Source organism: Amphiprion ocellaris, chromosome 6 (genome assembly GCF_022539595.1).
Source record: "Amphiprion ocellaris isolate individual 3 ecotype Okinawa chromosome 6, ASM2253959v1, whole genome shotgun sequence".
NCBI classification, from domain to species: Eukaryota; Metazoa; Chordata; class Actinopteri; family Pomacentridae; genus Amphiprion; species Amphiprion ocellaris.
In genome coordinates this window covers 4,578,358-4,866,715 of record NC_072771.1, presented here as the reverse complement: position 1 = coordinate 4,866,715, position 288,358 = coordinate 4,578,358, and the positions used below count along the sequence as shown (strand labels likewise).

General features: G+C 37.2%; 4 protein-coding genes and 1 long non-coding RNA gene across 8 annotated transcripts in view; 3 read left to right on the top strand and 2 right to left on the bottom strand.

Annotated features, from left to right (window-relative positions):
• Positions 1 to 11,246, top strand: part of cds1 (CDP-diacylglycerol synthase (phosphatidate cytidylyltransferase) 1) — a 46,870-nt gene extending 35,624 nt beyond the window's left edge. The window contains exons 11-13 of the mRNA XM_055011184.1: positions 2,084 to 2,203; positions 3,606 to 3,709; positions 5,786 to 11,246. Coding sequence (XP_054867159.1) covers positions 2,084 to 2,203; positions 3,606 to 3,709; positions 5,786 to 5,921 — 360 coding nt within the window. The 3' untranslated portion in view covers positions 5,922 to 11,246. The remainder of the gene's footprint in view (positions 1 to 2,083; positions 2,204 to 3,605; positions 3,710 to 5,785) is intronic.
• Positions 11,247 to 11,307: 61 nt separating this feature from the next.
• Positions 11,308 to 20,313, bottom strand: tmem175 (transmembrane protein 175). Its single transcript, XM_055011183.1, has 10 exons — positions 20,011 to 20,313; positions 19,159 to 19,197; positions 18,937 to 19,034; positions 18,801 to 18,852; positions 17,406 to 17,441; positions 17,230 to 17,313; positions 16,730 to 16,894; positions 16,568 to 16,646; positions 16,319 to 16,454; positions 11,308 to 14,541 (listed from the first exon to the last, which is right to left on the bottom strand). The coding sequence occupies exons 1-10, from the start codon at positions 20,209 to 20,211 to the stop codon at positions 13,869 to 13,871; spliced, it is 1,563 nt and encodes a 520-aa protein (XP_054867158.1). The 5' UTR covers positions 20,212 to 20,313; the 3' UTR covers positions 11,308 to 13,868.
• Positions 20,314 to 40,676: 20,363 nt separating this feature from the next.
• LOC118469736 (uncharacterized) lies at positions 40,677 to 61,679 on the top strand. Its single transcript, XR_008601924.1, has 3 exons — positions 40,677 to 43,944; positions 50,784 to 51,013; positions 52,413 to 61,679. It is a non-coding gene; the product is annotated as an uncharacterized LOC118469736 (long non-coding RNA).
• A 20,473-nt stretch (positions 61,680 to 82,152) lies between these two features.
• Positions 82,153 to 84,451, bottom strand: LOC111563198 (interaptin-like). Its single transcript, XM_055011343.1, has 2 exons — positions 83,331 to 84,451; positions 82,153 to 83,147 (listed from the first exon to the last, which is right to left on the bottom strand). Exons 1-2 carry the CDS (start codon positions 84,327 to 84,329, stop codon positions 82,692 to 82,694), a joined length of 1,455 nt encoding a protein of 484 aa, XP_054867318.1. The 5' UTR covers positions 84,330 to 84,451; the 3' UTR covers positions 82,153 to 82,691.
• A 2,867-nt stretch (positions 84,452 to 87,318) lies between these two features.
• rasgef1ba (RasGEF domain family, member 1Ba) lies at positions 87,319 to 282,920 on the top strand. Of its 4 annotated transcripts, XM_055011242.1 has the most exons (16): positions 87,319 to 87,580; positions 118,739 to 118,786; positions 138,007 to 138,060; positions 248,646 to 248,828; positions 249,176 to 249,298; positions 250,393 to 250,530; positions 259,320 to 259,535; positions 260,702 to 260,776; positions 261,560 to 261,655; positions 262,591 to 262,693; positions 267,364 to 267,443; positions 268,675 to 268,770; positions 273,974 to 274,069; positions 274,496 to 274,619; positions 277,343 to 277,415; positions 281,578 to 282,920. In XM_055011242.1, exons 1-16 carry the CDS (start codon positions 87,512 to 87,514, stop codon positions 281,600 to 281,602), a joined length of 1,599 nt encoding a protein of 532 aa, XP_054867217.1. In that variant the 5' UTR covers positions 87,319 to 87,511; the 3' UTR covers positions 281,603 to 282,920. The 4 variants fall into 4 exon arrangements, with proteins under 4 accessions (XP_054867217.1, XP_054867219.1, XP_054867218.1 ...); XM_055011244.1 differs by lacking the exons at positions 87,319 to 87,580; positions 118,739 to 118,786; positions 138,007 to 138,060 and adding an exon at positions 221,422 to 221,545; XM_055011243.1 differs by lacking the exons at positions 87,319 to 87,580; positions 118,739 to 118,786; positions 138,007 to 138,060 and adding an exon at positions 225,045 to 225,185.
• The last annotated feature ends 5,438 nt before the right edge of the window (positions 282,921 to 288,358 follow it).

The following is a 288,358-nucleotide window of genomic DNA, read 5'->3' as shown; positions in this document are numbered from 1 at the left end:
TTTGGATCTTAATGAGGTTTTAAGTAGAGCTACAACATGCAAAAGCAAGAAGAGGGAGTGAGACAAAAAGCACTTTGAAAAAGTAATTTATTGAAAACAACAAGTAAACTTAAATAGGCTGTTTATCAGCTGATCAAAAGTTTAAGACCACAGGCTATAAAAGCCCAAATCTGCTCAAAATTCTCATCTTCTGTCAGGCATTCACACGATCATGTCCTCCTGATGGCTAAAGCTAAGAAGCTTTCTCTTCTTGAACGTGGTCGGATCGTCGAGCTGCATAAACAAGGCCTCTCGCAGTGTATCATTGCTGCTGAGGTTGGATGCAGTAAGACAGTCATTCTAAATTTTTTGAAAGATCCTGAGCATTATGGAACAAAAAAGTCAAGTGGTAGGCCCAAAAAAATGACACCTGCGCTGAGCCGGAGGATCCGATTGGCTGTCCGTCAAGACACAGGGCGGTCCTCGACTCAAATTAAGGCCCTTACTGGTGCCGACTGCAGCGCAATAACCATCAGACGGCATCTGCGGGAAAAGGGTTTCAAAAACAAAAAATGAATTCAGAGACCTCGTCTCCTACAACGCCACAAAACTGCCCGTTTAGACTTTGCCAGGGAGAATCAAACATGGGACATTGAAAGGTGGAAAAAAGTTTTATTCTCTGATGAGAAAAAATTTAACCTTGACGGTCCAGATGGCTTCCAGCGTTACTGGCATGACAAGGAGATCCCACCTGAGATGTTTTCTACCCGGCACAGTGGAGGGGGGTCCATCATGATCTGGGGTGCTTTTTCATTCAGTGGAACACTGGAGCTTCAGGTGGTGCAGGTCGTCAAACGGCGGCTGGTTACGTGCAGATGTTGCAGCAGGCATCCCTCATGACTGAGGGCCCTCGTCTGTGTGTAACAGCTGGGTTTTTCAACAGGACAACGCTGCAGTTCACAATGCTCGCTTGACCAAGGACTTCTTCAGGGAGAATATCATCACTCTTTTGGACCATCCCGCATGTTCCCCTGATTTAAATCCCATAGAGAACATTTGGGGATGGATGGCAATGGAAGTTTATAAAAATGGCCATCAGTTCCAGACAGTTGATGCCCTTCATGAAGCCATCTTCACCACTTGGAGCAATGTTCCCACCAGCCTCCTGGAAACACTTGCATCAAGCATGCCCAAACCAATTTTTGAAGTGATTAACAAGAACGGTGGAGCTACTCATTACTGAGTCCTACTGAGAAAAGTTTTTGTTCTGGTTTGGAGAGTTTTTTGTAATTTTTTGAGCGATGGTCTTAAACTTTTGATCAGCTGATAAACAGCCTATTTCAGTTTGTTGTTTTCAATAAATTACTTTTTCAAAGTGCTGTTTCTCGCACTCCTCCTTCTTGCTTTTGCATATTGTAGCTCTACTTAAAACCTCATTAAGATCCAAATGTGCAAAAGGTCAACTTAAGATTTTGATCAGGTCTGTATCTCCCAACTGTATGCAACTGTATAGATAGCACTTTGTACTGGGGCAGCTGTAGAACATATGAAGAGGAAAAAAGAATAAATGTGCAAGAGTTAGTTTCACAGGACTGTGCTGGGTCCAGAAACAGAAAGCATGACAATCCTAAAAACAAACAGAGTTGTATTTTGCCTGTAACTCACAAAACTGCATAAATGTGCTGCAGGTGTAGCCAGTCAAATAAAATTTAAAAATGCAGAGTGAAAAATTTGCGTACATGTTCGACATTAGCAAGCAGTAAACCACCAATCTACTGGCCAGAAAGACAAACAAAATGAGGCTTTTTGCTGTTAGTTAATCAAATCACATTTCAATATTTCACTGAACACCTTTGCACTTGACAAACTGCAAAAAAATTAAATAAAAATCCTACATGTGCACTGCCTGTAGACACCACGGTCTTATTATCACACCTGAACTTGTTTTCTGGCTCCAATCCAGGTTGTTTTCTCCTGACTAGATCCTTGCTTGTGTTGAATCTACTCTCAGATGTACGTCGCTTTGGATAAAAGCTTCTGCTAAATGAAACTGTAGCATTGTAGAATATTCGTATGATTTCTTCTTGTCTGTTTCTTGTTTCAGAAAACGGTGAACCTGTACCCGTTCCAGATCCACAGCATCTTCCTCTCGTCCTTCGCGTCTCTCATCGGGCCGTTTGGAGGCTTCTTCGCCAGCGGCTTCAAGCGAGCTTTTAAAATCAAAGTAAGGAGCATCTCAATTTTATTCTTTAGTTGATCTCCTTCTTGTCCAGCAGGATTAATCCATTACTTTCCTTCACTTGGATATGATTTCAGTCTTGTTTCCCTTCTTTTTAGCATCTTCTGCTAGGTACAGTAGTTAGTTTTAAATAGGTGAGATTTAATCAAGTTTAGTTCCTTTTTTTCCCATTGCAGTGCCACGAGTTAGTAATTAGAACCTCTGCAATGGCTATTGTTTTACAATATTTAACCCACTGAACCACCAAGGTAGTTTCTGGGAGATCTTTTGCTCCTGTCACAGTTTTACTCCACTGTGGGTTCATTTTTCAAAAGTCCTGCAAACATGACTAGAAGTAGAGAAAGCTCAGACAAGTTTTCTATGCAGTATGACACAGTTATAATGTCATAAATCCTAAAAAAAGAAGATACAAAATTGTACAAAACCTTGAATCGACATGTGCAACATTTTTCACCAATAATTTTTACTAATACTCGAAAAATAGCGGCTCAATTAGCATTTAAATTGGTTTTAAACTTCTTTTTTTTCCATTTCCATACTGAGCACTTCCTGCACCGCCTGCAGTTCATCCTAGTTCTGCTGGATATTCACAGAATTTTTTTCAGTTGTGCAGAAGTTTTTTTATTTTCACAGAATCTGGGGCAAATTTTTACAAAAGACGTGTCAAAAAAGGCAATTTTGATGAAATTATGCAATTGTAAATTTAGTTTTGGTTAAGTTTCCCATCAGTCGCTGATTTTTATGGTTTCTGCCTCCTAAAAATGGTCCAACCTTGGTGATTTTTAAACTTTAACATGCCTTTTGGTTTTTAGAGGTTTAACACCGAGCTTCACCTACAAGCTCTCCGTCAGATTAGTTCAGGAGAGATTATTGCAGAAACCAGTTTGTCCACTTCATCTGCAGCGAGGAGCTGAGATGTTATTTAAGGTGACGGAAAGCTCTGCAGTGTTTTGTTTAGTTCTTCACACGACGGCACATTTTTATCAGTGCAGGCTGTCGAGGTTAAAAAAGAAATACCGGCGGCCACCGAGCGGCACCGCTACTGTCAGCCGGGCTTCATCATCGTGTTCTCTCTGCTGGGAAAAGCAATTTCTCAAACAGCTCAGCCACTTAATGTTTGTGAAGTCTGAGTTTTGCTGACTTGCCTTTGTAGCATGTCTCCACCTAGTGACGTTTGACAGCATTATCTTTGGAAAATGCAGCACTGAAACACCAAAAATAAACCCAAAAAATGCACTTCAGTACATTTTAGTGAAAATATCATGAATGGCAGTCTGTACTTTTTAAAGAGGGACAACATCACATCATAATTCTACAATAAAACACTTATTAATTTTAGGTATTTGAGCTCAGGTGTCATTAAATCCTGGTTTCTTCTCTCCTTCAGGACTTTGCCAGCACCATCCCGGGTCACGGCGGCATCATGGACCGATTCGACTGTCAGTACCTGATGGCCACGTTCACACACGTCTACATAGCCAGCTTCATCAGGTAAGAAAAATAAAGATGAAAAGCTCAGATAGACATGATGAATAGTGAAATCACAAATTCTGTTTGTGCATCAGCTCCTCTAAAGCTTTGAATGAACTTAGAAACACAACAATTTTAGAAAAGAGTGGACTATCATGGTATTTTTGCAGTATAATGATGACAGCAACACATTTTTAGGTACAGTACTTATGTGCACTACCGTTCAAAAGTTTGGGGTCACTCAGACAATTTCATGTTTTTCATGAAAACTCACACTTTTATCCATGTGCTAACATAACTGCTACAAGGGTTTTCTAATCATCAATGAGCCTTTCAACACCATTAGCTAACACAATGTAGCATTAGAACACAGGAGTGATGGTTGCTGGAAATGTTCCTCTGTACCCCTATGGAGATATTCCATTAAAAATCAGCTGTTTCCAGCTAGAATAGTCATTTACCACATTAACTATGCCTACACTGGATTTATCATTCAGGTTGGCAGATTCAAGTGGACAAACAGAGAGCATTGTGGGGGTTTAGCTAGCAGCAGGCACCATGACATAGACTTATGTGACAGTTTATGACTACCTGCGGGAGCTTACATATTGAAAATGTGCCATTCTCTACTAAGATAGTACTATCTGCTAAGACGGCCTAGAGATACATGCCATTGTACACTAATAACAAACACTGTTCCTGTTGTCAGTGACAGCTCTATCAGCATATGGGATCAATCAATTAATCTGTTATTGATTGATTACACTGCCCACTAAGGGAGTTGTTCATAGTTTGCATTCCTCGTTGGAGATGATGGAGGTAATGCTGCATGTTGCTGCTGATGCAACGAAATGAGAAAGTTGTCCCTTGTCTAGATGGATTTTTTTCTTTTCCTTTTTTGAATCTTTCCTTCTCCTTTTAAATAATCTTTTTAAAGTTAACTTAGTAGCATTTTTTTCTTGTGTACATTTATGTACCTAACCGATTTCACTTTACTGTTTACATTTGATTAGGTTTGCATACATAGTTGTTGTACGTTTCTCAATGACAAATAAAGATTTGTTCATCCCCTTGGAGAAGTTCAATTTATCCAGTAGCTCATACATGTTAGATTTAAGAAAAGTAAGGAAACTAATGTATGTCACGTAACTCAACTTTCATGGCTTCTTTTGTGTCATGGTTCCTGGATTCTCTTGGTCCGTAAGAGCTTCTCAATATTTTTCAATATATATACTGCTACTCAAAAGTTTGAGGTCACGTAGAAATGTCCTTATTTTTGAAAGAGAAGCATTTTTTTTCAATGAAGATAACATTAAATAAATTATAAATCCAGTGTAGACATTGTTAATGTGGTAAATGACTATTCTAGCAGGAAACAGCTGATTTTTAATGGAATATCTCCATAGAGGTACAGAGGAACATTTCCAGCAACCATCACTCATGTGTTCTAATGCTACATTGTGTTAGCTAATGGTGTTGAAAGGCTCATTGATGATTAGAAAACCCTTGTGCAGTTATGTTAGCACATGGATAAAAGTGTGAGTTTTCATGGAAAACATGGAATTGTCTGGGTGAGCCCAAACTTTTGAACAGTAGTGTGCGTCTTTTATTTTTGCTTTCACTCCCTGTGTTTACTTGGATTTTCAGTCAGTGTTTGGTTAAGTTTAAGCACCAAAACTGGTTGGATAGGTAGACAAAAGGGTCTCGGTTTGAGTTTAAATTCACCTTGTTGCTATGTTGCAAAACTGAATTTTTGTAGGTTTCTAGGATGATAAGATTTTATGTGCACTTTTTCACCCAACACCTAGACAACACCTACATTATTGATGTTATATTCTGTCTATCAGTGATTTTAAAAAGTGAAAATGGATGATAAAGCCCCATTCTAAATTGGAAGCAGTTCCAAATTTTTAATAACTGGATAATCAAAAACTTATTTTGCTTATCAATTCCTAAAGGCAAACTCTCAACCTGAAAAAAACACTATTTTCCACCTGTTGTGCGGTTTTTAAATGCTAATTTGTATTTTTAGAGTTGAAAAATGGAAGTTACATCTCACTTTAACATTTTTAACCGTTCTGAACGTTTTTCTTGCAGAGGACCAAACCCCAGCAAAGTTCTGCAGCAGCTTCTGATGCTTCAGCCTGAACAGCAGCTCAGCATCTTCCACACTCTGCACTCCCACCTGAGAGACCGAGGGATGCTGCCTCCCGCCGACACCCAGGCCAAGTGAGGCGCCGCCGGCTTCACGGGATGACGGCGGCGACGACCGGAGAGTGTCGGAGGTGGTTTTGAAAGTTTGTGTAAGCATGTACACACACACATAGACACACACTGACGCACACACGCAGCTTGGCTGTACGCTGCGCGATCCCAGGCCTCCGTCGGAGCATCCATCCTCATCCTGTTGGCGCTTTATTCAACTTCCAACCAGCTTCAAAATCACCACTTTGGACCTGAGGGGGAAAAAAAAGAAGAAAAAAAAAAACCACAAAATGAAAACGTGAAGCTGCTATAATCCCCATCCTAAAAAACTGAAGATCAGTGAACAGAAGTGACTCTAAAGCACACGGTTTCCTCAGCAGGCGGATGGTGGATGTGCAGCTTCACTGTGGACGGCAAATATTGCACTGATTTTAGCTGAAAAGAGAAAAAAAAACAACATTTAAGAAGCTTCTACCAGCATAAACTGGGCCCAGAGTGTTTGGGCACATGGACCTGAGCTACAGCAAACAGACTGTGGAGAGTCGTCTCCCAGGTTTGGTGACGTAATGATGCAGCGGGTTTGTTCCACTCTGTTTTCTAGACTTAACCTGACAGCATGTAGCATGAGCGTGAGTCCTGTGTACAGCTAACCGAAGCCATGTTTATCCACCACGTCAACTTTTAGCTTCTAGGGGTTCAAAATCAAAGTAACTCGCACAATATTTAGTCGAAGTCGACTGACTGCAGGCATGTTAACGCAGAGAGTAGAGCGTCGTCTGCGCACTCGACACTTGAATTAATGTATTGTACATAAATATATATTGAGAGTATTTAGCTGAACAAATAACTAATATATAACTACTTACGTGACCTGCTGCGGAAAACAAAACAAACAAAAAAAACCACTTTTAAGCTATGAGAAATGATATGCAAAAAAAACTAAAAGATCATTTGTAGCCTTTAGCATGAGCAGATTAGATTTTTAACGGGTAGCGATGTACATTTGATCTGAGGTTGCTGCTTATTTTAGAGGGTGTTCTGGGTGAGGTTTTATTAGAGATTGTAAAAAAAAAAGGAGAGAACTTAAAGGAACAAGTGTTGGAAATGTGCTCGTTGGTTTTCTTTCTGGGAGGTAGATGAGATAAATACCACTCTCATGTTTGTATGTGAAGCACAGAGATGAAGTTAGCTTAGCATAAAGACAAAAAGCAGAGGAAAGTAGCTGGAATAAGTCCTAGAAAAGTTTTAAAATCTACCTGTAAAGCTCATATAGGGACATGGATGCTGCACTGGAATGTAAATAACCGCAATTTACATTTTCTAACTTGGTGTCTTCCATCTTCTCTGATCTTTATGTGCTTGAGATCAAAGTTCCACCGTGATATCTCTGGAAAATCAGAATCAGAATTCCTTCATTTTTATTTAAAGTAAAACTCTGAGGAGTCTAAGTTGGAGATTATATTGTAAACTTTTATTAAATTGGTGGAAAATCAGTGGAGTCAACTTCTGTGGTTTGAAAAAGATGCAGAATTTGAAGTATTACATTAAGAAAAGTTAATAGAAACACTTAAAAATTGAAAACAATGCCCTCAATTTAGCAAAAATGTTTTCACAAATGCTTACGGTAGTTTGTGACTTTTTCAAATAAAGAGTTAATGAGCTTCATGGGAGATGGAAATAGCTTTTTATAAATAAGATCTGATGTAGCCAACATTTGCCTCAACTCTTTGCCCTTTTTTTCGTTCTGTACATCTCTAGGAGACATGGAAACACTTGAGAAGCTGAAATCACTAAATAATTTGAGTTACCAAAATTTATCCCTCTTAATTGGGAAATTTCCTATCTTTCTGTGTAAATGTAACCACCTAAATGCATCAATTAGTCAATTATCGTAACTAAAACACAAAACTGCTTCAAATTCACTTGATGATTATATGGAAAGGTGGCTTGTGTGGATAATTGGTACATAAACGCACTAAAGTCTGTTATCAAACTGTTTTGCTGAGGAAAATGTTTAGACGAGCTGCTAGCTAACAAAAACTTTCTCCTTAAACTTCTGAAAGCAAAAGTCTATCCATGATAAAATAACATGATCACACCCAAAGTCAGTGTTTCAGAGTATTTAAGGGTTGATTCAGGTGACATGAATTAAATTATGTCTGCAAATCTTTGAGAGTCCATGTAATTTTTTTCCTCAAATTTGCAGCAATTCAAAATTCACTTGGCAAACATCTGTAAACACGGTTTGTGAGAGCACAGATGGTCTTTTGGAAATAATTATCTTTCTGTGCACATAAATAGTTGGTTAAACCACGTCTTAAACTGCAAACTATACGTCTCTGTTTTCGTTTACAGATTAAACAAACTTTATACATGTTAATCTATGAGCTTTACAGGTAGAACTTCAGGCTAAATGTGCTTAAATGAGAGTGGTTTTTATTTTACTCTTGTGAGAAAGAAGGAAAAAATTTAACTTAAATTTTACTCGATTTAACTGATGATTTTAGTTGCACTGTTATCGGCTTCTTCCTGAGGACTCTTTAAATGTTCTTACACATTAAATCACTGTTAAATGATTAAGTTCTGAATGTAGTTTGTTATCGGTGATAACGGCAGATTAGAATACAGTCTTTTACTGTATTTACACAAGTTTAAGGGGAGAAAAACTCTTCTAACGGGAGGTTTTATGAGCAACATCGCATCTTACAGCGGAGAATTTTAAATCTGCCGGCATTTCTGACGAATCGGACGATTGTTACGAGGCTGCGACGAAATTCTCCGATCTGTTCAGCGAGGAATGTTTACCAAAGCTCTGTCTGATCAACACTGATTTCCTGCTGAGAAACTTCCACACTTCCTCTGTTTGTTTGAAAAAGAAAAAAAACAGAACAGAGTGAAAGTTTGGACCCAGGCTGCAGACTGAACATCTGCAGGTCCGTTTCACATCATCCAGCTGTTGGTGGGAGGATAATTTAATTTATTTTTGTCCAGTTTCTTCTATTTAAACGTATATTTTAGCTTGTTTTTGCTGGGGGGGGATTTTCGGGACCAGCTGTGTTGTACTGTAAGAATCCAACTAAACCCCGATCACTAATAAAAACACACTTTAATGCTTTACAGGCGTCTCTGTAGGCAGCTGTCCAGCATTAATACTGAAGAATAGGAATCAAAACGAGTTGATATTAAAGCAATCTGACCAAAAACACGAATCAAAAATCAAAACCAAATTATTTAAACTGGTTAAAACGGTTTTATCTGGAGTTTGGAGTGTACCAGGAATAATTAAACACACACAAAAAAAAACAGTTTATACTCTAAAGATGTAGTTTCAAACATGGAGAAAAGGATTATTTACTTTTTTGTGTGTGTTAAATCAATACTAGAGGTCTATAGTGTCTAAAAAAGACTTAAATTAGACTTTTAGTGCTCAGTTTCCATTTTAAAATCCTTTAAATTATTTTATTATTGTTTGCTGTAAAATGTCAAAGTGTGAATCCAGGCAATTCAAATCCAGTTTTTGATGATATAAAGCAAAGAAAAACAGCAAATCTTCACACTTGAGAAGCTGAAATCAGCGAATAATTTGGTTTATTAATGAGTTTTAACTCTTAATTAGCAGCTTTCATACGATTTTATGTAAATTTAATCACTTAAATGCATCAATTAATCAATTAGCAGAATTAAAACACGGATTATTCCTTGGGTACTAGATGTTTAAAGTGTAGTTATGAAAATAAATTGAATTTTATTCTTGATTTTTACCTTAAATTTTAATTATTTTTGATTTGTCTGTTTATTTTTGGCTGTAAAATGTCAGAAAGTGTGAATTCAAGCAATTCAAATTCAGTTCATATTGATATAAAGCAAAGAAAAACAGCAAATCCTCACACTTGAGAAGCTAAAATCACTAAATAATTCGAGTTACCACTATTTAACACTCTTAATTGGAAACTTTCACATCTATTTAAAATGAATCACTTAAATGCTCCAATTAATCAATTATCATAATTAAGACACATTTTTAAGACACATTTTTCCATTGGTACTAGATGTCTAAAGTGTCTATTTTTTTTTTTTAAAAGACTTTTATTCTGGCTTTTCTAATTTAAAAATCCCTTAAATTTTTAGTATTTTTGATTTGTCTGTTTATTTTTGGCTATAAAATGTCAGAAAATGTGAGTCCAAGCAATTAAAATCCAGTTTATGTCAATATAAAGCAGAGAAAAACAGCAAATCTTCACACTTCTGAAGCTGGAGTCAGTAAATCATTATTGTTTTTAGCAAAGTTTAATTCTTCTTTCTCAGCTTTCAAGTATTTCTGGGTAAATTTAATCACTTAAATGCATCAAATAATCAGTTATTATAATTAAGACACATTATTCCATGGGTTCTCGATTTCAAAAGTGTCTTCTGGGGTATTTTTTTGTTTTAATTTCAGAAAATTCTGAGTCCAAACCTAAAATAATTCAGTTTATATTGATAGAAAGCAAGAAAAACAGCAAATCTTCACACTTGAGAAGCTAAAATCAGTAAATAATTGGAGTTATCTCTATTTAACACTCTTAATTAGCAACTTTCACACCTTTCTGGGTAAATCTAATCACTTAAATGCACCAATTAGTCAATTATTATGATTAAAACACATTATTATATTGGTACTAGATGTCTAAAGTGTCTTTATTTTTTTTTTTTTTTAAAGTATTCCTGATTTTCCCTTAAACTGAAATTATTTTTTACTTCTCTGTTTATTTTTGGCTGTTAAATGTCAGAAAATGTCAGTCCAAGCAATTAAAATCCAGTTTATATCGATATAAAGAAAAACAGCAAATCTTCACACGAGAATCTGAAATCACTAAATAATTCGAGTTATCACTATTTAACACTCTTAATTGGGAACTTTCACATCTTTCTATTTAAACTGAATCATTTAAATGCACCAATTAGTCAATTATCATGATTAAAACACACATTATTCTATCGGTACACTCAAGATTCCAGTTGTAGTTCAAATGAGATCTAAGTTATTACGTGTGCAATCTTATATTTTTACCCAAGTTCTAAAGATGAGACAGAAATGTGAATATAACAAAGAGAACAGGTAGTTTTTAGCAGCCCAGGTGTCTTTTTAATTTATCATCTTGTGTATATTTAGTTTGATTTGCTTTGAGCAGAACTGTTTTCTAATGAGAACCTTTTAGCTTTTCTTGGAGTGGGTAAGATTCAAGATTCTCCTGAAGCTGTTAATATTAGGGGCAAAAACCAAGTCATGTATAAAACATACAGATATGTGGGTGGGGATATGGTGGAGATGTTTATTCTACAGAGGTGAATAAAGTTTGTTTTTTTCTTTAAATTGTCTCCTGTGTGTTTGTGTTTTCTTGTGTTTTTGGAAAATAACCAAGCAGGAGATTGAGTTTGACATTAAAGGACCAACTGCAGATTTATTCACATAACAAAGCTTGACAATTTTTGACATTTTAAAAATAGGTTTTGCAGAGCGTGAAAGAGGAAATGCAGCATTTTCACCGATGTTTTCAGACATTTAAGCATTAAGAGCGCCTCAGATATTCACCACCGACTCCTCTTTCCTCGATAAACATGTTGAAGGAATGAAGACGACACACGAAGGAATATTTGCTCACAAAGAAACCGTAAAAATGGTGTTTTCTGATGTGTAATATATAAATATAGTTGCTCATTTTGGGTCATAATGTCTAAGAACATTTGGTGAGTAAACAAATTCATGGCATTCATTCTTCTGATTCTTTCCTCATCTATTAAACATGAGAACAGATCACAACAGATTATAAAATACACAAAATAAACCAGATTTTATGCAGTTTAAAAGTAAAATGACAAAACAAAGAGTCAAAATGCCCACATTCAGCGCCAGCTGAGTATTTTTTTTGCTCCTAATCTTAAAAAATATAACAATTAATTCATCCTTGTCAGTATAATCCTCGGGCAGGTTTTCAATAAAGTGCATGTCATATTTATGTCAGTATTTAAATGCAAATATGTTTACATCATGATTAAAGTAAGGCTGCACGATTATACTGGCTTTAAAATGTAATATTGGCATAAGTAGATAAAAATTTGCACGTTACATAAATTAAATATGAATCATTTTGCAGGTAAGTTGCACTGTTTATACTGTTTTTTGCACATTTTGAAGTTTGAAAAGTATCTGCTAGTGGGTCCACACTGTAGGAATAAAGGTCATTCCAGAATTAGAGGACATTTTACATCAAATTTCAAATAATCCATGTACAAAATACTAAAACATGCAGTTGTTGTGGAAATGTACTTGCCCTGAGACCAAATCTACCAAATAAGTCTGGAGTTCCTCCTAAAATGCCATTTTTCTCTTGTCCCCCCGATGACCAAACTGAATCTCAAATGGAACAGTTAAAATGAAATTTAAATCTCATTTCTTTGGTATTATGTTTTTCATTGATGTCTCTTGTAATTGTGGGAACTTTTTTTTAATCAGCATAACACTTTATATAATAATTATCATGCATGTGTCCCACAACATGTTAGGATAACCTTGTTAGCTGGTAGAAGAAGAAAACATTGTCAGCCTTGACTGAACGTCTCACTCCAGCTCATATTATCAGGATCAGACTAATTCTTTTGACTGTTTTCCATCAGTCAGTTTGTCCTCTTGGTCAGCAGTAACAGCAGCTAAATATCTAGCTTCTACTGCTGAGAAAAAGATCACATTAGCATGGATTAGCATCCCTGTTACTGTGATTAGAGTAGGGTTAGCAAACAACACAGAAAACATGGAATAAAAATGGTACCACTGATATGGAAGCTGAGCCAATCAAGCCTTTGATAGGTTATTACTTACTATTGATGAATATGGAGCAGAAAACTGTAAAAGAGAAGGTTTATTTTTCAAACAAATGTCCTCCAATCCTGGATTGACTCACAAGCATAATATTTAGTTAAATCCACTACAGGAGAGACCTGATGTTATCTATAAATATTTATTAGTATATCAAATATAGGCAAAAATCCAATGTCGTGCATCCCTACATTAAAAAGATGCATGTGCCTCAAGATTATTTAACAGAAACAACAGCGACCCCTTCTGGAGAAACATACTACAACATGTTTTTCTTTCCACAAACTTCTCCACTTAATCAGGACTTCTTCTTGTGTTTTATAACTGCAGATCCTGAATTTTCAAGAAAGCCTGACGTCAGTATTTTGGAAACAAAATGTGAAACAGCCTCTCACAATCCTTTACTAAGTTAGCATGTACAGTTTCAGGAGGGATTGACAGTCTTCCTTTAGTATTTAAATATGATGCGACACTGAGATGAGTACATTCCTGTAGCTATCACACACACATATCTAACTCAAAACACTTTCAAATAGTGCAGTTTCAAAGTTTATGGCCCTTTCTTACCAGTACAAAGTTTAAAGTGCCCAGACTTAAACCCTTGCCTGTTTGTGCTTGAGGGTTAGGGTTATCCCATCGTCGGCAATTATGCAGAACTTTCTGCAGCTAAATGTGTCCGAATGTAATTAGAAGGTTTAAAAAAAAAATTTAAAGAATAAAGGCTGGATTAAACCCACGGCAGCTGGATGGACTGTACTTTGCACAAAAAGAGTGTTGAGAGGCTGATCTCAGTGAAAGCCGGCAAAAAGTGATCAAACTAGTATTAGCTTGGTCTTCATGTTACTGTTTAGAAAACAGAATGAATCAGTAGACTTTAGCTTTCAGTATCACTACAGCTTTCTTCACTTTTACAGGATCTAGACTTCTCCTTCGACATGGACGGTCACATCTAATCCCGTTTGCACCAGTTCCCACTCGAGACGTTGAACTAAACAACAAACCGCCTCCGATTTTGTTCCCGATTTCAACCCCAACGTTCTCCTGATGAGAGGTAAAACCTAAGCAGTAACTCTTATCTGTCACTTCATCTTCATTTTCTGTGGCGACTTCCCATTAAGCTAGCTAAGTAACTAGAGCATTAAATGGCACTCTTGTTTCGTCACCTTCCTCCTCTACGACCGTCCTCGGATCGGGCCTGTCAGGGCAGAAAATCAGCCTCAGCAACGCGAGTCCGATGCGCACTAAGATCCTCAACACCAGAAAAGCAAAAGGCACCGTGATTTCCATCAGGTGGAAAATTGGAGCGCTAAATTTACTCAAAATGCACGTGAGGAAGAACGTCCCCAAAGCTACGCACGGGTACAGGGCTAGCTTAGCCAGCATGAACTCGTGCTCGCGTCCGCCATACCGTACGTAAGGATGCAGCGTCTCCTGCTGGTTGTAAAGCGCCACCACCCAGATGGCCAGTTGAAATATTCCCGCGAAGAAAACGATCACGCAGCTGATCTGGATGGCCTCCAGCTCGTTGCGGGAGTTGCGCGGGAACTCGTGCGTTAGCTGGTAGGCTAGCGGCAAGCCTCCGACGAACGCCAGCGAGAAGGTGTTGAGGAGGCCCATGAAGCGCGTCGTCTTGGTGACGTGGAGGAAGAGCGAGTGATGGACGAACCAGAGGAGGCCGACGGTGGCGAACGAGCCGAAGTAGGCGAGATACTCCGGGCCGTAGACCTGCAGGGCCGCGATCAGGCTGCCGCCGAACTGCTTCTGGACGACTGTCGGGTCGGGAACGTTGTCCTCGCTGCAAGAAAGGAACCAGAAAAGTACTTCTTAACTTATTAACCACATTTAATCTGCGTAATAGTTTGTGTTAAAGAACAGCGTTACTTTTTAACTGACAACTGAATAAGGAAAGTATGGTTTTACCTTGTAGATATGTTTGGACTGCAGCAAGGTAAAACCATACTTTCCTTATTCAGTTGTTGGTTAAAAAGTAATGCTATTCTATAATAAGAAACGACAAAATGAGCATAATCCAACGGTTTGTGTTAAAGACGACTGAGCTTTTACAACATGTTGCTAAAAAAGCTGTCCTGAACCAAAGTATACATAAACTTGTCCTGACTTAAACCCCATCAAGAACCTGTAGAATGTGATGAGGAAACTAATTTCGTTTAACTGTACAAATTCTGTCAAGCATAGTGGTCAAAGACAGGACCAAAAGCTTGTGGACAGCTACCAAAAGTGCCTAGTTGAGGTGAAAATGGCCAAAGGACGTTTAACCAAATATTAGCATATTTTTGTAAAATTTCCCGAAGACTACTATGATACATATGGTCTAAACCAGTGTATGTAAATGTTGTTCACACAGAAAATCATGGCAGATTTGAGTTTCCAATGATTCCAAAAACCTTGGAAATGTTGAAACGCATGCGTCTTTGTTTTTGGTTCTTTTAAAGATTTATTATAGGTCTTCTCTAAGTACAACAAAATCTTCTGGGCCAAAAATATACATATAGCAATGCTAACATCTGTCGATGTCGATTGTGATTTCTGAGTCTAATGAGTTTATCAAATGAGCTCCATTGAAATCGTCTCAGAGGAGTCAGCAGCTGTAGTCAATCATAATCACTCACAAGAAGTTAAGAGGTCATGCCACAAAGAAAATTTGGTGAACACAGCTTTCTACATCCCCAAAACTAAGAATTTAAGTTGTATATTTTTGACTCAGCGGATTTTGTCAAAAAATGTCATTCCCAAAGATCTATAATAAATCTATGAAATAATCAAAATTCATGGTCTTTTTTTAGTCCCCAAGACATGTTTCAGTGATTCCATCACAGAAAATTAAGAGTGATGGTAAAAATACATGGTCTTTACAAATGTATCATGGCAGTCTTGAGATTGCTATAATTCCAACATTTTTTAATAATGGATTTGTTAAAACACATGGATCTTAGTCACCAAAAAACTATTTTGGTTCTTTTGTAGATTTATTATAGGTCTTCTGGAAATCTAACAAAATCTGACGGGTCAAAAATATACGTACAGCAATGCTAATATTTGTTTAAATATAGCTGTAACCAGTCGTGATTTAATACGTTTATCAGCAGCTGTAGTCAAATGTAATCACTCACAAGAGGTTAAGAGGCCCTGCCACAAAGAACATTTGTTTAATACGACTTTCTACATCACCGAAACTGATCATTTGAGTTGACGTATGCCTATTTTTGACCCAGCAAATTTTGTTTTATATAGTTATATATATTTTATTATTATATTTTGTTTAATAAACCTATAAAAGAACCAACATTCGAGATTTTTTTGGGGCACAGACTTTCAATCATTCCATCCCAGAAAATGTAGAGTTACAAGAGTCATTGGAAACCCAAGACTGTCCAGATATACATGGTCTTTACAAATGTATGTTAACTTTTGTTCACGACTGTCTGTTGCTAAAACAGGCATCTTCATCACAATTAGTAATCGTGCATTTTTGGTCCTTTTATAGATTCAGACCTGCTGGAAATCCAACAAAATCTACTGGGTCAAAAACAGGTAAACGAAGTGGAACAAACCATATGTCCAGGATGAGGAGCGTCGCTACGATGGCGTAAACTCCATCACTGAAAGCCTCCACCCGGTCTTTGCTGAGGGGTTCGTTGGGCAGGTACGTGTAAAACAACATGGAGTCTGGAGTATCCTCCACTTGACCTGATGCAGAGGATTTGATTCATGTTTAAATAAGACAAGGCACAGATAAATTAAATACATGCGGCCACAGCTGAGCAAATATTTGCCAAGTTCCTGTAAAATCCGGTGCTTACCGATGGCTTTGCTGCGACACCACTTCAAACACTGCGAGATGTAGGGCAGGAAGATGATGATGGCCAAGAGAACATAGGACTGGAGAGGAAAGTGAGAATGTTAGCAGGCAGAAGAGATTCAGAGATCAGAATATTTAAATACAGGACAGAAACCAAACCAACCAGCTGGAAGAAGATGAAGGAGAAGATGCTGGCGAAGAAGCACATGATGGGAACCCTCATGATGACTTGGAGGATGTGGTGTTTGTAGTAGTTCTGATTCTCTGAGATCTGGATCTGTTCGTTGAGCAGGAAGGGCCGACTGAAGGCGTACAACACGATCAGCGACTAAAGGTACAAAAAAACACATGATTAGAATGTTAAAAAGGAACAGAAGGACATGAAATGTAACCAAACTACAGGCATACACCGATCAGACGTAACATTATGACCAGCTGTCTAATACTGTGTTGGTCCCATTTTTCCTGGTCCAGTTCTGATGCTCATTGTTGAATTTTAGCGGTGCACAGGTGTCAGCAACTTTGAGGATAAAGTGTTTATTTGCTGCATAACATATATCCAACCCACTACCAAATAATCGGTGTTATTCACTTCACCTGTTAGTGGTCAGAATGTTATGCCTGATCAGTGAATGTAGGAATAAAACCTTGGAACCGTCTCACCTGAATGACGCCGATCACCATCACACAACCACAAAACAGTAAAATCCCGAGGACGTTCTCAGTGAAGGTCGCCATTAAAGAAAACTGCAAAGAAAAGCACGTTTTACAGTTTAAATGATGTCAGTAAACTAAAGCTTTATCAGGGTGGATTAGCAGCTGCAGTGCGTCATACTCACCGTGTACGGCAGGAAGGTTATCAGCATCATGCAGGCCTGAAATAGAACCGAAAGCAGAACTTCACGTTAGAGAGAAGGAAATGTTCATTCAAGAGTGAAATATACAAACAGAAGCAGTCCTGAAGTACACTTTTCTCTGGTTACCATCATACATAGACTGGTTTATATGATGTATATTCACATGCAGGTCTCATACATCCAGCTTTAAGTCTTTCTTCGGCTTTTGTCATGCGAGCTGAGAAGTTTAACAGCTGATCACAGACGATACAAATAAAAAAACATTCATTTTGGACCATTCTTACCACTAAAATTTGACAAAAAAATAGTAGAGTTTGGTGCAACCCTGTTTTTTGAGTCATTGAAGACAATTTGTGAGTCATTCAGAGCAATTTATGAGTCAGTTTTACCATTCTTACCCTTTTAGACAGTGTTTTAGTCATTTTGGACAACTCTGGAGTCAGTTTTTTAAAAGGTTTTAGTCATTTTGGACGACTCGAGTCAGTTTTTTAAAAGGTTTTAGTCATTTTGGACGAGTCAAGAGTCATTTTTTAAAAGCTTTAAGTTATTTTGGACAAGTCTGGAGTAATTTTTTAGAAGGTTTTAGACATTTTGGACAAGCCTGGAGTCATTTTTTTAGAAGGTTTTTGTCATTTTGGATGACTCTGGAGTTACTTTTAGTAGGTTTTAGTTATTTTGGATGAATCTGGAGTCAGTTTTGAGAAAGATTTAGTAATTTTGGATGACTCTATTTAACCAAATCAGATAAATAAGCATTTAATAAATAAGCATTTAAATGTGTATTTTGGATGTTGTCTTCCATTAAAAATATACATATATTTATACAGACACAAGGTACAAGCATGTTTATTAAAAGCAATTCAAGAAAAGACTAATATCTTTGTATGAAAAAAAAGGTAAAATCAAAAATAACATTTCAAATCATCAAATTAGAGAAATTTCTGCTTGACCCTAATGTTTTTATATATATATATATATATATATATATATATATATATATATATATATATATATATATATATATATATATATATATATATAAAAAATAAATATAAGAAAAAATATATATAAGAAATGTTAGCTTGAATTTGAGCAAAAATTTTAGTGTGCAAAAAAGCAATGGACAATTTGCTGTTATTTTTTAATATCTCAAAGAATACTTGATATACGAATCTAAACTTTTAAAGATATAATTTTAAACATCAATAGTTTATGTTTTTAAAGTTTCAAGCAAATCAGAGATGGTCGAGCAGAAGAATGTAGCATCTCAGAATATCCTGACACAGAAACCCACTTTATGGGTTAATATTAAATACTAAAAGTTACCTTGGAAACAGACTTTAATCAACACAATATCAAAACTGATTCTGTACTTACGAGGTTCAGCAGAGCGAGACAGTCATCGATACGCACAATCACCTGAAATAATCTGAAAATTAAACAAGAATGAGAATCTGCAGTAAAAGCAACACAGATCATATACTACTATAATAATAATGATGATGATAATCACCTGATATGAGCGGCCCAAGCAACACTCACAATGAGGAATGTCATCAAGTAAACAGCGATCTTTGTAGTGAGCAGAAGCTGAACGCTTTGCCTCAACTCCTGCAGAGAAACAACGTTTTAGAGCGACAGTAAAGCAAACATTAACAGCATCACAAAGACACGTTAGTTAATATTCATGTAGTTTTACTGACGTTTGTTAAGGTTTTTAGATGGCAAACTGTACCTCGTTATCCTCCACTTTGGTGTGAGCGACGGGTAAAATCTGTAAACAAAAGGAGAAATATCGAGTCAAACATCGTTATTTGATGATCTGATACAGTTTCATTAAAAAACTACATGATTTCTAGAATAATCATCATCAGAATTATTAAATAAAAGTCATGTATGATGCTGCCTCCACCATGCTCTACATCATGATGCTGCCACCACTGTGCTTCACATCATGATGCTGCCACCACCGTGCTTCACATCATGATGCTGCCACCACCGTGCTTCACATCATGATGCTGCCACCACCATGCTCTACATCATGATGCTGCCACCACCGTGCTTCACACCATGATGCTGCCTCCACCGTGCTTCACACCATGATGCTGCCACCACCGTGCTTCACATCATGATGCTGCCACCACCGTGCTTCACATCATGATGCTGCCACCACCGTGCTTCAATGTAGGAATGATGTGTTTGTAACATTGTAACATTAGATAATAATAAAATAACATAAATAAATTGTAAATTCTTGTAAAATAAAGAAACAAATCTTTAAAAAGCCTAATACAATGCTGAAAAGCAAAAAAAAAAAAAAAAAAAAAAAACTTTCAAGAACGGTACAGTTTATTTACATATTCTACCAGTTAATGTCTTGGTGTCCCGCTGGCTTTATTCTCATTTTATCTGTGTAGTCTGGTTATAATTTAGATTTTTGATAAGAAAACTGCCCTATAAATAAGGTTTATTATAATGTTATGACACTACTGGTGGCTCTACGCTGATAATTTCTCACCACTCCTGCAGTCTGACTCGTGCTGGTCCTCACTGACGCTATAATTGAGATTTCTTGCTGAATTCTCACCATGACGGTGGCGATGATGGAGATGAGGGCGTCGCTGTAGGCCAGCAGTCTGTGGGAGGACTGGGTGCCGCTATGGGCCTCCCGGTCGGACGGACCGACGGACTCCAGCAGGAAGGAGGAGGACGCTGCGTGGCTGCGGCCGCTTTTCTTCTCCATCTCCTCCTCGACGTGGTGCTCGATGATGTCGTCGTTGTCCCCCATGTCGGAGGAAGCTACAGGACCGCGGAGGGAACCATGGAGGCGGCGGGGCGAAGTGTCTGCAGGCGGCCGACTGACAGCTGACGGAGGGCGGGGACAGAGAGAGCAGAGGCCCGCTGCTTCCTGCTTCCACCAGAGATCGTTTATTAAACAGGAGGAGCCGCTCGGTGGGTAAAAAAAACTGATCCCGATTTATGGGTCGATTATTTAACAGGCAAATTTATTTTAATTATTTTTTAAAAAATCCTTTGTTTTTTATTCTGTAGAAATATTTATTTTTTGTTATTTTGACTGACGTAATTTCATTAGGTCAATTTATGACACTTTCTTTTTTTTTTTTTTTTAATTTTGACTGGTGTAATTTTGATTATTGCCTATGATTTACTCCTTTAACCTCACCCGGACTGGTTGAGGGAGACAGCCGACCTCCCTGTGCCCTAAATAAAAATAGTATAGTAGTGATACTATATTAGATATTATATTAACAATTCTTCCTTTTTTATTCTGTGTAATTTTTTTTGACTAGTGTAATTGATTATTGCCTTTATTTTTCTCCTTTAACCTCACCTCGACTGGTTGAGGAAGACAGCTGACCTTCCTGTGCCTCAAATAAAAATAAAATCACATTTTTGATAACACTAGGGGGTTTTAATCAACTTGTTTCAATTTGTTAGGTTCATTTTTACCAATATTTTTTTTTTTGACTGTTGTAACTGATTATCACCTTTGTTTTATTCCTTCAGCCTCACCCCAACTGGTCAAGGCAGACAGCCGACTTCCCTGTGCCTTAAATAAAATTGGCAGTATAGCATGTTTGTACATTAGATATTAATCTGACTTATAAGTTAATCTTTATCAGTAACTTATTTAAAATATATTATTTATGTAATCCTCATGTTTCAAGTGCAGAATACCAAAACAAGCAAGTCATTCTTGAGGGGAGAGCTTCCTGTTTCTGGAAAATCCTGCATAGTGAGACCTCTGAATAATCTATTTTGCTCTCTGTCTAATATCTTTGCTGACAAAAAAAGCAAAACAGATTTAACAGTTTACTCTGAATTTACTACAAAGAATACCAGAATCAGAAATCTGAAGCAGGAATTTTGATGAATGTGGTGCAACATTTAATTTAACATCTCCCTGAACTGCAGGAAAGATGTGGAGCTTTAAAGACAAACTTGAAATGTTGTAAACTGTGTTGTTGCCACTAGGGGGAAGTAGGGCTATTTGTTTTTTGAACTAGTGTCATTCAAAGGGTAAGTAAACATGAATCACATGAGACATTCTATTTACATTAAGGCAGACAAATACAGGATGTAGATACTTCATATTTCTACACCTGATATGAAGTCATTTACATGATTTTTTTTGCAGATTGATCATGATTTTATTGAACTTTCTTTTAATAGAAATCGTGCAGTTAGGGGAACAAATGAGGGGAAGGTGAACTGAAACCGTGAGGATCTACTTTCACCTACATTCGTGCTTCAAATAGTGAAGTTTCTGCCACTTCTATTCTTGTAAAGCACTTTGTGTTGCATTGCATTTGTATGAAAAGCACCACATAAATAAAGTCTGATCTGTTGATTGATATTCTACTGAGTCAGTAGGCCTGAGTGTGCACGTTAAAGCGCACAAGTTTGCTCCATAGGCCAAAGAATGCTGAGAAAGAAAAACTGCAGAATGAAAGTCTAATAACACACAAAGAGTGATTTTCTGCTGTTATTAGGATCAAAAATGAGTTTTCATTAGAGAATCTTTACTGCCTCTAGAGGGAGACATCAGACTATAAACCAGTAAACAAGTGGAACTGTTTTCTCAACCTGTTGTCTTATAAACACACCCAGATTAGAATTTCATTCCTCCACATTCAACACATTTAAATCTACACTCATGACACTTTAATCTGATATATTTACTCTTTTTTTCAGCTCTTCCTTTGCAGGAGTTTGCAAAACCTGTATAACCGCACAAACTACTGGATTAAGGAGTGAAGTTAGTAAATTCTTTACATAAATTTTCTAATTCTATGTACCACTCTCTGTTACTATGCACTAATGTTTGGCATCTTATAAATATTTCAGTACTTTTGAAACATTTCCCTATAAATTCTGTACATGGTGCACATTCCCGTGCAATGTCTATTTTTCTACATATACTTGAACATATGCTCCATGGCTATTTTTCTACTTATCTGTGCAATATAGATAATAATCTGTGCAATGTTAATACTCATCTCAGTGTTTCTGTTCATGAAAGATTCTGTGCAATACCACTGTTATTTTTAGAACTAGTACTTATGCATATTTTGGTATGTTTTTGTGCTACATTTCATAAATGTTTGTACAAATATATATATATATATATATATATATATATATATATATATATATATATATATATATATATATATTGGAGGTTCAGAGCCTGCGGCGACTCTGGAGTCTAGAATGTGGCTTCAGTCCCACCTTTTCTTTTCCAAGCAGAGGCTCGGTGGCTGCAGCCAGAGCCTGAGGCGGCTCCTTGGGCTGTCTCTGCTAATGACGTCCAAACACCCACAGGTCCAACTCTGCTCGGGCTCATTTGTAGCAGAACTCTGGATCAGCTGGTTAATCAGGTAGACATTTTAAAGGCTAACAAGTGAGATTTTAGCAGCGGGAAGTGACCACATTTCAGCTGCAGGGGGTTGATCACAGCTAATACTTCAGTTTAACAGTGATTAAAACTCACCGTCTGACCTGTAAGCTGCTGTTGAAACAGATTCAAACAGGGAAACCACTGCAGAATTTAATGGCAAGATGTTTTAACCTTTAATAGCTCAGTTTGACTTAATGGATTTAAGATTATGGACATCAACAATGTCAGTATTTATTCTAGATGTCTATAATGTCATTCTGGTCAAAAAGACTCTGCAATTCAGTTTAACTGGTCAAAATATTAGTTGCAGATCTCAAATGTCATTTTGGCTTGTCCAAATTGTTGTGTATGATGCTGTAATGCAAGGCTCACTGTTAAAAATTGTCCTAGCAAAGCATTTAACTGAAGTAATAGTGGCTACTGTGGTGGAGAAATCACTTAAAAAAAAACAAAAAAAAACAAAACAAAAAAAAACCCGCATGAAATAGAATGACATCATCAGCAACGAGTTTGAGGAGAAGAAGAGCTTTGTTTAATAGAGACTTGTGGTTGAAATTGAGCAGAATTTTTGCCTCAAGTTGCGCTGATGTGGCGGTAAAACTGCTTACCATAGCTTCTGACAATCTGCGACATCATTTTAGTTAATAGTAGCTGTTTGCTCTGATAACATTTCTGCTGGAAACTAGTTTGTTGAAGCTGAAACAATGATCTGACAGTTAAAAGAAGAGGCAGAAAAGCTGCAATTTGTCACTACAGTGGAGCTTTTATTCCTTTGATCAAGTGTTAATGTGAAAATATTGATTAGTGCTGAAGGAAACTGGAGAAAATGAACTCCTACCTGTTGCTCAAACTTTGAATTTGAGCTCAGAAACACAACTGTGATTCAGTTTTAACTGGTTAAAATATTAGTTGTAGATCTCAAATGTCACTGTGACTCATCCTAATTGTTGTGTATGATGCTGTAATGAATGGCTCGCTGTTAAAAACTGGTCTTGCAAAGCATTTAACAAAAGTAATAGTGGCTGCTGTGGTGGATAAATCTCTAGAAAACAGCATCAAATAGAACGACATCATCAGCAAAGATTTTGAAGAGAAGAACTTTTTTTATTGGATACTTGTAGTTGAAAATTTGCAGAATTAAAATGTTACAGAAGTCATTTTTAGTGCTCAAATAACAAATCTTAGAGAATATAGCAACATATTTCCTGATTTCTATCTGAATGGACAGGGACTAAACCTGTTGTTTTATGTTGGAATACAAAAATTTTGCCTTTTCTTTGTGACACTCTAATGATAACAGGCTACATCAATGGGAAGGATATAGATGCAAGAAGATCCAAGGTGTTTTTTTTACAAAACAATGAGGGTTTAATATAATACCATTGTATACAGAATGTTAATGTTAAAACAAGAAGGGGAATCAATGGACGTTTGACCGCAAAAATCTAAGAAATACGTGACTTTAGCCAACATTTTCTGAGTGTTCAGTGGATTTATTACAGCTTTCTGCTCTAACATCCCTGAAAGCCTGTTGAAGGTGAAACAAAGATCTGAGAGATAAAAGAAGCTGCATTTTTCACAACAGTGGAGCTTTTAGTTATTTGATCCAACATTAATGTGAAAATATTGATTGATGCTGGCTTGTGTGAAGGAAATGAGACAAAATAAAGTCTTTTATAGGCCTACCTGTTGCTCAAATTTTAAAACTCGAGCTCAGAAACTCAATTTCTCACAGCATTCAGTCTGTAACCCTCCTGTTCTGTCATGTAAAGCTCCTTTTGTACAGTCTCAAACCAAGGAGAATGTTTGTCCTTGCTCGCTCTTTTATCTCGTCCCTCGTTAGTCGTGTTACAATCAAGACGGCACAAAGGAAGTGATAGTCAAAGTGAGCGGCTGACATAAAAGCCGCTTTTTACTGTTTCCAAAAGCCATATTTGATGAAAGAGAGGGTCGCTGCATGCAAATGTAGCCTAGCAACTAAGAGCTGCCAGCGGTGATGTTTGTGAGCAAATCACGCGACCGGCGAGTCGAATCAGCCACCCCACGCAGGAAACCTTCAATTAATGAGGCATTTTCAGCATCCTTACAGTAACTGAGTGAAACTTGGAGGCTTTAGAAATGTCTGATTCAAAAATATCTGCTATTTACCTGCAATTTTCACAACTAAATAGTGCAAAAAGTGGCTTGACAACATCCTTGATATGTTAGAAATCTAAAAGTGCAATTCTGTAGTTGGTTTTGATTAATTCACTTTCAGAGAAAACTATTTAAGTGTCCATTTTTTAAACTGGCATTATTATTTGAAGACTTTGTACATCTGTCTGTGAATTAACTACACTTGTGGCTCCAAACATTACAAATTCATCTGAAGAGGCCTGAAAAGTTAAAAGAATACAGTGCCTCATAATTCCAAACAGTAATTTGGTACCAATTATAAGAAATAAACAACAACCATTAGATAACAGTAAAATGCCTTTATCTTAGTTAGGAATGTGTATGTTATTCATTTATTTTTGGAAATTTAATGTACATTTACTTACACTACCCTTCAAAAGTTTGGGGTCACTGAGAAATGTCCTTATTTTTGAAAGAAAAGCAGTGTTTTTTCAATGAAGACAACATTAAATGAATGATAAATCCAGTCTAGACATTGTTAATGTGGTAAATGACTATTCTAGCTGGAAACAGCTGATTTTTAATGGAATATCTCCATAGAGGTACAGAGGAACATTTCCAGCAACCATCACTCCTGTGTTCTAATGCTACATTGTGTTAGCTAATGGTGTTGAAAGGCTCATTGATGATTAGAAAACTCTTGTGCAGTTATGTTAGCACATGGATAAAAGTGGGAGTTTTCATGGAAACCATAATCATAAAATTGTCTGGGTGACCACAAACTTTTGAACGGTAGTGTAGATATGTTGAAAATTATTCTTACACTCACCAACTGGAACCAAAAATGAACCATTTTTGGCTTCACAACCAGCTTTTTAGCAAGAGGTTATTTAAAGAACCTTTTCTGCTAACAGCTTAAACTTAAAGGTGCTCCAAAGAATCATCAAAAAATGGTTCCTTTTGGCATCATAAATGGCGCTCTGTACAGAACTTTAGTGAAAAGAGGTTCTTTAGGGAACAATTAAGAATAGTTCAGTACAGAACTCATTTCAAATCGGTTTCAGTTCAAATTTTTCTAAATAAATGAGTCTTTGAGCATTTTTAATAAAATGATTCTGTGTAGATTGCAATATGATTTGCTGTTTATTATTGTTCCTTTTTACCCCATTCAATTACAGATGAATCAGGTCTTAAAAATATGAGATCCGCCGAGTAACAAAAATACATCTGTCACTGTGAAGGGGAACATAGAGCCCTAAAACCTCAAATTAATTTGTAGATCCCAACTACTAAAAGCTTCCAACAGCTTTAGATTGATTTTAGGAACTTTTATACTGTATATGAGCTGCAGATGTTAGATTTTGCAGCATTTCGGTGTCGTCCACTTTAAAAACTTTAATATTTTGGATTTCTGGTCAGACAGAGCAACATGTGACAAGATACCAACTTTGGATTGGGGAACTCTGATGGGAATTTGTGACTGTTTTCTGATAATTAATAGATTAATTGGGCAAACACCGAGGGTTGAGAAACAGCTACAGTTAAAAATGTATTCATTTTATCAAGAACTGATGGGGAAAAAAGATACCAATAACAACAAAACCGCTGCGTATTGGATCCAATAACAGGCCAACCTTTAGTGTAAAGATTTGATTGTATTTTTTTGCATTATGAACCATCATTAGCCTTGAATTAAATGGTTATTTCCAAGAAACTACCAAGAAATTACAAAGTATGAGAAGACGTAGCCCGTAATTTTATTCCTCTGATGCCTTCACAGTGCAGTTTATTGTGTGTTTTTTAGTCTGCCAGCAAACTGAACTAAAGGTGGAACATTTGGAAAGAAAGAATGCATTGACTTTTTGTGCAGATCCAGATCAATTTCTTTAAAAGTGCGAGATGAAGCATTGGTGGAGGAATGCAATGTCTAGCTTAACGTGTAATTTGCTTTCTTGAAGGTACATTTTTGGGTTCTTTTTGGCTCTACAGCACAGTTGAAACATACAGGAAATGTGGGGAGAGTTTCCGTACCACTGAGATTTATTTTTTGATCTCGTTGGAGCTTCTGAGCTGAAATCTCTGCCTTACAAAGCCTGTATGTTGACATTTACAATAGATTAATCTGTACATGATAGAGTAATGTATTAAAAGCAGCATAAAAGCTGACCTCCATCCGTGTGCAGACAGTTACGTAACATGATGCAGATTGTGGATTTTAAGGCTTAACTCCAGACTGCGGATTAGTCCGAGCTTATTTTGACAACATTTAGTGGAACATTTGTGTTGAAACTGAAAAGCACGTGATAAATGTGTAGTTTCTCAGGTTTTTTCGTATTATTCAAAACAATAGTGTCAGTTTAACTTCCCTGCTGAGCACTAGACCAACGCTACAGTTGTTTTTTTTTTTTCTGGAGGTAAACCTGCTGCACATCCTCTCTGCACTGCTAAGCTCCTTTGGCCATCGGGGAGTATTTTCAGGACGCGAGTGTTTTTGTGAAATCATGGAATCGCTGATGAGGGCCAGTGGACAGAGAGAATCAATTCATCTTCTATTCCGATTGATGAAATATTACTGATGCCGTCAGCAGTTTTGCCTTTAATCTTCCTACGGTATTGACTTGTGGGATGTTTTGCTCATTGATCATCGTACTAACAACCTGCAGTACGTGATGAAAGGGTCGGCACACAATCGCTGTACGACTGTTTTAGGCAAAAAACATTCAGTGCTGTTGTTGACAAACTCTTCTGCAAGTGGCAACAGTATTAAAGTGTTAGTTTGAAGGTTTTGCTCAAGGGCAACTTGACTGAAATTTGCTGACAAATGGTTCTTAAATTTTTTACGTCTAGGCAGAATTAAGGAGAATACAAAACCAAACCATGACTTCAATTAAACAGCAGGAGCCAAAACATCCATAGCACAAACCGCCAGATGTTTTTTCAGTATAATTATTAATAATCACAAAGACCAGCACTAATATTTCAAAGATCTTCTAATCATTTTTTTTTTTGCCTCTGGTCTGATCCAAGTCTTATAATATTTAGTATTTGCTGATGCTGAGTCCCAATCTGCTACCATTTTCTAAATAATACACACTACAGGTGCATTAAAGATATTAAAATCAATCTGATATACTGTATATGCTTGCTAATTGAATAACTCTAAGAAAAAATGGTGGTCATGAACCTTGTTGTGAAGCTGTATTAGGTCTGAAATATAGTGTAGACTTCTGTGATGCTTAATGACCTCCGACCAGAGCTAGGGATCAACTACCATGGTGTTACTTATCCCAGTGGTTACTTGGTGGCCTGTTTCATGTGTCTGTTGACTAAAACAGTGATATCAACCCTTGACTTCTGCCACAAATGTTACTAATGTAGTGAGGATTAGACATATGATAACAATCACCTAAAAAATGCAAAGATCCCAATCTTTAGGATTTTTTTCTGTCTCTTATCCAGGTTGTTTTCTCCTGACTAGATCATTTTTTGTGTTGTGTCTACTCTCAGATGTACGTGGCTTTGGATAAATGAAGTTGTAGAAGATCGAAATTTGACATCTCCATTAAAAAACAATATATATATTTGCATTAAAAGTAAAAATATTGGAGTCAAACTTCAGAATAACACAAAGTCCAACACAAAATTGGATGATAATGAAGTGCAGTCAGACCATTCTACACAGCGCTGTGGAGATACACTACCAGTCAAAAGTTTGGACACATCCTCATTCAATGCTTTTTATTATATTTGTATTATTTTCCACATGGTAGATTAGTACTGAAGATTAACACTTTTTTGTTGACAACATAATTCCATATGTATTCTTTTATAGTTTTGATGTCTTCAGTATTAATCTACAGTGTATAAAATAATCAAATAAAAGTCATTGAAGGAGAAGATGTGTCCAGACTTTTGACTGGTTGTCTACGTCTGGCTATGTGAGACTACACAACCACAAATTTGCCAAAATGCCACATTTATTTTTGTTTGACGTGTTTATTTAAAAGATAACAGTTAACATTCGTCCTTCGGTGTTGATTGGCTGTTAGTCATGATGCGTAACCAATTAGATAGAGCTGTGGGTGGGACGCCATTTTAATAACAAGAAAAGCACTCAGAGAGCGCAGTACTCCGCCAAGGCTGCTCAGTCGTTGTATCATTTCCGACAGATTAGTCCACAGCGGTCGATGTTTAGTAGGATCACAATGTTGTGATCGTCAGTAGGCAGCTGATGTGGCGTTAACTTGTTGTCATAGTTACAGTGATGCCATGCCGCTGTCTCACAATGATACAGAATCTGTAACAAATCTATGGATCCAGACTATAAGCTGCATCACTGGCAAAATCTACTTACTTGGTCCTTGTGTCATTTCTGACCTTCCCTGAAAATTTCATTCAAATCTGTTGGTCCGTTTTTGAATAATGTTGCTAACAGACAGACAGACGGACAAACATGCGCCGATCGTCACATAACTCCACTGCGTTCTTTGGTGGAGTAATAAAAACATTGACAATTGGAAAAATGCTGAATATCAGATTGAATTATTGGTCATCTCCTGCAAAATTATCACAGACAACCAAACCGCATCACTAAAACAATACAAACTACCATAAACCTCAGAGCTTCAATTCACATCATTAAAAGTTTAAAGAAACTGCCGTCGAAAGTCCCAACAAATCCCAAACGTCTAACTCCACAAAATAATAAACCATCAATTCACAGCACACACAGTGACACCTGTCACATAAATATCACAAAACTACATCACACAGGCCTCCGATGACAACACAACCCCCAGAAAACAGGAATCTCTACTCTGCTGCCCTTTTCCTGAGTGTTTGACTTCACATCCGGAGCTATTTCCCCAGAGAGACGCCCAGGTGGAGGCCCATCTGTCGACGAGTCATCTCTGTGATAGCCTATCACTCTTTCCCTCTCATTTCCCATCCGTTTGACCCTTTTCCCCTCCTTTTTTTCCCTCCTCACGCCGTCCCCATCTGAGCATTCACATCCCATTATTGAGACATTACTGAGTGTTGGATATTGCTGTCCTCAGACTCCCCTCCTACATCCCAATCCTCCCTTCCTTTCCCTTCCCTTGCCCAGACATGACACCTGATAGCTTAATCAGTTTTGACAGGAGCAGTGGCTGCCATCACAACCCATGCTGTCTGGATTTGCAGCTCATCACCTCGACTTAATAAACCCTGTCAGATGTAACAGGCCCGCTGATGTGGTGGCACCTTCCCTCGAAAGACCCCGTCATGACCACAGTTCATTACGTCCTCCGCAAAAACACAACTCAGGCCACATCGGTTCCCACGGGGATGAATCTGAAAATGAAAGTTGAGCCACAATTGTTTTCTGAGAGATTACGGTCGATAAAAATACAGGGCAACACACAGGAAACACCCCGAGAAGAGGCTGAAACATCTATTTACCTGCCAAAATCAGACTGTCTGACCTCAGGCGCCTTTTATTGGCTGAGTGTAGTGAGCTGGAGGGAGTGTAGACCTGAATGAGAGAGTTCAGGTCGGAGGGAGCTGTTTTCATTGTAGTTTTGAATGCAAGTGTCAAAGTTTTGATGTTGTACAGGGCAAATCGACAAGACTGAGCAAAAGAGGACACATGAGCCTTGAGGGTTAGTTGGCAGTCGATCATGTCACCCAAGTTTCTGGCAGACTTTGTGGGTTTGAGTTGGGTTGATTCAAGCTGGATGTTAATTTCTTGTTGTATAGAGGGACTGGCTGGGATGACAAGGAGCACAGTTTGGAGAGGTTGAGGTGAAGGTGGCGTTTTTTTCATCCATGTCGAGATATCTGCAAGACATGATGAGATCCGGGCAGAGATGGTGTGGTTGTCTAGGGGGAATGATGGGAAGAGCAGGATATCATCAGCATAGTGATGGTATGAGAAACCATGGGAGTGGATTATTGCACCGAGTGGTTGAGAAGAGAAGGGGACCGAGTATTGACCCATGAGGAACCCCTGTGGATACTTTAAAGGAGGAGTGTCAAACTCATTTTAGTTCAGGGGCCACATTCAACTCAATTTGATCTCAAGTGACCAGTAAAATCACAACATGATAACCGATAAATGACAACTCCAAATTTTTCCCTTTGTTTTAGTGCAAAAAAGTACATTCTGAAAATGTTCACATTTCATGAACTATCTTTTTGCAATACATTATGAACAACCTGAAATTTCTAAAGAAAAATAAGTGAAATTTTAACATTATTATGCCTCAGTTTATCATTTACACATTACAACTTACATGTCACAGTGTGTCTACAAAGGTACAAAACATTTAGTTGCAGGTATCTGGAACTGAACGATACAGTATTTTACAAATTGTCAAGGTTTAGAATTTTTTTTCACTTTACATTCATTTCCACATCTGTGTAGTAATCCTGACCACCTGAACTGACACACTATTAAGGAAGACGGTTAAGTTGTCCCCTTGCCATAGAAATGTATAAAATTTATACATAGTTGTCAAGGCATCAACAATAGGGTTCCACCAAACCAAACTCTGTCATACTGAAGCTGCAGACTGACATTATATTGTACAATGTTCAATGTCTTTAAATATTTTGACAGTAAGGATTCATTTTGACCTCTGTAATTTTGACGTCTTGCAAAGTCGTCCCGCAGGCCTGATCGGGCCCTCTGGCGGGCCGGTTTTGGCCCACAGGCCATATGTTTGACACCTCTGCTCTAAAGTATCTCCCTGAGGTTTGGCTCCATGGGAATCTTCCTCTTTCCCAAAATTAAATTTGAGTTGAATAATTAGAGCATTACTGACTGTACTTGACAAACTTACAGTATGGGACCTCTAGAGAGGATTTTGAATGTTGCAGGAGCTCTGGGAGCAGTGTATCGCTGCACCAAAAGACAACTTTGAAGATATTGCAGCGGAACTTTTGGGGTTTTTTAGTCGGATCTCTAAACTAACTAAAAGACAGGTTGAAAGTGATTCCGTCCAAACTGTGTGACACATCTTCTTGGGTGATAGAGAGACTATGAATTTAGACGTAGTTTGGTGTCTGTTTTATGGATGGCAAAGAAGTGGATTACATTTCACAGGAGATTTAGGAAGTTTATCTGCGGAATACGTTGTCCGTTATTGACTCTACAAGCATTAAACGCTCAAAATGATAAGATCAGACAAATATCTGGTTTGGAACCTCTCTTCAAGAACTGTTAAATCACACAAGAAAGTAAACTCCATCCCAACATCTCAGCAAAGCAAAGGTCACTTCAGGAGTAGAGAGCTCCAGGTGACGAGATGAGAGGCGACACTTCCTAATACTGATGTATTACTCTGGCTTCTGTCATCATTAGAGCCATTAGACGGCGGAGTGATGATGAACTGAGGCGTTACTTCGGAGATTAAGGCAACATTTCACCTCTTTACTTTCTAACAAACACTTTCACAGCAGTTGGGAGGATGTTGGCCTCAAGGCGTTTCCCTCTCCTCACCAGTGTCAGTGATTACAAGGCAGGAATATTAACCCTCTACAGCAGGGGAGTCAAACATGCGGTCCACGTACCAAAACCGGCCCTCCAGAGGTTCCAATCCGGCCCACAGGACAACTTTGTAAAGTGTAAAAATTACAGAGAAGACATTAACTGCAGATTGTAAATTTGTACAACTAGAAATTTAAAATACTTTCTAGACCATGACAAGTTGTTTTGATCATGAAGTAAAATACTAGATTGTTCATTGTTCTTTTATAATTTTCTGTCTCGTTTTTGTAATATTTTATCTTGTTTTTGTTGTTTTTTGTCTTTTTTTGTTTGACTTTTGTCGTTTGTCTCATGTTTTTGGCGTTTTGTTTCTCATTTTTGTCGTTTTGTGTTTCCTTTTTGTCTTGCTTTTGTTTTTTGTCTTATTTTTACCATTTTGTGTTTTGTTTTATTCGTTGTTTTGTGTATCGTTTTTGTTGTTTTGTGAAGGGTTTTGTCTCGCTTTTGCCACTTTTTGTCCCGTTTGTGTCATTTTTGTAATATTTTGTCTTGTTTTTGTTTTTTGTCTTTTTCTGTCATTTTGTTTCACACTTTTGTAATTTTTTGTCTCGTTTTTGACGTTTGTCCATTTTTTTTGTCGCTTTGTAACTTTTTTGTCTAATTTTTTCTCTTTTTTCTTTTGTGTCGTTTGTATAATTTTTGTCATTTTGTTTCTGGCTTTTGTCATTTTGTGCCTCGTTTTTGTCATTTTGTGTGTCATTTTTGTCATATTTTGTCTTGTTTTTTAGTCTGACTTTCGCCATTTGTCTCATGTTTTTGACGCTTTATTTCTCATTTTTGTCGTTTTGTGTTTCCTTTTTGTCTCAGTTGGGGGTTTTTTGTCTATTTTTTGGCCTTTTGTTTCTTGCTTTTGTCATTTTTTTGTCTCGTTTGTGTCATTTTTGTAATTTTTGTCTCGTTTTTGTTGTTTGTCCATTTTTTGTCGCTTTGTAACTTTTTTGTCAAATTTTTTCTCTTTTTTGTTTTTTCATGTTGTCTCATATTTTGTCATTTTCTTTCCCGCTTCTGTCATTTTGTGTCTATTTCTTGTCATTTTGTGTGACATTATTGTAATATTTTGTCTTGCTTTTGTTGTTTTTTGTGTTTTTTGTCTGACTTTTGCCATTTTGATCATAAAGTAAAATACTGTCATTCAGATCAAATGTGAACATTTTCAGAATGTACTTTTTTGCACTAAAACACAAGAAAAATTTGGAGTTGTGGTTATTTATAGTTTATAGTGCTGTGATTTTACTGGTCCGACCCACTGGAGCTCAAACTGGGCTGAATGTTGCCCCTGAACTAAGACATGTTTGACACCCCTGATTTAATTCATCCCACAGAACCAATGGGATTAATTGCACTTTTACCTCGTGATGTTTTTTTGTCTGTTGTGTTAAATAACTTGAATGAAATGAAGCTGAGATTACGAGTCCTCTCAGAATTTGAATGTGGTGGCAGGTTTAATTTGCTGGAAAAGCTTCAGGATATGTAATAAATGTTCACTGTATAATATTAGATCCAGATCATTCAGGAGAAGCTTAGAGGAAGTAAATAAAGGAAGATCGTGATTTCAGGGAAATAAATAAAGCTAATTTGGAAAGTCAGTTTGGAAAACTGAACAAAAAAGATCTTCTTAAGCTCAGCTATTGGTTTAAATAAATGGAACTTCATGTAGGAACGTACAGCGTTAGGCAAACTGCTTATAAAGTGAAGCAAACAGTCCAGTAGTTAAATGAAATGGAGCTTCATGACCCCCAGAGAAATGAAACAAGCTCATATAATTGGGCTACTTTCAATTAATTGACGGTGAATGAACAATTTCATCCACTGAATTCTAGTTTCATTGCTGCAGTTGTATTTAAATCAGAAAAGAAAGTGTACATTTTAGACCAGGTGTTTGGAATCAGGTGGTTAAACATTTAATTTAGAACCAAGATACTAGTTTTTCTTTAGTAGCAGCCAATGCATTTATTCACAAATTACTCCAAAACAAGCACAGGGGTTTGATGAAAGAAGTTTAACCTGAAGCAAGCAGCATTCTAGATTGTTGTTTTATTAATTGTTTGAGGAAAAACACAAGACATAATGATTTAAATGTGATTTTTCTGTCCTTTATGCACCTCAAATGAATGTTATTTTAGCATAAATCACAAAGAGAGACCCCTAAACTAAACTATCTGCATGTTCTCAGCCTCCAGAAACTCAGATGAACGTGTTGTGTTTTGTAAAAAAGACCGGAGCTGAAAATGAAAGCGTTGCAGCTGTGTGACTGTAAAACAGGACGGTGATGACAGAGAATCTGCTCGGGTGTCACCAGAGTCCAACCTAATATCGGAGCCGTGTTCGTTCTCCCGTGAAGCCGGATTCAGGTCGAAGTGATGAGCTGCAATCTGCCATGAAAAGAGCAAACCTCTCCGGTCTGGACTCCAACCAATCTCTCTGAACGTCTCAAGCATGTTGACACGACACCAGCCAGGTGGAATGGAGTTGACCTCCATCGCTGAATACACACATCAATAATATCCGCTGCTGTAGCGACTGTAAACTCAGCAGATTGTAAATAACGGCTGGAAGGCAGCAGCAAAGACTCCTCTTTCTTTTAAAATGGCTTCTTATCTGAGCAGAATCTGTAGTTTTTGTATCAAAGTGTTACTGTTGGCGATTTAAACTGAGTTTTAAGGGAAGTTTTTCAGGTTTATTTCATTTAATTGATCTAAAAGTTGTAGAACTTCTACATTTGAAGGTTCAAACAGCAAATTCTGTGTATGAAGGAATTTCTATTCATACCAGAAGACTGGATCTGTAACTAGACAGGCTTTAAAATACCAAAAAAAAGAGACTAATTTTTGAAGGAGAACAGATATAACATTTTTTAAATTTCCAATTCTGATATAACAGCTTTAAGTGATTATGTTTTTTTTGTTTGTTTGTTTTTTTCTTTTGGGGTTCTTCATGTTTGTTTCATTATTTAATTAATTTTAATGTTGTATTTCTTCTTCATTTGAAGCTATACACAGTAAATTCCCTACTTCTTTTATTTATTATTCAAATAACATGATCGGATCTATAGCCATAAAATCCCCCCAAATTTACCTTTAATAAATCAGCTAAAAATATATAAAAAATAAAAAAGTTAAAATTATGGATTTATGAAGCAAAAATACATATATGACTGTCCAGATACATATTTTTAAAATCCAAGTCAGCTAATATATTTTTATTATATCATATATATTATTTTAGGTTTATTTAATCAGTTATTTCATTTAAATGTTGTATTTTTTTCTTAATTGAAGTATTTGCAGTATATTCCCTACTGCTTTATTTGTTATGTAAGAATTTAGATTTGTATATTAAGATTGGACCTGTCATACAATTAAATAGGGGTCCTAAAATAATTCAGCTAAACAAAACTAAATATTAAAAACCTAAATTTATGAAAGAAAAAATATAGAACCATCCTGATAAACATATTTAAATAAAAAATCAGCTAATTAAAAACATAATGAAAATAACTATTATTATTATTATTATTATTAGGGTCCGAGCACCACGAAGTGGTGCGAGGAACCTATTGAAACCCTAGGAATTATTATTAGGGTCCGAGCACCACGAAGTGGTGCGAGGAACCTATGGAAACCCTAGGAATTATTATTAGGGTCCGAGCACCACGAAGTGGTGCGAGGAACCTATGGAAACCCTAGGAATTATTATTAGGGTCCGAGCACCACGAAGTGGTGCGAGGAACCTATTGAAACCCTAGGAATTATTATTATTATTATTTTTCTTCGTCCGCCGGGAAATCGGCCTTTTTGACGCCCTAAACATACACGAAAACGCATGAAAATCGCCACACACATCAGAACCGGCGAAAAATTTGATATTTTAGGGAAATGGCACGCGTGCGTGCCAAAATGGCTCAATACCGCCCCCTAGAAAATTAAGAAAATTCAGCCCCCGGACAGTGTTTGACCTAGACTTCTGAAATTCGGTACACATATGTAACTCATCAAGACGCACAAAAAATCTTCTTGCATCATTACCCATAATGCAACAGGAAGTCGGCCATTTTTAATTATGAGTCATTTTTGGACATTTTTTGATATCTATAAACTCAAACAGCGTAATCCTGAGAGAGCTGAAATTTGGCCAGGATGTACTCCAGTCATGGGTGATCAAAAGTTATCAAAACGCTCCGCAAAAGTCTGAGGACGCGGAAATGGCGAGCCACGGAATGCGGCCATTTTGAAATATGATTCATATTTTGGACAATTTTGTCATTTTTGGACATTTCCAAAAGCTATAAACTCAAACAGCTTAACCCCGACAGAGCTCAAACTTGGCCAGGATGTACTCCCGTCATGGTTGATCAAAAGTTATCAAAACGCTCTGCAAAAGTTTGAGGGCGTGGAAATGGCGAGCCACGGAATGCGGCCATTTTGAAATATGATTCATATTTTGGACAATTTTGTCATTTTTGGACATTTTCAAAAGCTATAACCTCAAACAGCGTAACCACGAGAGAGCTCAAATTTGGTCAGGATGGACACCAGTCATGGTTGATCAAAAGTTATCAAAACGCTCCGCAAAAGTCTGAGGGCGTGGCCATAGTTACCAGCGGAATGCGGCCATTTTGAATGTCTCGCCATGAAACAGGAAGTGCTGTGTAACCAGCCTGTACATGCTCCAATCTGCCTGAAATTTTACATGCATGATCAGAGTCCGGCCCTAATCACATCTTTGTGCCACTTGGCGGCCATTTTGGATTTCTCGCCATGAAACAGGAAGTGCTGTGTAACCAGCCTGTACATGCCCCAATCTGCCTGAAATTTTACATGCATGATCAGAGTCCGGCCCTAATCACATCTTTGTGCCACTTGGCGACCATTTTGGATTTCTCGCCATGAAACAGGAAGTGCTGTGTAACCAGCCTGTACATGCTCCAATCTGCCTGAAATTTTACATGTATGATCAGAGTCCGGCCCTAATCACATCTTTGCACCACTTGGCGGCCATTTTGGATTTCTCGCCATGAAACAGGAAGTGCTGTGTAAGTAGCCTGTACATGCTCCAATCTGCCTGAAACTTTACTCTCTCAGTTGCAGCGCCTCCTGGTGGATATGCGTGGGCCAGTCGGGCCGCTCGGATGCGAGGACTCGTCCAACGCTGCTTGCAGTTTTTATTGGTTTAGTGGTTGGAAGTCAATAAAACATTAGCGTCAGTCAAATTGAATGCGTCAGTGGATGGAAGTGGTGGTTGCCTTGTGCTGCTCTTCACTTCACTGCAGCTCCATGGCTCCATCTGCTGGATGGACAGAAGTGCAGCAGCTGATGGCAGCTTCTTTGACCTCACGCTGCTGTCAGACCCCAGATTAGGGTTTATTTCAGATATATATAAAATAGAAAATAGTAATTAAAAAATAAGCTGATGTTGTATTTTTGCAGCAGTGAGTTTTACAGGGTTAAGAGCAACCAGTCAAAGGTTATTACTGAGGATTTTAAACAAAAACATTCAGGCAAACAGTTAACATCATAGGGTGCCTGACATGTTTGTTTTTTTTCCGGGTCGATACAGATTTTTTTTGTAATCAAGGAGATCAATAACCAAGATTTGGAATCGCTACACATTTGCAGAAAAAATAAAGTTTTTGAACAGCACATAAAGTTAAGTTAAAATTAAAATAATCACGAGTTGCAGCCTTTGCTTATTTATGTTTTACATGCTGAAGTTGTCCTTCAGTGTTTCACTGATCAGATTGTGCTGTGGGCAGGAACAAGATCAGAGGGAGGCAGCTGCAGCAGACCCAAAGTAGTTTCACATTCATTTATCTGATCAGATTTCAGGGGGCTTTTTTTTTTTTTTTTTTTTTTTTTTTTTCTTTAAGAAATGGGACCAATAATTGAAAACATGCTAAATATCAGATGGGATCATTGGTGTCACAGGACATCTGCAGACACAGGTCAAAGATTACAAGGAGTTTATTTAACGAATGAAACTAAAACCAACACAGAAAGGATAACTAAACCAAGGTGAAAACAAAAAGGGGAAACCAGACTAATTGTAGGAGAAAGGTTCTGGTTTCAAAGTCTCTGGTCTGGCAGAGAGCGGAAGAATGAAGAACCGGGCCTTCGTGGATTAAGGTGATTGAGAACAGGTGAATCAACCCCCACATCTGTGAGAGAGATGGATGGATGGATGGATGGATGGATAGATAGGTAGGGAGGTAGATGGACCATAGATAGATGGATGGATAGGTAGATTCTGCAGTGGGGAAATTTTCAGTGTGGCAGTAGCAGATAGGAAAAAAAGTAAAAAGAAAAGCAGCACTCAGTGCACAGATATAAATAGATGCTTTCTCCTTAGAGAAGAAATAGAAATGCTTGTAAAAAAAAAAAAAACCTTGTGAAATTGCACATATTGACTTATTTACATTTTATTGCAGTTACTTCATGGGTGATCTGAACTACTGGGAGCAGGTTTGATTGAACACAGTCTGACTGCTGCAGGAAGGAAGGACCTCCTTCAAACATTGTGGGTGAAGCAGTCTGTCCCTGAAGGAGCTGCCGGTGATGGTCCTGTTTCCTGCAGGGGGTGGGAGATGTCCTCCATGATAGACAACAGCTTTGTCATCATCCTCCTGTCTAACACCAGCCCAGGACAGAGCTTGCTTTCTTAACCAGTTTCTTTAGTCTCTTCCTGTCTGCAGCCGTGATGCTGCTGCTCCAGCAGACCACTCCATACAGGATGGCTGATACCACCACACAACCATAAAAGGTCCTCAGAATTGCTCCCTGCACCCCGAAGGACCTCAGTTTCCTGAGCAGGTGAAGTCTGTTCTGACCTTTCTTACACCGTGCGTTGGTGTTCTATCTCTAGACATGTTTGAATGTCTTTATCAATAAATGGTCAAACATATGTTGAGTGTCAGCTCAGCTCTTTGTTCCATACATGTAAATGTTCCTATGTGATTGGTGTCTTGCAGTCAGAGTGTAAAGAATTGAAGCTGTCAGAGGCTTTCTGTGGTGAAGAGGCTGCAGGACATCAGCTGCTCCAACAGGTGACGCCTTTGTTCTTTGGCTCCAACCAGAACCAGCAATAAATCAGCATGAGCTGCAGCTTATCCACCTCATAGAGTGTATAATAAAGAAACCAAGAGGTTTTAGTTGATAGCTGTCTCTAGTGAATGACCAGCAGTGTCTTGTTCAGGTTGTGAGGAGAAGTAAAAAGCTTACAGCAGCTGGTATTCCCAGGTAGTCTCCCATCCAAATACTAACCAGGCCCAACCCTGCTTAGCTTTGCAGATCAGATGAGATTGGGTGTATTCAGTCTCAGAAACAAACCTACAATGTAAGTTCTGTACCTCACATGATTCAAATCTCCACTCACACCTTTTATTTGTCCTTTGATTGCTCCAGTACTGATTGATGCCATCATTTAAGCCAATTTACAACAACACCTTGTAGGAAATGTGGTGCAGAGGTAAGTTCTGTGCCTCACATGTTGAAGGTCCATGGTTCAAATCCCCACTCACACTTTTTATGTGTCCTTTGGATGCTCCAGTACTAATTGCTAGCATCATTTAAGCAAAGTTAGAGCAGCATCTTGTAGGACAGGTGGTGTAGAGGTAAGTTTTTTGCCTGGCATGTTGAAGGTCCCCGGTTGAAATCCACCTTAGTACCTTTATTATCTTCACCTCCTTAATAGTTTTGTGTACCATCATTTACGAAAACTAACAGTTACACCCAGTAGGAAGGATAGTGCAGTGGTAAGTTATCTGCCTCTCATCCAGGAGGTTTTTGGTTCGAATCCAGCCCAGGGCTCTTTTGACACTTTTTAAGATAAGATAAAGATAAGATGAAGTTCTTTATTTCTCCCCACTCCAGGGGAAATTTACATTGTTACAGCAGCTTTATTTACAATATATACATACTTTGGCTGTATGACAACCTCTTTCAACCATCATTACAACAAAGTCCACGAAGGACTTTGTGTGAAAGATAGCTCACACATAGGTTGTGTGTCTGTCATGTGGAGGGTCACGGTTCGAATCCCCACTGGGAACCTTGTGGAGGATGATAGCGGAGTGGAAAGGTTGTGGTGTGGAGTGTCAGTGGATTGGAGTTGAAGGGTGGTTCCTGCAAACCCAAGAAGTTGCTGGAAAAGGCAAAGAGCGCAAAGTTATTTTTCTTTGTCCGCCGGGAAATCGGCCTTTTTGACGCCCTAAACATACACGAAAACGCATGAAAATCGCCACACACATCAGAACCGGCGAAAAATTTGATATTTTAGGGAAATGGCACGCGTGCGTGCCAAAATGGCTCAATACCGCCCCCTAGAAAATTAAGAAAATTCAGTCCCCGGACAGTGTTTGACCTAGACTTCTGAAATTCGGTACACATATGTAACTCATCAAGACGCACAAAAAATCTTCTTGCATCATTACCCATAATGCAACAGGAAGTCGGCCATTTTGAATTATGAGTCATTTTTGGACATTTTTGGATATATATAAACTCAAACAGCGTAATCCTGAGAGAGCTGAAATTTGGCCAGGATGTACTCCAGTCATGGGTGATCAAAAGTTATCAAAACGCTCCGCAAAAGTCTGAGGACGCGGAAATGGCGAGCCACGGAATGCGGCCATTTTGAAATATGATTCATATTTTGGACAATTTTGTCATTTTTGGACATTTCCAAAAGCTATAAACTCAAACAGCTTAACCCCGACAGAGCTCAAACTTGGCCAGGATGTACTCCCGTCATGGTTGATCAAAAGTTATCAAAACGCTCTGCAAAAGTTTGAGGGCGTGGAAATGGCGAGCCACGGAATGCGGCCATTTTGAAATATGATTCATATTTTGGACAATTTTGTCATTTTTGGACATTTTCAAAAGCTATAACCTCAAACAGCGTAACCACGAGAGAGCTCAAATTTGGTCAGGATGGACACCAGTCATGGTTGATCAAAAGTTATCAAAACGCTCCGCAAAAGTCTGAGGGCGTGGCCATAGTTACCAGCGGAATGCGGCCATTTTGAATGTCTTGCCATGAAACAGGAAGTGCTGTCTAACTAGCCTGTACATGCTCCAGTCTGCTTCAAATTATACATGCGTGATCAGAGTCCAGCCCTAATCACGTCCATAGGTTGATATACACTCACAGTCATAGCGCCACATGGCGGCCATTTTGAATTTCTCGCCATTAAACAGGAAGTGCTGTGTAACCAGACTGTACATGCTCCAATCTGCCTGAAATTTTACATGCATGATCAGAGTCCGGCCCTAATCACACCTTTGTGCCACTTGGCGGCCATTTTGGATTTCTCGCCATGAAACAGGAAGTGCTGTGTAACCAGCCTGTACATGCTCCAATCTGCCTGAAATTTTACATGCATGATCAGAGTCCGGCCCTAATCACATCTTTGTGCCACTTGGCGGCCATTTTGGATTTCTCGCCATGAAACAGGAAGTGCTGTGTAAGTAGCCTGTACATGCTCCAATCTGCCTGAAACTTTACTCTCTCAGTTGCAGCGCCTCCTGGTGGATATGCGTGGGCCAGTCGGGCCGCTCGGATGCAAGGACCCGTCCAACGCTGCTTGCAGCTTTTATTGGTTTAGTGGTTGGAAGTCAATAAAACATTAGCGTCAGTCAAATTGAATGCGTCAGTGGATGGAAGTGGTGGTTGCCTTGTGCTGCTCTTCACTTCACTGCAGCTCCATGGCTCCATCTGCTGGACGGACAGAAGTGCAGCAGCTGATGGCAGCTTCTTTGAACTCACGCTGCTGTCAGACCCCAGATTAGGGTTTATTTCAGATATATATAATAGAAAATAGTAATTAAAAAATAAGCTGATGTTGTATTTTTGCAGCAGTGAGTTTTACAGGGTTAAAAGCAACCAGTCAAAGGTTATTACTGAGGATTTTAAACAAAAACATTCAGGCAAACAGTTAACATCATAGGGTGCCTGACATGTTTGTTTTTTTTCCGGGTCGATACAGATTTTTTTTGTAATCAAGGAGATCAATAACCAAGATTTGGAATCGCTACACATTTGCAGAAAAAATAAAGTTTTTGAACAGCACATAAAGTTAAGTTAAAATTAAAATAATCACGAGTTGCAGCCTTTGCTTATTTATGTTTTACATGCTGAAGTTGTCCTTCAGTGTTTCACTGATCAGATTGTGCTGTGGGCAGGAACAAGATCAGAGGGAGGCAGCTGCAGCAGACCCAAAGTAGTTTCACATTCATTTATCTGATCAGATTTCAGGGGGCTTTTTTTTTTTTTTTAAGAAATGGGACCAATAATTGAAAACATGCTAAATATCAGATGGGATCATTGGTGTCACAGGACATCTGCAGACACAGGTCAAAGATTACAAGGAGTTTATTTAACGAATGAAACTAAAACCAACACAGAAAGGATAACTAAACCAAGGTGAAAACAAAAAGGGGAAACCAGACTAATTGTAGGAGAAAGGTTCTGGTTTCAAAGTCTCTGGTCTGGCAGAGAGCGGAAGAATGAAGAACCGGGCCTTCGTGGATTAAGGTGATTGAGAACAGGTGAATCAACCCCCACACCCGTGAGAGAGATGGATGGATGGATGGATGGATGGATGGATGGATAGATAGGTAGGGAGGTAGATGGACCATAGATAGATGGATGGATAGGTAGATTCTGCAGTGGGGAAATTTTCAGTGTGGCAGTAGCAGATAGGAAAAAAAGTAAAAAGAAAAGCAGCACTCAGTGCACAGATATAAATAGATGCTTTCTCCTTAGAGAAGAAATAGAAATGCTTGTAAAAAAAAAAAAAAACCTTGTGAAATTGCACATATTGACTTATTTACATTTTATTGCAGTTACGTCATGGGTGATCTGAACTACTGGGAGCAGGCTTGATTGAACACAGTCTGACTGCTGCAGGAAGGAAGGACCTCCTTCAAACATCGTGGGTGAAGCAGTCTGTCCCTGAAGGAGCTGCCGGTGATGGTCCTGTTTCCTGCAGGGGGTGGGAGATGTCCTCCATGATAGACAACAGCTTTGTCATCATCCTCCTGTCTACCACCAGCCCAGGACAGAGCTTGCTTTCTTAACCAGTTTCTTTAGTCTCTTCCTGTCTGCAGCCGTGATGCTGCTGCTCCAGCAGACCACTCCATACAGGATGGCTGATACCACCACACAACCATAAAAGGTCCTCAGAATTGCTCCCTGCACCCCGAAGGACCTCAGTTTCCTGAGCAGGTGAAGTCTGTTCTGACCTTTCTTACACCGTGCGTTGGTGTTCTATCTCTAGACATGTTTGAATGTCTTTATCAATAAATGGTCAAACACATGTTGAGTGTCAGTTCAGCTCTTTGTTCCACACATGTATATGTTCCTATGTGATTGGTGTCTTGCAGTCAGAGTGTAAAGAATTGAAGCTGTCAGAGGCTTTCTGTGGTGAAGAGGCTGCAGGACATCAGCTGCTCCAACAGGTGACGCCTTTGTTCTTTGGCTCCAACCAGAACCAGCAATAAATCAGCATGAGCTGCAGCTTATCCACCTCATAGAGTGTATAATAAAGAAACCAAGAGGTTTTAGTTGATAGCTGTCTCTAGTGAATGACCAGCAGTGTCTTGTTCAGGTTGTGAGGAGAAGTAAAAAGTTTACAGCAGCTGGTATTCCCAGGTAGTCTCCCATCCAAATACTAACCAGGCCCGACCCTGCTTAGCTTTGTAGATCAGATGAGATTGGGTGTATTCAGTCTCAGAAACAAACCTACAATGTAAGTTCTGTACCTCACATGATTCAAATCTCCACTCACACCTTTTATTTGTCCTTTGATTGCTCCAGTACTGATTGATGCCATCATTTAAGCCAATTTACAACAACACCTTGTAGGAAATGTGGTGCAGAGGTAAGTTCTGTGCCTCACATGTTGAAGGTCCATGGTTCAAATCCCCACTCACACTTTTTATGTGTCCTTTGGATGCTCCAGTACTAATTGCTAGCATCATTTAAGCAAAGTTAGAGCAGCATCTTGTAGGACAGGTGGTGTAGAGGTAAGTTTTTTGCCTGGCATGTTGAAGGTCCCCGGTTGAAATCCACCTTAGTACCTTTATTATCTTCACCTCCTTAATAGTTTTGTGTACCATCATTTACGAAAACTAACAATTACACCCAGTAGGAAGGATAGCGCAGTGGTAAGTTATCTGCCTCTCATCCAGGAGGTTTTTGGTTCGAATCCAGCCCAGGGCTCTTTTGACACTTTTTAAGATAAGATAAAGATAAGATAAAGTTCTTTATTTCTCCCCACTCCAGGGGAAATTTACATTGTTACAGCAGCTTTATTTACAATATATACATACTTTGGCTGTATGACAACCTCTTTCAACCATCATTACAACAAAGTCCACGAAGGACCTTGTGTGAAAGATAGCTCACACATAGGTTGTGTGTCTGTCATGTGGAGGGTCACGGTTCGAATCCCCACTGGGAACCTTGTGGAGGATGATAGTGGAGTGGAAAGGTTGTGGTCTGTGGTGTGGAGTGTCAGTGGATTGGAGTTGAAGGGTGTTCCTACAAAACCAAGAAGTTGCCCGAAAGCAGCGTAAAGAGCGTAAAGAGCGTAAGAGGCCGTAAAGAGCGTAAATTCAAGAAGATTTTTGGCGAATTTTGCCCAAATGTGAAAAAAAAGCTTGAGCAGAGTGGGGGATTGAACCTGCACTCTCCAAGTTCCAAACCACCATCACTACCTCTGGACTACCGGTCCTACATACCCAAATACAGGCTTTTCTTCTATTCGTCAAGGCGGTGACATCAACACTGAAAGAAAAAAAAAACAATCCACAAAATCAAAAAAAGAACATAATCTACCTACAACTTTTAAAGAACACGCTAAAAAACACAATACTAAAAAGTCACACTTCTCCTCATCACTCATTTTTACATTTTAACACAATTTCAAAGCCACACAAATCACATTCTTCATGTCAAATCACTTCTCTTCACTACAAATGGGAGAGAACAGCAAACAAATAAAATACAACTTATGGCTTAAATATCTTCAAAATCTCTTTGCTATTCCTCTACATTCAAATTCCTCAACACCACTCAACAATCACCTGCAGGATCTCTTACTTCTTTCTTAGCTCTGACAAAACATCTTCAAGACTCTGAGAAGACAACTCATTTTCAACACATTTGCTGCTTCGTCTAAGTGTCCACACACATCTCCAGTCATCCACAGGCCTCACCACTGATCAGCTGCACAAACTTACATGTTAAACTTCTCCAAAGATAAAATACAGGCCCTTCTGTCTGATCACAACTTTTACTGGTGGCTCATATTTCAAGTTCATTTCCTTGCAAAGTCTTTATTTTGGATTAAAGTGGGATCTGTGACCAGGCAGATCACTTGTTTATTCTTAGCATTTGGATTTCACTGACATTCCTGTCATGTAGAAAAATAGAAATATCTTTGCATTGATTCAGCTAAACTAACTGCAGACACTGAGAGGCATAAAGTTCAACAAATGCTGTTTTTATTTACTTCACTGGTGACATCAGTAGATGCTTGCAGTGAAACCACCACTGCAAATATTTATGCATTAAAGTATCGCAACTGAAAACTCCCTACAAACGTCCACTTCTAACACCACAAACATTGTCCAGAGGAAATGATATTAGCTGAACATAAAAACATACACATATGTAACTCATCAAGACACACAAAAATGTAATTGACACCCATGACCAAAATCCAACAGGAAGTCAGCCATTTTGAATTATATGTCATATGTTTTGACGATTTTGGGTCATTTTTAGACATTTTCAAAAGCTATAAACTCAAACAGGGTAACACCGAGAGAGATGAAATTCGGCCAGGATGTACTACACACATGGGTGATCAAAAGTTATCAAAATGCTCTGCAAAAGTCTGAGGGCGTGGCCATGGCAGCCTCCTGAACTTTGATGCTTCGCCATGAAACATCAACTGCTGTGTAACCGCCCTAAACATGCTCCAATCTGCCTCAAACTTTACATGTATGATCAGAGTCCCGCCCTGATGACATTCACATGCTGAAATACAGCCACAGTCATAGCGCCACCTGGTGGATAGAAGGAAAAGCTCTATAACTAGCCTGTACATGGTCCGATCTGCCTGAAATTTTATATGTGGAATCACAGTCTGACCCTGATCACATCCATTGGCCAATATACACTCTCGGTCGCAGCGCCACCTGATGGATGGACAGGAAGAGCTCTGTAAGTAGCCTGAACATGCTCCAGTCTGCCTGAAATTTTACGGCTGTGATCAGAGTCCAGCCCTCATCGCATCCATAGGCCGACATGCACTTTTGGTCGCAGCGCCACCTGGTGGACATGCGTGGATTCGCCGACCAGCAAGGATGCGAGGACCCGTCCAACGCTGCTTGCAGCTTTAATTATTATTATTCTTTGGCGAACTTTTGAATTGCACTTTTGGCGGCCTTATCATACCCCAAAATGCATGAGACGCGGCACACACATCAGGACCGGCGAAAAATTTGATATTTTATGGGAGTTGAGCATGTGTGTGGCAAAATGGCTCCATAGCGCCCCCTAGAAAGTTGCAAAAAGTGGTCATTAGGCCAACTGGCAGAGTATTTCATCTAAAGCTACAAAACTTTGGGGGCATATTCAGGCCATCAGGACACACGAAAAAGTCAATCACGGCCACACCCTAAACCCAACAGGAAGTCGGCCATCTTCAATTAGCTGTAAATTTTTTGAGATTAATAACTCAGCGGGGGTAAGTCCGAGAGACGTCAAATTTGGCCAGTACATGCAACTCTGCCTCATGATGAAAAGTTATCAAAATGCTCCGCAAAAGTCAAAGGGCGTGGCCATAGCAACCCCCCAAAATATTGATCCTTCGCCATGAAACAGGAAGTGGTGTCTAACTCTCTTGTACATGCTCCAATCCACCTGAAATTTTACATGTATGATCAGAGACCTGCCCTGACAATATCCATGTGGTTATATACATTGACAGTCATAGCGCCACCTTGTGGTAGCAGGAAATATACATTTTTTTACACTTTGATGTACTATTCTTAGCAGGTTGATCATATTCACTTCAAATTTGGTGACATAAGCCTGAACACGTCTATGATGACTCACAGAGAAAATGGTGACTCGTCATCAAAGGGCGTGTCTGTGGCGGCGCGGCGAATTTCAATTTCTCGCCATAAAAATTGAATTATTTATATCTCAGCTGCACGTGGTCCAATCTGGACCAAACTTGATATGATGGACACCAGTCCGGGTCTGAACATATCCACACTCATAAATTTAGAAATACTCATAGCGCCACCTATTGGCAACAGGAAGAAATTGTCATTACATTTGCACGTGGCATTGCCTGAAACTTTGTCATATCATTCTGAAAATTGGTCAGGTGAGTGGTCACACCTTGACGATGGCACAGTGTGAAGATTTTGACGATTCATAAAACACTGTTGCCGTGGCAACGCATCGTTGCCGTAATAAACAAAGTACTTTTTGACAGGTTAAAAATGCTCAAATGCTCACCAAAATTACCACACATATCTGTACCGGCAACCCATTTAATATTTTAGGGAAACTGCACATGTGTGTGGCAAAATGGCTCCATAGCGCCACCTGGAAAAATTCAAACAGTTACTACGGCCAGTACGTGTCACCTAGAATTATGAAACTTGGTAGGTGTATGTAACTCATCAACACGCACAAAAATCTAATTGACACCCATGGCAAAACCCAACAGGAAGTCGGCCATTTTGAATTATATGTCATATGTTTTGACGATTTTGGGTCATTTTTAGACATTTTCAAAAGCAATAAACTCAAACAGGCTAACCCCGAGAAAGCTGAAATTCGGCCAGGATGTACAGCAGGCATGGGTGATCAAAAGTTATCAAAATGCTCCGCAAAAGTCTGAGGGCGTGGCCATGGCGGCCTCCTGAACTTTGATGCTTCGCCATGAAACATCAACTGCTGTGTAACTGCCCTAAACATGCTCCAATCTGCCTCAAACTTTACATGTATGATCAGAGTCCTGCCCTGATGACATTCACATGCTGAAATACAGCCACAGTCATAGCGCCACCTGTTGGATGGAAGGAAATGCTCTATAACTAGCCTGTACATGGTCCGATCTGCCTGAAATTTTACGTGTGTGATCAGAGTCCGGCCCTCATCGCATCCGTAGGCCGACATGCACTCTCAGTCGCAGCGCCGCCTGGTGGACGTGCGTGGATTCGCCGACTGGCACGGATGCGAGGACCCGTCCAACGCTGCTTGCAGCTTTAATTATTATTATTATTATTATTATTATTATTATTATTATTATTATTATTATTGTTTATTTTTAAAAGAGATTTTCAGGTTTATTTAATCAATTATTTCATTTAAATGTTGTACTTTGTTCTTATTTATAGATCTATAATAAATCAGTTAAAAATATATGTATATATTTCAAAAAATATTAAAATTATAAATTTATAAAGATATATATATATATATATATATATTTTTTTTTAAATTTTATTTATTTATTTTTTTTTCAGTTGACTTTTTCAGGTTTCTTTCATTGTTTCATTCATTAAAATGTCATTTTAAGGTTTATACAGTATATTTTCTAATGCTTTGTTAAATATGTAGAAATTTAGATTTATCCGAGAGGATTAATTCCACTCTCATGTCCATCCGTTAAATTTTCTTTGTAGGAAAACTAATTTAATAACAGATTAAGCCTTCCACTGTGACATCCAGAGCCTCTGATTGATGGCAGGGATTTATAATCACACCTCCATGGCTCCGACGTTTCACATTAGAGAGTGATGTGAGGAGGAATGAAGTCATGACCAGAACATAAAAGAGGAGACTATTGACTGGACAGAAATCCAGAGCTGCAATTTGGACACAAGTGAGTCAAAGATGTCATTAAAGAGGAAACAATGCATTAATTTCAATCACATCAGTGGACTTTTAGACTTTCTTCACCTGGCTACTGAGCGTAAAAAGGTCTTTTGTGCTTTCTTTCACACTTACTGCAGTTTTCTTAAAGTAAATGAGGGTAAAATTACCTTCTTAAAGGCATCTCAGCTGCAGTTAAGGTGAAAATGTTCTCTCAGTTGGTACAAATTGTACCTAAATGATCTGAGTTTCACCCAGAGATGTCAGTTACAGCTGCATATATCAGAGGAAAGACTCTTAACAGAGAGGTTTTAATAAGGAGAACAAAGAAGGCTGAATGTTACTGTGCCTTGCAAAAGTATTCACCCCCTTGGCTTTTTACTGATTTTGTTACATTACAACCTCTAATTTAAATGTTCGTTTTTTTTAATCTGATTTTTATTTGATGGATCTGCACAAAGTAGTCTAAGTTTTGAAGTGAAATGGTATATGTGTATATAAAGAAAAATGAAAATTGGCATGTGCACGTGTTCACCTGCTTTGTTATGAAGCCTCTAAAAAGCTGTAGTGCAACCAATTACCTTCAGAAGCCAAATAATTAGTGAAATGAAGTCCACCTGTGTGCAGTCTAAGTGTCACATGATCTGTCAGTATATACACACCTTTTCTGAAATTCCCCAGAGGCTGCAACACCTAAGCAAGAGGCACCGCTAACCAAACACCGCTGTGAAGAAAATCCCAGTGGCAAGATGTGGCAAACTCACACTTATCAAAAATGACTTGCAGCTGTGATTGCTGCAAAAGGTGGCTCTGCAAAGTACTGACTTTAGGAGGGTGAAGAGTTTTGCACATTGACATTTTCTGGGGTTTTTTGTCCTATTTTTTTGTTTGCTTCACAACAATAATAATTAAAAAACATCACATCTTCAAAGTTGTAGGCATGTTCTGCAAATTACATGATGCAAACCCTCAAACAATCCCTTTTAATTCCAGGTTCTGAGGCAACAAAACAGGAAAAATGCCAACGGGGGTGAATACTTTTGCAGGTCCCTGTATGTGGATAATCAATAAAATGGTCCCACTGAACACTTTTCTCTATTTATTCCTGGGTTTATTTTATGTGCACAATCATGAGTTTCCATAAGAAGCAGGTCTTGAGATTAATTTAGAGGCTCTAATGGACCAAGAATGGGAAGATTCTCAGCCATGGTTGATGAAGGACTTTTAAAATGAACCCACAGTGAATAAAAACGTGATAGAAGCAAAAAAAAACTATTTTATGACTGTATGAAAGTCATTATTCATGCTATAGCTGACCTCAGTTAGATGCTTTTGTGTAAAATTATACTTTATTACTGTCAGTTACACTCATTTCTATCTCTTTCCTACTCAGCTCTGGTCCTGGTCACTGTTGGAGAATCACCCTGCAGTGTTTTTGAACCGGTCGTCAGGAAACAGAGAAGCTAATGAGGCTTCACTTCAGACCTCATTACCCAGAGGTCTTTGCTGCACCGCCACCCGGTCCGGTCACACGGAGAACCAGAGTCTCTCCTTCCTGCTTTTCAGCTGCTTCCAACGGCTCCTGTGAGACTCGGAGGGAATTAATTTGGCAGGAAAATGAAGGTAATGAGATCAAACTCTCAGAATCCTGGAGAGACCGTTTTATGATCTGCACAGTTAATGGTTTCTGGTCTGTGAAAGGAGAATAAAATACCAAGAAATAGTAGTATGTCTGACCATATGAGCTTCTTGTTGCATTTAGAGGAATATTTCTGGAGTCACATGTTTTGTTTAACAGCTTCACCATTTCACATATTGCTATTTTCTTATAATCTACTCAAAAATGTTTCCATCAGAGCAAAGTTAATGAATTTAAATGTTCTTCAAACCGTTTAGGACGTTTCAACCTCTGCTAAAAAGCTTTACATACATATGAACTATAAATATGAATCAACATTAAAAAGAAAAATCTGCAAAACCTCATTAAAACAATAGCAACTCTCTCAACAACTAAAATTACATAGCTTTTACTGTATTGAATTCATTAAAAAAAAACATTATTTTATAGATATTTCCCATTATTTGAAGGAAAAAATATTGTATATTAGGGACTGAAAAATACTAAAAAAATAAATTAAATAAATTAAAAATTGTTATGTTACAGATTTCCTATTTTGTTAAATTACAAATAGTAACTAGAAAAATAATTACAATAGAAAAATATATAAATACTAGAAAAAAATTAACTGTAAAAAAATATTGCTAAGAAAAATAAAACAAGGCAAAACTAAATACATGTGTTTACAAATTTGTTCTTTTACATTTGACAATAAAACTACACTTTTTTTACTGTATTGAAATCAGCAAAAATAACATTTTTTAAAGATATTTCCTACTATTAAAAATAAAAAATATTGTGCATTTGTAATAATAAAATATTATTCTTATTATTATTATTATTATTATTATTATTATTATTGTTATTATTATTATTATTATTATTATTATTAATAATAATAATAATAATAATAATAATAATAATAATAATAATAATAATAATAATAATAATAATAATAATTTTAATTGTTATTTTACTGATTTCCTGTTTTTTTAAATTACAAATAATTATTAAAATAGTTATCATCAAAAAATATAAATATATAGAATCATTTTTTAAAAAAGGTATTCATTTACATGTTAATTGTTTAAAAAACAAACAAACAAAAACAGGCCGTATGTATTTATACAAATGGTAAAAATAAATTTACATCATAAAAAAAATTATTTTACAGATATTTGCTGTTAATTTAAAGAAAAAAAATGAAAAATAAAGACTGAAAAATTATACTGTAACTTGTTTTCTCTAACTGCAGATAACATCTAGTAACATGACAGAAAAACACTGGCCAAAAAAAACATTCACATCAAAAATATATATTCTTACAAATAATAATCAGTTTGTTCTTTTACAATGTCTGACTGTCAAAATTCACCATTTTACTTTTCTTCTTACATTTTATAGACCAAGCAATGAATTGAATAACCAAGAAAGTACCTGACAGACCGATCACCAGCTAAACCTCAGCATCGCTTCCATCACTGAACTGTAGCTGTAATTGAATTTCACCCAAAAGTGATGAGAAGTCTGACAATCAGCACAACAGGAGGCAAAAGCAGGACACAGGTCACATGTAGAGGCTCCCTGATGGAACATTTATCTCATCGAAGCTGGACTGACCTGTATAATCCACACACAAGGTCACACCACCTCTAGTTATTAACACAGTCGTCTATAGAAGCTGTAAAGCTTATTGAAATAGTGCATGGTGTGTTTGCATGTGTTTGTGCTTCTACTGTGATCATCTCACCTCCATTCATGATTTATAGACCGAATGCTGCAGGGATGTAGAGGGGTTTAGCTGGAATTGTGACACAGTAAAGTGTTAAAAAACATGGAAGTTATCAATGCATATTTACGCTGTTGATCTAAAGTTGTACGCTCAGAACTGCAAGTATAAAAAATACAATCAGGTGGGATTATACTAGAGTTAACTTCGAAAGTTTAGTTCAGACTTTCAGCTTTCAAAGCAGAATTAACCTTGTATGGAAACTTGTACACTAAATAACTGACCAACAATGAGAGTATTTAGGTAGGTTTTAAGTAGCTTTTCAGCACATTCCACAATATAAGACAGAAAATAGGCAAAAACAAGAAGGCAGGAGCTTTTTAACTGTATGTTTGTCTCATTTTTAAGCTCTGTCTATGAGTAAGCATATGAATATTTTTTAAAAACCCAGAAAATGATTATTTAAGCTAAGCTGGACCCAGATACGATAAGTAAAGATAAGTTAAGCTAAATTGAGCTAAGCTAAGCCAAGCTAAGATGAGCTAAGCTAAGATGATCTAAGCTAAAATGAGCTAAGCTAAGCCAAGATAAACTAAGCTAACCTAAAATTTTATGAATTCTTAGGGAAGTTCCTGTGCCAGATATTGCTCAGAAAAACAAAAAAAACATAAGAAATACCATGTAGAAAAGCAATACGATATAAATACAATATAATGCAGAAATAAAATATGGAAGCTAAAATAAGATTTAAATAAAGTGAAAAGTAAAAAGTGGTGAACCTTTTCTAGTGGTCTTTATTAAAATAGATCAATAAAAGTTATTGAAAATTGTCAATAATGACAAAAATGGACCATTTTATTATAACTGTTCAGCGCTAATGAAATACATTGGTCTATTCTCTGAATATCGTTTTTGACTGCAATAATAGAAATGAACATATTCATATCATACCTTGTCTTGATTATACCTTTATTATATCCACATTTTAAGCCTTATTGGACACATTTTTACAATTCTTGTCCTGTTACTTCCATGTCTCGTCTGTATCTACCTGCTGTAACAGGTAAATTTCCTGCTCAGCGATCAATAAAGTTTGTTTTTTTAATCTTATACAGAGACAAATGTGAAAAAAGGAGGACTTCTAACTTATTTAAACAATTATCATCATTCCATCAAATATTATTTCACATAACAAGGTTATTTATGGTACCAAGAACCAGAAAAAAGCAAATTTACTGTATATCTCAACAACTTCTTCTACTTATCTCTTTATTTTTTACAAAAAAATGAAGTTTTTCTGATTCTGATATCCTCTCGTCTAACTGAAGTGGGTCACCATCGCATTGACTCCACTTCCCATCTATCATTTTATAGAGCAGCTTGTAATTGCTCTTTAATCTTGACACCGCTGGAGTAGCTGGTGGAGTATTAGCTCTGGATGTGTGTGAAGGCCGAGCTATCTGAGAGCAGGAACCATTAATGGAGGCTAAATCCCTCCAATATCCTGACCTCGCACTCTCCTCTGACAGATAAGACGCGATCATCGGGATGGCGGGGACCAGCCGGTGAACAGGCTGCAGAAAGGCCAGCGACAGTAGGGTAAGACAGGATCAGCACAGTGGATGTTATCAGGAAAGAGCATCGGGGAAGGGTTTTAACGTCGCGCACAGTGACCAACTGTAGAGTTGGAGTGCAAAAGGCGACACACTGAAGCTAAGAGGATAGTTCCACGTCTGATGTCGCGGTTTAGATATGGTTACAGCTGTGAATAGGTCAGGATTTATGTGTGAATTTTTCTAAAAATATCATGTCTGAGCTATAATCTTTTATTAACATGCAGATGAACTTACAAAAAATCTAAAGGCAAGTCTTGTTTACTTGATTTTCTTGTTCAAGAAGAATTACCCAACAAGCAAGAAATGGTTCCTCAACGTTAGCAAACATTACCTACATATTCTAACAATTTATGTAAAGTAGACACTTAATATAATACTCAAATGTTTTAAGCACAATTCTCATTTCAAATAATGTTCCTGTTAGGTGACATATTATCTAATATAGAACATTTTGCCTGCAGTATTTTGAGGATATTTTGGGGATGTTGAGGGAACACATTACAGAATGTTCTTCCATAAAACACTCCCAAAATGCTAAATGATAACAAATGAAGGATGTCGTCAATGCAACGTTCAGCAAATGTTTTATGGGATTTATCGGGACTTTTTCATCCACAAAGCATTTTTAGAATGTCCATAGAGAACCTTTGCAGCTGGAAACGTTACTAGAACTTTCTCAGAACATTTGTAGAACAAAAAATTCCAGCTGTGTCTTTGTTAATGTCAAAAGAACATTCAAATAACGTGCAAATCGTGCTGGTTAAAGAAATAAGGTGCAAAATTGCTGGTGTTTGCAATAGAGTATAAAGAAGTTTAATGAATATCCTTGGTGCTGTCTTGGTGGCGTCCTCTGCTACCAAGACTCCAAGAGTGTTGGTGGCCTCCTTTGAAGCTTGCAACTCCTTCAGAGTAGTCATGGGTATCATGGTGGCCTCCTCTGATGCTTTTAACTCCTTTCGAGAAGTCATAGGTGTCTAGGTGACCTCCTCTGAAGCTCCTAACTCTTTTAGAGGACTCAGTGTCTAGGTGGCCTCCTCTGATGCATTTAACTTCTTTAGGGGAGTCATAGATCTCTTGGTGGCATCATCTGATGCATTTAACTCCTTTAGAGGAGTCTTGGGTGTCTTGGTGGCCTCCTCTGATGCAATTAACTCCTTCAGAGGAGTCATGTGTGTCTTGGTGCCCTCCTCTGAAGCTTCTAAATCCTTTAGAGAAGTCATTGGTGTCTTGGTGGCCTCCTCTGATGCTTTTAACTCCTTCAGAGGAGTCATAGGTGTCTTGGTGGTCCCTTCTGAAGCTTACAACTCCTTCAGAGGAATCTTGGGTGTCTTGGTGGCCGCTTCTGATGCATTTAACTCCTTTTGAGAAGTCAAATGTGTCTTGGTGGCCTCATCTGAAGCCTCTAACTCCTTCAGAGGATTCTTGGGTGTCTTGGTGGCCTCCTCTCAGTTTTCTTGCAACCATCCACTGACTTGTGCTTTTCATTAATGAGTTTATAGAAGCACAGTGACACGTCACTCTGAACATTTGATAATGTCAACATAAAGAGGTGACTGCATCCTGAAAACTCCCACAGTGTCCCACTTGTGTCTATATCAAAACAATATTGATTAAACATCTCAATCTGAAACATATATTTGGTTGTCACAAATGATTAGTTCAAGGATGGTTACATGTTCTGGCTCTGATAAATGGTGGAATTACGATGACATGCCTTTGACACCCACTGGCAGCTATTGGGGTTCAGAGGGTTAAAAAAAACTGATTAAAGAAGTAATTTTTTCTTGCACTAGCTAGAATCTCTTCCTCTGCAGGAATAAACCTCCAATAGTGAGATTGTACGTGGACAGAATTTGAAATATGCAACATTTTGCTTTAAAAATTACCTCCAGGGAGTTTTCAGATGTTTGATACAGAAGATATAACCAGATAATAAACCGCAAATCAAAGTCAGGGCTTGAGTTTTGGCCAATTACATCACCAAAAACAAACATGGAAGAGTGGCTGACTGCTACTGTGATGTTTTCCAGCTGCAAATATCTGAATGTGTGACAGGAATTTATGGAGAAGAAGTCAGAGAGAGTCTTTTAAATTAGATGGTCTGAAGATGTTCCTGTAGATTCAGCAGGTTCTTCGAATAAATTTGAAGTGACAGGTGTGAATACAGAGCAGCTAAAAATCAAGACCTTATCGTGAAACAAAGGCTTTTACAGTTTTATAGACGGACTGACTCATTCGCCTTAATTTTGTCACTGTTTCTTTGAGGTCTTCTTCTGTACAACAGTCACCTCTTCCACTGGGACGTATAAAAGTGTCCATGAAGCTTTCAGGTAGATTGTAAGCAGCTCTGAATAAACGACTCCCGGGTCTTAAACTCATCTGATTCTGACATTGACGAGAAGCCGCTTTCAAAGACCCCCACAGGACGTAAACTTCCACCGAGCGAAGCTGCTGCTGCCTGATTTATTATCAACAGGAATACTGTGATAACAGTGAGAGCGAGGTGGAGGATTTAATAAGAGCGCCAGAGTTAATTGGCTTCCTGTTTTCAAAGTGGAACTGACAGAACGAACAGCGGAGAGATAAAAGTGGCGGGAGAACGGACGGATAGCGGCGAATACCAACACTCTGAAATGAGTAAACGTGAAGATGTGTGGAGAAGATTTGTTCAGAAAATACAGCTTTTGGAGAACATCAATAGATTAGTCCAAATATTCAATCTAGAAACAAATTAGATCTCATAGAGACAACTGGAATCATGATCACTGGGTGAAATTTCACAAGTCTGACCTGCAGTTTGATTTATAGGAGTTTTTCTTTAAATCATATCAGCATGCAGCAGCTGCTTGCATTTCATCTAACATTATACACCTCATTGTTGGTTTACTTAATCAAATACACTTGTTTTGTTGTTATTGTATCAATACTAAAATGAAAGAAGCTTCAGCACATATTTCAGACGTAAAGTTTCCCATAAAACTTAGCAAAATCATTTGAGAATACGATCGGAAAGGTGAAAGACAATCATAAAAATTATAAAATTATTCTGTCTTCACATAATGTGGATGGATGGAACTGAAAATGCAGAAAACAAGACAGAAGGAGAAGCAAAAAAAGGATGTTTTCTAAAATATTGAAAAGGTAAATCAAAAGTTCACATCATGATGTTGCCACCACCGTTCTATACATCATGATGCTGCCACCACCGTGCTTCACATCATGATGCTGCCACCACCGTGCTTCACATCATGATGCTGCCACCACCATGCTTCACATCATGATGCTGTCACCACCGTGCTTCACATCATAATGCTGCCACCACCATGCTTCACATCATGATGCTGCCACCACCGTGCTTCACATCATGATGCTGCCACCACCATGCTTCACATCATGATGCTGCCACCACCATGCTTCACATCATGATGCTGCCACCACCATGCTTCACATCATGATGCTGCCACCGCCGTGCTTCCCATCATGATGCTGCCACCACCGTGCTTCAGATCATGATGCTGCCACCGCCGTGCTTCACATCATGATGCTGCCACCACCATGCTACACATCATGATGCTGCCACCACCATACTTCATTTTATGATGCTGCCACCACATTTCACATCATGATGCTGCCACCACCATGCTTCACATCATGATGCTGCCACCGCCATGCTTCACATCATGATGCTGCCACCGCCGTGCTTCAGATCATGATGCTGCCACCGCCGTGCTTCACATCATGATGCTGCCACCACCATGCTTCACATCATGATGCTGCCACCACCATACTTCATTTTATGATGCTGCCACCACATTTCACATCATGATGCTGCCACCACCATGCTTCACATCATGATGCTGCCACCACCGTGCTTCACATTATGATGCTGCCACCACCATGCTTCACATCATGATGCTGCCACCACCGTGCTTCACATTATGATGCTGCCACCACCGTGCTTCACATCATGATGCTGCCACCACCGTGCTTCACATCATGATGCTGCCACCACCGTGCTTTACATCATGATGCTGCCACCACATTTCACATCATGATGCTGCCACCACCATGCTTCACATCATGATGCTGCCACCACCATTCTATACATCATGATGCTGCCACCACCATGCTTCACATCATGATGCTGCCACCACCGTGCTTCACATCATGATGCTGCCACCACCATGCTTCACATCATGATGCTGCCACCACCATGCTTCACATCATGATGCTGCCACCACCATGCTTCACATCATGATGCTGCCACCACCATTCTATACATCATGATGCTGCCACCACCATTCTATATATCATGATGCTGCCACCACCGTGCTTCACATCATGATGCTGCCGCCATCAGGAGCCCTGCCTGACTCTACCTCCCCAATCTGTCTGATTCTATCTCTTCTGTCTATCTTTCCTCACAAAAAACAAGTGATGCTGAAACCATACCTACCGAAAAACACATCTTGAAAAAGAAAAAAAAGGAAAAAAACGGAGTATAAAACTTACCTGTGGGAACAACACACATACAGAAATACCTGAAAGAAAGAATAAAATCAGAACAATTAGACCAGGGGGATACTAACAAACAAATTACTTATTAATTAGTAACACTCACCTTTGGAAAAAAAAAAACACACACAAAAACGACAACATAAAAAAAGAAAAAAAAATCAAACACAATACTATCCTAATAGAACAATACCTACCTTGAAGGTATCTGAAAGATGAAGAGATAAAAGATAAAATAAAATAAGAGAAACAGTAAACCAGAAATACACTGACAAGTAGAGTGTATTATCATTCTGACAATAACTATAATGCAAACATTCATAGATCGGCCTGAAGAAAATGTAAGACACACAGAAAAAAAACACAAAAAACAAATCAAACAAAAAAAAGGGGGATTGTAATAATTACCTATTATAAACGATACACGACAAAGAAACACCTGGAGGGAGAAAGTAGAACACAGAACTATCAGACCTCGATAATTAGATAAAGCTTTTGACTGGTGAAGAATAAGCAGGAGTTGTTGCAGGTACAGTCTCAGCCACTGAAGCTTGTAACTCCTTCAGAGGAGTCATGGGGTCTTGGTGGCCTCCTCTGAAGCTTGTAACCTCTTTAAAGAAATCATAGTTGTCTTGGTGGCCTCCTCTGAAGCTTGTAACTCCTTCAGAGGAATCATGGGTGTCTAGGTGGCCTGCTCAGAAACTTGAAACTCCTACAGAGAAGTCATAGTTGACTTGATGGCCTCCTCTGAACGTTGTAACTTCTTTAGAGAAGTCATAGATGTCTTAATGGCCTCCTCTAAAGCTTGTAACTTCATTAGAGCAGTCATGGGTGTCTCGGTTTCCTCCTCTGATGCATTTAACCCCTTTAGAGGAGTCATCTATGTCTTGGTGGCCTCCTCTGAGGCATTTAACTCCTTTAGAGGAGTCGTAGGTGTCTTGCTGGTCTACTTCTTGCTCAGTGACTCCCTTTCTCAGTACAGCTTGTTGTAGGCAGGTTTACATGTGCCATATTCCTTCCATTACATAATGTTAGATTTAACTGTACTTTAAGGGACATTCATTGACTTGTAAATTTTCTTGCATCCATCCACTGACTTATTTTTAATAACCTGTTCATGGTCTTGCTTGGAGTGTCTTTTGTCTTGTGGTGTAGTTATATCCAGCAGTACTGATTCACCGTTGACTGGACCTTCCAGATACAGGCGTTTTTATACTACAGTCATTGAGACACATTTCCTGTCATTTGTGCATGTAGCCTATTACAGTAAATATCCATTTTTACATCAGAAATAACTGCTCTCATCAGTCCCAGATGTCCATCAGTAGACAGGACCAGACTCCAATAAGCAGTGTTTTATCCATTGTGAGAAAAATCAGATGTGTCACGCCTCATTTCACTGGATAGTCAAACCCGATTGACCCCTCCGTCGTTAAAAAGAAAAAGAAAAAACAAACGCCCCGGGAGAACAGCGAGAAAGGAACAAGATAAAGCCATGATGGGAAGCAATTATGCAGAAGACGGCTCACTACATCACTGTTTACCCCTTTCAATTAGATTACGTCTTTCTGCGGCTTCGTTCCCCTCTGTGTGGAACTGATTGATCGGAGGTGGGAGATGAAGGTAATGAGGTTTGGAGAGAGATGAAGTGTAAAAACACTGGTATGGATGGAAAAGAAAAAGAAAGATTAAAGGACTTGTGGTTCTTTTCTACTTATGAATAACATTACTGGATATTCCCCTATGAACTACTGATAGCAAAAATACAGTAATATTAGCTACTGTATGTCTTTGTATTGATTCTCTGCATTTTCTTATTTCTAAACTTATAAAGAATTCAGTCAAGACATTAAATTAAGATGAGATTTTCTACAGCATATTAGAACATCACATTAATAATCATGCCTATTTATGAAATTACTGTTTATATAAAATAAACACCATATTGATACTAAGAAAGTTGGTAAAGATGTAAACCAACAGCAATAAAGTAATTAAAACGAGATAGTGATATATGAAAACAGGCTGACGCTAGTTGACGTTCAGTATGCACAATAACTACTTTACTCTGCAACAACACAATAATAGCTGTACACTGTATACTTATATTTTTGTTGTTCTAGTACAATGTACACTTTTATATTTTATGTTATTTTTAGGATGTATTTTACTCCTTATGTTGATTTTATATTTTCTTCTACTGCTTAAACTTGAATGAGAGCAAGTGTAACTTAAGCAATTTCCTCTCAATAAAGTGATTAATGAAGTAGATCTCATTCTGGTAATGCTGGTTGAAGTAACAGCTGTTTTTAACATTCTTTTTTTCTTTGCAGATGCGATCCTTTTTAAAATCACTTCAATCACTGTATAATGATTCTTTTACTAAATCAAGTTAATCAAGCCCTCTAGTGAATTATCCTGTGTTTTCCAGCTAAGCTAAAATAAGCTAAGATGACTTTTATTTTATGATGTTGTTAAATTATGTTTTTTTTTTTTACTGTTGTGTTCACATTATTACCTGTGTGCACCAATGAAAGATACGAGGACAAGAAAAGATAAACTAAGATAAGCTAACATCACCTGAGCTAAGGTAAGATAAGCTAAGTAAAACTAAGATAAGCCAAGATAAACCAAGCTCAGCTAAGATAAGATAAACTATGATAAGTAAGATAAGGCAAACTATGATAGGATAATATCAGCTTAGCTAAGATAGAGTGAGATAAGCTAAGCTAACATAAGGTAAGCCAAGCTAAGATAAGCTAAGATAAGCTAAGCTAAGCTAAACTACAATAGGATAAGTTAAGATAGGATAAGATAAGTTGAGGGATAAGCCAAGATAAGCTAGGATAAGATAAGATAAACTACCATATGATAAGAGCTAAGCTAAGATATAGTAAGAGAAGCAAAGCTAAGCCAAGTTAAAGTAAGATAAAACAAGTCAAGATGAGCTAAGCTAAGCAAAGATAAACTATGATAGGATAAAATAAGCTAAGCTAAGCAAGGCTAAAATAAGCTATGCTAAGTTATAGTAAGATAAGATAAGCCAAGATAAGCTAAACCAAGTTAAGATAAACTATGGCAGGATCAGATAAGATAAGACAAAATGTTGTTAATTTCAAAGAAAATGTTTGTGGAAAAGTGGAAAACCAATATGATATAAGCATGATACTGAAATAAAATAAGTGAGATAAAATAAGGCGAGAATAGAACAGTAAAAAGTAATGCTGCCATATTATATAGAGATAATATAGTGTGGAGCACCAGTGTCTCAGTTTTGTACTGTACTAATATACTCACAGTAATAAATCATGTTTTAATTAACTGTTTTCTTTATTTCTTCATTTATCCACTTCTTTAATTCTTTAGCATATTGTGATTAAGACTGATGAAGTATTAGCTGAAGGACGCTTGACGTTTGTGTTACGCTTCAACACTGTCGGGTGTGAAAACCGGAGAGAAAACGCACAAAAAAAAACCCCCTAAACAATACAGAGACTTGAGTGCTTCCCTCGTCTGTATCTGACATTTTCATTTCCCTTGAGATTTCCGTTCTGACATGAGATAGCTGAGAGCGTAAATCTCACATCAGATGTGTGTGTCGCCTGTACATATATGTGTGTGTAAATGTGTGTATGTAAGCTCCAATCACAGGGGTCTCACATGCAGCTGGTTTTGGTAACATTTGTTTTGATGTGTTCTGCAGAGAGTGTGTGTTTGTGTGTGTTAGCCGTCACTCAGCGGGCCAGCGGGGAACAGGACGGAGCTCAGGGATCCATCTGGCTTCAGTCGATGCATGGAATGAATCAAAATTCACACCATTACCCCAAAAATTGCCCGCATCTCACTTGCACTGTCCCAGGATCGGAATTTTTAATCAAGGCTCGAGCTCCCCTTGATGCAGATTTCACGGAGAGGGAAAACTGTCGGTGCTGCGGTGTTTGTGGGGCTCAGCTGTGTTTGATGCTGGGAATCGTTTCACCTCCAGAAATAACAACATCTGAGGTCTCGATCAGCCTCGCTCTGTTGTCACAAACACGACGGAAAACAAAGAACAAGAAGTGTCAAATTGTACACGATGAATAGTGGAAATCAACAAAAGAAAACAGCACCAGGCTTCCTTCAAGCACTCTCGAATTGAACAAGACAATTTTATTCATTTCTGAGCACATTTTTCTGCCTGTTTGCTTTTGGTTGAGGCTTGTTTTCACTTGTCAATTCAAACTACTGGCATTTATGATTTCTGTCCTCTGAATAAATCAGAATCTTTTAGGGTGTTTGGTGGGTTTTAAGAGGTGCAAAGCTGATGGCTTGACTGAATCACGAAGGAGAGTTTAATGTGTTGAGGGTTTCTAGTGGATACTGTAACTGGTAGTGTAGCTTTTTTTAAAATAACATCCATAGATATGTCATCTTTCTTTTAAAAGCTTTGGTTTAAAAAAAAAAAAGGCATCAAAGTTCTGGGAGACTTGCAAAATAAACATTAGCATCGCTCAAGGCACTCCGACAAGAATTCAACTAAAGCACCCACTGCTGACACTCTAGAGAGGGCGATAAACACTTTACATGGTCACAACCTTCTGCATACTACTTTATAACCCTTATGACCTCTGATTACAGCATATTGTCTGAAATTGCAGTGGGAAACTGACTTAAAGGTGTCATCTGTTGACTCTGAATGAAGAAAAAAGTGGGATCTTTAAGCAGTTATTAAATAACTTGGGATACTGAACAGCTGTTCATTCATCTGACCGACCAAATGTAGATTTCAGGATTAAGTCTGGCATTTTATAACCTAAGATAGGGTAAGATAAGACAAGCTAAGATAAACTATGCTAGGATAAGATAAGCTTAGCTAAGATAGGGTAAGATAAGCTAAGCTACGTTATAGTAAGATAAGATAACAAAGCAAAGCTAAGATAAACTACCATAAGATAAGAGCTAAGCTAGGATAGGGTAAGATAAGCTAAGATAAGTCAAAGTACAACAGGCTAAGATAAGCTAAGCTATGATAGGATAAGATAAGATAGGGTAAGATAAGATAAGCTGAGTTAAAATAAGATAAGAAAACAAAGCTAAGATAAGATGAACTACAATAGCATAAGATAACATAAGCTAAGACAGGGTAAGAAACACTAAGCTAAGTATGAGAAGATAACAAACCGAAGCTAAGATAGGATAAACTATGATAAGATAAGCTACTGTAGAGAGGTGATAATAATTGACTTCAGAAATAAAGTAGGAAGTAAAATGAAGTGTTCAAACTGATGAAGTGAAAACAGGCACCTCTATTGTTATTTTTTGTGTGTTTGCATTGTTTCTATTGATTTGATCACTCCTGTGGTTTCATTACAGTTTCACTTACTAGAGCGCTATTCCACATCCAGCCGATAGAGGGCGCTTATCGCGCTGGTAAAGAGTAGTGTTTTGGCACGCAGAGGAAGAACAAACCTTCCTGTTGTGAAGCTAACGTCAGCCCAACGTGTGCCTCCTCTATTCTTTATCACAGGTCAGTAAACATGCTTAAAATGAGTATACATTGCAGACTTTAAGAGTAGAAAATGTAGCTTATTAAAGAGTTTGCACATGGCGGTAAAGGAAACGGTTTGTTAAGAGAATTGTGTGTAAGAAGGGTTTTATTGGTCGTTCGCTAATCGCGCTAATGCTAACGGACTTGACTAGTGTGGAAGCGCGTGTGGGAAAAGCTAATCCAGTACAGTAAATTGTGTAGCTAAATGCACATTTATGAGGTTTAATAGCAACACCAGAAGTGATACGTTGTAAAGTTACATGCTGAATCATTGTCAGTTGTTTATGTGCTTAGTGTCATTGCAAATGTCATTAAAGGAGCATTGCACGCTTTATTTAATTGTTATGAGATAAATATGTTGTTTTTTTAAGAAAAGATGCAATTGTTTTGTAAGGAATGAAACTAGTAACGGGGGTATATTGCTGGTATGTTAAAAATACATTTAATATGGTTAGAATAACACTGTAAAAACTGTTATGTTAAAAAGTGGTTAAAACTAATTCATTTACATTTCTTTTTCATTTCATGGACAATGTTAAAAATCAATGGATTTAAGAACAAGAGAGCACATAGTTGTTTCATATTTCAAGAAAATTAGTTGAATTAAGCTACTGTCATTGTATTATTGGTTATTCAAAGAAGAATCAACCTTTCTGTTGTGAAGCTAACGTCAGCTCAACGTGTGTGCCTCCTCTATTCTTTATCACAGCATCACGCATCAAGAGGACAGAAAACCAGCTGCCCCCTGTCTGCGAAGTCAGGGAGGCAACACTACGATAGGGTAAGATAACAAAGCAAAGCTAAGAAACTACCATAAGACAAGAGCTAAGCTAAGATAATTTAAATTACGACGGGCTAAGATCAGCTAAGCTAAGATAGGATAAGATAAGATAGGGTAAGATAAGCTAAGTAAGATAAGATAAACTATGATAGCATAAGGAGATAAGCTAAGATAGGGTAAGATAAACTAAGCTAAGTTAGATAAGATAACAATACTAAGTTAAAATGAACTACGATAGGATAAGAGCTAAGCTAAGATAGGCTAAGGTCAGTTAAAGTAAGATTCTAACATATTGTCTCTGAAATTGCAGTCCTTATTTTTGAAAGAAAAGCTATTTTTTTCAATGAAGATAACATTAAGTGAATCAGAAATCCAGTCTAGACATTGTTACTGTGGTAAATGACTATTCTAGCTGGAAACAGCTGATTTTTAATGGAATATTTCCATAGAGGTACAGAGGAACATTTCCAGCAACCATCACTCCTCTGTTCTAATGCTACATTGTATTAGCTGATGGTGTTGAAAAGCTCACGGATGATTAGAAAACCCTTGTGCAGTTATGTTAGCAAATGAATATAAGTGTGAATTTTCATGGAAAACATGAAATTGTCTGGGTGACCCCAAATGGTAGTGTACTGAGTATTTAAAGGAGATTGAAGCTTATAAAAAGAGCAGTAAACTACCTCTTAAAATATGAATTTAAGGGTTCTTCATCATAGTTTTATTCTAGATTTGTAGATATTTTGGTTTATTTTTCATGTCTATGGTCATGGATGCATTTGTTATCATTTCCACTTTATGATATTTATATTATATATAAAGCTCCATATAACCCAGATATTTGCAACTATTATTCCTAAAAACGTCTGTGCTTTTACATGTTGCAGTTTGTCAAATGTGACTGTTTCAAGGTTGTCTGCTAGAAACTTCACGCACTTCTTTGTTTTTAAGCATAAGTGGACTTGTTGATACACTTCAAAATATTTTATTTAACCATTTCACGCTTTGAAACTTGTATTTGATCCTGTCCTTGCTGTATATTAAGTAACTGTAAGGCTGAGAAGCTGCAAGCTAAGCTGCTATAGGAAACACCCTCTGCTTTACTTTTCGTCATTTTGGCTTTAAGACACCATAAGTTGGATTAAAAACCATAATCTTTCCTTTAAAAAACTGGCTTACATTAGGTTTTAAATGTAAAGCAGGTCAGGATAAATGAAGATTTCAAGCTCTTTATTCTTAAGTCGTGCGCAGGCTGAGCTGAGGCATCGAGTAAAGATGTTTTGAGGGAAATCTGTAACTAAAAAGTACACAAGCATCTAAGAATATTAATGATTTCCCTCCTAACACAGTTTAAGATATGAATCCACCTTGTAAAACTTCAACAACATCTGTTTGAAAAAATCTGACGCATGTCTCAGAAGAGAGATTTGAGGGAAACTCCACATTTCTCACACCTGCCTTCTGTCCTGAGTACTTTATTAGTAGAGAGGAGCTTCCAGCCACAAATCCATCCTCATAAATAAGTGAACAAACACATCGGTGCAGTTTGCAGGGAAAAAAACTAACAGCAGTTTTGTGGTTGTGCTTTTCTTGCTATTTTTGATGACTATGTTGTCAACTCTGGGTTTGTGAACCCTAATTTAAATGTTTTGATTTGAATAAAGCGTTCACTGTTGCATGTGGATGAATATTGATGCTGTTTTCCTGCTCTGTCCCTGAATGCCACATGAGCCACATCGATCAGGTTAGCTGCAAAATATGAAGGGTTTTTTAGTGTTTTTCTGGGATTCAGAAATAATTGGAAAGTAACTTTATAATCACAGATCTGCACATTGTGGTTCCTTGATTGCTTCTGTCTTACAACCAAAAAAACCCCAGAATTTTTATCATGTGATTGTTATTCACAGTTCAATCTTTCAAGGATGGCAGAATTTTTAGTTTTTTACAGAAGCTGGTTCAGGCAAATGGTAATTTCTTGGCAAATTTTGAAAAATGAGACATAAAATATTGTGATTTTGTTGAATTTTAAGCTTATGTACTTACATGTGTGGGAGTGAACTGTCACAAGTCAGATGATGTCTTTTACATGATTTGACTGGTGTTTATTTTAAAACATTCTAAATATAAAATGGCAGTGGAAAGATGGCATAGTAGTTTTGTTTTTCTGTTTAATACAGTACAAAACATGGTGAAAATGTCTAGAAAGATCAAGATTTTGTCTTTATTACTCCACCAAGGAATGCAACGGAGTTATATGATGATCGGCGTTGGTTTGTCCTTCTGTCTGTCTGTCTGTCTGTTCGCAACATTACTCAAAAATGGACTAACGGATTTGGATGAAATTTTCAGAGATGAGGCTTATAGTCTGGATCCACAGATTTGTTAAAGATTTCTGGATCAATGCGAGATAGCGGCACAGCATCACTGTAAAACAAGTGAACACTACATCAGCTGCCTGCTGACGATCACATGATTGCGATCCGACTACAAATCCACCACTGAGGACTTATCAGGACTTATCTGTCACAAATGATACAAGAAAAAATTGGTTAAATTGTGGGGTTGTTTCTGACTCCCATCAATTCCCGACGCCCACTACATATTTAGGTCACGTGATTCGGTGTCCATACATAACGTACACATGCATAACACACGCCTGTGCTCAGCACAAGGTCATTGTGTTTGTGGGTACATCTATATTAAATGGACACATTCTATGATGCCATGATTCCTGATCATCAATAACTAATAAACAAATGCTGCATTTCTAAAAACAATGTTGCATTTCTGACAATGCCATACGGGGGAATGGACAGCCTTGGAGAATTACTGCGCTCTCTGAGTGCTTTTCTTGTATTTTAACTGCTTTTAGTGAAGAGTTCCAAATTTATAATAATCACAGTATGCAGTAAATATGGATTTTCACCATATAGGACCTTTTAAAAGCTTTGTATGTCCACTTTAGAGTGACATTTTCTGATGCCTCCTTTGGGATGTTAGTTTGTTTGTCCTTGATTTCCAAAACTGTTACAACTCGTGGTAAAAAGTGAATCTGCTTTAGGATGCGACCATTATTAACCCTTTAGGCGCCACAGTTTTTTCAATAAAATATTTAGTTTTGATATAACTTTTTCAAAAGGTTGTAACTTGAAAATGATTAGAGATAAAGGCAAACTGTAAATGAGTAAAATCATCAGTACGATCCAAAGTTTGTGATGGGAGTAAATTCACTCATCTAATTTGCATATTATGACGTCACCAGGCGGTGGACATATGGATTACATAACTTTTACAGATGTTTATCGATCAAGATGGCATTGCTTGGCTCAGAATTTGTAAGATTGCTGTCTCCACGATACCCAACAGGCTCATCAAAATGTCTGATCCACTTTTGATACTGTTCCTCATCTCTCAAGCAAACCCAGCCATCATCATCGTCATTTACGGCGGGGCCTTGAACGCCACTGCGGCCTCCGCCGCAATTATCAGTGCATTTTCTCCCACGTCTGCCGCTATTTCCGCGGTTTTTTGCATCCCCGCTACTCACCTCACTATTAGCTGTGTTTTGACCACCCCTGCTACACCCACCACGTCCCCTCCTGCCACCCCGGACACGGTGAAGCAAAGCATCGGCTCCAGTATGTGCTGCTTGTGGACTGTCATGGCGCACGGACTCGCTGCCGTTACGCACAGACGCAGAGTCACTTTCTGTCTCACTGGACGACTGAACATCTTCATCAGAGGGTGAATATCCCTCTTCAGAATCTGAGTCAGCCATTACTTGATGAAGTACTTTGTCAACGGTGGACAGACCTCTCAGCATGGTGAGTTTTCTCTTGCTGTCTTGCGCTCTGCTGCACTCCGACTGCGACCCTCATCTCCTCGACCGGGAGGCGGTTTTCAAACTCTATAAACTCCAAAACTTTGAATGAAAACACGCCCACAAATGATGCTCAGATTGAAGTCCCAGATGTCCGCCATCTCCTGGCGTAAAGTAGTAACTATATGAGGCACCATATTTGCAGCTATACCTTGTTATGTTCAGCAATGTTGCTTGTCGCACTATTGCGACTTTGGCGCTTAAAGGGTTAAAAGAAGAGCTGAGAAGAAAACAATCATCTTCCATGCTGAAAATTGTTTTGACCCATCAATCCACCCCAATCTCCTCCCTGTACAAACTTTGCTTCCATATAAAACTTTAACCCGACTTTTTTCTTTGCTCTCGACACTCTATGCGCCACTGGAGGAGTCTGTCACTTAAACACACATGCATTGTGTCTCTGTTCGTCTGATTCTGCTGCTTTTCGTGGGAGGAAATTCTTCGGGGATCCAAACCCCTGCAGTGAACTCGGCTTCAGAGAGAGCAGCTCCGGCGCTCGGCTTTGAGTCAAGAACTACGAGATGAGCGCTGGAGCGTTCTCTGCTGTCTGGGTGAATTAGGGCTCATTTGCTAATGGTGAAACTCTGCTCCCCCTCGGCCAGCTGACGGATAAATCACCGCCATGCTGCAGTGCAGAGAGTGCAGCCGGTCACGGTGGCCGGGTCTCCTCTTTATTCCCTCTCTTTTATTCTCGGCCTCTTTCTCTCTCGTACGATCGGGAAGGGAAGCCGTGGAGCAGTTTATGGGGTTGTTGATGGACCAGCAGACTTGGCATGTTGCGTTAACGCCGTGGAGATCCATCAGAGGCTCGGAGTGCAATAAAAAGAGAAAACTCTCCATCAGAGGCTTCGCTGTGAACGGCTGGGCCTTTGATGCAACATTAGGCAGCTGCTGCAGAGAACGGAGGGGGGCTAAGAGAGCAAAGACAGCGTCAGGATGTGTGGATGTGTGTTCTGGTGTGTGATAGTGAAGCCGAAATTGGATTTTTATTCTTTAAAAATTGTTTTACAACCTGCCCCGCTTCTATTTTCAGAGCTGCAGCCATAACTTCTGTAAGTTTGTTAATATTCTCCACATCAGCTGCTTCCGACAAACAGGGAGACGAGGAAATCATTGAATGCAGGCTTGAATGATCACAAAACAGAATCAGAAATACAGCAGGTCCTCGGTTTATGACGTCTTCGACCTACGGCGCTTCATGATTCTGTCAGTATCTCACATAAATTTATCAAGAAAGTCTTGTTCCATCACTCTGATATACGACGTTTGCGACATTAAAATAAATTTTGCGCAGGACCTAGTTGGTGAGTGGAGTGAACAAATACAGCGTCATGCGGCGCTATACGAGGGAGACGACTTTGTTTATATTCACCAGTTCATATCGGATTGTGCCAAATACGGTATGTGAGTTCTGACTTAAGGCAAAAATGGCATTACGTCTCGCCGTAGGAATGGAATTCCAATGTCAGTCAAGAACCCCCAATACTTTATTGATCCCGAGGGGAAATTGCTTATGTTCCAGTTGCTCCCATTCAAGTCAGAAATACAAACAGTCTAAAATACATACACTAACATTCAAAAGTTTGGGGTCACTTTGAAATGTCTTTATTTGTTGAAGGAAAAGCTGTTTTTTGTCAATGAAGATAACATTAATTGAATGATAAATCCAGTCTAGACATTGTTAATGTGGTAAATGACTATTCTAGCTGGAAACGGCTGATTTCATGACTACTATTTGGAAACATAACAGACACAGATTGGTCAAAGTTACAAAGTTTTAGAGATTGGATATCAAAGTTTTTTTTTTTTTTTTAATCTGTAAAGTCTCAGTAAAGTCTGTTTTGCTTTACACTTTAAAGACAGAATATGCAATGAATATCAAGGGTTATATTTGTTGAAAAGGCCTTTACATCTCATCAATAAATCAAAAGATCTCGTAATAAAAAGAGGAAAAACTATTATCTGTGGCAGCTACAGGGCTGTAAAAACACTCCAGTGATTGCTTTCAGTCTGCAGAGAGGATTGGATGTCCTATTCGCCTGCAAAGTGTCAGACAGAAGATAATATAAGAACAGTCGACAAAGAGCCGCCACAAGTTTAAGTTCGATTTAGCCCTGGTGTCGTCCTGTGGGTCAAAATTGACCTGTTTTAAAGTCTGAAAATGTGGGGAAAAAATATTTTCACAGTGAAACTTCTGATGTCCACATTTTCAACATTTTTGGGAAATCTTTGAACATTTTTTGGTGGAAAAAAAATGTTAAAAATGTTTCTTAAGAATATTCACCAAAAAAATCTACCAAAATCCAGTGAAATTCGCTGGATTTTGGTTGATTTTTTTTGTGAATGTTCTTAAAGAAAATATTAGAAGTTTTACTGATATATATGGAATCACTTTGGATATTTTTAGGATTTTTTGGAAGACTTTTACTCATTTTTTGAAAATATTTACAAGCATTTTCTTGCTAAATTTGGGGGATTTTTTAAAAATCAAACTTTTAAGGGAAACTTTTAAGGAATTATTGGAATTTTCTTCCTGAAGGTTTTGCAAATTTTCAGAAATTTGGGAAATTTTTTTGCTGAATTTTTGGATTTTTTCAGACAAGGAAACAGGGAGGGTTAAACCTGCAACACATCAAAGAATCCATTTCAGGTTTTCTGTGTAATCCAACAAAAAAAAAAAGTCAAAACAAGGAAGTATCACACATGTTCACTCGCCTCAAAATGAAAAGAACACCGATGGAAGATGTTGTTTGCTTTCCTGGTAAGATCCAGTTAATCTCAGATAGACGTTTTGTCAGTGTTGAACGGGACGTTTTGCAGATTTGATTCAGATCATTTGTTTTTAGACAGGAGGTTGTTTTAATGTGCAGTTATTCTTTCTCTCATGGATTCTTCTTTTACAGCTGTCAGAACACATTCATGAGTTTTGCTGCCTTTTTTGTTTTCAAAAAAGAAACATTACTTTTACTGTTTCTACAAACTTGCATACTCTAGCTCTCATGTCACCTTAACCCTCATGTTGTCCTGCAGGTCAAATTGACCCGTTTTAAAGTTTGAAAATGTGGGGAAAAAACTAGATTTCCCAGTGAAACTTCTGATGTCCACATTTTCAACACTTTTGGGAAATTTTTGAAAATTTTTGGGTGGAAAAAAGAAATGTTAAAAATGTTTCTTAAGAACATTTAAGGAATTTTTTGAATTTTCCTCCTGAAGGTTTTGCAAATTTTCAGAAATTTGGGGAATTTTTTTTTCTGAATTTTTGGATTTCTTTCAGACAAGGAAACAATATGTTTTGGTGGCCGTAAATGAAGACAACAGGAGGGTTAAAACAACCGTATAAACACTGATTTTACACACTTTGACATGTGCATAAAATAAATTGGGCCCAAATTTAATCTCATTGTCTGCAGCCTTTGAAAATGAACATTGCAAATTAAATCACATTAAAGTAAATTTGTTTTGGAGTAATGTGTCAAAGCAGCAATATGCGGCGATACTAATACACAGCAGCATACATTAACATGAATAATGGACGGAGCTGATAGCTATATAAAAAGAAAATTGGTTTGGGGGTTTGGGAGGGAGGCTGAATGTACATCCAGCGTAGGTTATAGTGTTTATCTGTGCACTCAGCCTGTGCCTTTGTTGCTATTTGCTCTGCATGGCTGTAAAACCACAGGAGCTGCAGTATCAACACATTTCAGGGTATAATTAACACGGTTTAAAAAGTGCCGTCGTCAGGCTCAGTGGGAGGAAAATGCAGCTCCTCAGTGTGACATTAAGGAGACCTCTTGTAAGGATGTTATCTCATCATTGGTGCTAACAGAACAAACAGAAATAGCTTCAGTTAAAAGGAAACACATAGCGTCAAATCTGTTTTATTGGATTTATGCTCAGATTTTAATCTCTAGTGGGGAAATAATCAAATTTCCAGTTTAGTCAAGTGTTTCCATTGTACAATGTCCATTTAAGGACATTTTAGACTGAGCTGGTAGTTTTTTGCAATACAATTTCTACCAACAGTGGATTCACCTGTTGAGGGAGAAGGACATTTCTAAATCTTTGGTGAACTTTGACAGACAAGTTTATGATGCTGACTGTCATATTAGCTGTCAGACTATTAAACTGGAAAAGCACTCAGAGAGTCCAGTACTCCTCCAAGGCAGTCCATTCCCCACATTGCATTGTTAGAAATGCAGCATTTGTTTATTAGTCATTGATGATCAGAAATCATGACAACATAGAGCGTATCCATTTAATATAGCTGTACCCACAAACAAAATGACCTTGCGCTGAGCACAGATGTGTGTTCTGTATGTGTATGTTATGTACAGATACCGAATCACGTGACCTAAATATGCAGCAGGCGGTGGGAATTGATGGGACTCAGAAACACCCCCACATTTTAATCAGTTGTTCCTTGTATGCTGTTTTGCATACAGCAAAGCAATGCAATGAGCCTGTGGAACCTTATCTGACAGAAATTTATGTATTTCATGTTATTTCTGATCATTTCATAACCAAAAATGTCTATTGCAGTTAAGCAAATGGACCCTCAATCAAAAAAAAAAAGGTTAAAAATATGTATTTATGTTGAATTTTTAGTTCTTATCATTTGGTGCTGGTGAATTTTCTGACCAATATTGGAATTTGATTTGCGATACCTACAAGTTCTGTTGTGGTTCAAAGTTCACTGTGAAATACATTTTAAAATGTAGCATTAACACATTGGATGCCATCACCAGTGTGACGGTCACACAAGGAGGACAGCATAAATTGTAAAACTGTTTAAATATTGAGTCAGATGCACCAGAAAAATGCATAAATTGTATCTTGATAATTGCATTTTATTGGAATTTAAATGAAAAGGGGAAATATTTCATCAATTTCTTGCTTAGAACTACATTTTTTTTTTGCATTAAATTGAAACTTAAAAGTTGCCGTCATTTGACTGTGTGGATGCTTTAAATCAAGGTTCAGGGTTTAAGGTTACTTTATTTATAGCCATGAATAGATTTGTTTTGCAGAAAAATTATTGCATTATGCATTCTGTTACAAAACAGACACTGAATTTGACAGGCATTTACTTACTCGAGTGCCAAACAAACAAGACAAAAGACAAAAAGTGCTTAGTGTTGCACCATTCACCATCATAGCGACATAAATAAAATTAAACGCAATAAAACACAGTCAAAAAAAAACAATAAATGGCAAATTTCCCAGTTTAAATCCAGATTTTTATTACTCTAACCATAAAGTGAAATCACCAGTTTGGTTTCTGCATCTGAATATAACCATGAAAGCACCAAAAATGGATGAAACAAGCAAAAAAGATGCGTCACTATTTTAAATTTTCATGCAGTAGAGAAACACTCGACATATCCAAGGTGCATTTGTTTGATTTTTCTGCACCTCATAAGCGTGTAAAAGAAAAAAACAGTGAAATCCAGCCCTCTGGAGGCTGAAGTCACATGTATTTCCAGCCAAACATGTAAAGCTTTTTCTCCCGGCAGGAGGTCGAGCTCTGAAGTCGTGTAGATCATGTAAACTCCCCACAGCTGCAACAACATATGGAGCTATGTTCGCCAGCCAACGTGCAGAATATCATTAAAGAGCATTATTAAAACGGCGGACGGCAGCGGGGCGTCGATGAGAAGCTGCGTCTCGCTGCTACATTCATTACGTTGATTTGTTTGCTCTTCACGCTGTCGCTTTGGCATCTCTGCGTTGGAGGCTAGATGATGAATTTGGGTTTATTCAACTGAAAAGTGACTGATGAGGTTTCAGGAAGTGGGAGGTTTTGTGTTTACATGTTGGAATACAGTTCGATCAGTGCAAACATGACAAAACCTCTAATTTATAATCACCGGTTAACCTAAACTGCACATCCTTTGAGGAAAAACTGGAATATGAGCAGATTCTGCATCATATTACAGTGTTTTCATGATAATCCTGAAAAGAGAAGCTCTACAGCAGCTCAAGTGTCCAGTCGGGACCATTTTGTCGTGTCCTTCAGCAACACAACGCGCTTCAGGCTTTGTATTCGCCTGCAACATTCAATAGAAAACACTTAACCTAAACCATCCAGCAACCACAAATAAGTCTACAGTCCTTCATGGTAAATGACAAAATCTGTTGATTGCATTGCTGGAGAAATACCAAATATATTCACTCAAGTACTGTATTTAACAACAGTTTTGAGGTATTTTCCTTGAGTATTTTCATTTTCTGCTACTTCCGTCTTCCACTTTACAAGTTCAGGCAACTAAAAACTAACTAATGGTTCAGTTTAAGGACTGTGTTCAGTACACAGGTAAAGTAAATCGAAGGTGGTATTGTGGCCCTTGAAAGTTCCTGTAAGTATACGTGTGTGAATGCCTCCATTTTCCTACTAAAAATACAGACTTTGGTCAACATTTCACCAACTTTTGAGGCTCTGACATCATTAGAATTTAATATGTGGCAAATATGGCAGGAGAAGGTTCAAGATTTTTTGCTGTTTTGGCATGAAATTTGTCCAAGATGATTTAAAACTGTCCAAAGTTACAACAAGTTTGTCCAAAATGACTTGAGACCTGTGGAGAAAAATAAAAAATTTGTCCAAAACTGGTTCAAATCTGTCGAAAATGATGAAAAGGAATATTCATTGGCCCTTAAAAAGGAAGATTGCAACATTTTTTTATGAGGATTGTGTGGCCCCAGAAAATTCCTATATATATATATATATATATATATATATATATATATATATATATATATATATATATATATATATATATATATATATATGGATCCAATATTTCTACTAAAAATACAGACCTTAGTCAACATTTCACCAACTTTTGAGGCTCTAGCATCAGTAGAATTTAATGTGTGGCAAATATGGCAACACAAAGTTCAAGATTTTTGCAATTTTGTCAAGAAATCTGTACAAGAGAATTAAAAATGATCCAAAATGACCAAGTTTGTCCAAAATTGCTTGAAAGCTGTCCAGAAAGATTCAAAATTTGTCCATAATGACTTGAAACTTGATCAAAATTGCTCAAAAGGGTCAAAAATTACAATAATGATTATTCACTGGCCATTAAAATCTAAAGAAATGCAACCCAAAGTTGTATAAATCAATCCAACTGGACTGATTTAAACAACTTTGGATAACCATGAGAGAAACTACACAGACATAAAGAAATGCAACATTTTCAAACAAGGGTGGAATGGTGGCCCCAGAAAGTTCCTCGTATATATATATCTATGGATATGAACATATTTCCAACTAAAAATACATACGTTGGTCAACATTTGACCAACTTTTGAGGCTCTAGCATCAGTAGAATTTAAAGTGTGGCAAATATGGCAACACAAAGTTCAAGATCTTTGCAATTTTGTCAAGAAATCTGTACAAGAGAATTAAAAATGATCCAAAATGACCAAGTTTGTCCAAAATTGCTTGAAAGCTGTCCAGAAAGATTCAAAATTTGTCCATAATGACTTGAAACTTGATCAAAATTGCTCAAAAGGGTCAAAAATTACAATAATGATTATTCACTGGCCATTAAAATCTAAAGAAATGCAACCCAAAGTTGTATAAATCAATCCAACTGGACTGATTTAAACAACTTTGGATAACCATGAGAGAAACTACACAGACATAAAGAAATGCAACATTTTCAAACAAGGGTGGAATGGTGGCCCCAGAAAGTTCCTCGTATATATATATATTTATGGATATGAACATATTTCCAACTAAAAATACATACGTTGGTCAACATTTGACCAACTTTTGAGGCTTTAGCATCAGTAGAATTTAAAGTGTGGCAAATATGGCAAGACAGGGTCCAAGATGTTTCCTATTTTGGCATGAAATCTGAACAATGCATCTGAAATTGTTCGTCTTTTTCCTTTCATGTACCACAAAAAACATAAATACAAATTGTGAGCTCAAACAACCCCCGGCTATATCATGGGAAATGTAATTATGTCCATATAGATTCCATTATATGTTGAGTTGTCACCTGCTTTCCTTGACATAAATAAAAACATTTCCACCGTCAAGCAACGCAGAAAAGGAACAAATTGATGCATAAAAATTCACCAGAATGCAGCAAATGAGGCGTTTGACGCTCGAAGACCCCGACTTTAATGAGTCCCCCTCCCCCCAGCATTCTGATAAAACGCTCCCTGCACAGTTTGCATGCGTGGAGTGGATAATAATCTACGTAGAAATGTCTGCTGGAGTCATTTAGCTCAACGCTCGCCGTCCTTTAATGAGTGGAAGAGATTCCCTTCAGATAGACGTGATAGATGGAGGCCATTACAGGTCCACCAATTACTGCCGGGCTTATGGAGACGCAAACACAAAACACAAAGCACAGGCAGCGAGCAGGACAACAATCTTAATTACAGTCAATTTAATTGGAAAAATGGTTGCACTAATTGTATTGTGATTTGTATTACTGACGCTGGTATAAATAAGAATGTGATGGTGCCACATAAAGAGAACTTTGTTACACCTATAAAAGGTCATGAGGGTAAGAAATAAACAGTAGGAAACAGGGCAGTTGTAGCAGTATCAACTAAGGTGGGACTGATGAGCTGGAAAGTTCTTGTAAGTGTATATATATATATATATATATATATATATATATATATATATATATATATATATATATATATATATATATATATGTATATAAACACATTTCCTACTAAAATGTTGACTTTGGGTGACATTTCATCAACTTTTGAAGCTCTGACATCAGTAGAATTTGATGTTGTAGCAAGTATAGCAAGACAAAGTTCCAAAGTTTTTGATATTTTGGCATGAATTCTGTCCAAGACGATTTAAAATTGTCCAAAATTACCACAAGATTGTCCAGAATAATTTAAGAACTATCCAGAAAGATTCAAAATTTGTCCATAATGACTTTAAACTTGGCCAAAATGACTCAAAATGATCAAAAATGTCAAAAAGGAATATTAATTGACCCTTAAAAATCAAATGAATGCAACATTTTCAAACTAAGTTGGTAACATGACTCCAGAAAGTCTGTGTAAGCGAATATATATATATGGATGGATCCATGTTTTCTACTAAGAATGCAGACTTTGTTCAACGTTTCACCAACTTTTGAGGCTCTAACATCAGTAGAATTTGATGTGGGACAAGCATGGCAAGATTTTCTGCATTTTTCTGCTATTTTGACGTGTCAAAATGGTGTCGTGGTGTGCTGTTTACTTCCTGTTTTATTTTGACAGTCCCTGCCCTGGTGTTTCAACTGTTGTCTTCACTTCCTGCCTCCATGTGTTTCCATCCTGGTTCACTTCTGTCTTCTGGTTAGATCCATGTGGATATATAGTTTGTATTTGTCTTTGTTTAACGCCAGTTTGTCCTGTTTTCTCACCTGTTAAGTCTTCGGTTCTCCTTCCTGGTTTCCATCCAGACTTCCCTTATTTGCCCCAAGTGCTCCTCATGTTTACCAGGTTTGTGTTTCAACCTTTAAAATGTTTGGTTCTAACACCAGTCATGTGTTTTTGCATTGTTTTTGCATTGGATTAGTTGCTTTTTTGAGGCTTTTTTGGACTTTTTAGCTCTCTTTTTGCTTTTTTTGCCCTTGTAACCCTCCCAAGTGTGGTTTGATTAAAGTTAATTTGTACTTTATGAACTTTGCTAATTTCACTTTGACACTCTTGTCAGTCGTTCCTGAGAAACTTGGAGTTTCAACCACAGTATTCTAGTTTTGGTGTGTAGTTGTTTCTTTTTGCGCTTTACTCAGCTTCCTCGACCATTTTTAGCCTTCTTTTAATGATGTTTCATTGATTTAGTAACGACCAGACCCTGATTTTTCTTCACTGAGCCTAAACATACATCTTTTTTAATGTGTGCAGTCAAGGCGATAAGGTGGAGGTGCTTGACTGTAAAATTGCACTTTATTTATTTTACTGTATTTAAATCAAGGGCTGCACAGTGGTGTAGTGGTTAGCACTTTCACCTTGCAGCTAGAAGATCCCTGGTTCACGTCCCGGCTTTCCCAGGATCTTTCTGCATGGAGTTTGCATGTTCTCCCTGTGCATGCGTGGGTTTTCTCCGGGTACTCCGGCTTCCTCCCACAGTCCAAAAATATGCTGAGGTTAATTGATCATTCTAAATTGCCCGTAGGTGTGAATGTGTGAGTGATTGTTTGTCTTTGTATGTAGCCCTGTGACAGACTGGTGACCTGTCTAGGGTGTCCCCTGCCTTCACCTGAGTCAGCTGGGATAGACTCCAGCCCCCCCATGACCCTAGTGAGGATTAAGTGGTGTATAGATAATGGATGGATGGATGGATGGATGTATTTAAATTAGAGTTAAGGATTCAAAGTTCTTTATTGTCATACAAACACATGTATTCACATGAGGTCGCACAGAATTACAACTCTAGTCCCAGTTGTAAGCAACAGAAATAAATACATAAGTAAGACAAATGGAAAAATAAAGGAATTTACAAAGCTGCTGTCAGATAATGTAAGAAAAGATACTTAGCATAGATCATTTGGCACAGTGCATCTACTTTTTGCATTTGTTAAACTCAATAAAATAAAAAATGGTTGTTTTTAAATAATGTATACTGTGAGTAAGATGTGTTGTTGTTGGTAATAACCCCAGGTTTAATTTCAAGTTTGGTCTACACACATTTCCCATCCATTTAAAGTGAAAACAGGCCAATAATTAGGTAAAATATAATAAAAAAATGTATTTAAAGAGAGATTATATGAGCTAGACTCAAAAGAGACCAGTTCTTGCTCATTTATTTGACTAAATTACATAAAAAAACACTTAATTTTCTTGTTCCATCGCTGTCAGAATCTAATATTTTTGTATAATGTGATAGATTTATTGGAATTTTGACACCTAAACTGTGCTATGCACACAGTGATAAAATTTAAGACTCAACCTTGAAACCAAAGTGATTTACAGGCTTTCAGGTTAATTCTTGTCAGAATCATGGAGGCTGTAACTATTAATTCCAAAAAAGAATGTTTTTATTTGCATGTAGTGAGCCCAAAGCTTAAACCAGCTCATCTCCAGAGGCGTTTTGGCCCCAAACAACTGAAGCTCTGAATGAATCATGAGATCCTGATGAATCATACAGAACTAATATGCATGACTGTCTCGCATAATAATATTCATTATGAGAAATAATTAAACGGGCTGTGAAGGGAATCCTAAAAAAACCTCCCTGTTGTCTTCAGGATGCGTCCAGGTGTCCGGTGAGCTCATGAATATTCAATAAAGAGAAAATAAAACCATTTAAATTGCTCATTATGCAGCTGGATGTCCTGCTAGCTTTACAAACGATGGATCCTCTATTAATCCCAGAGCACATTTCTAGTTAAAATAAGATTGTGATGTTGTTTAACTAAGCTTTGAAAGTCAGAAGATGAAGAAAAAAACATCCAAAATCAACATCAGATTGTTTGAAATCTGCTGCTTTGGGTGGATTTCTGTCTGATTTTAATGCAAGTCTTCAAAAACTGTAACAAATTATGAAAGAAACAGAAGATATCTGCAAAATAATAATCTTTTTATCTGATTTAAATACAGTCAAAATGTGGAATTTCAGCCACAAATTGAAAAAGAAGAAATTAGTATTTGTAAAGTAGAGATTTTTGTCTTGGATTTTATTTATAGTTTTTCAGTCAGAATGCAAATTCATGCATTTTTTCTGTAATTTTCCGAGACTTTATCTGTAATTTAGCAGGAAGTTAAAATTTTTTTTAAAAAGTTCTGAAAATAAGAAAATACAGTTAGTTTTTAAAAAATAAAAAATAAATAAATAAATAAAAATAAATACACTTACAATAATAGAAATACTCTTTTTGTGTGATTTTGCTTTATTATCTGTAGATTAGCAAAATGAGGAAAATTTGTAAAATATCAAGTTAAAGAATGATTTATCATTTTTCAGAGCTTAATACAGTTTTTTCAAATAATCAGTAAAATAATATTTATTTGCTTTTTGCAGATAAATACAGTAAAGCAAAAATGTATATATTTTTGCATTCAGACATAAGAATTAATAACCATTTATTAAAATACAAATGTTTGATGTGGACATCATGTACGGGTTTGCCTTGTTTTTACAGTTAACATGTAAATTATTATATTCACTGGATATTATTTGTAGTTTAACAGTTAAAATAGCAGTTTAAGGAATTATTCACTATTTTTCTATCCTTAATACAGATTTTTTCTTTAAAATAACAGAAAACACCTGTAAAATATATGATTCTATACCAAACGATGCAGAAATATATATATTTTGAGTGTATTTATTTATTTGAATTGTATTAAATCATAGAAATACTCTATTCATATATTCTAAAAACACTGTAAAAGAATATTGTTCAAATACAAATTTTGATGTTTTGTCAGGAAATTATTCACTATTTTTGTAAGTTTAATATACTTAATTTTTCTTTTCACAAAAAATCTGGAAGTAAAAAAAAAATCCTGAAATATATAAAGTGAAAATAATGTCAATGTAATTTTTATTGACACTAAAAAATAATGCCTGTTAATAGTGCAGATATGCTATTAAATATTATGAATATTTCATTCATATATTATAAACACTGTAAAAAGAATCAATTACCTTATTTTAAATACAGATTTTGTTGTTGACATTATGTACAGTTTTGTTAGGAAACTATTCATTATTTTTCAAACCTTAATATACAGAATTTTTCTTTAAAATGACAGTAAAAATCTGTAAAATAACATTTTCTTCCTGAAATATATAAAATGAAAATAGCATCATTTTATGGTCAACACTTGTAAAGGAATAAACCATTTTACCATCTATGAAAACACAGATTTTGGATATATATATTATTTACCATTTTGAACTGTTAGTTATTGTTGTAAATGTAAATGGATATTTACAGAGATTCTACTAGTTATTATGTCTGATTTAAGCAGATCTACAAAATAACAGTAAGTTGTTTTTAAAAAATAGAGTGAAAACCAGTTTTTAACAGTTTAACATCTTCAACACTTCATTAGAAGAACACAACATGGATTTGAGTCACATCATATACACAACATAAACAATTAAAACTGAAACTTTCAGTCCTGTTTGATTCAGAACCTCCGGTTTGTACAACAGCAACATGGTTCTATTTAACCATAGAGGCAGACACATGCAGAAATATATATTTTAGTTTAGTTTATTTGATCAATTTGGATGTATTTTGTATCTTTTAAATTTGGTCGTCCTCTCCTTTTTTTTTTTTTTTTTTTTTTTTGGAATTAGAGGACAATTTAGAGAATCCAATTAGCCTAATTTGTGTTTTTTTGTGTTGTGGGAGGAAACCGGAGCGTCCCGGGGAAAACCCACGCAAGCACGGGGAGAAAACACACAACTCCCCACAGAAACATGAAGAAGTGTTTCTGTGAGGCTGCAGCGCTGAACGCTGAGCCACTGTGCTGCCCTTAGGATAGAGGGAGGACAGAGGGAGGAAAGAAGGAGGATAGAGGGAGGTCAGAGGGAGGAAAGAAGGAGGATAGAGGGAGGACAGAGGGGTGAGAAAGGGGTGAGAAAGGGGGAAAATGGGAGAAAGATGGTAGGAAGTTGGTAGGAAGTTGGAGAAAGGAAGTTTAGAACATCCAGCTCCAGCAACCCGACTTCTTCCTCTTCTCTTTCTTTTCTTTTTTGACCATTTTCTCCTCCTCTCTCTGCTCTGCGCTCTTGAAGCAGCAGAAGAATCTCTTCTTCTGCTGCTTCTTAGCGAGGCGCTCCTGCAGCTCTTCATTGTTTTTCTGCAGGGTTTTGTTTTCTTCTTCAAATTTTTTGCTCTGTTCTGTCAGGACTTTTACTACCTCCTGGATTGACGACTTGTCCTGCTCCAGAGCTTTGTTTACCAACTGGAGATCATCATTTTTAGCTTCCAGATCCAGTTTTTCTGTCTGGAGATTTTCATTTTTACTCTCCAGATCCAGTTTTTCTGTCTGGAGATTTTCATTTTTAATCTCCAGATCCAGTTTTTCTTTCTGGAGATTTTCATTTTTAATCTCCAGATCCAGTTTTTCTGTCTGGAGATTTTCATTTTTACTCTCCAGATCCAGTTTTTCTTTCTGGAGATTTTCATTTTTACTCTCCAGATCCAGTTTTTCTTTCTGTAGATTTTCATTTTTAATCTCCAGATCCAGTTTTTCTGTCTGGAGATTTTCATTTTTAATCTCCAGATCTAGTTTTTCTGTCTGGAGATTTTCATTTTTAATCTCCAGATCCAGTTTTTCTTTCTGGAGATTTTCATTTTTAATCTCCAGATCCAGTTTTTCTGTCTGGAGATTTTCATTTTTAATCTCCAGATCCAGTTTTTCTCTCTGGAGAGTTTCACTTTTTCTGTCCAGGTTGTTGATCTCATCTCTGAGGGTTTTGGTGGTTCCCTCAAATTCCTGATTTTTTTCGTGGAGGTCTTTGTTTTCTCTTTCCAGCTGTAGATTTTGATCTTGGAAGTCTTTACTTTTGACCTCCAACTCTTCTTTCTCAGCTTTATATTTATCCTTCAGTTTCATTAAGGTCTCTTTAGCCTTGGTTTTTATCTCCTTGTTTTTCTCCTGAAGGACCTTTATCTCCTCGGCCATCCTCTCTGTTTGCTTGGTCAGGTCCTTGTTGTGCTTTTCAAGGGCTTTGTTGGAGGCCTTGAGCTCCTTTTTTTCGCTGGTCAGAGTTACTATCTCGGCCTGCATGTCGAACCTTCCAGACCTATTGTTGTCAGATTTGTCTGGCTTTCTCGACACTTCCTCCAGCTGTTTTTCCAGCATTTTATTTTGCTCCTGGAGCGTCTTTTTAGCTTCCTGCAGCTCCTTTATCATTTTCTGTGTCTCTTTCGTCTCGTCCTTGCGAGTTCTTTCTTGGTCCTGCAGAGCCAAAAATTCCTCTTCAACCAATTCCTTTTTCATCTCCAGCTCTTGATTTTCAAGCTGGAGATCTCTGACTTTCTCCTGCAGTTGTTTCTTGTCCTTTGTCAGAAGGACTTTCTCTGCCTGGAGGTTTTTGCACTTCTGCTCCAGTTCATGTAGCTTTTTCACTTCCCCCATCTTGGGAGTGTTTTGGTTTGCTGGTTCTGGGGCCTCGTCCAACGGCTGGTCGGGCTGTTCATTGGCCTCCAGCAAATCTTCTATTGGGTTCTCCAGAAGATCTTCCAGCTTGCTACTTTTGTCCTGGTCAGAGGCGCAACTTTTGTCGTTTTGTCCACGACGAGAGGTGTTTTTCTTCTTCTTTCCTGGCATTTTACCGTCAAAGCAAAGGTGATGCCAATAAAATAAATTCCACAAAAATATTACTCAGCAGGTTGAGTTTCTGTCTCAAACAAGGTTCTTTGTCTACAGTTGGTCGTTCGGTCTCGTGAATTCTGTTGAATGCTCAGTAAATCATAAGTACATCGCTGGATGGGAATCCGAGAATGACTGACCTCTGATTTGTTCAACCTTTTTATACTTTTGGAAAGGGTTGGACATCACTGTGATGTCATCATACGTATATGATGTTATAACACATGTAATGGCATCAAATTATGACATCACACACCAACGGAATTTTCATGTTGCCTAGCAACAAATTTGAATAATGCACCACCTACTGGCAACCAAAGGCAATGCTATGGGCCCCAAAATGAGCCCAGAAACATTCCATTGACCTCAAACTCGACGCTGCACTTCCTCTGGTGCTCAGCGACAAACCTGTTGAGTTTGAAGTGGATCGGAGACAAAGTTGTCAAGATACATGAAGACAACACACATATAGAGACTAGATTTCTCAGAGAGATCAACAGCAGAGACTTCTAGAATCTTCCGTGTTGCAGTACAGTGGATGGGGCCTCTGTTGCTAGGCAACAACAACACGTGAATTTGGAAAGTCGGACTGAAGATAAACTTTTAAAATGATTCATTCTTCATTAATTTTTGACTTGGATTGTATTTATAGTTCTTCAGTCAGAATGCAAATTCATGCATTTTTTTCTGTAATTTTCCGAGACTTTATCTGTAATTTAGCAGTTAAAAAAATGATCTTTTTACAGAACGTTTTACAATACTTAATACACATCATTTTACTTATTTTTTACAGTAAAAAAAACTTAAAAATGACCATTTCTAAAAATAAGAAAATACAGTTTTTAAAATGATTCATGTATGAATCAGAGTTTTTGTAAAGCTTCACTGTTTTCATGAAAATACTTTGTTAGAATTTCTCTGAATCTCTACATCTGATTCTGAGATTACAAAGTTAGCAAAACCCCAAAACAATAAATTGTATCCATGTTATGTTAGTTTTATTGTATATACTATATACTATAAATTCAGTTGTCTTTAAAAAGTAAAAAACCCATTGATTTAAAAAAAAGTCATTTCTCTATCTGTACACTGAGGTTTATCAACTTTAAAGACATGAAATATTAAAGCTATTTCATGTATTTAATATTAAAGAGTAATTTTTCTTTAAAAAAATATCCTTTAGTGATTTGAATACAAAAAGGCGATAAATCGTATAGCTATATTATGTATTGTATATTATGTATTTAATCATCTGTATTTATCAAAAAAGGGAAATCTGTAAATTGAAATGATACCTGTTTAATTTAAATCCATGTGATTTTTTAAAATTGTAATTTTACAGATTTAATTATCTGCATTAAACAAAATAGATTAAATCTGTAATTTTTAAAAAATAATTTTAATGTATTTTTAAAATAATTACACTTAAAAAATTGATTTAAAAGGTTATTTATTTATTTCACAGCATTCTGAGTTTTGTCAACCATAAACTGATTAAATCACATCGCTTGATGAAGTTGTTTATTTATCTTTTAGCAACTGAAATACAATAACACAATAAACTTTTTAGATATTATATATTGTAGATATTCTATATTATAAATTAAATTATCTATATTTACCAGCTTTATTTATTACATTTAAAAACAGTCAAGAAAGGTTTTTTTTTTCAATTTCTTACACAGTATGCTGAGTGTTGTCAGCCTTAAGACATGAAATATTAAAGGTGAGTAATTTTTTCTTTTTAAATGTTTTTTTTTTAGGGATTTAAATACAACAAAAACAATAAATTGTATAGATATCATTTTTTATATATATTACATATTAAAATCGACATTTTACAAATGTAATGAAAAAATACTTCTAAAATTACTTTGAAATAATTAATTATTGATAATTTTATCAATAGAGAAAAAAAATATTTTTATTATTATTTATTTTATTTTTTTTAATTTTATTTTTATTAAAATTTATTTTAATGTAATGTAATGTTTTCAAAAAGTTGATTGAAAAACTTATTTATTTAGTATGCTAAAATACAATAAATTGTGCAGATATATATGATAAATTATCTATCTTTAACAATTTTATTCATTAAATTTAAAAACTGTCAAAAACATTTATTTATTTATTTATTCATTTATTCCACAGTATGTTAAGTGTTATGGAGTCACAAGAGTGCCACAATAAAATATAAATCTGTTAAAAAAAAAAAAAAAGGTAATAAATGTCTAAATATGGAGAGGAATAAATAAATAAATCTGTTGAAAAAATAAGGAAATAAATGTAAAAATAAAGACGAAGAAATAAAAGAATAAATAAATAAAGGCCAAAAGCCTTTGCTTTTACTTGATGGACTGAGGAAAAGGCAATGACAAAATGGGAAAAAAAGGACAAAACAAAGGGTAAACCAAAGACAAAATTTACCTTTGTATTTCCACATTGATTTATTTATTCTTTTATTTTTTTCTCTTTGTATTTACACATATATTTCCTGATTTTTTTTTAAACAGATTTATCTTTATAGTTACACATTTATTTTCAGATTTTTTGTAAACTGATTTATGTTTTATTGTGGCACTCCTGTGACTCCATAGTTGTCGTCAACCATGAATTGATTACTTATTAAAATTAATATTATCAACCTTGAACGTTCCATGCGGAAAAATGATATTAAAAAAAAATAAAAATAAAAATAATAATAATAATAATAATCAAAACGTGTCACGTGTTTTGCTCTCGTCCAATCCGGCTCCGGTGAGTCCAGGTGTGTTTCCTCTGTGGATTGTGGGAAAACTCCGGTCGATGAAAACCACCTGACGGCTCGTCGTCCCTCCCTCTCCCCCCTCGGCGGGGCCCCACCTGCTGCTGCTGCTCATCCACTCTGGGTTTGATTCTTTGGAAGGAGACAAACAGCTAAAAGCCTGCGAAGCTCCGGCATCATCCAGCGGCTGGTCTGCTCTCCGCACGCCGGCTTCAGCACCTCTCCTCCGGCCACACGCCCCCGCCTTCCCCCGGTCTCTCTCTGGAGGTGGAAGGAATCAAGGATATGAGCTCAGGATCCTTGAACGCCACAAAGAAGTTGAGGACAGAAGACTCTCCTGTTGATTCTGCATTTTGGGGATATTTCCCTCATCTCTATGGCAAAGTTCCTGGCAGAATTACTGGGATGCACACTTCCAGACAAGGGCAACGCTCCTTTGTTCGAGGTGAGGAGGCTCTAAAATGTGTTTTATGTGGAGCTGCATGGATGAAAAAGGTGCGGTGCGTCTCCATGGTTGTCTATGGCAACAGGAGGCTGAGGCTTTGTTCATCAGTGTGATTGACAGGAAACACTTCATTAACCCTCGTGTTGTCCTACGGGTCAAAATTGACCTGTTGCAAAGTTTGAAAATGTGGGGGGAAAAAAAATAGATTTTCACAGTGAAACTTCTGATGTCCACATTTCCAACATTTTTGGGAATTTTTTGAACATTTTTGGTGGGAAAAAAGAAATGTTTCTTAAGAACATTCACAAAAAAATCAACCAAAATCCAGCGAATTTCGCTGGATTTTGGTTGATTTTTTTGTGAATGTTCTTAAAGAAAATATTAGAAATTTTGCTGGTATATTTGTAATCTCTTTACATATTTTTAGGATTTTTTGGGGAAGATTTTTACTCATTTTTTGAAAATATTTACAAGAATTCTCTTTCCAAATTTGGGGGATTTTTAAAAATAAAACTTTTAAGGGAAACTTTTAAGGAATTATTGGAATTTTCTTCCTGAAGATTTTGCAAATTTTCAGAAATTTGGGGAATTTTTTTGCTGAATTTGGATTTTTTTCAGACAATGAAACAATATTTTTTGGTGCCCGTAAATAAAGACAACAGGAGGGTTAACTCTTTCATGCAATATGTCCATCCAGCTGCGGATTAATGTGTCTTTACGTGCACTTTAGTGCCAGATTACGGCTCCTGATGACTTTGTGTCGCTTTTCTGCGTCGTTTTCATAGCAGGGATGTTTTTTTGCGTGTGTGCCAGAGGTAATTTGTGTGATTACAGGCACCGTGGTGGGTTTTTCTGCAGTAAGTAGCGCTGCATGTGGTGCCAGCACGCTGCGTCTGGCAACCAGGAGCTGAGACTGTGCTGTATTTGGGTCAGCGTGCCACAAACTGAGCTCCACTCACACAGGAGCTGCACCTGTCCTGCACTTTTCACTCATTTCTAGCTCCGCATGGGTTGAAAAACCTGCTGAGAAGCAGCTGAAGGTTTGAGATGTTTGGCAGAGGAGTTTGTGTCTCCTTTCTGGTGTTTTCCTTCTCCTTGTAGGGCTGTAGTTGTGTCAGAGTAGAGCTGGTTTTTAATCAAATTATTAAATATTATTGTGTTGGACACTTGCTGCCATTTTGCAGATTTAATGTTTGACCTTCAGTTGTTACCCTGCGAAAGAAAAATAGTGATAAAATGGTGAAAATCTGGCAGAAATATGCTGCAAAAATGATATTTTTAGCTGATTTCACTGCAATAAATGAGTGTATTTTCATAGCCACACATCATAAAAGACTGAATCATTATTTGTAAACTTACAGCTTTTTGATGGGGTTATTTTTTTTATAAATTAATACCTTTTTTATGTAATTTCTGCTAGATATTATCTACCAAAGCAGGGGAGATCTGTTAAATAACAATTAGGAGTTTTTCTTTTTTCTTCTTTCATCAAAAATGGTGAAAACTGTAACATTCATATGCTGTAAAAATGTCATTATCTGCAAAAGTTTTTTTATATATATATATATATATATATATAGAGAGAGAGAGAGAGAGAGAGAGAGAGAGAGAGAGAGAGAGAGAGAGAGAGAGAGAGAGAGAGAGAGAGAGAGAGAGAGAGAGAGAGAGAGAGAGAGAGAGAGAGAGAGAGAGAGAGAGAGAGAGAGATCTGTAGATATAAGATATCATTTTTCGGTCGTTAATATAACCTAACTAAAAAAAGTAAAGAAATAGAGAGAAAAGAAATGGAAAAAATATTAATAATACAGAAATATAATAATAAAAATAGTAGTAATTCTATAACATTCATATGTGAAAATTGTGTCAATATCTGCAAAAATTATCTCTATCTATCTATCTATCTATCTATCTATCTATCTATCTATCTATCTATCTATCTATCTATCTATCTATCTATCTATCTATCTATCTATCTATCTATATAAATATGATATTATCTTTAAATTAACTAAACGGGAAATCTGAAAAATTACTTTTTTTTTTTTTAAAGCGTTTTTTGGTCGTTAATGTAACCTACATAAAAAAGTAAAGAAATAGAAACAAAAAGAAATAGAAATAGTATAATACTATTAATAATCAAATAAAATAATAGTAATTAAAAAACTGTGAAATTTGTGTGAATATCTGCAACAATTATATATTTTGGAATATTATTTGTATTTTAATTTAACAGTGGATTTTTTTTTGTGACAAATGGTGAAAATCTGGCAACAAGTGAGCCAGAAAAATAATAATAATATTAATAATGGAATAAAATATAATTTTTAAAAAAACTGTGGAATACAGTAACATTCATAATGTGTAAAAAATTGTGTGAATATCTGCAAAAATGTATTTTTAATATTATCTGCAATTTAACAAAACGGGGGCAAAAATGACAGTTGTCTGCATTAATCTGGAAAATGTGACGCAAAAAAATACCCGGATTAGATGGCTTCAATGTGGCATTTACGTCGGCTTTTTGTCCTCAAAAGGAAATACAGCAACGTATGTCCATTTGTTCTTTATCTAAACATGGATCTGGTAGTTGTTGTGTAACATCAGTTTCAGGTTTTATTCTGGTCCCACAAACACACAGCAGCTGTAATCCTCAACCACCCATAATCCACCAGCATCATCTCAATCTGTGTCAGCCAAATATTAAAATCGTCTCAGAAATGTGTCGGAGACAAAATGAGAGAACGACCTCCTCTCAAAGATTAGATCCACAGACCGTTATGTAAAGCTGTATTTCTGATTTCACTAGAATCTGCTGAATGGATGAACTGCTGGTAGAACAAGGGTCATTCCAGAACTAGAGGACATTTGGGCTTTTTGAAAAATAAACCTTCTCTTTTACAGTTTTCTGCTCCACATTCATCAATAATAGGTAATAACCTATCAAAGGCTTGATTGGCTCAGCTTCCACATCAATGGTAGCATTTTTATTCCATGTTTTCTGTGTTGTTTGCTAACCCTACTCTAATCACAGTAACAGGGTTGCTAATCCATGCTAATGTGATCTTTTTCTCAGCAGTAGAAGCTAGATATTTAGCTGCTGTTACTGCTGACCAAGAGGACAAACTGACTGATGGAAAACAGTCCAAAGAATTAGTCTGATCCTGATAATATGAGGTAGAGTGAGACATTCAATCAAGGCTGACAATGGGATGAAAATATGAAAAACAGAAGAGAGGACATAGCTTTGCTCTACACATTCTGTAGGAAAACTGTTTAATGATATTAATTCCAGCGTTTCATGTGATTCACTCTTTTCTTCTTCTTCTACCAGTTAAAAGGTTCTGCTAACAGGGTTGTTGTGGAACACATGCATTATAATTATTATTTAACCCTCCTGTCCTCCTGTGGGTCAAAACTGACCCGTTTTAAAGTTTGAAAATGTGGAAAAAGTATATATTTTCACAGTGAAACTTCTGATGTCCACATTTTCAACATTTTTGGGAAATCTTTGAACATTTTTTTGGTGGAAAAAAGAAATGATAAAAATGTTTCTTAAGAACATTCACAAGAGCAGAAAATGTTAGAAGTTTTACTGATACATATGTAATCACTTTGGATATTTTTAGGATTTTTTTGGAAGATAATTATTGGAATTTTCTTCCTGAAGGTTTTGCAAATTTTCAGAAATTTGGGGAATTTTTTTTTGCTGATTTTTTTGGATTTTTTTCACACAAGGAAACAATATTTTTTGGTGCCCATAAATGAAGACAGCAGGAGGGTTAAAATATTATGTTGATTAAAAAGATGATCTCACAATTACAAGAGACATCAATGAAAAACTAATACCAAAAATATGGGATTTAAACTTAATTTTAACAGTTTTATTTGAGATTCAATTTGGTCATCAAGGGGGTGGGACAAGAGAATAATGACATTGTAGGGAAAACTCCAGACCTATTTGGTATTTTAAAAAATATTTTCAAGCATTATTTTCATCTATTTTTTTCTAAATTTGGTCTCAGGACAAGAACATTTACACAACAGCTGTATGTTTTAGTATTTTATGCATGGATTATTTGAAATTTGATGAGTGGGACATAAAATGTCCTCCAGTTCTGGAATGACCCACGTGTTTTTATTCTCGTAAAGAGAATTATTAGAAGTCCTATAACTAGACGAGGATGTGCAATTCTTTGGTAAATTGCAGGTGTGATTGCTGAAAGTAGCTGCAGCTCGATTTAAGTAGCTGGAGCTTGATTGCAGCCGCTAAAACATGTACAGGAGGATCATTTAGGGGAAAAAAAACGACTAAACTAGAATGTGTAAATCTTGGCTAAATTGCAGGTTTGATTTCTGAAATGAGCTGCAGCTTGATGGCAGTTGCTAAAGCATGTATAGGAGGAAATCTATTATATCAGCTGAGCCACCGCTGCCTCAAAATACTCATCATATTTTATAGTTTTTTAGATTTTTCCACATAATCTAAGCCACTCTAAAATAGAAATACTAATAGAAAGCAAGTAAAGACCACAAAATTACTTAGTTTTCTGCAATTTCTTTCAGCAATCACATGTTTTCTTTTTGGTTTTCAGTTGCTTATCTGCCTTTAATGCAACTAAAAACTTAATATTTTTAGGTTTCTTAATCAGTATCAGTAGGAGCAAGATAAGATAGTCCTTTATTTCTCCCCACGCCAGGGGAAATTCACATTGTTACAGCAGCTTGTGTAGCGTTACAGCAGCTTATGACTCACTTATGTTTAGGGTTTACCAATGTCAGTTCTGCATAATTCTCAGAGCAGACGCCACAAATCCAGCTGATAATTCCAGAAAAATGTCACGTTTAATGTGCATCTTACAGTACAACACTCACTTGTCAACATTTTATGTCCTCAATTGGCCGTTTAGGAGTGAATCCCGGTGAAATCATGTTTATTTATCCACAAATTGGGGTTGAGTCGTGCAGCAGCTGTTCCAAGTTGAACATATGTTGTTTAATATCCTGTGTTAGAATGAAATCAGCAAGTGTGTCCCCTGGGAGGCTTTTATTTTTATCATCTCCGAAAAGGGAAATCCAAGGATTTACAAACGTATCCGTTACACACTTAATATGTATTTTCTTTTCAATTTGTCATTTCCAAATGATGCTTGTTCTTAGGACCTTTAAAAACTTGCTCTAAATGACATGAAATTCATCCTAAATCACATAAAAACGTGCAAAATTACTCAGTATTGTTCAAAATAACATGTACATCATCTCAAATTACTTAAAAATGGTTAAAAATAACTGAAAAAAACATCCAAAAGTCCTTAATAACTTCAAAAATTATCCAAAATTACCCAAATGTGTACAAAAGTAGTCAAACTTTGTCCAAGTGGACTCAACATTTGTTCAGAATAATAGGAAAATCCATCCAAAATAAAGGCAAATTTGTCTAAAATTAGTTTTTATTTTGCTATAACTTGTTCTGACCAACCACCTATCACATATGATGATATGAGCCTTGAAAGTTTACCCAGAATGCACTTTTGTTTTACAGTTTTCTCCATCTTTAGATAGAATTTTTCAATAATTGTTGACAGCTACTTAAAAACTTGTTCCAAATGACATGAAAGTCATCCAAAATCACATTAAAACATGCAAAATTGCTCAATATTGTTCAAAATAACGTGTAAATCATCTGAGATTACTTAAAAAAACATCCAAAAGTCCTGAAAAACTTCATCTAATGATAGAAAATAATCCAAAATACACAGATGTTTACAAAAGTAGTCAAAGTTTGTCCAAATGGGCTCAACATTTGTTCAAAATCATTGGAAAATCTGCCCAAAATGAAGGAACATTTGTCTAAAATTAGTTTTTGTTTTGCTATAACTTGTTCTGTTCTGACCAACCTCCTATCACTCATGATGATATAAGCCTTGAAAGTTTACCCAAAAATAAAAATCTGCACATGAAATAATGATCTGCTTCTATTAAAATTCCTAAAAAGATCTTGCATCACACAGCAGAATGAAACCACTAACCAGACTTCTCATAAAAACATGTTTTTTTTGTGTCCAATTGATATTCCGTCACCCGTTTTCTACCCGGTAACACATGATTCATATTCACCGACATGCCTCGACTTGACACAAAAATTGCAAAAGCATATTTACTGGCATAAACATTACAGACAAATCCACACAAATTAATTCCAGCAGATGAAGCATTAGGATTTAATTAGAGGAACATGACGCCCTGCTGCACCCGGCGTCCTTGTTTTCTGAATACATTAAAACACGCAGAGAAAATCCTCCTTGGGCGATTTAATGATGGCAGATGACAGGAATCTATTACAGGTGTGGATTTTTAACGTGCTTTATATTGTTAGTACAGTTTTTTGTGTTTAAAGTGCACACCGAGGCCGAATAATTTGGGAAAAATATCTAATTGCAACGTTTTGTGACGGATATTGTTGTTAAATCTGTGCTGAAGTCAAATTTCATTTCAATATTTACAGTTTAATGGATTTTAAAGATTAAAAATGTGACTGCTGCACAAGGAGGACGCCACTGTTGTGCAAAATGACAGTTTAATTTTTGGGTCAGACATGTTTGTAACTGTTGGAAATTTCAATCTGAAAGCAACTATTATTCAACCTTAATGCATGAGAAACCAGTCAGTGCCTCCATGACCTCCACAGAATCAAATGAAGTTTTACTTACAATAACTTCAGTATATTTAATGAAGCCATGCAAGATTTTACCTTTATACTATGAATATTTTCAGTTACAGGCCTTTAAAACTCAAGAACCACCTTTTTTAAAAACTTTTTTCATTTTTCTTATTTTTAATTCTGTTTTTGTCATTTTTGACCTTTATTTCTATCTATATTTTGATAATAAATATTTAATATTTATGATAGATTTTATTTATACATGACTCCTAGAATTCATTTGATTTATTTACTTCTGTATATTTTCACTTATTTACATATTTTGCTCTATCTAATGTACACTTCATTGCTTATTTTTATCATTTCATATTCTGTTTATATAATTTTTTACTCTATGTTTTGATTATAATAAATAGAAATGTTTTATTTTATTCATAGATTTTATTCATACATGACTTAGAATTAATTTTATTTGCTTCTGTATATTTTCACTTATTTACATATTTAAATCTATTTAGTGCAGTTTATTGCTTAATTTTTTAAATAATTTCTGACTTCTATTTCTTTATATTTTGATAATAAATAGTTAATTTTATTGTTAGATTTTATTGATTCATTACTCTTAGAATTAATTTTATTTATTTTCCTCTGTATATTTTCATTTATTTACATATTTTAGTTTATTTATTACTTTTCTGCAAAAACACTTTTTTAAACCATTATTTAAAACCATTTGATCAGACACTGCATTAGTGGCATTAATTTTAATCCTCACCAATTAAATTCCGTTCAGACCTTCACTATATACATTATTATATATTATATGGGTCTACAAAGACAGTATACTGGATGTAACTTCACTGGTGTGCAGAGAAACACAGCTACAAAGCAGTAATTCTAGTTTTTCAGCTCCTAAACTTCCCTCTTCTTAAAACAGACCTCTCCTTTGGATTTCTTCTGAATTTACTCATCTTGACGTCTTTTCAAGCCCACAGAAGGAGCCCTCAGAGTACAGCGATGTTAATCTCTTTCTGTGTCCTTTGAAAAAGCGAATGCTGCTTGAAAGACAAGCTCCCTACCCTGAATAAAGCCTCACGCTCAGAGGCTGCACAGAGTAAAGACCGAGAGAGGAGGCTGGCAGCAGGAACTAACGGTATGAGAGCGAACTGTAGAAAAAAAGCCTTAAAAGAAGAAATGCATGTAAGGAAGTAAGTAAGAGATGCAGCAGAGGAGCTAAAGTTTTAGAAAGAATCTCAGAAAAATGACTTTGATGAAGCAAAAGCTGCACTTTAAGACAACAAAAGCAAAACATAAGTAACTATCAACAATTTCTGAAAAATTCAATCTAAACACGGAGAAAACTACAAAAAAGTGCATTCTGGGTAAACTTTCAAGGCTCATATCATGTGTGATCGGTGGTTGGTCACAACAGGTTATAGCAAAATAAAAACTCATTTTTGACAAATTTTCCTTCATTTTGGAGGGATTTTCCTGTAATTCTGAACAAATGCTGAGTCCACTTGGACAAAGTTTGACTATTTTTGTATGTATTTGGGTAATTTGGGATAATTTTATTATCATTTGAAAAAATTTTTAAGGACTTTTGGACATTTTTTTTAAGTTATTTTTAACCATTTTTAAGTAATTTCAGATGATTTGCATGTTATTTTGAACAATAAAGAATAATTGTGCACAAGTTTTTATGTGATTTTGGAGGACTTTTGTGTCATTTGGAAGACGATTTCAGGTCACAGTCAACAATTTTTGAATAATTCAGTCTAAAGACGGAGAAAACTACAAAAGAAAGTGTATTCTGGGTAAATTTTCAAGGCTCATAATATCATGATGTGTAATAGGTTGTTGGTCAGAACAACTTATAGCAAAATAAAAGCAAATTTTTGACAAATTCTTTTTAATTTTGGACAGATTTCCCTATAATTTTAGAAATTTTAATAGAAACAGAGCATTATTTAATGTGCAAGTTTTTATTTTTAATGTAAGAATCAGATAATTAACAGTTATTTTGCCCTTTTTGGAATGAGTTTTCCTTTATTCTTGTCCTTTACTCTCAACTTTCACCAATAACATGATGCATATGTGAAAGTTTTTACTGTAAAGTGCAATTAATGTTGTTTTTGCTGCAGAAAACACAAGTTTAAAGGTATGTCTTAATGAAAACGAGCTAAAACGACCCCTAAAAAGCCTCATATCCACAACTACAAGCTGATAAAAACCCACTAATCCAAAGTATGTTTCTGCAAACTAATAAACTGTAGGATCTCGGTAAGTGAAAGGTTGTGTTTTATGTGTATTAGATGCTATAAATATCTCACTGCAGCTCCAGTTTTTGTACCTGAAGGTTCGCTGTGACGCATGTCGGGCTAAAAAGGCGAGTTTTTTTCCTGCATCATGTTGGCAGCTCGCTGATTTATAAAACACATTTTAATCCTGGATGAAGGCAGCGATGGAAAACAGTTGGTGCTGTTTGGATATTTTATCCACCAATCCTGTTTAAAGTTTAAAAATAGACTCTTCTACTGTGGTTAGTGGGTAAGATATATGTGTGTGTGTCTTGTATGCACTGCCTGTTAACACAAGTCTGTAAGAATATATATATGTATATATATATATATATATATATATATATATATATATATATATATATATATATATACATATATATATATATATATACATATATATATATATATATACATATATATATGCAAAGGATAATGTTTTAGTGGAGTAATCTATTGATTGTTGAAGCAGACACTTAGGGTTGGGAGATATGGACAAAAAGATTATGTTGAAAGGTACAGTGTGAAAATAAAATGTTTTTAAATTGTATTTTAGAAACAATTCACTGGTATTTTACAGATGTTTTGTTGCTTTACAAGTAATACTTAGTAAAATTACAAAAGAAAACGATTTATTTGTGTTATTCCTAAAAAAACAAACAAAAAAAACCCAGACGTTAAGTGTGTATAACGCCTACATGGTAAATTTAACAACGTTTAACCATACAATTATATTGTTTTATGGTATTTAAATCAGCAATATTTTACAGATATTCTCTGTTTTGCTGCACTACAGATAATATCTCGTAAATATTTTTTTAAAAAAAGCTATAAATGCTTAGCTTTCAGATTAATAATCTGGAGCTATTAGATAATCAATTAATTAAGTTCTGCTCATTCCAGCTTTTTAAATTTTAAAATTTCTTCATGAGAGCAAACAGAATATCTTTGGGTTGTGAACAAAAGACCAAACAATAAATCGATTACTTCAGAAAATAATTGATAAATTAACCAGCAATTAAAATAATCACAAGTTGCAGCAGTTTTAGCAAAGAGTTGAGTTTCTGTTTTGTCATTTGAAGTCCTTTTTTTGTGTTGAGTTGATGTTTTCCACTTTTTCCTTGAACCTTTCAGCTAAAATGTTTCTCTTCTCAGTGGATTTACCTTCAAACCTTAACTAAAACCTTCGCTTGCCTTTCATTTCGGCTGTTAATCGCTCTGCTGTCAGCTTGTCTTTAACCCTTGTGTCGTCCTGCAGGTCAAAATTAACCCGTTTTAAAGTTTGAAAATGTGGAAAAAAAATACTTTCACAGTGAAACTTCTGATGTCCACATTTTCAACGTTTTTGGGAAATCTTTGAACATTTTTTGGTGGAAAAAAAGAAATGTTAAAAATGTTTCTGAAGAACATTCACATAAAAATCAACCAAAATCCAGCGAAATTCGCTGGATTTTGGTTGATTTTTGGTTGATTGAAAATATTAGAAGTTTTACTGATATGTATGTAATCAGATATTTTTAGGATTTTTTTTGGAAGATTTTTTACTAATTTTTAAAAAAATATTTACAAGAATTTTCTTGCCAAATTTGGGGGATTTTTTTTAAATAAAACTTTTGAGGGAAACTTTTAAGGAATTATTGGAATTTTCTTCCTGAAGGTTTTGCAAATTTTCAGAAATTTGAGGAATTTTTTTGCTGAATTTTTGGATTTTTTTCAGACAAGGAAACAATATTTTTTGGTGCCTGTAAATGAGGACAACAGGAGGGTTAAAGAACCTCTGACTGGGTCTTGATATCACGTTCGTAGAAATGGTTCAGGTTGAACTTCTGCCTCCTCCTGAATGTCGCTGGGAAAGTGAACATGGCTGCAAATCCAGAGGAACTTGTGGAGGTTTTATAGCCGGGATCAGATCAGGTTTCATCAGTTGGTTCCTCAGAAATCCTCAAGACTTTCATGGACATGCCAACTTGGCGACATTTGGAAGGAAATCTACTGTCAGTCTGGAGACGTTTCAGACACGTGATGGTCTTCTTACAGAAAAAAACAAAAACAAATGAAGATGTGGAGAAGTTTATCATTCTGGGTCGAACTTGTTGAACTTCCAGGTGTCATGTTGAGCTTCTCTGCTATAAATCATAGGCCCAGACAGAGATCATGTTTTACTGTCGAGCAGCGTTACAGAGACGATCCAGGAAGTCAGTTTATCACCGCTGGCAGCTCCGTATGGCATCATGTGGCAGGAATAGATCCGTTTTTTAAGGCGGTTGATGCTAGTTTTTGTAAATGGTTGCCATCAGGACGTGTTGTTGTGTTGTAAACAAAGAATCGACACAAACGTAAATCACAGAATGTCGAATTTATGGCATCAAGTGAGGCGTCTTGTGAAGCCTTTTTTATTGGATTTTCTTTCTGGAGGACTGGTCACATCCTTCAGAAGCGGTTTCTTGGTCTTCCGATGAGTTCAGGCGGATCTTTTAGCATGAAAGAACCTGATTTGAGCTCAAGTAGGCAAGAAAAAAATGCAGATTTGACACTTAATTGTAGTCAGTTCCTCAGGTTTTCTAAGGGAGCAGCTTCTGCATCCAGACCTTTACAGCGTTTGTTGCTGTAGTTTCCATGTTGATTCATTGGTGGATCTGCTCTCATCCCACTGAGTTCTTATTATTTGGTGAAGCACTGTTGTTATTTTCAGAAGCAGAAAAGCATATTCCATGTTTAAATCCATTATATCTGATGGCAGGAGGAACAATCTACTCCTAACTTTGAGCTTTTTCAACCAAATGGAGACATCTTAGTCCAATTTATTTAACATTTACGAAATGTTTACTCTCCAAACTAGCTGAAGAAATGTCCAAAAAGTTGTGGGTCTGGCTGAATTTTGTTCAAGCTGATGGACAAAAAGTAGACTGTAAATTTTACAAACAGCTTTTTATGTGTTACACCTCAACAACCAACGTGCAGATCATCTAAAAACTAGTCGTGGGACAAAGATTAAAATACGATTTTGTGTTATTCTGGCCAAATTTTACTTGTTTTAGGAAGATTTTCAATCATTTTGGACAGGTTTTTGTGTCATTTTGGCCACGTTTTAAGTTGCTTTGGATGATTAAGTAATTTTGGACAGGTTTTGTCATTTCAGGTTGTTTTGTACACATTTTATGTTATTCTGGCTGTAATTTATTTTGTTTTTAATGGATTTAAAGTAATTTTGATCAAGTTTTGAGTCATTTTAAATCGTTTTGACAGATGTTAAGTCATTTTGAAACAGTTTTAAGCTGTGTTAGATAGATTTGAAATCATTTTTGGAAGAATTCTCAGTAATTTTGGACAAGTTTAGTCATTTTTAGCCACATTTTAGATTGTTTTAGAGAGACTTTGTGTTATTCTGGCCACAATTCAAGTTGTTTTGGGCAGATTTTCAAGTTGAAACTGAGACTTCTAACTAGGACCACTATTAAGCTGTGCTTGAAGATGTTGACTCTCAGAAACTGGTCTTCTGATTCTGTTGTGGCTTTGGGTCTTCCAGACCTCTTCCTGTCAGAGTTTCTTCCAGTTTCTGAGCCTTTTGATGGTGAAGAAAACTGGACTCACTGACACCTTGACTTTCTTCACAGTTTCTCTGTAGGAAAGACCTACATTTTTAAGTGTTATGATGGTCTGTCTCTCTTCTATTGTTAGTTGCCTTTTCCTCTCCATTTTTATAGCAGCACACTAGTTTCTGCAGTACAATACTGTTCTAATAATGCTCTGGAGGGTTCCATGGTGTGTTCCACCACTACTTTTATCCAGACAGAGGGAGTTGGAAGTAATCTAGAAAGTCGGGACACCTGTAGGATTTGGTAGCACCAACTTTCAAGGTTTGATCAACCTCCATTGGTGCAGAACAGCTTTAAGTTCTTTTCTTGTTCCCTGAAAAAGGCCTTTTTGTATAATTCTGAAATGTACATTATTTTTCAGTTTTGGGTAATCTGACCTTTTTTTTTTTTTTTTTGCCTCTGGCAGTTCACCACTTACCTTTGTACCATTTCAATCTATTCATTGGACTTGAATTTCTTAAATTTAAATAAAAAACTGGAAAAACTGGTACATTCTAAAACTTTTGACTGGTAGTGTAAATATACTTAAGTCATATTTCATCCTTCATACAGTTGAGGAGGAGCTTCAACCCTTTGCTCTTTAATGGTAACTTAAGCAAAAGCATGAAAACGGTGTCTGTCTCTCAGCTGTCTCTGGTGTATTTTATAGCCTCAGCTGTCTCACCTGTCGAGAAATATATGAAGGATAAAGGAGAAGTGAACTTCTGACCCCTCTAGTCTCTGGTTAGATGTAAATTCTGTCACCTAAAGCTGCGTTTCATGTTGGAACTGGTTGATTGAGGTAAGAAAGCTGAATAAATAACTCGTGGCTTCAGAAAGACTGAAAACAGTTGTGTGTCGTGAGCTTGTGACCAGTTTAAAGTGTTTTTTCGTGAAATATCTGAGCTGGAAAATCATTAAGAAACTGTCCATCCAGTTCAACCTTGTTTTTTTTCTTGAAAACAGGAGCAGATCGCTGTAATTTCAGCGTTTTTCTGCCTGTGTGCAGCCGGTTAATTAGGCCGAAGCTTCTCTCTGGTTGCAGCAGAGTATTTCAGCAGAAGGTCCCTTCAGAGCCAGGTGTCAGTCAAACCAGACTGCTAATCAAGGAGGTTTTTTGTTTTTTTAATTCCTGGCAGCGGACTGTGTTTGATGAAGACTGTTATCAGAGCCTCCGTTCATTTCACGGCAAAGAGCTGCGCTTCCTCTGAACGTGCCAAACACAAGAGCGACCAGCTTTTCCTATTATCCACCGACCGCCGCCATGGAAACCCATCTGGAGGATACAGTCGCTCTAATAGCTGCTGGTTACTGTACAGAAACCTCACAGAAAAAAACCCTTTACACGAGTGAATCCTCTCCAGAAACTTTCAAAGGCTAATTTGACTTCTTTTACTGCGAGACTTAGAGGCAGTTTAGAAAATTACTGCCCCATTAAGGGGATATTAAAGGCTTAAAGAGGGGTATATTTGGGGATATAATTACTCTGATTGATATGAAGGCTGCACTCATCCTCCTCGGCTTTAACTTGGCTTTACTGTCTTCACTTCGTTTCCCTTGAGACAGTTACAGAAGCAAACAAAAACAAGGTAGTTTGCAGTTTTTTACAGCCACTTGATGGCAGCAGTTAGTGTACTTTAAAGCTGCTTTTTACATAAATCTAATTGTATATATCATGGGGTAAAGTAGTGTGTTATACAAAATGAGTCTGTGTCTATAAAAATAAAAAACGTATTCAGATTTGGCCACGACTGAAGTGATCTTCTTGTGCAGCGTTGCTCTGCTCCAAGTGCTCCTGCAACGCTCCATGGAAACCCTGCTCGGTAAACATCGTCTAATCCGTGTCTAAATGTTAAAACGTCAACTTGAATTTAGTCTTTTAGGAAGAGGAAGACTCCACAGAGAGCAAAATGTTAGTGAAGAGTGATGATTGTGTTGCTGTGGTCAAAAAACCTTTGCAAAATGGCATCATGCCACAGTTCAGGTAGTTTCAGGGTGGGGGCCTCAGGGTGATTCAACCGAACTCTGCTTGGACAGACCGACCGTAGGTGACTAATTCCTGGAGCACAACCGCCAGAATTTGTGATTTTGGTTCTATCTTGTGAGATCATACACTAACGTTCAAAAGTCTGGGGTCCTTATTTTTGAAATAAAAGCGTTTTTTTCAATGAAAATACCATTAAATGAATGATAAATCCAGTCTAGACATTGTTAATGTGGTAAATGACTATTCTAGCTGGAAACGGCTGATTTTTTATGGAATATCTCCATAGGGGTACAGAGGAACATTTCCAGCAACCATCACTCCTGTGTTCTAATGCTACATTGTGTTAGCTAATGGTGTTGAAAGGCTAACTGATGATTAGAAAACCCTTGTGCAGTTATGTTAGCGCATGAATAAAAGTGAGTTTTCATGGAAAACTGAGTGACCCAAACTTTTCAACCGTAGTGTACATATTTTCTAAAGAAATGTATTTTCTTCCTAAAAGTTAAGACTGTGATGTTGTAGGAAGGGCTTTTAATTTGAAGGAGCCACAAATCCAAGCGAGGAGGTTGGAGAACTTTCAACACATCCCTTATTATTAGACTTGAATTTAATTTTCATTAGTTTAAATTTGGTTTTCACTCACTGTTTGGTCAGATTTAGGAAAATGTCACAGTTTAGTTGACACTTTAACAACAATAACGACTTGTTAGAAACTTACACACCAAAATTACTTGGCTTGGTTCAAAAAAATATCATGATTTTTCATTTCCAACAACCGTCACTTCTGTGTTCTAATGCTCCTTTTGTTAGCTAATGGTGTTGAAAGGCTCATTGATGATTAGAAAACCCTTGTGCAGTTATGTTAGCACATGGATAAAAGTGTGAGTTTTCATGGAAAACATGAAATTGTCTGGGTGACCCCAAACTTTTGAAGAGTTGTGTCTTATTTATATGCTACTTTATATGCAGTAAAACAGCATAATTTTACAGTCAAATGTTGTAAAATTACATTACCATTTGTAAAAAATACAGATTTTTGACATTTGTTGACCTTTTAGGGCTAACATGTAAATGAAATCTTTAAAATATATATATATTTTTTTTTTGCAAGATTGTATCAAACCGGAGAATATCTGTGAAATAACAGGTATAAATATTAGTATTAAATATAAAGTATTTTTTTAAAATCCTAAATATACAAATATTGGCTTTCAAATAATGGCAAATATTAATAATAATATAGGTAATAATGAATATTATCTGTAATTTAACAAAGCAGGAGATATTTGTAAAATGATGCTGATTTAAATACAGTAAAATAATAAAATTTTATGGTTATGTAGATAGTATACACAGTTAAGGTCTGTTTATTTAGTAATAACATGCAAATTAGTTGTTTTCTTTCATGATTTTACTAATTATTATTTGAAAATTAACAAAACATCAGTAAAATACCAGTAAATTGTTTTAAAAAATGACAATTAAAAGCATTTTTTTTACATTCAACCTTTCAACATAATGAAAAATGTCAACATTTTGATCTTTTGAATTTTGAATTCACTCTGTGCACATGAACCACAAACAGTCCCAGAACTTTTTGATCACCGATAGCTTCAGACTGCACCCAAAATGATCAAATATGGAACCTTTTTTGAGTCTATGTGAGCTAAAAATTCACATGGTCACATTGGTGCAAGTTGATAATGATCATTAGTCTGTATATAAGGTCGATCTGTCTCAATAAAATGCTTTATTTCAATCGATATTATCAAAAACTATTGGAAATTTCTAAATAAAAACAAGGATAGACATGATTAATTTTGAATTTAGCCATGTTAGACTATTAACAAAGGCACACAGCTAATAATTGTAATGCGAACGCAACAAAAAAAGCACACGTTTCCCCACATAAATGAAAATAAATAAAAATAAAGTAATAATTTTACCTTGATACACATTTATCAAAGTGCTTTTTTAATCAGCCTTCCATTTTTCCTGGTTAAAAAGTGAGTAAACCGCCCTAAACATCCTTCATAGAACAAAATAATCGCGTTACTGTACTGCTGTTTTATTACTGCTTTATCAGAATAGGACTTTTTTTTGTTGAAATGGACAAAAATATGAGATAAAACATCTGAACAAGATAGTCAAAACCAACCAATTATGATACACTTTCTAAAATAAATAGCTAATTCTCCACACAATAAGTCAAATAATCCATAATTTTGAGAAAAATTGACACATCTGGCCATTTTTGTTTGCCAGAAACAGACTTTCATAGACATAGAAATGTGTTTAACCTGCAGAAAAGTAGATTGCCTGCATGTTTTCTACTTTACCTTCTACCAGTGTGTAATGTCCATCCATCACAGTGTGGCCACCACCAGGGGGCGCTGTGCAACATGAAACTGACGAGCAGTTGAGGGTTAACTGATATCAGCTGATGGTCCAGAGAGGAGATAAAGGAGGTGAAGGACTGAGATTCCTGCACGGATAGAAGAGCTAGACCTGGGTTACCTCATTACTGACCATGTGGAAGAAATAGGAGCAGAGTCGCCTTTAATAAGAGGACAGGCGCTGAATTATTCTGCTTTTAGATATAATCAGGGTTAAAGGTGCAGCATCAGCAGCAGGGAAGTGATTAGTGGAGACACGGTCTGACTGCTGCTGTTTATCTTTGTATCTAGGAGGCATTAAGGCTGAGTTTTAACTGTTTTAGCCTTTTGATTTGGTGGAAAAATGTTGAGATTTTTCATTGCACTCATCCAGACATGACTTAATTTCACATCTTGTGGGATTTCCAGGTGATTACAACTTATTTGGAACATTTTTAGATAATATATTTGTTGTAAAATATCTTTTAAATTATAAAATTATGTATTGTGGGCAGTATGTTGTTTAGAAATTGGGATATTAATGACAGGAAATAACTGGATTGACAAGGTTTACATCATGGAAAAGTTGTTATTTTCTCTAAAAGTGCAAAAAGTTTTATCAGATCTGAACTAAATGGACCAATAAACCCACAAAATCCGATAAAAATCTCACAATTCTAATCTCAAAATGATACACTTTGTAATAACCTGCTTTTACAATTTAAATACAAGAAAAATAAAGAAAAATAGAAATAAAACTAGAAATTGCACAAAAAATAATATCCTTATCTTCAGTCTATAAAATTTTATAAAATTGTGAAAGATATTGACAAAATGTTCACTTAAATACAACAAAATAGTGTTTAAAAATGAAAATATTGGAAAAGCAATAATGACTTTTAATGTTCAAAATGACACACTTTTTAATAACCTGCTTTTACAATTTAAATAACAAGAAAATAATTAGAAAAAAAGACAAAACTAGAAATTGCGCAAAAAATAACATCTTTTGTGCAATCAGTCTATAATAGTTGATAAAATTGTGAAAAATGTTGACAAAATATAAAATATTCGCTTAAATTCAACAAATGAATCATTAAAAAATGTAAATATTTTGTAAAAGCAAAGGAGATTTTTAATGTTTATAAAAAGATACACTTTGGAAATAGTAATAACTTGCTTTTACAATTTAAATAAAAAGAAAGATAATTTTAAAAAAGAATAAAACTAGAAATTGCACAAAAAACATATATTTTGTGAAATCAGTCTATAAAATTGTACAAAAGAGTGGAAAATGTTGACAAAACAGAAAATATTCACTTAAATTCACAAGAGAATGATTTAAAAAATGAAAATATTGAAAAAGCAATGGAGATGTTTAATATTGTTTTAAAAAGATGCACTTTAGAAATTGTAATGACTTGCTTTTACAATTTAAACACAAAGAAAATAATTTGAAAAACATAGAATTAAAACTATAAATTGCACAAAAAATAACAGAACTTTTGTGCAGTCTGTTCTTCAGACTATAAAATGTTATTGTGAAATTGTGAAAAATGTTGACAAAACAGAAAATATTCACTTAAATTCCACGAATGATTAAAAGATGAAAAAATACATTTTTAACCCTCCTGTTGTCCTAATTTACGGGCACCAAAAAATATTGTTTCCTTCCAAAAATTCAGCAAAAAAATACCCCAAATTTCTGAAAATTTGCAAAACCTTCATTAAGAAAATTCCAATAATTCCTTAAAAGTTTCCCTTAAAAGTTTTATTTAAAAAAAAAAAAAAAAATCCCCCAAATTTGGCAAGAAAATTCTTGTAAATATTTTTTTAAAAAATGAGTACAAATCTTCCAAAAAAATCCGAAAAATATCTAAAGTGATTCCATATATATCAGTAAAACTTCTAATATTTTCTTTATGAACATTCACATAAAAATCACCCAAAATCAGTGAAATTCGCTGGATTTTGGTTGATTTTTTTGTGAATGTTCTTAAGAAACATTTTTAACATTTCTTTTTTTCCACGAAAAAATGTTCAAAGATTTCCCAAAAATGCTAAAAATGTGGACAACAGAAGTTTCACTGTCAAAATATTTTTTCTTCCACATTTTCAAACTTTAAAACGGGTCAATTTGACCCACAGGACGACACGAGGGTTAATGTTATTGATAAATATTTGCATTGGAAGTGGTACAAAGGAAAATTTCCCCCAAAAATATGAAACAAAGCTATAAACTACACTAAATCAAACATATAACCTCATTTCAGGGGGATGTTTATGTGGATTTTGTTCTTAATATCATGTCAGCAGCCATTAACGCTATAATATCTCTGGTTCGGATCATATTTTCTGCTTCAGGATTGTTGATTTTACTAAAAACGGGCCACTTTCTGATCTATCTTCTGCTGTTAAATATCCTTACTGTGTTTTGATGGATAAAACCAGTGTTTCTATCGGTGTGAGGAGGAAGGGCAGGACAGCAGGGAGGAAACGCTGCATCAGGGAACGCCGTCATGACTGCGTTCACACGGCAGTGGAGGGCGTCGCCAGCTGCCAGTCTTTTGTATTAGCAGTCTGCTGCTGGTTTCTGGGTAAAAAGTGTCTTTGCTCCGTGGATTCTGCTCTGAAGCTCCCAGGAGAACACACGGCTTCTTTCAGCGTGACCTCTGAGCAGCAGATCTGATCCCGAGATGCTCCCGTCTCTGAGTTTGAGAGATGTTCTGCTGCCGGCTTTTTAAGTTCATGTTCAAAGTGAGGACATTTTGCTTGGTGAAGATTCAAAGAGGGACTTTTAGTTGCACGTGGTCACGCATGTGCATCCCAAGTCGCATGTTTGCATCCTCACTGTGATCTACTAATGACAAAATTATGATCAGAAAAAAGCAGAAGAATTAGATTAAAGCATGAAAACATTTCCAAACCTCCCACTTTTCCGAATGCTAATTATTATTTTCCATTCTGAAGACTCTGGTGAAAGTTTTCGTCATTTTTTGTTGTTTTTAACCTCATTGCTATGTTTGTATGGTGTTTTTAAAATGATAAAAGATGTTTCATGAGCAAAATAATCAGTCGACGCTGCCAAAACTGACAATCTCAAAAACACTAATTCGGATTTTAAAAGTTTCGTACATAACAAACCTAAAAGAATCAGTTTTGTCAGTTTGCAGGCTTGGAGCTTTCCGTTTCATTATTCTTTTCCCAGTATTGGTTGCCGGTTTCTAACATGTACAGCTGATTTACTCGAATATTATGGCTTGTTTTTGTGCAGCGTATTCTAGTTTTACAGCATCTGAGCAGAGCTGCAGGTGAGCTGGTGTGCTCAAGCTGCAAGATAGAAAGAAATTCAACATGGTACAGTTAGTCTAAGCCATTTTAAGGCTGTTTCAAGGCTATTTTTATGAAAAAAATTCTAAATATGTAATTTTAATACAGAGATGTGGGATTTTAAGGATTTAATTAATGACTTTAAGAGACTTAAGCTCCTAACAGGAACAAAACCTCGAATTTTCCGAATGCTAATTATCATTTTCCATTTTAAAGACCCTCTGGTGACAATCAAGTTTGTTTTTTACCTTTTTAGTTTGTTCATATGGTGTTTTTTATATGCTAGAAGACATAGAATGAGTAAAATAAGCAGTCGACACCATGTCTGAGCATTTCCACCTTAAATAACATGCAGTGTGACAGGATCAAAAATGCAAATATTCAGTTTTCTATCAAAGAAGAGGAAAGAAACTAGATAATATCCACATTAAGGAAGCTGGAAACAGAAAATGTAGATGTTTTTCTTGAAAAAATTACTCAAATTAATCACTTGATCAAAATAGCTGCCGATTAATGTATTAGTTGGCAAAAAAAATCAATGAATCCAATCAAAATCGAAGAAAATTCTCAAAAATCTGAGAAAAACTTGAGCCCACATGTGATGCTGTCATTTAATAAATACCAATAAATCAACGTATAGTCATTAGTCATAATCCTGAAATTGTAGATGATGATTGTTACTCCGCCAAGTAACGCGGTGGAGTTATGTGACGATCGGCGTTGGTTTGTCTGTCTGTCCATCTGTCTGTTACCAACATTACTGAAAAACAGAATAACGGATTTGGATGAAATTTTCAGTGAAGGTCAGAAATGACACAAGGACCAAGTGATTACATTTACACATTATATATTATACAGTGATGCGGCTTATAGTCTGGATCCACGGATTTGTTAAAGATTTCTGTATCATTGTGAAGCAAGCAGCATGGTGTCACTGTAACTATGACAACAAGTGAACACTACATCAGCTGCCTGCTGATGATCACATGATTGTGATCCTACTACAAATCCACCACTGTGGACTTATCAGGACTTATCAATCAGAAATGATACAAAGAACAATTGATTAAATTGTGGGGGTGTTTCTGAGTCCCATCAATTCCCGCCGCCCGCTATATATTTAGGTCACGTGATCCATACATATCTGTGCACATGCATAACACACGCCTGTGCTCAGCCGTAGGTCATTTTGTTTGTGTGTACATCTATATTAAATGGACACATTCTATGTTGCTGTGATTTCTCATCATCAGTAACTAATAAATAAATGCTGCATTTCCTTCAAGGCCATATGGGGGAATGGGCAGCCTTGGAGGAGTACTGTCTACTTTCTTAGTGCTTTTCTAGTTAGTTCTAGAAATAATTGCGATATCGTTTTTCTGTTCATTAGATGGTATTTTCGTTTTTGAACGCCACTTTTTTTTGCAACAAATCCAACAAATTGGCTCTTCCAAGCTCCTGCTTCTCATTTTTTTTAAACCTTCAAACCAAAACGTGCCCATAGTGAAGTCAAATCCATGATAGAAATGCAGTCAGTCGAACGTTTCAGAAACTTGTGCTTTGATGTTCTTCATCAGTTCTCAACTTGAAAAGAGAAAAATTTGCCAAGACGAAGTGTTACACTCTAAAATTACTGCGTAAAGATGCCGACAAGCTCCCGCTGCACGTTCCTCAGCTCCACTGTAAACATCAGGCGGGTTTCATTTCGAAGGTGGTAGATTCTCCTCCTGTGCAAATATGCTTTTGGCTGCCGTTTGATTCCAGGAGCCTCATTCACATGAATAGCAATGAGAAGCTCTGGATGCGTCGTGCATTTGGGAAGAGGACCCCCCCCCCCCCCCCCCCCCCTCAATTCATATGCAGACAAACACCGCATACATATGTACAGAGGGGTCTGCTGCCAGGGTGTGCATGTTAATAGCAGATTCTGAGGAAAGATCTCAAATCGAACACAAGAGTTCAGGCTGCAGTGGGTTTTTCTGATGCTCATTTGGCCTAACGAGCTCCAGACAACCTTCTCCAAACATGTCTGACTTGTTAGCACTGGAGGGTTTCAGTTAGTTGGAGGTGAGAACTTTCTTGCCTGGAGAAAATGCAAAGCAGCAAGAAAAGTGCTTTGGAAATCAAGCAGTGAGACTGATTTAAGTCCAAAGCCAGGTTTTAGTAGAAAGAAAGAAATCGATGCCTCATCTGCGATTGTGGAAAGTGGACAATGCCTTTTTGTGTCTTTATTTTTAGGCTTATTGCACTAAATTTGACGGTAAGGGGTCGAGAAATATAAGAAAATGCATAAAAATGAGACATACACCACAGAAAATGGAAGTTTAAATCAAAGATACTGAAGCAAATTTCACAGGATTTCCAGCAAGAGCAAGTTTCATACTAGTGTTTATGGTCCCTAGTGGATAAACCATGTTAGCTTTAATAATTCACAGACTTTATCCAATAGTTTGGACTTTTTTTTTAGTCTTGGTTTAGATATGAGAAATACATTAAAATCAGAACTACACCACAAACAACTGCAGTTTAAGTCAAAGACACTGAAGGGTTTCGTATTAATGTTCATGATCGCCAGCAGATATACCAGATTAGCTTTGATAATCCCCTGATTCTTCCAGTAGTACCACTAACAGCTGACATTTTTGAATTTGGTGAAATACGTTGACAGCTATTAGAGAGATTATCTAGAAGTTTGTTGCGGACATTCGTAGTACCCAGAAGATGAATACTGCAGACTTTGTTGACTTATCTTACCTTAAATATGAGAAATACATCACAGAAAACAGCAGTTTTAATGAAAGATACCGAAGCAAATTTCCCAACAGTTCCAACAATCACAGGTTTCATACCAGTGGTCACGGTCCCCAGTGGATATACCAATTTTGTAGTTCTTTGATTTTTCCATTAGTGCTAGTATGAGGCTGACATTTTTTTATTTTTTTTTTTAATGAGATATCTTGACAACTATTGGAGGGACTTTCTTGACGTTTGTGGCAGCTATTCCTTGTACCCAGAGGAAAATCGTATCGTAAATGTGAGAAATACATAAAAATTTGAAATACATCAAAGAAAACTGCAGTTTCAATGAAAGATACCAAAGCAAATTTCCCAACAATTCCAACAACCACAAATTTCACACTAGCGGTCATGGTCCTCAGTGGATATACCAGTTTTGTCATCCTTTATTTTTCTATTAGTGCTACTGTGAGGCTGATTTTTTTTATGAGATATTTTGACAGCTATTGAAGGGATTTTCTTGAAGTTTGTGGCAGCTATTCATTGTACCCAGACGATAAATCTTATCTTAAATATGAGAAATATACAAAAATCAGAACTACATCACAGAAAACTGCAGTTTAAATGAAAGACACTTAAGCAAACTTCATAGCAACTCCAACAAACACAGGTTTCATACTAGCGGTCATGATCTCCAGTGGATATACCATATTATCTTTGACAATCCCATGATCCTTCCAATAGTACCACTGACGGATGAAACTTTTTTTAGGTTTTACTGAAATATCTTGGCAGCTATTGGAGGGATTTTCTTGAAGTTTGTGGCAGACAGTCATAGTACCCAGAGGATAAATCATGCAGAATTTGATGCCTCAATCAAGTAATATATTACAGCATCTCCTTCAGTGATTTCCACAATTAAGCACTAGTTGAATTAAGCTAGTGTCGTCTTATTTTACTATTCTGAATTTGTGTTTTTTCCTGACTGTTGTTTCCCCATTGCTTTTATTTGTGACAGTGTTTCTTCAAATCTTTTTTTTATTGGATTTTCATTTATATTATGATTGTTTATGGGGGAGTTGTGGTGTTTTTATAGGTTTTTGTTATGTTTTGTCCTGTTAAGCGCTTTGTATTCCATTCTATTTATGTGAAAAGTTCTTAAAAAGTAAAATCTGATTGATTGTTTGGTAAATTTCTAACATTAATCTTATTTCTCCATTCAGAAGCACTTTGGCTCAGTGCTTATTGTCTTCAATGTTCTATAGAAACAACACCAACATATTAGCATCGTCACTGTGAGCATTAGGTTTAAATCACATCTAGCAGCAGCTTCCTGTTCAGCGGTAAACAAGCTCAGAAACACTCTTCTTTGTCCAATGGTGCGATTGAACCCATGTGAGTGATCAGTTTTGACACTAATGCTGTACGTCAACACAGTTAAAAGGTCGCCGAGTCGACCTTGACCTCTTGGGAGGTCGTCCACCCCCACCAGGCCGCCGCGACCCTCCGATGCCTCCGTCCTCGTTACTGCCGAGGCCCCCAACTCCCATGTGACCTCAAACACACTGTTTCTGAACACACACTTCTGCATCTGACCTCCACAGCAGCCCAACACATTACCTGATGGGTTTGAAGTGGTTCATCTGCAGGGGTGAGGAGGTTCAGCAGCTCAGGAGGTCAAAGTTTAGCAGATTGAATTGGTTCACTAAAGGTGACGGACATTAACATTGTCCTGTACTGCAGGTTTTTAACCCTCCTGTTGTCTTCATTTAGGGGCACCAAAAAATATTGTTTCCTTGTCTGAGAAAAATTCAAAAATTCAGTGAGTGATTCCATATATATATGTAAAACTTCTAATATTTTCTTTAAGAACATTCACATACATTTTGTTGATACTGTGGCCTTCCCTCCAATTTTTCACTTTTGTAAAAATATTGCTTAATATTGTAGAAAAATATTGATAAATAGATGAAAAACTACCACAAAGAGACACAAAATGACCACAAAGAGATACTAAATGATTTTAAAGACACAAAACATGGTTTAATATTGTCCTAAAATATTAATAACTAGATGAAAAACTACCACAGAGACACAAAACTACCACAAAGAGACACAAAATGATTGCAAAGACACAAAAAAATGGCCTAATATTGTCCTAAAATATTAATAACTAAATGAAAAACTACCACAAAGAGACACAAAAGGACCACAAAGAGACACAAAATGACTGCAAAGACACAAAAAATGGCCTAGTATTGTCCTAAAATATTAATAACTAAATGAAAAACTACCACAAAGAGACACAAAATGACTGCGAAAAGATATTCAACTGTTAAAGAGACACAAGATGGCTACAAAGGGACCAAAAACATCAATAAATATATGAAAAAACTACCATAAAGACACATAATACTGCATTTCTATTGGAAAACACCAATTTTTACTGCAAAAGTTAATTGGTTTACTGGAGAAACGTTGCATCAGAACACAAGAAAGAAGCAGCAGGAGCATCTAAACTCATACTTCATTAGAAATAAAGTCAGTACATAATAAACAATATTCTCACCATCTTTTATGTATCAGCCTGTTTACAGCTTTCTGCTCACATGTGATCAGACTTCTGAGCTTCCTGTCCTCGTTATTTGAGGTGACTTTTCCTCATCCAGTCGCCGTCGTCGGATAATAAAAACCTCAAAAGACGGATGAAGCGTCTCCAACTGAAATGTCAGATCTGAATCGTCCCGCTGTGCTTTTGTGATCAGAAGGACGAGACGCGACTCGACTTTTTCTCCTGTTATTTTTTTTTCATTTTCCTCTTCGCACCGTCTCGACACTTCGTCCCCTCGTCCCCCATCAGAGATCCGTTCAATCACAGCCACCGTGACTCCTGGAATGTTCCTCTAAAGGTCACTCCAGTCGCCTTGCAGTAGTCAAACTGAAAGGAAAAGCAGGGAAAACCAAGAAAAACACACATTTTTCCCCCTTTTTTCTGGTTTCTGCCACAGAACAACCTGTAAACATGGACTTTATGTTTTCATGTGTGCAGCTCCTGAATGTAGAAATCAGATTTTCTCTCCAGGTGACAAAATGCTTCCTTGTTGTCAGTAAAGTAAAGGTTTAAATGCAGCTTCAACAATATCTGTATTTATTTTTAACACATACATACAGAAACAACACTAAAAAATGGAAAGATTGCAGAAATAACCAGTAAACTTGCATTCTCTCTCTGCACAGTTTACAACAAGCAGTTATTCTTCAATATTAGTTTCTGTTTAATGCAGTTGTTTATATATAGTTCATAAAGGATCCTCAAACTTCCTTGAGTTTTTTTTTTAGTTTATCTTTCAATATATATGTTTTTTTTTTCCGGTAGAATGTTTGACATAAGTTTTCTGAAGCCAAGGTTCATCAATATCTGTTCATTTTTAATTATATTTACACTACCGTTGAAAAGTTTGTGGTCATTTAGAAATGTCCTTAATTTTGAAAGAAAAGCAGTTTTTTTTCAATGACAATAACATTAAATGAATGATAAATCCAGTGTAGACATTGTTAATGTGGTAAATGACTATTCTAGCTGGAAACAGCTGATTTTTAATGGAATATCTACATAGGGGTACAGAGGAACATTTCCAGCAACCATCACTCCTATGTTCTAATGCTACATTGTGTTAGCTAATGGTGTTGAAAGGCTCATTGATGATTAGAAAACCCTTGTGCAGTTATGTTAGCACATGAATAAAAGTGTGAGTTTTCATGGAAAACATGAAATTGTCTGGGTGACCTCAAACTTTTGAACGGTAGTGTACGTTCTTTTGATACAGAGCGAGTGTAAATAATTTTTTAGGACCTGAGCACTGACAATGCGTAGGACCCTGTTGAGGATTTGTCATCACCATGTTCAGTTGCGTTTTGAGGCTAAAACATGCCCAGAAACTCAAGAAATTTTGCACAAACATCAGAACTGGTGAAAAAAATTATATACAGTGTGTGGTAAAAGTGCTCCATAGCGCCCCCTACAACATTATTAAGGGCAGCTATATCTAGCAAATTTGGCAGCCATACCCTAAACCCAACAGGAAGTACGCCATTTTGTATTTTTGTTCATTTTCAAGAGCAAACTCCTCCTAGAGGGTAACTCCGAGACACCTCAAATTTGGCCAGTACATACAACTGGACTTGGAGATCAAATGTTTTTAAAATTTTCTGCAGTATTCAACCCCCTCACCTTTGATCCTTTGCTGTGAAACAGGAAGTGCTGTCTAACTCCTCTGTACATGCTCCAATCTGCTTCAGACTTTACATGTTTGATCAGAGTTCTGCCCTGATCACATTCATTATCCAATATTCACTCAGTCATAGCGCCACCTGCTGGCAACAGGAAGTGGCATGTTTTGTACTGATGATGTACCATTGTTAGGTGGTTAAGAAAATGTATTTAGTTTAACCAAAAAGGGCATTCAACAACAGAACAGAAAACCATGCTTGGTGGCGTAGGGCAGCTCCTGTCAGTTTATTTTTATGTGTGCTTTTATGATACATAAGCTGCTGCTGCAACATTGCAATATCTGTCCATCCATCTGTCCATTCATCCATCCATCCGTTCGTCCATTCATCATCCATCCGTCTGTCCATCCATCCATTCATCCATCTATCATCTATCTGTTCGTCCGTCCGTCCATCTATCCATCCATCCGTCCAGCCATCCATTCATCCATCTATCATCTATCCGTCCGTCCGTCCGTCCATCCATCCATTCATCCATCTATCGTCTATCCGTCCGTCTGTTTGTCCATCCATCCATCCATCCATCCATCCATCCATCCATCCATCTATCCATCCATCTGTCCATCTGTCCATCCATCCATCCATCCATCCACCCATCCATCCATCCGTCCGTCAGTCTGTCCATCCATCCATCCTTCCATCCATCCATCCATCCATCCATCCATCCATCCATCCATCCATCCATCCATCCATCCATCATCCGTCCATCCGTCTGTCCATCCGTCCGTCCATCCATCCATCCGTCCATCCATCTATCATGCGTCCGTCCGTCCATCCGTCCATCCAACCGTTCGTACATTCATCGTCCATCCGTCTGTCCATCCATCCATCCATCCATCCATCCATCCATCATCCGTCCATCCGTCTGTCCATCCGTCCGTCCATCCATCCATCCGTCCATCCATCTATCATGCGTCCGTCCGTCCATCCGTCCGTCCGTCCATCCAACCGTTCGTACATTCATCGTCCATCCGTCTGTCCATCCATCCATTCATCCATCTATCATATATCCATTCGTCCGTCCATCCATCCATCCATCCATCCATCCATCTGTCATCTATCCGTCCGTCCATCCATCCATTCATCTGTCTATCGTCTAGCCGTCTGTCTGTCCATCCATCCATCCATCCATCCATCCATCCATCATTCATCCATCCGTCCGTCCATCCATCCATCATATATGCCAATGATCAACCAGATTCATAAGACCATGTATGTCAACTGCAGTTTTTAGGTTAACTGAAGCCAGATAACAAAAAGACATCCTGGATATGCTGAACCTGCTTCATAGTACAGATTCCAGGTTGTAACAATGATGCTTAAATCCAGGTAAATGCGGTCAGTAATTCGACGTTCCAGTTCAACTACATGAACTTCTTTCAGCTTCTCAACAAATCAAGCCTCACAGACCAACAGAAATCTGACTGTTTTCTGTTCCCACGGGTCACCTCTGGGATCAATAAATCACCTCCGTCCAGCAGAAACGTGGGCAGCACATGACCACTTGCTCTACCGTCACCTTTACCCCCTTCCTCACCTCCCTCACCCCAATCTCACACCTTCTCCCCCCCAAAAAAATCCCTGCAGATGGTGCAGCTTGAAAAATACGAACCTGCTTCCTGCTGAAGGTTTACTGCAGCTCTCTGGTTTTTCTTTTTCTGCATCAAATGAGATCTATGTTGTGGGAGAAGGTTTTTTTTTTTTGAAGTGCAGGTGAGAAACAATAAGTCTTTATATCGAATCACCTGAGGGGCTGTGAGAGTGTGGTTCAGTGTGTAGCCCTCTTTGTATGATTGTGTGTTTGCTCTAAAATTGTCTGGATCAAATAATGTTCAAAGTGTGTGTCCATGTGGGAGTTCATTATTACTGTTCTGCAGAGGTTTGTTTTTTCTTTATTATTCTCTGTAAATACGTCCTTTGGGAGCTTCATGTTGAGGCTTTTAAAGACTCATTAGGGTTTGTTGTTTTGTGGTCTCCTCTAATATGTTCACTTTTAAATGCCTCTAATGGCCTCAGTTTAAATGCACCAATTTACAGTTTGCATTTGCAGCATTTAATTGAGGAGTAAATTGAAAGTTCATTTCCTTCTATCATAGTTCACTTTGTTGGCTGTCTTGTCAGAATCATGAAGTTCTGACCTCATTATTATTATTATTATTATTATTATTATTATTATTATTATTATTATTATTATTATTGTTGGGCATCTACAATTGGTTACAAATCTTTGCTAAGACCAAAATAGAAATACATCAAGTGCAGAAATGTACTTAAATGTTAACTCCAAAAAACTGCTATAAAACATTTTTTTAAAAATAGATTTTCAATTATTTCCATAAATACAACTTCTAATTTATTTCTATGTGCATTCTAAAGCATCATATTAGGAAAAATTCAATAGAAGCTGTAAAATTCTTTGGAAAAAATTGTGGTTTTTTTACCTTTTGAAAAATGGGAGATGGAGCCATCCTTCTTTGAATAAGTTCTGCTGTTACAAAAAGATTAAACTCACATGACTGATCATCTGTTTACACTTCTGTTGTTGTTTTCACATCTGGGCAACATGAACAGCTGACAGGAAACAGACCGATTGATAAAGTGTTTTATTGATCCCGTATTGCAAATGACAATGTTGCGTATCACAAAAACTAAATTAAAAAACACAATTTTAAGGATGTATCCAAGATTTATAAATAATAACATTGCAACTTTACTGAATGAAAACAATTCTGAAGGCCTTTCTCTGGTTTTTCTCTCATACATTGATTGTAGATAGAAAGGTTAAATGCAAAACATTCATTGTGTTTGTGGGTACGTCTATATTAAATGGACACATTCTATGTTGCTGTGATTTCTGATCATCAGTAACTAATAAATAAACGCTGCATTTCTATAAACAAGAAAATTACTCAGAGTGCAGTACTCGGTTAAGGCTGCTCAGTCATTGTATCATTTCAGATGATTACAGATAGTTACAGATGAAATCTTTAATAAAAAACTAGCTTGCGCTGAGCACAGGTGTGTGTTATGCATGTGTACATTATGTACGGATACTGAATCATGTGACCTAAATATGTAGCAGGCGGCGGGAATTGATGGGACTCAGAAACATCCCCACAATTTAATCAATTGTTTCTTGTATCATTTCTGATTAAGTCCTGATAAGTCCTCAGTGGTGGATTTGTAGTAGGATCACAATCATGTGATCATCAGCAGGCAGCTGATGTAGTGTTCACTTGTCATGGTTACAGTGATGCTGTGCTGCTATCTGGCAATGATGCAGAAATCTTTAACAAATCCGTGGATCCAGACTATGAGCTGCATCACTGCCAAAATCTAATCAGTTGGTCCTTGTGTCATTTCTGACCGTCCCTGAAAATTTCATCCAAATCTGCTGGTCAATTTTTGAGTAATGTTGCAAACAGACAGACGGACAAACATATGCCAATCGTGACATAATTCCGCCACGTTCCTTGGTGGAGTAAAATGGCTGCATTTCTGACAGTGCCATATGGGGGAATGAACAGCCTTGGCAGAGTACTTTTCTTGTTAATCTTGTTTTACCTCTTGATTCATTATAAGGTACACATCTAAGTGGCATTTAAAAAGGCTCCATGTGTAGAATTTGAAAATGTGTTCCTTTAATGACCTCTACAGGATGTTTTAAAAAATACAAAGGCATCATGACAAAGTAATGTGTGCAAGAACACAAGTTATTAATTTGTTTCACAAATGCAAACTCTTAAAGTGGCCACATCCCTAATATTTGCTCAACAGCCTCTAAATACATCCACATACTGTGTTTCAGGGACATGAAATACTAAATATCTGTGGTTTGATGTGATGTGTTCTTGTTTATTCCTGCAGTGTAATGATTAGAACCATATTTCTGTGTGTCCTCCTGCAGTGTCGCAGCCAGCCGCCCCTCGGACTCAGGCCTTCCTCCAAGCAGCGGGTATGTAAACATTCACAACCTTAAGTGACTTTTTGTTTCTGTTGTGAGCCCTGAAAGAACAGGATGTTCGTACGCACAGCTGACTGTACACAACATGCCACAGAGTCGGCTCGGCCCACAGAAACACTGATAACTGAGCTAAAAACATCACATGATATCCATCATTGGGCAGCAGCACTGCAGAGGACTGACATGCAGCTAATGTGTGTTCTCATGTGACGTAATGCTGCTCTGCACGCACCTTTTCACGCAGCTTGAAGGAATAGCAAAGTTCTAAGAGACCCTGCATGACCTCAGTGGTGTTTTTATTTATACTGACTGAGCGGGCTGCTGCTGGAATGTCACTAAACTCAACATTTTTGTCAGGAAAAGCAGACGTGTGACAAAAAATACAGAAGAAGTACTGTTGACATTTATGTATGCACTGATTTTGCAATTTTATAATAATAATAATAATAAATTTTATTTATAAAGCGCTTTTCCAAAAACTCAAAGACGCTGTACATAAAATACAATAAGATAAAACAAAACTGTTAATTAAAATCAATAGATAGTAAAACAAGTTCAAGATAAAATACAGAATCACTTAAGGAAAGCAGATCTAAAAAGGTGAGTCTTTAAAAGGGATTTAAATGTGGTGAGGTTGGTGCAGTCACGGAGGGCATGGGGGAGTGAGTTCCAGAGTGTGGGGGCGGCAATGGCGAAGGCTCTGTCCCCCCAATGTCGCCGGCTGGTCCTGTGCGGGATGGAAAGGAGGTTTGTGTGGGAGGAGCGGAGATTCCTGGGGGGGGTGTAGGGGAGGAGCAAATCGGTAAGGTAAGAGGGGGCAAGATTATGGATGGACTTGAAGGTGAGGAGAAGCAGTTTGTACTGGATGCGGTGTGAAATGGGGAGCCAATGGAGGTTCTGCAGGACGGGGGTGATATGGTCGTGAGAACAGGTTCGGGTGAGGAGTCGGGCAGCAGAGTTTTGAATGAGTTGAAGTTTATTGAGAACTTTGGAGGTGGAGCCGAAGAGAATGCTATTGCAGTAGTCAAGGCGGGAAGTGGCGAAGGCATGAATGAGGGTTTCAGCGGCTGAGAAGGAGAGGAAGGGGCGGAGACGGGCGATGTTGCGGAGATGGAAATAGGCAGTTTTGGTGATCTGATTAATGTGGGGTTCAAAAGTGAGGTTGCTGTCAAATATCACACCGAGGTTGCGGATGTGAGCAGAAGGAGATAGGGTGGTGTTATCAATGGTAATGGGGGGGTGGGGAAATGGTGTGAGTGATTTAGGTCCAATAAAGATGAGATCAGTCTTGTCGCAGTTTAGCAGGAGAAAATTTTTCCTCATCCAGGATTTAATGTCGGCCAAGCAGCTGGAGAGAGAGGGGAGGGTGGTGGTGGCGGTGGTGTTGGTGGAGATGTAGAGTTGGATATCGTCGGCGTAGCAATGGAAGTGTAGGTTGTGGCGGCGGATGATGTTGCCGAGGGGGAGGAGGTACAGGATAAAGAGGAGGGGGCCAAGGACTGATCCTTGAGGGACAACATGGGACAGGGGGGCGGTGGCGGATGTGCAGTTGTTGACCTTGATGAATTGTTGTCGATTTGTGAGATATGATGTGAACCAGGTGAGGGCGGTGCCGGTGATGTTAATGGAGGATTGAAGGCAGGACAGGAGGATGGAGTGATTGATTGTGTCAAATGCTGCAGAGAGGTCGAGAAGAATGAGGATGGTGACTTGTCCAGAGTCTGAGGAGAGGAGGAGATCGTTGGTGACCTTGAGGAGAGCAGTTTCAGTGCTGTGATGAGAGCGGAATCCGGATTGAAAGGTTTCATACAGGTTGTTGGAGGTGAGATGAGTTTTCAACTGGGCAGCGACGACACGTTCTAATGTTTTGGATAAGAAGGGGAGGTTGGAGATGGGCCGGAAGTTGTGAGGGGAGGTTGGATCCAAACCAGGTTTTTTGAGGATGGGGGAGACAGAGGCGAGCTTGAGGGGTGAGGGGACACAGCCAGTACTGAGGGAAGTGTTGATGATGTTAGAGATGAGGGGGGAGATAACAGGGAGGCAGTTTTTGAGGAGGTCAGTGGGGATGGGGTCCAGGCAGGATGTGGAGTTTTTAGTTCCAGTGATGAATTTGGGCAGGTCCAGGGGGGAAACGGGCGAGAAGTGGGCCAGGGGGGGAAAGTTCAGAGGGTTTGGTGGAGGAGAGGGGGGATCAAGTGAGGTGGGAGAGGTGACAAGGCTGCTGTGGATGGAGATGATTTTGTTATGGAAAAAAGAGAGGAATAGGTTGCACTTGTCAGTGGTGAACGAGTTTGAGACGGTGTCCGGGGGGGCAAGGAGTTTATTGACAGTTGAGAAGAGGGACTTGGGGTTGTTGGAGCTGGTATTGATCAGGTCAGAGTAGAAAGTGGACCGTGCAGATTTCAGGGCGTCTTTGTATTGTTGGAGGAAGTCGGAGTAGGCTTGACGGTGAACTGTCAGGTTTGTTTTCTTGACAAGACGTTCCAGCTGTCGTTTATGGGCTTTCATGCGGTGGAGTTCGGGGGTGTACCATGGAGCAGAGTGGGAGAAAGTGACTAATTTGGATTTGAGGGGAGCAAGCTGATCAAGACAGGAAGAGAGAGTATGATTATAGTGGTTGATGAGGTCAGTGGGGTTATTGATTGATGGGGGAGGGGAGATGGACAATGCAGTGGTCAGTGAGGCGGAGAATACAGAGGGGGAGAGTGATCTAGTGTTTCTAAAAAAGATTGTCCGTTTTTCCTTGGGCAGGGGGGTGGGGAGGCTGATGTCCATAGTTATTGCTAGGTGGTCAGAGATGGAGAGATGACAGCTGGAGATATTTAGGACTGTAAGACCAGAGGAGCAAACCAGATCGAGGATGTGTCCATGGTTGTGGGTGGGGAAATTGACATGCTGGGTGAGGTTGAGTGATTGTAGGAGGTCTAGGAAGTCAGAGGCAGATTTACTGTGAAGGTTGTCCATGTGAAAGTTGAAGTCACCAAGGATGAGGACTGATGGAGATGTAGCTAATAGCTGGGTGGCAAAGTGGGAAAAGTCAGGGAGAAATGAGGGGTTTGGTTTAGGTGGGCGGTAAATGATAGCAGTGACCATTGGGGTGGGACCGGGTAATTTAAAAACAAGGTGTTCAAAGGAGGGGGAGGCAGGGATGGAAAGTGGGATGGTTGTGAAGACCTGTTTGTGGATGACTGCGATGCCGCCTTATGAAACGGATACAGGATTTAGGCCACAAAAATGTCAGTGTTACATACGTCAGTGGGATATAAGAATACTAGTACTCAGATCCAGTTTGTGTTACACATATGAGCTCTGTCTAGGGGTCATTAAGCCCCACTGAAGTCGTTGTCATGGTGCCCGTTGGTAGATAAACCCACACAATGCTCTCTGCTGGCCAACATAAACTTCGGCTTGTTCACTGGTTTGTTGACTGGGTTGTTGACTGGGTTGTGGACTGGTTTGCTGACTGGTTTCACACTGTTTGTTGACTGGTTTGTTGGCTGGTTTCATACTGGTTTGTTGACTAGTTTCATACTGTTTTTTTGACTGGTTTGTTAACTGATCTTATGCTGGTTCATGCTGGTTTGTTGACTGGTTTCATGATGGTTCATACTGGTTTGTTGACTGGTTTCACACTGTTTGTTGACTGGTTTGTTGACTGGTTTCAGGCCGGTTTGCTGATTGGTTTCATACTGGTTTGTTGACTGGTTTAATACTGGCTTGTTGACTAGTTTGTTGACTAGTTTCTTACCAGTTTGTTGACTGGTTTGTTGACTTGCTTCATGGTGGGTGTTGATTGGTTTCATGATGGTTTAATGACTGGTTTTGTACTGGTTTGTTGACTGGTTTCACACTGGTTTGTTGACTGATTTCATACTGGTTTCTTGACTGGTTTGTTAAATTGTTTCATGATGGTTTGCCGACTGGTCTCATACTGATTTGTTGACTGGTTTTATACTGGTTTGTTGACTGGCCTCTTCCTGGTTTGTTTACTGGTTTCATGATGATTTTTTCACTGTTTTTCAAACTGGTCTCATACTGATTTGCTGACTGGTTTCATGCTAGTTTGTTGACTGGTTTAACTATGTAGGTACAGTAAATGTTTTTGCTGTAATGGCAGAAATTGCATTAATTTAAAGCTATAACAACCTGGTAGTAATACAGGTTCCGGTATGTTTTTTTTTCAGTGTTTTTTCTTTGTTGTCCTATTTGACTAAATAGAAGAGCGTCAGAAAAAGCAAACCTGCCATTAACAGAGTCATGTGAAACAGAATGTGTGTGTAGAAGACCTCCTGTGGTTAATATAGACAGTAGGCAGCTACTGACTGTCTTTGAAGATGGTATAACACACACTTAATCTCACACACACACACAGTTTTTCCATTCAGGGTTCAACACTGGAGGCTTTGGCTTTGATCTCCTGTCTCCGTTTGACTGCCGTCCTCCCTCCTTCATCTTTCTTTTCAATGTCATCCTCTCTTTATCTGTTCTATCATGGAAACCTCCATTTGCACACAGTTCTTTTACACTTCTACTACATGTGTGTAGCTCAGTTTGGACCACTAACCAGGCAAGTTAGCCATGCGATATTGACCTCATTCCCTCCTTCTTTCCTTCCTTCGTTCTTCTTGAGATAATCACAAGCTGTCTGAGAATGCAGCCGAACACATCTTTCATCTTGCGGTCTCTGCTAACTCCTTTTGTCAGTCTAGTGAGCTTTAAACAAACCCGAACGAGTCTGTAATCCGGTGGTTTGTGTTTCACCGTTGGGCCCTGGGAGGTCGCCGGTCATTCAGGTTTGTCTTCCAGTTACCTCATCCTGGATCAAAGCAGGAGAAAGACACCCTGTGATGATCATTTGAGAAGCATGAGGTCAGCGCTGGGCTTTCTTTTACTCTGGTCAGGTCTGGAGAAACCCCCAGGAGCGCTACTGGTGCAGGGAGTTAGATAATCCGTCTTTGTCGGCTGTTTTCTTGTGTCAAGTACACACTTGGAGACCGCAGTTCAGTTAAAAGCATGTATCATATGTAGAAGACGTGAAAGAACCCCTAAAATACTTTGGTTTTGTTGGGCTGAGTTCCATTTACAGAATGACTTTAACATCCACTTATGTCCTTGGTTTCTCATACATAATGCAAGTTGTTGTCTGGTTTATTGACTAATTTGTTGACTGGTTTAATCCTGATTTATTGACTAGTGTGCTGACCATTTTCATACCAGTTTGTTGATTGGTTTGTTGACTGGTTTCAAATTGCTTTATTGATTGATTTCATGCTGGTTTGTTGACCAATTTGTTGACTGGTTTATACAGGTTTCATACTTGTTTGTTGACTGTTTCATACTGGTTTGTTGTCCACAAACTTGTGGACTGGTTTGTTGACTCCTTTGTTCACTGGTTTGTTGACTGGTTTCATGCTGGCTTGTTGACTGATTTGTTGACTGATTTCATACTGGTTTGTTGATTGGATTGTTGACTGGTTTCATGCTAGTTTGTTTACTGGTTTCATACTAGTTTGTTGACTGGTTTCATACTAGTTTGTTGACTGGTTACATACTAGTTTGTTGACTGGTTTCATGTTAGTTTGTTGACTGGTTACATACTAGTTTGTTGACTGATTTCGTACTAGTTTGTTGACTGGTTTCATACTAGTTTGTTGACTGGTTACATACTAGTTTGTTGACTGGTTTCATGGTAGTTTGTTGACTGGTTTCATACTGGCTTGTTGACTGGTTTCATTCTAGTTTGTTGACTGGTTTCATGCTAGTTTGTTGACTGGTTTCATGCTAGTTTGTTGACTGGTTTCATACTAGTTTGTTGACTGGTTTCATGTTAGTTTGTTGACTAGTTTCATACTAATTTGTTGACTGATTTCATACTAGTTTGTTGACTGGTTTCATGCTAGTTTGTTGACTGGTTTCATGCTAGTTTGTTGACTGATGTGTTGACTGGTTTCATGCTAGTTTGTTGGCTGGGTTCATGCTAGTTTGTTGACTGGTTTCATGCTAGTTTGTTGACTGGTATGCCTGTTTGTTGACTGGTTTGTTGACTGGTTTCATGCTAGTTTGTTGACTGGTTTCATGCTAGTTTGTTGACTGGTTTGTTGACTGGTTTCATGCTAGTTTAGTGACTGGTTTGGTGACTGGTTTCATACTAGTTTGTTGACTAGTTTGTTGACTGGTTTCATGCTAGTTTGTTGACTGGTTTCATGCTAGTTTGTTGACTGGTGTGTTTACTGGTTTCATGCTAGTTTGTTGACTGATTTCATACTAGTTTGTTGACTGGTTTCATACTAGTTTGTTGACTGGTTTCATGCTAGATTGGTGACTCGTTTGTTGAATGGTTTCATGCTAGTTTGTTGACTGGTTTGTTGACTAGTTTCATGCTAGTTTGTTGACTGGTTTTATGCTAGTTTGGTGACTGGTTTGTTGACTGGTTACATACTGGTTTTGGAGATTGTGAAACCTCAGTTCATTTTACCCTCCACACAACATTTCAGACAGCGTCCTACCAGACCTTTCAAACAAAGCTCCTGACCACCTACAGAACATTAATGTACAGCTTGGATACAGAAATGTCAGTTTTTTCTTAATGCATTGCAGAACCGTTCAGTTGTCAAACATATATTGGATTGATTTTTAAAATTTTTATTTTTTTTAACTTTAATGCACTTAAAGTGTGTATTATCTAGGAAAATGGTATCGGCTCCCAGTGCACCAATGCAGGAATGTCGCCATAGAAAACAGATTTTAAAATTCAGTATACTGCAAAAAGCAAAGAGCTTCGCCTGCTGCTGATAGAATTGGAAAAGCTTGAATATAACAGATGTTCATCTATATGTAAAAGTCCCGTACCCTAGCTTTAAAATAAACATGAATACATTTCTCCATCTTGGAAGAAATTGGTCAGACTGGATGGCCTTAACCATCGTCAAAACCCAAATGGAAGCACAGATCAAAGGAGGCAGCATTATTCTGTTGTATGCATGAAATTGAAGTTGAAATGGCGTGTGCATATACATGTAGGGTGTGTTATACTGCAGGCCTGAGGTTTCAGATTTAGCTCCTAGACCATCAAAGTGATGATTGACCTGAACAGAAGAGGACCTTCAAAAGATATAAATATGAACTGTAGAGAAACCTGGAGTTCTGTATTAAACAGCTGCAAAACGGCTCAAGCAGCAAAGAGAAATAATGAATGTGGATGTCAAAGGTGCACCACAGAAGCCATATTTCCATTTATATTTACAAGATGCATGGAGATTAACCACATACTAGCAAAGATATAGAAAACAGAGAAAACTACACGGTAAAAAAAGATAATTAGAACTAAAAAACGAAATATTTTTACATATATATGGTAAGATAAAGCTCTAGTGTCTTGATGTGTTGTGAAATCAGAGCCTTGAATTTCCCTCGGGATTAATAAAGTATCTATCTATCTATCTATCTATCTATCTATCTATCTATCTATCTATCTATCTATCTATCTATCTATCTATCTATCTATCTATCTATCTATCTATCTATCTATCTATCTATCTATCTATCTATCTATCTATCTATCTATCTATCCATATGTCTTTGTGTCGTTTTATCTGCACCATTCGCTCTATATTGAATGTCTATGTCACTAAAATGCCCATAAAACTGTGTATTTGTATGCTTACAATGCCTAAAAAGGATCAACAAAATCATTATTACCTCTTTGTGTGTTAGTGGGTCATTGGTTTATGATATAAAAAGGTTGATAAGGGGAATAAAACTGATCACAGCTCAGAACACAAAGGAAAACAGTGTGTGTCGGTTTGTTTCGGAGGAAAAGTAGGACTCCGGTGTGACATTTCAGCTGTTGCGTAACATTTGGATTGTAACCTTTTCAGTACAGAGTCGGTAAAGACCGGAGGCAGCGGCCACAGAACTGCTGCTGTTGAGCTCTGAAGACTGATGTTTTCCAGCTCAGAGAAAACTCTCCTGGCACTAAACGCTAACTCACCACAAACCACTACGACCACAGACCTCCAGTCAGCAGGGACTGGAAACGTGTCATGGGAAAAGACCGATTTTCACACTAATGTTCCCGGTCGATATCACAAGATGCCTCCTGGTTCAGGGTGGAGTTGATCAGAGAGAGAAAGAATATCAGGATGTATAGAGTAGGCAAGGTTTCAGATAGAAGACAACAAGCTCAGAGGGGATGAAAATCAGGATTAAAAAGTCCATGTGCTGCAGAAACAATCAGTTTCTTTCTCTTAGCTGTTGGGTAGAACTCTAGAAAGTTGACTAGTTTGTTGACTGGTTTCATACTGGTGTGTTGACTGGTTTTATACTGGTTTGTTGACTGGTTTGTTGACTGGTTTCATACTGGTGTGTTGACTGGTTTCATACTGGTTTGTTGACTGGTTCCATACTGGTGTGTTGACTGATTTCATGCTAGTTTATTGACTGGTTTTATGCTGGTTTGACTGGTTTGTTGACTGATTTGTTGACTGGTTTCATGCTGATTTATTGACTGTTTCATACTGGTTTGTTAACTGATTTCAAACTGGTTGGTTGACTGGTTTCATGTTGGTTTGTTGACTGTTTCATACTGGTTTATTGACTGGTTGGTTGTCTGGTTTCTCTCTAGTTTGTTGACTGGTTTCATGATCTGTTGAATGTTTTCTTTGACTGTTTTTTTTGCAACAATTTGAACCCAAACCATGATATTTTACTCAGCATGTGATGTCAAATATTTAATATTTCTGGTGTAATATTTCATTATCTTGCGTAACATTTCACTTGAATTTGCAGTATTTCTTTATCACGACGTGATACTTTACTACTTTGCTTGTATTAATTTTCTTTTTTTGTTTTTTTCTACTTGACACTGCATTCCTCTTATGTAATTTTTATTCTGCCTAAAGATTTTCCTTTGAGACTAATAAAGTCTGATCTTATCTTAGAACCAAACAGCATGTGAAAACTAAAGTCTAAGAATAATGGTTCCACGTGAGTCTCTTGGGCTAAAATCTTGTTGTTTTTTTTTTAATGAGGGTCTTTATAGGAAACATACCTGCTCTGTGTTTGTGGGTCATCTTTACATTTTCCACCGCTGGTAGTTTCCAGGACATCAGTAACTCTACAGGGTCGACCCCCTTTTTTCCCTCTCTGCAGACAAATCTGCTTCCTGCGAGGCTTCTCTGTCGAGGCCTAATTCCATTTTAATTTCCTCCCAGACCTACAGTATGCATGCAGCAACGCCCGCAAGATTATCGTCCAATTTAAACATCGTGTAGTCAGCTTTGTTTTCGTTCTGTAGCTCAGAGTAAACACTTTGTGTCCTGATTAGGTTCCCTGTGAAGGAGCTGAGCCTCAGTTATTTCTCCTAGAGGTTGTTGAATGTATTTATTAATTAAGATGTGATTTAAAGAGCAGAAAATGTAGCGTGAGATAGTTTTGGTGTTTAGCACTGATGAGTAATATTGTTTGGGAGTTGAATGGTCAGAATAATTTAAATTATGAGTCTGAATATGGTTCCATATGACACTTTAGCAAACATCTGCAAGGAAAACATTGGAATTGAAGCTGAGGAAAGTTTGCCAGTCAATGTATTTTAAGGAATTCCTGCCATTTAAAACTGCATCATGGTTAGTTGCAGGTTAGAAGATCTTTAGGCATCAATAAAACTGAGCCAAATTTAAGTTTTTGACGTTGAAATTTTCTAAATATTGTTTCAACAGCTAATTTTGGGATGTCCTTGCCACATTTTTTGGCAAAAAATTTACCAAAAGAAGTCTTTACACACTTTAAAAAGCAAATAAGAGGACATATTCCCATCATTTAATTAAATGCGTGGTTGTAAAATGGAATAAAAACTACATTTGCAGATTTTGATGAACCTTTTGCGTTGCAGCCGTACTTTTACTGGGTTTGGTTGACTTAATAATGGTGCATCAACTTAATATTTTGTGTAATTTCGACTTAAATTTCTGAATTAGTTCATTTAAAACTAACTTCAAGTTCCCTCTCTTGTCTTTACATCCCTGACCATTTTTAGACCAATTATTGAAAATACCTTCAATGCCTGATTTCCCAAACTTCTTTTAGTTATATTATAGAAGAAATGCAAATTTTGTAAATTTTTTGACATTTAACGTTTATAAATATAATTTCGACAGCTAAGCATGGGATCTCCTTGATATAATTTTTGGCAAAAATTGACAAAAAAGAATTCTTTGCACACTCTGGAAAGCAAATAAGGGGACATATTCACACTACTTAATTAAATGCACGGTTGTAACATGAAATAAAAACTAAATTTGCTGATTTTGATGAACCTTTTAAGTTGCAACCGTACTTTTGGTAGGTTGGGTTGACATAATAATGTTGCATTAACTTAATATTTTGTGTAATTTTAACTCAAATGTCTGCATTAGTTCATTTAAAACTAACTTCAAGTCGAGGTAACTTAAAAAATTGGCTTGAGAACTTACATTTTCTTCAGCTTGAGTTCAGGATTTCAAGTCCCCTCTGTTGTCTTTCCATGCCTGAACAATTTTTAATTGTTTAAACCAATTATGGAAAATACCTTCAATTGCACAGGAAAAACTGATTTCCCAAACTCATTTTAGTGTGTTGGTTCAACATAATTTCATTTAGAAGTTATACTAATTCAAGAACACTCATGCAAACTGAGTGTATACAATCTAAATCTAATTTCAGGGTGACATTGAACTATCTGTGCAGATCAGAAACTGGTTGTAGAAGAGATGCTCATTGACACAGAAGGAAAACAACTGATGACTAAAATCTGTAGAATTCAGTGTTGAATGTTGATTAAATCCCATTTTTTCATTGAAATTTGCTGCGGTTCCCACCTGCCTGCATATTCCCCTGTTATTCTAAGGCTTTACAATAAGCAGATTAAAGGCTCGGAGACTTCATGATTGGAAACATACAGCAGCCAATCTGATGTCCAAATAACTGGACTGTTTATGAATATTCAATCACTCTGTGGCCTGATTCGCTCCTGACCTGGTTCTGGGCAACTTTTTTTGTCCATTTTGTCTATTTGTCCACAAATTACATCAAATCTGACCAAGCTTTGTAACAATGTTGGTCACATGACATCCAGAGAAACTTCATGTACAGACGGTTATGAGACACCAAACTGTGGGAGGAAACAAACACTGAGGTTTATTGAATGTAGCCTGAGAGGATTTTACATTTTATTCTGCCTTCCTGACCTAATGTGAGCCGACGGAATCTGTCCTATTCTTTTTTAGATGCTTCTTGTAAATTTCTGAGCTGCTTCTGCTTGTTCTTGTGCAACGTCTGTCTGGACTTTTTGAATAGAAAACCATCGCAGGAGATCAGGTTTAGACTTTTGACAGGTTTCTGACAGTTTAAACCAGAATTATCAAACCTGAAGTCACACATTAAACTCTCATGTTTTATAGAAAATCAATCAGAACGAGGGAAATTCACACTTTAGTTGAAATGTGGTTTATTACGCTGTAAAAAACAGGATTTTTTTTTTTTTTTTAGAAACAAATTTGGTCCAAAAGCTAATGTACTGCAAAAACTCCAAATCTTACCAAGTCTATTTGTCTTATTTTTAGTCAAAATGTCTCATCCCACTTGATTTAAGATAAATTCACGTAACAAGTGATATTTCAGCAGATGGAGGGACTTGTTTTAAGACAATGCATCTGAAATATCTTGTTAAGTCAAACAATCTGGAAATTATCTTGTTTTGAGTTGAATTTTACAAGAAAACTCAAAATAAGTTTAATCCATTTCAAATTAGGAGGTTACATGAAAGCAAAAATCTATTATTGAGAGGAAAAACTACTATTTTTTTGCATGTCTGGCTTATTTTAAGACACCTAAGCTTGACAGTCCTGGTAAAATATATCTTAAAATAAGTTTTCCAGCTAATTTTAAGATCTCAATATTCTAAATATCATATATGATTTCAAGAAATCTTACCAAGCCATTTTTCACTTGTTCTATTGGCAGATTTTTTCACTTATTTCAGGGTAAAAGTTCCTTGAAACAAGTTTTTTTTTCTTGTTTTGAGAGGAGCATTTTTTTTCTAGTATGCTACTGATTCAGTTTAGATTCTTATTTAAACATAAGTTCCTTAGAAGTTTTCAGAACTGTCAAACATCAATGTCAACAGTCTTGTACATTTCTCTATTTTGGTAAAATCTATTTTCATTTTAGAGCAAATTTGTTGCAGCTGAACCAACATTTTGATGAGAAAAATGTCTTGATTTGTTGTTTTATGAACAATTGTTACTTAAATATGCAGAAATCTGTGTTAAATTTTGATTAAATGGTTTAAATTTGCACCTGACAGACGGTTGCATTAATGTTTTTTGTGCCGTGGGATTATTATTCATGTTTAACCAGAGAAAGACTGATTTCTAATTAGATGTAAAACAGAATGCAGGACTAGTTATTGGAGTGGGACAGCAGAGGTCAGAGGGTTCGGAGGCTCCTCTTGGTTGTAAACATGGATCTTTATCAGGTTGCCTCCAGATAAATCCAGGTAAAAGCCAGTTTTTCCTCAGATGTGGCGACTCTTGGGTCTCCTGGTGGCTGTCGTCTGTCAGCTGCTTTATGGTCGTCGGATGTCGGAGGTCGAAGGTAGAATCGCTGCTCTGAGGTTCACATCCCTGAAGCAATTATCTCCCGACTGGAGAGGAGCAGCATTTGATTTTTTAAAAACTTTTGTGTTGCGTTTTTATTGCTTCCTTCCTCGTATCTTCCTTCTTTGTTGGTCCTTAACTCCTTGTTGGAGCTCTGACAAAGCAGTAAAATCAGCACTAAATGTACCATGGATGATCGTTTCTACGCTTTACACTCACACTTTGTCACCTGTAACTATGAAACAATGGTTAATTTCTGGACTTTTATTCCCTGCCTGCTTACATAAACTCATGGCTGCATGATTTTTTTTAAAAAAGTAAAGTTTATTGATTTACATAAAACTTTTAAGTTCCAAACTTTATTTTGAAAAGTTGGTCTGATGTTCTGATATTGGTATTTGCATCAACTTTATCATTTGTGTATTTAAAGCTCAAATTCTCTGTTTTATTCAAAATCTAAATTTAATGTGTTAAAATGCACAAATGCAGTTCAAAATATGAAAAAACAGTTGCTCAGACAACTTTTTGTTTTGGTTGCTGTTGAATTAATTAGTTCCTGAACAAAAATGCTAAAAGATACAGGAAAAAGTCTACCTGAAGCGACTTAAGCTTCAAAGTACTGACAAATCCCCTTTAAATCACACGGGGATGTTAGCTGGAACAACTTTTATGAGCAATCAGCCTGAAAACTTGTGTGTATGCCATCAATCAATCAAAGTAAAATTATTAAAATGATAGATTGTTGGGGAAAACTTGTTGCAACAACTAGATATCTATTCAAAATGAATATTGTTCAACTTTAGCAATACCTGCATTCAGTTTTATTTGACACTCTGAAGCCAGATTTCATAGATACACAGAAACTCAACATTAATGGATGCGTTGTCCTGCTGGATGAGGTTCTCTTGCTGTAAAAAAGTTGCCAGACAAACCCTGTGTTTGTTGGTTTTTAGCTAGAACCTTCTTCTAACTGGTCATAGAGAGCTGGACTTGTGGCAACTTCTCCTGGCTGTGATAACCGATAGTAGATTTATGCTTCAGATGCATTTTCCTGTCGATTAGGTTTTGCTGCTCAATAAAACTGCAAGACAACCTCTGTTTTTGTTGGGGTTTTTTTTGAACCTTCTGAACCTTTTGAACCTTTTAGAACCTTCTGCAGCCTGGTCATAGAGGATCACAGTTGTTGCAGCTTCTCCTGGCTGTAGAAATTATATGTGCAGATTTCAGAGATACACAGAAACTCAGCATCAGTGGATTTATTGTCCTGCCGGATGAGGTTGTGTTGCTGTAAAAAGTTGCCGAAGAACCCCTGGTTTTGGTGGTTTTTTTTGGCCAAAACCTTCTGCATCCTGGTCAGAGGATTGAACTTGTGGCAGCTTCTCCTGGCTGTGATAACTAGATAGTTATTCAAGATAAATATTGTTCAACTTGGGTAATTCCTGCAATTTAATTTGACACTCTGAAGAAAGATTTCATCGATACACAGAAACTCAGCATTAATGGATGCATTGTCCTGCTGGATGAGGTTGTGTTGCTGTAGAAAATTGTCAGACAAACCCAGTTTTGCAGGGGTTTTTTTTGGCCAGAATGTTCTGCAACCTGGTCAGAAAGGTTCAAAAGTGCTGTAGAAAGTTGCCAGACAACCCCCCATTTTTGTAGTTTTCTTGGCCAAAACCCTCTGCTAACTAGTCATGGAGACTCAAAGTTGCTGCAACTTCTTCTAACTGTAAAAATTCTGTATACAGATTTCATCGATAACACAGAAACTCAGCATTAATGGATGCATTGTCCTGCCAGTTGAGGTTGCATTGCTGTAAAAAGTTGCCAAACAACCCCCTGTTTTTGTTGTTTCTTTAGTCCAGAACCTTTAACAACCTGCTCAGAGAGGCTCAAAGTTGTTGCATGTGATAACTACCAGTAGATTAATGCTTCAAAATGAATATTGTACAACTTTATCAGGGCCTACATGCAGTTAGACGTCATAGACTTTGCATTAATGGACTCAACTAGCTTGTTTTAGACATCCTCATCTACCTGCTACCTGAGAACAGCATCTAACGGGCTGATAGGTGTAATGTTTAGTTCATTCCTGCCCTGCTGGCAGAAAAAAGAACCAACCTTGTGACTTTTCTTCTCATAATTCCTAAAAAGCATGCCGAGTTGACGACCTTCTACCACGACCTGCTCTTCCTTTTCAATTAGCCTCTGCAGCGGCGCATAAATGATTCATGGACGCCGGCCGGAGCCTGAGTTAATAACTAATGAGTGATATGAGGGAACAGCTCAGAATAAATGTCCAAAACCGTCCCGTTTGTTCTCTCCAAGCTGCTTGTTGCTTCTATTGGTCATTATGCTGATTTTAAGACTCTCATGCTGTGACCGCTGCACTGAAAGGAGGTTATATGTTCAGATTGTGCGAGATATGAGTTGATCCGTTGATCCGCCGGCCTGATAACGCAAACCGCTCGCAACCTCCAGGATTTAATCGGTTAAATCCCACGTTTTTTTCTCCTCCAGTTAATATGGTTGAAGAGGATTTCCTCTATACGTTATTACGCCAACAGACAAGTCAATCCCCATCCTGGTTTGTTCTAAGTTTGACTCCGTTCTCTAGTCTTTAAGGTTCCAATGTAAAAAGCAGCACAGGTTCACGTTTTCCATCCAGGAGGAGAGGAAACACAACTTCCAGCCATCGAAGAGGCTTTTTTTCCATTGATTTGCTGTTTGTGTGTCAGAGAAACAGCTTGGGCTAATAGGGTGGAGTTATGCAACAGCATGCAGCTGCAGCTTTTACCCATAAATCCCTGCCAGCGCTCAAGTTGAGGAGATTAAAGTTGAAGCAGACGCCCACCCTGACAGCGGTTTCACTCTCAGCCACAGAATGTAAAGGAAGGCTGACAGTTTGCTTGTAAGTTCAGGGAAATAATCAGTCAAAATTATGTGTTTTTGAAGTTTAACATGCAAAAATCTAACAGTAGCAGCATATAAATGTTCAATATCAGGTCCTGTATCATGTGCAGCGTTTAATTACATGTGCAGTATTTCATATTTTCATTTCTCAGGTCAGTTTAATTTGTGTTATTTCATTTTTCATATGCAACAGATTGATTAAATGTGTGAGATTTCACTTTGATGTGTAATATTTCATTATTGTAGGTAAAATTTTGATCATATGTGCAATATTTTGCATTTTGATGTACAACATTGTCGATGTAATGTGCAATATTTCATTATCATGTGTAATATTACGTCAATATAATTGCCATTATTACTTTTAGTTTTGTAATCTAGCTTATTTTGGCTCACTTATTATATTTCAGTTCACTTTTCTCAGTAGCAGCATCAGTTTCTGCATCACATGCATTTCATTTCATTTCATGTCATTTCATTTCATGTGAAATACGTGATGTGGAATATTTCATATTTTCATTTCTAAGGTGCAATACTTCAGCTTCACATGTAATTTTTCATTATTATATGTAACATTTTGATTAAATCTGCCGTATTTCACATTTTCTTGTCCAACATTGTCCATGTAATGAGCAATATTTCATTTTCATCAAGTTTTTCTTGTGTGATATTTAATATTTCATTTCTCAGGTGTAATATTTCACTTTCATGTCAACTTTAAAAGGAAACTTTTAAGGAATTATTGGAATTTTCTTTCTGAAGGTTTTACAAATTTTCAGAAATTTGGGGAATTTTTTTTCTGAATTTTTGGATTTTTTTCAGACAAGGAAACAATATTTTTTGGTTCCTGTAAATGAGGACAACAGGAGGGTTAATTATCATGTGTAATATTACTGATTACCTCAGTATAATTACCAGAATTACTTTCTACTATTCTATTCTAGCCGTATTTTTGTCCTTATGTTATTTCATGTTATATCTCATTGCTTTTCTGCTTTTTTAGGTGCGACATTTCTTATGTCATTTACTTTTTCTGAGTAACATCTGGCATGAGAATTTACTTTGGAGATTCATAAAGTTTAATTTTGTTTTATTTTATCTTATCTTATAAAAGAATGTGTCTGTTTAGATCCCCAGCATCAGTTTTTCTCTGCGATTAATTTGTTAAACTTGAGCGTTTGGATGTAAAACGGCAGCAGAGCCGAGTCAACAGTGTGTTTAATCGCTTGTGTTTGCTCTCCATAATTCCTCGCTGCAAACAGAAAAGGAAATATTTGTTTATCATCTCATCTCCTTCCGTCTAAATCACATCCTTGGTTCTGGGAGCTCACCTTCTGCCTTCTAATCCACCTTTTTCTCCTCTTCTTATTCCTCTTTGTTCAGCACTGACTGAGTTGCAGAAAGAAGCACTTTATTCTGCTCTGCCGGCTCTTTCTGTGTTTTTAATTAGACCGAACCAGACCCGCATTAAACCCAGATGATGGCCATTACTCTCTGCTGTCCACCGTAATAAATTTGGATTTTTTATTAGCGTCATTATTTCCCCCCACGGCTACACTGCCTGCAGCTCAGCACATTTTCTGCCAGAGATTTATTTGGCTCGGATCTCATTGGATCAGTTGTTTGGACTGACTTTGGTGGAGATTTCAGGGAATATTCCTCAGAGGGTTGAAGACGTTGGAGAGAAATCATACAGTTTCTGTTATTAATTATAGATTGATGTGGTAAAATATCTAATCTGTCATTAACAAACCGAGCAGAGATGATTAAAAACAGAGTTCTTCAGTGTTAATTTAGCAAAACTTTAAATATTCTCAGCTAGTTTACCCAAAACTGAGACTGTATTTTGTGAATATTTAATTTAACTGTTAAATTATAAGTTTTTATGAATACATTTAAGTCATTTTAGCTCATTTTATTCAGTAAATAAAATATAATTCTGCTGAAGAAATGATGATTATAAAGGATTTTAATTAAATCAACTAATTTTTTTAGTTAACTTAATATAAATATTAAATTTTTTAAAGCTTTCTAGTTCATTCAATTTTAAATGTCTTTGTTAGCTAGTTAAAAAAGGGACACTTCATTTATTTACTTATACTGTAAATATTTTAACTTACATTCTAAATTTTAATAGTACATTTAGCTAATTTTAAGCTCATTTTACACTCTAAACAAAATACAATTCTGCTGGAGAAATGATGGTTAGTTAACGTAATATAAATTTTAAACTTTTGTTAATTTCTAGTTAATTCAAGTTTCAATGTCTAGTTTTTTTAGGTTTTTAAAATCACTTTAGAATTTTGCAAGTGTTGTTGAGTCTTTTTTATTTCTAACTGACTCACATAAATACATTTAGCATATTTTTTCGCTCTTTTTACACACTAAATAAAACACAATTCTGCTAAAGAAATGATAGTTCCTAAACTAAGTCATCATAAAGATATTTAGTGGAATCAAGTTTTTTTTGTAGTTTTCTTAATGTAAATATAGAAATTTTGTCTGAAGTTGATCAGTTCATTTTGTGCAGAAGAGTCAAAAAATGCCTCAAATGTCTCCTTTAAGTGATAAAACAAAGTCCGCTGAAGAAAACCTCATTAACAAAGAAGCTGACAATAATACCGATTAGCTCCCTTTGGGGTTTTAGCCTTTTTTAAGCCGGCTTAAACCAACAAATCCTGGATATGTCAAGCCTGATTTGTAGCTCAGCCCTCAGGTAAACTTTATTTATCTACACATGGAGCAGCTGATTAAACTGTGGGAGTTTCCAAGAAAGAAAACCTCAAAAAGTCCCTCCAGAAACCTGCCAGTTGTATAAGCAACCTTATGTGCTGTAAATTGTTGAAACAGGCTCAGTTTTAACCTACTTTTCTTGCATGGTTGCATAACGTGACCCCGATATGCTGCTGATAGTGTTTCTAATCGATTAATCAATCAAGTGCCATTCAGCATAATTATTTTCATTCTCTGTCTCCAAAAAATGTTGCTTGCCGTTTCCTAAGTTTGTTCAGTAGCGTATAATTTGTGTCTAATCATTTTTAAACATCTTCATCGCTTATTCTGGCCATATAAGACACACGTAGCATGTAAAACCACATCTCTGCTGCAGTGATTTTGTTTGACATTTTATTATGTATGTTCCAAAATTCACATCCGTACATCAGAACTGGTAGGATGTAACAGCTGAGAGTCGTCATACGGATGCTAATTGTCCTAAATTACTCAAAAATTGTAAAAATGACTCAAAATTTGTCCAAAATGACCAAAAAACTGCTCCAAATAAGTTTAACCATATCCTAAATGACTCAAAACCCATATAAATTCACATATCTTACATTTGAAACAGCTCCATTTTGAATTTATTGTCTTTTTTTTTTTTTTTTTAAAAACATAATTTCATGAGTTTTTTTTATATAAAGAGAAATTATTAAATTTTTTCCAGCATTTTTTAACATCGACAAGCTTTGTTCTCTATTTCTAATACATTTCTCTTGTTATTATAAACATGTATTGTCTGGCAGATATTACATTTTAGGGCTTTCTATTACAAAAAAATGTAAAATTAAACATGTTGCAGCATTATTCTGCTGTTTCAAAACGATACCAGTGATGATTAATTACATTTTGCATGAAAATAACACAACATTTCTTGTGTTTTCTCCTCTCTAGACAACTATCTTTGGGACTTTAACCAATGAGAGAGCGCTGCTGGACAACAGACTGGTGAGTCGCTTCGATTTGATCCACTTCTTGCCGCTGGATGAGTCTTTTTGGGGTCTTTTTGGGGTGAAGGGCACCAAATAATGAGAGTTTAACCCTCGTGACGTCCTGCGGGTCAAAACTGATTCATTTTAAAGTTTGAAAATATGGGGGAAAAGAAATATTTTCACAGTGAAACTTCTGATGTCCACATTTTCAACATTTTTGGGAAATCTTTGAACATTTTTTGGTGGAAAAAAGAAATGTTAAAAATGTTTCTGAAGAACATTCACATAAAAATCTACCAAAATCCAGCGAATTTCACTGGATTTTGGTTGATTTTTTTGTGAATGTTCTTAAAGAAAATATTAGAAGTTTTACTGATATATATGGAATCACTTTAGATGTTTTTAGGATTTTTTGGGAAGATTTTTTACAAAGTTTTTGAAAATATTTACAAGAATTTTCTTCCCAAATTTGGGGTATTTTTTGAAAATAAAATTTTTAAGGGAAACTTTTAAAGAATTATTGGAATTTTCTTCCTGAAGGTTTTGCAAATTTTCAGAAATTTGGGGAATTTTTTTGCAGAATTTTTGGATTTTTTTCAGACAAGGAAACAATATTTTTTGGTGCCCGTAAATGAGGACAACAGGAGGGTTAAATGAAGTTTAAATTCCTGCGGATGAGAATTCCTTCAAGCAGCAAGTGTGAGAGATTCTGTTATTGTTTTAGAGCCTCTCTTTGCTCATTTTATTTCATTTTTTTGCAATAATTAAAGCATCCAGGCATTCCCCTGCACGGCAGATGGTAAAAACCTTCCCTCTTTGTCGACGATAGCGTGCTCCACAAAGACGTCTTTGCTGTTGTGTAATGCAAATGCTGCTGGCAGACGCAGCAGAAAGCCAATTAAGCAGCAACAAAGGAAATTATTAAGCTTCCCGGTTGTTTTCCTGGCTGGATCTATCAGAGGAGGCGGTGAAGCCGAGCCAACTGGCACATGACTTATTTAATTACTTATTCCAGCAGCGCCGAACCAAGCCGGCGGATTTACGGCTTCGTCTATTTCCCCATTTATCAGGAAACAATAAAAGCATTGCCCTTTATGACGGGCCTCCAGAGCACCCTGGGGCCCTTCCACCGTCGCCCGCCATCCCCCTCCTGCTGCCCGGCCTCGGTGTCGGGCGGCAGCAGGTGGGTGGGCGGGACGCTGCTGGATCACAGGTACAATAAGTGTTAGTGAGCCTGATCATGAAAGCCTGTTTAGAAGCCCTTTGGTAGAGTGAAGAGCCGAGCCTGAACCGGAGCCAGAGCAAGGCCGAATTATTGATGTTTGGTGGCGTTTGTTGTGGTGGAACGTGTCCAAGGTTTTCAGCTGCTCTGAGAAACAAAAGACAAGTCAGTCTTTATTAACTCTCTGAACACCAAAGACCTGCCAATGGGTTTAAAAAGGTGTGATATCTCTGAAAAAATGACAAAAGTACAACATTTATCAGAGTCAGAGACAGTAAAAACAGAAAGAACTGTCTGATTTTTTATCATTTAACCCTCCTGTTGTCCTTATTTACGGGCAGCAAAAAGTACTGTTCCTTTGTCTGAAAAAAATCCAAAAAGTCAGCAAAAAAATTCCCCAAATTTATAAAAATTTGCAAAATCTTCAGGAAGAAAATTCTAAAAATTCCTTAAAAGTTTCCCTAAACATTTTATTTAAAAAAAAATAAAAAAAATCCTCAAATTTGGCAAGAAATAATATAAATCTTAAAAAAAATAAAAATTGTAAATATTTTCAAAAAAATTAATAAAAATCTTCTAAAAAAAAATCCTAAAAATAAGTGATTACATATATATCAGTAAATGTTCTAATATTTTCTTTAAGAACATTCAGAAAAAAAATCAATCAAAATCCAGCAAATGTCGCTGGATTTTGTTAGATTTTTTTCTGAATGTTCTTTTTTTGCACCAAAAAATGTTAAAAAATTTCCCCAAAATGTTGAAAATGTAGAAGTTTTCACTGTGAAAATATATTTTTTTCCCACAATTTCAAACTTTAAAACGGGTGAATTCGACCCGCAGGACGACAGGAGGGTTAATCAACTCTGACACGCAGTTCTGTTGGTAAAACCTGTTGGTAGCATTTTATTCTCCAAGTCTCATTCAAAAACAATCACCGACAATAAACAATTTATGCAAAAAGCACAAAAATTCTGCACTCCTCGATGAAACTTTTAAGCCATGACTGACTCACCTGCGACTAACAGTCATTTTTTTAAAATTCTGAGAATTTTCAACTGAACTGCAGGCTGTGTTTCCACAGAACAGATAGAAGATCAGTAAAGAAACAAATACATACACTGTGCTGTTTTGAAAGAGAAAAATGAGCCCGCAGTGAGTAAAAGATGTCTCATTAAAAAATAATTAACAAAAATAGTTGTGGGCTTTTGGAAAAATGTTGGCGTTTCCAGTATTTTTTTTCCATTTTCTAAAATAGATAATCTAAAAAATTCAACTAATTTTGAGTTGTTTCTCCTTGTAGCCATGCTTGTGCTGTTTCCAAAGAGAAAATGAGCTCACAGTGGGTCAAAAATATGTCGCATTTAAAAAACTCACCAAAAATGAACCATTTCTGTAAAAAGCTAAAAATTTTGCGATCCTCATTGGAACCTTTAAGCCATGACTGACTCAGCTGTGACAAACAGTCATTTATCAAAAATTCAATGAATTTTCATCTGTTTCCACATTGAACATCTATATAGAAACAAATAAAAACTTAATTTGCCATACTTTTCCCCCCAGTATTGATAACAGTTGTGGGCTTTTGGAAAAATGTTGGCGATTCAATTTTTTTCCATTTTTGTAAAATAGCTAATCAAAGAAATTCAACTACTTTTGAGTTCTTTCTCCTTGTGACTGTTTCCAAAGAGAAAAATGAGCCCACAGTGAGTAAAAACATCTCATTAAAAAAAAAAAATCATCAAAAAGCGCAAAATTTTATGTTTTTACAGAAATGGTTTACATTTCTGTTAAAAAAAAAAAATTATGTGCTCCTCAATGAAACTTTTGAGCCATGATTGACTCCGCTGTGACCAGCAGTTATTTATCAAAAATTCTGAGAATTTTCGGCTGAACTGCAGGCTGTGTTCCCACATAGCAGATAGACCCCAGTGTTGTTAATGTTTGTGGGCTCTTGGAGGTTTTTCTCATTTTTCTAAAACAGATAATAAAAAAAATCAACTAGTTTTGAGTTCCTTCTCCTTGTAGCCATGCTTGTGCTGTTTCCAAAGAGAAAAATGAGCCCACAGTGAGTAAAAATATGAGTTCAAAGGGTTAAAACAAGGAGCTAGGCATTTTGAAATACTAGTACGGCCAACTTTAGACAAAGATAGACAGTATATTTCATTTCTTTCTAATATTCTGCAGTAAGTGCAGCCTTTTTAATGAAGCATTATTGAAATTAATGACTAGACGGAGCAATTTAGGGTCACAAATCTGACTTTTAGCGCTATCGAGACCCACCACATTCCATACTGTTTAAAATCTTGCAGATAATCCACTCCGGGGTTCATTCCCCTTTTCTCCTGAGGAGCTACAGTGAGGATTTCACGTCAACCTCACTCGTACGGAGGCTCAGGTGTAACGTGGGCAGGTGCTGGCTGAGGATTATGCTAACGCTGTGCACAAAGAAACAAAGGGCCGCTGTGATATCACCAAACATGGCTTAGTGCTCACGCATCGGGGCCTCGGTGGGATTAATCCAATAATAAAAGGCAGAATTGTGTCTAAATCCTAATTGATTTTCACTTCACCCTGTGTGGACGTATAAAACCAATGTGCATCTGATCGTAAACCTCCATAAATGAACTGAAAGCTGCAGAAACTATCAAGTAAAATCGGAATAAAAAGCTTTAATGTTTTCTGCCGAGTGATAATAAGTCTCTTGGTGACTGCAGTAATTTAATGACAGATCATTTTCTCTTTGATGTTAATTAAAGGAGAATAAACGTGCAAATAAAACGCCGCCAAATGTCTCGTTATGGACCGGCAGCCTTTGACTGCTAATGGGGAAGCGTCTCCCGTGACAACCGGAGCAGGAGAGCAAATAGTGTGAATTTTAATGAAGGTGGAGCTTCATTAACGAGCTGAGTGTCTCTTATTAGGAGCTGTGTTTACCGTCCTCCTTCATTAAGACACAATAATCCATCTGACAGACTTTTAAATAGCATTAAAGGTCTATTATGTGGAATAAAAAACTCATCACAAAGTTATAAATCAAAAGGTGGAGTTTTGAAATATGTTTTATAGTTAAAAAAAGTCACACAAAATAGAGACTAACATCATTTACATTAAAGAAGCTGGAAGCAGAAGTTTTTCTAGGAATATTGTTAGCCTAGCTTAGCATAAAGTCTAATTTTGCAGCTACAAGAAGAATATTACTGCTATTTTACAGACTTATCTGGTTTGTTCAACTATAGATAAAAACTACTAAAATCACAAATAAAAACAAGCTTTAAATTACATGTTAACTAAAAACAGGCAAAAACTATAAATAGTGTCCACAATAAATAAAGGATTTTTATACATTTGACTGAAAATCTACACAAATATATTTTATATAAATAGTAATTTGTTATTTTACAATCTTTAACCATAAATAACAATATCTGTCATAGTTATTTATAGAAAAAAATCTGTGTATTAAAGACTGAAAAATGGTTAAAAATTTATTTAAAAAAAAAAGAAAATTAACCTGTTAATTGACAGATTTTACAGTCTTGTTACACTACAGACAACAACTAGTAAAATCAAAGAAAATAAATGTATTTACTTGTTGACTTTACATATGTTCTTTGTATTTTGTCTAGAATTTATCCACTGGTTTCCCAAACAAACAAATTAAAGATTTTTGTATTTTTTGGTTTGGTAATTTAAAAACAATATTATTATTTTATTTTACAATAAATAAATTAGAGATGATAACTAGTAAAACTCAGAAAATAAGAATTATTTTACTGTGTTTTAAATTATACTATATTATTATACAGACAGTGTGTGTATCACCAAAAAAATAATGTTATATAATATAATAAGATATGATATAATACAATGTAAATAATTCTTATTTTCTGAGATTTACTAGTTATCATCTCTAATTTATTTATTGTAAAATAAAATAATAATAAAACTGATAAAATTACAGAAACAAGACAATACAAAAAAAATCTTTAAAAATTTTATTTTATTTTTTTTTACAATAGATGGAAACCAGTGGATGAATTCTGGATGAATAACATTGTGCTTTGAAAAACATAAAACTTAAAAAAAATATTTACAAGTAGATTTGCAAAACTACACGAGAGTCACAAAGCATGAAAACATCCGTTACTGAAAGAAGATGCAGAACTTTAGATTCTCATTAGATTTCATGTCTTTTTTATGTCATTTATTGCCACATTATGCAGATTTTTCTTAGTTAATATTCAGCATAATGTTGTTTCTGGGGGAACTCAGCCAACCACAGCTCAGCTCATTATTTCAGCATGAATGTGATTAATTACACTAAAATATAGGAATTTAATTTATCTTTACATGTGCAGGATGCAGCAACAAGCATCTGAAGACAGACGCAGCCACATTTCTGGATTGTTTCCAGCCTGCTGCTAAAATACATTCACCTGTTCTACCATTTGTTCTTCTTCACCATCTGTGTTCCATAAACCTGCTGAGAAGGTATGATAAGAACGTCGCACATGAGCGCTGTGTGTTCTTCTGGTTGCATAAGTCTGATGTTACGTAAACGCGTTTCTGAAGGAAGCTGAAGAGTTTTGTCCTTCTGAGGCCTGATCCTCCAACATCAGCAGCCCACTGCTGGGAACGTGGACCACATCCAAACCCACAGAGTCCATTTGTGTCTGTTACAAAACCGGCAGCAGGAACGAAAACAATAATAATGATGTTCTCTGGGTTTACTGGAGCACAGAAGCTGCTGGTTTCACTGATGCAGAGATATCAGACCAAGAAGTTCTTACAGCGAGGAAAAGCTGCGACCTGGATCATGGATACCTTCTTTAACTAATTAGGCTTTAAAAAAGTCATTAAATCTACACGAATGATACTCTAAGAACCTGTTTGTGGCCGTTTATTTCATTTACAGGACTCATGTTGTCAGTTTTTGGAGCTTTGTACAGTTTAAAGCTGCATTCATAGACTTGTTTTTCTAAAAATAAAACTTTATTGTAATTTTACTACATATTATGTGTTTAACAAAAGAGGGAAAATAATAATATCTATCTATCTATCTATATCTATCTATCTATCTATCTATCTATCTATCTATCTATCTATCTATCTATCTATCTATCTATCTATCTATCTATCTATCTATCTATCTATCTTTTTTTTGCTAATTTAAATACAATAAAACAAATTTTTTGGTCAAATGCTGCATAAAACAAATTACTATTTGTAAATATACGAATTTTTTTTATATGGACATCATGTACAGTTTTTCTATTTTTTCTCTTTATATTTTACAGTTAATGTGTGAAATATTACTTTTGTGATTTTACTGGTTTTATTTATACGTTTATTTAATAGGGACAGAACAAGAAGCATTGTTACAATAACCGATGCCATGTTCATAGGTCAATAGCTAACAGCTAATTCACAGACCAGGTCCCTAGAAATCATTGGTTTAATAAAAGAGGGAAAATCTGTAAAATAACAGTTAAAAACATGATTTATCATTTTCTAACCCTTAATACACATATTTATTCTTAAAAATAACTGCTAATATCTATAAAATAGTGCTATTTTTTGCTGATTTAAAAACAAAACTGTCATTGCATGGTAAAACACTGCTACAAAACAAATTGCTATTTATAAATACACAGATTTTTTTTATGTGGACATTACAGTTTTGCACAATTTTTTTGAATGATTAAAATGTACATTCCTTTTTTCAAGGATTTTGCTAGTTAAAACTGGGAAAATATTAAGTGAATGTAAATGTTTGAAAGAAAATTACACTTGAAAACGTTAAAAATCTTTTCTTATATGCATTTTCTGGAGGTCAGTGGATGAATTCTGAGCAAAACAAACAGACTTCTGTGTTTAACTGTGATATAAAACGACTTGTATCATCTGAATGTTTCCTTTTCTGGCTGTAAAACTGGCAGACATCGTGCATGAGGACAGCTGTCTAGAAAACACTCGTGAAAATGACGATTTTTGACACGTCAGGACATTTCAGTCAAATTGAACGTGTAATCCCGTTAAAGCCATTTGGAGGCAGATTATTCTACAGCAGTTTTATCTCTTTCTGCTCTCTGTGGGAATTAAAACTGCTGACCAGACCCGGGTAGAGACAGAACCACACATGGTGCCCTAATGGCCTCCAATGAATTAATTATACTAATGACAGATGTTCATAGAGTCACAGTTATGTCATCTGGAGCTGCAGGTACAAGAAGTTCCTGCTTTAAAATGTAGAAGAACATGCGTTTTAGTTCACCTCGTTTTAAATGTAAAACTTGAAGCCAAACAGTTTCACCTGTTAGATCTCCACTATTATGGCTCCATCTGAGCAAAGAGTTATGAGGTGAAGAGTTAAGCTGCTGATAATTATGGGGTTATTTCTCAACAAAAATAAATTATTTACTATTTTTTAAATCAATATTTCATCTCAGATCTTCTTCTGCAACATCGACCATCAAGCAGCTTTTAGTCCTCTGGTTCTTTGCAGAATTAAATCCAATCAATATGATGCTAATTTCAGTTTGTTTAATTACTTTTCTCTTCTCTTTAATTTTGAATTATTTCCATTAAGACTGTGATTTGGTATTTATGCACCCAAGACGTTAAACATGCAGCTGAAATGAACGGCATGTCAGAGCTTTTAACTGTCTATGAATTTAATTTGAACTTTATAAGTGCCGTTTTGTTTTTCTAGATGTAACACAAAAGATAGAAAATAGAATATAGCTCAGTTTTCTGGGCGAAAGATGAGAATTTGTTTATTAAATGTGATGTAATAAAGGCTGCTTTTGCTGTTTGCAATCCATTTTATTATTATTAATAATAATAATAATAATAATAATAATAATAATAATAATAATAATAATAATAATAATAATAATAATGTATTTTATTTATATGCCCCTTTCAAAACACCCAAGGACGTTGTGTTTTTAACTGCTTTTCTTTGCTCCTTGTCACATTTGTACTCACTGTGGGTTCATTTTTCTCTGCAATATAAAGTCCTGCTCCTCTATGAAAACAGAAAAGCCATGACTATTAACAGAGAAAACTAAAAAAATCTCCTTTGTGCAGCATAACAAACTTATACCATGAATCTCAAAAAAAGACAAAAATAATTAAACATTTTTTCCTTATAATTTAGAATAAATACATTTTTGTATATTTATGTGTGATACAAAAATTTAAAAAACTGAAATCAGAATGTACAACATTATTCCATACGCCCACAATGTTACCAACACTGGAAAAAAACCCACCGTGACGTTACATACTACAGATATTTAACTTTTCACATTTTTAATTTGCTTCTATATGTTTGTCCTTTTTGTTTTGCAGAAACACGACCTGCAGTTCGGCCAAAAAGTCTCTGAATTTTATTAATGTGACTGTTGGTCTCAGCTGAGTTACTAATGGTTTCACGGTTGTACAAAAGAGTGAAAAATTATTTGTTTTTTACAGAATCTGGTTCAACCAAATCATTTATTTTTGGTGATTTTTTTTTTTTAAAATGAGACAGATATAATGAAGCGATTTTGATAAAATCTCACAAATTATCAATCAGAGATTAGTTCAAGGACTGTAAAAATGTTCAAAATCCGACAGTTCTTGTTGGTTTTACAGTTTCTGGCTCTGAAAAGATGTTTTTTGTAAAGGCAACATGTCTTTCAAACCCACTGGTGAGTTTTGGTGGTCTGAAGGCTGAATAAGATGCTATAAACGCTGTATAGACTCACTCTCTGCTGCTTCACCTACGTGCATAAACTAGAGCTGAAATCATGTTGTGGAAACGTTCCTCGTCCTCTCTCCTCATGTGATGCATGTGTACACGTCAAAATATTATCATCAGAAACATTTTTCATCTTCGGCTCTGAGTTCGGGCTTCATAGAACTTTGTGTTTTGTTTTCTGACAAGTGAAGAAGTGAAGAACGACCACTGACATGTTGCACAACCAGCCGCAAACAAGAGAAATGAACCGAAGAGGGGAAAGAATCAGAATAAAATACCAATAAACTCATGACTTAAGGCAGCAGTTTTTCCTCTCAGCAACATTTTAAATGTGAAAGCTGTTAGCTAACCCTTTACCAGTCCTGGTTGTTTTTTTTTTTTTTTTTTTTTTACAATTACCGTCAGGTTATTTACAAAAGAACAGAATGAAAAAATGGAAAACGCTTCTCTGATCAGATTGAACATGATTATTGGACGGATTTATCCAGAAGAGATTTTTTTGACGGATAGTTGCGTCTTTTAGCCACTTCGCTGATAAATCTGACTTTTCATGATCAATATTAAAAACATATAGGTGCTGACGGTTTCTAATCAGTGCCCGGTGTCATTTTAAAATCATCTGTGAGGGATTCCTGTATCACCGTTGAATTACCACTCATTTTTCTACATTTTGATTTACTCCGATGTCATGTTAGGTTGTTTTTGTGGTTTTTGGCTGCATCCTTAGAGTCGTACGGTCGAATCATCAGCTCTAGAACTCAGATTCGACTTTTTTCACTGCACGAAAATGACTTTTTGAAGCTAAACGCACCAATTTTAGAGATTAAATCCAAAATAAACAACCAGAAATTAGGCAATTTTGCACATTTTGCAGGCAGAGAACCCCAAAACATAGCTGAAAAAACAGCAAATGTGAGAAAATTTGACTTTTCTTAATACTAAAAACATATATTCCAACATCATCTGCAAAACGTTTGATCGTGTTGATTTTAGAGGTGCTGACAGTTTCTAATCAGTGCCTGGTGTCGTTTTAAAACCATCTACGAGGGATTCCTGCAGCACCGTCGAATTAACACTCATTTTTCTACTTTTTTAATTTATTCTGATGTCATGTTAAGTTGTTTTTGTGGTTTTTGGCTGCATCCTCAGAGCCGTACGGTCGAATCATCAGCGCCTGAACTCAGATTCGACTCTTTTTACTGCGCGAAAATGACTTTTTGAAGCTAAACGCACCAATTTTCGAGATTAAATCCAGAATAAACAATCAGAAATCAGATAATTTCGCACATTTTGCAAGCAGAGAACCACAAATCATGGCTGAAAAAACAGCAAATGTGAGAAAATCTGACTTTTCATGATTGATATTAAAAACATGTATTCCGACATCATCTGCAAAACATTTGATCTTGTTGATTTTAGAGGTGCTGATGTTGTCATTTTAAAACCATCTAAGAGGCATTCCTGCATCACCGTTGAAGTAACTATCATTTTTCTATTTTTTTCATTTACTGTGGCATCATGTTAGGTTGTTTTTGTGGTTTGTGGAGCTAAAATCATGTTGTGGAAACGTTCCTTGTCCTCCCTCCTCATGTGATGCATGTGTACACATCAAAATGTTATCATCAGAAACATTTTTCATCTTTGGCTCTGAGTTCGGGCTACGTAGGACTTTGTGTTTTGTTTTCTGACAAGTCAAGAAGTGAAGAAGGACTGACATGTTGCACAACCAGCCTGTTAGCCTTGTGCTGGACACTACAACACAAACACGAATGCCTTCAGACGTTATGTAACCTCGTCAGGGCCGGCATCGTGCCTCTTCACATAGATAAACACTGAGGGATGAAATTAGCCGCCCGGCTGGCACTGGGAAGCCATTTGGAAGTGTTTGCGGTGAACTGTGAGCTACTTGAAGCATCTCAGGACCTGCTGGTCTTGTGATTATTAGTCACGGCCTCAGCTTTGGCCTCCAGCTTCTGCTGCTGTCTGCATGTGTGTGTGTGTCCTGCTGTGTTCATTTAATACCTGGTTTTCAATGACACGCTGTATAATCCTCCACATGCCAGAGCTTTGAACTAACAGGAGGAAGTGTGTGTCCTACATTTTATAGACACACAACAAACACACACTGTTCGCATGTTCCTGTCTGACTGCTCGCTCTATAAACGGGCCGGTGACCCGCTAATGTCAAAATTAGCACCGACGCTATATGCAACTGTCGGTTTGTCCAGCTGAGTGTGATGATTTATTTCTGAAGACTCCAGTTTCAGCTTCTAAGTTGATGAAGTTGAGGAATAAGTCAAAAACTGTCAGAAATGACAAAAATATGTTCGAAATGACAAAGACATTGCTGAAAATATATTAACAATTGTCCAAATGAAGGAAAATGCAGTCTAATACGTGCACAAAATGCCTTAGAATTCTACAAAACTACATGAAACATATCTGAAATACCTCAAAAAATGTCTTGAAACTTGTCCAGATTTACTCAAAACTTGCACTCTGTGAGAAAAATGTGTCCAGAATCTTTAGAACATGACTAAAATGAAACACAAGTTACCCACCTGAACTGTTGTGAGCCATTTTGGACAATTTTTTTTTTGTGGTGGTAAACAATTTTTCAAAACATTTTTGACAATTTGAGTCAGTTTGAACATGTTTTAGGTCATTGTGGACAATTTTCAATGTTTTTGGAGAATTTTTAACAGATTTCTGAAGTGATTTTTGCCAAATTACTGAATTAAAATGAGGCGAAGAACACAAAATCAGCATTAGAAACACAGCGGACACATTCTGAAATAAACCAGAATTCTCTTTTAAACTTTCAAATCACCGCTTCGACTGTTTCCTCTGGAAAATAATTCCAAATTGTCAAAATCTCATTGCTGTTGAATGAAACCTTGTGTGTGTAAAGCTCAGCCTTTTCCCGAAATAGAAAGAAAACCCCAGTGTTTGTTCTTTCCTCATCTTATAGCAAATTCTCAGTGAGCTAACTGCTATTAGAGCTGCAACTACTGGTTATTTTCATTGCTTAATAATGTCTTTATCTGCTTTGTTGATGAATCGATTAGTTGGTTTATCTATAAAATGTCTGAAAATGGTGAAATATGTCAGTGTTTGCCAAAACCCAAGATGAGAAATGTCTTGTTTTATCCAAAGATATTCAGTTTACTGTGAAAAAGGAGGAAATAAACCAGGAAATATTCACATCCAAGAAGCTGGAGACAAAGCTCAAAAAAAATACTTTGTGATTGACATCAAAACTTGTCTTTAGAACTGATAACCAACTTCCTGCCTCCCCATAAATCGAGTTATCGTTACCTTTGTGTTGAGACTTTAGAAGTCGGTCGCTTTGATGAAAAGCTGAAGTTTTGACTTCGGCTCTTTGAAACCAGTTCCTTCCACTTAACTTCCTGACCTGAAAACATCGTCTGACTCCTGACCTTTGGTGCCTTATCTTCAACCGAACATGTGGAGACGGCAAACTGAGATACCAATGAAAGTTTAGCCCAACACAGAGTTAAGAAAGTAGAAGAACTGGATTGGCGATGGGTTTGTATTGGCAAAAGCTGGATCAGTTAATCGAAAAGCAGCTACAAGTTGGTCCATGTTGAAGATAAAAGTTAGCTGCAATAGTTGTTGGGATTTTTCAAAGTGTGTTTTTTTTTCCCTGAAACATATAAAACAACCTAAACTGAAGCACACTCTTTGGTTAAACTGCTCACAACACCTCAGCTTTCAGGTCCTAATGTGTTCTGAAGTGTCACAAGTCGACTTTACGTCATTTTAAAGGGTCCAAAAGTCACAAAGGTTGTGAACTCGTGCTTTGAAATATCTGTAAAAACAACCCGGAAAGCGGAAATACCTTCCAGAGTGGTAGAAAGTCGCCACATAGGCTAAAAAACACACCTCACACACTGGACCAATGGTGAACCAGCTCCTCTTCTGTCGACTTGTAAAGGCTCCAAATTACTACGTTGGCTAATATTGTGATTTGCGGCCCTCCCTCCCCGCTCTTCTCCAAATCCAGTAATCCAAGAGGAAATGAAATTGGCTTAGTGACTTTCCGACCTGTCTGGGGAGGGAACGCAGCACAGCTCTGCAGTGAATAGTTTAAGCTGATTAACCCCAATAAGGAGGGTTATCTTATTAAAGCTCGACTTTAGAGCCTGTGTAAGTTATTGGCAGTATGAATATGGCTGAATACAAGGAGTTCATTAACAAAATGTTGGCCCAAAAAAATGTATAAAGCTTATGTAACTGGTGTTTTCAGCTCCGGCTGAATCATAGAAATATCTGACGGGATTTAGGAGTCATGCAGTTGGACGTATGTTTGTCGTCCTGCTTTTATATATTATTATTATAACACAAACATGCAGTCTTCATGTATTTGTCCAGGTGCCAGCAGCAATTTTGAAGTGAATTAGTCAGTTTTTATGTCAAATTTACCCAAATTTGCAGCATCGACTGAGAAATTGGATTGCAATGGAACTAAAATGCTGTAGACTTTCACTTTTTACACCTTTAATTTGTGCAAAAAAGGAATCTGTACCCCAAAATAAATGGTTTCCACACCTGGAAATCCTGTTGACGTGAAGCTGAACTGGTCTGTCAGATGAAGCAGGATAGCAAAGTCATTTTAACTGGTCTTTAGTAGATAGAAATACTCAAATGTTATGCAGGATTACAGGAGCAATTGTGATTTTAAATTAAACAGCTGCTTTTTCACCGGCTCATATGGTAAAATGGGTCATCCAGGAATCACAAGGCTGGTAGTTGATTGTTTTTGGGAAAGATGCTGAACCTAAAGTTGCTCCAGTGAAAGTATACACTGCTGTTCAAAAGTTTGGGGTCACCCAGACAATTTCATGATTTCCATGAAAACTCCCACTTTTATCCATGTGCTAACATAACTGCACAAGGGTTTTCTAATCATCAATGAGCCTTTCAACACCATTAGCTAACACAATGTAGCATTAGAACACAGGAGTGATGGTTGCTGGAAATGTTCCTCTGTACTCCTATGGAGATATTCCATTAAAAATCAGCCGTTTCCAGCTAGACAATATTTTTTGGTGCCCGTAAATGAGGACAACAGGAGGGTTAATAAACTCAGAGGAAATAGTTCTAAACAGCTGGAGGCGACAAACTCAACTTCAGCTCCATCTAGTTGAAACCTGGATTGCATTTCTAACTGGTGAGTCCTAGTATTCTGACCTTTTGCAGACTCTCTTTATCACAGTAAAGTTTTTTTTTTTTTTTTAATGGACATTTCAGTTTGTAATAGATGAGAGATTGTAGAGCAAAGTTAAGGAGAAAAGTGTTTTGTGATTTTGGCAGCAAACTTGGTGCTGAAATGTGGAAAAATCCTCCCCAAAAAACAAAAATCCGTACCTACAATATGTGAAAGGGGCTTTATACTGCCCCCAGTGTTCATTAATGTAACTGCATCTTACAGACATATAGCTTTTATTTGTGCACAAGCAATTCTCTGAAAAGAGAACATGAAAACTACAATCAGAGGAAGCTTATCAGTGCTCGTATTGTAGCTAAAGACCTGATTATGGTGTTTATCAGTGTCAGAAACAACAACCTGAAAACTACAGGTGCATGTAATTGGATTGATTAGATCCAATCTAATTAGTGATTAGCTCAGTGTTTGTCCAAAGAGGGACAGTGATTTAACCCTTGTGTCGTCCTGCGGATCAAAATTGACCTGTTTTAAAGTTTGAAAATGCGGAAAAAAAAAAAAAAAATTTTCACAGTGAAACTTCTGATGTCCACATTTTCAACATTTTGGGAAATCTTTCAACATTTTTGGTGGGAAAAAAAGAAATGTTAAAAATGTTTCTGAAGGACATTCACGTAAAAATCAACCAACATCCAGCGAATTTCGCCTGATTTTGGTTGATTTTTATGTGAATGTTCTTAAAGAAAATATTAGAAGTTTTGCTGATATATATGGAATCACTTTAGATATTTTTAGGATTTTTTTTGAAGATTTTTACTCTTTTTTAGAAATATTTACAAGAATTTTCTTGCCAAATTTGGGGAATTTTTTTTTTTTAAATAAAACTTTTAAGGGAAACTTTTAAGGAATTATTGGGATTTTCTTTCTGAAGATTTTGCAAATTTTCAGAAATTTGGGGAATTTTTTTGCAGATTTTTTGGATTTTTTTCAGACAAGGAAACAATTTTTTGGTGCCTGTAAATGAAGACAACAGGAGGGTTAAAGTTTACCTACTGAATGGAACAAACCAAATTAGATTCATCGTATTTCTGTCTCGGCTCTCCGAAAATAAAATCGTAAAAGAAAGTTCTACCTGAGATGTACAGTTTGTTGCTGCTACACCAGATTGTGTACTTTGATAATCGGTGAAACTGATGCGAGCATCAGACTCTTGTAATTATTGGCAGCGGCAGCAGTGTGGTGGAAACAGTGAATGTAATGAGTTTAGGCAGTGATCCGTGAGCTCTTCTACTAGTCTGAAATATGACTGTGTGTGTGAGATACTGAGCAAAAGAAGAAAGTCTTTCAAAAAGAGTCTTGTGGCTTCAGATGAGCCTCCTCGGTCTTTGATATATTTTCTGTGGTGTTCTATGATAAAAGCCCTGCACAAGTAATAACAACATGAAGGACATCAGAGAGAGGCAGAGAAAGAGTGGACCTGAAAAGAAAAAGTCCAGGAAACAAAAAAAATCAGGACATCAAAAAGAACTAAGACTCTGCTGTCATTACATATCTCTCTCTCTTAACCTAATTATTATTTTCTTTAAAAGATACTTGCATCTTACAGCAATATTTCACTGAATAGTGTTATGATAAAAAATGTCTCGACGAACGGGAAATTTATTGGCTACCAGAAAAGACACCCGGCTTCAATGCAGCTCTTATTTTTGCAATTATAAAGACTGAAACAAGGAATATTCAGTGAGATTGCCCATTTATTGTTTGTGTCTAGGTTTCAAATGGTGCATCAAACTCAAGACATAAACCATAAAGTGTCTTTAGTCATAAGGCATTCTGAGTTTTATGAGTATTGCTGCTCTTGTGCCAAATTATAATTAATATTATTCATGAGCCACAACGTTAAAACCACTGGCTGGTGAGGTGAACACCGCTGATCATGTGGTGTTCTGCTGGCAAACTTCTAGCATTTATGTGGATTTTACTTTGGCACCTCCTAAACACACCCTATCATGCCACAAAAACAGCTCAAGGACCACAGCAAAAACCCCAAGATGTTGAGCCAAACTCTTGAGATTTCAATCCAACTGAGTATCCATGAGATGGCTCCACCCTGCAACCCACAAAACCCAACGGAGTCCTAACTGGTATGTTATTTTATTGATCCAGTAGGTTTGATTTCCCTCTAATGATAATTTTTTGAGGGCCTTGTGTCATTTTTAACAGGTTTTGTGTAATTTTGAACAAATGTATTACATTTTGGACAATTTTGTCAACCATGTGGACAAATTTCGAGTTTATCGTGTTTATTTTCTGTTTATCAACGATCCGAATGCACGATAATGAAGCTACTGAGCTGCTAGAAGGTGAAGGAGGAAGTAGAAACGATGTGCAATGATGATAGGCAGTTCCAAACACCACAGGACAGATTCCGAATGAATGAGGGACCTACACATTCAGCTTCTACTGCAGGAACTGTGAGGTGATGTGAACATTTACAGTTTCGGCCCCTATAATCGCCTCTCTGAGCGGTTGTGTTTCCATTTTGGTGTAGGATCTGACACCTTCCAATGTTAAGTGGGTGTTTGTAGAATGGTGCAGAGTTCAGTAAGGAGACAGCTGAGGGGAAAAAGCTGTTCCTGAGCTTGCAGGTCTTAGAACGGAGATTTCTGTCGCACAAACTGGCAAACATACTGTGTCTGGGAATGCTAAGTTTCCTTCAACTAAATGGATAGAAGCACCAGAGCTACAGTGGACAGAACAAGTAGTTTTTTTTAGAGACAGCAGTGGGTAAGGATGCTCTCAGTGGTGTATTGGTAGAAGTTCACCAAGTGGTTTTTCTTTGATCTCCTCAGAAAGAAGAGATGCTGGTGAGCCTTAATCCTAGGAGCTTCAGTACAAGTCAGCTGGACTTCTCTTGTAGGTTCTTGACTAATGGGGAGTTCCTGAATATAGAGTCATTCCAGGTCACATGACTAATGGCCCAATAATGACCAGGACTCACCTGCTTCCAGGTGTGAATTGTTGTGAAATCAGGAGGTCCACCACCAACAACAGCAATCATGCTGATGGGGCATTCCAGTTTACACCAAAGGATGTGAATCTGCCCAGTCAGGAGTGACTGGTGAACCTTCTCAATGAGGATGGATGAGGTGTTGAGGGTTCAAGGTTAACAAATATGGTGAATTTTATGTTGTTGATGGTAAGGTTGGAGAGAAGAACACTCCTACTCCATGAGGACATTGAGAGTGGGAAGAAAAATGGCACTTGTTCTTGACCTCTCTGAATTAAAGAAATAATGACAAATGTCTTCTAATCAGTGTCAAGCAGTTTTTGAACTGAACTAGGTACTATTTTCTACAAAAGTATGGACCAAAAGAGGTTCTAGAGGCATGGTTCTTGCAGTCAGACCACGCTAAAGGTTGCAGACGCCCTAAAACAACCTGTGAGTTCCTGCAGTGCAAAACAGCTCAATATTAGTGTAGCCTCGCCGTCTACGATCGTACAAGAGACACGTGCACTTTATTCAGTCTCCTCAATAAAAACAGATGCTGGTGAGTTTCATTGTTTAGGAATGAGGCATTGAGAGTTTAGGGTTAGCCTGTATGGTAGATTTTTAGGTAAAATCCACCACATGGATACCTTTTTCTACCCCCACTATGGCCCAAAAAAGGTTGTACATGGGCAGTTCTTGCAGTCAGAACAAAGGTTCAGGCCACCCGAAATGACTATTACACCATGAGGACATTGAGAGTGGGAAGAAAAATGGCAAATGTTGTCCTCTCTGAGTTAAAAAATGATAAGTCTTCTAATCAATATCAAGCAGTTTTTGAACTGAACTAGGTACTTTTTTTTCTGCAAAAATATGGACCAAAAGAGGTTCTAGAGGGGCGGTTCTTGCAGTCAGAACATGCTAAAGGTTGCAGATGCCCTAAACTGGTGGGTTTTTAGGTCAAATCCACCACATAGGTACCTTTTTCTACCCCAAATATGGCCCAAAAGAGGTTCCACAGGGTCAGTTCTTGGAGTCAGAACTTGCTCAAAGGTTCAGGCCATCCTAAAACAACCCACAAGTTCCTACCGTCCAAAACTGCTTAATATTAAATTTCATTAGAAGTAGCCTCTTGGATGAGAGGTTAAACATCTTGAAGATCCTAAAAGAGAAGTCCAGTTGCTTCCTACTGAAGCTCCTAAGATTAGCATGACCTCGATGACTGAGAATCTGCACAGACATTTGCATCTTTCCTCTAATTTCTATTATCTCGCAGCTCTGCAGTCTTTGTCCAAATTGTCCTTTAGTATCAAAAGCAGTAAAACTCATGTCTGAAGCTCGGGGGTAAAAACAGCTCCTCTTATCACGGCCGAACACAAAGCCTGACAAAAACATCTACATGTTTTAAATTTATGCATTGAAGATGCTCCGGGCTGCATCAGCTATTAAACAAAGAGGATTTCAGATCAAATAATGAGCAGTTTGTCTTTGTTTGCCGTCGTACTGTAAGGAGACACAAATCATAACGTTGGCCTCAAAGCGGGGGGATTTTCTCTGCTAATATTAAGGAGACGGCTCCATGTTTTATTCATGATTAATCCCGGCCTGTGGCGAGCAGAGGCTTTTTATTCAGTTAAGTGACATTTGTTAAGTCATTTGTTAAATTGTACAACAGGATAAGTCCGTGTAAATTTGCATGCACCGCCAGGCACCAGCCGAGTGGCTGTTCTGTCACAGAGCTCAGGAGGGAATAACTCGACTCAGCTGACGGAGTTTAGCCTCCAACCAGCTCTTTGTTTTCTCCAACAAACATCCAGACATAATGAAAGATGCTTATTATTATTTGGTGACACATTCGACCTGCTCTGTTTATCAGCCCTGCAGATATTCAGTTTACTATCAGATTTGATGAACTAAAGCAGCAAAATGTCATATTTGAGAAGTTGGAACCAATGTATGTTTGATAGTTTAGCTTGAAAATCTGTTAAAAGGACAATCAGCTAATCAATTATTTTTCTTATCTCTGTGGCTGATTGGTTCCTGATCCTGATTTCTTGAATGTTTTACTTTCATTGGTGCATTTGGTTAATTAGCTGGTCAGTAAAGCTTTATATTTAGTAATAGAGACAGGGAACATGAATAAACATAACCAGAAATGTGTCAGAATCTGCCCAAAGCTTATTTTTTTGCCTCTAACTTCTGCACAGATACTACAGTTACCCTGAACTTGTTGTTTAGATAGTGTCCTCTCAGTTTGCATCAGTCTTTTTGAGTCACGACAACTTCCAATGAAATTATGTTGAACCAACAAACTAGACTGAGTTAAGGAAATGAGCTTTTCCTCCATCAGTCTTAGTCATCTGAAACATCCAGGCATGTTAAAACCAGGCTATCCTAAACTCAAGGTGAAGAAAAATTAAGTTATTTTATTAATTTACCTGTGATCCAGGCAGCACTGTATTTTTTTTGTTCGAATTCGCTGCAGCAACTTACTAACACAGGAAGGTAATTTTTGTAAGACTGAACTTTTCTGTTAATAATTTCTTGTAGTTTCTTTGAGAGGGAAACGGGCACAATGATAAAGAACGTATGTGATAAAATACATCAAAAAACAAACATATAAAGCATTAGAGCTTTTACGACTAAGTAAATATACATTTTAAACCAAACTTAACACTAAAACATCTACATTTGTCAATACAAGTTCCAGTTGTTCCAGGCTTTGACAGTTTTTAAAAATGAAACTGAAATGTTCAAATTAAACCCAAAAACTGAGCTATAGCACATTATTGTTAAATATATTTTTATATTTGGCATTTTAGTGTCTCTTAAAATAAAAAAATCCAACTAAAAGAGGATCTTCTACATCATGGGTGTCAAACATGTGGCCCGCGGGCCAAAACCGGTTCTCCAGAGGGTCCAATCCGGCCCACAGGACGACTTTGCAAAGTGTAAAAATTACAGAGAAGACATGAACTGTAAATTGCAAATTAGTAAAACTATAAATTTAAAATAATTTCTAGACCATGAGAAGTTGTTTTGATCATAAAGGAAAATACTAGATTGTTCATTGTTCTTTTGTCACTTTGTGTCTCCTTTTTTGGAATATTTTGTCTTGTTTTTGTTGTTTTTTGTCTTTTTTTGTCTGACTTTTACAGTTTGTCGAACGTTTTTGTTGTTTTGTGTTTCCTTTTTGTCTCGTTTGTGTTTTGCTTTAGTCATTGTTTTTTGTAGCATTTTTGTCATTTTGTGTTTTTTTTTGTCTCGTGTTGTTTGTCCATTTTTTTGGCGCTTCTTTTTGTCTAATGTTTTGTCTCTTATTTTGTTTTGTTTTGTGTCGTTTGTCTTATTTTTGGTCATTTTCTTTCTCGCTTTTGTCATTTTGTGTGTCATTTTTAATATTTTGTCTTGTTTTTGTTGTTTTTTGTCTTTTTTTAATCTGACTTTTGTCATTTTGATCATAAAGTGAAACGCTATGTCATCCAGTTCCAGATACCTGTGACTAAACATTTTGTTCCTTTGTAGACACTCTGTGATCTGGAAGTTGTAATGTGTAAATGATAAACTGAGACATAATTTTGCTGAAATTGAATTTATTTTTCTTAACAAATCTCAGGTTGTTCATCATGTTTTGTAAAAAAAAAAAAAAAAAAATTCCTTAAATGTGAACATTTTCAGAATGTACCTTTTTTGCACTAAAACAAAGGAAAAATTTGGAGTTGTGGTTATTTATAGGTTATTATGTTGCGATTTTTACTGATCACTTGAGATCAAATTGGGCTGAATGTGGCCCCTGAACTAAGATGAGTTTGACATGCCTGTTCTACATTAATTAAGCAATATATGGACGCATTATTGTGTTTTTTAATACTGTTTAGTTATTCAGCAAACCTCTCAGCAACCAAGCTGCTTCAGTTAGATTCCCAGAGGTGTGAACAGTGTGTGGTTATTTTTTGGCAGCTCTGCAAAATGCCAACCAGTGCTGCTTTGACTGATTTCCAAAGGTCAAGTGCGCAGTTGTTTGCAGAGGCGTAATTAGAGCGATTGTTTTCACTTTTCTGATCCAAAGGGCTGCATTGTAAAGCTGCCAGATAATTAATGATGGCGTAATTAACACTTTTATTGTTTGCGTTCATCCATTATGTCACTGCAGACCGACTGTTTCTGTTTCGCCGTGCCGTGATTGACGGGAGGACGGGATTATGTGGAGCCTAATTTGCAAACCAAATCCATGGACCTGTTAATGAGATGGGCGTGCGGCAGAGTTATTTCTATATTTGTGACACACGAGCTATAAAGCAGACACAAAGAAAAGTGGCTTTTTAAACCATGTTTATGTAAAATTTGGCAGCTCGTCAAAAATGTGAAGGCACACTGCAGTTTGAAGGTTTCAGTCAGCGGTTCGTGGTGTCACGGTAAAGTAGCGTCAGAAACACAACAGAAGGTGTGTTTACAAAGGGGAACACACCTCAGAAAGCCAATAAGTATTGATCAGTGGTCAGCACTAACCTCTATGACAAATACATTCCATGATATTTTCTGGCTACTTCACAATAAAAGCCACAGTGGATCGTCTGTTGGTTTCAGTGTCAGACAGACGAAGTAGGGATGCTCCAATCTGATCTAAATCATTTGATATTTAGCATTTCCTCAAATGAAGTCAAAATCTGACAACATTTTGACTAGATCGAGATGATTCTCACTTGAAGTACATTAATGTCATTGTAATAAATCCAATTTGTATGCTTAACACCGAATAGCTTTTTGAAAAAAAAAAAAGAATTTCTGCACCCAGGTTGGTTCTTAACCCTCCTGTTGTCCTCATTTACGGGTGCCAAAAAATATTTTTTCCTTGTCTGAAAAAAATTCAAAAATTCAGCAAAATAATTCCCCAAATTTATGAAAATTTGCAAGACTTTCAGGTAGAAAATTCCAATAATTCCTTAAAAGTTTCCCTAAAAAGTTGTATTTTCAAAAAAATCGCCCAAATTTGGCAAGAAAATTCTTGTAAATATTCTCAAAAAATTTGTAAAAACCTTCCAAAAAAAATCCTAAAAATATCTAAAGTGATTCCATATATATCAGTAAAACTTCTAATATTTTCTTTAAGAACATTCACATTAAAAAAATCAACCAAAATCCAGCGTTTCACTGGATTTTGGTTGATTTTTATGTGAATGTTCTTAAAAAACATTTTTAACATTTCTTTTTTTCCACCAAAAAATGTTCAAAGATTTCCCAAAAATGGTGAAAATGTGGACATCAGAAGTTTCACTGTGAAAATATATATTTTTTCCACATTTTCAAACTTTAAAACGGGTCAATTTTGACCTGCAGGACGACATGAGGGTTAATGTTCTTTAGGTGGTCAGGAACCTTGTTGTAGAGCTACAGGCTTGAGGATAGCATGTATTGTGGCTCCACAAGCTCGAAAAGATGAAGAAAACTCATATTTTCCAATGCATGTCAGAAAATGTATTGTAGATGAGCTGCAGTACCTGGTTCTTGCTGTTTAATACTGTAGAGACGAGAAGAGGTTTGGTTTTCTTGTCTCTCCAGCTGTCTCTCAACTGTCAGGTTGAGTTATAACAGCCCAGAGGCCTCCTGGTGTTCTTCACCTGCTCCATTTTTAGCTGCTACAAACTCTAAATTTGTAGACTAGATGCTGCCTATCACTAATGAAGTGTCTCTCTGTCTGCACTAACTCAGGTTTCAGTAGTTTGCTGTTGTCATAACACATAGTGACAGCGTCCTTTTCTGGAAATTTCAGAATTTCAACTGTGGCTGCTGTTTCTTGACATGTTTGCTTTCAATTTGCGCCGACTGATCTGGTTAAAAAATTTTTGTACATAGTTCATTTTAACCTCTTTTAGGTGTGGTCTATGCAGCTTTATGTACACTACCATTCAAAAGTTTGGGGTCACCCAGACAATTCCATGTTTTCCATGAAAACTCACACTTCTATCCATGTGCTAACATAACTGCACAAGGGTTTTCTAATCATCAATGAGTCTTTCAACACCATTAGCAAAATGTAGCATTAGAACACAGGAGTGATGGTTGCTGGAAGTGTTCCTCTGTACCCCTATGGAGATATTCCATTAAAATTTTTCATTGCAATAGTACCAGCATCTCATACCAAAACAAACATGAACAGTAGCCACACATCTCCCCTCCTTTCAAAGTATATTTATTTACAACCAGAAACGAGACACAAAGAGGAATGGTTTCAAAGGGAGGGACTCACATGCACCATCATACACTAACGTGCAATAACATGCATGCATTTCTGGATCAGCTGCCAAAACATACATCAGAGAGGCTTGGATTACAGCCCACACAGAGAAAGTGACCTCATTCCCTGCTTAGGAAGCATCACTCCACTAGATCTTTACATAACAGATAGTTGTTAACCTTCCTGTTATGTTGTGGGTCACATTGACCCATTTTAAAGTGGAAAAAAATAATTTAAAAAAAATAATAAAAAGATTCAAAATATTTTATCAGTATAAAACTTCTGTTCGGTTTAATAAGTGTAAACAACATATATAAGGAAAAATGGCTCATGTCACATATTTGCCCTCTGAACAGAAGAGATGTCTTGTGTTAATTTATCAACTCCATAGAAAGAAAAAAATTCTAAATGTGAAAAAAAATTAAATCAATGTCATGTAAAACTACTGTATTTTATATGTAGGTCTTTCCAATGTACATTTTTTAAAAAAGTTTTAATATGCATTTTTAAATGAAAAACGAGTGAATTATCCCCATTGAACCATGATCTGTGAGAGGTAAAGAACACCACTGAACTAAATATTGATAGAAATGATAAGTAATGGAGTTAACAATGAGATACAAACAATGTTTATAGGGATTTCTTGGTTTCTGCCATTTTTGTTTGATTAAACATGCCCTGGAACATCAGAAATGAACCTAACAGGAGGGTTAATGCTGCATTTAGGTTGAAAAATGAGCATATGGTACAAATCAATTACCAATTAGCACAAACATATACATAATGCACAAAGACAACAACTGGTTTTTGAGCCCCTAAAGTAATATATGATAGCTTCTGATGAATTTACCCTCATATGCTGACTTCTAACATGTCCATTTGCGTTCCAACATTGAGCATAAATCTCTCGGCTCTACTTTTACTGATGATATGTGAAGGCAGCGAGGGGGTTGCATTACATAAAGTTCGCTCACGTAATCCCGAGGCCAAAGCTCTGCTGTCAGTGGTATGTAAGCATCCAGTGGCATGTAAGCTTCAGCTGCTGCCAAATGCTCCGCACGGTGATCTAACGGAGCGAGGACATTAAAACGTCAGGTCTGGAATGCCTCTTCACATGCAATCATTGAATTTTCTGCACAAGGAAATCTTACTGATTTGTGAGCACAGAATGAGGCAAAGAAACACAGAAAAACTGCAAAAAAAGGACATTTTTAACCCTCCTGTTGTCCTCATTTACGGGCACCAAAAAAAATCTTGTTTCCTTGTCTGAAAAAAATCCTAAAATTCAGCAAAATAATTCCTCAAATTTTTGAAAATTTGCAAAACAGTCCGGAAGAAAATTCCAATAATTCCCTAAAAGTTTCCCTGAAAAGTTTTATTTAAAAAAAAAAAAAAAAAAAAAAAATTTGGCAAGAAAATTCTTGTAAATATTCTCAAAAAATTAGTAAAAATCTTCCAAAAAAAATCCTAAAAATATCTAAAGTGATTCCATATATATCAGTAAAACTTCTAATAAATTCTTTAAGAACATTCACATAAAAATCAACCAAAATCCAGCGAATTTCACTGGATTTTGGTTAATTTTTTTGTGAATGTTCTTAAGAAACATTTTTAACATTTCTTTTTTTCTACCAAAAAATGTTCAAAGATTTCCCAAAAATGTTGAAAATGTGGACATGAGAAGTTTCACTGTGAAAATATTTTTTTTCCCCCACATTTTCAAACTTTAAAATGGATCAATTTTGACCTGCAGGACGACACGAAGGTTAATGTACCAAATCGTGTTTTAGTTTCTCATCTATATTATAATGCAGGATTTTACACTCAAATCTGCAAACTGAATTATAATTATAAATTATAAAACAGCTTCTTAGTAAAAAAAAAAAAAAAAAAAAAAAAAAACAAGTTGGCTGAATGTTTTTACATGTTTAATTGAAACCAAATCTCTTCTTTTATGGTCAGCTGTTAAACTTTTCTCCTGTGATCACTCAAACTCTCATTTCCTGCTAATTTATAGACAAATTGCCTCTTCAGATTCCACTGTTGCATCTTTTTCATGACCAAAATGCCGTTACTTGAAGATAAAAAACTAATTAAGAGATATTATCATCTCGGGGGACCTCTCAGCCACAATAATGTCAGTTATTATAAGTTCCCAGGTGATTTAATTCCTGTGTGTATGTCCTGAAACTTGTTTCATCTGCAGTAACGCTATTCACCGAGCCCCAGTGCCAAATTTTTATGCTAACTAGGGAGCTTGTTAGTGATTATTCCTCCTTTAGCATCTGAAGTGTTGATTTGTATTTTGCAGCTGCTCTTCACGTGTTTTTATGAATAATTTGCTTGATCAACGCCGTTAGATCATAGAACTCACATGGGATATGAGCTAAAGGTTCACAAGTTCATCCTCAGTGTGTTTTTCACAGGTTGCAGTTTGCTTCATCTCTGTGGTTTCCACTCTTTTAACTGGCAGCTAAAACATTGGGCTCCTTTGAGGAATCGCAGCGAGAAGAAATGCGTCAGATCCGTGTTGGTGTTGAACCACGACTGTTTGAGAGAGAGTCGTCTTTAATGCTGCTGAAGATGCATAGTTTCCCTCCAAAGCCGCAAATAAATCCGCCTCTTGATCTCTGATATTTAAACAAATGGCAGAGTTCAGCTGCAGGTCGTCTGAATATTGATGGAGTCAGATGGTGAAAACATCTGGATCACTCGGTGTTTGTAAATAAGAAAGTATCCACAAATATACATATGTTTCATACTTGTTGGATGTGACTTGAAATCTTTGGAAATATATTTTTGGTGGAGCGAGAACAGAGAAATAAACCTCTCATGACTTCCTGTTGTTGGGCTGCAACACAATAAAAGGACTAGCGAGCCAGATGTTCTTGTATTAACTGAGAATGTATACAGATTAGTCTAATCATGCTTAACCCTGTAAATCCCACTGTTGCAAAAATACATCAGCTTTTTTTCATAATCATTTGCAATTGTGTGTGTATTGATATATATATGTAATTTTTTTTGCTCATTTTTTTCTATAAAATGTAGACAAAATATTGCAAAAATATAGAACTATAGAAAAAATTAGCAAAAATAATATAATTTTTTTATTTTTAGTTAAATTTTTTTCTGCATTTGGGTTTATATCCAATGCAGAAGTGAATGTGGAGCCTTCAGGCCCCCTGAGGCTGCAGAAACTGTTCAGCTTCTTTGTCGTATTGACTTATTTGCCACAGAATTGTGCCAAAACTTGCACTCAGCTAGTTCTATTTATTCACTTAAAAGGAAATCTAATGCAGCACAAATGTACACTGGAGAAACAGCATCATCATCTTGCATGTTAATGGAAATCTGTCAGACAAATGGTGCTTTTCAGCGGAATAAAGGACGCTAGAAAAGCCGAATATCAGTGAGGACGAGGAGTGCTGCCAAAATATTTTCTTCAGATTAGATTTTCTTTTCAAGGAGGAGAAATGATCTGTCTGTCCCTGCAGCTTCTACAGCTTTGAAATTCATCTGAAAGCAGCATTCCTGAACCTCGTCAGCCTAAATAACTTAAGATAATAGATAAGTGAAGCACAGTTTATGTGTTTGGAGACATTTGGAGCATTCGTGCTATGCAGAGAGTGCGTCACAAGTAGCGCCTTCTTAAAAATGTAGATTCTTTGATTGAAAATTTGTCTGCATCTTAATTTAATTATCCGTACTTTTGTTCCTAATATTTAAAACTATGACATTTCCATGTCTTGGATGCTGTACCTGAGTGTGTGGCAGACGTAGAGGTAAAAGCAGGAACTTGATTCAGTCGTTTCCCAAACCTCTAATAACTCCCTGAGGTGGGCTGTGGCAACATTAAGTGCATCGTCTGCCTCCACAGACAGCAGAATGAATAATGGAAGGTTTTTCCTGTGTGTGTTCGTCTGCAGCCCACCACACGGTAATGATAATTGACCAATTAGGTGGCGGGAAAAGATGTGTAAACACCTGGGGCTCATCCAGAAAATGGTGAAACATTACGGAATAATCAGAGGAAAAGAAGACGAGCGGCGTTTTCACCTTTTCTTGTCAGGTCGTAAATAACGTCGGGCCAGTCGCATATTTTAAACGAGGATGCTGGTGTTTTACTGTTTAGACAATAACAGGGTTCACTCAGCTGTAATGCAAAAAAAGACATAAGAAAACATATTTTTAACTGCCTTTTTGCTGGTGGATTCATTTCACTCTGATCAAGAGCAGATTCAGAGTGAAACCTGACAGCAATTCAGATGTCTTGTGGGAAAAAAACTGTTAGTTAAGAGCTTTTTTTTCTGCAATAAATCAGATTTTAACTAGAAATCTTGCTGGATTCTGTCTTGGTGTGTTCAGACAGAGCAGATTTTGACACCAACATTGATGCTGTGAAGTTTGTAATGGTGACAAAAAGCTTAAGTACCACAATAAATGTGTGCAAGATGCTAATGAGGATTGCTTTTAACCAGGATTTGACATTTCTTCTTATTAGTGCATATAAAATACATTTTTTTATTTGTCTGCGAATATTCTCAATCATCCAGGTCATGGTAATCGTCTTGTAGGCTCTTTCAAGAATCTGATTTTTACTGAAGCTCCTACGATCTTTTCTTATCTTAATTGAGCAATATAGGCTAAGTTGTTTTCCCACGGAGCAAAAAAAAACTCTTTATTAAACCTGCACAAACACAATTAATTGCAAAAGAACCACCAGAACTAGCCAAGTCACAATTTATGTCCTTGTTTATCCCGACTTGATCTTTGACTTCATGGTTTTATCCGACTAGACGTTTGTCTGAAATTTGGTAATTATTATTCTCCCGTGTTTTGAGTCGCTACGGCCAGTACGTGTCACCTACAGCTGCCAAATTTGGTAGTCACATGTAGCTCGTCAGGACGCACAACAAAGCCATCGACAGCCATACCCAAAACCCAACAGGAAGTCAGCCATTTTGAATTATGTGTCATATCTTGGGCGATTTTTGGGCAATTTTTTAACATTTTGAAAAGCTATCAACTCAAAGGTGGTAAACCCGAGATGCCTCAAATTTGGCCGGGATGTACACCAGGCATGGGTGGTTAAAAGTTATCAAAATGCTCTGCAAAAGTCTGAGGGCATGGGAATAGCGCCCCCCCCCCCCCCCAAGTTTTCGATGTTTCACCATGAAACAGGAAGTGCTATATAACTAGACTGTACATGCTACAGTCTGTTTCAAACTTGACATGTGTGATCAGAGTCCGGCCCTGATGACATCCATAGGCCGATATATAGTCAAAATGATAGTGCCACCTGTTGGACATTTCGGATGCATCCTCATAAATGCTTGAGTTGCCATCAAAATCAGGTTTAATGAGGTTACAGTAACTTTTGACCTTCTGATTCTAATCAGTTTTTCGTTGAGTCCAAGCGGACATTTGTGTCAAATTTGAAGAAATCTATTCCAGGTGTTCAAAAGATATCATGTTCAGAATGAGACAGCCCAACCCAAACACATATTGCCTCCAGTCCCATGAAGATTTAATTTAAATCAGGAACTATAGCCAATCAAAGACAAACAACACTTGATGAGATTTCAGTACTTTTTGGTCAGTATTAATACAGTTGTGTGCTAATTTCCATTTCTTGCTTCCACGATCAGCTCTCCATTTCTTCTTGTTTCCAATTCATGTGTTCAAAAATGTAACTTTTCTCCGTAAGTTCAAACATTTACAACTTGTATTTACTTCACATGCAGTTCTTATTACACACTTGTCCACAGTTTGACAAGTGCGTAATAGGAACATGAATGCAAAAAGCCAATAAATGCAACATGATCGAATATAATTTCCATGATCAACTGACCAAACTGCAGTGGATTATGGGATACCAAAGCTGCTTTTCCTCTAACATGAGACCAGTCTTATTCACCTCTTATGACATATTCAGTGTTGAGTTGTGGTCTTGAGTTGTTGCCTAAAGCCAACAGGGGGGTTTTGTGAAATGTATTCCTTTATTTTGACAGAAATAAACACTAACAATACCACCAGGGGTTTGACAGCAGCAGCCAGTCACTTCAGGAAGACTGACATTTAAGAACTCGACTGCTTTGCCCGACTTCGCTGCCGTCCTCTGGAGCTTTAGCGCTATAGGAATAGTTAATGTTTGTGACTCAGGGTCCCTTGCTGGATTTAAACTGGTGACCTTCCAGCCTTCGGTCCCGACTGACGGCCTCTAAGCCCTGTGCTGACACCGCTATTGTCAGAGTTCGCTTTGATCCCACTGGACGCAGAATACGTTCATGAATAAAGCCGAAGCTTTCGAGACGTTTGGGTGTTTTCAGTAACAGCGAGGAGCAGGTGAGGCTCAGTCTTTGTCTACTGGAGGCTCTTCTGTGTGTTGGTATGAGTTTTAAAGCATTCTCTGTCATATCTTGTCCTGAAAAGACATTCAGCTTTTTGATTCTATAATCTATATTACTTTTGATACCAACATTGACGCTGTGAAGTTTGTAATTGTGACAAAAAGCCAAAGTAACACAATAAATGTGTGTGCAGGATGCTAACGAAGTTTGGTTTTGAAAACTCACACTTATTCATGTGCTAACATAACTGCACAAGGGTTTTCTAATCATCAATGAGCCTTTCAACACCATTAGCTAACACAATGTAGCATTAGAACACGGGAGTGATGGTTGCTGGAAATGTTCCTCTGTACCCCTATGGAGATATTCCATTAAAAATCAGCCATTTCCAGCTAGAATAGTCATTTACCACATTAACAATGCCTACACTGGATTTATCATTCATTTGAGTTATCTTCATTGAAAAACAAAGCTTTTCCTTCAAAAATAAGGACATTTCTAAGTGAAGCCAAAGTTTTAAATGGTGGTGTATATAAGCTGTTGTTATGGGTTGCATTGGATTTTACAGTTGTACCTAATAAAGTGGAAACAAATGTAGACAAAGAATCAGCTTAAGTACAAACTGTAGCTTAGTTTTTACAGCACCACGACCAATCAATGAAGCAACCAATAATCTTATCTGCTTCTTTCAGACATGCAACTCTTGACATATGTGTGGTCCAGGGTCTTACCAGGTTACTGACATTTGCACAACACTTACAATTAGGATGAAATCTGGCAAAAAAAATCAATTGGTGATGCAGATTAGATGAATAAAACTCTTCCTTTTACAAGATGCCCTGGAGATGACGGGAAGAGGATGGATGGTGTACAAAATACACAATTATTACACCAGAGATTAGGGTAAAGATGGATGAACCCTCTGTGACATAACCAAAAGGTTTCCTGTAGCTCAGTTTGGTGGCTCTACTGTCTCCATCTCAGCAGTGTTTTGCAACCCTGTTCCTTTAATTATGCATAACTTCAAGTGTTAAAGCAGTTTGAAGAGGTGAGTTATGTAAGAATTCATCCCCTGTACAGTTGCAGTGACCAGAGAAATTAGCTTTAGTGTCCAAAATAGGTTTGTTTATTGCTTGATTTCTGCTGTAAAGTTGAGTAACTTGTGGAATCAGCTTCCAGTGGCCATTTGAGTGACCATGTTGACTTCATTTTTTTATTCCTACAACCTGCTGCTTGATCCGGAGTCCTTATATGGTTGGGTTTTGGTACTGGCAGCACTTTGGGTAAGGTTAAGGAAAGTTGTGGTTTCAAGACTCTGGAGACTCTTTTTGTGTTAAGCTAGGAGAAGTGTCTTTCCCTACCTTTAACCATGTGCTGCTAGTGTGTACACATGACCATAAAAAAGCCTATTAGAAAGAAATTACCTCCATTTGATGTTTTTTTATTTGTTACTTGAAAATGCCTAAAATTCCACTGTTTTTCTTTCACTTTGATGGCCTTTGTACTTAAGAAACCCACATTTACAGCTTTACAGTAAGAGATATTCATTTTTAACTCCTAAATGCACAAGACTGCGCAGTTAGATGGTTTTTTACTATTATTTCGTTGCCTTTTGAATGTTCGACAGTCTCAGAGTCTTTTGAACAAGATGTAGCTCGTTGTCATATTATAGCCTTGAGCTGTGGTTGAACTAAAGTAGTGATTCTAAAAAATAAAATCGTCACTTATCTCTCTGCTTTTATGAAGGCAGTTTATTTTAATGGATTCTGCCAACTTGAAATTACATTTAGTCCCTTAAGACCAGCATTCAAATTTCATAGAAAGTGCAAAAATTTGGTTTAATGCTTTTTTAGCATTCTGAAAGGCCAACTTTTGGCAATACAAACCAATCGCTAATCCACTTCTTCTACTTTCTTAACTCTATTGTGGGTTAAATTTCATTGGTATTTCGGTTTGCCATCTGCACATGTTTGGTTGAAGATAAGGCACCAAAGGTCAGGTGTCAGACGTTGTTTTCAAGTCAGGATGTTAAGCGGAAGGAACTGGTTTCAAAGAGCCGAAGTCAAAACTTCAGCTTTTCACCAAAGTGACCGACTTCTAAAGTCTCAACACAAAGGTAAAGATAACTCAGTTTATGGGGAGGAAGTCAGTACATGAAATTTGCATGAGTAAAAGTGTAAGTTTTCATGGAAAACATGAAATTGTTTGGGCGACCCCAAATGTTTGAATGGTTGTAGACTTGAACTTTCTAAATACATAAAGAACAACAGCATTTTCTCATTATGTTAATAGATAATGAAGTCCAATTCAAATTACCTTTGCTTCATATGATAGCGAAAATCAGTGAGTTTCTTATAGAAAGGGTTGCTTTACTTGGATTTACACATGAGCATCACTGAAATTCCTCTCATAAGAAAAAAAGAACCATTCAGCAAAAATTCCAAGCATCTTCATGGATGTCCTCTACTTTTGGATTCATCCTCAAAATAATTCCTCTTTTCTGGCTCCTGATCACTATCATATTGTGCAATTAAAGGATGGCGGCTAATTCAACGGGCCAAAAAAATTATCGAGTTTAACAAGTATCTGGGTTGGTAGGAAGCAGTACATATACATGACAATCAAGTCTCAGCACAATTATGTTCCTATACAACTAAACAGCTCATTTCAGCCAATCAATCATATATAAATCCAGGAAAAGCTTAAAAATATGGAGCAAAGGGGTCATATTCTAACCCTAACCCTGATTTTTTACCAAACCATAACCAACTAACTTTGGTGTCCAGTCTTAATCAAGCCTCTAACGTGTACAAGTGTCTAACAAAGCTTGACATTTTCCTAAATGTAACCACATAGTTTTGATGCCAACACCTGAAAGTGTGTCAAAACGACAGTACCCAAAACATCTGATGGCTCTTCGGTGTACTGGTGAAAGATTGTGTTTATATTACAATGAAATTATGTTTCCTTCAAAAAGTAATTGACAATGCAGTTTAGTTAGACTGGGTTGAATGTTATTATACAGGTGCTTCTGTAAGTGAAGTATTTATTGCACAGTTTAGCCAGAAGTGCCTTCTGAAGGATGGGAACTACTGTTGTAGTAAAGACTTATACAGACTTGTACCAGATCTTGACACAAACAAGAAAAGGTGAAGTGACCAAGACGAGTCAGAAACGAGGCATGAGTGGAGTTTTAAAGCCTGTAAAAGTGTGTTTACTGTTCTGCCGAGCTGTCATACCGCTGTGGAACTAAACAGCCAGACTGATACGAGCCTGACAACCATCCATCATGATGGGAAATGCAAACATGTCACCTAGATGTGAGGTCACAGCTCCGGTCTGGGATTCTAATAATATTATATGAACAGCTGTGGGTCACACTGAGGGTGTTTCTCCTCACCTCATTCCTCACATCTCCAGATATTGTTTGTGGCAAGATGATGTGAAATCATTTCTGAGTTGCTGTAAGTTGGACGAACACGGAGAACCGGACGAATAGAGGTCACTGTTTGTGGTGAACGGACAGAAATGAACTTGCAAATTAAATTGCTGTCAAACAAATGAACAAACAAGAAAAGCACTCAGAGAGCACAGCACTCCACCAAGGCTGTTCATTCCCCCATATAACATTGTCAGAAATGCAGCATTTTTTTTCAGAAGTGCAACATTTGTTTATTAGTTATTGATGATCATAAATCCTAGCAACATAACGTGTCCGTTTAATAGATGTACCCACAAACAAAATGACCTCGCACTGAACACAGGCGTGTTCTACATGTGTATGTTATGTACAGATACCGAATCATGTGACCTAAATATGTAGCAGGCGGCAGGAATTGATGGGACTCAGAAGCACCCCCACAATTTAATCAGTTGTTCCTTGTATCATTTCTGATGGATAAGTCTGATAAGTCCTCAGTGGTGGATTTGTAGTAGGATCACAATCATGTGATCATCAGCAGGCAGCTGATGTAGTGTTCACTTGTTGTCATGTTTACAGTGATGCCGTGCTGCTATCTGGCAATGATACAGAAATCTTTAACAAATCCGTGGATCCAGACTATAAGCTGCATCACTGCCAGAATCTAATCACTTGATCATTGTGTCATTTCTGAACTTCCCTGAAAATTTCATCCAAATCTGTTAATCCATTTTTGAGTAATGTTGCTGACAGGCAGACAGACAGAAAAAAAAAAAACACAAACCAACGGCAATCATCACATAAATGCTTTTCACTGAACTTTTTTCGTAACGAAAGAGAAAGTTTGCGACCGAGCCGCCATGTTGGTCCGATGCTTCTACCAGACTGAAGGTCTGAAGGGCTGTCATGTGGCCCGCTAGTACACGCCCACCAAGCAGTGATATTCAGGTGCACCGTGTTTCCATGCAAGAAGAAACAGTCCTGTGGATACTGAGCTTTAGATTTAAGCCTTGTGGTTGCCTGCTTCCCCCATAGATCATAAACAGCCCATCATATCTATCGGTAATTGAGCCTCTTCAACCTCAGGCTTCGGTGCAGGTCTCCTAAGGTACACCACTCTGCTGCTGCTTTGATCTCTTGTACAATTCTGTAGTTTCATTTAGCTTTTATCCAAAGCGACGCACATCTGAGAGTACATACAACACAAGCAAGGATCCAGTCAGGAGAAAACCATCTGGAGAAGAGCCATGAAACAAGTTCAAGTTAACAGGATTGTCTTGTTGCTGTCAGACGTCCACTGGAGAATCCTCAGAGGCCAGAAAACACTTTAGACTTTAGTGCTCTCAAAGAAGAGAAAATGCTGCTTCACAATCAATCAGCACATAAAGATGAAGCGCTGCTTAGCTCACTCAAGAGATGATGTCTACTTTATATGACCTTGAAAAAACAGAAGACACCCAGTGAAGCTTAGACTGTTTTTGCTGTAGTGCAGTAATTGGGAATGCTTTCTTAAACTGACCTTACGTTATATCAGTCATTGTTAAAGAGCAGCCAAATCAGTGCATGTCTTTAAGCAGTGAGTTTAATTTGTCCGCTGAGGGTTGCTTGAGCATTTTTCTGCACTATCCATCCTCACATTAACCGTTTCCCGCTGCTGGAAACTGCTGAGTACAATTACAGAAGCTGCAGTTGGCCAATAGAGGATTTAGGAACTTGCTCGTGGCGGCGTTTTTCTCTCTCCTGTGAGAGTCTTCGTCTTTGCCACCAGCCTTCCTCTCTCGTCAGGCTCCCACTGCCTCTTCTGCAGCCTCCTCAACTGGCCTTATTTCTAATAAGAACTCGAGTAGTTGTTTTTTTTTTTTTTTTTTTTTTTACAAACACACAGCTACATATTCAAGCCCAAAATGTCACGGTTCCTTGCGGTCGGCCCTTGATGCCCGGAGGCTGCGGCTGTTTGATCTGCTGAGTTCACATTTGAACCTCCTGCTGTCGGCTTTAAGAACAATCACGGCCGCTTTTGAAGAGCTGACCACAGCTGCTGCACTGTATGTGATGTTTAGCATGCAGGAGACCCAGTCTGGTTCAAGGATGAGGGCGCAGGTATCGATCCTGCAGAGGTTTTTCTGGACGGATGATGAATTCTCAACTTGGAATATTAAGGAGATTGATGGACGAAGGAGCAAAAATTAGAAATATGCAAACCATGACAGCTGCAAATTAGTAAAGCCTAATGCAGACAGTCTTGATTGAGTGAAAAATAGTGATTTTTCAATGCAATATTGATCCTCGCAATATCGATCCACCAATAGCAGCTGCACTTGAAACTTGAAGTTATCATGCTAAGTTTCTGTAAAGCAAAATCTGCTTAGAACCTAACAGAAAGATTGATTTTCTTCATTTGTTACATAAGATTCCACAGTTTTTCTTTCACTTTAGTGGCTTTTGTACTCAAAGAACCCAAATTTACAAATTTATAGAAATACTCAGAGATATTCAATTCAATTCAATTCAATTTTATTTATATAGCGCCAATTACAGTCAAATTGTCTCGAGACGCTTTACAGAACCCATATGCCTGACCCCCAGAGCAGCCAAAAGGCGACAGTGGCAAGGAAAACACCCTTTTAACAGGGAAAAAAACCTTGAGCAGAACCCGGCTCTAATGTGGGGGAACCATCTGCTGCTGGCCGGGCGGGTTGAGAGGGACAGAAGAGGTAGAGAGGTAGAGATAGAGGGGTAGAGGTAGAGATAGAGGGATACAGATAGAGGGGTAGAGATAGAGAGGTGGGGGGGTGGGACACAAGGACCATAAAACACAGCCACACATCTGAAGCATCCAGCATCCAGCTCTGGGACCAGGGACACTTGGAGAAAGGACACAGAAAGAAACAGAGTGAATGTAATGCAATAATGGTATATATAGTAAATACATAGGTAGTTAGAGAAGGGCTCAGTGCATCCAGAGAGAGATATATTTGTTTTAAACTCCCAAATACACAAGATTGCACTGCTTTGTGTTTTTTAAACTAGTATTTTGTTGTCTTTTCAATGTGCGACAATCTCAGAGGCTTTTGAACAAGATGTAGCTCGTTGTTCAAGTTCAAGACCTTTATTTGTCACAAACGCAATTATACTCCTTGTACAGGAAGTCCTCGAATTATGTCAGAGTTCTGTTCCTACGGCACGACGTAAGTCGATTTTTGCCCTAAGTCGGAACTCCAACGTGGCTTTCCTTCCCTTCGAAGCACTGACATCAGACGAGTCTGACTTACGCTTGGGAGCCATAATGAAGGGGGGATGTAAATTTCAAGTTGACTTTCCGTTAAATGAAGTGACAGCAACGCTTATTTGCGAGGAAATAAATGGATTTAATTACATCTAACTTAAACCAGGGTGTTCATTTTACTTAGTTCATTTGCTTGTCCCTATCTGAAGCAATCTTCTTTTGGTGCAGTTATATTTTATGAAAATCTAAAATCATATGCCTCCAATATTGTGGCATATTTCGCCAAGACACCAAAAATGTTATAAAATATCTACATATTTTTCAAAGTATTATTTTGAAGTTAGAAATTTCAGCGTCATGATGAGGGTAGTGAAACTTTGGGATTTTATGAGAAAAGACTGAGTACAGCAACAGTTTTCTGTGCCTTCTTTTGTTTTCCACTAATGCTGCAGCAGTTTAGATTATGCAGTCAGAACGACCCAAATGGTGAAAAACTGTTACCCAATTCTGTCTGTCTGGGAGGTTCTGACTTGTAGCTGAAAAAGTCATTTCTATTAAAATCTATGCAGACATTTGTCAATAAAACTAAGATCAATGAGGGGAACTGCAGTGACTTAAATGAATGCAAAAGAAGGATTTGTACAAAAAAAAGAATAATGATAAATGTTAATATGCTTTTTTTGACTAGACATAATTTATAAGGCACCTTGCAGCTGTCTAATCATGAAAGATATTCCATAATTTGAGTTCTGTGCTGCACAAATGTCACCTCAGCGCTGCTACTTTTATGAGTCTGAGCCTGAGGTGAGCCTTTATTTGCCTGGTTCAACAAATATATTAACACTTTACAACGCCGATGACCCTGAAACCTCCTCGGATACCGTATCGTCTGCAGTGGCTGCCTCTCTGCACACGTCTCTGTTTGTCTGCTTCACTCCCAGGTGATGTTGACCGAGGATGTTTGCTCTCCTCAGCAACAGCCTGCTTCACTTTCAATTTCATATTTCATCACACGAGAAGTATGAGAGGCACAGTGGAGATGAAAAAACACCCAGCATCAACTCTGGTTTGCTAACAGGAGCTGTGAGTGGGCTTTGAGATCATCATTATTTCTAAAAGACGTCCCATGATAACATCAGGCTTGGTCGACGGCAGTATATTTTCATTTTAAAGCTGCTTTTTAAACGTCTGTACGAGTCTTTATTCTAGAAGCCTCTTTCACACTGACAGCTGAGCATGTTGGTTTCACGTTTTAATGGATTTCCTACATTTTATTGTCCCAAGTGCAGACGTTCTCATGCATCTGTGGATCCTCACCTCCAACAGTGGACAGTTGTGTTCCCATCTGCCACATCTGGGACACCTTCAGCTTGTTGCCTCTCCAGTGATCACCTCTAGCTGGGTCTCCTGCCCAGTGATGAAGGTGTATACTACCAGTCACTTTTACTCTGACATACTGTTCATATTTTATGCCTTTACAATATGGTTTGGGTCAATTTTGATCCGGACCAAGACTTCCGTCATAGTAAGCGACTATACCAAATTTTAGACTGCCGTACTTTCCGGACTATAAGCCGCTACTTTTTCTCACGCTTTGGACCCTGCTGCTTAAACAACGATGCGGCTAATGTAGAGATTTTTACGGGCTAACGAGCTTCATGCCGCCAGTACGTTTAGCCCTGTCACTTCAGACCAGTGAAATTACCAAACAGGTCATAGTGGATCAATGAAACTGTTCGAATTAAATCAAACGCACTCAAACTGAATTCTTCAGATCGGTCATTTTATGCTTCATGCACAAGAAATGCATATGATGCAGCTTTTAAGTTAACCCTCCTGTTGTCCTTATTTATGGGCACCAAAAATATTGTTTCCTCGTGTGGGAAAAATCTAAAAATTCAGCAAAAAAATTCCCCAAATTTCTGAAAATCTGCAAAACTTTCAGGAAGAAAATTCCAATAATTCCTTAAAAGTTTCCCTTAAAAGTTTAATTTTTAAAAAAATCCCAAATTTGGCAAGAAGTCTTGTAAATATTTTCAAAAAATGAGTAAAAATCTTCAAAAAAAAATCCTTAAAATATCTAAAGTGATTCCATATATATCAGTAAAACTTCTAATATATTATTTAAGAACATTCACATAAAATCAACCAAAATCCAGCAAATTTCGCTGGATTTTGGTTGATTTTTTGTGAATGTTCTTAGATAAAATATTAGAAGTTTTACTGATATATATGGAATCACTTTAGATATTTTAAGGATTTTTTTTTGAAGATTTTTACTCATTTTTTGAAAATATTTACAAGACTTCTTGCCAAATTTGGGATTTTTTTAAAAATTAAACTTTTAAGGGAAACTTTTAAGGAATTATTGGAATTTTCTTCCTGAAAGTTTTGCAGATTTTCAGAAATTTGGGGAATTTTTTTGCTGAATTTTTAGATTTTTTTTCAGACAAGGAAACACTATTTTTTGGTGCCCATAAATGAGGACAACAGGAGGGTTAAATATATTTCACTGAATTTGAAAATTCAAATGGTATGAACATTTTGTAATGTTTGCAATTTATAATATAACCATGTTTAACCACCACAACTGTTAAATGCTGTCCTCGTTGCTGTATCATAAGAAATCCTAAATATGAATATTATTATTATTTACCAACAATAATAAAATGTTTATTTCATGGTTTGAAGATTCCCTTAAACCACCATTGTCCTTCATTTGACCCACACTGATAGATGTAAAATCCATCTCAATAGATACGGGTCACATGTGATCCCAAACAGCCTCAGTGTACAAACATCTGTAGCATAAAATTTTACAATATTTTTATTTTTGTGTATTTTAAGTCATCCGATTTCAGGCTAAAAGAACAACTTTTAGGATATTTTTACTGCTGTCAAATGTCAAATTTGACCCGAACAGTATGTAAGGGTTAAAGTTGTTGCTGTTCTCGTCAGTGTTAGAGATGCTCTTGATGTTTTTGCCTTTCTGAATGAGGTCTTCAGGAAGACCAATAAAGTTCACGCAAGGTTCTCTTGAGACTCGATCTAGAACTTCCCAGAGAAACACATGGTGGCAGGTAGTGACGTTCCAGGGCTCCAGACTGTGACTGAAATGGTTGCATATGTGAGATTTTTTTGAGAGTGTGAGTTAAAAGTTGAAGCGGTCACATTTGTACAAGTAAATGATGATCATTAAGCTGTTTTGTTGTCATTTTAACCAGTTCAAGCAGCTATTTTGTCTGCCACAGTGGAGGAAAGTGTGACTTTTATTTCTTCCGTGGCTCTTCTCAGTCTTTTCCTGCCTGATGCGTAAAACGAGCTGCTGAGCTGTTGTGGGTTCCTCAACCAAAACTGACAGATTGGTGTTTGAGCACGTTTGCTTGCTCAAACACCTTTATCCTTGGAGTAGAATTATTCTGTTTACTATTCCATTTCTGTTTTAGCACTGTGTATTTGGTGAATGTTGTCTGCTATGCACTAGAAGAGTCCTCAGAAACGTGCTTTCATTTCAGTGGGATTTGATTTGACATGAAGAGACGCCAAATGTTGTATTTTCATATTTTAGATTGTTGGATCTTTATTCATTCATTGTATCTGCTCAGTGTCACGTCATTTTCCTGAAAAAGCCCCAAAGTGAACCAAAGAACTGAAGCTAACACTCCAGTTGCTATTTTAAAACAATATTAGTGCATTTAAAACACTCTAACGCAGCTCTAAGGACAAGTAAATACATTTATTTTGTTCTGTTTCTCCTCTGGATCTGCTGTTTTTTAAACCGCCGTCTTCGTCTCCTTTAACGTCCTGTCTGCACTGTAACGCCGATTACTTCTGAGAGTTGTTGGTTTTCTTTGAGGATGACATTGAGGAGGCTGGAAAACTGGGGCATGTGACTGTCTTCCAGAACAAAAAAGCCCAACTCTTTGGTTATGCAGGAGAGGCGTGGAGGAGCTTTCTAGCAGAGGATCCGAGTCACAGCGAGGTGGAAGGGAGCTCATTTGCACACATCGCCACGGGCGCGAGAGAGCGTACGAAGGAGACGGAGAATGAGGGAAGATGAGGCTAATTATTCTCCCTGCAGAGGAGCGGTGGCGTCCCCCGGCTTCCTGCAGGGGAGCTTGTCAGGATACGAAACCCCTGGCGAGCAGAGAAGAGATGCCGAGGAGATGACGGGAAGAGAAAAATATGACAAATACAGCAGAATCCAGATTCTCAATTAGAGGCCTGTCAGTGTGTCTTTGAAGACCGGTATCCAATGGTTACGAGTGGCATGTAGAACTGAAATGAAAATCTTTTTTTTTTTCCCAGACAAAGAGAAGGTGGTTCACTGTGTTTCTGTGCCACTGGATTGCAGATTTTTTTCTGTCTCCCCTAGCTGTAACCTGAGCTGTTCTCAAACCTCCATGGCCGAGTCAAGTCTGAAATCGTGTCAAAGCGAAAATCAAAGTCAGTCACAAACCTTCGTAGGCGAATTGTGAGTTTTTTTAGGTCAGTGTTTAAACATGTATTTGTTCTAAACGGTTTTTCGCAATGCTTTTACTTTAGTCTTTTTCAAAACCTGCGCCACAAAGTTGCATTTTCAAAGGGTGCCAGTTGCTGACGTGAATTTTTATTGTTCCAGGATTTAGTCTGGTGTAAGGCCTTGATTATACGCCAATGCAGACATGAACACAGACAGTTTTGGACACCACAACCATGTAGTTGCTGCTATTACGCTACTTTCTAGTTCACTGTCTTTGTATTCTCCACAAGCCCACAACTGCCCTTGTAGCATAGTGGGCTCTTGCATGCTTTTGCAGATGATAAAATTAGCGAACCCTCATGCACTAAAGGATGTGGAAAATACACTAAATTTTACAAAGTTTGCGAGTTTGTGCCCTCAAACCTCATCATAATGAAGTAGCTACAGTATTTTCACCTCAGTTTTGCACCATAAGGCGCAATTTGAATCTTTTTGCGTCCCTCTTGTAGCCTGGTGTACAGTTGCCAGGTCTTTAAAATTTGCTCTGACCATATACAATAACAAGAAAAGCACTCAGAGAGCGCAGTACTCCGCCAAGGCTGCTCATTCCCCCATATGGCATTGTCAAAAATGCAGCATTTATTTATTTGTTAATGATGATCAGAAATCATGGCAAAATAGTATGTGTCCATTTAATATAGATGTACCCACAAACAAACTGACCTTGTGCTGATCACAGATATGTGTTATGCATGTGTACATTATGTACAGATACTGAATCGTGTGACCTAAATATGTAGCGGGTGGCGGGAATTGATGTGACTCAGAAACACCCCCACAATTTAATCAGTTGTTCCTTGCATGATTTCTGACCCCAAACTTTTGAACAGTAATGTATGTTGGATATAATGATAATTCTGTACCCAAAATGCTGTTTGCACTTAAAACTCTGAGACACCAAGACTATGGAGGAATGTGGGTCAAAATGGCCAGAAAGCTTGCAAACTGCATAACCCAACAGGATGTAGCAGGACATGCTCGTATTTTTGGTTCTCTACATTTGACATATTATGTTTTCAGACATTCTAAATATTCTTCAGGTGCACTGTATAGTAACTGTAATATTGATCTTTGAATGCAGCTGAAAAACACATAAAACAGATCAACAAGAGACAAAAAGGTAGAAGTAGAAACAGCTGAAACACCATTTGGCACATTAGCGCCCACATTAGCACGAACACCTTCCAAAGATTAGTCATCTCTTCTTGTTCTTGCCTCAACATTAGACCTCATGAATCCGTGTTAACTTGTTCAGCAAATGTTTTGTGATGATGAAGTGTTCCTAAAAAAGATTTCCGCTTGTGTTGCATTCCTTTTTTCTCACTTGTGCCCCAATTTGTTCCATAAACTCCTGCAGGAGCTGAACGTCTGCAACACAAAGGCTTTGTCTTTTATGAACTGTAAAGCCACGGGAGTACAATTTGAAAAATAAAGAATCCACTGACATGTAACAGAGGAGAAACATGGATGAAGAAGTATCATATGGAGCCTTGATGAATGTGAAGCCCAGAGGGTTTACGTGCTGTCGATGCATCATCATGTCTGAGCAGCACTGCAGTCTGCAGCACCGAGCCCATTAAAGGAGAGAACAACAACTTAATTGATGTCGGTTCCTCTCCGACTGTAAAGAAGCCGCTCTTTCCTCCCTTTCATGAAAAGTTTGTTCTTTAACGCAACTTCAGACAAACTTTCTCTCGCAAGGACACAAGTGTTTTCTTGGTTGTGACAGTCAGACTAGGAAGTCGAGTCGGGCAAACCGGGCGAATCTCCGCTCAAGTAGATCAGCAAATTTCCTTTTTTCTTTTGGTTTTAGGTTCATTTGTTTATGTTAAAGCACAGAGTTCCTTATGTGGAGAGACAGATTGTGGTCTCTGAGAGGAGCGTAATCCACCAGGATCATCCTCTTTGGTCTTTCTTTTCAGTGTTCCAGCTGATGATTATATAACTTACCAGGGATTAACCCACTGCGGGGAACATCTCCTCGTATTCCCAATGACCTCTCTGACGTTCTGCCTCACGTGACCGTCACAGCTGATGTGTTGAATGCGTTGTCCTTTAATAGAAGATCGTTTAGGTCAGAGGCGTGTCCGAAAATGATCCACGGTTCTGCACAACTTTGAATTTTTGCAAGTTATCTTATTCCAGTAGTGGAGCTTCAGAGTTGAGGGTTTCCAGAACTGTTGGTTTCTGGAGTTTTCTTTGGTTGTTTGTTTGTTTCATCAGCCAGAACTTCACTCAAGATGATTTGTGCCAAAAGTAGAAGCTTAGTATTGAAATATTTTTCAATTATGCCTTAATTTTATTATTAACTTCCAGTTCTTCTGTTGTAGACAAAACATTCATGCCTTTATAGTCTCCACTCTAAAGGTCAAAAGACCCCCAAAAAACCCTACAAAATCCTTGGTGTTGTCCTTTAACAAAAGCTCGTTTAGTTTAGAGGCATGTCCGAAAATGATCCTCGGTTTTGCACAACTTTGGATTTTTTAAGTTTTCTTATTCCTGTTGAGGCTTGTCAGAGTTGAGTAGAGTCTTTTTTGGTTGAATGTTTGTTCGATCAGTCAGAACTTCACCCAGATGATTTGTGCCAAAAGTGGAAGTATTTTTTAATTATAACTTCAGACTTTATTATTAATTTTCGGTTCATCTACTGTAGACAAAGCTTTCATGCCTTTAAAGTCTCCACTCCTAAGGTCAAAAGACCCACAAAAAAGCCCACAAAATCCTTGGTGTCGTCCTTTAATGGAAGATCCTTTAGTTTGAGGCGTGTCCGATAATGATCCATGGTTCTACCCAACTTTGTATTTTTGTAAGTTTTCTTATTCCTGTTGAGGCGTTTCAGAGTTGAGTAGAGGTTTTTTCTTTGTTTGGTTTTTTTTTTTTTTTTGGTTGTTTGTTTGATCACCCAGAACTTCATTCAGATGATTTTGTGCCAGAAGTGGAAGCTTATTACTGAAGTATTTTTCAATTATAACTTCAGACTTTATTACCAACTTTCGGTTCTTCTACTGTAGACAAAGCATTCATGCCTTTAAAGTGTCCACTCCAAAGGCCAAAAGACCCCCCAAAAAACCCACAAGTCCCCAGTTCAAGTCCAGACAGGTTCCCTTTGTGCAAGTCTCCATTGACGATGTAATATTTCGAATCCGACAGTTCAGTTTAGATCACACATCTGTAGTTTGTTCATTTTTTCTAAGCCAACCCAACGTCACAAAGTAAACACATCACCATCAGTTCCATCTGCAGCTAATGAATTTCAACGCAGCATGAAACTAGACAGAAGCACTGTACATGACATTTACAGTGAAAATCATGTTGTTTTTGCTGTGTTAGTGTGTCCATCCATGGTCCCTTTGACATGCTAGAATTCACATAAGGAGCAAAATGGGCTGAGCGTTTCCACCAGATTGAGACTTTCAGAGGTAACAAACCTAAAGAACCAATCCTCTTAACTTGTAGGGTAGGACTTCCTGTTTCAGTATTCTTCTTCAGAACCAACTTCAAACATGAAAAGTTGAATGTTCCAATATTATATCTTGTCATTGGGTAGTATAGAGTAATTTTACAGTGTTTGAATTGAGCTGAATGTGAGTTCAAGCTGCGAGGAACAATGCAGAGGTAGGTGGACTTCATAGCTATGCCCATTCTAAAGCCATTATCAGGCATAAAGGGATTCACTTCATTAATAAAAAACATATAAACATGTAATTTTGATACATGTGGCTGAGTTTTTAAGGGTTTAATCAATGACTGGAGTGGGATTTTAATAACTCAGTAGTATATATCTCATGATTTTTCATATGCTTTTATTCAGAAAATAACATACTGTGAAGCACATCTGAGCAGAAAATACCAAAATAAGTTGAGCTCCACTGCTACATCCTGCTTATTTGGTCTTTGGGACAATAGCGATTTGTTATACCTTCAGTGTTGTGTAGTATGACTGTTAAATGGAGAATTATGGGATCTTCTGAACATATTTAAAATTCCTGCAGATCTCACATTTTTGCTGAGATTTTGCAAGTTTATTTAAGGCTTGTGTGTTAGCTTAGCTTAGCTTAGCTTAGCATAGCATAAAGACATAGGGGGGAAACAGCTTGTCTGGCTCCATCCAAATCTCACTAAATCTAGCTAATTAACATGTTCCCTCTCATTTGTTTGATACCAAACACTGGAGTGTAAAAAAATAAACTTCCTGGAATCTCCCCTGGTTGCCTGGCAACCTTAAAGTGACAAATGGGAATTTATTATTTAGGCCTTGTTTACTGTATTATATATTTTGCAAAGCCAACATTTTTCTTGATATTTTACTCCTGCTTTTGTGTTGACATGTAAAATTAAGATTTGGAGTCACAGTAGCAGATATTAAATATAAATATTCTTTATGTTTGGTTAGTACTAGCAAGTTTAGCTTAGCATTTTTGCACCGACACACAGTAGCTTCTGCTTGTGCATGTTATTTCTTGCACGGAATTTGCAGTTTAAAGTCTGAAAAAACTATAAAATGATAGTATGCTTTTTTACTTGATGTATTATTGATGTAAATTCTTGTTAGAGCATTTGTTTCTTCTTGTGTAAAGAGATATTTTGCAAAATAATGGTTGAGCGGACAGATTTTTGTATTTTTTTTTAAGTCAAGTTGGAAAATATTAGTCTAGAAAAATATAAATATTAGTGTGGACGAGGTCTCAATGTATAGAGATGTCTGTTCTAATTATATTAATCAGATTTCCAGCAAGTTTCAATTAATATTTCTATGTAAATTAAACTTTTAAGCATCAAAAGTGAAATTTGAACCTGATATTCACCTTGAAATTGATGTGAAATGCATCAGTTAAACTCCCTGTATTTTAAATTTCTGCACTGACGAATGCCCTTTGTGGCTTCACAGCTTTGTAGGAAGTTTTTCTGATAAATATTTATAACAACAAACCAAAAAACTTTGTAGTATTGTGTAAAAATAATCACACTGTGTTGTAGGTTTACAATCCTACACACAGTCTGCTTTATAAAAACACTCAAACCACATGCAGGTTGTGAAGCTGAAAAATGAGAAAAAAGTGACGTTTGATTGAGATGAATACGACCCACTGTACGTTTTTATGGATTCAGGGCTCATATTCTGCAGGTCACAGTAACTTAAACAACCCCTCATTCTCCCCACAGTAAACACCGTGTCTGCATTCTGACAACCTGAAATATGTTCTTCTCCAGCAGCCTTGAAAATTATGCAAATTGCTTCCAACTCATCTTTTGTGCCGCTGCATTCATGTTCATTTTTTACACCGGTCGTCTCAGCTTGCGTCGCCTCCCACAGAGTCTTTTGTTGGGTGGAAACCACGGCACATGTACAGAGAGGATCCTTTATGGCAGCGTTTTGCTGTTTGGTTGTTTAGTAGTTTGGTAGTTTGGATGCCAGCCAGAGCGGAGGGAGAAGATGTGATGCATCCAAACGTCCCGAGTCGTGTTAGACGAGGCGTGTTGCTGATGGAAAACACTAAGCTGGCAAATTTCAGAATGCAGTTTGGTGTGGAAAAAATCCTCCCAGCACAAAAGAGGAGAAATGGAGCAAGTAAAAAGCCTAAATTTGTTTTGCACAATTACTGGACGGCTGACGGTGTGTTGATGTTTGGTTGTTTTTCTTTGTGCAGAGTTCAGTCTTTGTGTTTCAGGCATCAGGAGTCGAATCTGCTCAACTTTAAACTCTAAGTCTGTCAAACACTGGATGCTGAAGCTGGATTTAACCGAGCACTGATGGACTCGTTTGTCCTGGTTTTTTTGGCGTTCCAACTATTTACCTAAAAAATATGCTTCTCTTTTCTTGATATGATTATATTTTGCTGCAAATTTCCAGAAGAATGCTACCTTTGGCTTCGATGTCAGTGAAAACCATGATTCATCCAAAATTTACAAAAATGTGCAAGAAAAGTGATGCACTGAACATGAAAAACCACATCAAATGTCCACATCAAATATCTGTATTGCATTTTTTTTAATTAACAATGTCTGATGGTAAAATTACACTTTTTTTTTTTTTTTTTTTTTACAGGATTTAAATCAAGAAAGAAAAAAATATATAGTTTATTTATTTATTTATTTTTAAATGTTTGATGTTTTTGGAAAGAAAACTTAAGGATTAAAAAATGACTACTACTACTACTACTACTACTACTACTACTACTACTACTACTACTACTACTACTACTACTAATAATAATAATAATAATAATAATAATAATAATAATAATTTAAACTAGTATTTTACTGATTTCCCATTTTAAAAATTACAGCTAATAACAATATTTGATGGTAAAATTGACACTAGTTTAGCAGGATTCAAATTAGGGAAAAAAATTGTGGTTTTGTTTCTTTTGCTAGTTTTTTTTTTTTTTTTAAAGAAAAATGTACAGATATTCGTAGTTACCTGCTAGAAAAATTGTGTGTTGTAAGGATTAAAAAATGTAAATAATGATAATAATAGGAATAATAATTTACACTGGTATTTTATTTATTTAGTATTTAAATCAGGAAAAAATCTTTTTTTTCCACAAGAAAAATTGTGTATTCATAGATTGAAAATGATAAATAATAATAGTAATAATAATAATAATAATAATAATAATAATAATAATAATAATAATAATAATAATAATAATAATTTACATTGGTATATTACAAATTTCCTCTCTTTTAAAAATCACAGATAATAATAATAATTGATGGTAAAATTGCACTATTTTTTACAGGATTTAAATAGAAAATAAATCTTGTTTTTTTAACAAATATTTGCAGTTATTTTAAAGAAAAATTGTGTATTTTAAGGATTTAAAAATAATAATAAATAAATAATAATAACAATAATAATAATAATAATAATAATAATAATAATAATAATAATAATAATAATAACAATAATAGTTATTATTATTATTATTATTATTATTATTATTATTATTATTATTATTATTATTATTATTATTTTCACTGGTATTTTACAAATTTCTCCTGTTTTAAAAAACACTGATAATAATAATTGATGGTAAAATCACACTTTTTTTTTTTTTTTTTTTTTTTTAAAACAGAATTTTACTTCCTGTTAATTTGGGTGAAAAATACATATTAGGTGATATTTGTAATTATTTAGTTATTCAGTTTTGTCACTTTTTTTTTTTACTGATTTCTTTTCAGTGTATTTGACAATGAAAAACACGTCTGTGTGAAAAGCCTATTGTGCGTGTCGTATACTATATGTGAGTACGAGGCCTTATTGTTGTCAGGGTGTTAGTTATGCAGTCCTGACTTCCGTTTCACTCCACAAGAGACCAACAAGGCAAAGCATCGGGATCCGCTCTGGGCTGCATGGGAACGTTGAAACACAAACACACTGGATCGAGGTCAAGCAGGATGCAGCAACACGGTGCAGTTAAAGTACAGGAGGCCACAGTACAGTGTGTTCTGCAGAAACACTCCACATCTCCACATTAAAACCCCTCAGCAGCCCCCAGACTCGCTGCTGGAATGTGTCCTAGTTCTGCCTCTTCTGTGAGGAAAATCACTGCAGCTTAATAATTCACAGCTTATTCCACGAGGTCTGGTTTTCTGAACATGTTCCAGGATCTCCAAGCATCCAGAGAAGTGATGTGAAGATGCAAAAAAATACAACTTTACCTTGTAGCTACGGGATTTAGTCTGGTAGCTTCACCTCCAGAAGAGCTGCTCCGAATTACAGCAGGTTCAGCTCATTTATAACTATAAGATTGTCTTAAAAATAGACTCCTACGAGCATTTTCTGGTTAAAGTTTGATCAAGTTTGGGCAACTAAAGCTGTGTGGTCAAATTCATAGACCCCTCCAATGGAAATCCAGTTTTTTACTTTGTTAAAATGTCAAAAAAAAAATTTTTTATGCTAGAAGACACATCATGAGTGGAATCTTTGAACTGCAGTGTATTGACAAAAGTCTCAAAAAACACAGATGTGCATGAAAAAATCTAAAAAAGTCCCGTCAAATTGCAAGATGGAGCTTTATGTATTCTTATTTTTCACAATTAGCTTCCGTTTTGAACACGTTTGGCTGAATCACTCCGTTAATACAACTTTGCGTGGTGTTATTGAGTGGTTTTATAGGATTTTAGAGCATAAAGGTGTGGACTTTATCGATATGCAAGTGCCTCATTGATTTTAAATTTACTTATTTAATATATTTATATGTATTTGTTGTTTACTGTTTATTTATTGTTAGCATTTGACATTTTATGGAGCATTTTTCAATTTAGTACATAAAAATTTTGGATTCTCAAAAAATCCATAGAACTGAAACTGAGACGGCATTAAAACCATAAAAGATATCAGTACGTGGGTTTAAATAAATCACATCTAAAGCCTTGTGACCTGTTTAAACTTAGAATGAAGTTTCTACTGTAAAGTATCTTGGAGCTACAAGGTTCCAAAGAAGGCTGGTTTTGGCAGTTGTCAGGTTGACTTCCCATTCATTTCAATGGGGGTTTTTAACGCAGTTTTTTTTTTTTTTTTTTTTTAAACAAATTTCATAGGAACCATAAAAGATACCAAAACATGGAATTAACTAAATCACATTTAAAGCCTTGCAACCTGTTTAAATTTTGAATGAGGTTTCTACTTTAATACCTGCACTGGAAAAAATGCCCCGATCAAAACTAGACAAAAAAAATTATTTCAAGCAACTTTTACCTTGAAATGAGTGAAAAAATCTGCAAATAGAACAAGTGAAAATGGCTTGGTAAGATTTCTAGAAATAAGATATTTAGAATATTGAGATATTAAAATTATCTGGGAAAACTTATTTTAAGCTATATTTTAACAGGATTGTCAAGCTTAGGTGTCTTGAAATAAACCAGACATGCTAAAAAAAAACTGCAGTTTTTCACTCAAAATAGATTTTTGCTTTCATGTAACCTCCTAATTTGAGATGTATTAAACTTATTTTGAGTTTTCTTGTAAAATCCAACTCAAAACAAGATAATTTCAAGATTGTTTGACTTAACAAGATATTTAAGATGCATTGTCTTAAAACTAGTCCCTCCATCTGCTGAAATGTCACTTGTTAAGTGAATTTATCTTAAATCAAGTGGGATGAGACATTTTGACTAGAAATAATACAAATAGACTTAGCAAGATTTTGAGTTTTTGCAGTGTGTCAGAACTACAGGGTAACAAAGATAGCTAGTTGTTATCAGGCTGACTTCCCATTTATTTGTGTGTTTTTAACAAAGTTTTTCACAAATTTCAGAAAAAGCTGTGCAACAAATCGCTACCAAAAGTCATAGCATAGTTCCTGATTGAGCCACACATTTTGATGTATAATTTACATGGGTTTTCTCAAAGATGTGGGACAAGTTCAAGTCAAAAAGTCATGTCAGAAGAATAAGCAATAAGTGAGGTTCAACATTTAATTATACTGCAGTGAGTCCCGCTGAGAGTCCGACTGGCTTGTGTCAGAACAGAATGAGCTGCTCTGTATTTTCCCTGGCAGGGAGTTTGAAGGTAATTTGTGCTCTGTCATTAGGGAGGAGTGGGTTTCTCTCCTTAAACGAGTAACCTTTCAACTGCGCGGCCATGTTTTAAGGTTGCACGACGCCAAATGTCAACAGCAGACAGATGTCCTGTTCCGCTCGGAGGTATTCACATGAAAAACGAGCCAATATTTTTTGCCGCACGCTGTTATCATTTGGGATTCCTGCTGAAAACCATAATATCCTCACATTTCACGTCAACCTCCAAGCTCAAAGGTTGGCAGAGGTTAAGTTCAGGGTCATGGTGAGTTTCGGTCCTTCCTGTGGGCTTCAACTTCACGGATTTCGAAGAAAATATGGATTTCTCTGGAGTAATTTCCTCCTGGAGAAAATATTTTCTCAGTACTCTGCTCCAAATGAAGCTGCCAAACATCACCCGATCACTCACCGCCTTTATGTTTCATAACAAGCGTGAGACGGACTCGCTTTCGATTCTTTTCCCGCTCAGAGCTGCTCTCCTCTCAGCAATCAGAGGTGCTATCCAGGTCAAATGGAAATGAGTGGCACCTCTGTTTCTGGAAGCTGCAGTTAATTCACCTGAACACATTTAATTCCCGAGCCCCACATTAGTGTTTATTTCACACCTATGCAGAGATATTGTTTTACTTTTAATGACTGCTTCATAAAACTACAAAAATGTCTGCTGTTTAATACTGTAGGGGCATAAAAACCATGCAATCCTGTGCAATATAGTCATATTTTGCTCATTTTCAGGTGACATTTGTACACATTTTTGACTCCACCCATACTAACTTTCTCTCTGAATCTCCATACAGGAAGTGGAGAGAATGACAACGCTGAGAGTAAGTTTGAAAATGCTCAAGTTTTCCTTTTGTCCTGTGTTTTTTCATGCTTCTTCTCAGTTCTCATGGATTTAATTAATTATTCTCAGGTCTATTTTCACTCCCTTCAGGTCGCTTTTGAACTCTAACCAAGATGTCTTAGAAAATGACAGCCCTTCAAACCTTCAGTCCAGTAGAGGCGTTGGATGAACACGGTGGCTTAATCCCAAACTTTCTCTTTTATTACGAAAACAGTCAGAGAAAAGTATTCCTGCATTTGAGACAAGAAATAAGCTGCCGAATCTGTCCTCGTTTTAGTTCAACGACGGCTAGTTTAGGGCGCTCGTATAGCTCAACACGTTGAGCGGGCGACCCATGTACAGGGGCTGGTCCCCGATGCAGCTGGCCCGGGTTCGATTCCCGCTCGCGGCCCTTTCCTGCATGTCTTTCCCCGACTCTTCTCCCCTGTTTCCTGTCTCTCTCTCACTGCGCCTATCAAATAAAAAGCTGACAAAAAGGCCAAAAAAATAACTTTAAAAAAAAAAAAAAAAACAACGGCTAGTTTAGACGTTTTACGAAAGCTTTGCAAATCATCGGACGTCCGCTCGACGCTACTTTATGCAAATGAGCTGCAGGCAACTCAGGAGCGAAGCACCGCAATGTAGCTGGAAACGCAACGCAACCAGAATGCGACATGAGGTGTTTTACATAGACAATGAATGGGAAGCGAGAAATTGACAGATCCTATGGAGACACACCTTAACCCTCGTGTCGTCCTGCGGGTCAAAATTGACCCGTTTTAAAGTTTGAAAATGTGGGGAAAAAAATATATTTTCACAGTGAAACTTCTGATGTTCACATTTTCAACATTATTGGGAAATCTTTGAACATTTTTTGGTGGAAAAAAAGAAAAGTTAAAAGTGTTTTTTAAGAGTATTCACAAAAAAATCAACCAAAATCCAGCGAATTTCGCTGGATTTTGGTTGATTTTTATGTGAATGTTCTTAAAGAAAATATTTGAAATTTTACTGATATATATGGAATCACTTTAGATATTTTTAGGATTTTTTTGGAAGATTTTTACTAATTTTTTGAAAATATTTACAAGAATTTTCTTGCCAAATCTGGTTTAAAGTTTGAAAATGTGGGAAAAAAAATAATAATTTCATAGTGAATCTTCTGATGTCCACATTTTCAACATTTTTGGGTGGATTTTTTGGTGGGAAAAAAAGAAATGTTAAAAATGCTTCTTAAGAACATTCACAAAAATAATCAACCAAAATCCAGCGAATTTCGCTGGATTTTGGTTGATTTTTTTGTGAATGTTCTTTAAAGATAAAGATAAGATAAAGTTCTTTATTTCTCCCCACTCCAGGGGAAATTTACATTGTTACAGCAGCTTTATTTACAATATATACAAGGGTGGCAAAATTTTTTAACAGAAAAAATAAAAATAAAAATAAAGTTCTTAAATAAAATATTAGAAGTTTTACTGATATATATCACTTTGGATATTTTTAGGACTTTTTGGAAGATTTTTATTCATTTTTTGAAAATATTTACTAGAATTTTCTTGCCAAATTTGGGGAATTTTTTAAAAATAAAACTTTTAAGGGAAGCTTTTAAGGAATTATTGGAATTTTCTTCCTGAAGGTTTTGCAAATGTTCAGAAATTTGGGGAATTTTTTTGCTAAATTTTTGGATTTTTTTTTAGACAAGGAAACAATATTTTTTGGAGGACGACAGGAGGGTTAAGGTCACATTAATAGGTATAGTCTCAAACCTTTATCATCCGCCCTTGTATGTGGGATTAACATCCAGAAACAGTCCTGACAGTAGTTACTGTGAAGGTTTTTGAGGTACCCACTCAGCTGTGCTTCTTCTTCACTTACTAGCGCTAATCTGCCTCGTTTTGCAAATTTGCCGTCTGTCATTTTCCCTTTGCATGTATTTTCTGCACTTGCAAGTCGGCAGTCAGTTCTGTGATCCTGCAGCTGAGAGGTGTGTGGCCATTTAAACATGCAGCTGATGCATTTCTTTGAGAGCAAAACACAAAAAGTGGGCAGATGGAAAGTGAGTTTGATTGATTTGTTTATCTTGTTTCCTTTTCTTTCGCCCGTTTTTTTTTCCCTCCTCCAGATCTCTAAGCGTCTCACTTTGTAGGCAGCCTGTCGCCGCTGTGCCCTCCCGCCTCACTGTTTTTCTCTACATTTCTTTACTCCTCTGTCTTCCTCGCTGTTTATCCACCATCTATTCAAAGGTGAAAAAAAAAATAAATAAATAAAACGGAGAGCCCGAGTCCATCTGGACCTGTTGTGGCATACCATTTGGTACCCTGAACGCCGGCCAGCCCTGGGCCGCCATCTGTGCCACTCTTTGTCACAGAGGTACGGCTCTGGGGCATCGCCAGTGGCACACCATCATCCATCCATCCGTTCATCCGTCTTTCTCCTAAAAGGAAATAGCGAGACAGTCAGAGAGAGAGGGAAAAAAAAGTCCTAAATAAGGCCTGTTCCAACTGACTGACTCGCCCTCGCTGTTACATAAAGCCTCCAAATTATGTAATCTTGGACATCTTGTCCAGTCTTCCATTTTCTTTGTGTGGGTGGTTCCATCTCTCTGGGCTGGATGGCGTGATGAAAAGAGGTGCAGGGAGCGTGGGTAGATTAGTGGGCGCTTGTTTTATTCGGGGTGGTGCAGTTCCTCTGCAGCTGTGGCTCACAATGCCAGCCTGGAGTCTCATTGTGGCACAGCGCTGAATGGCCTTGGACACCGGCGTCCCTCCAGATCAACAAATGAGTGCCAGTGGGTGATGAAGTGGCAGCAGTGAATACACGTGTGTGTGTGTGTGTGTGTGTTTGTAGTTTGCAGCAGAGTGTGTTGGAATTGCAACCCTGCTGGGCCTGAGACTCATTAGATGTGATGCTGGGAGTCTCCTGCTAGCGTTCGCACACATGAATATACACAGTGCAGACGTGACCATGCTGAGGATCCCTGGTTCTCGCTGTTTACTCACAGCTTTTCCTCCGTGCGTCACCACATTAGTGAATCAAACAGAAGGGAGGCACCACCGAGGAGTCCTCAGATAACTCTCCAGTCTTTCATGACATTTATCAGTCTGGCTGTGAACGTAGAGGGTGTGTTTCTTTTTTTTTAAGCAGGAGAGAAGTCTTTCTCACATAAAGCATGTTCAACATTTGTACCACATCTGGACAGCAGTAGCCCAGTGATCTGTAATACATCCACCTCTTTATGTAATGCCTGCTGCTGTAACTTTAGCTTTATCACCATTATGTAGCTTTTTAAGTGGCATTTCGTGCTGCATTTGCATAAAACTGGTAGATATACCCCAGTCAGACATAACCTTAAAACATAATATTGTGTAGGCCACCTTTTTTGCTGTCAAAACATGGATACAGGAGCTGTAAAGGTGTCCTGTGGTGTCTGGAACTGGAATGTTGGCAGCAGATCTTCTGGGTCAGGGTGAGGTCTCCACAGACTGGGAGGCTCAATCGGATTGGGATTTTGGGAGTTTGGAGGCCAGGCCCAGGCCTTATTGTCTCTCTCATGCCATTTTTTAGCATTTTTTGAGGTCTTACAGGAAACATTGTCATGTTGGGGGATGTCGCTGTCATTGCTTACTGTCAAGGATACTTTATGCACCCTTGAATAAGATACGAACACGCTGCTGGGTTGCTGGATTATTGAGGAGGTGAGAAGCAGAGTCGTCTAACACAGAAAAACATCCAAACTGAGTTTATATAATTTCTTTAATATTTTGTTGTCTAGATCTTAGTGTCAAAGTGGTCTAACCCACAACCTAAATATAGTGTTACAGTGGCGCTTCCAGTGTTAGACCATTCTTGAAAACACAAAACTCTGAACCCATTTTTCTCAAAAACTTACATTAAGTGTGTCAGACCACTCTGCTTTCAAACCTTTCAGTTCTGACCAGTTGGGGAATCGACTCAGGAACTCTGAAGGTGTCCTGTCGGGTCTGGAACTGGGATGTTGGCAGCAGATCTTTTGGGTCAGGGTGAGGTCTCCACAGACTGGGATGCTCAATCAGATTGGGATTTGGGGAGTTTGGAGGCCAGGCCAATGCCTTTGGGTCTCTGCTGTGTTTTCAAGCCATTTCTCAGCGTATTTTTGTGGTCTTGCAGGGAACATTGTCACTGGTTTGTGCTTCCTGTCGAGGATGCTTCATGCACCCTTGAATAAGATGACAAACACACTGCTGGGTTGTCTTTAAATGTATTATTGTTGACATTGTAGAGAATGAAAGTGCATCATTGCAATGGGGAACAGACCTTACTCAACATGGGGGAAGATACCTTGGAAGAAGTCCAGATTGAACAGCCTGAACTCTTTTCCTATTGGTTTGTTGTAAATAAGTTGTCAGTTTAAACCTTGTGATGCAATTTTTCATACAATATTGGAGTATATCTTTCAAAAGACTGAAATCTTTTAATGGTGTAAATATGTCTTCTCTGGTTGGCCTCAAAGCTTAAAACTCTCTTACTGCTTATGAGACTCTTTCATAATGAAGCTGAGCTACATGAAAGTTACTCAAAAACCTGTCAAAGTAACACTCACATGAATACCGATGTGAAGATTTCTCAGGAGAACATTGCATCATAATAAGATGATCAATGTAGTTCACTTTACCTGTAACTGGTGTTAATGTTGTGGCTGATTAGTGTAAAGTTGGTGCTGTAGAGGCCAAAATTTCTAGACTTTTAATACCAGTGTCTTTCTACTCATGCTACTAGAATAACCTAGTGCAATATTGTTTTTTCCACATTCAAAAGAATTCGTATACTATCTGAGTTTCTACATATGTATGAATCTCTACAATATCAACCGTATTTGTGTAAATCTGCCACCTGTGGGTCGAGGCTCTGTTTGTTTCTAGTCAAAGCACTTCTCCATGCTCATCCCTACAAAATACCATCAAGAATTGTAGGGAGTGTGTAAATTTTGCACTGAAATAACACATTTTTATGGATGTAAATGTAATTTTGCTACACTATCGCTCTATTTATCAACACTGCACAGTAAAATATGGTGTTTTCTCCTTGGGACAGGAGAAGGCACAAGATTACTGGAACTCTACTGCATAGATGTGAACATTTGCAGGAGCAATAGGAAGTGGAACCGGATTTGGAAAATAGTTTAGTGCAGTCTTCTGGTGCACAGCTGAACACCTATTTTGTGTCTTAAATTTTTTCTTTGGCCATCATGTACCACATGAGTTCCTTTCATTTTACTGAGAAAAACACTCCGAAGTTTACGTAGCTAAAACCTTACTCCATGGCATGAGACGCATGACTTTCACTTTAGGACTTTTGTTTGGTGACATTCTTGGATGCCGTTCGCTTTTATTTGCTGTTTTTAGTCAATTTCAGTTGGTTTTACCTAAGAAAAGATCACGGTTTGGATTAAAATACACTCGTGGAAACACTAAACACACATCTCTGATTGTTTTCTAGGTTGTTAAGATGATGAAAGAAAAACATCTCATGATTTGACAGCCTGTTTCTTTTGCAGCGGACTGACATAACCATTGCTCTACTGCCTACAGTTTGTTGTTATGTTTGTCTTAGTTCTTTTTTAAAACTTTTTTTGTGAACTCAGCAGCATCTTTCGCTCTCACGACTTTGCACAAACTTTGTTCAGCCTCCAAGCCTTCTGTTAAAAAACTGTAGCCTCCGACCTGCTGAGAAAACTTTGGCGGCATCTTTTGAGATTATACAACAGTGGACGGCTTCTCCAGAGAGACAAAAGGCATTACTTAACTTTACAAAAATGTAACAGAACACTGAAATCGATGTGTTAAGTTGGTAAAGTGCCGCTTTTATTGCTGATATTTATTCGCGTCAATGAAAGGTTTCAACTTGAGCATTCACAGTTAAAAGATTGTGCTTCAAAGATTCACTCCGAACTGAAGCTCTGCGACAATTTTTTATCCAAATTGAAAAAAAAAACTTGCATATGATGCCGTTAGACTTTGAGAATCTGGTGTAGAAACACTCTCTTTTCACTCAGAGGTTAAAACTGCAGGGTCGGCTGAATAATAGAGGCTTTAGTTTGTTCCACCGCAGAGAAAAATGCAGCCTTCAGAAAGCGTCTCACTGATAAACTCAGATTCCTGTAACAAGATAACTGGAAAAGTCATTCTTCTAATACCTGGACCGACCTTCACTCAGGTCCAGCTAATGGAACAGAAGCACTCGCATCATTCGCCATTTAGCAAAAACACATTTTTTCAAGTAATGACTCCTCTCGCATTCTTTCAATCTGATCAGCTTCTCTCATGCTTAACTGTTTGATCCTGTGGTACTCGTCTTATTTTCTCTGGTTTCATGCTTTGATTCAAAAACTGCTGCCGGGGTAACGTAGATCTGACTGTGGAAGAAACCTGCTCAAAACTGTAAGGCAAAATATAGTTAAAATGGACCAAACCAACAGTCCAAAAATGCTTCAGCGAGGATGAATTACACTCCTGAATCAGCCCAGGTAGACTTCAGGTTGCTGCTAGTAATTCATCCATATCATCCCACATCTCCAAATGCTTCTCAAATCTGGAAGCCGTATACAAACACCAGCCAGATGTTGGACTGAACAGCAGCTTAAGGCTGTATTATGCAAGAATTGTCAGGTTTTTGATGCCTTCTCCCTGGTTTATTACCACCAGAAGCACTGCAAACTTCTGTTGTTGGAGGAATTTGTTGCAATGCAAAAGCCTATCTTTTAGCAACCAATTAAGCTTAACTGAAAACCGACCAACTATGCATTGTTGATTTTCAGATGCCTGCCAGCATCTGAAAATCAACCCCAGATTCACTCTCATTTAGCTTCCCTTTGCTATATTTCTATTTTTTGGCTCAATATCTACCATATTTTAAAGTTGCTAGCTCACCTGTGGGTTATTGGGGCTACACACCTGCTGCCCAAAGCACTAAAAACTAAGCACATCATGATGCTGTCACCACCATGCTTCACATCATGATGCTGCCACCACCGTGCTTCACATCATGATGCTGCCACCACCATGCTTCACATCATGATGCTGCCACCACCGTGCTTCACATCATGATGCTGCCACCACCATGCTTCACATCATGATGCTGTCACCACCGTGCTTCACATCATGATGCTGCCACCACCGTGCTTCACATCATGATGCTGCCACCAACGTGCTTCACATCATGATGCTGCCACCACCGTGCTTCACATCATGATGCTGCCACCACCGTGCTTCACATCATGATGCTGCCACCACCATGCTTCACATCATGATGCTGCCACCACCGTGCTTCACATCATGATGCTGCCACCACCGTGCTTCACATCATGATGCTGCCACCACCGTGCTTCACATCATGATGCTGCCACCAACGTGCTTCATATCATGATGCTGCCACCACCATGCTTCACATCATGATGCTGCCACCACCGTGCTTCACATCATGATGCTGCCACCACCATGCTTCACATCATGATGCTGCCACCACCATGCTTCACATCATGATGCTGCCACCACCATGCTTCACAGTGGGAATGATGTGTTTGTGATGAGTCTTTGTCCACTTTGGATAAAAAATACACCAACTTCATGTGCATTCTTGTGAATGTTTGAGGTTTTATACTCAAACACCTCAAATTCTTCCTCTTGTTCCATCATTTTCAGCCTTGATTTGAAACCAGGCAATTGAAGGATGACCTTAAACAAGGATAGAGACTGATGGGAAACAGCTTTATAGGTTCACTGCCAGAGTCAAACTGGGTTCACTGCACTTCATGATTGGTGTGTTAATCCCTAAACCACAAGGACACCTCTGACACTAAGGTTTTAGTACAGAAAATGTGAAATCTTTCATAAATGACCAGATTTAACCTCAGTCGGGTCATTGCCGTCCACGTTCGTATTGATCCAGGGTGGAGCCTCCTGTCTAACCACTGTCCTGGGAAAGGAAGGAGGGCAGCGGGGAGGTGAGGGGAAGGAGGAGGTGGGTGGGGCTGGGTTGGTGGTTTGTCTTGGCTCATTGTTTCCCTGGTTTCCTCAAGTCACTTCCCCCACAACGCAAACACACCGAACAAACACAGAGATACTCAGACAGAACCAGACAAAGACTCACAGAGAGATCTGTATTATCTTTCAGGTCAATAATTTGTGCAGCGCAAACAACAAACTGGTTCCCTGATTAGATAGAAGCTGATGTTTCTGTTTTAGAAATGGTGGGCTTAATTTTAAAGACAGTTAATTCAGACCAATTACATTTTAGAATTGCAACTTTTTTCGATTTCCACATTTTTTGACCTCCTACAGAATGTAAAAAAGTAAACTAGCTTAAAATGAGATCTATGCTTTATAATAAGAATCATAATAATGCTAATAATTTTAAGTGTAAATTTATTCAGTACCCTTCTAAATAAAGTTTTAGTAAAGTTTTGAGATGCCGCACAAAACCAAAACAGTGAAAATGACAAATATATAAAAGAATGAAAAATAAATATATACTAAAGTAAGTAAAATATATAAAAATACATACAATAAGATTTTGTTTTTCACCCTTTTTGTTTTGCAATTGCCTGCATGAATTAGTACAGATTATCATATATATATATTTTTTTACATTTATCTATATTTTCATGCAATTTTGTTCTTATCTTTTTTGTACATGTGTATGTTGTGTTTAGTTTGTTTTTATAATATTTTTTGAAAAAATGGTTTTAACATTTGGCCAGGAACTTTGCATGGATATGTGCTTACATAACTGTTTAAAAAAAATAAAATAGGAAATAAGATAAGGTCCAATAAAATGAAATAATGTAGGATTAAATTACATTAAATCAAATTAAATTAAATTAAATACCACTCCTTATAATAAAAAGGTTTTCAGAAATATTTTTCCAAACAACACAGATGAGTCAATTTTAACCAAATAAAACAATAAATAAATAAATAAATAAACGCTAAAGAGTCAAATTCACAAAGAATTACAATTTTTGCACCCACTTTCTGCTTATTTTTCTGGGGGACTTGGAAGGTTATTTGATCCAGTTAAAGGTGACACGAACTGCTAATTTAAAAAATAATTTAATAATATATATTTCGTTTCTCATTAAAATCATAATAGGCAGCCAACCCAACATTATATTAAAATAAAATAAGAAAAAACTATCAATTTAATTCCTGAATAATTCAATCATCACCCCCTGCTGAGACATAGTATCACTGTGTCTGTCCAATAAATCCTTCAGTGAATTAAATTGAACTCAAATTAGTTAAAACACACACACACACACACACACACACACACACACACACACACACACACACTCCCAGCTGCTGGCTCTAATTACCAGCGCTGCTCGGACCGGTCGCCCTGCGGCTCTGCTGTGTTTTTATGCCGTTAATGATATTATTGTTTGGCGTCTTCACAGCTCCTCCTAATGCTGCTGCTGCACCTGCTTCCTCTGACGGCAGGTGAACAACTCAGACTGTCGGTAATTTATCACTCGTACAGCAATCACAGGCCAGACGGGAACCTGCAAATGTTTAGTCCCTCGCAGAGGAAGCGAATGTTAAATTCATGAAATGCTGTCCGCCCTCTGCAAGCAGCTATATGTGAATAAAGAGCATGTAAAGTTAACATAGAGGACATTATTATGCTTGTTTAAAGGGTTGACATTCTGAAGATAAAGTCAGTGACTGTCTTACAGTAAATGTTTTGATTTTTTCAATGTGTTTTATTCATTTCTCCTCACTGTGGGCTCATTTTTCACCACAATATAAAGTCCTGCACCTCTATGGAAGCAGAACAACCACGACTAGAAGTAGAGAGAACTCACAAATGTGTTTTGTGCAGAATAACACAGTTATAATGTCCTACATTACAAAAAATATGAACTTCTTTGAATTGTTATACAAAATTTTTTTTAAAAAGAATTTAATTAACATAAAACATAACATAGCATATTTCCCAAATGTGCTATCAATACTGAAAAAACTAATTGTAGCTGTAAATATTTTACTTCTTACATTTTTACAACCTCTTCATTTTTTTCAGTAAGATTTACACCAACTCTAGACAGATGTTTCACCATGCTGAATGTATGTCCAGCAACTTGCTCACCGTTTTTTAGCCATGCTGCATTTATTTTATTCATCCAGTAGCTTTGATTTTCCTCAGTCTAAAATTGTCTAAAATTACTTGAAACTTTTCCAATACAACTCAAAAAACAGTCAGAATTTACTTGAAACTAGTTCTACGTGACATTTTTTGAAGCGATTATTCTCAATTTGAGTAATTGTGGACAGGTTTTTTTTGTCACTTTGGACCATATCTAGTCCAGTTTTGAGCGTCTACTCGTGTAGAAAGATGTTTCACCATGCTGAATGTATCTCCAACAACTTGCTCCTCTGTTCACCATTTTTTAGCCATGCTGCTTTTATTTTATAAACCCTCAGATGTGTAAGTGGTTCAAAAATGACCCGGTGAGGTCGTTTTCTTGCAATATCTGTGTCGTTTTCCAGCTATTTCTTTAAAAAGCATATTTTTGATATCATTCCATTTCATTTTTTGAATTACCTTTTATACTTTTAAAGTAATTGTAATATTTATGTTACTACTCAAAGCTCTTTATTATCACTGATAATATCATACAAGAGGTGATGCACAAACTTGGAGGGCTAGAGATCACAACTGGAGGAAAAGAGTGGAAACTGGTCTTCTGTTGCTGTTTTGCATATTTCAAACATGAAATCATTCTTGTGTGGACAAAAATATAATACAAACAATAATACAAAATGATTATTCTTAACAAAAATGACCAAAAAAAATAGCATAAAAACACATTGATTCTTATAGAGGACATGACCCACGTATGGACGAGTGTAGGGTCCAGTCACTCGTGCTTCTCAGGGTTAATCAGATGTGTTTTATTGTACTTTCAGTCTCTGTAATTTGTTTTTATACTTATCTCCTGTCTACTCTGTGAATACACTGAGTGCAGTTCAGCCGAAAAGTCTCTGAATTTTCCTCATGTGACTGTTGGTTACAGTTGAGTTGCTGAAGTCTTTTTGGTTGCACCGAGGAATGTGGAATTTTTGTTTTTTTACAGGATCCAGTTAGTGCAAACAGTAAATGTTTTGGCAGTTTTTTTAAATGAGACATCTAGAAAAAAACAGGATTTTAATTAAATCAAACAAATTTAAGCTTAGATTCAAGTTAATTTTCCAGACAGAACTGATTATGACAGTTAAAAATCCAACAATTCCTCCTCTTTTTAGCAGTTTCTTGCTCTGATAAATGGTATATTTAAAATGATGAAATTCTTTTCTAACCTGCCAGCAGATTTTTGGGTTAGCATAGCGAGTGAGAACAGCCTATTAAACTCTGCTGGTCCTGATTTTCCTCAATATTTTTATTTATTTATTTTTTTTTACTTATGTTGAATAAAAAATTATTGTTTGAGTAAAAGTGGCCACTTAATAAGAACATTTCATGTAACTGAAACCAAGATGCACCATTAAGGCCACAGCGTTCTCCAAATAGCACCATTCCATACACATTTTCCACCTTATTACACATAAAACTCAATCTAACGCTGTTGTTTTCATGGAAACTTTACATTACATTGAATCTTTAATGGAAAAAAGGTTCTTTTCACTTGAACATAACATCGTTTAAAAAGTTGACCCACTCATGAAAATGCAGCCTTGAGAGACAAAAGACTTCAGATCCATCGTCTTTGTTGTTTACAGCTAATAATACTGACATTTTCTTCTTTTTATTACTCAACCTTGACCGAAATCTGTTCCCTAACAACATGATTCACGCAGATGCAGATCTTTCGACAGAAAATGTGAATAAACAGCACAAAATGTTCTATTTTTCTTGACGTAGTTGCGTTTAAATGGGATTTCTGAGCAGAAACTTGGCCAGTTCTTACAAAAGAAGTTACAAAGTTCAGTGTTTCAGTCAAAGCTTTACCTGAATTCATCATTAACAACATTACTGAGCAGATTTGCAGCCAGAATTTTAAGTGTTTACCCCTCAGTTAAAGTCAGTTTGTTCAGAACAATGAGTCTCAAACCAAATACCTGCCCTGAAACACGACTCTCTGGCCTCCTAAATGAACACAATCTCAGTCTGAGCTGCATAAACAAGCATGTCTGAGGAGGACAGACGTCATTTATGACGGTTTAGAGTCACTTTGAGAGTCCAGACGAGGGTGAAGACAACTGGGGAAACTGAGAGAGGCGAGCCGGGGGATGGATCAGTGCTCAAAATATTGCTAACCTGTATCACCCCTGTGCTAACCCAATAACTGGTTGGTTCATTCTTGGCAGCAACTGTAGTTAAATGTTTGTTACAGCTTGTGATCAGTGTCTTACATTCTGGTCCACTTTTCTCTGCAGAATAGTTTTAACTGGGCCACATTAGAAGGTTTTCGAGCTTCTTAAGGTCTTTCTACTGCATCTGAATTGGGTTTAAACCGGACTAAAACCTGCATTTTGTATTTTCTTGGGTTATCTTTGTCTTAAAATGAAATTAGTTTGATGATGTGAAACATTTAAGTGTGACAAATGTGCAGAAATAGAAGATATCTTAACTTTTTTACAGCATTGTAGCTAAAATCTGTGCAATAATCAGTATTTCTACTCATGAAAGAATCAGTGCAAAACGATTCATGTTTTTATTTCCACATCCAGACTAATTTGGACAGTCTGAACTAGTACTTGTGTTTTTTATTTTTTATTTTTCTAACAATATTAATAACCTTAAATGTTTGCACTATTCCCTTTTGCAGCTGTAACAATGCAAATCTCCCCACTGTGGGATTAATTAAGCCTTTAATGTATCCTATTAAGTCTTTCTGCAGACTGCATTCATGAAAACAGTTTCCTCCAAAACATCTTATCACCCATAAAAACACAAAACTAGTAGTGCGATAATTTAAAAATAGACAAAAAAGAGAGTGAAAGGGTCTTCTTTAGAGGTAGTAAATACAGAAGTACATTTAAGAGTTAAGACTGGAGCAGGCTGTCTGCTATAATTCAATATTTTCCCAATTTTTGACTCCATGTGCAGCAAATTTCGTACTTGCATGACTGAACATGATGTGGATTCATTCCTGGACTGGAGCCGAAACAAATCTGGACGTGTTTTAAATCGAAACATTCGTTCTTACGTCACTAACTGAGAACGGCTAAAAGTCATGTTTGTTGTGGACAGATTCGTCATCCGTCGCTGATATGAGAAAACGCCGTTAAACAGAGAACAATAGGAAGAGTAATCAGCTGTAACCGGAGATGTGAAGAGATAAAGCTTCACTTGAACACTGACTCCAAACCACAGAAATCCTGCTGCTTTGGGGGAAAATTTGCTTAAAGAGATGAATAAACATTGAAAACAGCTTCGGTTCTTTAATTGCAGAGCAACAAACAAGGAAAAGAAGCAAACAAAAGAAGCAATATTAGAAGCTAAAATTTGGCACTAATGAGAAATAAATGGAAGTCTTCAGGAAATATTTCCATTTTGGAATGTTGTAATTATTCTTTAATTTCAACTTGTGTTGGTCATGTTTCATGATGTTTGGGGGCAAAAATGATCAAAGAAGTGAAATGAACATGTTTGCTGTGTCAGAACTTATTCCGAAAAAAGGTTTTCTATCTATCTCGCATGAGTTTACTCCCATTTACTGCCGTTTTAGCCTCATTCCACTGGATGCTAATGCTAGCATAGCCTTAGCTTACCTCTCAATGGATCGCGTATCCAGAAGCAGCTCATGTCATAGCTGGAGGTTTTAACCATGCAGATATAAAGACAGTTATACCCAAATCTGAGCCACACATTAGTTATTCCTCTAGAGGGGGAAAACAATGAACAAAGCTCATTGTAACGTCAACAAAGGCTTTAAATATCCACTATTTCCACACTAAAGTCAGTCAGATCACTTGTGACTGATGGCAATAAAGTAATTCAGATGTAAAAATTGCATTAACTCTGTTTTTGAAAACATCCAACACAACCCCAAGTTGTGTTGGATAGCATTTTTTGCCAAAGTTATTATGTTTTTGCCATATTTTACCGTTTCTTTACCCTTTTCCTAATGTAGTAATTCAAAATGCACTTATGTAAAGATGGCTACAGCCTTGATGCAACCATATTTTTATGTTTTCCTAAAAATGACCAGAAAAGTGGGTCAGTTTCTGTACATTCCTCAAATTCAGTCCACTAAATTGTGCCAAATAGAGGTCGATGGCTCTTTGTTTAAAACTAAGACCCCCCAGGAGGCCTCAAGAATCTTCTACAGAGGGGGTTAAAACAACAATTTATAGATGTATTATCTTCTTTTTAGATCTTTGAGTAAATGTTTTATTGTTACTATTCAAACATCGATCCATTAAAAGTGCCTAAAGGAAGATAAATGTTCAGCTTCGTAACGCTGCAGCTGTACTGAGGGTTGCAGAAGTGGAGTTGTTCTGGTTTCACTTAATGTTTCATGTTCCTTCGTGCCTCCACTTAACTTCTCCCCATCTTTCCTCAGGCTTTGATCAGTGCAACTTCTTATACTCTCTATAGGAGCTGCAGGAGACTGGCCCAGTTTCTGCTCTTATATAAGCACAGTCTTGGCTGAGTTGGAGGCAGCGAAGCCTCCACGTGGTTTCGATCAGCTGTGCCCGGAGCGGCGATGACTGACAGCAGTCGATGGGGGTGAGGAGGCTGGATGTGAGGGGGAGCCTCAGGGGTGAGGAGAGGGGGTCTCATCTTGTGTGGTCGGGATCAGTTTACCAGAAGAAATGCGGACGCTTGTCTGGGCTGAGAAAACAGAGCGAGTGGTGAAATGCCGGGAATTCCTGGGCCACCAAAAGGGGGTCGCCCCGGTGACTGAGGTGGGACGAATTCCTGGCAGCGTCTGGGATCCTAAAGCAAAGAGGGGAGTGGAGGGTTGGAGGGCTGTTTGAGGTCTGACTGAGGAGAACCTGCAAGTTTCTGCAGCAAATACTGATCTATAATTGCAGGTAAAAGCAGCAGTTAGATGACCGGACATGCAGGATTTATATTGAAATCCTTTGTCAGACACTTTTCCTTATAGTAAATTACATTTTTTTCCAATATGCACTCACGTTTGGGGACCACTAAACACATTTATTGTCTTGCTAAAGAGCTAGAACCAGGAATTGAACCACTATTCCAATGATTACACAGCTAAGGTAGATGTAGCAGTCCCAGCTGTCTATTATCACTACATACAGTCAATACACCTTGGAATCTTTCATTTTGGTAGCTGATGAAGTATTAGAATCTCTTGTGTGAATAAAGGGAGCAATATTGCAATATAAATTTAAACATTTACTTAATCTATGAATCTTAAAACCTGCCAGCGGGTACAAAACAGAGGCTTTCCCAGGGACAACGGATGCAAATTAGCTGCTAGCTGAGTTAATTCTGGTGCGGTTGCTTATAAATGTGTGCTGTCCCTGCAAAAATAAGCATCAAAATGTAATGAAATGTAAAAATTACCAGAATTACATCATTTTTCAGAGCCAAAAACTGTAAAAACGGATGGTTCCATCAGGGAAACTACCAAATATGAGCTGGTCATGTAGCAGTCCCAGCTGTCTCTTAGCACTACATATAGTCAAAATGCTTTCAAATCTTTCATTTTTAGTACTTTATGAAATATTACACTGTTTGTGTAGGTAAAGGTAGCAATTTTGCAATATTAAATATAAAATTTACTTAACCTCTGAACCCTAAATTTTGCCGGCGGGTATGAAAGAGGTGCTTTTACAGATGGCATGTAGCTGCTAGCTTAGCTAATTCTATCTTACTTAATTCTAGTGCAATTACTGTTAAATGTGCACTGTCCCTCCAAAAATAAACAACAAAAATGTAATTAAATGTAAAAACTGCCATAGTTTTGTATTTTTCAGAGAAAGAATCTGTAAAAACACAACAAATCAGCAGTTGGTTCCATCAGGGAAACTGCCAAATATGAGCTGGTCACGTAGCAGTGATAGCTGTCTATTAGCACTACATACAGTCAAAACACCTTCAAATGTTTTATTTGTAGAAGCTCATGAAGTATTAAAATCTTTTGTTTAAGTAAAGGTAGCAGTATTACATCATTAAATATGAAATTTATCTAACCTCTGAACCCTAAAACCTGCCGGTGGGTACAGAAGAGATGCTTTCACAGATCCAAGCTAGCTGCTAGCTTAGCTTACTCTGGTGCGGTTGCTTTTAAATGTGCACTGTGCCTGCAAGAATAGGCAAGAAAAATTTAATTAAATGTAAAAATTGCCAGAATTACACAATTTTTCAGAGCCAAAAACTGTAAAAACTCTGCCGGTGGGTATAAAATGTATGTTTTCCTCACAAACAACATATGCAAATTAGCTGCTAGCTTAGCTAATTCTGGTGCTAATGCTGTGGTTGTTTCTTAACTGAATTTTTGTGAAGTTTAATCACAAAAATGTGCTTTTTATGGGAAAATCAAATTTTTAAAATAACTATTACTTGCAGTTGACAGATTATTGTAGCCTAATTTAATAAAAAATATAATATTTGCCTCTTTTTAGCTGCTTTTTTCTGCAATAAACCAAACATGTTCTTCTGCTCTAAAGTCCAGTACTTGACTTCGTACCGCTGCTTTGACCCAGTTTTAACCTTCATGTCTGGATGTTTTTTGACCTGCAAATCATTAAATATCCTCTAACCAGGCCACGGCTGGATAACAGGGATGCTTTTTGTGGACGGACTGGAATGCAGGCCGCGGTGTTCTCTTCAGATATCATTAACTACAGCGGTTGTGCTTTCTCAGCTGCAGACCTCAGCGGCAGGTCGACAGGGGAATCTTTCATTCAGCTGATCCAGGGTCTGTGATGTAACCGCCAGGGTTCAGGCTTCGGTTCAGACGCCGGACAGTTTCTCAGAGCGCTGACCGACATTCTCCATTTATGTAAACATCGGCTCCGACCTTACATAAGAAGCTCCTGCCTAATTTGGTTAAAAGAAACAACTGGGAGGAATGTGACTTTTTGTCAAACATGTGCACCAACGCAGGGTGATGTTTTGGTCTTTTAACTCTTTGTTCCCCTTTTAGATTCTCTGTTTCTGTTTGAGGCAAACAAAGGAAGGAACTGAAGGTGGAAACGCCTGTAGAGCTGCACACATTTAGACTGTTTGTTACTCAAATAAGTTGGACAGGAACCGACTGGGGACAAATTTAGCTTCACATGATGATGAACAAAAACATGACCTGCACAAAAAAAGAAAAAATTTCCACTGGATTTTTTTGAATAGTTTAATATAATTTTAGATTGTCCTTGTTTTGTAAAATTACAGTTAAATAAATAAATACTGTCACTCTTGTATATTATGTTGATTTTGTTCTATATTTTTAAAAATCTTGTTTCACTTTAATTTAATTCAATTTAAGGTAATTTTTTACTGTATTTAAATGAGAAAAAAATATTATTTAACAGATAATTTCAGTTATTTGAGAGAAAAAGGACTGAATAAAATAAATTACATTAGAATTTTTTGTAATAGTTTACTATCATTTTACAGCTTGCCCTTGTTTTGTAAAATTACAAAAAAAAGAAAAATTACTGTCGTTCTCGTCTATTCTGTTCATTTTTTCTATATATTTTCAAATTTTTTTAAATCTTATTTCACTTTAGTTTTATTCAATTTAATGTCATTTAATTTAATAAAATTTAGTTAAATTTTATTTTATATTACCTTCACTTTATACCCTAAGATTCTGTTTTGTCTTATTTATTTATTTATTTACCTCTTTATTGAATATCCATGCTGCTGTAACAACCTAATTTCCCTCCAGGGTTTAAGAAAGTCACCCAATGCTAGTAAAATCACAAAAAAAAATCCATTAATTTACATGTTAACCGTTTAAAAAACAGGTCCAAACTGTATATAGCATGTTTATAAATGATTATTTCTCCTGTTACATGTGGCCATGACATTACACAATTTTTTACCATTTTAAATGAGGAAAAAAAGCATTATTTAACAGATATTTGTCGTTATTTGAGAGAAAAAGAACTGAAAATGGTAAATATCTTTTAAAAATGTAATTTAACACATTTCCCACTGTTTGTTAAAGTTGATAACTAGCAAAATCAACGAGAAAAAAAATAGCAATTAAAAATAAAAATGGTAATTTAATCTTTTGCAGGGTTTGGTTAATAAACTACATAGGTTTTTTTTTTTACTGGATTTAAATCAGCAAAAAGATTATTTTATAAATATTCGCTATTATCTCAGAAAATGGTGAATTGTTTTTAAATTGTTATTTTACCCATTTTTCTGTTTTTATTTAATTAGATAAAACATTATTTTTTTTTACTCTTAAATGAAATTATGCATAGTTATGTATATTAGAGATTTTTTTTAACTGTTTTTTCCTGGTTTTGTTAAATAAATTCTTAGAAATATAGTAAAATTACAAAAATTTGAAGAAACTAATTAAACGTTAAGTGCAGAGGCCAAAACTGTATGTAAAAAATGTCAAGATCAAAAATCTGTATTTTTGCAAATATTAATTCACTTTTACAATGCCTAAGCATAAAATATCACTTTAACTGTATTTAAATTCATTAAAAATGAAATAGTTTACAGATATTTGTCATTATTTTTACTCTGTTTCTCTACTTTCAGTGCATTTCAGTGTTCTAGTGTTTTTAGCATATTCTTCTGTCACTTTTAATGCCAGATCTGTAGGTTTTATAAAATAAAATTATTCAGTTTGTAGAGTGTATCTGTGGCTAAACTGGACCTTCCCAGTGTAAAGAACTTTGTGCTCACATATTTTTCCCATAGCTAACCATTTAAAATGCATTTCCTTACATGCTGTCCTCCTTTTCATCTCACATTGGTCCGTGTTATTGAACGTGTAACAGCCGACGTGATGTTTTTCTCATACGTGCATCTGGAGCTGGTCGGAGATGTTTTGAGTTTGCTGTCGGTCAAAGCGGCCTCTGCTAATTGGCGGCTACTATAAAAACGCAGGAAAATTAGAGGCGACGGACGGAGAGTTCTGTAATTCAGCTGAGGGGCTGCAGCTCCACATCACTACAGCTCTGAAGCCCACTTTTATGGCTGATCAGTGACCTGCAGTGTGTTTTTCTTTTTCTTTTAATTCTGTGGTTCTTCATCCCACCCTGGTGCAGAGAGCAGATGTTCTGCAGCTGCAAAGGGAACGTTTGCAGCGATATCAGCAGGCGGTGATGAATTTATGATTATGACGGGATTCATTCATGTCAAAAACCGGACATTAGAGACATACAGGAGGTCCTTGACTTACGTCGAAGTTCTGTTCCTACAGATCAACAATTTTCGCTGAAGTCGGAACTCCGGTGAAAACGTAAACAAAGCTGTTACATGCATCACGATATTGATCAGTTCTTCATAAAAGTCATGAATACCAACGACCTTCATGCATGTATGAGTCATTTTACAAGAAGATAACAGAATATGTTGCAGTGTGTTTACAACTTGAGTATTTTATTTTATCTAGTTTGACTTCCATGGAGACGGCTTTCTTTTTCTTCAAAGCGCTGCCATCAGAAGAGTCTCACTTACGCTTGGGAGTCATAATGAAGGGCAAAAAGTTAGAGAATGTAGCACAATCCAAGGATGTAAACAAAGTCGTCTTATAGCGCTGCGTGACGACATATTCGTCTTCTCCGCTCGCCAACTAGTTCCACGTAACCAGTTCCGATGTAACAATGAAACACCATAGGTTGAGGATGTCGTAAACCGAGGACCCCTATCGTTTTTCTTTTTGGTTTTGTTTGTAAATTTTGCAGAACAGCGCCCACTGTGGTCAGAGACGGTAACTACAGGATAAGGGTGCACTGAATTTTCCTGCATTTTGGCTTGAAAACTTCCAGCTCAACATACCTGCTAACATGCTAATCTCACTTCGCAGAAAAGTCTACAGTTAGAAGTTAAGTTTTCCAAGTGTTCAGGAGAAGAGCTATGATTTGGAGGAATATTTAGGATGTAGCATTCATAAAAGTGAGCTTTCAGGTCAAAACCGGCTTTAGAAATTCAAAGAAGTTTGGTTGGTGACATCAATCATGTTCCTTTACGACCTCCGTCTCCACAACAGAAACAAATGGAACTTAATCTAGATGTTGACTGTTAAAAAACAACGTGTGATTGTAAAATTACAGTTTTATTGTATTTAAATCTCCTATTTATATTATAATTTTACAAATATTTGAAATTATTTTTACTGTATTTTACAGCTTTTATATGTTAGTGTCGTTTTTTAATGCATTTTTTTCTGGCACCCTTGCTGCCAGATTTTTACTTCTTTTTTTTTTAACTGGCTTTTTATTTATTTTTGTTTATGACTGTGTCAACAATAAAAAGAGACATTTTTAGCTGTGACTTGGTCAGATTCAAGGCCAGCTGGGAGAGTTTTCCAGGTCGGTGCTGTATGACAACAAATTGCTGCTTTATCATGTTTTATTCTAATATGTGATTTAGAAATCAGCATTTTAGAAATGCAGAAACGTGAACATATTTCCTAGTTTCTATCGTTTTGAAGAGACTTTCTACTGTAAGTAAAGGTGTAAAAGATGAGCCCGGCTTTGACGTCGTTCCTCTGCAGTGTTTATTAACCCTCGTGTCATCCTGCGGGTCAAATTGACCCCTTTTAAAGCTTGAAAATGTTAAAAAAAAAATAATAATAAAAAATTCACAGTGAAACTGATGTCCACATTTTCAATATTTTTGGGAAATCTTTCAACATTTTTTGGTGGAAAAAAATCAATGTTAAAAATGTTTCTTTAGAACATTTACAAAAAAATCAACCAAAATCCAGTGAATTTCGTTGGATTTTGGTTGATTTTTTTGTGACTGTTCTTCAAGAAAATCTTAAAAGTTTTACTGATATATATGTAATCATGTTAGATATTTTAAAGATTTTTTTAGAAGATTTTTACTAATTTTTTGAAAATACTTACAATAATTTTTTTGCCAAATTTGGGGGATTTTTTTAAAACAATAAAACTTTTAAGGGAAACTTTTAAGGAATTGCTGAAGTTTTCTTCCTGAAGGTTTTGGGGAATTTTTTTTGCAGAATTTTTGGATTTTTTTCAGACAAGGAAACAACATTTTTTAGTGCCCGTAAATGAGGACAACAGGAGGGTTAATTTACTACAGCGTTAGTCAGACTCGGCCTCTTTGGAACCTCGTATTGTTCGGGGGCCACCGGCTGAAAACGAGCCCAGATTCCTCCAATAGCTGCGCTGCTCGCATGTCGAGTGTTTGTGTCTGCTGAGAAAGTTTGATCCAAACAACTGGGCTGCTGGTTGTCAGGAAACATGACGGCTGAAAGGCAGAATGGAGCGAGGCCAAGCAGCAGCCGGAGTCTCTCTGTGGGAAACCTCAGCTCTGTTCTGACGTCAGCCACTCCAGCCTCGTCTCACCTCTGAGCTGACCTGGTTTCTGCACCGCCGAGCATCCTGGGAGTAAAAGTACAGGCTGGAGGAGAGATTTATCCATCCACTGCAGCCACATCTTATAATATTCTAGCTCTTTGTTTTAGGTGTTCAGACTCTTTAGCAGAAAAAACAGCCTGAGGTAGAAACGCTGCAGATCAGTAAAATTACAAACAGGTTTGATCCCTGAACCATAAATACACTAAACACGACTGACTTTGCATTTAAAATGTACTTTTCTGTGCAGTTTTTATAAATATATTTTCAGTGCAACATTATTTCTAAGCTCTTTTTTCATTTCATTTCATTATATATATATACAATGACAATAAAGATATAGGGATTGATATTGAGAGAAAATTACAGATATTTGTTATTTCAAAGAAAAATAATGTATATTAAGCATTGAAAATGGTAAATGATTTTAAAATAGTTCCATCTTTTTGTTATATTAGATCATATTTAGTAAAATTACAGGAAAAAGGGTGTCCATTTACAAGTTGACTGAAAAAAAAATGTTTTAAAAAAAAATGTTTTTTTATTGTTTAACACGGTTTGACCAAACTGCTTTTTACTGGATGTAAATCAACCTAAATGAATGAATATTTTACAGATATTTGCTGTTATTGAAAGGAACAAAATGTGGATTAAGGATTGAAAAACATTATTTTTCAGACTTAATCTCTTTTGTTAAAGATAATATTAAGTAAAATCACAGAAAAATGTATTAATTTACATGCTAACTGTAAGAAAAACGAAATAAAATACATAATATCCAGTTTGACCATAAAATTGTATTGTTTTCACTGGATTTAAATCAGTTATTTAGAAGATATTTGCCGTTATCTGAAATAAAAACTATATTTATTAAAGAGTGAAAATGGTGAGTAATTTTTAAAGTGTTAATTTATTGGGCGCCTGTATAGCTCAACACGTTGAGCGGGCGACCCATGTACAGGGGCTGGTCCCCGATGCAGCGGCCCGGGTTCGATTCCCGCTCACGGCCCTTTGCTGCATGTCTTCCCCCGACTCTTCTCCCCTGTTTCCTGTCTCTCTCTCACTGCGCCTATCTAATAAAAAAAAGGCCAAAAAAATAACTTTAAAAAAAAAAAAACTGTTAATTTACAGATTTTTCTTGTTTTTTGTTTTGTTAAAGATCCAGTAAAAATCACAAAAAAATGCATTGATTTACACATTTATTGTTAAAAAAATTTAAAAAAGGCCTTTACTGTAAATAATGTCCACATCAAAAAAATCTATACTTTTACAAACGGTAATTAGATTTTTAATAATGTTTGACCATAAAAATCACACTTTTTTTCTATATTGAAATCTGCTAAATATTCTGCCGTATATTCGTATCCGGGCTCTTTGTTTTGACTCTTTGTCCAAACTTAACGAGTAATTAGAGCTCCAGAAAGATAGCAGGTCTGAACCGACGCTGATCCTCCCTCCTCTTTAACTTCTCCTGTTTGCTTTTTAAAAAACATGCAAAACTCCTGGCTGTAATCCCCAGCCAGGCTCTAAATGAGTTCATGAATAAAAATAACGAGTCGGCTACCGTTGTTAGTGAAGTAATTAGAGCAGATGCATGAAGCGTTTGACCCCGACTGGCCAGGTGTGTGTTTGTGTTCTGTTTGTGTGTGTGTGTGTGATGTTGTTCAGCCTGGAGGCAGCATGAAAAACGAGACAAACGTCCAGTCGACTGTCTCGACTCCCATCTTCCTCTGTAATTACCTGAGCTGTGGCGGCTTCATCGTTTGTGTGTCGTTTGTGTTGTGAAGAACAACTTTTATTCATGGCCTGCAGCTATTTTTACCAAAGCGGAACCGCAAACACTTTTCAGGCTTGTTGAGCAAAATGTCGCCAACAAATCGGTCAGAGTTAGAACGGTTGTTGTGTGATTTTAAAATCTTATTGTATCATTTTCTTCCTTGAGAATAAAGTCGAGAACTAAATCAGAAGCTGGAAGTCCCCTTCAGTGAATTCATGTTGAAGAAGTGGAAGTAATGGAGCTGTGTGTCAACTGTGATTTGTGAAGACAACATCTAACATTTGGTTTTTCTGTGTGATTTACTGCACAAAAGATGGAAAGTTCAACAGAAAGCTGCTGACAAGCTTCTTAGATTCTTGGTTTTTGTCTTTAAGTTGCGTTTTCACTTTACGCATCGAAACCGATAGTCGTGTTTCTATGCAATAATCAATCAAGTTGGAAGTAAACTTTGAAATACCGCAAAGATAAGTAAAAATAAAATATGTATTAGTCTTGTTTCATTAAGTGGTGTGGATTAAAATACAAGGTTGCATGTTATTGCCAGAAGGGGGCGCTGAATTACTCATGACTGTAATTAACAGCAGAAGAAGATGGAAAACAAATAAGATGTTTGCCCCCAAAAAGAAGAAACAAACAAAGCTTTGGGCCCAAGAAAAATTCATTAAAGTCTTGCTCTAAATCAGAAAAGTTATAATTGTGGTTTCACGTCATCTGCTATCGGCCATATTTTGTGTTGTTTGGAGACAAAGACAAGTTAAAAAAAAAGCAGAAACACCTAACAAATCATGCAAGTTGAACGTTCACTTCGTATGAACTTTTTCGAACAAGGTGTTACCTCTTTTTCAAAAAGGTCAACAACCACCTCAAGCGTGTGTAACAACATTTTTACAAAATAGTTGTTAAATAGTTCTTAACATTTTTTAATGCAATACTTAAAAATGTGCTTAAAAATATGTTATTGAAACACGACTGATCAGACTTTTCCCAATGGACGTGCACACCCCACAGCGTTAGAATGTAAACATCTAGGATCCGTCTTCTTTGGAAGCGATCGAAAGTTTCAACAACGCTTGAAGGCAATTACACAATGTAAAGTTAATCAAAATCACCAGTTGATGTCACACATCAACAACTCTGCACTGAATCTAAAAGCACAATATGGCAAACTAACTAGTGGTACCTCTTCTACATAGTCTTTGGTATGATAGGTAGCGACATAAACCTAAAAGTTGGTGATTCCTTGAGGTACTTTTGGATTTGGTCATAGCTAAACTTTCTATTTTGATATTTTTTGCTGTGAAAAGAGTGTGTTTCTCATGTCTGGCTCAGTTTGACCAGTTTTAGAGACACAGCATTGTTTGTGTTGTTCTTTGTAATGCATGCAGTCAGAATAGAGTATACTATCTTTACTGTTGTTGCGATTTGCAGAGAAATTTGTCAGTCTTTTAGTGCGTGATAAATGAATACAAAGTCCATAGATAATTAGTAGGTATGTTTCTGGGGTAGAAGCTGTTTTACAGTTTGTTTATCTGTGAATTGATGGACATGAAACGTCTACCAGAGATCTAATGTCTGTTGAAACAGGACGTTCCTGTTGGCCAACTCTTTCTGTCTTCACTCTGTTGTCCAACAACTTAGACGGACACACTGAAGGTAATTCCCTCCCCAACTCCTATGATGAAGCCTTTTCTTTGGAACTTGCAGGTCATTTTAATGCAACCTGAACCTTTGAACTGCAAGAACTGTCCTTGTTGAACCTCTTTAACGGCCATTTTTTAGGGGAAAATGACTGAAAAACTGCCATGTGGGTCTTGAAGCTGTTTGGTTAAACCTGGAGAAGATAAGTGCTCAAGTGCTGTAATTTTTCTGCCCTCGTCCAGTTCTTTTTCCTTTCTTTTCTCTAACATTGCCATCAACAACTCTAGGGCCACTGAAAAGTCGCGACCCACTTTCGAAAAATCCATCCCTAAGACCTAAACAGAAACTTGCGTCTTGTAATCAGTAGTTTCTGGTTGGTCTTCGTAAAAGATTCCCAAAAAAGTGGGTCCAAAACCAGTTAGTAGAATTACCTTTCTCCCTTACAGTAGATCTCCTCTTCCAATATAAAGGGACTTTCTCATGTTCTCAGATATTTCACTGTATCTTTCTCGTAAACTTGTGTGCAAAACCCCTTCTGGAGGTTTTAAAAAATCCACAGCTGCCTTTTCTCATTTCCTCTTTGTGAGATCATCAGTGGATGAGGAACTGACGGGACAGAAAGCTTTTCATTTGGTTTCTGTTTAGTTTCCATTAGTTTCTGGTGCCAAGTTGATTCCATCTGTCATCTGACTCCCAGAAGACGTGAAAATATGTCAGAATACGTCACAGAATAAAATGTGTTTCATCTTTATCTTGTAATCTGGAAAGTCTATGAAGTTTGTGACAGAAGTCCAGCCAGATTTGACGACGCCTATAAACTGTAAATACTGGAAAACTGCGTTACATAATTTCAAAAATGTACCTCCCTGAGTTGAGTTAATTTCAGGCAAAGGGGAGTGATCTCTAACTCCGAAATAATTCACTTTAAGTACATTTCTCTGTAAAACACTAAAGGCATTTTTGGCAGCTTCGATAAAGCTAAGCTAACAGTTTTCCCCTGATTTCGGACTTTCTGTTAAACTAGCATTCAGATCTGCTAAAAACAAGAATTAAAGTTGGATCTTGTCTTCTAATTCTTTGTAAGACACCAAATAAGAGTTAAATCCATTCTCTCATGCATGGCGGCACAATCAGGAGAAGCAATTTGGCTTTAACTCCAAACAACACGCTGCATCCTCTTTTAAGATTACTGCTAAAGTCATTGCAACGCATTCCGATGTATAAAGGAACAAAGAGGCCGAGGGCTTCGAATGCAAATGTTGCTGGCGGCGAGCAGACTGAATCTGCATCAGCAGAACGTCCTCCTCTAATTGTTGTGTTTGCAGGAGGAGGTGAAGCAGTGAAATGAACGGAGAGATCTTAATGCTCTCGGCAGACGTCCAGGGAACGCACAAGACGAGCTGTTAGCGCCTCGCAGCCTCTTTAAGAGCCACTTCCTCCAAACTCTTGTTATTCAGAGTGGGGATGAGCGGCACACTTAGCAGTAAATCGCATGAGGACATGCATCACTGCAGGAGGGACTGAGGACACGTTGCTTTCATATGATTGTAGCGTGGTAAAACCTGCAGCATCAGCTTCTTAGTTTCTTTTATTGTGATTAGTAATATGACATGAACTCTGCTGTTTAAACTTTAAAGATGCCTTTAGACTTCAGCTTCAGTGAGCTGATGGATCACACTACATGCTGACATGGATTAAGGCTGAGATTCTAATCAGACTTATGAAAACAAAACGCCGTACTGATCATAATTAAAGCTGCAGTTTAGTTTATTATCGGTGGCAGCAGAATTGTAGCTGTAGAAATGAGAATGTTTTAGCGAAGAGTCGATCAATGTAAGATCCGTTTGTTGTCACATCATAACTTGTATTTTGATAAGTTGTCAAGTTCTCTATACATTGAGGCCATATAGAGGAACCGAAAAGATGTTTCTGTCACACCTTTGCATTAGCGCCATGCATTTAAAAAAGCATCAAAAGACAGTGTACATAAAATTAAAATATATAAAAATCAGCCTATGGACTGGTGGTAGTGCAATAGAGTGGCAGCTTATTGATCCCCTTGGGGAGATTCAAGATATCCAGTAGCTCACTCATGTTACATTTAAGAAAAATAAGGAAACTAATGTGCAAAAGAACATGCAAATCCTGCTGGTTGAAGAAATAAGGTACAAAATTGATGGTGTTTACAATAAAGATGAGTATTACAAAGCCTAAGGACAGTATAGAAGTAATAATCTGAATATCTGAATACAAAACCCATTGTTGAAGCCTGACCTTAACTGGCATTCACACCAAAAATAGCTCTGCATTAAAAATTCAAAGTCTGCACTGGTGGATACAACAAAACACTTGACGCTGTCCTGTGGATCAAATCTGTGACTGTTTACATTACAGCAGATTGTGAACTTGTGTGTGTTTACATGCTATATGCACTGCAGGGGGAAACGAGGGCTCGTGTTGAGGCAGAGGTTGAAGCAGGTTTAAACTTTCTTGCTGTTTGACCCTGACTTCTGCTGCCTGAGGCCTCTGCATCGACGCCCCGCTGTGCCGGCTGCTGTCTCATGTAAATGAATGAGGAGGTTTTTCATGCGGTGCTGTTGTCTGACTGAACGCTGCCTCTGACATCTACCCCCCCGCTACCAAAACCCAACCCCCAGCTGCTGTGTGCAGCCAAACTCTGGTTCTGAATGTATTTTAAAATGTTTCTTATACTGTATTTATACAAGCTAGGGCTGCACAAAGACTGACATTGTAATATTTTCTGTATATTATGGTAGGAAAAAATACAGGAAGTTGCATCAGATGACTTGCATAACTCTATTTGGAAAGAATTAATTATTGTAGAATTATTTGGGTGATTTTGTAGAGGAATGGAGCTGCATCGAAATCAAAAATCACATTTAACCCTCGTGTCATCCTGTGGGTCAAAATTCACCCGTTTTAAAGTTTGAAAATGTGGAAAAAAATATATGTTTTCACAGTGAAACTTTTGATGTCCACATTTTCAACATTTTTGGGAAATCTTTGAACATTTTTTGGTGGAAAAAAGAAATGTTAAAGATGTTTCTTAAGAACATTCACAAAAAAATCAACGAACCAGTTGATTTTTATGTGGATGTTCTTAAGGAAAATATTAGAAGTTTTACTGATATATATGGAATCACTTTACATATTTTTAGAATTTTTTTGGAAGATTTTGACTCATTTTTTGAAAATATTTAGAAGAATTTTCTTTCCAAATTTGGGGAATTTTTTAAAAATAAAGCTTTTAAGGGAAACTTTTAAGGAATTATTGGAATTTTCTTCCTGAAGGTTTTGCAAATTATCAGAAATTTGGGGATTTTTTTGCTGAATTTTTGAATTTTTTCAGACAAGGAAACAACATTTTTTGGTGCCTGTAAATAAGGACAACAGGAGGGTTAAGAAGCTGAAAATGAGCATTTTTCATGTGGTGTTTTTTGCTTTGAATCACTGTCAGATCTGGCTTTATACTCATCATACAGAGCTTTGTTGCTTTCAAAATGGTAAATTTAGTCATATTGCCTCATGTAATGGCAACAATTGCAGACATAGTGCTTGTTTTTGTTCAACATTGTCCTTCCTGTTGCAGAAATGTTTCTACACGTTACATTTGTTTTTGCAACCAAATCTTCCTTTTTTCAGTATTTGTCTGCTGTTCCTTATTCATTTTCTGTCTCATATCTTGTGAGTAAAGTTAAAAAAACAAAACTCTGTGTCTCCAAGGACACATAAATAAAGGAAAATACTTGATGACAGAATAAATGCTGTTCTACAGATGTCCCAGGTAGATTGGTAATGAAAAATGAGATCCATGCAAGCTTTCTTTTGTACCAAGCAGCAAAAAAGTCATAAAAACACAGTATGTTTGAGTTAATTCATCTTTCTTCACATTGCACTTCCTGTGATGTGACTATTACACTTGCACACGTTGCAAAGTAGCTACTAAAATGATATATTACATAGCCCATAGTATGTATGGAGCTTCTCTGAATAAATATGGTACATGCAATATATGAATATACTGAATATTTAAAGGGAATGAATATGTGATGTAATAGTATCATCATTAGGTGCTATGGCATTAAGCTTTCATGATTCGAGAGGAGATATAAAAAGAAATATATAGGCTGTGATAAAATATAAAATATAGGACAAATAGAAGCTTTGCATATTAGGTCATGTATATTGCATAATTCAAGTATATGTAAATCATTTTCAGTGCATTTATTATAGTTTATAGAGACCAAAAAGAGTTAGTGCAAACTTTGAAGCAGAATCTGCTTATTTTCCACAGTTTTATCGTGTTTTTAAAATGTATATTCTGTATCATTTCAAAGTTTTAAAGCGAAGTTACGCCACGTAACGTGACGTCACACGTTGAGCGCCGTCACCCGGAAGCGAAAAGCGTCGGCGTGTGCGCGTGTGTGTGTGTGTGTGTTTACTGTTTACATCTGCTGCAGCTCGACAACATGAACCCCCCGATGATCAACTCCACCAACTCCGTGTCTACGACCAGAAGTAAGATTCAGAGCAGCCGCCGACGTGTCGTGTTTGTGTTTGAACAGACATTTAGAGTCACACAGATGGAAATGTAGGTCAGCTAGCTGCTAGCTGCTAACGTTAGCCCCGGCTGCTACACAGCAGAAATCACACTGTAGTTTGGTTTCACTCAGCTTATCGGCATTTCTGTGCTCAAAACATTCCTTTTTGAACTAGCACTGAAAGCCTTTAACATCTCTAGAAGTGTTTTCGTGCTACTTTCACTCTACATGTGTGAATTGGCCTGTTTGCTAACTCTCAACTTTACAGGAATCAGCTAGCAGCTTGTTTCCTGGTTCATTAGCAACACAGCTAGAATCTGATCTCTGCTAAAGATGCATGTGGATTTCAGTTTCTCAAGCTGAAATCTGCTCAGTTACAAGCTTAGTCTTTATTCTACTGATGTTCGTTTGTAGGATTGCTGTTTTTAAGTTTTCATCTCAACTGATGCAAGACAAAAACACCTTGTTTATAAACTGTGTAGTTTAATATAATTTAATTTGCTGCTTTGTTAGAAATCACTGAAGGGAAGAAACTCTTTAACTGCCATCAGATTAATGTAGAAAAATCGTCATACTTAATTTTCTTGTTGTCAGTCAGGAGTTAATGTGATTGAAAATGTGCAGGTTGACACAAGCTAGCTTTATTAGTCATTCATTTTACATTAAGACTGTTGAATAATACCTGATGTGTATTTTAATTAAAGTTGCACTCATTTGCCAGTTTATTAAACCTCATTAAAAGTTCACAGTTCAGCCATTAATGCTGCCTTCATGACAGCGCTGTAGTCAACTTAGTCAATTAAATCATACCCACCTTCTTCACCACACGTCTGCATAATAAATTAACTAAATCACCTATAGTGCACTGAGAGCACTCTACCTGCCTTTGTAGCCTAAATGCATTATTAATAAACATTAAAAGCTTCTGTTTGCAGCATATTAAATCATCTCATCAGGGTTATTTTAAACTGAAATGATAACAGCAGACTAGCACGCACAAAAATAAAATTATATCAACTTGTGATTCCAGCACAAGCACTATAAAGAAATGTAACACGAGTATGGCAATAACATATAATAATAATAATAATAATAATAATAATAATAATAATAATAATAATAATAATAACAATAACAACAAGTTAGCTGTGATTTTTTGTTTGTGGAACCGTGGTATGAAAATTGCAGTTTGCAAAGTTTACACTCGATTTTTTGGCCGTCTCTTTAAACAAAATGAAGCCACATAATTGACATTGTGTCAACTAATTTGAAGTCAACCCCAAGTAAATGTTCAGTAAACGTTAAATAAGTTAGCCATGACAGCCTCCATGAAGTTGCACAAGCTTAAAGTTAGTAAGAAAACAAGGGGCAGTTCTACATTAGTTACTAAAGCATTAGTCCTGGAAGCATGTAGATGTAGCGCTCGTCTCCTTTTAAAAGCTGTTTCACAACTAATGAGAAATTTAACTTTAACTCATTTTTGAGCAACTTCAAATAATATAGAGCAACTTTAACTAATATAGAGGAACTTAGACTAATATAGAGGTGCTTTAACTAATTTTTGAGCAACTTTAACTAATACAGAGCAACTTTAACTCCTTTAGAGCAACGTTAAATAATATAGAGCAACTTTAACTCATTTTTGAGCAACTTTGAATAATATAGAACAACTTTAGCTAACAGAGAGCAACTTTAACAAATATAGAGCAACTTTAGCTAATGTAGAGCAACTTTAATTCATTTTTGAGCAACTTTAACAAATAAAGAGCAATTTTAACTCAGTTGGAGCAACTTTAGCTAATATAGAGCAACTTTAACAAATATAGAGCAATGTTAATATGGAGCACCTTTAACTCATTAAGGGCAACTTTAAGTAATGTAGAGCAACTTCAGTATAGAGCAACTTTAGCTAATATAGAGCAACTTGAACTAATGCAGAGGAACTATAATTGATATAAAGCAACTTTAATATCTAGCAATTTTAACCAGTAATATCAACCTTTGCTAATATAGAGCAACTTTATCTCATTTATAGCAACTTTAACTAATATGGAGCAACTTTAACCAGTAGTATCAGCTGTATATAATTGTGTACTGTGTTGTATGACTTGTTCTTGTTTATGTACCACCATCACTGAGCTGCGTTGTGCACCTACAGGGAAACGAGAGGCCGAGCGCTCTGTTAACTGGACGGCGGAGGAAACTCAGGTGCTGCTGTGCGCCTGGAGCGACGAGCGCGTCCAGAAGAGTTTGGCGGAAAACCTTCGCAACCGCCACGTCTTCAAGCACCTCTCGGCTCGGATGTGTGAGATGGGATTTTCTCGGAGTCCGCACCAGTGCCGACTCCGGGTGAAAACTCTCAAAGCCAACTACGTGAGAGCCAAACTGCAGAAAAGCGGAGACAGCTCACAGCCGTGCACCTTTAAATACTTCGCAGAGATGGATGCGGTGCTGGGCAGACGGTCGGCCGGAGGGGACGGAGGGCCTCATTTTGTGTCTCCAGAAGGGATGGCAGAGCGAAGCCTCATCTCTATGGACGGCACAAGAGGCATCCTGCCAGATTTAAACTCTAGCGCGGAGGTCGGTGGACACCATTTTTACTCTTTGGGAAGGTCGACGAGGCAACGTTTGGTGTCTTTAGAGGAGAGGACGGAATGTCAGCTGGACTCTGAGGTCAAGATGGAGGACAGGGAAGACTCAACAGATGAGTTTGAGTTGAGCGACTCAGGATTCTCGCAGCATCCCAGAGACAGACGGCATGAAGTTTATCTGAAGACAGCCATCCATCGGGAACTTAGTGGTATGTACTGCAGTGTTTCCTCTACATTCATTCAGCAGCGGCGGGCTGCTATTCCTAAATCCTAGCCACCGCTCCTTCAAATTTCAGTTTCTTTTGTTATTGTCGCAAATACACCAGTGCCGCATGTCTCCACCTTCACAGCAGAGTTCTGCACTGTGTCGGGTACTTGTGAGTACTAAGGTGAACTACAGATAACTGTCTTTCTCAGTATCTACTTTTTAATACGTCGGGTTAATATGACGTTGATGTCACGAGAGCACAGCCTTGAAGGTGACGTCAAGTCAAGCAACGAGGCTCCAGGTCAGAGAGTCAGAGGAGTGTCGTCTTGGAAAATAGGGCAGCGGCTTACCGGAGAAAAATTATTAGTTTAAGATAACTCATAATATATTTTACAAGTTAAATAGACATTCACAAAATATTGATGTCCAGCTAAGGTTACGTAACATATCGGTAGCTTCAGTTAACCCTCGTGTCGTCCTGCAGGTCAAATTGACCTGTTTTAAAGTTTGAAAATGTGGAAAAAATATATTTTCACAGTGAAAACTTCAACATTTTCAACCTTTTTGGAAAATTTTTGAACATTTTTTGGTGGGAAAAAAATAAATGTTAAAAATTTGACCCCTGCGACTGGCATGAATCTTGTGATTTAATTACAAATATTCCACTAATATTATTATGAGTGGAATGTTTAAAAATCATAGAGAGCACCTTTATCTTAGTTGTGAAAGATCTTGTGTGAAGGCAGGACAGTGATGGAAAAGAACACAGAAAGACAAACCATTAAGTTGGTTAAATGAGATGTGAATGATTCAGATTTGTTGACTGATAGTTGAAGAAATATGTACAGTAGCATGAATAAATAGCATCTAGAAGAGTTGAAAATTACAGTTAAGCAACTCTACATGTTGCTGGATGAAGAATATAAATGCTGCGTGTGATTTTCAAATTTGTTTTTATAAATTACATAATGCACAAGGAGTTGATTTAATTTGGACTGTTGGCAGGCGTTTCTGCTGACTGTACGCCTCTAATTTACTTATTTCAATGTCAGCGAAATTAACTTTGCTTTTCCTTTGATCATCTTTTGTCACTGCGAATCAGAAATGACAAACAAGCAAATCAGATTCAAGAGATTTTATAGCGACGTACAGTGACAGGGAGCACATGAGGATTCATAACAACATGCACAGCTACGATTGAGCACAGTTTAGTTGGTGTAACTGACATGAAGTCCTTCTAAAGATCGACTTAGCAGTTAGAATCAAGCTTAGTGAAGATCGGTTGGTTCAACCAGCTGTTAAACTAGTGGTCTTCAAATCACTGGTTTTATCTTTGATCAAAACATCTCATTTTAGTAGCCGAGACCATAAAACGCCTTTTTTTTTAACCTTAAAATTGATTTAATCCTCTCAGTTTATCACTGTTTTTCTGCTCCTGTCACATTTTTCCTCACTGTGGCTCATTTTAATATAAAGTCCTGCACCTCCTATGGAAACAGAACAACCATGACTACCACTAGAAAATCTCAAAGTTGTTCTCTGCACAATATAACACAATTATGTATCCATAAATCATAAAACAACCCCAAAAATGGAATAAACATGTAATTGTATGTACAAATTTCTCCCAAATGTTACCTATAGTGGAAACAAATACTAATCATTCTGTAAATATTTCACTATTTACATTTTTAATTCCATAAACAAACTGTGTTTAAAAAAACACATATATTATGTGTCTGTTTAAACACAGCCTGCAGTTCATCCGAGTTCAAGTTTCTGCATTTTTTGTCCTGTAACTTTTGGTCAAAGCTCACGATTGTACCAAATAGCCCAGAATTTTTTGCTTTTTAAAGAATCGGGTTACTGCCAACACCTTATTTTTGGTAAAAGAATTTAATAACACCCACAGACTAAAATGATTTTGATGAAATATCCTGCTTTTTAGCTTAGATATGGTTGTTTTTCCTGACAAATGAAAGTCACATACGGTTAATTCAAGGAAACCCACAGATTCTTACTGTAGGCTTGGGGCTGCACAGTGGTTTGGTGGTTAACACTGTCGCCCTGGAGCTAGAAAATCCCCGGTTCGTGTCCCGGCCTTCCCACGATCTTTCTGCATGGAGTTTGCATGTTCTCCCTGTGCAAACATGGATTTTCTCCAGGTTCTCCAGCTTCCTCCCACAGTCCAGAAACATGCTGAGGTTAACTGGTGATTCTAAATTGTCTGTAGGTGTGAATGTGAGTATCATTGTTTGTCTGTATATGTAGTCCTATGATAGACTGTTACCTGTCCAGGTGTCCCCTGCCTTCACCCTCAGTCAGCTGGGATAGACTCCAGCCCCCCATGACCCTAATGAGGATTAAACGGTGTATAGTGGTCCCTCGCCATATCGTGGTTCACTTTTCGTGGTCCCACTGTATCGCGGGATTTTGCGGTATATAGGTATTTTTATGTATTTATTATCTTAATTATTTTTGTGGTAAAATAAACATGTTCTAGGCTAAAAATTTGAAACAATATGAAAAAATAATTATAACATGTTAAAAGAATTTTAAATCGAAATAAACTGTGTAGCGTACAGCGCTGGGCTCTGATTGGACCGTAGCATCAGTCTCCTCCATCTCCTGTGTGTAGCAGCATTCAGCATCTGGCCTTGTCCTGTCTCACTGTGCAGTACATTCATCTCATCATCATCAGTACTGCACAGCTAATACATCATCATCTTCATCATTTAAGTTGTAGTATATTCACTGGTAAGTACCCATCTAGAATTTTATATGTTTTTCAAATTACGTAGGTTTAAGAGTGTAGAAAGTGTTTAAGAGCATAGGAAGTGTGTGTAACAGTGTGGGAAAGTTTTATAAGTGTGTGGGGAGGTTTTGTAAAGCCTTAGAATATATATAAATAATAAAATAAATATGGTCGCGACTTCGCAAATTTTCACCGATCGCAGGGGGTCGGGCCTGGAACGTAACCCCTGCGATAGACGAGGGACCTCTGTATAGACAATAGATAGATGGATGGATAGGTTTGGGATATTCCTGTCACTAATGTCACACCTGTTCTGTTTTATTTCTCAGCTACAACGGTGGAAAACAGCCTGAGCACTCCCTCCCCTCACGCAGCACCTCCTCTACCTGCTCCTCCTCCACCTGCCCCTCTAAACCAATCAGCCGCCTCCCCTCTCCTGCCTCCTCCAGATGTGAACCCCAGCAGCCTCCCCACCTCCTCCTCCTCCTGCCTGGAGCCCGTCCTCCAGCACCTGTCGCAGTGCTTCCAGCAGCTGGTGTCGGAGACCCGGAGCCTCCTGGTGCAGCTGGAGGGCCAGAGGCAGGAGCAGGCCCGCTGGCACCAGGAGCTGCTGGCCCAGTGGCTGCAGAGGGAGGAGCGCCGGCAGCGGGAGACGGCCGAGAGGGAGGAGAGGAGGGAGAAGGCTCGCATGGAGCACGAGATCCGAGTCCTGGAGCTCCTCACCAGCCTGACCAGAGAGCAGGGCTGCAGGTGTGCCGGAAACCAGGCGGCACCGGAGGCGGCGAACGGCTCCGAATCGCACCGTTAACGGGGACTAGCGTGGACAAGTTGTAAAGCTCAGGTGGACTCAAGTAACAGCACTGAAAATGCAAACAGCCACAGTCAGGTCAGTGGTTTGGAGTGACTTTTTGAACCAAATGCAGGGAAAATTGAGGATAAAAAGGTGATTTCTGACAGATCAGATGAATTTGCAGCTAAAGTGTAAAAGAGGAATTTGTTCTTTTCTTTGTTCCTGTTGCAGCTCTGACGGAATTTCTTAGCTGTCAGTTGACTGAACCAAATGTAATCGAAATTTCATGCACTTTCATAGAAATTAAAAGTAGATATTTGAAGCCATTTTCCGCTGTCTTGTTTGCACAAGCCTCTAGTTCACATCCTATCTAGTGGAACTGATAGCTTCATTATTCATCATTGAGAAAATCACATCCAGCAAATTTAACAGGGACAAACTAAACTCGTGGCTCACATGATATCAAATTATTTGACTTTTCTTGCTGGAATAATATAAAACACTAGTCAGAGTAGATACAAAACCCTTACAAGCTACTTGGTAGTCGTTATTTTGGACTAACGAGACCAGACTTGTATCTAAATAGATGGCAAAACTGCAGTTTCAATGGTCTAGATGACATAGAGACTGCATGTGTAGAATCACCAGTCAGTCCTGTTGAAAACGCAGGTTTAAAAACTTAACATATTTGGTGACTTTGCCCCAAAATATGGTTTAAAAACCTAATTTTACGCTAATTTTCATGCAGAATTGTCTTGAATATTTCATTTACAGCTTGATGCAGAGCTCTAAAGCACAAATCACATTCTAAATCATGTTATAGATACGGTGAGCCAATAAAAATGCTATTTATAGATTACTTAAAGAAGATTATTTGAAGTCTGTCTGCACCTGCTGCATCCTGAACCTCTATTTTAAACCGTGCAGTTTGGTTTTTGGGTGGAAGAGCAGGATATGTGTCATAGAACCACCATTGTTGGCTCAGTGGAATTTTCCCACAGATTTCTATTCAGGACTCTTTCAGCTTTTTTTTTTTTTGTCTCACCAGTATTACTGCTGGAGTTCCAACCAGACAATAAATCACCTATCAAGAAGGAAAAAAAAAATCTTTAAAAATCCATAATTGTCCACATAAAGCTGCTTTTCTTCACTGAACTTTACTTATTTTAAATTTAATACAGTACGGAGATGCTAAAACATTAAAAAATATATGCAGTCTAATATACATAGGTAGGTATATATAGTGTATTCTGTGCAAAATTGAATTAATTTATTGTATATTTAGTGAACAGTAATCACATCAGAGTTAGCTAGCGGCTAATTTTTCTGTGATGTCGCCGGGCAGGAAATCAGAAATCAGAAAGCATTTATTGCCAAGTGAGCTTGGATACACAAGGAATTTGACGTGATGAATAGAGTTACGGTACTCGGCAACAACAAAGCGGTAAAAGAATAAATATAGACTCTAAATCTGACAAATTCTAAAAAAATAAAAGAAATACTCCAGCAGGTCCTCGGTTTACGACGTCCTCGACCTACGGCATTTCGTGCTTACGTCACCATCTACCATATATGTATTGAGAAAGTCTTGTTCCGTCCTTACGGCGTTTGCGACATGGAAACTAATTTTGCGCGGGAACTAGTTGGCGAGCGGAGTGAGGGAATACGTCGCCACACGGCGCTATACGAGGAAGACGGCTTTGTTTACATTCACCGGTTGTATGCCACATTGGATTATGCTGCATTTGCTTTCTTTAGTTTTTGTAGTTTTTTTGGAAACTTTTTGCCCTTCATTATGGCTCCCAAGCGCAAGTCAGACTCTTCTGATGGCAGTGCTTTGAAGAAAAGGAAAACTATCTCCATGGAAGTGAAATTAGATATAATGAAATGCCCAGAAGTGCAATTTAAACAAGAAAAGCACTCAGAGCGCAGTACTCGGATGAACACGGATGAAATCTTGAAAGAATCTGGGGTCCTCAGTGGTGGATTTGTAGTAGAATTGCAATCATGTGATCATCAGCAGGCAGCTGACGTCGTATTCACTTGTTGTCATGGTTACAGTGACGCATGCCGCTCTCTAGCAATGATACAGAAATCTTTAATACATGTGTGGATCCAGACTATAAGCTGCATCACTGCCAAAATCTAATCACTTGGTCCTTGTGTCATTTCTGACCTTCACTGAAAATTTCACCCAAATCTGTTGGTCTGTTTTTGAGTAATATTGCTAACAGAGAGACAGACAAATCAACGTTGATCATCACATAACTCTGCCGTGTTCCTTGGCGGAGTAACAACAATATCGCACATGGTTATTTAAGTGTTGCATGTGAGATTGAAATGTTGTACATGCATTGGTGCTTAAACAGGAGTCTTTAATGATTTCCTGATCTATTGTTCATGAGGGAAGAACATGGAACATAAAAAAACAAGCACAGAATATGAAGTACAGCACTTAAAACAACACAATACCAGATGTAATTACTGCAGTCACTAAATACAATAAATTACACACAAACCCTGAGGCTGCTTTTAAACTTCCTGAGTGTCGAATGATTGTTGGCATGTTTTTCTACTGATTTAATTAAGATGGCAGATTAACAAAAAGCTGCAGTCATACAAGGGTCATTCCAGAACTGGAGGACATGTTACAACATCCCACACATCAAATTTCAAATAATCCACGTACAAAATACTAAAACATGCAGTTGTTGTGTAAATGTCTTTTTCCTTAGACCAAATCTAAAAAACAATAGGAGAAAAAAATGTTTGAAAATATTTTTTAAAATACCAAATAAATCTGGAGTTCCTCCTAAAATGCCATTTTTCTCTTGTCCCACTGTCCTGATGACCAATTTGAATCTCAAATAAAACAGTTAAAATGAAATTTAAATCTCCTCTTTTTGGTATTATTTTTTTCATTGATGTCTCTTGTGATTGTGGGAAAAAAAAATTAAATAGTTTTATTTTTGCTGAACAACATATTTGAAGCCTGTTTTTCAAGATTATTGGTTTCATTTTTAAAACACAAGCAAACTACAGTGTGGGGTGTGTTTTGCCCTGCCCATTTTGGCATTTTCAATAGATTTTTGGCACAATAAAAAATCAAAAACAAAGCCTTCCTTGTTTTCATCTTGTTCTTATTAATATATCAGAGCTGCAGTGATTAATTGATTAGTTTAAAACTATTTGATAACCAATTGAAATACTTTTTTAAAAAGAGAAAACATTCAAAAAATCATTTTAAATGCAATTACTTTCATTTTTCTGTCCTCTTCTCTGACATTAAACTGAATATCTTTGGGTTCTGGACAGAATAACGCATTACATTGATATTTTTCATCATTTTCTGACATTTTACAGACCAAACAATTCATCTATTTATTGAGAAAACAATCAGCAGATTATTTAACAATGAAAACAATAGTTGCAACCCTCTTAATATGGCTATTTTTAATTATTATAACCTTCTTTTTTTTTTATGATATTCAAGATTGTTTAGATGGATGGTAACTTGTTGGGAAAACTGATCCAAAAAGTCCAAAAATCCATAAATGATAGACTTAAACTGAAATATCTACAGTATTTGGTTCTTCTTGATGAGCTATAACCCTAAATCTGAGCTATTTCTCTTTTTTGTTGCATAATAGAAAGAAAAATATAATTCCCACTTGAAATGCTACATATCTTGCTTGCTAGCTAACATTAGCATGGATTAGCAACCCTGCTACTGTGATTAGAGTAGGGTTAGCAAACCACAAATAAAACATGGAATAAAAATGGCACCACTGATGTGTATGCTGAGCCAATCAAGCCTTTGATAGTTTATTACCTATAATTGATGAATATAGAGCAGAAAATTGCCAGAGAGGTTTATTTTTCAAAAAATTTGAAGCCTGAATGTCCTCCAGTTCTGGAATGAGCCATATGCACGACTACTGCCTCAGTAGGAAGGAGTATTTGAAGAGTTTGCTGTCAGTTCGTCAGTTTGTTTGTACATTTCCCCGCTGTGGGATCAATAAAGGATCTATCTATCTATCTATCTATCTATCTATCTATCTATCTATCTATCTATCTATCTATCTATCTATCTATCTATCTATCTATCTATCTATCTATCTATCTATCTATCTATCTATCTATCTATCTATCTATCTATCTATCTATCTATCTATCTATCTATCTATCTATCTGTCTATCTATCTGTCTATCTACTCTTTGTTCAAACAGACAGATAAATAGTCTAGTCATGTTCTGTCGTGACTCTGCAGGCACTTAAACTCTATGACCATACATCCGTCCTGCATGAAGCGTATATAAAATGTTACGTAAACCACAGCTTGGAGAGTTGATCTTTTGTGACGTTAATGATGTACTATGAAAATCTACAAGACATTGGGGCCACCGGTGCAGATGAAATTAGATCATATGTCCTTCAACGAGTTTGGTTTCCGTTAGCCAAACACCGGACCATGACCTGAAACCTCCCACCTCAACATCCTGATGCTCGTCTTCTTCTATATTTATCGGGAATGTAGCGCAAACACGGGAACATTTCATATCCAGCGCACCGACCTGGATGTCGCACTTACATAAGAGACCTTTAACACAGTTTTGACAGTGTGACCCAGCGTTTTTTCTCTCTATCTTTAGTCATCTGACGTCTTGCGGACACGATGTACCTTTTTACGGCAGCGTGTCCGATGCCGTTAAACCTCAGAACACATCATCGAATGAGCAGTATCATTTCTGTCTGTTTATTACAGCTGCCCTCATGCTGATTGTTACCTGAATAGACAGACTGGAAATCTTTCGCTGCCCTGGACGAGCGTGAAGAGGCTGGGATGGAAAAGCCCCACTTCCTCTAGGTTTTCAGATGCAGAAACCAGACCTGCACACGTTACTGGTTAGACTGGTATCGTGCTACAGAGACAAAACCCATGAATACTTAACGGGCGGAGGTCTTGAAACTCATTCATCTCTGTTAAATGTTCAACAAGGACTGTCTGTCTGAAACATCTCATTCCTGCGTGTCATAGAGCGCCATTGTTGTCTAAAAATAACCGAAAACTCAACAATGAGCCGCACCTTTAGACAGAATGACATGTTCCTGCCTCACAATAAACACATACAGTCCGGGTTATTTTGAATCAACCCCAAATATATAATCCTGCTGCTCCGAATACTCGCTGAAACACGAAATGTGGATTCATCCACCACAGGAAGTAGTCCCTGGAAAAGCACCATTTATTCCCATTTGCAAAACAAACTACTATGCCCAGCTACTTGAGGAAATTATTGGGGTTTTATTTTTACTAAACAACATATTTGGAGCCTGTTCTTCAAGATTATTGTTTTCATTTTTAAAAATATAGGAAAAAGTTAGTGTGGGGTGTGTTTTACATTGTAGATTTTAGTCTTTTTAATGGATTTTTAGCACAATAACAACATCAAAAAACAAAGTATTCCCTGTTTTCATCTCATTCTTATTGTTAGAATCAACACATACAATCTGGTTAATTTTGAATCAACCCAAATATACAATCCTGCTGCTCCGAATACTTGACGAAACACGAAATGTGGATTCATCCGCCACAGGAAATAGTCCCTGAAAAAGCACCATATCTTCCCATTTGAGTAACATTTTAAAAACAGACTACAACACCTAGCTACTTTAAGAAATTATGGATTTAAAAAAAAAAAATAAAAAATTCCTAAACAGCATATTTGGAGCCTGCTTTTCTAGATTATTGTTTTCATTTTTAAAATACAGAAAAAAGGGAGTGTTTGGTGTGTTTTACATTGTAGATTTTGGCCTTTTCAATAGATTTTTAGCACAATAACATCAAAAAACAAAGCCTGCCTTGTTTTCATCTTGTTCTTATTAATATATTAGAGCTGCAATGATTAGTTGATTAATTTTCAAGTATTTGATAACCAATTTTAAGATTTTTTTTCAAAGAGAAAAAGGCCAAAAAAAACATTTTAAATTCAAATATTTTCACGTTTCTTTCCTCCTCTCCAACAGAAAACAGAATATCTTTGGTTTCTTGACCAATTAACTCAGTAAATTGACATTTTTCACCTTTTTCTAACATTTTGTAGACCAAAAAAAATCATCTATTTATTGAGAAAACAATCATCAGATTAATTGAAAATGAAAATAATAATTGAAACACTTTTAATACGGCTATTTTTAATGATCATAACCTTCTTTTCCATTATATTCAGGATTGTTTCGGTGATAAATTGTTGGGAAAACTGATCCAAAAAGTCAAAAAATCCATAAATGATAGACTTAACTGAAATATTTCCAATATTTGTTTCACGAACATGTTTCTTGATGAGCTCTGGCCCTAAATCTGAGCTATTTCTGTTTCTTTTGTTGCATAATATGAGAACAAAAATCCATAATTTCCACTTGACATGTGAATCTGCATCAGGCGTGACAGCTGTTTGCCAAGTCTGCAGACATTAAATTGATTCAATTTTTCACCATTTTCTGACATTTTATAGACCAAACAAATCATCAATTTACTGAGAAAACAATCAGCAGATTAATTGACAATGAAAATAATAGTTGCAACTTTTTAATACGGCTATTTTTAATGATCATAACCTTCTTTTCCATTATATTTAGGATTGTTTAGGTTGTAAATTGTTGTTAAAACTGATCCAAAAAGTCCAAATATCCATAGCAGACAGATTTAAACTGAAATAAATACAATATTTGGTTGAAGAACATGTTTCTTGATGAGCTCTGAACCTAAATCTGAGCTATTTGTGTGTCTTTTGTTGCATAACATAAGAGAGAAAATCCATGATTTCCACTTGAGATGTGAATCTGCTTCAGACGTGACTGCTGTTTGCCGTGTCTGCAGACATACATTGTGTTTACACTCCGTGACGTCCAACATTGTGGCTTCCAGCCAGAGCTTTGTGCAGTCATTTAAGAGGAAAGAGAAAAAGACAGATTAACGCATAAATCTGCGCTAATCCCAGATTACGTAATACCTCTGGACGTTGATGAGATCTGGGATGATTTGCTGTTATTTTACCGTGGCTTATTACTCGGCCTGGAAACGTGGAGAAAGTCAGCCGAGCGCAAAGATTTTCTGCAAACAAACAAACAAACGTCCAGCGGGAAGCCAGATTTCTGCAGACCTTCAGTCCAGCTGCAGTGAAGTTTGTGTCCTAGGAGAGGAAATAATCGAATCTGTTGTCTAATAAAACAGCGAGATGGCTTTGACCTTTCTGAACAAATTAAATCAGTCGGCTTTGTTAGAACGACACATGACATACAGTGCCGTGAAAAGTTATTTGTCCCCTTCTCAAATTCTTATTTTTTGCATATTTTGCCCACCTAAATGTTTAAAATCATCATATATGGGCCACTGGGATATAAAAACACCATCAAAGTTGATCCCAGTTTCTCTTAAACACATGAACTTTGGTCGGAGGTCATTAAGCATCGCATAAGTCTTTGTCATGGTGCCCATTATTTGTTACAACAATGCTCTCTGCTTGGAAGTGTGCTGATATTGCTATTTAGACACAATTTGGGATTAAAAAAGTGGCTTTGTATGACACCGGGATGTAAAAACACCATCATAGTTTTGTCTTAAACACATGAACTCTGGTCGGAGGTCATTAAGCACCACCTATGTCTTTGTCATGGTGCCCATTGCTAGCTAAACCTGCAAAATACTTTCTGCTTGCCAGTGTGCTGATATTGCTATTTAGACATATGGTTTGGGCTGAAAACGGTTGCTTTTTTTATGCCACTGGGATATAAAACATTGTCCTAGTTGATCCCAGTTTGTCTTTAAAACAAGTTCTGGTCGGAGGTCATTAAGCACCGCATAAGTCTTTGTCATGGTACCCACTGCTAGCTAAACACGTACAATACTTTCTGCTTGCCAGTGTGCTGATATTGCTGTTTAGATATATGGTTTTGGCTGCAAACGGTGGCTTTTTTATGCCACTGGGATATAAAAACACTGTCCTAGTTGATTCCAATTTGTCTGTAAAATGAGTTCTGGTCGGAGGTCATTAAGCACCACAGAAGTCTTTGTCATGGTGCCCGTTATTAGCTAAAACCTCACAATGCTCTCTGCTTGGAAGTGTGCTGATATTGCTATTTAGACACAATTTGAGCTGACATGGTTGCTTTGTTATGCCACTGGGATATAAAAACAGTGTCCTATTTGATTCCAGTTTTGTCTCAAACACATGAACTCTGGTCGGAGGTCGTTAAGCACCACATAAATCTTTGTCATGGCGCGAGTTGTTAGCTAAAACTTCACAATGCTCTCTGCTTGGAAGTGTGCTGATATTGCTATTCAGACATGATTTGGACTGAAACGGTGGCTTTGTTATACCTGTAGGATATCAAAACACCATCATAGTTTATTCCAATTTGTTTTAAACACATGAACTCTGGTTGGAGGTCATTAAGCACTACATAAGTCTTTGTCATGATGCCCATTGCTAGCTAAACCATTACAATGCTCTCAGCTTTTCCGTGTGCTAATACTGCTATTTAGTCAATGAACACATGATTTGGACCAAAAAAAAATGGCTTTGTTATGTTACTGGGATATAAAAACACCATCCTAGTTGATCCCAGTTTGTCTTAAGCACATACACTCTGGTTGGACGTCATTAATCACCACCTAAGTCTTTGTCATGGTGCCCCATTGCTAGCTAAACCCCAACAATACTCTTTGTTTGCCAACAGGGAACTGCTCAAATGTTGTCCGAGTGTTAGCCTCCTCTGGCTGCTACAGTAATAATCGGTAAGATGCTCCACCTGGTGGCGCCACCAGGTACTGCAGCTGGAACTCAGTATTGGCAGAAACTGAATGCTAAAACAGGGAAAACAAAACTTCATCTAGACAACCCGGCCTTTAGTTTCTGTCTTTTAGCTGTAGGTACCGGCTCAGTCTTGCATCGTTCAGCAGGTTGTAGCACTTCAAAGTAAGTTTCATCCTTACAGTCCTTACTAATCTGTACAAGAGCTTCCACTAAATCCACAGCTAAACCAGAATCGCACACACTTCAACTAATCAAAACGTGTGCAAATAAAGTATTTATTGACGTGTAAAAACTGATATTTTTGACAATGAAAACCTTTAATCAGTGTATTTTCTGGTTGGTCGGAGCTACTCTGTGGTTGAATGGAGGATGACTCTGCTGGTAAAATACATCTGTATGGAAACAATGCTTGTACAGACATTATTACGCATCAAAATTCCCCCAGAAAAACTGTAATTCCTGGATGTAACTCCATATCTGGGTGTGTAGTTCTAATGGATTTCACTACTGGTTGTGTGTTGTGGCTCTGTCTCTACATGCCTACAGACATAAATCACCTTTATAGCGTCTAAAAGGTTATTAAAGGTAACTGTTACCACCATTAATGGGTGGTTTCGAGAGCAAAATTCAAATCGGTTGACACAGAAAGATTCTAAACTGTTGCGTTAAATATTTTTCCTTCCGAGAAACTATTGTTTTTACGTTTAAGGCTGCACCTTTTAGAGGAATGTTCAGTTTCATTTTTTCAATGGGAATTCATTGTGAGAAAGCTTTTTGTTCCAGAAAAGATTGAAAAACTTTATTTAATTGTGCTTCCAGTTGGCTAAAATTACCGATCAACACAGAAAGTCATTGTATTATTGAGTTTTACTTTTAAAGTTGGGGACTTTCCAAGTTCTTCATCTGACATTCCTGTAAATAGGTGGATTGAGAATTAGAACGTACACTAGCAGCAACAGAAAGTTTACGTTAGTCTTTTTAAATTCTGAAAACTTCAAATTCTCACTACTGTCACAAGAAATCCTGTTCAAAAAAGTGTAAAAATCAGAATAAAATATGTAAAACAAACAAACAAAACAAAACAATGTAATGTAAAAAACAGTGAAAATAACTTCAAATATAATAATATAAAATTATGGCTTATTTTGCTGATTTTCAGTGTAATTCTACAGTAAAACACGGTCTCAAAAATATTTGTGAAAAATACTTGTGTCATTTTGTTTCTCATTTTTATCACTTTGTGTTTCCTTTTTGTCTCGCTTGTGTTTTTTGTCTTATTTTTGTCATTTTGTGTTTTGCTTAATTCGTTGCTTTGTGTATAGTTTTTGTCGTTTTGTTTTTTGTCTCACGTGCCATTTTTGGTCTCATTTTTGTCGTATGTCCATTTTTTTGTCGCTTTGTAACCTTTTTGTCAAATTTTTTGTCTCTTTTTTGTTTATTTTTTGTCTTTTGTCTCTTTTTTTGTCATTTTGTTTCTTGCTTTTGTCGTTTTGTGTCTCATTTGTGTCATTTGTGTAATTTTTTGGTCATTTTGTTTCTCGTTTTCGTCATTTTGTTTCTCATTTTTGTAATATTTTGTCTTGTTTTTTGTTTTTTGTCTGACTTTTTTCGTTTTGTCTCGTTTTTGTCTCACTTGTGTTTTTTGTCTTATTTTTGTCATTTTGTGTTTTGCTTTATTCATTGTTTTGTGTATCGTTTTTGTCGTTTTGCATTTTTTGTCTCTGTCCATTTTTTTGTTGCTTTGTAACTTTGTCTAATTTTTCATCATTTTGTTTGTCCGTTTTGTCATTTTGTGTGTCATTTTTGTAATATTTTGTCTTGTTTTTGTTGTTTTTTGGGCTTTTTTTGGTCTGATTTATGTCGGGTTGATCATAAAGTAAAATACTGTCATTCAGCTCCAGATACCTGTGATTAATGTTTTGTTCCTTCGTAGAAACTCTGTGATCTGTTCCCTTTTGCACTAAAACAAAGGAAAAACTTGGAGTTGTTGTTATTTATAGGTTATTATGTTGCTGTTTTACTGATCACTTGAGATCAAATTGGGCTGAAAGTTGCCCCTGAACTAAACTGAGTTTGACACGCCGGATCTAAATCAATCATTTTTTATCTTTAATTAAATAATATTCCTGTAAAAGTCCCTGTGGGTGATTATTTTGCTGTCAGAGGATGATGTGACGGAAAACACCTCACGGTTTGAGTGAAACGGAGCTGGAGAAAGGGAAAGAGAAATGAAATTGGAATCCACAGAAGGAGGGGGAGGATGAGACGGGAGAGGAAGGGGTGAGTGCTGTGCTCTGATTGGCTGCTGCCTCCCCCCCTCGCTCTGTAGTCTTCAGGCTGGTCGCGGCTCCGGAGCGCTCAGACGAGCGAAGGCGGCGGCGGAGCTGCAGCAGCACAGTTGGAGCGCTCATTCATTCAGGCGGATCGATCTCCTCCGCAGCGACTCGCTGCCGAAGTGAAACCGGGAATACACGTCCGGCTCTGGGCTCATTCACACCCGAGTTATGCCACAGTGAGGAGACGGACTGCTGCGTTTCACCGCGTCGGTTTATTCACATCCAAAAGAGACAAAAACGGAGCAAAGTCTCGGCTTTTTACGCGCTTTTTACGCACGGATTTGGGGACAGATTACGCACCTGGATTGCTGCTTTTTGAGGTGAGACGTGCAGATTTATGTGTGATTCTTCTCTGTTTGGTGATTTTATTTTATTCTTTTATTGAATGCTTCGTTGTTTTGGAGGTGGAGCTTCTCCAAAATGCGCGCAGGTGGTGGAAAGAGCGCACTTAATGTCCAGCCGTGGACGACACAGATGACCTGACCGCCTGCTTTCTGTCTGTTTTCTTAAATATTACGAGTTAATTTGGAGTTTCTTGGTATTTCTGCTGCAGTGAGTGTTTTCTGTGCGTTTTTTGTTGACTTTTATGCTTTAAAATCAGAACAAACAAGAGGTGATGATGCCCAAATTAGCTCATTTCGCCCCAATATTTACCCCATAAATTGGATTTTTCAAATCAGTGTCAATGTCGAACTATTTTTAACCCCCACTACCTTCTGGCTAAGAGGATTCCCTTCCCCTCCCTCCCTCAGTCGCAGTCTTTCCTCCTCTACAAGACAGTGAAGGATCAGTGAAGTTAATCCCGCATCTCTCCTGAATAACTCCTGCTCTGCTCGGCTCTGTTCTGCGTTACAGGCGTGCGTCGGGGGTTTCCTTAATGTGCTGACAAGTTAAATCCGTTTATTGGTGCTTTGGCAGGACGCTGGTGCGCAGAAAATATGAGGTTACCTCCTCTGGAAACGCCTGAATGACTTATTGTTGTTGTGGATCACACAGCTGCTGCTGCTGCTACTGTGCGCTGCGGTGGTTTGTGTACAAACACCAGAGGCTTTGTGGGAAATGGGACGTTTCTTGTCGTGAAATATGGCGACAGGAGGCTCATATTTGGTGCTAAAAGTCGTATGAAGGTGGATAAAATGCGTGTGGGATGCTGATGCTTTGATGATGAAAGAAAAGTGTGTTTATAGCCTGTCTGTTCAAGCTTAGACATCATGATTTGCAGGTGAAGCAGCTGAGAAAACTGAGCTGAAACTGACAAAATGTTCTAGTTGGTAGCTGTTTTGGATCTTTTTGGTGTATCACAAGCTTCTTTACTGCAGATAGAGGTTTTACAGTTGAGTATTGAGCATTTTTTTTTTTTAGCAAAATATGGTTGAAAAATCACTGAATGCTGTTAGAATTGTGCTAGATTTATATAAAAAATAATTTCGATGTTGTAAAAGCCTGTCTGTTCAAGCTGAGCCATCATGATTTGCAGGTGATACTGCTGAGAAAACAGCTGAAATTGAAAAAATGTTCAAGCTGGTAGCTGTTTTGGATCTTTTTGGTGTATCACAAGCTTCTTTACTGCAGATAGAGGTTTTACAGTTGACTATTGAGCATTTTCTGGAGAAAAATATGGTTGAAAAGTCACAGAATGCTGTTAAAATTTTACTTAAATGTCATGTGCAGGATAAATTTAGATTAAAATAATCTTTTAATGTAACCCATGTGCAAAAACTTCCACTTTTCCACCAGTTTTTTCATAATTGCAACTGCACATTCACTCAACACACTAATTGTCTTTCATATTTTGAAGTTTCCGGTCATTAATCTCCACCTAAACTTGTGTTTGAGTCCTGCTTTGTTGGTAAATGTCTCAGCTTGGTTAGAAAACCATCAGCAGAAGCTGTAAAATCATCCCTGAGTGTTGGTTTCTGCAGGAGGACGGTTGGATTTATACGGCTGTCACAGACTGATGATACCAGGTGACAGAATCCTACGTGGAAGCTGTGATCTTTTTACCGCTCGGTGCAGCAGCTGCAAACATTTCCCTCCTATCCTGTGAAAACACCCCAGCGCTGGTGTAAATGCACTCAGGGAGGAGGAGGAGGGTTTGGAGAGCGTGAGCGGCGGCTTGTAGCGCTCTGATGTGCTGCTGCTGGATGCCGGAGGAGGCGCTTGGCAGATGCTCTCGCTGCTGTAATAGTTTATGTAATTTTAGTGCAGCCTGCAGGGATATTAGGGTCGTGTGTGTGTTTTTTTACTATAATGCCGCCTATTACGTGTTAATCAGGCTGATAAATGGGAGGATTTCACTGCACTCTGGGAGAAAAAGCAGCTTGAAAGAGAAGTCTTAGATTGCAGATTGAGGTAAAGCTGATCATTTTTGTGTTACACGACCCACATTTCATGTTGGATGTCAGTTTTTCCTCTTTATTGGAGAAATTTATGGTGTGAAAATGTTCAATTCCAACATATGAAGCATGAACTGTAAAAAAAGAAAGTTTTTAACAGTTTTAAATGTAATTTTTTGGAAAGGTTTACAGTTATTTTAGAGACTTTACCTATTTTGTTACATGACAAATAATATTGAGTAAAATAGCAGAAAAATGTGTTAATCTGTAAATAAATTCATCTGTCAAACTGTAAATAATATTCACATCAAGAATTCGTATTTTTCACAAATAATAATGATTTTTTTAAAAACAGGTTTAACTGTAAAATTACACAGTATCACTGTATTTAATCAGCAAAATATACTATTATTTTTAAAACTGTTTGCTTTTATTTCCCCACAATTTAAAAAAAATCTTAATTTACAGATATGTGGGGTTTTTTTTTTGCTTTTTTTATTTGACAGTTTTTCACTGTTTTGTTTTTTATGAAAATTTTTCAGATTTTCTTTTTTCCCAAGAAAATTCTTTTTACACTGTACAAAAGGAAGTTGTGGATTTTTCCCCCCCAGATTTTTACTGTTTTTATCACTGATGTCTTTTTATACTTTTTAAAAAACTTCTATTTTACAGATATTTGTAGTTTTTAATTTTTAAAAAAATTTTTTTTAATCATTTTTTATTTTTTTTTAAATTTTTTATATTTTATTTTTAGATTTATATTTTTTAAATTACAGGATTTCTTTTTGTGGTGTAATTAGAATTACAAGTTGTCATAACTCAAAAAAACCAATGCAAACTTTACTGTATTTTTACTGTAAGATAACACTACTTTACTGTATTTAAATCTGCTCAAAGCATAATTATTTTACAGATATTTTCAATCTTACAGTTCTTGAACTTTATAGTCATTCTCTGTGTTTTTTGTAGTGGTTTTCTCTCACCTTTGCTGCCAGATTTTCACAGATTTTTTTTTAGTGCGACTTATTGCATATCCTTGCAAACTGTGGCATCTCTGCTATAATTTGAAGTAAAGTTATGCAGCTTTGAACAGACTTCAGCTGCATTTCCAAGGCTTCTCTGGTGGTGAAGCTTCTTTTCTGGTCTCTTGGTGTTTCTTTTGGAGTCTGTTTCCGCTCCAAACCTGTGATAATGTGTCCAGACTTAACACCAAAGCTGTATTCTGGTAATTGGCTTGATAGTCTGCCGTGGTTGGAGTTTTACTTGCCTCGGTTTGAAGCGCTTGTGACCACACAGCGGCTTCAAACGACGCTGCCAATGAGCCGTCTGTGTTGAGGCTGTTCACCCTCCTAGTGCAGCCACTCTGATATCTCTCGCCCTCATTTCCTCCGGCCACGGATGAGTGGGATTCCTCGGACCTTTTTGGTGTTTACGCAGCGGAGGGAAGGGGGGCGGCTGATTTACTGCCATTCCCCTGCTGCCACACCGTCACACTTTAGTCCAAAATAATCCACCTTTTCTCTTCAGATTCTCATTTCTGTGGCTCCAACTTTTCTTTTATGGAGGTTTTCCCACATTGCAGAACTTTACCCATGCTACATTTCTCAGGAATGACAAAAGTCAGACAAAAAAAGGCAAAAAAAATTACAAAAAAAGGCAAAATATTACAAAAATAATGCACAAAACGACAAAAACAAGACAAAAAATTACACAAATGACACAAATGAGACAAAAAAAAGAGACAAACATCAAAAGTCAGTCAAAAAAAGATAAAAAAAACCCCAACAAAAACAAGACAAAGTATTACAAAAATGACATGCAAAATGACAAAAATAAGAGAAACGACACAAAACAAAATAAAAAAAGAGACAAAAAATTTGACGAATAAGTTACAAAGCAAAAGGGAAACAACACAACAAAAAAGATGACACAAACAGCAAAAGTCAGAAAAAAACGAGAAAATGTTACAAAAATTAGATGCAAATTGACAAAAACGTAGACTAACAACAGAAGCAAGACCAAAAGGAAACACAAAGTGACAAAAAAGATGAGACAAACGAGAAAAGTCGGACAAAACAACAAAAACAAGACAAAATGTTACAAAAATGAGACACAAAATGAGAAAAGAACAACGTAATATTTTACTTTATGATTAAAACAACTTGTCATGGTCTAGAAACAATTTTAAATTTATAGTTTTACAAATCTACAATTTAATTTTTACACTTTACAAAGTCGTCCTGCGGGCTGGACTGGACCCTCTGAAGGGCCGGTTTTGGCTCACGGGCCGCATGTTTGACACCCCTGGTTTACAGCCTCTGAGCTGCTGATGGCTGCTCATCATGAAGCGTCCAGGCGAGGTGAGAAAAGCCCCCCGCCGCCTCTCTGATAGCTCGTTTTTCGGAGGCTGAATTACCTGTGAAGCTCGTGTCGCTGATGGTTCCGCAGCCTGGAGGTGATTTTTACATCAACGCCGGCTTTTTTTTCTTGCTTCCTAATGTGACATTTGCCTGAGGAGGTTTGGTGCTCTTAAAGCCGCCGCTGCCCTTCTGTGTTTCCAAACGTCCCCGCAGGACAAAGGAAGGGAAATATTTTGACATTTCTACAACCTTTCAGTGAATCATGAGCTGGAACTAGAAAAAAATCCCTCGATTCAGCTGCTGTTTCACTTCATGTGATCGGAATAAAAGCCCCACAGTTTCATTCCTGGGTTATTTGCTTTTTAGGTAGACGATCATCTAAGAAACTTTCAAAACATCTGTACCTTCATCCAATGAGAGAACATTGTCTGCAAGAGCATTAGTAGTAGGATAAAAGTTAAAGGTTGTGGGCGACAGCTACAACTAACTACTAATTCCATTGTCTTGAATAATCAATTAGTTGTTTGGTCTATAAAGTGTCGAAAAATGGTCAACAAAAGCCCAAATGATGTCCTCAAATGACTCATTTTGTCCACAAATCCAAAGATATTCAATTTACTGTCATAAAGAAGGAAAGAAACAGGAAAATATTCATATTTATAAAGTTGGAATTGGGGAAATTCAACTTTTTTTTCTTAGAAAATACTCAAACCAATCAATTACCAACTTATTGTCAGATGCTGTCATTGAGATCCATTTACCTTAGTCCAACTTGTAGTTTAGTGTCAAAAAATGGTAAACAAAACCCAAATGACTTCCACAAATGTCCTGGTTTGTCCAAGAATTCAAAGATGTACCATTTATTGTCATAGAAGAGGAAATAAACCAGTAAATATTTACATTTAAGAAGCTGGAATCAGAGCAATTAGACTTTATTTCTTTACAAAATGACCCAAACTGATGAATTAATTACCAACTTACTGTCAGAAAAGATGGGGAAATGGTGTAATTGTGATTTTTCTAACAGACATCATGATTTAGATTCATTTGTCTTGAATAAGTTTGCAGTTTAGTGTCAGAAAAAGGAGAAAAATGGTAAGCAAAAGCCCAAATGATGTCTTCAAATGTCTCGTTCACAATTCAAAGATATTCCATTTAATGTCACAGAAAAAGAAAGAAACAAGAAAATATTCACATTTAAGAAGCTGGGATCAAGAAATTAGACTTTATTTCTGAAAGAAAATAGCCAAACTGATCAATAAATTACTAATTTAACATCACAAATGATGGGGAAAATGTGTCATTTAAATTTTTCTTATAGATGTTGTGGCTGAGATTTATTTATTGCCATCAAACTTGTAGTTTAGTGTTGGAAAATGGTAAAAAACAAGGTTAACCAAAGCCTAAATTACACCCTCAAATGCCTTGTTTTGTCAAATCCAAGGAACAAAACAAGAAAATATTCACATTCAAGAGGATTTTTCATAAAAATGTCTCAAAGCGATGAACTAATTACCAATTTACTATCATAGAGGAGGGTAAAAATGTCTAATTTGCCATTGCAGAAGAGGAAAAAAACAAAATATTCAATTTTAACAAGACTGAACCGGGGAATTTTCTTTCAAAATGACTCAAAAAGTGTTAATGATCAGAATAGATGGGGGTTATTGGCTAGTTATCAACTAATCGATGGATCTTTGCAGCTCTAGTGGAGGTTTGGGGATTCTTTAACCTTCTTAAACTGTTTCTAACCCCTTAAATCAGCAGAAACAGCTAGGAATGTGACTCTTTAAGTCCTAACCATCCTCCTCAGATGGCCTCCAACAGTCGGGCTCAAATTAAAACCATCCGTCCAACCTAAACAAACCCCAGCAGAGTCCGTTTGTTTACCTTCAGCTGCCACCCAGCCAGCAGCGGAGCTAAAACCAACAGCAACATGCTCCAAGACTCGACATGTGGTCCCTCTGCTGTTACTACAAATACTACAAATACTACAGATACTACAAATACTGCTGCTGCACACGACACCTGGGAGCCAAATGGAAATCAGTGTCTTGGTTTTTAGGGATTCTGGTGACAACAGCCAAACAAAATGGCAAAAATAGCCTTGATTTTCTGCAAGTAAACCCCTAATCTGGGCTTCACATGCATTTTAAAGCAAACTTCTCACATTAGAGTGGAAATATGTCAGTTTACCATCATAAAAGAAGAAAGAAACCAGAAAATACTCACATTTAAGATGATGAAATCGGGGAAATTAGACTTTGTTGATCCTAAAAAAATGGCTTCAATCGATCTTTAATAACCAACTTCCTGTCAAATATACTGTTAAATGTTTTGATTGAGATTTTTGTAATCAAGTTTGCAGTTTTGTGTCGGAAAATGATGAAAAATGATGCCCCCAAATGTCTCGTTTTGTTCACAAATCCAAAGATATTCAGTTTACTGTCATAGAGGAAGAAAGAAACTGGAAAATATTCATATTTATGAAGTTGGAATTGGGGAAATTCGACTTTTTTCTCTTAGAAAATACTCAAACCGATCAATTACCAACTTACTGTCCGATATGCTAGCAGATAATGTGACTGAGATTCATTTGTCTTAGTCAAAATTACAGTTTAGTGTCAGGAAATGGTAAACAAAAGCCCAAATGACGTCCTTGAATGTCTTGTTTTGTCCACTAACCCAAAGATATTCAGTTATTGCCATAAAAGAAGAAAGAAATCAGAAAATGCTCACATTAAGATGTTGGAATCTGAGAAATTAGACTTTTTTGGTCTTAAAAATGACTTAAATTGATTATTCAGCAACCAATTTACTGTCAAATAAACTGTTGGATGTTGTGATTGAGATTGTTTTTTTTTCAAGTTTGCAGTTTTGTGTCGGAAAATGGTGAAAAATGGTAAACAAAAGCCCAAACGATGTCCTCAAATGTCTCGTTTTCACCACAAATCCAAAGATATTCGGTTTACTGTCATAAAGAAGGACAAAAACAGGAAAATATTCATATTTATGAAGTTGGAATTGGGGAACTTACCACCTTTTAAAGTAGAAATACGTCCTGAAATGAGATCAGAAACAGAAGATAGTAGTGGCTTGTTTTTGCTTGTAGCCACAGACAAAGAGATTAGAGATGAGGACAGAGTTGAACATCTGATCTCTGGGTGTCCTCTGTCCCGTTTTTTTGTATCGGACAGACAGCTTTTATCTTCAGAGAAGCTCCACCTGTCCCTGGCAGCATGAGATTAATCAGAACTGTGTTGGGCGACATCAGAGAGACGGAGTGACGTAAGTTTACCGAAGCTTCAGTGCGACTTGTTGCAATTATTGGATTTTATGAACCAGATTCTTGCACCCTGTGTGTGGGATTGAGATATTTAGTCAGTCAGTGTCAATTATATTAAAAAAAGGGAACATTCAAATGATTTCAAAGCGGATCACACATTGATGCATATTTTTCTTATTTAAAATTTGTAAAAATCTACTAAATGACACAGAAACCAAAATTCCCCAAATTTTCCAGTTTTGAAAGGCAAGTTTTCTTTAAAAATTCACGAAAATTGCACCATTAATCAGAGTCAGAAACTGTAAAAACAGAAAAAGTTGTCAGAATTTCAGCTTTCTGACAGTCCTTGAACTACTCATCTGTGTTGGGCTGTTCCTTCAGTAAAAAAGCAAATCTGAGCTTAAAACTTGACATTTTGCCAAAATCAGTGTATTCTACACACCTCATTTAAAGACAATCATAGAAATAAATTCTTTTTTTTTTTAGAAGAAATCTCTAAAATAACACAGTTCATTATCGCTAAAACCTGTAATAACAGAAAAAATGTCAGATTTTCAACTTTTCTTGAACTTTTGAGCTGTAATGCACTGCTCTGACTGAAACTTAACCAGATCTATGCTTAAAATCGTGTAAAAAGAAATCACCAAAAATAAACCGTTTACTCTTACCAGATTCTGTAAAAATCAAAAAATTCTGCTTTCATTTGGCGAACTGTCAAGCCATCTTTGACTCGGTTGTGACTGGCATTCATGTGGCAAAAATTCTGTGTTTTAGATGAACTGCAGGCAGTGTTTGCACAGAGCAGATAGGCAATAAGTATAGAAACGAATTAAAAAATGTAAGTACTAGTGTATTTTATAACTTTATTTATTCTTCCAGTGCTGGTAACACCTGTGGGCACTTGGAAAAATGTTCTACATGTTGATTTTAGTGAATTTTTTTTTTTCCCAATTTTTGTAAAATAAATAATGGAAGTTGAAGTTTAGTTATTTTTGTATGATCTGAGTTTTCTGTACATCTAGTCATGGTCGCTCTGTTTCCATAGAGGTGCAGGATTTTATATTGAAGTGATAAATGAGCCCACAGTGAGTAAAAGTGTGAAAAACACCTAAAAGCGATTAATGTTTTTAGTAAACAGCTAGTAATTCACTTCCTAGTCTGCAAACTTGGAGAAAAATGGCACATTTTCCAGCTCCAGATGTCCTCCTGCGATTGTTTGTTTTGTCTGCTGTTAAAGCCTCAATAGGATCCGGTTTATGACCCCCAGCGTTCAGGACACATGAAATCCTGTTTGCATCCCAGCTGGGAACTCCGAGAGTCTCGTGTTCTCAGCCCTGGATCACCTGCTGCTGCTGAGGATCTGCTCTGTGGACATCTGTGGCTCTGTGACGGCGCTTCGAGGCGCCACTTAGCCGCAAACAAACTCAGATTCATCTGTGGTTGAAACGTAGCAAAGAGCAGCTGAAGTTCAGCAGAGGAGATGCTCACTTTCCATCAGGATTTCCCTCGTTTCTGCCCTCAGACGGGACTCGTGATGTCCTCTCCCTCTCTCTGCAGGGAGGCCACATGGTGCGGCAGATGCTCGGGCCGATGACTCCACGGCACTCGCTATTCTCATGGAAATCTCCGCGGCTGTCTGGCTGAATAATAGCGATGGTGGGAGTGTGCACGCGTGGCATTGTGGAGCGGCATGTGTGCTTTCCTCGTGTGGGCGCAGGCTTTCTGTGAGGCTTTCTGCCGTCTTGTGATCTGTTTTTTAAAAGGTTAAACTCTCACTTCGCTCTCTGCTCTCGTCAGCTGATGTTTACTGCATCCCTGGGATCTTTTTTCTTCTCAAACCATCACGAGTGGTTTTTTTTTTTGCCAGCGTGGGTGGGCAGGTGCAGCTTCTACCTCCTGGCATAGCGCTGCAGCATGTCGGCCTCTGAGGCTTCCTGACTCGAGAGCGGCGTGTTGTCGGGTGGATGAAGTGGTGGGATCGCCACAACCCCCAACCAGAGTGAAAAGAGCCCTTTGTGTTTATTAGGAATGAGTCCGCCTGGCATTGGATGGAGCCGGTTCAGAGGTCAGGAGGCTCTTAGAAGTGTTGGTGTTGAGTTTTAGGTCCGAGGAGAGTTGTTTTTTGGGGCCAATATGGATTTCAAGAAGTAAAAATACATCTGATTTTGATATATTTGGGATATGCTTTGTGTGTTATGTTGAAACTATTGTGGATAAAATGGAAAATGATGAATCCAGAAGCACGTTTTGCGATAATTTGCAATTTGCTGGTGGAATTGCAGTGGAATATGCCCCGTTTTTCTGAAAGTATCATCCAGAAATGACAAATCTACGTTGACCCCCTACACCCTAAGCAGTTTCTTGAAGTTTTCAGAGGTCAGGAGGCTGTTTGAGGTGTTGGTGTTGAGTTTTAGGTCTGACTGAGTTGTTTTTTTGGGGGCTAATATGGCTTTGAGGTAGTAAAAAAAGGTCTGATGTTGATATATTTGGGATATTCTTTGTGTATGATGTTGGAACTATAGTGGATAAAATGGAATGTGATGAATCCAGAAGGTTGTTTCACAATAATTTGCCCTGTTTTTCTGAAAGCATCATCCAGAACTGACAAATCTGCGTTGACCCTCTGCACGTCAAGCAGTTTCTTGAAGTTTTTCCTCAGTGGGTTCATTTTTCACTGCAATATAAATTCCTGCGCCTCTATGGAAACAACACAACCATGACTAGAAGGAGAGAGAACTCAGAAATGGCAGATGTGCAGAAGTTATGATGCAGTAAATCCTAAAAAGAAAGCTCAATTTAAATAATTAAACTTGGGATCAACATGCATTTTTCCAAGCTCCCACAGGTTTTACCAGTGCTGTGGGGAAATGGTGCCTTTACATACAGTAAAACATTTACTATTTAACTTAATACAACCTCTTCAAACTGTATTTTCCCACTACTTTGCCCATTAACTCAAACATGTTTCACCATGCTGAATGTATCTCCAACAACTTGCTCCTCTGTTCACTGTTTTTGAGCCATGCTGCGTTTGTTTTTGTTTTTTTTTGATCAAATATGTTTCATTGTGTCTGCAGTTTGTTTCCATACTTTTCTCCAGAGCAGAGGAGACTATTCAACCAAACAGTCTCTGAATTTTTGCCACTTTACTGTTGGTCATAGCTGAATCGGTCATGGCTTTACGATTGCACTGAGCAGCACATAATTTTTTGTTTTCGACAGAATCTGTTTAGAGCAAATGGTTCATTTTTAGCAAATTTTTTAATTGAGACATGTATTTCAATAAAATATCATTGTTGTCGTTGGGTTAAATAATCAAATGGAGCCAAATATCACACACGATTAGTTCAAGAACCACCAGAAAACTGAAAATCCAACATTTCATTTTTGTTTTTACAGTTTCTGGCTCTGATAATTTTGTAATTTTGTGAATTTTGTTATTATTTTGTAGGTAACTTTTACCTTTCGGACACGGCAGCAGGTTTCAAGGGTTTTGAGGGTTGAATAACTTTGAGAAACAGGTTGTTTTCAGCAAAAATCATTCATATGACAAGATAGAAAAGTTCTTCTGGGTAAAATATCTGGATACAAGCAACCATATAAGAGCTATTCCAATTATAAATCAATTAAACGTATAAATCGGAAGATGTCAGATCAAAAAACTGGTGAACAGGAGTCCAAATCTGAACAATATTTCTCAGTCAGCTCATTGAAAATAAAGTAAATTTAACACCCAACAATCATTATATATGAAATGCTTTCACTTGAACACTGCAGAAAGAACCATATCTGGTGATTTACTGACAAAATGATCAGTGGATTCTGTTTGGTGAGTTTCTATGGCAACGTTTCAGTCGATGCTAGCTAATGCACCAGATGGCACACATGCTTCCTGCACATGTTCTACCCATGATGCATCTTGATTTGTTCAGACAAACACCTCGCTTCATGTCATGCACAGACAACGTGATCCTGCAGTTTTCGTCCTGCAAAAATCTCCCACGAGTTCCTCCACGTTTTTGCTGTGCTTTAGTTTGTCCTGACCTTTCTGAAGGGATGAATCACCCCATTGAAGATGCAGCGAAGGATCTAGAGTGGAAGATTAGGGAGTGTTTTGTTTTTGGAGATTTTGAGGTTATGTTTTGGACTTTAGAGTGTGTATAAAAAGTCCATTCTTCCGTCCGTGTGATCCAGATGACTCATTTTCAGGCTTCTATTTGTACAACCAAACAAACCAAACCGAAAAAACCAGAACCTTAAAATGTCCCGAGGAGGAAAAGGGTGTCGACGCCGTCCGAACCGCCTCCCAAACAAACCTCCTGTGTTTGTGTCTGAGAGCTAATTTCGGATCCGTTCCTGCATCAGCGTCTGCGGCCGAATATCTAGAAGGTTGTGACCGACCGTCTTCCTTCTCTCTGCAGGACAACATGCCTCAGACTCCACCGTTCTCCGGGCAGCTGAACACCAGCAGCTACAACAAGAACCTCTACCAGAGCAAGGAGGAAGGCTACCCCGGCCTGTATTACCATGACAACAACCTGGCATCCGGCTCGCTGGAGGCCCTCATCCACCACCTGGTCCCGACTGTGGACTATTACCCAGACGTGAGTGCTGTTTTTATCACATTTTACTCCTTTTTTTAATACCTTTGTGATTAATTTGTCTTTAGAGTTGCATCAAAGTTTCTTTCTTCTTCTGTCTGAGGAGCTCTGCGACGCTGAGACGCAGTTCAGTGCCAGTCGCTTTCATTTTCTTTTTCTGCCTTTGATTTTTCATTCCAAACATCAGGGATTGAGCATTTTCTCTCCGCCACTTTGCTATTTTCTGTAAATATTTTGTTGCTCAGGCGCAATTCCCTTTAGAAAGTTCAGATTTCTTAAGCTTTGAAGAACCAACGATCAGCTTGTGAATCGTGATTTTTCTCTTTTTTTTTTTTTTCCGGTCTCCACAGAGGACGTACATCTTCACCTTCCTGCTCAGCTCTCGCCTCTTCATCCACCCGTATGAACTCATGTCCAGAGTTTGCCACCTGTGCATGGAGCAGCAGCGACTGGGCGATCCTCAAGCCGACAAGGTAAACTCAGAGGAAAATAAATCGGCTTCATTTTAAATTTCTAGCTTCTTCTTCAACACACCTGAACTCTAAGCTGTTTCTAGGTGTTTTTTACTCACTGTGAGTTCATTTTCACTGTAATTTTAAGCACTGAACCACCAAAACCGCCAGCAAAACCATCAAGACTAGAAGTAGAGAGAACCAAAAAATGTCTTTTCTGCAGTTTCATGCAGTTTTAATGTCGCAATTCCTGAAAAACTTCCTGAAAAAGTTGAATTTCTGTAGTTATTTTCTTTGCAACAATTGAAAAAAACTGGAATCAAATATGTACAACTGTTTTCCAAGCTGTTGCCAGTACTTGGAAATAAAAATTGTGGCTCTATAAACAAGATTATTAAGTTAATATTTTACTATTTGCTTTTTCTATACTTGCCTCTCATCTGCTCTGTGTAAACTTTGCCTGCAGTTTATCTGAATAATCTCTGAATTTTGTCATGTGATTCTTCATCACAGCTGAGTCACTAATAGCTTCCCAGTTACACACGAGTGCAGAATTTTTTGTTTTTTTACAGAATCTGTTTACTGCAAATGCTGTATTTTTGGCAAATTTTTAAATGATTTTACAGAATTTTTTTTTAACTACTTCTATTTTTGATTTGTTTCCATATGTTGTCTACTATCTGCTTCTAGTCCAACCCAGTTTAGCTAAAAAACTCCCTGAATTTTTCTCATGTGACTGCTGGTTGCAGCTGAGTCACCAATGACTTTATGGTTGCACTGAAGGGAGCAGAATTTTTAGTTTTTTTACACAATCTTGTTGGTGCAAACGGTTTATTTTTGGCGATTTTTTTAATGAGACATGTAGAATAAATGATTTTGATAAACTATCACAGCAGATGAGTCGTTCGAGGACTGTTAGAAAGTTGAAAATCTGAGGAAATCTTGTGCCTCTCTCTGGTAAATAGTGTAAATTTCGTATTCTTTATTGTTTTTGGGGTCCAGAAGATGAATGATCTGACTAGAAATGGAAAAAATATTGTGCTGTTAATGGATTCCTCCACACTTTTGGGTTTTTTTCCTCATTTGTTCATTGCTTTTCCCGTCTGTGTTTCCAGATGAGAGTCAGGAAAATCGCTCCAAAGATCCTCCAGCTGTTGACGGAGTGGACGGAAACCTTCCCGTACGACTTCAGGGATGAGAGGATGATGCGCAGCCTGAAGGAGCTCACGCACCGGCTGGCCAGCGGAGACGAGGTCGGTCCACGCCTGTTATTTTTTTAATTATCTGTCTAACCTACAACACAAAACTGAGAAACACAAGGAGCGGCTGCTGATCAGATAGCATGTTTAGTTTAGGTGTTATCACCCCTGTTGTGCCGACTGCACATGCAGCAAAGCCAGGCAGATTGTGAGCAGATAGCGGCGCGGGGAGGTGGAGTCGGGTGTCTCTGGCAACAAAGCGCTTTTTGAGGCCGGCCGGGTGGAGAGAAAAGCCCCTTTGTTTGGGGGCTAGGTGGGCTTTTTGTCATCCCTGGTGCACTTCTTTCCTCGGCAGCGTTTGGATTGTTTCCACAGCGGCGGTGGCTTAGAGCGCCCATGGCCTCGGCTGCAAAAGTTGTTTTTAGCAGGATGCGACTGTTTTTTGTCCCGTTGTCTTTGCTGCCGCCACTTGGAGACTTTTAGATGCTGCTTTGCTAAGCCGTGACTCATGCGGCGTGAAAGGAAACGGTTGCGTAAGCTCAAGTTAATGAGAAACTTTACAGCGATATTACCTGCGTGGATAGCCGAGCATTTTGGGGGGTGGGATGAGTCAGACATGAGGGAGGCGTCGGGCGTCAGAAAGTGTGTTTTCTCAAGCAGCAGTGAAATGCAAATACAGTCTCTCTTGATGTTTATGTGACAGTTTTTCGACAGATTCCTGCCTCAAAGAATCCCACCTGGTTGAAAAGTAGCATTAGGAAGCATCATCTCAGCTGGGTTTCTCCTCTTTAGGGAGTTTTCACAAGGAAGTTTTCATCTTTGCCCACCAAAATCAAGCATTTTAGGTTTTATATCAACAATGCTCAAATGAAATATCACCAGTTGCAGCTTTCGTACTTTAGTTTGGTTGAATAATTTGGTTAATTATCATCAATTGGGGTAATTTTGGTGCATTTCCTGGTTGTTTTTTGGTTGTTTCGTTGGCAATTGTTGGGTTTCCAAGGTAAATGTGTGTATTTTGGAGGTGAGTGTTGTTGATAAGGACCAAACGGTGATGAAAAACACAAACCTCCATCTGTTCTGGGTGAAAACATCCCTCTGTCATCAGCAGTTTTCATCTTTACCCACCAAAATTAAGCATTTTAGGCTTCATGTCAAATGTTCTCCAATGAAATATCACTATTTGCTGCTTTTCTACTTTGATTTGTCTTAATACTTTGGTTAGTTATCATCAGTTGGGGTAATTTCGGTTCATTTCCTGGTTGTTTTTTGGTTGTTTTGTGGGAAATAGTTGGATTTCAAAGTTAAATATATGTGTTTTGGATGTAGGTGGTTGCTGATAAAGACAAAACAGTGATAAAGACACAAACCTCCATCTGTCCTGGTAGAAATTTACCTCCCTCACCACTCAGAACAAGGAAATCACCACCCACACACGCCCACGTTTTAAAGAAATAAATCCGTCTTCACATGACTCATCAATAATACAAGCAGGAGTATTGATCCTGAGTTAATCTACAAATCAATACAGCCTCATATGACACATTTACAGCTCCTTCGTTTCATCAGCTGAACAACGGTGAACACAGTCTTTTGATTTCACACTAGATTGGCTGCAGCTGACATTAAAAAAAGACATTTCTGATAGTTGAAATTGATTCCAGCCTCAGGGAAGCAGAAAGTACTTTCAGCACGAGGTTCCCTGGTACTTTCCTGTGAGGTGATATCGTCCTCGGTACATTTAACCAGCTGCTGTTGGGTAATAAAGGAACCTTGTCTAATCACTTTCGTTTTATCTACTTGTTTTGACAGTGAATAGTTGTTGTTCAGTTTTATTTTTATCTGTGGTTATCGCTGCAAATAGGTTTGAGTATGAAGCTACAAATGGAAGTGAAACAGCTTCATAAAAGTCATCAGACAGGAATAGTGTTGTATTCAGTTGCAGTACAACTAATGTTTTGGTAATTATTCAGTTTACATGATGTTCTTTTTTAAAGAAAAAATCCAGAAATATCTGATTTCAGCTTCTTAAATGTGAATCTCTTTGGATCGTGGATAAAATGAGACATTTCAGGACGTCATTTTGGGCTGTGACTTAAATTTTTCACCATTTTCCAACCAAAAAAACCAATGAAAATGATCATTACTTGTAGCCAAAATGTGCTGTGACACTACTTCAACATGCACCCCTCTTTCTTTTTCATTTTTTATCATTTAATCCATTTCTTGGGAAGCAAAAGTGAAAATGGTAGCACCAGAACAGCTATATATAATCCACTTATTACAAAACCAGTGTGCAAGAGTGGACATGCCCGAGTGTGGGAGGTAAAAGTTGAACCAAAACGTTGGTCTGATGAGCAGATTGTGCAATAATTTAGACTTTTACTTTTGATTTCTCCTCAGAGTAAGACTTTCTTTAGAAGTAGTCTGTCCCGGAGCCTGTTTTAGCAAAGATAGAGTGTCCTCAGCACTAAATCTGGTTTGTAAAATGACATCAGGACTAATAAAAATGATGGATTCTTTATTAAAATACAGTTTTTTTTCCTTAAAATCTGGGTCTCTTCTTAATAATTTGCATGCAAAACCAACCAAGCAGCCGTATAACCAGGATTCTTGACATATGACCAACAGAACAGAGGCTTCTCAGTGAATTCAGGTTACAGATTCTAGATGTTTCTACTGTACTGAACTGAACATCCTGCAGAGTAGCACTGATATCATGTGTGCTCACAGTGTGACCTTTCATATAAATCAGGGAAGCTCGAGTTCAACAACTGCCACAAGCAACCGTTGACAAAGTAAAGTTTGTTTGTTCGCATGTCCGCAGATGACAACCCGTGATAATCGAGCACGATTCCCTGCTCGTGATGGTGTGAACGTAGCGGGACGTTTCTGAGAAGAAATCCAGCTGTTTGAGTTTAAGGAAGCGTTTCTCAGACCGCAGCGGGAGTTTAAACGGATCTGATTTACATGCATGTTCATCAGAAGCTGGAAAACAAACCCAGAGCGAGGTTTAGGGTTTCTGTAGATGCAGCGTCGACCGCAGCGCTTGGAAACGTCCAGAATAGCCGTCCTGAACATCTGGTCCGAACCGGGTCCAGACCACAGCCAGAACCCTGCAGGACCTTGATGTGAGCAGCAGCACTGTCATTATGGATGTGGTCGGATAAATGGGGAAGCAGAAAACTCAGCGCTCTGATCTTCATCTGACCTCGTTTAGCGCCGCACACTTCTCCACTTGACTTGAAACGCGCAGTTTTGATTTTTCATTAAGTTTTTATGAGAAGTTGGGTTTGATTTTAGCAGTTCTCACATTATTCTTGTAGTTTGGAGCCTTGAAGACAGAAACTTTGCTGTTTTTTATCCAGTAAGCTTCTGCTGCAGGTGTTACTGCATTGTAGAGTTGGTGTGTAGAAAGTTGGACTCCCTAAAGTACGGGTCGACCAATATGTTTTATTGATTATTAGTAATCCAGTAGACCAGTGGGTTCTGATATTTGGAATTAGATATGTACTTGCAGTAAAAATTAAATGTTGGTGTCAAAAACTTCAGCACAAAACTTCATTTAAATGCCTTTGTTTCTTTTAGGTTTCACGTATTTATACTTTAAAACTTTTTAGCATTTAATCCTCAGTTCTGATTGGCTATTACTCATGATGGGTAACTAATCAGATAGAGCTGTGGGCGGGATTTTAGAGCAATGTGGTGACAACAGATAGAGACAGGTGGTGGCTACATCAGAACCAAACAAATACATTTTTGTATTAATTAATTTGATCGAGAATTGGCTTTAATAGAAAGATAATGGTACCAACAGCCAGATCCAGTAATTAGTTGACCCCAATCCACAATTGGTGTCTGGTAACATTACTTAACCACACAGAATCTTTGCATAATTTATATAATCTGTGGTTGGGCTAAACAATTAATTGGAATTTTATTGAAATAGCAGTATGGCTAAGTCTAATGTCCAAATGGCTGGAGTGGCAAATTTTGGTAAAACTGCCACAACAAACCATCTTAAATGAAGGACTCTGGTGCTACAGAGATGCTCCAGCCTATAAATCACACACATTATCAGCGTTGTATTGTTTTTCAGGGGAAAAGAGATGAAAATATGATCATTCCTACTAAAATTGTGATGGATATTGCAGTTGAAATCTCTTTTTTGTTTCCTTTTGCATGTCATTTAACCCTAGTTTGTAGCTGACTTTGTACCAAAAGACAACAACGGGACGCAAAATGTTGGAATATGTAGTTTCTTTTGTGACTGTGGCAAAGGAGAACAGAACAGGAAAGAATATGGTTTCATTTTTTCCTACAGTTACAACCAGCCTCTGCAAGGAACAAACCAATAGTAACAGTAACCGTCAAAGAAGGCAAGAAAACTGTAAAATACTACAACCGGGCAACATATAAACACTGTATATCCAGCAGTTTTGGACATCTGAAATTGCTTTTTGATAAAAAAAAAGAGGCAGGTTCATGTTCTTGTTTCATTCCAAAAGTCTCAAAAAGACTAGACCTCAGTCATAAGACTTGATTTCTGCAAGGCCTGACTTGCATTTATTGCATTTAGAGGCTTGACAAGACCTCAAATTGGATTGAAAGTTGCCCAAGAAGAAATGATTAGCGCAGCAGAGTAATAGTAAGCATCCAGAGAACAGACGGACTGATTCTAAAGACCTGTGAGCCGACTTGTACCAGTTAAAGGACTTGACCGGGTCACAGATTAATGCTAAGCACTCGGGGATCTCGGTCTAGAGGTGTGTTTCTGCTGCATCGTGACTTGGCACCGTGTCCGTAATCCAGCCCGGTGCACCTTTCACTATCTGTTCATTAGTGCCGGTCGGCCGGGGCAGCTAAAAACAGTCTCGGGTCAGGTGGCGCTCTGCGGGAAATCGCTCAGCTCGGCCAAGAATAACAGGACCTCCAGTGATACGATGGCACGAAGCGACTGGTGCTGACCAGTCGTCTGCCACCTCCGGATCCGTGCCAGATCCGAGCGGCGAGGAACCCGCTAGGCTTCCTCCACCGAAACGCCAATAGTTGTGATGGGCAAATGTGGCTCCCTCTGCTCAGAAATGTCAGGCATGCTGTTGTCTCCCAAGATCTGTGCCTATATTTATCCGACCCTGGCCTGTCCTCTGTTTGTGGCGGCGACAGAAGCTACGGCAGATGGTTGACTTTGAAGTGGCAACTGGAGCGATTTTCACTGGTGGCGAGTCGAACCGTTGTCCAAACATTCAGCCCAGTTCATGCAGTGTTTGCACTGATATTACAGTGTCAGAATGGGGGTTACATGTAGGCTGTATTCACCATTGTCCATGTTGTTTAACCCTTTACATAAAAAATAACTGTCTGTGCATCATATCAATATGGCTTCCTATCATTTCTTTCCATTCCAACATACCTGTAATGGACATTTGTTATGATTTTTGTCTCTTTTGAGGCTCATGTTAATTGTCTTTTTGCTCTTCCTTGACTAAAACTGATTCATATACACCTTTTTGACCCATTAATTAAGAACCAAAACCAAATTTTTAGAAATCAAGGAGACAGATAATCAATATCTGAACCAATTTTTGCACGAAAAATACAAATCTTGATGTCAAAATTTCAAACTTCAGCACAAAACTTTGCTAAATTACCTTTGTAAATTTATTTTTTTGCATATTTTTTATTAAGTTAAATTTCAGCCTTTATCTTTCGGTGTTGATTGGCTGTTACTCTGGACATTTAACAGGCATTTGTTGTAATTTCCTTCTCTTTCTGGCCCATTTTAAATGTTATTTTGTTTCCAAACATTGTCTTCTTGTTCTTTCTCAACTAAAACTGATTTCTATACATCTTTTGACCCATTGACTAAGGACCAAAACCTAATTTTTAGAAATCAACGAGACAGATAATTGATATTCAAACCCATTTTTGCCACAAAAATGGAAATCTTGCTGTCAAAATTTCAAACTTCAGCACAAAACTTTGTTAAATTGCCTTATCTTTTTGCATAGTTTTTATTAAGTTATCGTTTCACCATTCATGTTTCAGTTTTGATTGGCTATTAGTTTGGACATTTAACCAATCAGATCAATCGAGAAGGTTGCTCAAGACCAAAGATTGGTGACAATGGATAAAAAAGCAACTGCAAGAGGTTTTAAATGAACTTATTTCATCTGGAATTTGCTCAAAAAACTAAATAAAAGATAAAAATATTGACTATCCAGTCCGATAATTGGTCGATCACTACTATTACAAATTCTGTCTTCAAATTGCAAGCTTTAATTATGATAATTTGTTGAGTAGGAAGTACCAGAAATTGATTCCAATCTTCTCATATATGAGAATTTCTTTTTTTTATCTTGACTCTTGTCTAACAAACCATCTGTAATTTGTCTCTTTGGCCTCTGCAAGCTTGTGCTGGTTATAACTTGGCACATTTTTGACATTTTATTGATGAAACTATCAATTGATTTCATCTGATAGAATAATCAATCATGAAAAATCTAATTAGCCGCATCTTTTAGCAGAATCATTAACCGACTTTGTGCAGCGGGCTGAGGAGCAGGGAGGATTTAAATCCATTAGCGCCTCTCTCTTTGTTGGTTCTCATCCATTTGCTGCATTAAACTTCATTTTTCTTTCTTGCAATCACCTCTTTCCGAAACTACAACGTCCACAGAGCCGCGATTGATCGTCTGAACGTCTCTCATTGCCCAGAGACAGATGCGTTAGTCACAAACTGGGAGGAGGATTTTCGAAAACTCTGGCTCTTTCCAGCAGAGCGATGAAAGTCTGCTGATTTCTCCCAACATCCTTCAGGCGAGGGTGTTCCTCCTCCACCCTGCTGAGCCCAGTCCTGTTTGTAGAATCAGATTCTGGAGGCTGAATTGGCAGCAGGAGGAGAGATGTGGTCGTGAGGATTTTTTAAATTATTTTTGGGCAGCTCATGCTGGCGGTATGGACCGAAGCCACGAGCAGAATCTTCTCGCAATAACACAGCCTTCAAAATCAAACACACATGTACTTCCTGCCTCCATAGACCTTCTTATGCAACTTTCAGCACTAAAGTGTGTCAGTTATCTAAGCGTGGCCTGTTTTCAGTCAGAGCGAAGGTTCAAAACAGTACGACCTCTCGACCCTTGAGGCTAAAAAGCCAAGAGTCCCCTTCTCCCTGCCCCTCTCGGGCCTTATAAATGGCAGGAAGAGGCTTGTGTAACGTTGAGCGTGAGCCGAAGGACGATTTTTCAGCAAAATAAACACAGACGACGTGGCTTTTTGAGGGCCGTCGTGTGGTTTGGGTTGAAAGCTGGCATGGGTTTTCGCTGACATGCAGTAAACATGTTTGTTGTAAATTCCACTGAGGTTGTTATCGCTGTTATCGCGCTGCAGAACAGTGGTTGTTGTCGGGCATTGACCTGAAATACCTTTAGCTGAGGTAAACAAAGTGGCTGCATGCTTTTAAAAAAAATGTTGGTTTACGAATCTGTCACAGGTCCAATCAGAGGTTTACATAAGGTCCAAAAAGAGGAAAGAAAGTCAGGAATCTGCTGTAGATTTTGTGATCCTCGGAACCCCAAACCTCACAGGTGGGTTCAAGAGGTGTTTTGACTTTTAACAATCTCGGAACACCATTCATCCATGCCAGAAAACAGAAAGAATCGTTGGATTTTCAGGTTTGACCACGTGTTCACTTAATCCTACGCTTACCATTTGTTCTTGTTCTAGCATCTCGTTCTTCTACTTGTCTGAAGTTGTGTAACTGAAAAACAAACCATGGTACATGTCAATGAATTACCTTGAAGGATTTGTTAGGGTCACAAATAATCGCAGAACGACATAAAACTTGAGAACAAAACCTTTCTTTTTCATGTTCTAGTGTCTTCCTTGTTCTTGTCAGATAGCAAACCAAATGGAAAAGTGGTGTAACTGAAAAGCAAAACCTTTCCACGTGTCAAGAGCTGTTGTCGACATAAAACTTATGGACATCCAGTGTCTCTTTCTTGTACTTGTCAGGTACCAAACTTACTAAAAACGTGGTACAACTGTAAATTAAAGCCATAGCACATGTTAAAGCATTGGGGTTTATCTAGGTCAACTTCATTAATGAAAAGAGTTTGTCACGTGAAAAGAACCTTGATTTTCTGGAGTTTAGCAACTTTTCGTGACGCATACCTCAATGGACATGTTGGGGTCACAAAGGATCGCAGACTAACTCATAAACAAATCCTTGTTAAAGGGTCAGAGTTTATCTAGGGTCACTCAGATAACCAAAGAATGTTTTTCATGCCAAAAGAACCTTGATTGAGTTTAGTAGCCTGTCTGAACGTATACCTCAACGGATATGTTAGGCTCTCAAAGGGGTTCGTAGAATGACAGGTCTCTTTCTTGTGCTTGTCAGATAACAAACTTATTTAAAAAAAAAAAAAAAAATGGTACAACTGTAAATTAAAGCCATAGAGTTGGGGTTTACCCAGGATCACTCAGGTAATCAGAGAGAGTTTGTCATGTGAAAGGAAACTTGATTTTCTGGAGTTTAGCACCTTTTCAGGATATATACCTCAAGGGATGTGTTGGGCTCACAAAGGATCACAGAATGATGCAAAACTTAAGAACAAGAACCATTCTTTTTCTTGTTCAAGTGTCCCTTTCTTGTACTTGTCAGACGTGGTGTAACTGAAAAACCTGAGTAGTTTATCTGGGGTCACTCCAGTAACCAAAGAGAACTTGTCATGCGAAAGGTATACTGATTTTTCTGTTTAGTGTCCAATCTGAACCTGTACCTTAAAGGATCGCAGAATGACGCAAAACTTGAGATCTAACCAACCCTTTTTTGTTTCTTTTAGGTTTACAGGAAGGCAGTGGGCCAGATGAGCCAGGGCCTGATCAGGAGGCTGACGGTTCTCAGCCAATACGAGGAGGCGCTGGTCAAGATCAATGCTACGGCGGCCGAACGGCTCACGGCCCTAAAGGCGAAACCGCAGGCGGCCATTCAAAGAGACTTGCTGTCCATCTGCAACGACCCCTTTACTGTCGCCCAGCAGCTCACACACATAGAGCTGGTAAGTTCTGGTTATTTTTATGTCCATCTATTGTTTTCTTGTCAAGGACGTTGCATGTTGATCATCAGAAATTAATTAAATGAGCCAGACTCACTCCGGAAGGCAAATTTTCATCCGTCACATCTGAAGAAAATCATATAAATCATTTGTTTTGATGTGTCAAACCGCATTAAGATGTAAATTTTACCTTCCAAAGAACAATCAGAAATCCTGCCAATGATCGGCCAAACGGAGTACGAGCAGATCGATGCAACATGTAGCGGAGAGGTGGACCTGACACGTGTGATGGATGAGAAATCAGTGTGGTGGTCGAGGTGAACCGAACACCTCGACTCCTCCTACGTTCGACCTACCGCGGCATTGATTTTATACAGGGACGTTTGACCGCAGCTCTATATTCATTACATGTCGGTTAACAAACCTGCCACTCTGAAAAAACAAGGGTTGATTAGAGGTTTATGTAAGATCCAAAAAGAGGAAAGAAAGTCAGGAATCTGCCATAGAACAGGATTTCTTAACCTTAGGAACCCCAAAACTCACAGATGGGTTTTAGAGGCATGTTGTCTTTTATCAACTGCCAAAATTACAACATTTATCAAAGCCAGAAACTGTAAAAATAGAAAGTTTTTAGACAGTTCTTGACACAAACATTGTGACGTATGAATCCATCTGGAAAATTGTCAAAATCTAAGCATAAAATCATCAAAATCACTTTATTCTAAGTGTCTCCGTTTAAAAAATTGCCAAAAATAAATCATTTATAGTAACTAGATTCTTAAAAAAACAAAAAATTCTGGGTTCCACAGTGCAGCAGTGAAGCCAGTAATAACTTGGCTACCAGCGACTTTTTGGCTGAACTGCAGGCTGTGTGTAGGGTATATAGACAAGTGTGCAAACAAATGAAAAGTGTGAATAATAAAGTAGCTTCAGTTTGTAAAGGCATCATTTTTAATAGAATTACAGTAGTAGGCAATTGGTAAAATGTTCTATATGTTGACGCCATCAAAAATGACCAAAAAAATCCCCAGTTTTTAGTTTCGAAGATTAACTAAATTAAAAATTTGGGCAAACCTTCCGAGTAAAATAACACTTTATTTTTGCTTTTTAAAGAGATACAAACCAAAAATGGATTTAGTGAGTAAATTTCCTTATTTTTTCGTTTTCAGGAGAGACTGAGTTACATCGGACCTGAAGAATTCGTCCAGGCCTTCGTCCAGAAAGACCCTCTGGACAATGATAAGGTAACGTCTGGGTGCTGTTCTAAGAATACCCCGGCAGATAAGACACACATGCGGCGGTTATGCAATCTTTTTTTCGTCTCGGTCTGTTGTGGGTTAGAAGCGAGACGGCCCAGATTCTCCTCCAGACGGACGTTGAGTTTAGTTTAGTTTACACTAAACAGTAAAAGTGGGGTCAAAGCGAGGGCGGCTGATTTCCAGACCAAATATCCGCCGCACACCTCTGCCGGCAATTTCCTCAAATCTTCCCGGCATCCGGATTAGATGGGCATGTGTGCACCTCATCTCCTAGCAACCGCCGCTGAGGACGGGGTTCTTGTGATAGATTCGGGCCGCCGGGTTTCCTCTTGTCTGGCGTTTTCGGCTGCTAGGCAACAAACCGAGGTGGTGGAGGGGGTCAAGGCTGCCTTTGTGCCTCGGGCCAGCTCGACTCCCGGCGAGCCACTCGAAAACACGGGAGCGACTCCAAAAATGTGGCGGGAATCACTGCATGGGGGCGAGTGGCGTAAGGCCAGAGGAATGTGTGGAATTAGATCAAGAGGGACCCGCACAAAGAGCCGGCATGCATAATGTGAATGACTATTGTGCTCACAGCAGCAGAGTGAAGCTGCACAGGTCCACTCAGATCACAGTTTATTTTTTATGCTCAGTGATGCATCGACTGAAAGAGAGGGAAGGAGGGAGGAGGAAAAAAAACAGCAAATATCAGCTCTGTTTTTGCTGTTCGGCATGATTTTTGCTTTGCAGTTGAATTAAATGGTAATTGAAAGTCTGTTGTTGTTGCAGAGCTGCTTCAGTGATCACAAGAAGGCCAGCAACCTGGAAGCGTATGTCGAATGGTTCAACAGACTCAGTTATCTGGTGGCTACAGAGATCTGCATGGTGAGTAATGAGGGGAGAGTCAAATAACGAAACTCCAGACGGCAGACAGGACTACAAATATACATTATTTAAGTCATTCAGTCGACAAAATGCCCCTTGGAAGTTTCCATAGCAACTTAAACATGACCACTTTCCTTGGCAGATGCCTTATGCTGTTTGATGTACTACTTATTTTGCCAGTATAGGGCAATATAAAGATTAAAAAAGTCCAAAATTGTTGATTTCCATCATGCAGTGGTGCATAAAATGTGTTTAAACAAGTCTTCACTGTCGAGGATCGCCCATTTACATTAGTGTCAGATCATTTATTTAAGTCTGTTGGGTATTTTATTTAAATAATTTAGTCTTTAAAATGTCTCTGGCAGCTTTCCAAAGCATCTCAAATGTGTCTATTTTGCATATGTTTGACATTTTACTTGATATGTGCTTTATGCTGTTTAATGGTCTAGCTGATTTGCTACTAAAAGGTGATGAAAAGACCAAAAAAAAATCTATTGTGGTTTCCATAATGCAGCGGTGCATTAAATGTGGTTAAATATGTCTACAGCTTCCAGGAATGCTTATTTACATTAGTGTCAGTTAATTTATTTAAGTAATTTAGTCCTTAAAACACCCCTTGAAAGTGTCCAAAGCAACTTAAACATGTTCAGTTCCCAGAGATTCTTGCATATATTTGACCTTTTATTTGATAGATGCCTTTATATTTTTTAATTATCTAGCTGTTTTGCAACTCAACGGTCCTGAAAAGGCAAGAAAAAGTCCAAAATTGTGGATTCTGTCATACAGTGGTGATTAAAATGTGGTTAAACAAGTGTATAGCATCCCAAATCGCCCAAATAAACGTACTTTTACCAAGAAAGAAAGACAGAAAACATCCAAAAAACCCTCCTTCCCCCAGTCTAATGCAGCTTTTTGTAATGTTTTAATGTTCACAGCCTGTGAAGAAGAAGCACCGAGCTCGAGTCATGGAGTTCTTCATCGACGTGGCGCGAGAATGCTTCAACATTGGCAACTTTAACTCCCTCATGGCCATCATTTGTGAGTTTCTTTTTCCTCCCTTTCTACCAGAACGTAACATTTGATTTGGGTTTTTGTTGCATTCTTACACAAAACATCTACTTGTAACTTGATGAGATTATTTCCAGACAACAAAAGTCTTAGTTTCTTACTTATTTTGATGATTAAGTGTTCGAAAAAGTAAGTGATACATGGAGTGAAAAAAACGCAAAGAGTAACCAAATTATGAAAAAATAGAAAACAACCACAAAGAGACACAAAATGATCACAAGGATGAAGCAAGACTACAAAGAAAAACGACCACCAAGAGACAACAAACAAGACGCAAAATGATCACTAATTGAAAGAAATGAGGAAAAACAGACAAAAAAAACACAGAGATGCAAAATGACCTCAAAGAGACAGAAACAACCATAGAGAAACCGAAAAAGATGCAAACTGACCACAAACAGTCAAAGAATTGCCGCAAAGAGACGCAAAATGACCACTAATTGAAAGGAATTAGCAAAAACAGACAAAAAGCAACCACAAAGAGATGCAAAATGACCTCAAACAGTCAAAGAATTGCTGCAAAGAGACGCCAAATGACCACTAATTGAAAGAAATGAGCAAAAATATACAAAAAACAACCACAAAGAGATGCAAAATGACCTCAAAGAGACAAAAACAACCATAGAGAAACCGGAAAAAGATGCAAAATGACCACGAACACACAAAGAATTAGACACCAAATGACAACTAATTGGAAAAAACTAGCAAAAGCAACCACAAAGAGATGCAAAGCAACTACAAAAAGACAGAAAGAGATGCTAAATTAACACAGTTACGGAAAAATGACCACAAGATGCGAAAAACATGAAAAGAAACACCGCGAAGGTTTAAGAAATGACTTGGATTTCCGTCTTTTCATTCTGCGTTCCTGCACAGAGTTTTATCTGGAGCTCCAAAGTAAATCCAATCAGTTCGGTAAATGCAATTTGTTGTTGAGTGAAGATTTCATGCAGCAGTAATCACAATGACTCAGCTCATTTCCACCTTATGTAACTGTTGTTCTGGCAGCAGAGAGAGAAGTTCCTGCAGATGATCGTCTGATTGAGTTTGTTCTTCGGTCGGAGGAAACGCTCGGTGCCAGTCTGTGGCTGCAGAGTCTTTTTCGTGTGAAAATCTAAAATATTCCAAAAAAGATTCACGTCAGTGGTTTTGAGCCTCCAGTTCGCTCCAGTTTTACCTCTTCCCTGTATTTCCCACAGAGCAGCTAAAGAACAGGTGCAAACTCTCAGGACACGATAATCAAAGCTGCCGCTTTCTGAACATGAGCCGTAAAAACGATCAGGTTTCCACTCCTCTCTCTGCCCAACTGTAAGAACTTTGTGTTCTGGTTGTCTGAGGCCACTGCAGGCAGACAAATTGATATTTCTGCTTCTTCTGGATGATCTCTCCCTGCGTGAACTCTGGCTGTATTAACCTTCTGAACCTCCAGACCTGCCCACAGCTTTGAAAAACGTGTTTTCTTTGAACAAAATCACCAAAATAACAGTTCATCATGGTTACAGACCATAAAAACGGAAAGAATTGAAGGATTTTCTACTTTTCTTGACTTGCTGAGCTGTGATGCACTGTTCTATCTGCTTAGAATTGTGATATTTTATCACAATCATTTGGTTTTGTGTAAAAATTCACCAAAAATAAACCCTTTACACCAACTAGATTCTGTAAAAAACTAAATATTCAGCTCCCTTCAGTGCAACCATGAAGTCATTGATGACTCAACTGCAGCCAACAGCCACATGAGAAAAATTCAGGAAGGTTTCAACTAAACTGGGCTGAACTGGAGGCAGACCGTAGACTAAATATGGAAACAAGTCAAAAATATAAGTAGTAAAAACAGTTTATCTGTAAAATTAACCAAATCTAACCTTAAAATCGTAATATTTCATCAAAATCACTTTATTCTACATGTCTCATTTCAAAAATTGACAAAAATAAACCATTTACAGTAACCAGATTCTATTAAAAGACAAAAAAATCTGCACTTTTTAGTGCAACCATGAAGCTGTGACTGATTATCTCCCACTGACCAGACTAAACTCAGACGTCATCCAACAGTTTGACCTGATTTCTCAGCGACTGTGGTGGTTTTATTTGAATTTGAAGCATTATTTATCTTCCTGAACCCTAAAAGCTGCTGCTGTGTTTGAAAGATGTGTTATTTATGTTGTAAAAAATGAATGAATCACCAAAATAAAATGTAAATAGTAAAATATCTATAGCATGTAAAATCACCGTTTTTCACGTATTAACACCTGTGGACACTTGGAAACAAATTCTACATGCTGATTGCAGGTTTTTGCAATGTTTAGATATAAATAATCAAAGAGAATCAGCTTTTAGTTTTCTTTTTTACTGCGCAAAAGTGATTTTTGAGCTCTTTCTAATTCTAGTCCTGGTTGTTCTGTTTCCATAGAGGTGCAGGACTTTATATTGCAGGGAAAAATGAACCCACAGTCAGTGAAAATGAGACAGAAGCAAAGAAATGAACAGAAAATACTTGGAGCTCAGAGGGTTAAGCAGCTTTTGAGTTCAAATATGATGCTAAAAATGATTAATCTGAGCCAAACTAGCCAGAAATAGACCCTCATTTGGAGCTTCAGAGCTGCTCTGACGGTGTCTGGATGTTTCTGGAGGTTTGTGGTCGTCCTGAGGGCTGCTGGAGGAGCTTGAAGGGGGGAAGGAGAGGAAACGTCCAGGCAGATGGTCAGCACTGACCAGAGAGAGTGTTAGGACACAGGGGGGAGGATGGGTGAGGAGAGGAGGGAGGATGGGTGAGGAGAGGAGGGAGGATGGGTGAGGAGAGGAGGGAGGATGGGTGAGGATGGGTGAGGAGAGGAGGGAGGATGGGTGAGGAGAGGAGGGAGGATGGGTGAGGATGGGTGAGGAGAGGAGGGAGGATGGGTGAGGAGAGGAGGGAGGATGGGTGAGGAGAGGAGGGAGGATGGGTGAGGATGGGTGAGGAGAGGAGGGAGGATGGGAGTGCCAGCTGTCCTCCTCCCCTGAGAAAAGAGCCACAGGCAGAAATCTCTCCACACCGGCCTCGTCTCCAGGGAACCGTCGGCGTTAGCGATGCATTCAGAACATCCCAAAAGCCAGTTTATTATTTATCTTTAGCTTCATAGAGGCTGACATGTGGATTTATTTATTATTTATTCTAGCTGTGGTTTAACTCCAAACCAGATCAAACAGGAACCAAAAGAGCTGAGCAGAAAAGAAAGTGAGAGTAAATTTAGAGAACACAACGTCAAGCTTCAGGGCTGAAAGGATCGATTATTTTAATTGGCAATCAATCTGTTGAATATTTTCTTGATTAATCAATAGAAAATGGAGAAAAATGTTTCATCCGCAACCCAAAGATATTCAGTCTTCTCTCATGGAGGGGAAAAAAGCAAAATATTCACATTTAAGAAGCTGAAATTGGAGAATTTTGACCTTTTTGTTAAAATAAACCCACTTAAATTGATTAATTGGTTACTAAAATAGTTGATTAATTCAATAGTTAGCAAAAGGTGCAGAGTTGTTTTTATCATAAAGTAAATTACTACATTGTTCTTTTGTCATTTGTGTCCCATTTTTGTAATATTTTGTCGCATGTTTTTGTCATTTTGCTTCTCGCTTTTGTCATTTTTTGTCTCATTTGTGTCATTTTTTTGTCTCGTTTTTGTCGTTTTTCCATTTTTTTGTTGCCTTGTAACTTTTTTGTCTAATTTTTGTAATATTTTGTCTTGTTTTTGTTGTGTTTTGTCTTTTTTTGTCTGACTTTTGACGTTTGTCTCATGTTTTTGTTGCTTTGTTTCTCGTTTTTGTCGTTTCTGTCTCGTTTGTGTTCATCTATTTTTTTTGTCGCTTTGTAACTTTTTTGTCTCTCATTTTGTTTTGTTTTTTTGTCGCATGTCACCTTCTTTGTCATTTTGTGTCTTATTTTTGTAATATTTTCCCGTTTTTGTTGTGTTTTGTCTTTTTTTGTCTGACTTTTGACATTTGTCTATTTTTTTGTTGTTTTGTTTCTCACTTTTGTCATTTTTTGTCTCGTTAGTGTCATTTGTCCATTTATTGTGACTGTAACTTTTTTGTCTCATTTTTAGTCTCTTTTTTTGTTTAATTTCAAGTCGTTTGTCTCATTTTTTGTCATTTTGTGTCTCATTTTTGTCATTTTGTGTGTCATTTTTGTAATATTTTGTTGTTTTTGAGATCAAATTGAGCTGAATGTGGCTCCTGAACTAAAATGAGTTAAAATAACAAGTAAAAAGACGTCATTTTAAAGCTCTGATAGAGGAGTAGTGTGTTTCTCAGCTAACACCTGTCAACAACACGACACTGGAGTCTTTGTGAGCTGCTTCTGAGGCTAAACACGTCCCCGAAACGTCACATAAAAAACCCATTTCCAAGTGAGTGAGCTCAGGAGTGAAAATGTGGTTTTGTGTTTTGTTGTTTTGACCCCCGGATGCCTCCGACACTCCCAGGATCAGCATATGGGAAGCAGAGCGCTGGGTGGGGAAGCCAGGCGTGTGTTAAACTCTATTGTTTCCTTTGGCCTTCTAGAAAAAGGAAGAAGCGGAGGAAGAGGAGGGGGGTGTGCGTCTGTCTGGCTGACAGTGTGTTAATGCCGTCATGTGTGATGTCTCTCTTGTGTCCTGCAGCCGGGATGAACATGAGTCCGGTGTCTCGGCTCAAGAAGACCTGGAGCAAAGTGAAAACGGCAAAGTTCGACATCCTGGAGGTGAGTTTTTATCCACATAGCTGCTGCTGTTGTTGTGTGATATTAAAGACAGATGAACACAATCAGACTAAAAGCTGCTGCAAACGTGTGGGGAGACTCACAAAAGTGCAGAAAACACAATGAAAATCAATGTGTTTTTCCACATAATTCAGATCTGCAACAACTAATCAATAAACTGCAAGTTTTTAAGGAAGAAACCCCCAAATTCTTTGATTTTTAGCTTAGAAAAATGATATTTTCTGGGTTTTGTCCCTCTCTATGGCCAAATATACTAAATTTCTTTGGGTTAAGGTCAAAACAAGACCTTCAGATCGATGTTTTTCCCATTTTCTGGCATTATAATCGCAAAAAAGTCTTTTATTTATCATGAAAATAATTGAAAGTCATTGCAGCCTGAGTTAAAAAACTGTTTTGAGTAAGTTTTTCAGGAACAAAACTCAAAATTCTTTGATTTTTAGCTTTGAAAAGTTAATATTTTCTGTTTTCTTTCCTCCTCTATGACCAAATAAACTGAATATTTCAGGGTTAAGGTCAAAACAAGACATTCTGATCGACGTTTTTCACCATTTTCTGACATTATAATAGCAAAAAACTATTAAATTAATCATGAAAATAATTGAAAATCATGGAAACCCCATTAAAAAAATTAACTTTTGCTTGAAACTTGAACTTTTGAGGTTTGAATAATCTTTTAAGGAAGAAAACTCAAAATTCTCAGATTTTTATATTTAAAAAAGTGAATATTTTCTGGTTTCTTTCCTCCTTTATGGCAAATAAACTGAATATTTCTGGGATATGGTCAAAAACAACACATTCTGATTGACATTTTTCACCATTTTCTGACATTAAAATGTCAAAAAAACAGTTTGATTCATCATGAAAATCATTGCTTTTGCTTGAAACTTGAAATTTCGGAATGCTAAAGGACCCGAAAGATGAATTTTTCCTTGTTTTTTTTAAGGCTATGCAGTGAAAAAGTCAAATTTTTCTTGACTTTTTTCATTATTTTTACTGAGCAGCTTTTTTGTGTCTCTTCCAATTTATTTGCAGATCATTTTAGATGCACATTTTATGAAATTTTAACTTAAAAACCTCTAGAAGTTTCAGTTTGTCCAGTCTTTTCAGTCCATATTGTCTGACTCGCCGCATCACGGCTTTAACTTAAGTGGTGTAAACGTGTCATTTAAAGCCTGTTCATTGTAAATTTATAAACCTGTTTCTTCCTCCACAGCACCAGATGGATCCTTCCAGTAACTTCTACAACTACAGAACAGCTCTGAGAGGAGCCACGCAGAGATCCATCACCGCCAACAGCAGCAGAGAGAAGGTAAGAATAGTTTCTGTACTCATCGGCCTCTTATCGGTGCAGTTCAACTGAAAACTCCCTGAATTTTTATTAAATACCTGTCAGTCGCAGCTGATTTAATCATAGCTTCTCAGTGTTGCGTTAGAGTGCAGAATTTTTTGTTTTTTAAAGAATCTAGTTACTGCAAACAGTTTATTGTTGGTGAATTTTTAAATGAGACACTGAAAGCTCCAGAGGTCAGAGAACTTATTCTGAAAGTGAAAGTTCTCTGCAGCTTCGAGTGGTTTTCAGTCAGTAGGATCCTCATTTTTCACTCTTAGTGTCTCTGAATGTTAGTTTCAACAAAATGCATCAAATATAAACCAGCGTCTGGACTGCACATGTTTAAACTTTAGTGGCTTTAATAAATTCTGGTTGATGAATGCATCACTGCACAAGAATTGTTTGTGGACTCTATTATCTCCCACTGACCAGAATAAACTCAGACTTTATCCAACTGTTTGACCTGATTTCTCAGCAGCTGTGGTGGTTTTATTAGAATTTTAAACATTATTTAACCCTCTGAGCCAACAAAAGTTGCCAGTAGGTTTAAAAGGGATGCTATTTAATTTAAATAAATGAATAAATCACCAAAAAAGAGTCATTTTTCAGTCAGAAACTGCAAAAACAGCACTAATCATTATTTTCAACTTTTGAACTCAAAATTCCTGAAAAATGAACCAAAACTCAGCTTGAAATCATGATATTTCCTCAAAATCACATTGCACCATTTTTCTGACGTTTAATCGGTTGCTTTTGATAAAGAAGGTTTATTGAGGTTTCAGTTTCACCACAGACACCAAGAAAAGTGCAGAAAAGAACGATCAAAGGCTAAAGAAAAGCATCAGTCTCTATGCGTTCAAAAAAAAGAAAAAACTGAAAATTTTGATTATCGTGCAGGTTTTTCACATGCTTTTGTTACAAAACATTGATGTTCTTGGAATGTATTCATTGCCAAATGATTGGATTTCAGTTTTTGCTGCAAAAATTCAATCTATTTATAAATTTTTCAAAGTTCTTTTTATGATTACATACTAAAAAGTCATATTGCGACATTTTTCTAACATCGAATCAGCTTCTTTTGAAGAATAAGTTTCATTTTTTCCAAATAAATCCAGAAAAGTGTCAGTCTCTACACATCTTTTTACAATTTTGTAGAAAAAAAAACACACTGACACATCATTTTTTAGAAAAGACACCAAGAAAAGTGCAGAAAAGAACGATTAAGGAACAAAGGAAACATTGTTCTCTGTATATTCTCAAAGAAAAGTGGGGAAAGTAGGTAAAAAACATGAACATTCTGATTTTATGTGCTTTTTTAAAAAATTACGTCAGAAAAAAGTCACATTGTGACATTTTTCTGACATCAAATCAGCTGCTTGTGGTAAAAAAGTTTTATTGGGGTTTTTGCTTCACCAAAGACACCAACAAAAATGAAAAAAACATGAACATTTAGATTACCATGCAGGTTTTTCACATGTTTTTGTTACAAAAAATTGCTGTTCTTGATATTTACTCATTGCCAAATGATTTGATTTAAATCTGCGCTGCAAAAATCTCTGTTCCAACAACTAAACGTGTCACAGACCACAGAGATGTTGGTTTATAGTTCATGCGTTTTGTTTTAACTAACATCCAGAGCCTCTTACAGTGAATAATTGGGCTCCTACTGACTGAAAACCTCTTGACCTTCTAGTTTCTGATCCCTGGAGCTAAAAAGAACAAAGTGTTGTGGTGACGCTGATCGGAGTTGTGTAAAAGTCTGAGATGTTTATCTGAGCCTTGATGTTGAAGTGAAACAGGAAGACGAGCCTCAGCGCTGCAGCTTGTTATCGCGTTTACAGCCGGAGAGACTCGGACAGCGACTCGTTGCGTAACGAGTCGAGGTCGAGCGAATGTGGGTCAAGATGTGAGGAGGGTCTGGGAGGAAACGTGGCCGTCTGCCAGGTCACATAGCGTCCTCCGCTGTCCGTCATCACGTTGAAGAAGTGCTCCTTATTATTAGAGACACAGCGTTGTGTCCATAGGCTCCCCGAGGGTTCAGATATGCAAACATTCCAGTACAAGAGGTCGAGGTCACGGAATGGAAAGTTCCCAGGAAGTCTGCTGTGTTCTGGACGTTTGTTTACGGCTCCAACGCCGACTTCTGTGCTGCACTTTGGTCGGTTTTGCAGCAGTTTCTGGACGCTTGCTGCTGAGTTGATTTCTTTGAAGCAACATTTGGCAGATCTGGAAGAGACTCGGTGTGTGTTTGGTGTTTGGTTGAGTAGCAACGACTCTGGTTTACTGAGAGGAATGTGGAGAATGATCCAGTTTATCTGTTGTTACGTCACACCTTCTGCTGGTTTCAATCAGAGTTGGATGATAAACTGCACTAGATGAATTATAGCTGGAATGATCACTTGTGATATTTGTAAACATCAGCGACTACAAAGAGCCTTAAAGAAAATTAGAATTTAAAGTTATGATGATAAATTGTAGGAAGAATAAAAGCAAGAAAAGGAGCCAATAAAGTATCATCTAAGAATGATTGGGCTCAACAAATCGGTGAAAATGTCTCGGGATTTTTCTGACCGTGTGATTTGATGTGCAATAAAGTTTAAGTTTTAGTTTAATATTCACCGTGTAATGGATTTAAAACATGTGATAGATCATTAATTTATGAGACACGATCAAAAGAGTTCCTGTTTGTTTTTGTTAAACCACAGATGCAACAGTAAATTACAACATTTTGCGAAACTCTAGTAATTGAATTTTATTTTTTTTTCCCAATTTGGGCACTAAACTTTAAATCAAACTATTATTTTCAGATCTTAGATGGTAATGATTATTTTTATTATTAATTTAAAAAATGTAAATACATTTTTTAAATCTTTTCCTCTGTTAGTTTTAGTTGAATAATTTTAATTTATTAATATTTTATTTTAAAATTTTATCTTTCAAGTGATTATCCTGTTTCTTGTACTTTTTAATTTAATTTATCTGTTTCATGTCCTGCATTTTTGCACATATTTTTGCTGTTTCTCATCTTATACCATTTGGTCAACTCAGGGCTGTTATAATTCAATTCAATTTAGTCACTAAAATATTAGAAAGTACTGACAACTTTATCACAAGTTCTATTAAGATTGCTACAGTTTTTTTTTCAAATAATCAATTAACTGTTAGGTTAAATCCTTATTTTCAACCCTAATAAGGCAAAAACACCTTAAATCAGCTGTTCTTTAGATGACAACGACCGTCTAATAAAAGCAGATGGTAATAATAGCGTTGGGATTTCCACATCTTTTAATAGACGCCGTGTTCCGTGCAGTCGATCTAATTTTTGCCTCCGTCTGGCTCCAGACCTTTAACGCCCCTCGCTGTGAAAACTACTTCCGCCCTGCAGTTTATTTTTCGCTCTCAGAGCAGAACTTGTGTGTGAAAGAGGTGAGTGGATTCATGACGGCAGCCCTCCCATCGTAAACGACATCCTGCAGACCCTCAGAGTGGAACAGGCCAGATTCTCTGACTGGATGTCAGCTGCGGCCAGATTCTGTCGCACAAACAAGCTTGAAAACACACGAGATGGATTCACTGGATTGGCAAAAAATAAGGGGAGTAAGAGCCCGAATCAACTGAAAACACGTCCTGCAGTTCAGCCGAAAATTTCACTGAATTTTTGCCACGTCGCTGTCGGTCGCAGTCGAGTCACTGATAGCTTTTCTGTCGTGACACAGAGCGCAGAATTTTTAGTTTTTTAAAGAATCCGGTTACTGCGATCTGTTTATTTTTGGCGAATTTTAAAATGAGAGCTTCTATTTTGGATAATTTCTCAGACGTGTTGAGTTCAAAGACTGTCGGAAATTTGAGAATCTGATGATTCGCTCTGTTTTTGCAGTTTCTGGCTCTGATAAATGGTGCGATTTTGGCAAATTATTATTGTTTTTTTTTTAAATAATGTGACTTTCAAACCACTCAGCTGCTTGTGTGGGTTCAGGAGGTTAAATAATACTTAAAATTCTAGCAAAACCGCCACCACTCGGATAAGCTACTTTCAAGTTACAGTACGTAACATTAAATAACAACCAAAAACAATGAAAAAAAGACAGAAAACACTCTGACAAATCATTAACCCAACACATAATGATAAACACTGTTGGAAAGATGAAAATCTAAGAAATTGCTCTTATTTTTACAGATTCCGACTAAGATAAATGGTGTAATTTTGGCAAAATATGATTTTTTTTTTTTTTTTTTTTTTATAAATAAAATGTTTTTCAACCTTGTCAGAAGCTTTTGTGGGGTTCAAAAGGTTATATAATATTTGAAATTCTAGCAAAAAATCCACCAATATATCGTATATATGATGAAATGTTGTGATTTAGATTCGGTTCATTTTAAAGATGAAACCGAAAATCAGACGTGATGCCTTTGAGGACTGTAGGAAAGTTGAAAATCCGACGATTCTTTTTAATTCACAGTCTCTGGCTCAAGATATTGGCTAAAAAGACAGCATAAATGTATTTTGGAGCTACCGCTGCTGCTCCTCCTGTGGTTTTCTTCTCCGCCGTCATGAATGTTTGATAATCTCGGGTGTGGAAGCGTTGGGACAGTCAGGAACGAGGTCACTGTGCAAAACAAAAAGCCGTTGTGGGTGTTTTCGAGCAGAGCGGCTGATGATAAACTCCAGATTTGAGCAGCTCCAACCAGCTCGGCCTACTGATGGTTGGAGTTCTGCCACAGAATCCCAGCAGCTTAAAATCCAACATTATTTGGTGCTTCTTCCTCAAAGTTTCAATCTAAAATATCATCTTTCAGTAAATTTACATGAGATTTTCACGAATTCACACGACTTTTACGCTCCAAAATGTCATTTATTCACAACATTTGGACAGAAATTTAAGCACAGCAGCTTAAAATCAAACATTAATTGAATGGAGTCCCTCTACAGTGTGCACTGACCTGAATCACTGTGAGGCGATTAATTATTTAAGGGACTTTTTAAAGGGGAATTCTTCTTCTTCTTATAAAATATGCCCTTTCTACAACCTCACTTCCCCATTTTTGGTCGACAGATTTGTAGGTCACAATATTTGCAAGTTTCTGTGGAAGAAAATGTGCTTTCTTTGTCAAGTTTAATCCTTTGAACCAGTGTTTATACCGAAATTTAAACTTCTTTCTGTTGTTTTCTGCTGTCTTGCAGATCGTCATCCCTTTCTTCAGCCTGCTCATCAAAGACATCTACTTCCTGAACGAAGGCTGCGTCAACCGGCTGCAAAACGGACACATCAACTTCGAGGTAAAGACCCATTTTTGACAGGAGTTTCCCCAGCAACGGGCAACAAGTTTTCCCTCCACAGCTGACTTTTCGTTGGCGTAAAAACGTCACATTCATCGGCACTTCCCTAAAAACTGCAGAAGAAAGAAGAAGTAAGACTTGCGCGTCGGGCTGCGTTTCCATGGAACAAACAAGGCGACCAGTTTCCACTCGTGTTCGGTCACAACGTCACTGAATCAGATGCTATTTTGAGGATTCCTTCTACTCTGGGGAACTCCTTTTCTGTCCTGCAGCGTTACGACATCTCTGAGCACATTAACACTGACTAAAACCACAGTTTAAGGTTATATAATTGGCCAAAACATCACCGTGTGGCTCATTCGGAGCATAAACTCTCTAAACGTGTAGATTAATTTCATATTCATCTGTCTTGTTGCTGTGTTGCAGAAATTCTGGGAACTGGCCAAGCAAGTGAGCGAGTTCATGACCTGGAAGAAGGTGGAGTGTCCGTTTGAGAAAGATCGTAAGATCCTGCAGTACCTGCTGACGGCGCCAGTGTTCACCGAAGACGGTGAGTTCAACAATGAATGAGGACTTTCTGGATGAGAGTTAGACGTTCAGATTCATGCAAATGCAGATAAATGTGAAGCTACAGCCAGACATACTAGCAGCAAGGGTAAAATTCTAGCTTTGTGCTCTAAAGAAATGAAAAATATAGCTTCCAGCATCTCTAAAGCTAACTAAAATCACAAATTGTGCATTATTTTTTACATTTATTAAAGACAAACTGCATGTTTTCAGTGTTTATTGTGAGCTGGTCGATTAAACTGCTGTCAGGAGCGTCATATTTAATTGCCAGAAAAGCAAGTAACAGTAAATTCCAAACAGTCAGCTAAGATTAAGGCTGTGAATTTTGGATTAAACTGATAAAAAGAAACATGCCAAGTAAATTTACAGGAGATTTACATGAATTTACAAGAAGAAAAATGGGATTAGATGTTAGAAATAAAAGGCCTGCACACTCTAATGCTCAAAAAAATCATTTATTTTACAGCATTTTAATGTGAAGGATCAACTTTAAGTAGATTTACATAAATTTTCAAGATGAAAAATAGAATTAGAGGTTAGAAATGAAAAGTCTGCACCCTCTAATGCTCCAGAAATCACTTATTTTACAGCATTTCAATCTATAAGATCATCTTTAATGAAAAGACACTTTTATGCTCCAATAAGTAATTTATTTTACAACATTTTAGTGTAAAGGATCAACTTTAAGTAAATATTACATGAATCTGCAAGACAAAAAATGGGATTAGAGGTTAGAAATAAAAGGCCTACAGACATTTATGCTCCAAAAAATCATTAATTTTACAACATTTTAATATAAAGGATCATCTTGAAGTGAATTTACAAGACAAAAAATAGGTTATGTTCCAATAAGTGATTTATTTCACAACATTTTAGTCTAAAGGATCAACTTTTAAGTAAATATTACATGAATTTACAAGATGAAAAATGGCATTAGAGGTTAGAAATAAAAGGTCTGAACACTTTAATGCTCCAAAAAGTCATTTAGTTTACAACATTTTAATCTAAAGGATCATCTTTAAGTGACTTTACGAGACGATAAATAACTCATGCTCCAGTAAGTAATTTATTTTACAATATTTTAGACTAAAGGATCAACTTTAGGTAAATTTAAATAAATTTATGAGACATAACTACTTGTTAGAAATAAAGACCTACGTAAGTAATTTATTAACAACATTTCAGTCTAAATGATCATCTTTAAGTTATTTATTTCAATCACTAACATAGTAAATACTCAATTTCTTCAACGGTGGATGGCCAAACATTTCTGGTCACATTGGGGTTCTTTAGGCAAATTTTTCTTTTGCTTTTTCCGCCGACATGCCGTCTATCATTTATAGTAACTGGATCGTCAACATTATTGTCTTTATCTGCAATGAAAACCACAATTATTAAAAGACAACCTTGTAATCTGATGGAAAATAATCGGAGAAGTCATGATACTTAATCAGAAATAACTGTAAAGGACAGTAGAAACCGGACTTCTGTGTCCTGATTGTCCTTGATAAAAAGCCAGCAGACCAGTTACAACAGGACGACTCTGTTTCCTGCTAATCCTCAGATCCACACACACCTTGTTATCACCTCTCATGATAGTTCCAGTCGTCTTTAATCCACATCTCAGTGTCTCTGGCTCTTATCAGAGAGACATGAAGGTCTGTAAAATCCTCCAGAGGCAGAAGTACTCCAACCAGACTGACTTTATTCCTGCTTCAAAATCACAATGTTTAGTGCCAGAAGTAAAAAAATGAGGTGAAATATGGGTAGAAAATGCTAATATGAGCCAAAGTCTTGAGCATTTTTGCATTTCTACCTGTGAATTTTAGTCCCAGAAGAATTTTGCAAGGAACTAAAAGGTTCCTTTAGTCCATTGGCTTCACTATTATCTAATATTCTGCAAAGATTTGGCAAGTTAGCCAGTTAACAAACTAACTTTAAAGTAGGTGGCAGAAATACAAAAGACGACACAAACAGGATGCCTGAATACAAAGCAAAGTAAAAGACGACACCAGAACTGGAGGAGATTCATGTTGTGCTGCTGTTAATTAGGGTGTACTGCTTTGTTAATGGGGTCTTTAACCCTCCTGTTGTCCTCATTTACAGGCACCACAAATATTGTTTCCTTGTCTGAAAAAAATCCAAAAATTCAGTAAAAAATTCCCCAGATTTCTCAAAATTTGCAAAACCTTCAGGAAGAAAATTCCAATAATTCCTTAGAAGTTTCCCTTAAAAGTTTTATTTTTAAAAAATCCTTCAAATTTGGCAAGAAAATTCTTGTAATTTTTTTTTTTTTTAAATTTGTAAAATCTTAAAAAAAATCCTAAAAATATCTAATCTAAAGTGATTCCATATATATCAGTAAAACTTCTAATATTTTCTCTAAGAACTTTCACAAAAAAAAAATCAACCAAAATCCAGCGAAGTTCGCTGGATTTTGGTTGATTTTTTTTGTGAATGTTCTTAAGAAACATTTTGAACATTTCTTTTTTCCACCAAAAAGTGTTGAAAGATTTCCCAAAAATGTTGAAAATATGGACATCAGAAGTTTCACTCAGAAAATATATATTTTTCCACATTTTTAAACTGTAAAACGGGTTGATTTGACCTGCAGGACGACACGAGGGTTAAGGCAAAAACGATGAACAGTAGTGTTTCTCTAGTATGTCTTCAGAAAAGAGAAGCTAATGTTGCTTGCCGTTGCAGCGTTGTATCTGGCGTCGTACGAGAGCGAAGGTCCTGAGAACAACATGGAGAAGGACAGATGGAAGTCTCTGAGGTGTGTATAAACCCCTCCACCACATCTTCCTCCTCACATAAACTCACCCTCGGGGGAGATGGGAGTGTTTGAATCACGGCTGTCAGCCTGCATCCCTCCTGCTCCCTGGCTGACCAGATAGATGTAGGTCACGCTGATGCTGACCTCTCACGCTGTTCAATAAACGCATTAAACACACCGACGCACTGCCGGCCTCTCATCACTCTTCGGCGTCGCTTGCGTAAAAGGACATCAGTCATTTTCACACAATTACGTGTCACAATAAGGGCGAGCGCCACGCAGCACCATGGATGTGTGCTATGGAAGATCGATGGGAGGAAACCGGCTCCAACTCGCCCCAGAGAGCTGACGGAGGAAGATTTCCTCTCGCTTCAGCAAAGTTTAATTGACGCAAACTGAGTCAGGGATGTTCGGCTTCTCCGGAGACGGAAACGGATCGTCCAGCTCAAGATCAGACGGACATCAACTCACGAGTACTCTGACCGACCTCTGTAGTAGCTGTGAAACCTAATCATTTCTACTTTAACGAAGTTTCTGCATGTCCACTTTTTGTTGCTTCTGTCAAAAAGGGTGACAGTCGTACTAAATGTTCATTATTAAAGTAACACATTGAAGTGTTCCAACAACAGTAAAGAAGAATTATGGCCTTTTTTGACAACATCACCAAAATCTAGACAATGTAGATGCTTTATAAAAGTAGAATTTATAGCAGTTCTGGTCATGAATTATTTTAAATTTCACAGTTTACCTGTAAAAAGTGGGCATTCAGTGTGCATGTAGCTATATTTACGTCTGATTTTGAGTTAAATGATCTGTTTGTCTCTGGAGAATCCACAAATCCACAACTCCAAATTAACGTTTCTTTGTTCGTGTAAGATGTCTAAATTCAGACTAATCGACCACAAACCAACAGTGACATTATGGTGGCTATATCCATCTTTTCTAAACAGTTTATGCAGCTAAGAAGGCAAATATTTACCTGAAGAGTTGGAGGAGACCAAAACAGAGTTCAGAAAGTAAAAATTGGACAAGCATAATTCCAAATTGATGTTTCATGGTTCTTGTAAAATGTCTAAATTCAGAACAGTCGACCACAAACCAATAAACTGATCTTTTATATAAGGTTTATGTAGCTGAGAAGTTGGATATTTACCTCAAGAGTTAGTTGGAGGAGACCAAAACGGAGTTCAAAAATATAAACTTCCTGATTTTTACAATTTTGAACTCTATTTTGGTCTCCTCCAACTAACTCTTGAGGTAAATATCCAACTTCTTAGCTGCATATGCAACGAAGAAATTGGATATTTACCTCAAGAGTTAATTGGAGGAGACCAAACCTGACCTCAAAAACTTAAAAATTAGGACACATAATTCCAAATTAATGTTTCTTTTTTCCTTTTAAGATGTCTAAATTCAGAACAATCGACGACAAACCGATAAATCCATCTTTTATGAACAGTTTATGCACATACGAAGTCAGATATTTACCTCAAGAGCTCAAAAGAAAATGAAAATTGGACAAACACTCCAAATCAATGCTAAAGCTGCAAGTTTAGGGATATAAAGATGCTCACGTTAGCACTGTGTGGAGTTTCCCCTAGTAGACAAAAAAAAACTTGTTATTGCAGCTTTAAACTCCTTTAAAACAATATAAAATAGACATCATGCAGCCTCCTCCTGTCAGACATGATGGATTATGAAGGCCAACGCCAACTTGGTTCCTACAAACACAACGCTGTGATGTAAAAATACAACCAGTGTTTATGGACTGGAATGATTCATGGCCGACAGTGGAGCTGCACGTTGCCCAGAACCGACCCGACCGGCCGCCCACATGCATGAATCAGATCTGCTGGCAGGTCAGAGGTGAAGCAGGTTTTTGGTGAGCGTCGGGTTAAGCTCCGGCCGGCTCAGTCCACCCGGCTCGGTGTGTGTGGTCACGTTTTCTGACTTCCTGCCAACCATCCCTCCCTCCCTCCGTCCCCCTGAGCCTCGCCTCCGCTGCGACGCGATCTGTCGCTTTATTCCAGCCGAGCCTCGTCAGCAGAACACATTCTGTCCGACACGGCAGCCGGAGGATTGTTTCTCAACACACACACAATACTGCTGTAAATACACCGAAAACAAACTGTTGCTACGAGATTCTGCATGGATTTAAAACGAAAATACTCACCAAATTTGAAGGAAATCTGTTCTGTTGCGAAATATCCTCGGTTCTGGGCAGTTGTCCAAGATATTTAGCATTTGGTGAACTGTAAAAACAAAAGCAAGCTAGTAAGTCAGAGGTTAATCTACAACTTCAGTCTTTATAGAACAGCTCCAACTGAGTTTTTTAGGTGTTCACTTAGTGTAAAAACTATATTGGTTGGCAAAGTCTGTAGTTAATCCAAATTACAAAACATTAATGGGATCAAATTCTTGATTTGCTCGACTCTCTAGTATTATTTTAAATGTCAGATTCAGATTTTACATTTGTGTTGCAGTTTAACTTGGGTTTAGAGTAAATTGCATTGGATTTCTTGGAAATTTCCTCAATTTTGGCAACGTACCAAGCATTGCAATGTGAAGAAGTCAATCATTTCTATCATTAAAAATAACTTCTTGGCGGCTTCCCAAGATATTTTGCATTGGGTGCAATGTAAAAACAAAAGCAAACCACTAAATCAGACTTTAATCTACATCTTCAAAATCTTCGGTCTTCATCTAAGGTTCCAGTTTAGTTTTTTAGGTGTTGACTTAGAGTAAAAACTATATTGGTTGGCAAAGTCTGTAGTTCATCAAAAATATAAAACGTTAGTGGGATAAAATTCTTAATTTACCCAACTTCGTGTAGTATTTTTTAAGTGTCAGGTGCAGATTTTCGACTTTTCTTGCAGTTAAATTTGGGTTTAGGGTAAATTGCATTGGATTTGTTGGAAATTTCCTCAATTTTTGCAACGTGAATCAATCATTTCTATCATTAAAAAGAACTTAACAGTTTCCCAAGATCTTTTCCATTAAGTACAGTGTAAAAAAAAAAAAAGGACTTCAAACTACAATTTTAATGCCTTCAAAGTCTTATGAAGCAGCAAACAAGGCTCTAGTTTTTGTGGGGTTTTTTTCTTAGATATTCATTAAAAGCATCTTACACTGTTTTAATCCTGTTAACTTGTCTAGAAAAACTGGTTCACAAAGTCTGTAGTTATTCAAAAAATTAAGAAGTGAGCAGGAGTCGTCGAAAATAGTCTTTCTGATTTCAAAAACTTTCTCAATTAGAGCACATTGCATGACATTTTTTTGAAAGTTTTACAGTGTGCCAAGTTTTGTAATGTACAAAAGCCAAACCTACATGGTTTCTAGCATTTTAAAAAATGTCACATTCAGAAGAAACATCAACAAGGGCCGAACGATTTAGCAATTTTAAAATAAAAGCACGCTTTAAGGATATACACTACTGTTCAATTTCATGTTTTCCATAAAAACTCACACTTTTATCCATGTGCTAACATAACTGCACAAGGGTTTTCTAATCATCAATGAGCCTTTCAACACCATTAGCTAACACAATGTAGCATTAGAACACAGGAGTGATGGTTGCTGGAAATGTTCCTCTGTACCTCTATGGAGATATTCCATTAAAAATCAGCTGTTTCCAGCTACAATAGTCATTTACCACATTAGACTAGACTGGATTTGTATTGCAATATCTGTTTGAAAAATTGCAGTTAGAGTTTTTCTGAGGGCTGCACAGTGGTGTAGTGGTTAGCACTTTCACCTTGCAGCTAGAAGATCCCTGGTTCACGTCCCGGCTTTCCCGGGATCTTTCTGCATGGAGTTTGCATGTTCTCCCTGTGCATGCGTGGGTTTTCTCCGGGTACTCCGGCTTCCTCCCACAGTCCAAAAATATGCTGAGGTTAATTGATTATTCTAAATTGCCCGTAGGTGTGAATGTGAGAGTGATTGTTTGTCTCTGTATGTAGCCCTGTGACAGACTGGTGACCTGTCTAGGGTGTCCCCTGCCTTCACCTGAGTCAGCTGGGATAGACTCCACCCCCCCATGACCCTAGTGAGGATTAAGCGGTGTATAGATAATGGATGGATGGATGGATGAAGTTTTTCTGCAAATCGATTAGCCCCACATGGATGCTATGCTAACAGTGTATTTCCTTTGGTGTCTCCACAGATCCACTCTGCTAAGCAGGGTCTAAACCAGAACCCAACAGACGAGTCGATGCCGCTGTTGTCCAAACTCGGTATCCCCGTGTTGGAAGGGAACCGACAATCTGTACTCTGGCTGGCGAGGACTTTCTCTTCCCCCGTCCGGCTTCAGATTTCTACCGAGCTCTGCTTTTCCTGACCCTCCTGCTCTTCGTGCTGTATATTTCAGGACAGCTGTTTTTGCATCTCTTTGTACGACTTTATAGTCCTTTTGTTATTTTTGAAAAAAAAGAAATGTTACAAACCTTCGCGGTGAAAGAGGAGGTGCTTTTTTCTCGTTCGAAGCATATTTTTGGTCCCGGTTGAACCTCCCCCGTGAGCGTTAAAGTCGTTGGGGTCGTTGTTTCCCCGCCGGTTTATCTCGTGTCGAAGCTTACAGAGTTAGCCGCCGGTCGGCTAAACGGAAACTGTTTCTCTGGTTCCACAAGCCAGCATTCTCTGCACGGAGAACCTTAACCTGCAACACTGTCCACCATTAAGCTAACTGTTGTTTGGAGTCACCTTCCTTTTGTATCTTCACGTTTCTGAAGGTTTTGTTGTGATGTGAACAAAAAAATGCACCGGCTGCATTTTAAGAGATGTTTTGTGTTGTCATAAAGAGTTTTGTGATTTTTCCAGAGCAGGGAGCAACACTTAAATTTGTCGTTTTGGACTCACTCGAGGTCCCCGGATGCTTTAAAGCAGTCAGGAGTTGTTGATTCTGCGTTTAAAGCCCGCTGAGGCCTTCAGGCGTGAGGCAAAACGTCTAATAATCAGTGTTAAATTGGCGCTCTCTGTCGTTTTTTCTTGAAACATGAGCGTGGTTGTGCTGCCCCCTGCTGGCCCTGAATGGATTTCTGTGTGGTTGAATAATGTGAACTGAGATTTTCTGTTAAAGCTTAGATTATATCCTCTTTATTTTTCATATTATTAAAAAAAAAAACACTTTTCCTCCTTATTTGTTTTATTTATAAACCTGTGTAGTCACATCATGCTGATATTTACTCTTATTTTATTGTTATTTAATTTGTACTAGGTACATAACATGCTTCAGTAGTCCTCAGATATTGACTTAATTAATATTTTTTATATGCATTTTGCTTGTTTTTCAAGGTTCAGAGTATGAAGTTGAAGATTTTTGACTGATGTCTGCTTCGCCTTGACTGCTGTCGTGGTTTATCGTGTACATACTGTATGTTTCTCTATTTTTTTCTCCTCCCTGTGTTCATCCGTTTGTATTTGGACTGTTAAAATGGAATAGAGGAACCGTTTATACATGAATTAGTTGTGTTTAAATGACAAAGTTAATAAAACCATGTTTAAAAATGACAGGTGGCTCAGAGTTTGTTGAATCTTTTGTCAAACTTTTAAGATCTTACCTGGTTTTTGAAGCTTCCTGCTGCATCTAAAAGACTTATTTATCCAAAGAGAAGAAATTAAATTCATGTTGTATCTTATTAAACAATTGAATATCACATCAAAAACTGAATAATTTTGAAAACGTGATTAGTTGGCCTTCGTGTTCAGTCAAACATAATTCAGTTTCTTTTAAGGGAGCTTTAGGTTATTGTGAAGGCCTTTTACCTGTAAAACTGCACGAAAAAGGCAAATTATTAGAAAGAAAACATATTTTGTTTAGTTTTTGCTCAGAAAAAACAAAACAGGAAGAGACACTGGGTCTTGGGGGTGCAAATAGGAGCTCAAAAATGACAAAATTAAGCCTCCTTACATAGAATTTTTGATCATAAATTAGTATGTTAGATTAATTATTTTCTTAACATTGGTGGTCACCTCTTAAAATCTGTGTTCTGGACTCTGCTGCATCAAATCACAGAACAAGTGATGCAAATTGTTATTTTTAATGAACACAAATGATATCGGTGGGATGTGACTAAGTTAATTTACTCATATACTGTACTTGAATATTTCTATTAAATATGACTTAATATATGTAGTTGCTTAACAGCTTTAGTTAAATTTTAGGTGGAAATTCTTAAAATCTTAACTGTATCTTCAAATTTGGTGACTTGTGTGAAGACTTGTAATAAACTAAAGGATAAATTGTTCTGTTGTGGTTTTAAAATTTCACCTACATCTTAAATGAACTATTTAATAACCTTCAGGGCTGTTGTTCCGGACAAACATATGCTTGTCTTATAGAGCTAGAGGAAAGGATCTCTAACTTTTTAGCTCTGGATGTCCAAAAAAAATGGTGCTACTAATTCAGAACGAGCACTATTTCTGCAGGTACACATTAATAGCTCTACAGGAAAAATTTTGGACGACATACTAAACTATGATGTTTTTTCAACATTTTGAACAACATACTAGACTATGATGTTTTAGTGATATACTGGACGACATTTTAGTCACATTTTGGACGACATACTATACTGTGACGTTTTTCTCACATTTTGGACTATACTATGACGTTTTAATGACATTTTGGATGACATACTAAACTATGACATTTTTTCAGATTTTGGACGACATACTATGACGTTTTTTTCACATTTTGGACCACATACTGGACTATGATGTTTTAGTGTTATACTGGACGACATAGTAAACTATGACATTTTAGTCACATTTTGGACGACATACTATACCATGACATAGGGTTTGGGTTAGGGGTTGGACAGCCAATAGGAAGCTGTGTTCCTATTGGCTGTCCAGGTGGCTGCTTGGTATTATCAGGAACACCTGAGCAGCTTGGTGTTATCAGGAACACCTGAGCAGCTCAGTGTCTTCCTGCTTTATTTAGCTGCAGACAAACATTTCCTCTGCTTCTGTTCACCAGTGAACTGGGTTTGGCTCCGTTGCTTTAGTCTGTTCTTTAGGTGTTGGCTTGCAGCTTCCAGCAGTAAAATCGTCTTTAGTGTGTTTCTGGGTGTGTTTTAGGGCTTTGTACTGGATAGTTGTCTTGGTAAAGGTGGTTCTTTAGCCACAGTTAGCACATGGTGCTAATGTGTCAGTGATTAGTGGATTTGATGCAGCTGAGTTGTGTCTTTATCTTGGCTGTAGTGAGTCTTTAGAGGTTTTTGGTCAGACACATTCTGTATTCTTGTTTGAGAACCAACGTTGGTTGTCCAGAAGGTAAGAGTTCCTGTCCTGATTCTCTGTTCTCAGAGCTTCTCTGGTAGGCTGCAGGAGACTTTAGCGTTTGGGTTGTGCTAGTTTGGTTTTTGTATGGTTTCATTTGGACGACTATCTTGAGGCCCCTCCATGTGGTTTAGTGAGGTTTTCTGGAACAGTTCTACAAAGCAGCCTGCAGCAGAAGAGACTTTGAGATTTTTAGGAAGTTCTGGAGACCAGACTTTAGAGCAGCAGAAACATTTATCAGCAGTTTGAGCAGGAGAAGGTGAGCTTCAGAGTAGAAATGAGAAGGAAACCTTCTTGACCCGTGTGGTGAGGTCCTGTACCAAGAGTTTGAGCAGGTTGTGAAGAGTCTGTAGTTCTTTGGTCTGAAAGCACAAGAAGAGTCGACTCATTAAAGGAGAAAACAGGAGATATTGTTGGTTCTTCTGTCGCTCTGCAGTTCCCAGTTTCCTTAGACTGAAGATCAAGTTTATATTTTAAGTGATTTCCCACGTGAGTCCAAGAAGACTTCAATAAACTCCCTCCATCCCCTGGACACAACAGATTTTATTACCATGTTAAATCTTTTTTAAAAACTATATTTTTGAGTTTTAATCATAGTTTTTTTTCTCTTTGCATGTTTAGTTTTGTCATCTGTGTGAAAGGTGCCAAACAAATAAAGTTGAATTGATAAACTGAATAATTGACTAACTCATGATTGTGACAATAGAAGTATTTTCATTGTGATTTAAGGGTTTATTTCATTTTTAAAGTTGGGCTTAAAATCTTGACAGAAAAAAAGATTAAAGAAATAAACTACATTTAAAAGCAATTAAATCAAAGGAAAAAAGCATTTAATGCAATAAAACTTTTAAAAAGATAAACATTAAATACAATTAAATATTAAACAGACAAAATATTGAATTAGATAATTAAACAGAAGATACAAAACATGTAATTAAGAAAATAAACAAAATGTTAAAACAAAAATATTAAACATTAAAGATTAAATATTTTAGATAATTAAACATTTAAAAAATACAACAAGAAGAACATTAAACATTCAAAAAAAATACAAAACATTTTAGATTATTAAACCTTTGAAAAGACAACATTTATTTAAAAAATTAAATGTTTAATTAGAAAATTAAATCTTAAAGACAATAAAACTTTAAATAGGATTTAAACAGAAAATACAATGAAGCATTTAAAAACAAAATTTAAAAAAAGGTAAAACATTTAAAAACAAAAACCTTGAAGATTTAAAGATTTAATCGAAAAATTAAACATTGGGAAAGAAAAGGACATTTTTTCAAACAAGCCGATAAAACATTTGATAAAACAACAATTAATCATTAAAAAGACAAAACATTTGGAAATCAAATCAGACATTAGAAAAGAATAAAAGGTGAGAAAAGAGCAAAACTAAACATTTAAGAAGAATCAAACTAAAGACAAAACATTTGAAAAGACACCAGTTAAACTTTAAAAGATCAAATTAAACAGAAGAGACAATAAAATGATCAAAAAGAGCAAAAACACATAAAGGTTGTAAAGCGTTTTCTAGTCTGAAATGAAAACATCAAGTTGTTTCTTCAAACATTTCCTCTTTCTATGTTCTTGGTTTGATTGTAGACAGATTTACTAAGAACTCATTTAAGAAAACTGCTTTCCAGATAAAGTCTACTAGTAGTTGAAGGCATGGATCAAACTAATGTTACCTTCTGATCTCCACAAACTTTACTGTTCAGTGAAGAGAATCAAAGTTTGTTGAGGATTTCTAAAAAACCCACAGGTGAAGGTCTGAGAAAAACTCAGATCAATGGTCTAAATGTGAAATCAAGACTCATGGTCACAAGTTTTAAGGCTTCTGTTAACGAGAAATTTCAAACTAACAGAGAAGTACTGGGAAACTTTTAAGATTTCAGTCCTCAGACTGTCTGAAGGTTCAAACTAACAGAGAACTACTGAGGAACTTTTAAAATTTCAGCCCTCAGACTGTGGAAAGGTCTGACTAACAGAGAAGCACTGAGAAACTTTTAACATTTCAGTCCTCAGACTGTCTGAAGGTTCAAACTAACAGAGAACTACTGAGGAACTTCGAGGAACTTCGAAGATATCAGTCCTTGGACTGTCTGAAAGTTCAAACTAACAGAGAACTACTCAGGAACTTTCAAGATTTCAGTCCTCAGACTGTCTGAAGGTTCAAACTAACAGAGAACTACTCAAGAACTGAGAAGATATCAGTCCTTGGACTGTCTGAAAAGTTAAATCTAACAGAGAACTACTGTGGGACTTAGAAAATTTCAGCCCTCAGACTATGTGAAAGCTCAGGTCCTGAGGACTCGGGAGGTCTGGAGGCTTTGAAAGTCTTGGAACTGAGGGTTCAACCCTCCAGCACAAAGGCTGAAGTCCAACCTCCTGAGAAAAACGGTCGAGTCGAGACTCGAGTTAAAAAAAAACTCGAAAACAACAAAAAATAGATGATAAATGCGCAAAAAAAAGAAGAATTGGTATCTGAGCGAATAGCTCAGGAGGATAAGAAGAAGACTACCAACTGGTAGGTCGCAGGTTCGAGACCCGCCACCGGCACTTTTCTTTCTTTGTCTTTGTCAGGATTTTGATAAAACTTAAGAAGGGTCTGGTCTTGAACCAGCGACCTGCAGCTCCATAGGCAAATCCTTAACTCACTGAGCTACAGATCAGATACAAAGAAATAAATTCGTCGTCCCTTTGGCATCGTAGTTCCTGAAGTCACCACATGGGCGGAGCCAAGGCGGAGTCTGGGTGGAGTCAGGGCGGAGAGTAGGCGGGGAGGTGGGTGGCGGCCTCCCCCCTCTACTCCCCCGCCACCCACCACACCTTCCCCCGCCCAACGAGTTCTTCGAGTCTCCACGAGTTCTTCGAGTCTCCACAGGTTTTCCCCAGTTTCTGGAGTTTCCACCAGGTCAGAGGCACAACAACTTGTCATGAAGAGGTGTTGAAGTCAGCCAGGATGGACTGACTTTTTACAGCCACTGGAAGGAAGACCACTAGAAGAGCAGGTCTTTAACCACCATCCAGAAAATCCATGGAGTTGGTCAACTTTTATCAACCTCTATCCACATGTTCAACTTCATATCTTTGAGATTTTTAGCACCACAAACCTTTAGTATCACACTTTATTATCAATTATTAGGACTTTAATGGAATCCACCAGCAGATTTACTTTTTCTTGACAAACTTTATTCTTGTCGTCATGGGACTGCAGTATTTAAAACTCTTCCTTCTATTTGACCTCATGTTTATTAGTTTTAGTGGAGAAACTTATTTTAATTGCCCATTAGTCTCTTAAAAACCAAATAATAAATTTGATTAGTCAAGATGTTTAAATTTCTTACTTTGTCATATTTTAAATATGACAAAAAAAAAATAAAGCGTCTTGAGACAATTTGACCTGTAACTGGCGTTATATAAATAAAATTGAATTAAAACTGTATGTATCTTGTAATGTTGGAGTAATTCAGTCATATATGTTGGAAAACACATTTTCTTTCTCCATTAATCTGTTGTTTTCTCCACTAATTCATTTCTTCTTGTGGTTTATAAAATGTCAAACTCAAATATATTCAGTTTACTGTCATAAAAACCAAACAGATTTACATTCATGATGCAGGAATCAGGCAGTTTTTCACTTTTTATCTTAGTTT

What these genes read in the sequence shown, in the direction of transcription:
- LOC111563198 (XM_055011343.1), bottom strand. Translation starts at nt 84,329, where the DNA reads ATGCCAGGAAAGAAGAAGAAAAACACCTCTCGTCGTGGACAAAACGAC. An exon ending in ATGAAAATCTCCAGAAAGAA is followed by an intron (nt 83,148 to 83,330) that starts AAACTGGATCTG and finishes CTGGATCTGGAG; the next exon opens with AGTAAAAATGAAAATCTCCA.
- tmem175 (XM_055011183.1), bottom strand. Translation starts at nt 20,211, where the DNA reads ATGGGGGACAACGACGACATCATCGAGCACCACGTCGAGGAGGAGATG. An exon ending in GTCTCGCTCTGCTGAACCTC is followed by an intron (nt 17,442 to 18,800) that starts GTAAGTACAGAA and finishes GTTCTATTTCAG; the next exon opens with GCCTGCATGATGCTGATAAC. An exon ending in TGGTGATCGGCGTCATTCAG is followed by an intron (nt 16,895 to 17,229) that starts GTGAGACGGTTC and finishes TTGTACCTTTAG; the next exon opens with TCGCTGATCGTGTTGTACGC.
- rasgef1ba (XM_055011242.1), top strand. Translation starts at nt 87,512, where the DNA reads ATGGCAAAGTTCCTGGCAGAATTACTGGGATGCACACTTCCAGACAAG. An exon ending in CGCTGCTGGACAACAGACTG is followed by an intron (nt 138,061 to 248,645) that starts GTGAGTCGCTTC and finishes TTCTCTCTGCAG; the next exon opens with GACAACATGCCTCAGACTCC. An exon ending in CAAAGTTCGACATCCTGGAG is followed by an intron (nt 267,444 to 268,674) that starts GTGAGTTTTTAT and finishes CTTCCTCCACAG; the next exon opens with CACCAGATGGATCCTTCCAG.